Source organism: Hyperolius riggenbachi, chromosome 4 (assembly GCF_040937935.1).
Source record: "Hyperolius riggenbachi isolate aHypRig1 chromosome 4, aHypRig1.pri, whole genome shotgun sequence".
Classification (NCBI taxonomy): Eukaryota; Metazoa; Chordata; class Amphibia; order Anura; family Hyperoliidae; genus Hyperolius; species Hyperolius riggenbachi.
The window spans coordinates 453,146,503-453,434,860 of record NC_090649.1 but is presented as its reverse complement, the minus strand read 5'-3'; the positions used below and the strand labels follow the sequence as shown (position 1 = coordinate 453,434,860).

The following is a 288,358-nucleotide window of genomic DNA, read 5'->3' as shown; positions in this document are numbered from 1 at the left end:
CGGAGCAGGAAATGTATGCGGGCGGGGGGAGCGGCGGCAGCACCACCACCAAAACAGATTGTGAACGGTTTCAGGCTGAAATCGGTTCACAATCTGTTTGCAGTAGAGGTAGCCATATGATCCCTCTCTGATCAGATTCGGTCAGATAGGGATCTGTCAGTTGGTCGAATCTGATGGCAAATCGACCAGTGTATGGCTACCTTTAGTCTCTGCATCAGACTGTAACATTCCTGGGATTGAAGTGAACCCGAGGTGAGAGTGATATGGGGGCTGCCATATTTATTTCCTTTTAAACAATACCAGTTGCCTGGCTGTCCTGCTGATCTCTTTGGCTGCAGTAGTGCCTGAATCAAACCAAAAATAAGCATGCAGCTAATCTTGTCAGTTCCAACAATATTGTCAGAAACACCTGATCTGCTGCATGCTTGTTCAGGTCTGTGGTTAAAAGTATTAGAGGCAAAGGATCAGCAGCACTGCCAAGGTCAAAATCGCGGGTCCTGCAGCATTTGTGAAGTGTTTGTGCTTCAATACAAAGTATAGGATTGCTGCAAAATCGCTTTTCAGTCGCTGTACAAAGCGATTTTGCAGTGATTTTACTACCCAGTACCAAAAAAAAAAAAAAAGAAGAAAAAAAACCTGTACAGTCGCTAGCATTACATTTAAAATTGCATAGATAGAGTTGGGAACTGCAGCAAAAATCGGTTTCAAAAGCAGTCATCGATCGTGATTCAAACTTTCTAGGTGGTGCCAGCACTAACATTCTTATTTTTTTATTATGATAGAGATTTGAAAGATAATATTGCAGATGAGTTATCTGTGAAACCTTGGGAGCCCGTAGTCCGAGTCCAGGGCCGGATTTACCATAAGGCACTATAGGCACATGCCTACAGGCACCTGATGATGGAAAGGCAGCTCACTCCCCTCCCATAGTGCCTCCCTCCCTCCTTCCCTGTGCGGAGTCCTGAGCTGAGTATAAATGAGAGGTTGCTCCCCCAGCTCTGGGCATCCCACTGATGAGCTCTCCCTTCAGTAGGGGGTACCACTAGCTACTTAATACTGAGGGTGCTTTTAGATACCTAATGTTATGGGGTACCCGTAGCTGCCTATGGTGGGCAAGGGAAGTAAGGGAGAAGTGACAGCTAGGACAGGCAGCACACGTGTGGTGTGGGTCGGCTTGGTTTTGTAGGTTCACAGAGGGCGAAGTCTAGGATGCCAGGACATCTGTGCCTATAGGCTGCTGTGAGGTAAATCCAGGCCTGAGTCCGGCACTGAATGAAGCTATGTTATGTTTTTCTTTCAGGCGGAGATTCTGACTGGAATCCCAGTGAGCGGCCCACAGGATGCCGGGAGTGCGGGATCTGCACTGCTGCAGAGGGGATGCCATGTGGTCCTGGTGACACTTGGAGGAGAAGGGTGTGTCATTGTCTCAAAGGACGACCCCACCCCTAAGCACGTATCAACCAATAAGGTCACAGCGGTTGACACAACGGTAGGAGCTACTCACAGATTTATTTTATATCCACTGATCAGTCTTCTTTCTTCTTGCTGGTGTTACATGGGTTATCCTCAGTCAGGAGAGAAGTGGACTGGGGTCTTCAAGGTTCTCCAATAGGTAGCATGGTGTGTGCTCAGTAGCAAGCAGCACCTGGCTTTATAAATGGCTGCAGAAAAAAAGCCTCTGTGCATAAGGCATAGCTTGTGCAACTGCATCTGCAGTACCAGAAATAGCAAGAGCTGAAACAAACTACAGTATCTACACTACCTCTTCCTCTCACTAAAGTCCTGTACACATGGCTGACTCAAGTAGGCTGAGACTGCTGATAATGACCGTCCCAGCCAATAATCAGTCGTGTATACGGAGGCGCCTGATCCCCGTCACACAAGTAATTTGCCCATCGGATCGACTCACCCCCAGCGACGGCCAACTTCATTGTTTCCGCCGCCCGCCGCGTTATGTCACGCACACGCCGCTATGGCGTCCCTCCACCCCCAGCAATACAGCGCATCATCAGCTACACAGCTCACATGCGTTTGTTCAGCTGAGCCCAGCAATGTCGCCCAAGGAGATTGGGCACTGAACCCCAGCGGGCGACCTCAGTAGTTTAATGTGTATGCACCCAAACTGATAATGCTAATGCAATGCTATGGGGGAATTTTACAAAATCACATCGTTCCAGTGTGCACACACAGATAGGATAACATTAGTAAGAGCTTTTAAAGGACACCGGAGGTGAAAATAAACGAATGAAATAAACTATTGTATCGATCTTCCCTCTCCTAAAAATGACTTTTTAAGATATTCCACAGTTTTATCTTATGTTTAAATCTACTTTTTATTGATTTTGCTCAATGACATATTCATTGAAGTATGCCAGAGCTAAAATCTATGAACTATTGTCCCTTTTTATCTCTTTCCTGCTCTCATAAGCCATTTTCTGCTAGGAAAGTGTTTTATAGTTGGAATTTCTTATCCGTGAGGGTCAAACTGTAGTCACTTCATGTCAGGAGTCAGGACTGAGTCAGCCACTTGCATACCTGATATTTAACTCTTTCAGGCAGAGAAAGGAAAAAAGCAACACAGCATAGTTATTTGTGTGCTAGGCACTGTACATACCCATGTCTGTCCCATCATGTCACATGTCACCTCGGGTATCCTTTAAAATCACAAAATTCTTAGAAAAACTCTTGTAGTGTGCACCAGCCCTAAGAGACATTGGCTCACATAAAAATGCTTACGTGTTACCGGGCGCCACATATAGGCTGATTCATGCCCATAGGAAAGGGGGTAGGTGGTGGCCACACATGGGGGGGGGGGCTGTCTGTGCCGCTCCTCCAACCTCCCTGGGCTGCAGGTGTGTGTGGCGCTTCCAGGCAATGTGCATGCTTGGGGTGCTTCCTGTACTGTTCCCCTTTCCTGGGGACATGAGGCGGCCTACACTCAGCGCACACTGTTTTTTGTGTGACGGAAGCACATGTGTAGACGGATCCTATATTTAGCGTAGGATCTGTTTACACTTGCTAATGTCAAAGCGAGAGCGAAACATCACAATTTTTCCGGAGACCACAAACGTTGTGGATGTTCATGGACTCAGTGCTAGCCTATGATAACGGGCAGTGTCCATTCTCACTAGGCTGATTTCCCCCTCTGATCCGAACCTCCTCACCTGTCTTCTGCGTCTTTGGCTGCCATTTGGGTGCCCCGTGCACACTGACCGCTGCTGGGCTCAGGGACTAGCGCCGCTGTCGTTGTGCAGAACATATAGCTCCCTATATGTCACTATGACCTGGCGAGGTTGGCATCTGCCACGGAGGGGACCCCGGAGCTTCAGCGAGGGACAGATAGGCTGACGGGCTGGAGAAATCCCCAGGTAAATAGATCTTGTTTTTTTATTTAGCTCAGACTTGTCCTTTAAGCTGCTTGTGGAAAAAAATAAGATTCTTGACAAATGCCTATAAACTAAACTTAAAGAACAAGCGACACCCATGCTAACCTAGAAATAAAAAACACATATATAAGTAGATAAATACTATTTCTACTTGCATAACAGATGTATTGCATGGACCAAGTAATGATTCCTGTGAATTTTATAAAGGAAAAGCAGAAAATCCTATTCTAGGCAGTGGCCATCTTGCCAAGCTAATGCTGACATCATATCCTCCCTGACTCTTGTTTTCCCCCCTCCCTTCTCTTGCTCATTGTGTATTCATTAGCTGCCCAGAGGTGTATCTAGAGGGGTACAGGCATGGCTTGTGCCATGGGCGCCACAGCACCATGGGCCCCATGACTTCCTCCGCCTCCCTCAATCTTCACCACCATACTGAAGGATGCCTCTCAGGCATTTTTATCTGCTTTTAGACTAGAGGACATCTCTCACTACCTACACTGGGGGAGTCTACTTATACTGGAGGACACCTGCCAAATCTATACTGGGGGGGGGGGGGGGGTTACCTCTTATTACCTATACTGAGGGACTACTTATACTGGTGGGATACCTCTTACCACTTTTGCTAAAGAAGGCTACTTATACTGGGGAGACATCTCTAACTACATATACTGGGAGGGCAACGTAAACATGGGTCTACTTATACTGGGTGAACTACCTCTGGCTGCCTATACTAGGGTGCTACCTCTGGTTACTTTTACTTGGGGGTTAACTCTAGCAACCTATACTGGGGAGACTTGTATCATTGCAAGAAAAGAAGCTGTTATTATGGGAAAAGGTGGTCTGATGGGGGAAGGGGGCGCAATTTCAGTGTTTGCCATAGGCACTATGTCACCCAGATACGCCCCTGATCTGCCCTCCTCCCAGAGTCTTCAGACACTCCCACTGAGGTGTATACTAGGAACTACACTGTCTTATCCTCCAATCTCTGAGTCACCTCAGCCTTGCTTGTAAACACAAGTAGTGATGGGAATTCCGGCTCTTCTCAGAGAATCGGCTCTTCTGAATCGGCTCCCATTAAAGAGCCGGCTCTTACGGCTCTGAATCGGCTCTTAATTACGGAGCAAAGCAGAGCTAAAAGGGACGGCTGAGGCATCGGCTCTTCTCAGAGTGAGCATCGGCTCCTCTGATTCACTTCAAAGAGCCGGCTCTTAGAGCCGGCTCGTTCGCGAACGACCCATCACTAAACACAAGTTATCAGATAAGCAGCTAGGCATGGAAATAAATGGAAGAAGAGGAATATATTATAGATAAAAAGAACTCCCAGCATTCAACTCTTTGGCACTGTTTGGCACTAGGGCCAGTGCTCATAAAGTGTGTGATAACTACAAACCATAACAGCACAAAAAGTTTTGCAAGTTTTGAATGCAGGATTAGCATCTTTATCACTTAATACACTCAGACCAGTTGCTGTTGAAATTTGATTTTTATGGTGACATTACCGCTTTAATTAAGGCATTTTTTTTTACTTACCCGGGGCTTCCTCCAGCCCCATAAGCATGGATGTGTCCCTCGCCGTCCTCCTACGATGGCCCGTTCAGCCACGGTGAGCCCCTGTAAGCGGCTCAGTGAAGTCAGCGGCGGACCTTCTGTGCAATATCAGAAGGCCCCGGCTGACAATACTCAGTCAGACTGAGCCCGACTGAGCCGCTTAACGGGAGTTGACGGTGGCTGAACGGGAGATCGCAGGAGGAGGGCGAGGGACACATCCATGCTTATGGCGCTGGAGGAAGCCCCGGGTAAGCAAAAAAAAATGCCTTAAAGGGATACTGTAGGGGGGTCGGGGGAAAATGAGCTGAACTTACCCGGGGCTTCTAATAGTCCCCCGCAGATATCCTGTGCCCGCACAGCCGCTCACCGATGCTCCGGCCCCGCCTCCGGTTCACTTCTGGAATTTCTGACTTTAAAGTCAGAAAATCACTGCGCCTGCGTTGCCGTGTCCTCGATCCCGCTGATGTCATCAAGAGCGCACAGCGCAGGCCCAGTATGGTCTGTGTCTGCGCAGTACACTCCTGGTGACATCAGCGGGAGCGAGGACACGGCAACGCAGGCGCAGTGGTTTTTCTGACTTTAAAGTCAGAAATTCCAGAAGTAAACCGGAGGCGGGGCCGGAGCATTGGGGAGTGGCTGCGCCAACACAGGATGTCTGTGGGGGACCATTAGAAGCCCCGGGTAAGTTCAGCTCATTTTCCCCCGACCCCACTACAGCATCCCTTTAAGAATCAGCTCTGAGTTTCTTTATGGTGGCCATACATCTCTCAATCTGCCACCAGATCGGCCATCAGATAGACTTCTTTCTGATCAAATCTGTCCAGAACGAGAACTATTGTCTGCCCACACACTGCAGACAGATTTTAGTATGGAAGGTATTGGAAATCACCCTAGAAAACCTCCGCCCCAAGAGCATGCCCCCCTCCTTCCCTGGCCTGTGGTTTGTGTTGCAGGTTCATGTGTATTGAAGACAGTACATGCAGTGGTGTCACATGGTACAGGCGCTTGCAGTGGCAAGTCAAAAAGACTCACCACAGATCCAGAGGATACTTTTGGGGACACCAGCAGAGGGTCCATCAGTCATCGGGAAATCGAATGCTGTTGCCACTGTTCACCCATTCGAGCCCTTGCAATCAAGATTTTACAGCATGCTCGATTTATTGTTTCTATTGATATCAGTGGGAAATCAATCAAAACGATCAGTCGGACGGCCATGTTGTGGTATCGATCACTGCCAGATTTGATCATTATGATTGAATCGGTCGAATATTGATACTGTAAATCAAGTGATGTAATAGCATGCCTATCCATAGGGAGTAAAAGTAATACTTGCCTCTCCAGGGGGCTTTCCTCCCCTCTCCCCCACCATCTCCATCCTAGTGGTAAAGATTCCTGAGCCTCTGAAATATACCAGCCTTGCCCTTTCCTGCACTTGGCTCTGTGGAGCAACTTTGAATGAAGTGGCAGCTAGATGGTCACCAGGAGGAGAGGGATGGATGGACATGGCTGGACGGAGACACATCAGGTAAGATGCAGCGCAGAAGAGGACACGAGGACCAGCAAGGACCAGCATGAGCGTTCCTGCAGAGGTAAGTATCCTCTGTTACCCCCGCAGGTTCATTTTATATTTCATCCAGAATTCTACTTTACAATAAAGAATAATAGCCAAAAGCATTGCAGAGACAGCAGCAGCATAGCTTCATGTGAGTGCGGTACTGCCCCCTGCTGGCGGCTCAAAGGGCCGCACCCGCTGCCTCTCCCTGTGATTAAACAAATCCCCTGACAGCCTGTCAAGTTCCACACTAACCTGTAATTACCAGCAATGCCCCCCTGACTCTCCAGAACGAAGGACTAAAAATACAGGCAGCCTCCAGAATAGCTGTGCTTACTGGAATTAGCCGCAGTCAGGGGTCGGGGCAGGCGGCAGGCTGGTTAATAGGCCAGAAGGGCAGAGATATTAACCTCTGCTGGCTTTGAGCTCAGCTCTGCCCCCCCATGGAGGTGACTAATGCAGCCTCCCTCATTACTAAAGGGATAGTGTGTGCACGGTCTTGTTTGTTTTTATTGTCATTCAGTGAGAGTGAGAATTGCCCCCTTTATAGCAGAACATTTGTCTCTTTTGTGGGCAGCATTCACCAAAGGCAGTTCATTTTGTTTGGTAAAGATTCACAAAAGATTTTCCGTATGAGGCAAAAGTAATTTACCGAACAAACATGCCTCAATTCACTAAACCCTGCTCAGTAGGGGGTTGATTCACTATAACAAATAGAGTGCCTTATCAGAGTTAACATGCCTTATCAGAGTAGCATAGCGAGCGCTACGAACTTATGTCTGCTAATTGCCAATGACAAGAGCTCCACTCCTCCTGCCCTGACCCCTTGCGGGTCCAATCACTTTAAATCACTGTCAAGTTTCCTGTCAAGTGACAGGCAGCCTATTGGGCCAATAAAAGTGTGGGGATAATGTCCTTTAAAGGGATTGGATCCGCAGGGGCTCAGGGAAGGACAAGTGGAGTTCTCGTGATTGCCAATTTGCAGGAATAAGTTCAAAGTGCTCGCTATGTTACTCTGATAAGGCATGTCAACTCTGATAAGGTATGTTAACTCTGATGCGGCATGCTGTTTGTTATAGTGAATCAGCCCCTAAGCCTCACTTACCATCCGTGTAGCAGGTCAGCGGTGAGGCAGGGAGCTGTGTGTATGAGTCGGGTGTTTTCTGTTCAGTACATCCCCAACATCCCTTTAGGTGTGCTGCAGCCACCCCCCTGAATTATTCTGTAAAAGGATATACAGATGTCCACATCTAAAGGGATGCAGAAAAGCCTCATTAAAAAGTCACCTTCCTCTGCTTTGATACAGTGAAAGACCCGCCTTCCTCCATATCAGATCAAATCGGCTCAAGAAGTAGGGCTGTGTGAGGCTGTGTGTGCAAGGCTGTCTGTCCAATCTACCTCACAGAGACAGCATGGAGAAAGCGAGTTATCGGCTGCTATGAGCTGGAGAAAAATACTGAACACTTTTGCCCGGTTTACTGAATGCGGAAAACTTTGTGAATTGCAATCTCTTGACGTTTCCTGAGGTAGTTAACGCACAAGTCAGTCATCTACCCCACTAGTAGGTCATTCTAATTGTATGTGCGGTAATTGGTTTAGTGAATTGGAATTTGGGAAGGTGATTGGAAAAATCAGCTGCTTTCTGCATTACCGAATGTGGTAATGCTTAGCGAATGCTACCCTATGGGCTCTATTCACTAAGGGCAGTTAGGTAAAATGCCGCATTCAGTATGTTACACTTTTTTTTTATCAAATTCACTAAAGATCTTCCACATGAGGCAAAAGTTCAGTAACTTACCGAACAAACATGTCTCAACTCACTAAGCCCTGCTCAATAAGTGTCACTTACCAGCTGTGGAGCAGGTCAGCGGTGAGGCAGGGTGTGTATGGGCTGGTGAACACCCGGAGCGGTTCTGGAGCGTTTTTTAAAACGCTGGCAGGGGGAAAACCGCTTGGCTAATGATAGTGAATGGGATGGTGCACACCTGAGCGGTTCGTTTTTTCCACAAACGCAAACTCAGGGGCTGCAGCATTTTTTAGATTTCTGAGGTGTTTCTGCCTCAATGTTAAACTATAGGAAAGTGGAAAACCGCTCTGAAAAACGCTAGATCAGAGCGGTTTTCCAGGCGTTTTTGTTACAGAAGCTGTTCAGTAACAGCTTTACTGTAACAATATATGAAATCTGCTACACAAAAACGCTCCAAAAAAAGCTAGGCATGTTTAGAAAACCTCTCTAAACATGCCTAGAATCGCTCTGAAATCTGCTTCAAAAACCTCTAGCGGTTTGCGGATGTGCTAGAGGTTTTTGGTGTGCACTAAGGCCTGGGGCACACCAGAGGAGTTTTTCTGAGCGTTTTGAGTTTTTAAATCTGCTGCTAATGTTATCCTATGTGTCTGTGCACACTGGAGCAATGAGGTTTTGTAAAAAACCCATAGCATTACATTGGGAAGAGCTTTTAGAGGTTTCAAAAGCTCTTCCCAATGTAATGCTATGGGTTTTTTACAAAACCTCATTGCTCCAGGGTGCACAGACACATAGGATAACATTAGCAGCAGATTTAAAAACTCAAAACGCTCAGAAAAACTCCTCTGGTGTGCCCCAGGCCTAATGCTACGTACACACATGCGACAACGATCGTTCGTTGAGAACGACGAACGAACTTTTAATTGATGAAAGAACGACCTAAGTAAAGTTAGTTTTAAAAGGTGTGTAACGATCTGATCGTTAGAACGAACGTTACATCACGTAAAAGCAACTATTGCGCATGCGCATAAAAATGAGAAGTTTCATGGAGAAATAGTGAAATGCGCATGTCAAGCCTAGTACGAACGATCGTTTCCAACGATGTACTACTTTTGCAAACGATCGTCGTTGGTTAAAATCCGCCGAGACAGAACTTTCTTTTGTAGCGATTTGGCTCGTTCGTCGTTTGCCTTAATAGTCGGTGGTTCGTTTTTTGTAACGATCGTCGTTGGTAAAGATCGGGGAACGATTGTTACAAACGACTATAGTCGCATGTGTGTACGCACCTTAAGAGTCGGAATTTTCTGTCCAGTGCATCTCTGACATTCCTTTAGATGTGCTGCAGCCACCAGGTGAAGCTCTTCGGCATGCCAGAATACAGATTTTCACATCTAAAGGGATGCAGAAAAGCTTCAAAAATGTCTCTTTCCTCTGCTCTGTGAAAGTGAAGACCCACCCATTACCGTGTCGCATCAAATCAAAGTGAGAAGCAGGGCTGTGTGGCTTTCCTATTGCATGCCTGGCTGTCTGACAAATCTACCACACAGAGAGAGCGAGTTACTTTTGCAACCCACTGTATATATCTCACAGGAACCGACATCTTTAGTCCTGTCAGGTGATCTCTGCGTAACATTTGTTTTTTAGAATTCCGAAGCCAGTACAAAATATACCTGGTGTCCCAGAATGCTCTGGGAGGACAATTCCACATAGCTAAACAGCCTAGGCCAAGCCTCAGTGGGAGGGCGGGGCTACATGCCTATATACAGTATATAGTGTTTCTGATGCTGAAACCAGGAAAATTACCATAAAAGTACATATCCTGATTAATTTACTAGCTTCTACTCTATGTCACTACAGTGCCTCTTTCACTTTAAATAGAACCTTATCGGACAAGGGACAGTGATATTGTGTTTGTTGGTTTTTTTCCAGGGATTCCAGATTCTTCCCACATCTCAAAAACATCCTGCTAGGTTATTAAAGGTCAACTGAAGTAAGAGTGATATGGAGGCTGCCATATTTATTTTCTTTTATACGGCCCTGGCGGCCCTGCTGATCTATTTGGCTGCAGTAGTATCTGAATCACACCAGAAACAGGCATGCAACTAATCTTGTCAGATCTGACAATAATGTCAGAAACAGCTTATCTGCTGTATGCTTGTTCAGGGACTATGGCTAAAAGTACTAGCGGCAGAGGATCAGCATGGCTGCCAGGCAACTGTAGCCATATCAGTCTTGCTATAGTTGTTCTTTAAGCTCTCATTGAAACTGGCTATAGACACACACTAGATGAAGCTAGGCCACAAATGAAGCCTCTGCTGAGAATCGAGCTCGTGTACAGTGCCCCCCCATATGCCTAGAATTTTGTTCGTAAGTCACCCTGCCCCCTGGGTGACATCACACGCATAGCAACAGAACATGTCGCTAGGCTAGAGGCTAGTGACACATCTATTTAGACACATCTCGACCTCGAACTGTCCACGAGGGATTGATCCCTTGCTACCAACATCCCTCATACAAGTGTACGAGGCTTATGACACTAAGGAACAGTTTGTGTCATGAATTGTCGGCTGTTTACTTGGGCACTGTAAATATGCACTAATAACGATAAGATATTATCCGGAGTTCCCCTTTAGGGACAGCTGTCTGTAGTGTTGCAGCTGCCAGTACACCTCAGGCACATGGCACCAGGTCAGGTGATGGGGTCAGGCTGCGGGTGAAAGGTTTACATTGCAGCTGATCTAGCTCCTGGCACCTTCACACACAAGGCCAGATGTGAGATGTTTGTGGTTTTTCGGTGCGAAGAGGACCTTTCTCGCTGAAGCAGCAACAGGGAAAGTGAGCCAACAGCTGAACTCCAAATAGATAACAGAGTTCTGTTCAGACCAGCAAACTTCTGCTTTCCCCTTTGTCTGTTTGAATGTTGTGGTTAAACCGACCTGGCTTTCCAAGGCCGGGCCCCGCTGACTCATCCCTGGTTTGTGTGGATCAGCAAGAAGTTGGTCTGTGGTTTTTGCCCGTGTTTTTCGAATTGCTGCCTTTCATAATTAGCGTAGGTTGAGCAACGTGTACAATGGGGGCTTTTGTCTGATGCCCCCTCCTCCTCTCTCTCTAGCAGATAGGGATGGACAGACACAGATGGTGGGATACAGACTCCTCAGGAATTATTGCTGTCTATGATCGTAAAACTCTGAAGGCTTATGATTGCCCATCAGACAGCTGACCACAGGCTGTAAGCTCACAACACTGCAGTGCAACCAGCCCCAACACCTTTCTGCAATTACCTCTAACCTGCTGGTTATCACCCAAATGGGTTACTTCTGGAGCTTGGAATATAACATAACTGGGGAACCAGGAAATTTGTGCGCCTGGGGCCAATGGACTATTTGGGTGCCCGATAGGCACTTATGCAAAATATTGGCTATTGGGCACCAAAGAAGAAATTTGGGCGCTTGATAAATGGCAGGCGCCAGGCCCGTCCAAACGAATTTTTTTATTTTGAGAATTAGTGGTTTGCTAAATATCGTTTTGTATTTCATTTTCAGAATTATAATATCGTAAATTATCGTTTTGAACTTTATTATCTTAGAAATGTAACACTTTTTGTTATAACATTATTTGCAGCAGAGAAAGAGGGTTTTAGGGTAAGATGACAGGAAGGGGCTGGTGACTTACGGGCAGGGGGGCAGGTGACCTGTGAACAGTGGGGAAATGACCTGGGAGCAAGGGTGGGTGGGGGGCAGGTGACATGTGGGCAGTGGGGACATGACCTGGGGGCAAGGAACGCAGGTGACTTGTGGACAGTGGGGACATGACCTGGGGGCAAGGGGGAGGGGGCACATGACCTGTGGGCAGGGAACAGTGACTGGCAGGACTGGGACCACAGGGAGGGGATGGCCTGCTTATTCTCCAGGAGGTGAGGAAGTGGACGTACGGTATAAACTCTAAAGTCAGTCTCCTTGTCAGGGAATTGCTACTCTTGGGACCACCCAGAAATAATTGCAGCCTCATCGCTGTAGATCTGCTCAGTCAGGTCAGAGCCGCGCTGCGTTGGTGAAAAGTATCATTACATACAAGAAAGAGAGACAGCCTGTGGTCATACAGCAGCGGCCACACATTGCATCTGACACTGTGTGTGATAATCTGTCCCTGGAGTGCATGAACACTGCATGAGGGGATGCACTTCACTGCGAATCTGCCTCCGACACTGTGTGTGTAACAAAAATGGTCATGTTTAAAGCAAACCTGTGACTTTAAAAGGAGAAACAGTCATATACTTACCTCTGTAGAGAGAGGCCTCTGGGTCCTCCAGATGCTTCCCACATCCTCTTCAAGACCACCGATCCATCGCTGGACCCTCAGGAAGTTTCCGGCTGCACTTCTGTTTGTGAACGAGCGCAGCCACTCTGCGCAAGATGCCTCAGACCTGTGCAGTAACATGGAGCCACCCAGGCTCGGCGGAAAAAGCCAAGCTGAACCGCTCCATGCTGCTGCCCAGGCGCAAGGGGTACTGAGACTGTGTAGTTTGGCAACACTCGCTCATGGACAGGAGCACTCCCGCGGGCATCTCTTGACAAGACCCCGCCAAAAAGGTTCTGGGGGGTCCCAGCACTGCATCGGTGGAGGCAAAAAGGGCGGGGAAATCTTCGGGATTATCCAGAGGCTTCTCTCTACTAAGTATCTAAATCGGGCACTTGTTTCCCTACAGGTACACTTTAATACAGAAATGGTGACAGGGCCTCTTTATACTCCCAATATAGAGAGCAGAAATCCCATAAGCTCTATTAATGACAGATCGCTCTTCACTCTAATAACACCCATTGCTGTGATGGATGAGAGCTGACACTTGTCCCCCGGCGAATGGATGAGTCGGGGATGAGACATCGACCACAATCACCACAACATGCCGGGGCAACGCCTCGCCCAATCCCAGAGCCGCAATCTCCTTCCATTCCTCTATATCACAGCTGCCAAACACACAGGTGCTCACAGGCCGCCCCAATCATCATCACACCCACATGTCAATATAGCTAACATGGTGACACACTGACACCCCTGCTGTAGTCATTTATGTAACTGCCACAGAACAAAATCCATTATAATATACTTTGTGTCGTGGTCTAGTGGTCTAATGGCTTACCATTAGACCACGCTCTCTCCTGGATATCTTTCTACCTCTCTGGAAGGTCTTTCACTGTTTCTTATTCAGATCAGGCCTCCTCTTCACATCCTCTTCTGGTATGGGTACCTCAAGGCTCTGTCCTCGGTCCCCTCCTGTTTGCCATCTACATGCACGGTCTTGGTAACTTAATCAACTCATTTGGTTTTCAATACCACCTATACTGTATGCAGATGGTACACAACTGTACCTCTCGGCCCAAGACCTTAACTCCCTCCTCACACGGGTTCCCGACTGCCTGTCCGCTATATCCTCTTTCATGTCCTCTTGCTTCTTAAAACTTAATATGAATAAAACAGAACTAATAGTCTTTCCACCATCTCTAGCCACCTCTTTGCCTGATATTACAATAAATGTTAACAACACGTCTATAACTTCAGTTCCCAAAGCACGGTGCTTAGGGGTAATATTTGATTCTTCTCTCTCATTTATTCCTCACATTAACTTCCTAACCAGCTCCTGTCATCTCCAACTCAAAAACATAGCACACATCCGACCTTTTCTCTCCCATGACACAACAAAATGTTAGCACATGCTCTTATTATATTTTGTTTGGACTATTGCAATATATTGCTTGGTGGACTTTCAACTAACCGACTAGCACCGCTCCAATCTGTACTGAACTCTGCTGCTCCACTCATTCGCTGTACATTCATTGTACAGCGCCACAGAATATGTTGGCGCTTTATAAATAAATAATAATAATAATTATGTATTTATATAGCACTAACATCTTCTGCAGCACTTTACAGAGTACATAGTCATGTCACTGACTGTCCTCAGAGGAGCTCACAATCTGATCCTACCATAGTCCTAGTGTAATGTCCTACCATATTATTATTATTATGTATTTATATAGCACTCACATCTTCCGCAGCTCACAATCTAATCCCTACCATAGTCATAGTCTAAAGTCCTACCGTATTATTTTAATATACTTACAGTATATAGCACTGACCTCTTCTGCAGCGCTTTACAGAGTACATAGTCAACAACAACAACAATGAACCATTTAAAAAGCTCCTTTTTTTCTGTTGGACTCAAAGCGCATGAGCTTATCTAAGATCAGTACATAGTGATCTGTTACAAGGAAAAAAAAAGATAGGTGATCATGATTTAGGGCCCGTTTCCACTATCGCGAATTCACATGCGTTTGCCGCATGCAAATTCGTATAGCCAGTACAAGTGGATGGGACTGTTTCCACTTGTCAGGATTCCTTTGCGTTTTTCTGTGGAGAAAAAATCTGCACGGCAGAGCCATCCGAAAATTCGCATACCGCTATGCGAATCGCATACAATGTATTTAATAGGGAATTTCGCATGCGGCGTTGGTTTGCAAATTTTCATGCGAATTTGCATGCTATTTCGCATGGAATCAATGGAAAAGCACACAGGCACTGCCATGGTTAAATTCGCATACATTGCCATCCATGCGAAATCGTATGCGAATTCGCATACAACCGCATGCAAATTTTTACCGCATCGATTCCCACCGCACAAGTGGAAACGGGCCCTCAAACGTGTCTAGGGATGGAGTTTTATTGATTGGGTGTGGCAAGGCTTTGCATAGGATAGGGGCAGCAGGACAGAACAATCTCTGGCTCCAATGATTTGTAGTTGGATACTGGAGGTGGTTTTTGATACAGGAGGTGCTCAACTTACTAGATCCTTTTGATCTGAGGTTCTGGAAGGTGTAACGCAGTTGCCACAAATCCTTGAGGTATCCGGGGCCTAGGTCATGTAGGCATTTGAATGTTAGAATCACAACTGTAAAGTGCTGCAGAAGATGTCAGTGCTACATAAATATGTGATTATAATATGGTAGGACATTAACACCTGCCATAATCATAGTCTAGATTGTGAGCTTCTGAGGACAGTCAGTGACATGACTATGTACTCTGTAAAGTGCTGCAGAAGATGTCAGTGCTCTATATATGCATAATACAAATAATATGGTAGGACATTAGACTATGACTATGGTAGGGATTAGATGAGATTATGAGCATCCCATTGACCATCTTTGGTATCAAACATGATTTTCAAGTCACCAAGCATGTTTTCTTACCATAAATACAGCCCGATTATCTCGTAGAATGAGCGTACACATTGCATGTTATCCTGTTCCATGGCCACAAACACCGCTGTGATGTTACAGTAATTGTGTAACGAGAAGGTAAGGAGGCTCACCCCCCTCGCTGCACTATGTATGACTCTTATCCATATTCCCGGCGTGTAATGTGATTGATGGGCGTGACCTCTGAGTGATTCCCGCCGCCCCCCCCCCCCTTCCTCGCAGGTAATCTGACTTCTCTGCAGATAATGGGGGGTCCACCTTGGAGAACATGTCTCCGGTGGTCTATCAATGATCATTGTGCTCTCTAACCACAAGCGGAGGGAAGTATTGGGGAAGAATGTGCCAGTGGTTGAGGCTCTTTGATGTCTATCGGGGCTGGTGAATAGGCCTGTATGATGGCGGCCGGGGGGATTAGCTTGGGAGGTGTCTCATGCTGGAGGAATGTCGGGGTTAATAGCTGACCCCTGACTCCCCGGGTGACTCATGCTGCAGCCATTCAGGAGCACAACTGGAAGATGGAGGTTCCCACAGAGGTCCCATCACCTGAGGAGAAGAATGGCGCCCCCTAGAGTCGCTTTATAAGATATATCAAAGCACAGTCAATGGTATGGCCACAGCCAGGGATGTACCTGCAGCTGCAATGGTTTATTCCTGGGGATGTATTTGGCTCCCTTCACACTTATCTCTGCGTCTGCATCTTTTGAGTTTTTGCATTCGATTCTTCTTTTTTTTTGTTCCGTTTTTATGCAAATTTTCACGTTCCGATTTTTCCATGCATACCAATTGAGTTAATTTACATGAATTTGTATGTAATTATCTTCCATTGACTTGCATTGTATACAACTGGCCTGTCTGGTGTGGGAAAAAAAAGCATAAATGCAAGAAAACTCGCACAACAGCGCATGTCAAATGCAATACCATTAAAGAAAAACAGAGCTATAAAACACATAAGCATTTATACGTACCTGGGGTCTCTTTCAGCTCCCTCCCGAGCTGCTCTGTTCCTCCACTGTCCACCCTGGTGGTTGCGGACTACTGCGCATGTGCGGCCCTGGCCCACCCTGCTGTGGCAAATTTTCCAGCGGCACTAATAACTATTCTCACTCCAAGGCGCTGTACAGTGGGGATAAGGTGCAATTCAGCTCCCAGTTATTGCTGTCAGCCGAATTCCGCTTTTGTATCATAATATGGGCTCTGGCGCCCAAAATTACTCACTGAGCGCCACTATAGCCATAATTTATTTTACAGGCTATGGCGGAGCCTAAATGTCCTTGGCCGCGAAACACCCTTTTTACCTGACTCACTCGGCGGTGCGAATATCCTCAAGTTGATGGTTCTTGCAGCTGTATAAAGATAAACGCACGGGTTTCCCTGGCATTCATGTTTTGGCAACAGAGAGGTGTGCAGATAGACACAGCTACCCTGAGATGTCACACAAATCGGAGCCATTGTGCTTCAATCCTCTGAGTCTTAGAAAATGCTGCCTTTCAGTTCGTATTGTGAAATAAAATCCTCGGCCGTCGCCTTCCAGCCTGACTATCTCACCCATTTCCACTCTTTCATTCTAACTGAGAGTCCCACAGTGGACAGCACTGCCAACAGGAAGCCTCTCTCCACAATGGAGGGCAGGGGGCACCCTCGCAGGGCGGCACGGGAACTCCGGCCAGAGAAGAATCTGCTGGTGAGCTGGAAATATTTATAAATGGTGCAGAGTCTAAACAAGAACAATGAGGGGGAGAATTTTCCAAGGTTATTTTTAAAGCATTTTATGAATGTACTTGGCTTAAATTCTGCATGTTGGTGTCCAGACTACAGACAGGACTCGGCGGTGTCTGAATCCTGTTTTCACCCTCCTCTCCTTCATTTTCCATCCATGAGGAGCACAGAGGCTTGGGAACAGGATTGTGGGAATATGGAGGAGGCCCAGGTGAGCACAGAGGCCTGGAAACAGGATTATGGGAATATGGAGGAGGCCCAGGTGAGCACAGAGGCTTGGGAACACAGGATTGTGGGAATATGGAGGCCCAGGTGAGCACAGAGACATGGGAACAGGATTGTGGGAATATGGAGGAGGCCCAGGTGAGCACAGAGGCCTGGAAACAGGATTGTGGGAATATGGAGGAGGCCCAGGTGAGCACAGAGGGCTGGGAACAGGATTGTGGGAATATGGAGGAGGCCCAGGTGAGTACAGAGGCCTGGGAACAGGATTGTGGGAATATGGAGGAGGCCCAGGTGAGCACAGAGGCCTGGGAACAGGATTGTGGGAATATGGAGGAGGTCCAGGTGAGCACAGAGGCATGGGAACAGGATTGTGGGAATATGGAGGAGGCCCAGGTGAGCACAGAGGCTTGGGAACAGGATTGTGGGAATATGGAGGAGGCCCAGGTGAGCACAGAGGCCTGGGAACAGGATTGTAGGAATGTGGAGTAGGCCCAGGTGAGCACAGAGGCCTGGGAACAGGATTGTGGGAATATGGAGGAGGCCCAGGTGAGCACAGAGGCTTGGGAACAGGATTGTGGGAATATGGAGGAGGCCCAGGTGAGCACAGAGGCCTGGGAACAGGATTGTAGGAATATGGAGTAGGCCCAGGTGAGCACAGAGGCCTGGGAACAGGATTGTGGGAATATGGAGGAGGCCCAGGTGAGCACAGAGGCCTGGGAACAGGATTGTAGGAATATGGAGTAGGCCCAGGTGAGCACAGAGGCCTGGGAACAGGATTGTGGGAATATGGAGGAGGCCCAGGTGAGCACAGAGGCCTGGGAACAGGATTGTGGGAATATGGAGGAGGCCCAGGTGAGTACAGGGGCCTGGGAACAGGATTGTGGGAATATGGAGGAGGCCCAGGTGAGCACAGAGGCCTGGGAACAGGATTGTGGGAATATGGAGGAGGCCCAGGTGAGCACAGAGGGCTGGGAACAGGATTGTGGGAATATGGAGGAGGCCCAGGTGAGTACAGAGGCCTGGGAACAGGATTGTGGGAATATGGAGGAGGCCCAGGTGAGCACAGAGGCCTGGGAACAGGATTGTGGGAATATGGAGGAGGCCCAGGTGAGCACAGAGGCCTGGGAACAGGATTGTGGGAATATGGAGGAGGCCCAGGTGAGCACAGAGGCTTGGGAACACAGGACTGTGGGAATATGGAGGAGGCCCAGGTGAGCACAGAGGCCTGGGAACACAGGATTGTGGGAATATGGAGGAGGCCCAGGTGAGCACAGAGGCTTGGGAACACAGGATTGTGGGAATATGGAGGAGGCCCAGGTGAGCACAGAGGCCTGGGAACAGGATTGTAGGAATATGGAGGAGGCCCAGGTGAGCACAGAGGCCTGGGAACACAGGATTGTGGGAATATGGAGGAGGCCCAGGTGAGCACAGAGGCCTGAGAACAGGATTGTGGGAATATGGAGGAGGTCCAGGTGAGCACAGAGGCATGGGAACAGGATTGTGGGAATATGGAGGAGGCCCAGGTGAGTACAGGGGCCTGGGAACAGGATTGTGGGAATATGGAGGAGGCCCAGGTGAGCACAGAGGCTTGGGAACACAGGACTGTGGGAATATGGAGGAGGCCCAGGTGAGCACAGAGGCCTGGGAACAGGATTGTGGGAATATGGAGGAGGTCCAGGTGAGCACAGAGGCCTGAGAACAGGATTGTGGGAATATGGAGGAGGCCCAGGTGAGCACAGAGGCTTGGGAACACAGGACTGTGGGAATATGGAGGAGGCCCAGGTGAGCACAGAGGCCTGGGAACAGGATTGTGGGAATATGGAGGAGGTCCAGGTGAGCACAGAGGCATGGGAACAGGATTGTGGGAATATGGAGGAGGCCCAGGTGAGCACAAAGGCCTGGGAACAGGATTGTGGGAATATGGAGGAGGCCCAGGTGAGCACAGAGGATTGGGAACATAGGATTGTGGGAATATGGAGGAGGCCCAGGTGAGCACAGAGGCCTGGGAACAGGATTGTGGGAATATGGAGGAGGCCCAGGTGAGCACAGAGGCTTGGGAACACAGGATTGTGGGAAAATGGAGGAGGCCCAGGTGAGCACAGAGGTTTGGGAACAGGATTGTGGGAATATGGAGGAGGCCCAGGTGAGCACAGAGGCCTGGGAACAGGATTGTGGGAATCTGGAGGCCCAGGTGAGCACAGAGGGCTGGGAACAGGATTGTGGGAATATGACGGAGGCCCAGGTGAGCACAGAGGCCTGGGAACAGGATTGTGGGAAAATTGAGTAGGCCCAGGTGAGCACAGAGGCCTGGGAACAGGATTGTGGGAATATGGAGGAGGACCAGGTGAGCACAGAGGCCTGGGAACAGGATTGTGGGACAATTGAGTAGGCCCAGGTGAGCACAAAGGCCTGGGAACAGGATTGTGGGAAAATGAAGGAGGCCCAGGTGAGCACAAAGGCCTGGGAACAGGATTGTGGGAAAATGGAGGAGGCCCAGGTGAGCACAGAGGCCTGGGAACAGGATTGTGGGAATATGGAGGAGTCCCAGGTGAGCACAGAGGCCTGGGAACAGGATTGTGGGAATATGGAGGAGTCCCAGGTGAGCACAGAGGCCTGGGAACAGGATTGTGGGAATATGGAGGAGGCCCAGGTGAGCACAGAGGCCTGGGAACAGGACTGTGGGAAAATGGAGGAGGCCCAGGTGAGCACAAAGGCCTGGGAACAGGACTGTGGGAAAATGGAGGAGGCCCAGGTGAGCACAGAGGCCTGGGAACAGGATTGTGGGAATATGGAGGAGTCCCAGGTGAGCACAGAGGCCTGGGAACAGGATTGTGGGAATATGGAGGAGTCCCAGGTGAGCACAGAGGCATGGGAACAGGATTGTGGGAATATGGAGGTGGCCCAGGTGAGCACAGAGGCCTGGGAACTGGATTGTGGGAATATGGAGGAGGCCCAGGTGAGCACAGAGGCCTGGGAACAGGATTGTGGGAAAATGGAGGAGGCCCAGGTGAGCACAGATGCCTGGGGACAGGATTGTGGGAATATGGAGGAGGTCTAGGTGAGCACAGAGGCCTGGGAACAGGATTGTGGAAATATGGAGGAGGCCCAGGTGAGGCTTGGCTATGTTGGAGTGATGTTCTGAGGGAGGTGTGGCAGTGAGGTATCGGATATAATTCCTGGGAAGGGAACAATGTTGGGACAGGGACAATCTGAGCACTGTGGCCAGGAAGGTCCAGGCTGTCCACTCGGGTGATGTGACCTGACCCTGAATTTCAAAGGACACCTGAAGTGACAGGTATATGGAGGTTGCCATACCAGTTGCCTGGCTGTCCTGCTGATCCCCTTCTTTTTAATCCTTTTAGCCATAGACCCTGAACAAGCATGCAGATCGGGTGCTCTAACGGGTGCTGGATTTGCCGCATGCTTGTTTCTTGTGTGTGATTCAGACACTACTGATGCATGAAAGATCAGCAGGACAGCCAGACCCACTAGTATTGTTTAAAAGGAAATAAATATGGCAGCCTCCAGTTCCTTCTCTGTTTAGGTGTCCTTTATACGTTTTAGCAGCTACATAAAGTAACATTTTACGTGGCTGCTGTGCCAAATCTTTTCTACTGCTAGGGAAGTGCGCACATCCTGACGAAGCTCGCAAGGGGGCGGGCGCAACGCGTAGGTGGGCGGGTTGAAGTCCCGTAGCCAGAACTCCGGGTGTAGCTGCAGCCAGATAGCGTGCAATTGGAGTGTATGTCTCCGCATACTGAGCCGGGCTGTCGGAGCTCCTCGCCTGTGTACACATTGACAGGGTGGGTTGAGCCGGCGACAGGGCCTGACGGCAGAAGTACGGTCGACTGAAGACTGATCTGTCAGCGTGAGAGGAGCGGACCATTCAAGCCAGCATATCGTATTGTGACAGCAGAAGTGGTGAGATCGCTCCAGACTTACACCATCACACGCAGCTTGCAAACCACTTGTGAAATCACCTTTTCAAATTGCCTCATATACAGCTGAATACCCTCTCTCCCCCTCTCTGAAAATCACAGTACAATTGGTATCAGTATCAGTAGGGAGATGTGAATAGGGTGGTGTGTATGGGCAATGTGAGAGTGTGTGTGAGTTCCATTACGGCTATTTTAATTGTTTTTATTGGTCTAGTCTGTGTATGGCACAATTTTTTCATTAAAGCCTATTTATAACTCTTTGCCAATACATATGAGCAACTGGCCTATTTTTTCCTCTATTTGTACACTAATTTTCATATAGGTGTTGCTCCCTCTAAAACTCTTGAGGTGTGGGTAGTGATAATTAAGGTGGTTGGTTGAGTCAGGCATTTTTTTCGTATATGTAAGTGTGCCTTCCTTAGCCTGGCGGGCTAGCTGGGTATGCAGAGTGGCGCAGGGTGCGGTTGTAGTTTCCTGTCTGGACGGCTGCAATCCCAGCATCCTCTTCTGAATTCCAATCACATTATTAGTCTCTTCCATAACCGGGTGGCACTGTAACGCTGACTCTATTTTCTGAGCCCCTATGTCGTATACCATGTGATCGGAACTCAGAAGAGGATGGCGGGATTGCATCACCGCAGAGGAAGAGAAGAAGCCGATCCAGCCATCCGGACAGGTAAATATAACAGCTCCCTGCGCCGCTCTGCAGTCAGCAAAACGATTCATGCCAGCTGCAGATATCGGCCATCAGAGTCCTCCCGATCCCCTCCAGTGTGCCAGTGTCCACCTCCGAAAGGTTGCCGACTACGTATGCATGGTCCTAGCCTTACACCTCCTCAATCGCGTTCCCATTGCTGGGAGCGTTTTGTGCATGCACAGATTGCTCCCGGCCACACATGCGCAGTAACCTGCAAATCCCTCAACTAGCGGATCTTTCAAAGTGGTCAGCGGCAAACTGAAGGGGATAGAGAGAACTGAGGAGCCTCATAGACTGTGGGGGGCTGGAAGAAGCCCCAGATAAGTAGAACAACACGTCCCCCTGTCCCGGGTATCTTTTATGTATCATTGCAGGTGAAAGTGGAGGTACGGTTGAGGGAACATTATTGGGCTACAAAGTAGGAAGAATATGGTAAAAAATAAAGTAACTACAATAAATCATGCTAATGTGTGGTCCACCTTCAGAAAATAACTGTTCTCTGTGTAGTGGAGATTGTCCTGCATGTATGGACATCCGTCTGATGACTACAGTCTTTCTCACGCTGTGACCCCTCTTTCCTTCCAGGGGGCCGGAGACAGCTTTATCGGGGCGCTGGCCTTCTACATTGCCCATCATCCGCATCTCAGCATCGAAGAAATGGTGAAGAGGTCAAACTTCATTGCGTCAGTGAGCGTCCAGGCTGCAGGAACGCAGACATCCTACCCGTACAGGAAGGATCTTCCCCAGGATATCTTCTCATAGAGGAAGTCATTGTGCCGTCTCTTCTCCAGACTGACCCAGATAATGGACTCATGTTATGGTGAACTGAAATGACCCCTTTGTTATATCGTGCAGCTCTCTGGCTGCATACAAAGGCAATCCCCATGTAATACCTGGCGATGCAGCACTGCTCAGCTGACTGCAGTGTGCGCAGACAGTCTCTGCAACCACTTCCTCTTCCTGGTGACACCAACTGAACCAACACCACCAGGTGTAAAACCTCACTGACAGCTGGGACTGTGAAAAAAAAGGGATTCAAGATTAGAAGTGCCTTTTAATGTTAAAGAAACAGAAAAGACAAGAGTATGATCAGGGGTGTAATTACAAACCCAGATCTGTCCACTCTGCTGTTTACACCCACTCTGTAAAGCATGCTTCCACTCAATGTCACATGACATACATCGGGAGCCGTAGGGGGCAGAGGAATGTAGTACAGAGCTTCTGCTGTGAACGGTAGAGTGGACAGACCCAGCACTGGAGCAGGTAAAGCTCCACTTGACTATTCTGCCAATTAGGGGAGGAAGTGTGAATGTGGTGCAGGCCGTACAGGGCTCCAGGCAGAGCCATTAAGTGTCCCCCCCCAAATAGTATTAGACATCCAGAGGTGACCCAATATTAAAGGGGCACTATGGCAAAAAAATTGTAACATTTAAAATATGTGCAAACACAAACAAATAAGAAGTACATTTTTTCCAGCGTAAAATGAGCCATACATTACTTTTCTCCTATGTTGCTGTCACTTACAGTGGGTAGTACAAATATGACAGAAGCGACAGGTTTTGGACTAGTCCATCGCTTCATAGGGGATTCTCAGCAAGGCTTTTATTCTTTATAAAGATAATCCCTAAAAAACATTTAAACAATGATGCTGGCCAGCTTCCCTGCTCGCTATGCAGTTTTTTGGCAGTTGGACAGTGCAACCGCCATTCACTAAGTGCTTTTGAAAATAAATCCCTGAGAATACCCTATGAAGAGATGGACTAGTGGTCCAAAACTTGATGCTTCTGTCTGATTTCTACTACCTACTGTAAGTGACAGCAACATAGGAGAGAAGTAATTTATGGCTCATTTTACTCTGGAAAAAGTGGTACTTCTTATTTGTATATGTTTGCATATATTTTAAATTTTACAATTTTTCTCCATAGTGGCCCTTTAAGTAGGCAGAGTTGACCCCCAAATACTATTAGGTAGTCAGATGTGCCCCCACCAGTCTTCAGGAGGTAACTCACCTGTCCACATCCAGTGACGCAATTTTCCTTACTTCCTCCTCCCGAGTGCCCGACTCTAGTGGCATCTCTCCGTACGTACTGTCGGGTCACTTGATGAGAGACGCTGCTATAGCCAAGGAGAAAGATCCTAGAGGAGGATCACGATGTTGGAGTGCGGACAGGTGTGTTACCTCTCTGCAGACTCCATTCACCACTCCGTCCTTTACAGCGCCACCTTATCACCAGGCTGTCCCATGAGGCCAGAGGTAGCTGCCTTATTTGCCTTGCAGGTAATCCAGCCCTGAGTGGCATATATGTAAAACGGGTTCGGGGCAAATTAGGGCCCCAGGTGAAGCTGCTAAAAGAATATCAGCAATACTGCAGATATTCTACTAAGACTGCTACCTCCTCCAAACATGAATCCTCCCCCAGCTACTCTTAAGCCCAATCTACACGATACAATTCTTTGTGCGATTCGATTACGATTCTATTTACGATTCAATTAAATCCGGCATGTCCGATCGGGATTCGATTCAATTCAATTTGCCATTGTTTTGCAATGGCAAATCGAATCAAATTGAATCGAATTCAAATCGGACATGTCGGATTTAATCGGATTGTAAATAGAATCGTAATCGAATCGCACAAAGAATCGTATCATGTAATATTAAATACTTAACGCAGGAAGAAGTAAAGGCAAGACTAAATAAATTAAAAATAGACAAGGCACCTGGCCCGGATGGCATGCATCCTCGGGTCCTAAGGGAATTAAGTTCAGTTATAGATAAACCCCTTTATCTTATCTTTTGTGACTCTCTTGCAACTGGCAGAGTCCCAGTGGATTGGCGTACAGCCCACGTTTTCCCATTATTTAAGAAGGGCAAAAAATCAGATCCAGGAAATTATAGACCTGTAAGCTTAACATCAGTTGTATGCAAACTATTTGAGGGGTTACTAAGAGATACTATACATGACTTCATAGTAGAAAATAATCTTATTTCTCAGCATCAACATGGGTTTACTAAAGACAGGTCCTGTTTGACTAACATGCTCAGCTTTTATGAGGTAGTGAATGCTAATATGGATATTGGGAATGCTGTAGATGTGATATACTTAGACTTTGCTAAGGCCTTCGACACTGTTCCCCACAAAAGTCTGGTGCAAAAGATGAGGATGCAAGGACTGGGGAAGAGTCTGTGTGCTTGGATAGGGAACTGGCTAATGGACAGAAAACAAAGAGTTGTGGTCAATGGATCATACTCAAAATGGGAGACTGTTAGCAGTGGGGTCCCACAGGGGTCTGTACTGGGTCCAGTGCTCTTCAATTTATTTATTAATGACCTAGTGGATACAGTAGTGAGCAATGTTGCTATTTTTGCAGATGATACAAAATTGTGCAGAATCATCAACTCTAAGGAAGATAGTGTTATATTGCAACAGGATCTGGATAGGATGGCTATATGGGCACATACATGGCAGATGAAATTCAATGTTGACAAATGTAAAGTCATGCATTTTGGTCGTACCAATGGTCTAACACCATACAAAATAAATGGGATACAGTTGGGAACATCAAACTTGGAGAAGGACTTAGGAGTACTCATCGACAACAAGTTAAATAATCGTACTCAATGCCAAGCCGCTGCAGCTAAAGCTAACAAAATTTTGGGATGCATTAAAAGGGAAATAAAAACTCGAGATGCTAGCATAATATTGCCCCTGTTTAACTCTCTAGTAAGGCCACATCTGGAATATGGAATTCAGTTCTGGGCACCACATTACAAAAAAGATATTGCAGTTTTAGAGCAGGTGCAGAGACGAGCAACAAAATTGATACGTGGGATGGAAGGTCTCACTTACCAAGAAAGGTTAGATAAACTGGGTTTATTTAGTCTAGAGAAAAGACGCCTTAGAGGAGATCTAATTAACATGTATAAATACATCAGAGGGCAATATAATAGCTTAGCGGATGAGCTTTTTGTCCCTAGGCCTTCTCAAAGGACTAGAGGACATGATCTGCGCATGGAGGAAAAACGTTTTAGCCATTTATTTAGGAAAGGGTTCTTTACAGTAAGAGTGATTAAGATGTGGAATGCATTGCCACAGGAAGTCGTTATGGCAAACTCTATACCTGCATTTAAAGGGGGCTTAGATGCTTTCCTTGCGTTGAATGACATCCATGGCTACAATTACTAGGTAATGCCAATGATGTTGATCCAGGGATTTTATCTGATTGCCATCTGGAGTCGGGAAGGAATTTTTACCTTGTAAGGGTTTTTTCGCCTTCCTCTGGATCAACAGGGATATGTGAGGGAGCAGGCTGGAGTTGTACTTTGTACTGGTTGAACTCGATGGACGTATGTCTTTTTTCAACCAAAGTAACTATGTAACTATGTAACTATGTAGATTGGGCTTTAAATCTGGTCCTTCTGTTAAATTCGGGCCCTGGCTATGTCTGGCACCCAAATTATACACAGATGAAGATCTGAATTTGCGCGCCAGCCATTTTCTTCATCAGATTTGCAACATTCTCCCAAACTTTTTTTTTATGTATAATTCAAATAAAAATGTGTTGTTAAATGCATAAAAACTGCCTAAACTTGAGTATTAAAGTGAAACTGCTTTGACTGAAAACTGCTGAAAATGCGCATGGGTGCTCCACAAGACTTTCTGGAATTCGGTATTAAAGTGGTATTGTCATCTACAGTCTAAAGCAGGGGTAGGGAACCTATGGCTCGGTAGCCAGATGTGGCTCTTTTGATGGCTACATCTGGCTCACTGACTAATCAAGGAGGGTTGATTCACTAAGCTACACTGCTCAAGCAGTGCAGCTTAGTGTGGCAGCGCAAGTAAAATACCATGCTGCAGCATGCACTACTAGCTTACTTGCGCTACCCCAAAACTAACGACTGCTCCAATTGTCCCACTTTGGGCCCTGTCAGGCCCAGTGACTTTGTAGGACGAGTTCCCCGCACTTTGATTGGCCCAATAGACTGTCTGTCACTTGACTGGCAGCCTATTGGGCCAAAGTGCGGGGATCTTGTCCTGCAAAGGAATTCAAACCTCAAGTCAGCTAGCTAATTGTACAAGCTGTTAGTCGGTATTCCTCCTGTCTGGCTTTTGGGGAAATTGCTGATGTTGCTGAAACCAAAGAGAAGCTGAAGACGTGTCTGAAACTTCTGCTGCCCGGCAGATCAACTGTATACACATCACCATGGCCACAGGGACGTGAGCCCTCTGCTTCGCATGCACACTGTGCCAGTTTGAAACATATTGTATGGCTCTCGCTGAATTACATTTTAAAAGATGTGACGTTTATGGCTCTCTCAGCCAAAAAGGTTCCTGACCCCTGGTATAAAGTATAACAGCATAAAATTAAAAGATTAAACTATCTGACTGTTTTTCAAGGGTTAAAGGAAACAAAGCGCCACTTTTTTTTCTACAGTTTGTCGGGATTTCTAATAGCTAATAGGACCTGCCTGCGGGCTTCCCACCCCCACCCCTCTAGCTGCCCATTTTTTATCCACAGGGAAAGTATGAAGAAACCTTCTGTAAACTCTTTGAAGCGTAGTGACCAATATTCACCCCCTTGCTGATGAAAGCTTTTTGCTAATGTGTGCAATAAAATAATTACAATAGTCCTTATCTGCATGAAATTACTTGGGGTCAGGATTCCTGGGAAGTAGGAGAAAGTAGGATAATGAAGGCTTCCGATAAACTTTTAAAGGTGGCCATACACTGGTCGATGTGCCATTAGATCGACCAGCTGACAGATCCCTATCTGATCGAATCTGATCAGAGAGGGATCGTATGGCTGCCTTTACTGCAAACAGATTGTGAATCGATTTCAGCCTGAAACCGATTCACCATCTGCTGAGCTGCTCCTGCCGCCTGTCCCCCCCCCCCCCCCCCCCCGTATACATTACCTGAGGCTGGCTCCCGGGCATCTTCTCCGCATTGCACGGCTCTGTTCCGGCTCCTTTACGGCGCTTCCTGTGTTACTCCGTGACCAGGAAGTTCAAATAGAGCGCCCTCTATTTGAACTTCCTGGTCACGGCAGTGACCCAGTGATCCTTTGTTGTCCCTGTAAGACCGCCACTCTCAGAACCGCTGGAATGCAATGATGTGTCAGCTTGCTAATTGTACAGAGCAAAACTAATCCAGCATGCATACGGACTGTTTCAGACTAATTGATCCTCATCAGTGCATGGCATGATTTATTGTGGCTCAATGGAGTAGGACTTGAAACTCTCTGAGCGATGATTTGCATACTCAGCAGTGATGCATCATGGGAAACATATGCTCAATGCAACCTGAATAATCATCGGTTTTACTTCTTGTTAGAATAAAATAGTAATGGAAATTATATGACCTGACCACTATCTCTGATCAACAATCCCATTCAGCCCTTACACAAGACTAGCATCTTTATGTGGGATACTAAAGATTATACAACTATAAACACAACATGTAGGGATGATCAGATTAAAATATTTCAGAATTCATGCAGGTTTATGTAAATTTATGCAGCTTGAAAATAGACCAACCAATTTAAACCTGGATGGGACTTAACCACTTGAGGACCACAGTCTTTTCGCCCCTTAAGGACCAGAGCCTTTTTCTCTATTCAGACCACTGCAGCTGTCACAGTTTATTGCTCTGTCATACAACCGACCATCTAAATGAATTTTACCTCCTTTTCTTGTCACTAATAAAGCTTTCTTTTGGTGCTACTTGATTGCTGCTGCGAGTTTAACTTTTTATTATATTCATCAAAAAAAGACATGAATTTTGTAAAAAAAAATGTTTTTTTTTTAACTTTCTGTGCTGACATTTTTCAAATAAAGTAACATTTCTGTATACATTTTTGTCCAAATTTATTCTGCTACATGTCTTTGATAAAAAAAAAAATCCATTCAGTGTATATTTATTGGTTTGGGTAAAAGTTATAGCGTTTACAAACTATGGTGCCAAAAGTGAATTTTCCTATTTTGAAGCATCTCAAACTTTTCTGACCCCCTGTCATGTTTCATGAGGTGCTAAAGTTCCAGAATAGTATAAATACCCCCCAAATGACCCCATTTTGGAAAGAAGGCATCCCAAAGTATTCACTGAGAGGCATGGGGAGTTCATAGAAGATTTTATTTTTTGTCACAAGTTAGCGGAAAATGACACTGTGACCAAAAAAAAAAAAAAAAAAGTTTCCATTTCTTCTAACTTCCGACAAAAAAAAAAAAAAAAAATGAAATCTGCCACGGACTCACTATGCTCCTCTCTGAATACCTTGAAGTGTCTACTTTCCAAAATGGGGTCATTTGTGGGGTGTGTTCACTGTCCTGGCATTTTGGGGGGTGCCCAATTGTAAGCACCCCTGTAAAGCCTAAAAGTGCTCATTGGGCCCCTTAGCGCAGTTAGGCTGCAAAAAAGTGCCACACATGTGGTATTGCCGTACTCAGGAGTAGTAGTATAATGTGTTTTGGGGTGTATTTTTACACATACCCATGCTGGGTGGGAGAAAATCTCTGTAAATGACTTTTTTTTTTTTTTTACACACAATTGTCCATTTACAGAGATATTTATCCCACTCAGCATGGGTATGTGTTAAAATACACCCCAAAACACATTGTACTACTTCTCCTGAGTACAGCGATACCACATGTGTGGCACTTTTTTGCACCCTAACTGTGCTAAGTGGCCCAAAGTCCAATGAGTACCTTTAGGATTTCACAGGTCATTTTGCGACATTTGGTTTCAAGACTACTCCTCACGGCTTAGGGCCCCTAAAATGCCAGGGCAGTATAGGAACCCCACAAATGACCCCATTTTAGAAAGAAGACACCCCAAGGTATTCCGTTAGGAGTATGGTGAGTTCATAGAAGATTTTTTGTTTTGTCACAAGTTAGCGGAAATTGATTTTAATGGTTTTTTTTCACAAAGTGTCATTTTCCGCTAACTTGTGACAAAATAAAATCTTCTATGAACTCGTCATACACCTAACAGAATACCTTGGGGTGTCTTCTTTCTAAAATGGGGTCACTTGTGGGGTTCCTATACTGCCCTGGCATTTTAGGGGCCCTAAACCGTGAGGAGTAGTCTTGAACCCAAATGTCGCAAAATGACCTGTGAAATCCTAAAGGTACTCATTGGACTTTGGGCCCCTTAGCGCAGTTAGGCTTCAAAAAAGTGCCACACGTGGTACTGCCGTGCTCAGATGAAGTAGTATAATGTGTTTTGTGGTGTATTTTTACATATATCCATGCTGGGTGGGAGAAATATCTCTGTAAATGACAAATTTTTGATTTTTTTTTTTTACACACAATTGTCCATTTACAGAGAGATTTCTCCCACCCAGCATGGGTATGTGTAAAAATACACCCCAAAACACATTATACTACTTCTCCTGAGCACGGCGACACCACGTGTGACACTTTTTTGCAGCCTAGGTGCGCTAAGGGGCCCAACGTCCTATTCACAGGTCTTTTTGAGGCATTTGTTTTCTAGACTACTCCTCACGGTTTAGGGCTCCTAAAATGCCAGGGCAGTATAGGAACCCCACAAGTGACCCCATTTTAGAAAGAAGACACCCCAAGGTATTCCGTTAGGTGTATGGTGAGTTCATAGAAGATTTTATTTTTTGTCACAAGTTAGTGAAAAATGACACTTTGTGAAAAAAAAAACAAAAATCAATTTCCGCTAACTTTTGACAAAAAATAAAATCTTCTATGAACTCGTCATACACCTAACAGAATACATTGGGGTGTCTTTTTTCTAAAATGGGGTCCGTTTCTGGGGTTCCTATACCGCCCTGGCATTTTACGGGCCCAAAACCGTGAGTAGTCTGGAAACCAAATGTCTCAAAATGACTGTTCAGGGGTATAAGCATCTGCAAATTTTGATGACAGGTGGTCTATGAGGGGGCGAATTTTGTGGAACCGGTCATAAGCAAGGTGGCCTCTTAGATGACAGGTTGTATTGGGCCTGATCTGATGGATAGGAGTGCTAGGGGGATGACAGGAGGTGCAGATCCAGCCACCACAGTGCAATCAATGCACTGGGGATGTGATCGTAAGGGGGTCTGAGGGTTTGGCCGAGTGATCAGGAGCCCACACGGGGCAAATTAGGGCATTATCTGATGGGTAGGTGTGCTAGGGGGTGACAGGTGGTGACAGGAGGTGATTGATGGGTGTCTCAAGGTGTGATTAGAGGGGGGAATAGATGCAAGCAATGCACTGGCGAAGTGATCAGGGCTGGGGTCTGAGGGCGTTCTGAGGGTGTGGGCGGGTGATTGGGTGCCCTAGGGGCAGATAGGGGTCTAATCTGATGGGTAGCAGTGACAGGGGGTTATTGATGGGTGATCAGTGGGTGATTAGATGGCAGAACAGATGTAAACAATGCACTTTGGAGGTGATCTGAGGGTAGGTCTGGTGCAATCTGATGGTGTGGGAGGGTGATCAGATGCCCGTAAGAGGCAGATTAGGGTCTGATCTGATAAGTGGCAGTGACAGGTGGTGATTGACGGGTGAATGACAGGTGATTGACAGGTGATAATAGATGTATACAGTACACGGGGGGGGGGGGGGGTCTGAGGTCGTTCTGAGGGTGTGGGTGGTTGATTGGGTGCCCTAGGGGCAGATAGGGGTCTGATCTGATGGGTAGCAGTGACAGGGGGTGATTGATGGGTAATTAGTGGGTGTTTAGAGAACAGATGTAAACAATGCACTTGGGAGGTGATCTGACGTCGGATCTGCGGGCGATCTGATGGTGTGGGTGGGTGATCAGATTGCCCGCAAGGGGCAGGTTAGGGGCTGATTGATGGGTGGCAGTGACAGGGGGTGATTGACAGGTGATCAGTGGGTTATTACAGGGAAGAACAGATGTAAATAATGCACTGGCGAATTGATAAGGGGGGGTCTGAGGGCAATCTGAGCGTGTTGGCGGGTGATTGGGTGCCCGCAAGGGGCAGATTAGGATCGAATCTGATGGGTAACAGTGATAAGGGGTGATTGATGGGTTAGTGGGTGTTTAGAGGAGAGTACAGATGTAAGAAATGCACTTGGGAGGTGATCTGACGTTGGATCTGCGGGCGATCTGATGGTGTGGGTGGGTGAAACACACGATTGGTTCACACGATGGCCAGGGGCCCCGGACCCCTCTCACTGGCCGGGCCCCAAGGCCAACACGCGATACCTGGAGGGGAGTGCAGGTGGGCCTGGACCTCTCACACCCAGGCTCTGGACCTCTCACATCCAGAAAACCCACCAACACTGGCTCCATACTGAATGCTAAATTCAACACACACAAGCAATAGAACACAGCAGTACATGCATCCAGCTACATTTGAAATTGGTCAGCAGGTGCTAGTCAGCCAATCAGGATGCACTGTCATACACCCTTTACCTGCCATACCACATCTAGCAGCCATTAGCATTCAGGTGGGAGGCTTCAGTTGGACGCCATCTCAAGATTGCGTCACTAGCAGGACCGCCCCATGCAGGCATCCCTCCCACAGGGGTCCCTCCCTAACCGCTCACCTGTCCGCCATGTCCTAGAGCTGAAAGAAAACGTTTAAAAACACACGATTGGTTCACACGATGGCCAGGGGCCCCGGACCCCTCTCACTGGCAGGGGCCCCAAGGCCAACACACCGCCCCGTGCAGGCATCCCTCCCACAGGGGTCCGGGGCCCCTGGCCATCGTGTGAACCAATCGTGTGTTTTTAAACGTTTTCTTTCAGCTCTAGGACATGGCGGACAGGTGAGCGGTTAGGGAGGGACCCCTGTGGGAGGGATGCCTGCACGGGGCGGTCCTGCTAGCGACGCTATCTTGCGATGGCGTCCAACTGAAGCCTCCCACCTGAATGCTAATGGCTGCTAGATGTGGTATGGCAGGTAAAGGGTGTATGACAGTGCATCCTGATTGGCTGACGAGCACCTGCTGACCAATTTCAAATGTAGCTGGATGCATGTACTGCTGTGTTCTATTGCTTGTGTGTGGTGTGGGTGGGTGATCGGATTGCCCGCATGGGCAGATTAGGTCGCAGCGCGCCGCGGCGAAAAGTGGGGAGGACTGAAGAGCGCGCTGCGGCGAAGACTGGGGGGGGAGGGGGGGCGTGTCGCGCCGGAAAAATGGGTGTGGACATGACATTGTATGGGCGGAGCTAACTTAATGATGTAACAGCGAGGCATAAGAAAGCAGTCTTTACGCCATGATGTGGACAAACGAGACTTTGCATCATGGGTGTGCAGAAACTGTGTGATGCTAATAGTATACCGTAACCACAAAGCAGCAAACATAGCCATCTATGACCATTAAATAATAAATGCAGTAACAGTTACCCCGGACACCAGAAAATAAACGCAATAGGCAACATGTCAGCACAAAATAACGGCAATGCGGGCAACATGTCAGTATAAAATAAATGCAATGCGGGCAAACATGTCAGTATAAAATAAATGCAATGCGGGCAAACATGTCAGTACAAAATAAACGCAATGCGGGCAACATGTCGGTACAAAATAAACGCAATGCGGGCAAACATTTCACCAGAAAAGAAACGCACTGCGGGCAAACATTTCGCTAGAAAAGAAACAATGCGAGCAAACATTTCACCAGAAAAGAAACAATGCGGGCAAACATTTCACCAGAAAAGAAACGCACTGCGGGCAAACATTTCGCTAGAAAAGAAACAATGCGGGCAAACATTTCACCAGAAAAGAAACCTAATGCGGGCAAACATTTCACCTGGAAAAGAAAGCATTTACTCACCTGGCAGAAGTCTCCGGCCTCTGGCGCGCTGCTCCTGGGACCGTCTTACTTCTCCTGCAGTCTCCCGCGCTGACAGCCTGGCAGAGCAGGGCTACGGCAAGATGGCGCCCGAAGCCCTGTACTAGAGACACAAATAGGTCTCCAGTACAGGGCTTCGGCAGCCATCTTGCCGTAGCCCTGCTCGCCTGCCGGTGTCGGAAACAGACACCGGAAGAGGAGGCTGGAGCGGGGCTGCAGGCAATGAACTGGCACGGCGTCTATAGACGCCGCTGCCAGTTCATTGAGGAGAGAGTGGCCAGAGTCCCGAGGCCGGGACGTCTCGCTGCTGAAAGCGGGACGTTTCCCGGGACCTCATTAAGCCTGGGACAGCGGACCCCGAATCCGGGACGCGTCCCGGGCAATCCGGGACGTCTGGTCACTCTACCTAGACCCATGGTTGGTCATTCCTTTTATTGGGCATTGTGATGCAGATTATTGTAATGAGGTTGTTGAAATAACCCTTTTCTTACAAAACTAGCCAGAAAGTTAACCTAGTGTCATATCACTCTGCAATGAGAAGTGGTGGCAGCTTATCCGATCTGTGAACGGGATCACAGATGGTATTGCATGTGGACTCACCAACCAATCCAAAAGGTTACTTTTCCTCCAGTGCTGGATGCCTTCAGAATTCCCTCAGTGTCGGAGGGCTGAATGGTAAACTGTGGCAAAAGGGAACAGGAATTGGAGGGTGAGATCACACACATGCCTTCTGCACACCTACCAAGGTATTCTAGAATCAATGTGGGACCTTCCGTGCAACAGTTCCGAAACTGGCTCCTTCACCAGGACACTGATCTCATCTCGGGCACACCAGCAAGTCTACTACAGAACGGGATGGATTGGTTGCACCAGAAAAGTTCATTTGCACAATGAATACAAATAGGATTGCCTTTTGGCTATTGTGCATTTGTATACAGCAGAGTCCCCAGTATCCGGCACCAGCGGGGATCGTCGCTGGATACATGTGCTTGCCGGTTTCCTGAGCAACCGGCCTAAAAAACATAAACCTCCCCCCCTAAATATTTACCGTGCCTCTAGCGATGTCTAGCAACCTTCCGGAAGCACCTAGCATGCTCAGAGTGGCTTTCCGGCTTCTTCTGTGCATGCAAGCTGGTGTGTCACCTGACCCCCATCAGGTCAGGTGACACGTACGCCGGAAGCCGCTACGTGCTGCAGGAAGGCTGCTAGACGTCGCTGGAGGCTCAGTAAGTATTTTTAAAGCCTCAAAACCCGCCGAAAGCACTGTCCCCATTATCACATTTAGGCATGCCGGTTAGTTGAGACTTCTGGTTGCCTGGGTTCTGGATAACAGGGATTTTGCTGTATTTTGTTTTTTTAAACAGACAAAAAGACAGGTGTTATAGAGCCATTGTGAGCACTGCGATAAATGTACATTTTATATCATTTATTACATTATACACACAGGAAACAGTGAGAAAAAGATCTTTTACTTATCCGATAGAAAAAAACATGCAGAGGAATTCTGGAGCCAAGATAAATATTCAGTTCACAGCAGAGCGGGCGGCTCGGGAGGAAGGACTGCCGCACATCATCTGTTTAGTTCATCAGATGCAGCAGTAAAATCGTGGGATCAGCTGATCGCGGCAGAGATAGGCTGGCCGGACGCCCGGGGCATTGTCCTGTGTGATTATTGCTGGCGGTGTGATGTCTGTCCTCGGCTTCCTCCTCCTGGCACGTGCCGCAGGGCGTCTGCCAACCTCTCTCCTCCCCCCGGGGGGCGCTGCTACTAAATAGAGCGAATCTTCTTCTTCTCAATGAACAGGACGTGTTGCTTCACTGAAAGGGAAGCAGAGATAGAAAAGATATAAATTAGACCTCAGGTATACAAGTGTTTGTGTTCCACTTCTAACAAGTTTCTTAAAAAAAAAAAGTACAGATAGTCCCTGGTTAACAAACGAGATAGGGACTGTAGGTTTGTTCTTAAAGGGATACTGTAACGATCGGTGTAACACAGAGAGGATCTGATTATTGGTGATCTGCAATATCACAAAAAATGCAGATATATACCTGATTATTGATGATCTGCAGTATCACCGATAATCAGATATATCACTAACCTCTGGACACCTGAGTGATAAGCGTGTTTGGTGCAACAGTAATACTTTGAGGACCGCACCTGCCAAGCAGGTGATGAGGCAGTAAGGGATACTGTACAGAGAACAAATTCCTTCCTATGGTCAGAGAACTCCCAAGGGAGTGACCAGACTGGGAATAGGAAGGACCAGAGTGTGAGTGACACCAAGGGGGGGGGGGGGGGGGTGTCACTAACAGATATGTGAACTATCTCTTAACTGGGGAGATAGCTCTCGAGGTCGGGCAAGCCAGGTCCGCAACACACAGACAGATAAGGTACATAGACAGGAGCCTGATTCGGTAATCCTAAAACACGCAGGGTTTGGCAACAGAGTATCAGATATAGCGAAGTACCAAATCAGTGATCAGAAGAGTGGTCAGGAAAGCAGAAGGTCATAACAGATAATAAACAATCCCTAGTCTTGGGTGTGAGTTCCGTGATCATCAACACCCTGGAACTAGTCTGAAGTATAACAGAATGATAGTACAAGTCCCTAGTCTTGGGTGTGGCTCCGTAGTCATCAACACCCTGGAACTAGTCTGAGATATAACAGAGATGATATACAGTATTCCTAGTCTGGGGTGTGAGGCCCGTGATCATCAACACCCTGGAATTGGTCTAGAGAATAACACAGATTCTTACAAAAAGGCCTGAGTGTTTCCACGTAGTGATCGCAACGGCAGACAACCAGAGAATGACCAGCACCCAGTGTATATAGTATAGCGCTCTCCAGCGCCTCCCCTAAGTGCTGGACCAATGGGAACTGGTTGGATTGTCAGCTGACCAGCTTGGTCAGCTGACTCTCTTCTGGCTGTCATAAAAGCTCTGCCTCTCAGCGCGCGCGTGTCCTTCTGAACCTGTGTGGACTATCAGTCCCAGCCACACCAGCCATGTGTTGTGTACCACCCACCGCGCTGGACGCGGAACCAGCCACACCGCAATCAGAGCATGCGGCGGTTTCTTCGCGTTCGGCCAAACTGACAGATGTAGGCCTATGCGTGCAAACCGCCGCTTCGGACGCGGAATCAGTAGTCTTGTTCTCAGGACATGCGGCGGTTTCTCCGCGGTCGGCCATACTAGCAGATGTAGGCCTATGCGCGCAAACTGCCGCGTTAGACGCGGAATCAGCTGTCGGCTGCTTTTCCGCGTTCTCTCACAGATACCCTGAAAAGTCTGAGTCTTGGTACAAAAACATACATTCTCTTACATAGTCACCTACACCTACGAATACTGGGGTACCTCTGTGCTGTATCGGTCACTGCGCAAGTGAATATATTCTTTTGTACCAAGACCTTGCCTTTTAACTTAAAGGAGTTATCAAGGCATATTTAATGAAAATAAGTGCTACTTACCTGGGGCTTCCTCCAGCCCCAAGCTCCCAGCATGTCCCTTGCCGCAGCTCTGCGGTGAGCCATTCGCCGCCGCCGCCGCTGCTTCCTGGTCCCCGGCGATGACGCCAGGCCGACCCGGAGGTCGGCCTGTACTGCACCTGCGCGAGCGGCGCTGTCAATCACCGCCACGTGGACCGGAGCGTACTGCACTGCGGAGAAGTCGCTCAGATTGCCAGCTTCCGAAGGGCACCTATACCGTGGGCACCTACACCTGACTTCCTATACTGGGGGCACCTATAGCTGGCTACCTATACTGAGGGAGGACACCTACTCCTGGCTACCTATATTGGAGGCACCCATGCCTGGCTACCTATGGGGGGGGGGGGGGAGACCTACAACTGACTTCCTATACTGGGGGGCACCTATGCTTGGCTACCTATATTGAGGGCACCTACACATGAGATCCTATACTGGGCACAGACATACCATGCTACCTACCTATACTGAGTCTGAGGGTGTTTTTTTTTTTGGGGGGGGGGGGGGTGAGCACTGCGGCTATAACCTGTGGTACAAATTGTCGGTGCTGTGCTATCATTCTAAATTGCGTGGGGGGCACCAACTGATTGTTTTTATTAATATTCCTGAAAGGTTCTAGCCTTCATTTTTAAGTTTATTCAGGTTAATGCAATCTTTCCATCCATTTCGTGGTTATTAATAGAATTTGTTCTATTATACATATGTGATGTATCACAGAGAGTGAGTGAGTGAGAGAGTGAGAGAGTGAGTGAGTGAGAGAGTGAGAGAGAGTGAGAGAGAGTGAGAGAATGAGAGAGTGAGAGAGAGAGTGTGAGTGTGTGAGTGTGTGAGTGTGTGAGTGTGTGAGTGTGTGAGTGTGTGAGTGTGTGAGTGTGTGAGTGTGTGAGTGTGTGAGTGTGTGAGTGTGTGAGTGTGTGAGTGTGTGAGTGTGTGAGTGTGTGAGTGTGTGAGTGTGTGAGAGAGTGAGAGAGTGAGAGAGTGAGAGAGTGAGTGAGTGAGAGAGTGAGAGAGAGTGAGAGAGAGTGAGAGAATGAGAGAGTGAGAGAGTGTGAGTGTGAGTGTGTGAGTGTGTGAGTGTGTGAGTGTGTGAGTGTGTGAGTGTGTGAGTGTGTGAGTGTGTGAGTGTGTGAGTGTGTGAGTGTGTGAGTGTGTGAGAGAGTGAGTGTGTGAGAGAGTGAGAGAGTGAGAGAGTGAGAGAGTGAGAGAGTGAGAGAGTGAGAGAGTGAGAGAGTGAGTGAGAGAGTGAGAGAGTGAGAGAGTGAGAGAGTGAGAGAGTGAGAGAGTGAGAGAGTGAGTGAGTGAGTGAGTGAGTGAGTGAGTGAGTGAGAGAATGAGAGAGTGAGAGAGTGAGAGAGAGTGAGAGAGAGTGAGAGAGAGTGAGAGAGAGAGAGAGAGAGAGAGAGTGAGTGAGTGTGTGAGTGAGTGAGTGAGTGAGTGTGTGAGTGAGTGAGTGAGTGAGAGAGTGAGAGAGTGAGTGAGAGAGTGAGAGAGTGAGAGAGTGAGAGAGTGAGAGAGTGAGAGAGTGAGAGAGAGAGAGAGAGAGAGAGAGTGAGTGAGTGAGTGAGTGAGTGAGTGAGTGAGTGTGAGTGAGTGAGTGTGAGTGAGTGAGTACGCGCAAAGAGGATGAAAGGAGGGGGGGGCACAAAAATCAGGTGTCCCTCGGGGCGCTGTGAAATCTACGGCAGCCCTGCTAACCTTTTGAGCTTCAAGTAGGTAGAATCTGACACCTGGAGCAAGCACACCACCAGGGTGCTCAGAACACCTGATCTGCATGCTTGTTCAGGGTCAGGGACTCAGGAAGCATTTAAAGAAGAGGATCAGTACAGCAATCGGGGACTCAGCATATTTTAAAGATGGCAGCCTCCATACTGGCAGTTATAGCAACACTCGTACATCCTAAAGAACAGCGGGCGGAAGGGAGGCTAAGTGGCTGCATGAACTATCCCCTCTCCCAGAAGGCCCAGCAGGAAGTGACAGTAGCCCACACCACATAACAGCCAGACTGGTACAAGATGCTAGCAGGGGAGATGAGAAGCTGATCATGTGCAGCAGGGTAGGGTATGTGCACTCAGAACAATGTCTGAGTCTGTAGCAGAAAGTAGATGAGGCATAAGAGGCACTTTTATTTCAGCTGGGTGGAAGATGCAGTGGTTAGCGATGGGGTTGAACAGTGACCTGACAGTCATTTTGCGGGATTACCGCTTCGTCACAGGTCCATACATGTAGGCTTTTTGATGAAGCAGTAAGGGCCCTTTTCCACTAGAGCGATTGTGATTGCTGAATCGCAAATCGCTAGTGATTTTTAAATTGCTAGAGTTGTTACTTTATCATAGAAATCACGAGAAGTATTTTCCACTACAGTGATTCGATTTGGAAATCGTTAATCGCAAATCGCAATCGCTTGCTGGAGCGATTTTTACAATGATAATGCAATGCAAATGAAAATCGCAAATCAAAATATAGGATTTCAATCGTACAGTATTGGGTCAGGGATGCGCAGCCTATATTTTGTTTCCACAATTCTGTAACTAACAAGCTAGCAGCACCCATTGTGCTATCCTGTTTTGCATGGTAAGTATTTAGTTTTGCATATGTTTTGCATCTGTCTGATTGCTGAGTGTGTATTTGAGCTATTCAAGCGGTGCATATGAGGTGATGAGTCATTCAGTTGCAGCCCATGTTGGTGAGCGCTTGCTTTGTTTTCTGAAAATCACAAATCGCAATCGCATAACATAATTCATGAAAAATCGCAATCGCTGGCGTTTGTGATTGCGATTGCTAGTGGAAAAGGGCCCTAAGACCGCCTAACGGCTGTCAGGCCATTCTGTCCCTCCCCACCGCTAACCACTGTATCTTCCACCCAGCTGAAATAAAAGGAGCGTTTTAGGATATTGTACCTCATCTACACTTTGCTTCGGACTTTCACTAACCATTCATTTGTTGGGAAGGACCGGTGGGTTTTTATGGCGATCCACTTTATTGGCCAAAATCAGACTTCAAGTGAACCTAAACCTAAGAGTTTTACTTACCTGGGGCTTCTGCCAGCCCCCTGCAGCCATGTGCCCGCGCCGGTCCTCTACAATCTTCTGTGGCTTTGTTTCGTTTTACACCAACTGGGAGTTGGCAGGCCACTGCGCAGCCATCGCCAGGCGTAGCTTCGCTCACATTCCCCATACGCATGGCCTGCCGACTCCCAGTCGGTGTAAAACTAAACTAAGCCGTGGCGGGAGAACAGAGGATCATAGAGGACCGACATGGGCACAGGGCGGCTGCGGGTGGCTGTTTGAAGCCCCAGGTAAGTAAAACTCTTTTTCCTTTGTTCGGTTTAGGTTCATTTTAAAGTGACACTGAAGCGAAAAAAAAAGTATGATATAATGAATTGTATGTGTAGTACAGATAATGAATAAAACATTAGTAGCAAAGAAAATAGTCTGCTATTTTTATTTTCAGTTATATAGCTTTTTTTTAACATTACATCATTCTCTAATATTTGCAGTTTACAAACTATAAAACAGAGCAGAGCTAATGAACCTTTGAACTTCTATGCAGTAAAACCTTATCTAAAGTTGTCTTTCACTGTTTCTTTGATGAACAAAAGCTTCAGATAATAGCATTGCTCTCTGACTAATTTAGTCAGAGAGCTCAGAGAAGCTCTTTTGCATAGATAACAACTGAAGTTTCTTAAAGAGGAACTCCCATGAAAATAATGTAATAAAAAAAAAAAGTGCTTCATTTTTACAATAATTATGTATAAATGATTCAGTCAGCGTTTGCGCATGGTAAAATCTTTCCTCTCCCTGATTTACATTCTGACATTTATCACATGGTGACATTTTTACTGCTGGAAGGTGATGTCACTAGAAGGAGATGCTGATTGGTTTTTTTGGCAGTTGTAAACAGCTGTTATTTCCCACAATGCAACAAGGCTCCCACAGTGTGATCTCAGGACCTCAGAGCTGTGAGGCACTGACATCACACTGTGGGAGGGGTTTCACCACAAAATCAGCCATACAGAGCCCCCTGATGATCCGTTTGAAAAGGAACGTATTTCTCATGGGAAAGGGGTTATCAGCTACTGATTGGGATGAAGTTCAATTCTTGGTCACGGTTTCTCTTTAACTCTTCCTGTACTGGAAATATTATGAGAGTCATATCTGTGCTACTAATGTTCTATTTCCTAGCTGTACTACACATACAAATCATTATCTCATTAGTTTATTTTCACTTCAAATTCCCTTTAAAGGGGAACTGAAGAGAGAGGGATATGGAGGCTGCCATGTTTATTTCCTTTTAAGCAATACCAGTTGCCTGGCAGCCCTGCTGATCCTCTGCCTCTAATACTATTAGCCATAGCCCCTGAACAAGCATGCAGCAGATCAGGTGTTTCAGACTTTAAAGTCAGATCTGACAAGACTAGCTGCATGCTTGTTTCTGGTGTTATTCAGATACTACTGCAGAGAAATAGACGAGCAGGGCTGCCAGGCAACTGGTATTGATTAAAAGGAAATAAATATGGCAGCCTCCATATATCGCTCTCTTCAGTTCCCCTTTAAAAGACAACTGTAAGAAGTATGTAGAGGGTGCCATTTTTATTTCCTTTGAAACAATACCAGTTGCCTGCTATCCTCTGCCTCTAATACTTTTAGCCACAGACCCCGAACAAGCATGCAGCAGATCAGCTGTTTCTGACATTATTGTCAGATCTAACAAGATTAGTTGAATTTTTTTCTGCTGTTTCTGGTGTTGTTCAGACACGTTTACAGCCAAATAGATCAGTAGGGCTGCCAGGTAACTGGTATTGTTTAAAAGGAAATAAATAGGGCAACCTCCATATTGTTCTCACTACAGTTGTCCTTTAAGCTTTAAAGGGAACCAGAGAGGAACGTAAAAAAAAAAAAGAAAAAGCTTTTATACATACCTGGGGCTTCTTCCAGCCCCATAAGCCTGGATCGCTCCCACGCCGCCATCCTCCGCTTCCTGGATCGGCGGTACCGGGTCCCGTCACTTCCGGCGGACGCGGCCAATTGTCCGCATCACAGGGGCTCCCTCCATACCCGTACGCATGCGGCTGTGCAGTAAGCAGCCTCACGCGTACGTATATGGAGGGAGCCCCGTGTGATGCGGACAATTTGCCGCGTCTGACGGCCGGCTGGCCGACTGGCGGCCATGACGGGACCCGGTACCGGCGGATCCAGGCAGCAAAGGACGGCGGCGTGGGAGCGATCCGTGCGTATGGGGATGGAGGAAGCCCCAGGTATGTAGAGAATATTTTTCCTGGGGCCTCTGGTTCCCTTTAATGACCTCCAGGCAGTGTGATGGTTTGTAGGTGGGCTCGCCCAGCTTCTGCACTGTACACCAACATCTCGTCAGCGATAGCGATCTCTTACCGATGGGATCGTACTTCCGGAGGATCAGTTTGTCCTTCAGCCGGTTCCTCCTCATGTTGAAGGAATAGCCGGTCCCGGCCGCGCTCTGCATCTGCACCAGCAACACTCTGATGGAGACAAGATGGAGGGAGAGTGTTGTCAACAGCTATAAAGAGTACCTGTCACCGACACATAACAGAACAACTGTACCAAGGATGACTGACAGTGAGGTGCCACTGCACCAGCCATACTGTGCAATATTCATACATACAGAACACCCATAAAATATTGATATAACAGTAGACAAAGCTGTTCATTAGGGCTCATTCACACTATGTGCGTTGCAGTTAGGTTTGAAGCACTGCGCAGTGTTCTCCCTAAAAAATGTTTCCAGCCGGGTGGCATGAAAAAGTAGTCGGGTGGACATATGAGAGAATGCAGGGCCGGTGCTTCTCTGCACAATTCTGCTTACAGCATAGAAGGAGGTGACCCAATGACAGCCGGGTGCTCATCAAAACAAGCTGGGTGGAGTACCCGGCTAAAACAGCCTGGGGAGAACACTGCTGCACATAGTGTGCGATAAACATGCTAACATGAAAGTCCATAGACTTTCATTTTAATATTTACAGTACAGCAGTGCATTACAAACATGAGGGGAATTATTAAATCGCACTATGCATGCGCAGCGCACACTAATAATATGGGCAGTAACATTTATATTGTGCTTTTCTCCAGGCGGATTCAAAGCGCCAGAGCTGCAGCCACTAGAGCACCCTCTATAGGCTGTAGCAGTGTTAGGGAGTTTTGCCCAAGATCTCCTAATGAATAGGTGCTGGCTTACTGCCGAGATTTGAGAAGAGCCGGGATTTGACCCCTGGTCTACTGTGTCAGAGGCTTAGCCCTTAACCAGTACACTCCCCAGCCACTTGAATATAAATTAAGCAGGCCAAACAGGCATATTGATATTTCCCGTCGTTTCCCGGCAAATTCAATCACTCAAATCTATAGCGCATCATGCCTCATCAATCATAATTTCATAATTTTTACCAAAAATTGATTGATATTATAGATCTGGACTAGACAGAAAATTTGGAGTGTCATAAATTGGATTATTATAATCTGATGAAAATTGGGACCGCCAAGTGCATGCCTGACCAACTGATTCATGAAGCAGTGCAGCTTAATGAGCCGTAGTGCACCCTATGCACACCTCACATTGCAGTGCACGCTGCCATGTCAGGAGTGTCCCTTCCTTAGTTACCTGCATTGCTTCCTTAGCAATGCGCGTAACATTAACTACGGGTGGCCCTGCTCGAGTGAATTATCGCTACTGCGATACTTCACTAACGGACCCTACTGTATTCCTTTACACTGCGGGTGGCCCTGCTTCTGTGAAGTATTGCTACTGCGATACTTCACTCACGGCCGCTACTGTATTCATTTACATTGCTATGCTGTGCTGTATAGTGCACTGGGGGTACAATATACTTTATGGGGACGGTGAGGCAGCAGATGCAGCGTCATAATGCCCATTCCTGATTGATTTCAGCATGAAATTGATCGGGAATCGGCCTGCGGTGTTTGGCCAGCCGACAGATATTTCTCCAATCACATTCGATTAGAGAGAGATCTGTCTCTTGGTCAAATCTGCCCATCATCGCTAGACGTATGGCTACCTTTACAGTACAAAAACTCCTCTATTCGTAAGACTGATAGATGATCTACTTACTTTGATTTGCTCTTCGCAACTGTTAAAGAAGAGAATAGAGAAAACAAAGTTACACAGAAATAATGAGGAATATAAATGCATTGCATTTGCAGTACAATACCCAGAATAAAAAAACAAAACACAGGAATAGCATATATCAGTGATAGCTAACCTTGGCACTCCAGCTGTGACAAAACTACAAATCCCATCATGCCTCTGCCTCCCCAAGTTATGCTTAGAGCTGTCAGAGTATTGCAATGCCTCATGGGACTTGTAGTTCCACCACAGCTGGAGTGCCAAGGTTAGCCATCACTGGCATATATTCTACAGCAGCTGTGTCCACTTCCTATGAGAGCTCTGTACATTGCTGCCAGTGGAGTGTCTACTTCCATATTTCTCATTGCCAGGGAGATGTATGTAAAGGTGCCCATTAATGGTACAATCCTGCAGCCAATGAAACGTATCCAATCGCTGCGGACTGCGGTAATTGATCGGAAATAATCAGCCGTCCCCATTACCAGTCGAATTCCCACTAAACAATTTGATCAGATCGATCTGAAAAACGGAGCGATTTCATTAATCTGATTTGTGGTTATTGGGCAATTGGGCATTTGGGCATTAAGGGACCTGACCGATTGTTTCCGATCGATTATCGCTGTGATCAGAAACAATTGTTCAGCCACAGTTCATGGGCGCCTTAAGGCATGAAGCCCACCATGGAGCGCTCCTGATCTCCGTAATCACTTAGTAGACTGGGATTAGATTGCGAGCTCCTCTGAGGACAGTCGGTGACATGACTATGTACTCTGTAAAGTGCTGCAAAAGATGTCAGTGCTATATAAATACATAGGACATTACGCTACGACTATGGTAGGATTAGAGTGTGAGATCCTCTGAGGACAGTCAGTGACATGACTATGTACTCTGTAAAGTGCTGCAGAAGATGTCAGTGCTATATAAATACATAATGATTATAACAACAGAAGTGAGGTAGCTGCCCAGAGATGGCATTAGGGTGTCAGGTGGTGTGACTGACACTCTGGCCATGTGCTGCCCGTGTCCTGTGTGTGTAGCTGCCCTGCTCATAATGTGAGATGTCCTGTGCGTCTCCCCCGCAGAGCTCACACTTCATACTCACAGTTAACACAGGTGAGAAACATCTTCTCAGCTCTCGCTCCAATCCAAGGGCAGCAGGCATGGAAATCCCTCTACATCCGGGTTCACAAATGACAGCCTCGCACACATGTGTCTCCTGCGGAAGCCATTGTTCTGCAGCTCGTTACACTGGATTCCTATAGAGAAGTCACCAGAAAGATGGTTGCCGCTTCACTACTATAGGACTAATCTTGCGTGAAAGGCAGTGGAAGGAAGCTTCCGGGCAGCACGATCAGACATTACATTGGCTGCAGCTCAAGGTGGGAGATCTAAGCAGCACACTTCATATGCTTAGAGAAATACATCAGAAATTATACTATATAATGATCTAATGTTGATAAAAAAAAACCTAATAGATTAGTTGTATGACATATTATATCTATTCACAATAATAGTAATCTTCTGTTAAACTACCCCCTCCCTCAATTATCCTTCCCCCCGACCCCCAATATACTACTCTTCCCCCCTTATACTAACACCCAAATGTATTATAGTTCCCCCTCATTAGTATACTGCTTTATATATATGCTTTCTCCCTGGTAGTATTATTATTATTATTTATCTAGCGCCGACATCTTCCGCAGCGCTGTGCAGGATATATATAGTCTTGTCACTAACTGTCCCTTGAAAGGAGCTCACAAGCTAGTCCCTACCATAGTCATATGTCTATGTATCTAGTGTATGTATTGTAGTCTAGGGACAATTTTTTTTTTAGGGGAAGCCAATTAACTTATCTGTATGTTTTTAAGAGGAAACCGGAATGCCCAGAGGAAACCCACGCAGACACCGGGAGAACATACAAACTCCTTGCAGATGGTGACCTGGCTGGGATTCAAACTGGGGACCCAGCGTTGCAAGGCAAGAGCGCTAACCACTACGCCGCCGTGCTGCCCTTTTTTTTCTTCTGCTGTTTTTTCCCCTTTATTATAAGTCTCCATTAAAGGATACCCGAGGTGACATGTGACATGATGAGATAGACATGGGTATGTACGGTGCCTAGCACACAAATAATTATGCTGTGTTCCTTTTTTTCTTTCTCTGCTTGAAAGAGTTAAATATCAGGTATGTAAGTGGCTGACTCAGTCAAGACAAAACAAGACAAATAACCTTTATATCGCGCTTTTTTTCCTGGCGGACTCAAAGCGCCAGAGCTGCAGCCACTAGAACGCGCTCTATAGGCAGTAGCAGTGTTAGGGAGATTTGCCTAAGGTCTCCTACTGAATAGGTGCTGGCTTACTGAACAGGCAGAGCCGAGATTCAAACCCTGGTCTCCTGTGTCAGAGGCAGAGCCCTTAACCATTACACTATCCAGCCAGACAAGAAGTGACTACAGTGTGACCCTCATTGAGGAAAGAAATGCCAACTATAAAACACTTTCCTAGCAGAAAATGGCTTCTGAGAGCAAAAAAGGGGTAAAAAGGGGAATTCCTTATCAGTGAGGGTCACACTGTAGTCACTTCCTGTCTGAGTCAGGACTGATATTTAACTCTTTCAGGCAGAGAAAGAAAAAAAGGAACACAGCATAGTTATTTGTGTGCTAGGCACTGACCATACACATGTCTATCTCATGTCACATGTCAGTTCGGGTATCCTTTAAAGGACAACTGAAGTGAGAATATGGAGGCTGCCATATTTATTTCCCTTTAAAGAGAATCTGTATTGTTAAAATCGCACAAAAGTAAACATACCAGTGCGTTAGGGGACATCTCCTATTACCCTCTGTCACAATTTCGCCGCTCCCCGCCGCATTAAAAGTGATTAAAAACAGTTTTAAAAAGTTTGTTTATAAACAAAAAAAATGGCCACCAAAACAGGAAGTAGGTTGATGTACAGTATGTCCACACATAGAAAATACATCCATACACAAGCAGGCTGTATACACCCTTCCTTTTGAATCTCAAGAGATCATTTGTGTGTTTCTTTCCCCCTGCATCTCTCATGCACTGAAGTTTCAGGCTGCTCTTTTCTTCCTGCAAACAGCTTTACCCTTGTCTGAATTTCCTCAGTATGTGGAAGCCCAGCCAGCTCAGAGGACGATTTATCCAGCTTGTAAAAGATAAGAGAGCAGAGAGAAGCTGCACTAATCTAAATATCACACAGGCAGTGTGCAGAGAGGGGCCTTAAAGGGGGAGTTCATAGCAGAACCACAACACTGAAGAACTTGGCAGCCTTCCAGACACAGGCCGACAAGTCTGACAGGGGAAAGATACATTGATTTATTACAGAGACTGTGATAGCAGAAAGTGTTACAGTAAGCCAGAACACATTAGAATAGCTTTTGGAACTTGTAGGATGATAAAAAACAGGATGCAATTTTTGTTACGGAGTCTCTTTAAACAATACCAGTTGCATGGCAGTCCTGCTGATCTGTTTGGCTGCAATAGTGTCTGAATCTCACCAGAAACAAGCATGCAGATAATTTTGTAAGATCTGACAATGATGTCAGAAACATCTGATCTGCTGCATGCTTGTTCAAGGTCTATGGCTGAAAGTATGAGAAGCAGAGGTCAGCAGGACAGCCAGGCAATTGGTATTGCGTAAAAGGAAATAAATATGTCAGCCTCCATATACCTTTAGCTTCAGCTTCCCTTTATCTAAAGGCTAAATAAAACAGTTTAACTTACCCGGGGCTTCTTGCAGCCCCCTTGAGTCCTCCTGTGCCCATTCGGTCCTTCCGAAACACTCCAGCCAGCAGCAGCAACCCCCACACAGCTGGCCGGCCATGGTCCTCCTTTCTGCACACCCCTTGTCAGGAGCGATTTGCATATGCGCAGTATACCTGGAAACGAGAGCGCGATCAGGGTGCACACGGCTTTGGACTGCGCATGCACAGTAGCCTCCAACTGGCCACAACCAGCAAGCTTTCAGGGGGTTGCTGCTGCTCACTGGAGAATCATGGAAGGAGGGCGCAGGCGCAGAATTACTCTGGGTGGCAGCACGAAGCCCCAAGTAAGTAAAACTAAGTAAGTGATCGCTAGTGAGGGAGGCATTTTAGGCACAATATTGGGGGAAGGCTTCATCATAAGGATCACGGAAAAAATAACTGAAAACAACTATAATGGGGGCATTATAAGGAATAGTGGTCTTGAATGTAGTGAGGGGCTCATTTGGGGACACCAAAATCCATGAAGGAGCTGTTGGTGCACTATAGAGGAGGAGCTACCAGGGTCTGGTCTAAATAAGAGAACACTAACTGATCATTATAATGCATGGAAAGATGTGGAGTAGGGGTGACAATGGAGGGCACTATAATGAAGGAGCAGGAATTAATGGAGTATAGTCTAATGAAGGTCCCACTAACAGGGTGAATTCTACAGAGGGGAGCACTATTGGTCCATAATAAAATAAAGAGGGGACTAATGGGGGACAACATTGTGGGAAGCACTGGTGAGGGGATGACTAAGTATGGTACACCCTATATACTAACTGAAGGTTGTAATTATGCACAGACCCGGAAGCACCTGTGGGTGGCAGTTTACTGTGCGTGGTGGCTTAGTGTGGACAGTGCAGATGTGGGCGGTGGCGGCTTAGTGTAGGTGGCCGCTTAGTGCGATCGTTGTAGTGTGCGCATGCAGGTGCGTCCTTGCATACTTTAGTACGCATGGACGCACCCATGGGCGGTGGCTTAGTTTGGGCGGCAGCGGGTTAGTAGGGCGGCACAGTTGTGGGCGGTGGCATAGTTTGGGCAGTGGTGTAGTGCTGCGGAAGCTTTGTGGGTGGCGGCTCCGCGTGGGCAGCGGCTTAGTGCATCGGTTGTGATGTGTGTGCTATACACACAAGTCTTTGGAGATATGGGGTTTACTGGTTATAAAGAAGAAGGAGGCTCTAAAATGGGAGGGTTGTTAATGAAAACTACTATAATATAGGGACATTATAAGCACCCATGTCCGATTTTATAATGGAGAGTGTGCAAATGAGTTCATTATAACAAAGAGAGCACCAATGAAAGGCTCTGAAATGAAATCAGGATTAAAATACCCCTTTATTATAGGGCCCATCCATTATAGTACCCCATCTTATTAGGAGGGGTACTGCTCGGCAAGGAGCTGCTGCTCGGTGAAGTGTGTCCTTGATCAAGGTCACGTATCGTTGGGCAGCACCTGTACTTTGCTCACCAACCTTCCCGACCCGGAAGAAGTTTCAGGGGGGGGACAGATTAAAACATAACGGGGGGGGGGGGGGCGAAGCAGAACGGGGGAGCAGTGAGCATGAGGAGGGCCTCCTACACATGCCTGCTCCCCCCATTTTTTAACTTTGAGCTTTAACCTCCTTGGCAGAATGATTCTCTCCGAATTTTAGGGTCTAAAAGCAGTACAATTTCTTGATGTGCTTTTAGACCCTAAAATTCTGAAAAAGAGTCAGATCTGCAACAGTCCCTGCACATTACTCACCTCCTCGGGATCCAGCGCTGCAATTCTTCTTCCTGTCCTCTAGGTGGTGCTCTACCACAATGGTGTGACGATCTCACCTGAGGGATTCAGAGCCTCTGAGGACAGGAAGAAGATGGGCAGCGAGCATCTTTTTTCTCCCCCGATCCTGGCTCTGGAATACTGTCATTTCTATACTGTCACTGTTTTTTCTAGGGGATGACCAAATATGGAGATGCAACTGAGAATTAGGGATGATCTATGAGATGCAAATAATGTACATGAAATTTGAACAGAGAGGAGAAATTATTTGCATCTTATTGATCATCCCTACTAAGCACCACATCCAGCACCAAATCACCCTGCTTTACTTCAGGAGTCCTATCATACCTCTGCTTCACCAGCAATCCTCTCTGTAAGCTTTACCTTTCAATCTTCATCTTCTGTTCTGTCTTGTTCTTCCAAGGTATGGCAGCAGATGCCCCCAGTCCCAGCTCCGGGGTGTATTTATTCCTACGTCGGGGATACATGTGTGACATCACTGACCATTTATGGTCCGAGAGATGCTGTGCACACGATTACCAGCATACAAAAGCGGTCTGAAAGACCTGGGAAAAAGGAAGAATAATACAATACAATAACATTTGTAAAGCGCTTTTCTCCCATAGCACTCAAAGCGCATAGCTGTGTCTCAGATTAATACAGGGTTGCAGGCTGGGTTGTGTTACAGAGGAGATAGTCAGATGTTCATGAATGCCAGACTGAAGAGGTAGGTTTTCAGTTTAGACTTAAATGCTTCCAGGGATGGAGCTGTCCTGATTGGGTGTGGCAGGGAGTTCCAAAGTGTAGGGGCAGCATGACAAAAGGCTCTGTCTCCAAAGGTTTTGAGGTGGACTCTGGGGGTGACCATGGTGTTTTGCGTCCTTTTGATCTAAGATTGTAGGGGGTGTGATGCAGTTGCAACAAGTCCTTCAGGTATCCAGAGCTCCAGAGCTTAATTTCCTATCAATCAGTACTCCCAGGCTGCGCACACAGTCTGAGTTTTTCAGGTCTGAGCTCCCTATCCTTAGCGGTGTTGGTTGAGACTGGGGCTGCTTTGCTGTTGAGCCCTGGCCCTCAATAACAAGTACCTCAGTTTTGTCAGCATTAAGTTTTAGCCAATTCATATTCATCCACTCCTGAAGCTCAGCTAAGCATGGGTTTATTTGTGGAGTAGGGTCTGTGGTGCCAGGTTTGAATGACAAATATAGCTGGGTGTCATCAGCATAGCAATGATATGTCAGGCCATGTTTTTGTATGATTTCTCCAAGTGGCAGCATGTATATGCTGAAAAGTAAAGGGGATAATATTGCGCCCTGAGGTACACCGTATTTTAGTGGTACAGGGTTGGAGAGGAAGGGCCCTAAGGCTACCCTTTGTGTTCTGCCAGCCAGGAAGGAGTTGAACCACTATGCCACAGTACTCTTGTAGCCTGTTGAGCAAGATTCCATGATCGACTGAAGAGTAGTGATTGGTCATGTCTAGGAGAACTCATGGAGAAGCATGTGATTTGTTTGATCAGCCAATAGATTTGCAAAGCTCTGATTTGCTGTGATCACATGACCATGACTAGCAAATCAGAGACTTACATATCTATCATCTGACCAAACTGATCACATGCTTCTCCATGAGTTCTCCTAGAAATGACCATCACTACATGAGAGGAATAAGGCGTGACTATGCTCAGTATAATAAATAAGAACAGAAGTGTATAATACAAAAGAGGGACACCTCAGTTTCGCTACCGCAGGTGAAGATCAAAATATGTCTGTATGTGACCCACCAATTGCTTCCTCAGAAGTCTATGATGAATCTCATGACTTTGTTAATAGATGGAATCTTCAGTATGCAGACTACGGTGCCTGAGGCCGACTTACTCTGACCAACTGAGCTTTTTGTGGTTATTAGTGACCTGGCCTGAGGAAGCAGAAAATGCCCACGAAACATGTTGTCCGACCATACTGTGTGCCAGGGGCGTTATTCTGAGCGTTTAGGGAACGCTTTCAATCGCTAGGGATTTCACTGTAAATGGATGGGACTGATTCCACTAGAGCGATTCCGATTAAGGAAATCGCAATCGCGGGAATTGCAGCATTTTCAGAGTGTTCCCATGCTAATGAATTGTATAGGAGCAAGGAAATCTCTCCCAAAATCGCTTGCAAAATGCTATCACAAAACGCTAGCGATTGCGATAGCGTTTTGCGCTTTCTAGTGGGTTCCAGGCCTAACACCGCCCGGTGATTCAGCGGCAGCAGGAAGAGCTCTTATTCAGCTAGAGATGGTCGTAAATGCTCATTTCCGATTCCACGGAAACTTTGATTTCCACCAATGCCAATCTCCATTTTTCTGATTTCCGTTTTTCTGATTTTCGAGTAGTATTTTATTAGTACTTTTTTTTACATCAGGAAATGCAAAAAAATAATAAATCGGAAAACAGAAATCAGAATACCTTGTTATTGGTTTAAAGTGAACCAGAGACGAAGCACCCTCATGTATTTTAACAAATAGATCAGTGGGAACATTAGAGAAAACACCTACCTTGCTTTCTCTTTCATTCTGCACTGTTCAGCTTCCTTCTAGTCAGCCCTGATAAAATCCCAAACTGAGCATTCAGTCTGGCTTTGCTATAATGACTCAGCTATAATGATTCCTGAGCAAAGCCAGCAGGGGGCAGGCTTGGACTTGAAAAGACATGAGAGAACACAGACTGAGCTATAAATATTCCTGATCAAAGCCAGACTGAATGCTCAGTCGGGGATTTTATCAGGGCTGATTAGAAGCAAGCTGTGCAGTGCAAAATGAAACAGAAAGCAAGGTAGGTGTTTTCTCTAATATTCCCACGGATATATGGTAAAATACACGAGGGTGCTTAGTCTCTGGTTCCCTTTAAACATTCGGCTTGCCCTGCTCCAACTGACCAGGCAGCGCACTGATACGTCTGCCCGCTGCTCATCTCAGCATTCACATGTAGATGCGCTGCCACTTGCAGAGAGCGTTTCTCACTCCGCTCCATCGCCTTCCCCAGAAAGCGGTGACGGATCCATGCTGACTCATGCCTCGCTTGACATTATCAGGGTTTGATGTCACTGGCGCTATGAAAGGAGAAGGCTTTCGTCATTCATGGGATTAAGCTGCACAAGCAGAACAGAGAAGAGAGAGGAGGAGGAGGAGGGTTACGCAACACAGCGAAGATCAGCTTCCCTGTACAGTAACAGGAGGATGCTCTGGACAATGTGCAGAATCATCCTGTATGACGCACAACACCGGGGGACCCTGACCTGCCCCTGCCCTTGTGTACAAGAGCTCCGCCTCCTCCGCACTGGCACACGCATGAGGCTTTCAGATGAAATTTCACATTCATTGAAGATTGCTACAGACTAGTGTTCCGCAAGAATCTAATTACAAAGTGTCTTTTGCATTTCAGTTTTTCAGGCAGCTGTGACTGTCCAGCACTCGCTGAAAGGACACCTGAGGTGAAAGGGCTGGGGAGGATGCCATATTTATTTCCTTTTTAACAATACCAGTTGCCTGGCTGTCCTGCTGATCCTTCAGGCATCAGTAGTGTCTGATCACCCACCTGAAACAAGCAGGCAGCTAATCTAGTCAGACTTCAGTCAGAAACACCTGATCTGCATGTTTGTCTATGGCAGGGGTAGGGAAACTATGGCTTGGGAGCCAGATGTGGCTCTTTTGATGGCTACATCTGGCTCACAGTTAGGTGTTGATTCACTAAGCTACACTGCTCAAGCAGCACAGCTTAGTGTGACAGCACAAGTAAAAGTAGGCAATGCTACTGCTGTAGCGTGCACTACTAACTTACTTGCGCTCCCCCCAAAACTAACGGCCGCTCCAATTGTCCGACCCTAGACCCTGTCAGGTCCAGTGACTTTGTAGGATGAGATCCCCGCACTTTGATTGGCCCAATAGGCTCTCTATCACCTGACAGGCAGCCCATTGGACCAAAGTGCGGGGATCTCATCCTACAAAGTTAATCAACCCCCAAGTCAGCCAGCTAATTGTACAAGCTGTTAGTCGGTATTTCTCCTGTCTGGCTCTTGGGGAAATTGCTGATGTTGCCGAAACCCAAGAGAAGCTGAAGACGTGTCTGACACTTCCACTGCCCGGTGGATCAACTGTATACACATCACCATGGCAACAGGGACGTGAGCCCTACTGTCCCAGTTTAAAACATATTGTATGCCTCTCATGGAATTACATTTTAAAATACGTGGCATTTATGGCTCTCTCAGCCAAAAAGGTTCCTGACTCCTGGCCTATGGCTAAAACTACTAAGCCTGGTGCGCGAGCACACACACACACACACACACACACACACACACACACACACACACACACACACACACACACACACACACACACACACACAGTACACACACACACACTACACACACACACTACACACACACACTATACACACACACTATACACACACACTATACACACACACTATACACACACACTATACACACACACTATACACACACACTATACACACACGATTGGCCAGTTTTGCCACCTTCGTGTATTATGAGAGTTTACCTACATGATCTGTTCATAGTATTCTAAATCTGTTGGCCTTTATACTACATGGAGGTGGTCAAATTGGCTAACGTTTGATCAAAATTTGATGTGTGTACCAGACTTGAGAGGCAGAGGATCAACAGGACAGCCAGTCAATGTGCATTGTTTAAAAGGAAATAAACATATGAGCTTCCATATCCCTCTCAGTTCAGGTGTCCTTTAAGCTAAACATTAAAGTGCACCTGAACTGAAAGGAGTATAACATATTTATTTCCTTTTAAAGAATGCAGATTACCCGGATGTCCTGTTGATCCTCTCTCTCTATGTGCATACACACATCAGACTATAGTCTTTGGAAAATGAAAGATCACAGACCAATCTTACCACCCTTCATGTAGTATGAGAGTCATACTCTACACAGTCTTTTCTATGGAGCTGAACTCCCCATCAGAAAAAAATCTTTGCAAGATGCTGCACACACAGATGCTGTACAGACACAAAAGATCAGTATCTGCAAAAGATCTGTTCCTGCCAAAAATCCATTCCTGCAAATTGCAATGATAGTCTATGAGATCTGCAGATCATCATACACACATGATTTAACTGACATTCATCTGCAGATCAGATCCACCAGGATGGATTTTCAGATCTGCAGATGAATGTCAGTTAAACAAGGTGTGTATGATGATCTTCAGATATCATAGACTATGAATGCAATTTGCAGGAACTGATCTTTTGCAGATACTGATCTTTTGTGTCTGTACAGCATCTTTGTGTGCAGCATCTTGCAAAGATTTTTTCTGATGGGGAGTTCAGCTTCATAGAATAGACTGTGAAGGTATGGCTCTTATACTACATGGAAGGGGGTAAAATTGGTCTGTGATCTTTCATTTTCCAAAGACTATGGTCTGATGTGTGTATGAGCCTTAAGAGACGAGTCTCCCTGCCTTTTCTTTACTAACCCGGGGCTTTCTCCAGCCTCTTAAGCATGGCTGTGTCCCTTGCCGTCCTCCTACGATGTCCCATTTAGCCGCCGTCAACTCCCGGTACGCGGCTCAGGCGGACTCAGTCTGACTGAGTGACGCCAGCCGGGGCCTTCCGCGTATGCACAGAAGGTCCACGCATGCACAGAAGGTCCGCGCATGCACAGAAGGTCCGCCGCTGACGTCGCTGAGCCGCTTACCAGGGCTCACCACATATGAACGGGACATTGCAGGAGGACAGCGAGGGACACAGACATGCTTATGGGGCTGGAGGGACTATAGTCTGATGTGTGTATGAGCCTTAAGCCATAGACCCTGAACAAGCATGCAGATCACATGGCTCTGACTGAATTGTGACTGGATTAGCTGCTTGCTTGTTTCAGGTGTGTGATTCAGACACTACTGCAGCCAAAGAGATCAGCAGGGCAGCCAGGCAACTGGTATTGCTTTCAAGGAAATAAATACGGCATCCTTCATATTCTTCAGTTCATGTGTACTTTAAAGTGTACCTGACACTTTAGCAGCAGCAGCTTTTAAACTTAACACTTGGTTCCCATACATCGACATCAATATCCGTCCAATTCAATCATAATGATTGAATCTAGCAGATATCAGTGCCACAACATGGCCTTCCGATCATTTGTTTTGATTGCACCAAGGGGTATATATTACACTGGGGGGACAGCGCTGGGGATAAGAGGCGGCGTCACTAGGCAAATTCCTGAAAGATTTCATGTTGAAATGAATCGTCCTGCGGTTTATGGCGCCCATGAGATCTCTGTCCAATCAGGGAGAGATCTTTCTCTTGGTCGATCTGCCCATATATCGTCTGATGTATGGGCACGTTAACACTAACCATGTGACCCCTGGCTGGAGGGGAATTGGGAGAGTTAGGGCACATTACACGGGGGGACGCCTGCAGGTTAAAGCGGCCGCGCTAGGATGAAAATACTGAAATCTATTGGCAATCTGTCTGCTGTGTGTAGACATCTAATAGATCCCTCTCTGGTTATGGCTGGGTGCACACATGGCTGTGCGTGAAAGGTCGAGTGTTCTGTCATGTGCGGTTTTTTTGTGCGTTCTTTTCTGCATATGCGTTTTTCTAGCGTTTTGCGTTTTTTCTTTTTTTTTTTTCTATGCGTTACATAGTTACATAGTTATTTGGGTTGAAAAAAGACATACGTCCATCGAGTTCAACCGCATTTGCGGTTCACATATAATTTGCATAACACGCAATTGAAAAACGCATACAATGCGTTTTGCATTATATGCGTTTTTCAATTGCGTGTTATGCAAATCACTAGGAAGACAACAGGATTTTTTTTTTAAAAGGCATATAAAAAATGCATGAAAATCGCATACAAAATGCATTACATTGCGTTACCGTTGACTTTCATTATGCGCGTTTTTGATGCGTTTTAGAAAAATATGCAACAAAACCAGCATTTTTAAAAATGCATATTAGAAAACACACAAAATGTGTTTTTATATGTGTTTTTTGAAGCGGCGCATTGACTTCCATTGCAGGAAAAAAATGCAGCGTTCTCCGCCACTCTAGCGTTTCTGATAAGTGTATTCCCAGCCTGAATCTGACCAATCTATCTGATGAGCGATCTGGTGGGCATCGTCTACTGTATGGCCACCTTATGTGTGTGTTTTCTCTGCTGACTGACCCTCTTTCAGGGAAGGAGACAACGGAGTACAGATATACACAGAGCTGCAGAATGATGCCACTGGGTAATCAGGTGACCCCCCCCGCCCGGAATAGAGTCACAGATGAGAGACGTAAACTGTGATGAGTGTAGGCAGCAGGTATACACCGCTCTCCCCCTCCTCCAGCGTTTCCATGACTTCATCCTCCTCAGCCCATTCATAAATAAGAGATTAGAGGAGGCAGCAGGTGTTGGCCACGTGGATACACTCACACCGTGGATGAGCACACAAGTGCCGTGTGTACTGCGCCACGTGCCGACAGGAGAAAGCAGCAGCTGCTCAGCTAACGTGTGCCTAGTATCCATGGTGAATGAGATGCTGAAGTTTTGAGGGTAGAAACACACTAGGCAGAAATGCTGGCGTTAACGCACATAATGCAAGTCAATGGGCCGCATGAAAAAACGCATGTTTGCATTCTGCAATGTGCATTTTTGAAGACGCAGAACTTGCTGCATATTTTATTTTTTTTAAATGCACCTAATGTAGGTCAATGGTGTAGCGTATAGCGTTTTGTATGCTTTTTTATGCATTTAAAAAAAAAAAAACAAGTTTGATGTATTTCCACTTTCTGTTGACTTCCTAATTTGCATAAAAACGCATATAAAAAACGCATACAAAAACGCACCAAAACGCATATGTGATTTAGATTTACAAAATGAAGACGCATTAAAACGCAACTACAACGCATGAAAAATGCATGTGCATTGTGCACGAAATGCAAACACGCTGAAATCGCACTCAAAACAAACGTAAAACGCACAAACGCATAAGCTCTGTACATCTATGATGCAGAAGGACTACAATTTGGGATGGGAGGGGGCAGTAAAGGGCCATTATAGGGAGAAGTAGAGCTGGTAAGTTGTAGGTGAGTATAGCAAGTTTGCTCTAGCCTCACTACTCCCTAGGTCAGTGACGGCTAACCTTGGCACTCCAGCTGTGACAAAACTACAAATCCCATCATGCCTCTGCCTCCCCGAGTTATGCTTAGAGCTGTCAGAGTATTGAAATGCCTCATGGGACTTGTAGTTCCACCACAGCTGGAGTGCCAAGGTTAGCAATCACTGCCCTAGGTCCATTGTTTTGAAATGAGGCTGTGATCAATGACACAATATACAGTATTCGCATTACTGATCTTAGACCTGTTTTGCTTGTCTCTCAATTGTTTTCAAGCTCTCTTTGGGCCCTTTTAGGGCGCGTTTCCACTTGAGCAGAAACCGCCGCGAATCCGCAGAGTTTCCCCGCAGGCGAATAGTGCGGGGAAACTCTGCCATAGGGTGAAAAGGTAATGCCGGCCGAATCGCTACCGCTAGCTTTTCGGCAGGCTTTTCCATCCGAATCGGCGCGGGAGGCTGTGGATCCCATAGCCGTGCATGGCACAGCTGATGGGATTCGTCTGCTTTCCCCGCAGACCCAGAAGAGTCGGCTCGCGTCTCGCAGAGGCGCGCCGCTCAAGTGGAATCGCGCCCTTACACTCCCAGCATTTTGCAATCCAATTCTGCTCTCTTGCGGGTCACAAAACTCTAGGTACAGTAAAACTAATAGAAACCGAGGCCGACACTTCCATTAGTGTAATGTATTTGTGCCGTGATTTAATACCAATCACAATTGCCGCCGTGCTGCATTTTTCATGTGACTGGGTTCTTATACTGTATAGGAGTGCGGGAAAATACTGTAGCTATTGCACAACTATGCAATTTTTCCCCCATTCAGCAATTTTTCCACTCTTCTTTATTCCCTGTCGCAAATCGCAAACGCACTGTACACCCGGCTCACGGTGGAATCATGGTAGTGGAAAACACAAAGAGATGCGAATGCAGCACATATGCGATTGCGTCTTTTGGTGGAAAAGGGCCCTTTCCCCGCCCACCTAGAGTAGAATATCTGGCGGGCTGTACTGCAAGCAGAGTGCAAATCACAGGCTTGGAACAACACGCAGTTGGCAGTCAGTTCTGCAAAGTAGAAATGGGAATCATTTTTATAGCATGAAAGGACAACTGACCTGACAGGGATATGGAGGCTGCCATATTTATTTCCTTTTGAACAATACCAGTTGCACACACCGGAAACAAGTATGCGGCAAATGTAGTCAGACTTAAAGAGGCCCAGAGATGAACAAATGGGCATTTTTTTACTTACCCGGGGCTTCCTCCAGCCCCATAAGCATGGCTTTGTCCCTCACCGTCCTCCTACGATGTCCCGTTTATAAGCGGTGAGCCCCGGTAAGCGGCTCAGTGACGTCAGCGGCAGACCTTCTGCGCATGCGCGGACCTTCTGTGCATACGCGGACCTTCTGTGCATACGCGGAAGGCCCCGGCTAGCGTCTCTCAGTCAGACTGAGTCCGCCTGAGCCACGTATCGGGAGTTGGCGGCAGCTGAACGGGACATCGTAGGAGGACGGCAAGGGACACAGCCATGCTTATGGGGCTGTAGGAAGCCCCGAGTTAGTAAACAAAAGGCAGGGAGACTCGTCTAAGTCTCTTTAAGTCAAACATCTAATCTCCATGCTTGTTCAGGGTCTGTGATTTAGGCTACTTTCCCACCAGGATGTTGCGTTTTAGGGGACGCTATGGTCGCATAACGTGCCCCTAACGCAGGGGTCTGCAACCTTTAAGACATAAAGAGCCACTTGGACCAGTTTCCGAAAAGAGAAAAAAAACTGGGAGCCGCAAAACCATTATAAAACAAATCGTTAGCAGATATGACCCCCATATGCACAAATCGTTAGCAGATATCACCCCCATATGCACAAATCGTTAGCAGATATGACCCCCATATGCACAATCCTTCAGCAGATATGACCCCCATATGCACAAATCGTTAGCAGATTTGACCCCCATATGCACAAATCGTTAGCAGATATGACCCCCATATGCACAATCCTTCAGCAGATATGACCCCCATATGCACAATCCTTCAGCAAATATGACCCCCATATGCACAATCCTTCAGCAGATCTGACCCCAATATTCACAATTCTTCAGCAGATCTGAAAAGAAAAACCCATTTACTCACCTAGTCAGAAGACCTCCTGTCACGATCTCCTCCTGTCCCGACCTCCGGTCCGGACCTTGTGGCGCGCAACTCCCACGATCCTCTTCCGACGCCACGTCCTGCCTGCATTACACTGCAGGGCTACGAGAAAATGGCCGCCCGAAGCCCTGCACTGCACTGGTCCGGCGGCCTCTCTGATAGGCTGCCGGCCGGCGACAGCACACGTCACACGCGCCCCGCAGCCACCGACACCGGAGCCGCCTAGGAGCCGCGGCGGAGGTGAAAAAGAGCCGCATGCAGGACCGGAGCCGCGGGTTGCCGACCCCTGCCCTAACGCAACGCCTGGTGGTGTTGGATGTGGACGTCAGACTGAGCCGCGTTGTGCAGATCACTCTGGCGTCCGTGATGCGTACTCTTGGACGCATGCGGCATCACGTGGTCCAGCCAGCCAATCACCGCACAGAGCGGCCGCTCCGGAAGTAAACACTGTACGTCACACCGTGCATTGAATATTAATTAGCCATGTGGCTGGCCGAGGAGGAGGAGGGGAGACCTCCAACATTACTGAGCATGTGCAAACAGTCTAACACGGCTTAGCCGCTTATAACGTACAGCACGCAGCACTTTAACTTGACGTGCTGCGTTACAATGTAACGCAACGTGGGCACTGTGAACAGCCCATTGACTTTTCATTACTGTGCGGTGGGCTGCGTTACAGGCTGTACTAACGTGCGCCTGTAACATCTAACTGTGAAAGCAGCCTTAAAGTAAAGGCAGAGTATCAGCAGGCCAGACAGGCAATGTGCTTTGTTTAAAGCATTTGTGATCATTTTAGCTGAGCAGCCTATAATTTTCTGGGTACTTATCCGTTAGCCGGGCGCATCCGGCAGGTGGCGCTAATTACTATTCCCCCTCCAGGCCGACATGGATAGTAGGGAAAGATGTAACTCTGGTGGAGTTTTGTCGCCACCTAGAGGATGCGCCCGGCTAACGGATAAGTACCATTTTCTGCACTTGTTTATATGTTTTCCCCTCTCCAATCAACTTTTTAATCAAGGTACGCTGTTCTTGTGAACAGTGGTCTCAATTCATCAAGCATTTGGTAATGCAAAAAACAGCTGACTTTACTGAGCACTTAGGAAAATGTCAATTCATAAAGGCTGTTACCGCATGGAAAGCTGAAATTACTGAGCAGTGAGGTATATTACTGAATTGTTCGGTAATTACCTCAACACGTCTGCAAATGTCACTTCATCAAGTTTACAGCGTGCGGTATCAGTTCCATCATCACTGGCAGCTCCGAGGTAGCGAAAAACAGCTTGGAATGCCTTCCGTGTGGATATCCCAATGATTGACAGGAGCAGGGAGCCAATTGAAACAGCCCCTGTCTCCTGCAAGTCCCGATGATCCGATCTGATAGGACCCGCAGGCTTCTCCAGGGAGTCTAGCTTTTCTACCCCCAGGCAGCAAGCAGAGAGATCACGGAACAAAAGATGCTTCCCCTGCGGTTGTTTAACCTCTTAGGTTCCTGTTTGAAGATGCGAAGGAGCTAGTGGGGAAATAATCTAAGCATGGCATTAGTAATGTCTCCTGGAAGTTCATCTAAGCTGTGGCAACTTAATAAAATGTTAAGAAAAACTAATGGACAGATTCAAAGCGAGCAAAATCAGTATAACAAACGGTATAACAAAACTTGTACATCTAAAGGGGTGTGGGGATGCCTCTTACTATTGTAATGCTGTCTCTGCACAGAAAGCAGCATGTAACAACAGACTCTTCTGTTGTTACGAATAGGATTTTGTCAATAGGCTTTGGTAAATTACCCAACTTCTACCACACCTGTGAAAATCTTGCTGAATTAGCAAAAAAAAAGGTCTAAAATACAGAATCCGGTATTTTAAGGACTTGGCTGCCTTCCTTCTTTAAATAAAGGCAATTGCCAGCTGTTTCTCTCAAGAATGAATGACCTCACTGATTGAACTCCACCACACTGCTATTATTTTGAACATGCCCTTTTCAATTAGTGATTCAATTACAGAGAATCAGCAACATGCATGTCATGACTGGCTGGGTAGTGTGCTGGGTAGTGTGCTGGGTAGTGTGCTGGTTAAGGACTCTGCCTCAGACACAGGAGACCTGGGTTTGAATCTTGGCTCTTCTTGGTCAGTAAGCCTATTCAGTGAGGAGACCTTGGGCAAGACTCCATAACACTGCTACTTTCTATAGAGTGCATTCTAGTGGCTGCAGCTCTGGCACTTTGAGTCTGCCGGGAGAAAAGTGTGATAAAAATGTTCTGTCTTGTCTTTTACTACCATACTACACCTGCTAGTAAATTATTTGCCATATAGAAATATCATTCCTACCAAAAACAGTGATTGATCAGGTTAGTGATGTCTGCCTGCTATTGCTTTGAACCCAACTGTATACATATTTACGTGGTTCGGGTTCATTGTAAATTAAGATTTGTGCTGAAGTAATACATATTTATAGCATTATTATTATTATCTTTTTTTAATGAAAGTAATGTCCTATGTACAGCTTAAAGCTATGAGCAGAGTCCTGCTTTAAGAAGCAGCAGTTACTTGGCCATGGTGTAGCGCAGGGACCCTGCCTCACATGGAACACATTAGCTGCAGGCATGTTACAGCCTGTGGTTTCTGGTCGGGTAGCCGGTGTGACGTCAGTGCTGGTGTCCCTCTGTACGGCGGTAGGATATTACACTTCCTCATGAGTCAGTGCTCTGGAAATGGAGCTGCTGAGGCCACCCTGGGAATTGTCCGCTGTACCCCCGTCTCTCCCAGGGGAACGGCTGCCAGTAAAGTGCCATAGAGAGCACTCAGCACTTCCTGCCTGCCGGGAATATCCTCTGAACACATTGCACCGTGTATGGTGATAACGTGAAGACCGGAGCACTCTGATCACATGCAGAACACAGAGTACCTTTTAACTCTTTCCTGTTTTATATTTGGTGAAGAAAAATCCCACGGTGCGTTCAAGTGCATCCCACAAGTGATGTCAGTTCTACACCTGACCTGTGCGTTTGCAGGGCTTGCTTCGCTAAACCGTGATAACTCATATCATGGCTGTTTTCGTGCGCACTCGCAAATTTGTGCGCAATCGCAAATATTCATGCACAATCGTGAATTGGCCATTTTCGCACAAATTTGTGATTGCGCGCGATAGTTCATGATCGCACGCAAACGGCCATGATATGAGTTATGACGGTTTAGTGATTCAAGCCCACGGTGCAATACTCCGCCCATCGCATCGCAACGCACAATGGGCTTGATTCACTAAACCGTGATAAGACAAATATCACACCTTATCAAATTTATCACAGCTTATCAGAGTTATCACACATTATCAAAGTGAAAACGTCTTATCAGAGTAGCATAGCGAGCGCTACGAACCCGCAGAGGCTCGGCAGGACGAGTGCCATTGCCAATTAGCAGGCATAAATTCGTAGCACTCGCTATGCTACTCTGATAAGGCGTGTTCACTCTGATAACGTATGATAACTTTGATAATGTGTGATATTTGGGTACTTATCCGTGGCGCTGTTGATGTTAATTCCAATCATAATTACTTCACGTCAACCTGTGAATGTAACCGCCGGATGCGCCCGGCTTAAACAGGTCAAGCCGCCGGCTTGCTTCGTGAGTGTCTCGCTCTCCTCCCCCTCTTGCCCTCTCTTGTATGAGCCTTGGGGAGGGGACATGCGTGTCCCCCCAGAGTCGTTTGTCGCGGCATTGCGCCGAACGACTCTGGGGGGACACGCATGTCCCCTCCCCAGTGTTCTATAGGAGAGAAGGCAAGAGGGGGAGAAGAGCGAGACACGAAGCAAGCCGGCGGCTTGATCTGTTTAAGCCGGGCGCATCCGGCGTTTACATTCACAGGTTGACGTGAAGTAATTATGATTGAAATTAAGGTCAACTGCGCCACCTGCCGGATGCGCCTGGCTAACGGATAAGTACCGATATTTGTCTTATCACGGTTTAGTGAATCAAGCCCCTAATGTGCAGACAGGTTCACGAGCATAATGCCACCCCCCCCCCCTCCCCCGCATGCCCCTAACCCAGTGATTTACTCCCTGCTGCACAGGAAATACATCACTGGGATTCCCTGGTTTCCCCGCCCTGTTCCTGTTGTTCCACGCAAGCACACCGCGCCAATATGTTCATATTTCCTCCATCACCCGCTGACTTACATTACTTTCCCCACCGCTGCTTCACCACAGAAGTCAGACGGTAATGTGCCGTTGATTTTGGGGCAGCTCAGCGTCCAATCAGGCACTTCCGGAGTGTGTTAGGCCCCTTTGCCTTGCACTGCCATTGCAGTACCCTGTGTTAAAACAGTTGGGCCGAACCTCCGATTTTAGGTTCGCGAACCTGGTTCGCGAACTTCCGCGGAAGGTTCGGTTCGCGTTAAAGTTCGCGAACCGCAATAGACTTCACTGGGGATGCGAACTTTAAAAAAAAAAAATAATTATGCTGGCCACAAAAGTGATGGAAAAGATGTTTCAAGGGGTCTAACACCTGGAGGGGGGCATGGCGGAGTGGGATACATGCCAAAAGTCCCCGGGAAAAATCTGGATTTGACGCAAAGCAGCGTTTTAAGGGCAGAAATCACATTGAATGCTAAATGACAGGCCTAAAGTGCTTTCAAACATCTTGCATGTGTATACATCAATCAGGTAGTGTAATTAAAGTACTGCTTCACACTGACACACCAAACTCACCGTGTAACGCAGCGCAAACAGCTGTTTGTGTAGTGACGGCCGTGCTGGACTGGTGCGCACCATGGCGAGAGTGCGGGTTTTGGTGGCTTTACAGCCCATATGGTCGCCTGGCTGATGTAGCTGAATGACAGAACAGTGACTGTCCAGCTGATCAAATTTGGTCTGACCACAATGAGGCAACGACCTTATTATCGTGGGTGTGCCCCCCGAGACACTCATCTAGGCGCCGGTCATTGCTTCATTGTGATACGCAAGCCCCTTCACCACGGCAAGGTAATGATCACGAAGGGGAATGGGCACATGTACATGCCTTTTCTTTTGTTGTTGCAGCTGCCCGCAGTGCAGCCAGAAAAATTAGGCAGTCATGTACACGCACCAGAAAAATTATTACAGCGGCCGCTGCTAGCAGCGGCCTAAAAAATTCAGCAATCCGCCTGGAGTCCCGGACCCTGTTGGTGGTGGCGGAGAAGGTAGTCAAGCGGCCTGCAGGCAGACATGCTGTGTGGAGGGACTGGGAGCGACTTAGTCTTCTTGGGGCAGGCCAGGCAGCCAGTCACACGGCGTGCAGGCAGAGATGCTGTGTGTGCGGGGACTGACTTAGTCTTGGGACGGGCAGCAGCCCTCCGGGATCCATGCCTCATTCATTTTGATAAAGGTGAGGTACTTAACACTTTTGTGACTTAGGCGACTTCTCTTCTCTGTGACAATGCCTCCAACTGCGCTGAAGGTCCTTTCTGACAGGACGCTTGCGGCAGGGCAGGAGAGAAGTTGGATGGCAAATTGGGACAGTTCTGGCCACAGGTCAAGCCTGCGCACCCAGTAGTTCAAGGGTTCCTCATCGCTGTTCACAGCAGTGTCTACATCCACACTTAAGGCCAGGTAGTCGGCTACCTGCCGTTCCAGGCGTTGGTGGAGGGTGGATCCGGAAGGGCTACGGCGAGGCGTTGGACTAAAGAACGTCCGCATGTCCGACATCACCATGAGATCGCTGGAGCGTCCTGTCTTTGACTGCGTGGACACGGGAGGAGGATTAGTGGCAGTGGTACCTTGCTGGCGTTGTGCCGTCACATCACCCTTAAAGGCATTGTAAAGCATAGTTGACAGCTGGTTCTGCATGTGCTGCATCCTTTCCACCTTCCGGTGAGTTGGTAACAGGTCCGCCACTTTGTGCCTGTACCGAGGGTCTAGTAGTGTGGCCACCCAGTACAGCTCATTCCCCTTGAGGTTTTTTATACGGGGGTCCCTCAACAGGCAGGACAGCATAAAAGACGACATCTGCACAAAATCGGATCCAGTACCCTCCATCTCCTCTTGCTCTTCCTCAGTGACGTCAGGTAAGTCAACCTCCTCCCCCCAGCCGCGAACAATACCACGGGAAGGTTGAGCAGCACAAGCCCCTTGCGATGCCTGCTGAGGTTGTTCTCCTGCCGCTGTCCCCTCCTCCTCCTCCTCCCCCAAAGAAACACCTTGCTCATCATCCTCTGAGTCTGACTCGTCTTCTGCACACGACTTCTCTTCTTCCTCCTCCTCCCCCCCCCTCTGTGCTGCCGCAGGTGTTGAGGAAACAGCTGGGTCTGATGAAAATTGGTCCCATGCCTGTTCCTGCCGTAACGGTTCCTGGTCACGCTCATTCACAGCTTCATCCGCCACTCTACGCACAGCACGCTCCAAGAAGTAAGCGTAGGGAATTAAGTCGCTGATGGTGCCCTCACTGCGGCTCACCAGGTTGGTCACCTCCTCAAACGGCCGCATGACCCTGCATGCATTTTCCATCAGTGTCCAGTTGTCGGGCCAGAACATCCCCATCTTCCCAGACTGTTTCATTCTACTGTAGTTGTAGAGGTAGTGGGTCACGGCTTTCTTCTGTTCTAGCAGGCGGGAGAACATGAGCAGGGTCGAGTTCCAGCGAATCGGGCTATCGCAAATGAGGCGTCTCACCGGCATGTTGTTTTTGCGCTGAATTTCCGCAAAGCGTGCCATGGCTGTGTAAGACCGCCTCAAATGCCCACAGAACTTCCTGGCCTGCTTCAGGACATTCGCTAAGCCAGGGTACTTTGCCACAAATCTTTGAACCACTAGATTCATGACATGTGCCATGCAGGGTATGTGTGTCAGCTTCCCCATATGCAAAGCGGCAAGCAGATTGCTGCCATTGTCGCACACCACGTTGCCTATCTCCAGGTGGTGCGGGGTCAGCCACTCATCCACCTGTTTCTTAAGAGCAGCCAGGAGAGCTGCTCCAGTGTGACTCTCCGCTTTGAGACAAGACATGTCTAAGATGGCGTGACAGCGTCGTACCTGGCATGCAGCATAGGCCCTGCGGAGCTGGGGCTGTGTAGCTGGAGAGGAGAACTGCCACTCAGCCAAGGAGGAGGAGGACAGCGAAGAGCATGTAGCAGGAGGAGAGGAGGTGGCAGGAGGCCTGCCTGCAAGCCGTGGAGGTGTCACAATTTGGTCCGCTGCGCCCTGCTTGCCATCGTTCACCACCAGGTTCACCCAATGGGCTGTGTAGGTAATGTAGCGGCCCTGCCCGTGCTTGGCAGACCAGGCATCCGTGGTCAGGTGTACCCTTGACCCAACGCTCTTCGCAAGAGATGACACCACTTGCCTCTCAACTTCACGGTGCAGTTGGGGTATGGCCTTTCTCGAAAAATAAGTGCGGCCTGGCATCTTCCACTGCGGTGTTCCGATGGCCACAAATTTACGGAAGGCCTCAGAGTCCACCAGCCGGTATGGTAACAGCTGCCGAGCTAACAGTTCCGCCACGCCAGCTGTCAGACGCCGGGCAAGGGGGTGACTGGCCGAAATTGGCTTCTTCCGCTCAAACATTTCCTTCACGGACACCTGACTGCTGCTGTGGGCAGAGGAGCAGGAACCGCTCAAGGGCAGAGGCGGAGTGGAGGAGGGTGCCTGTGAAGGTGGAAGGGAGAAAGCGGCAGAAGCAGATAATGCACCTGATGGAGGAGGAAGAGGAGAAGGAGGGTGGCTTTGCTTTTGTGTGCTGCTGCTGCTTTTGCTCAGGTGGCCATCCCATTGCTGTTTGTGCCTTTTCTCCAGGTGCCTTCGTAAGGCACTTGTCCCTACGTGAGTGTTGGCCTTTCCACGGCTCAATTTTTGTTGGCAGAGCGAACAGATGGCTTTGGTCCGATCTGAGGCACACACATTAAAAAATTTCCACACCGCTGAGCCACCCTGGGATGTGGGCACTATGGGGACCTCAGCAGCTGATGCTGAAGGGCAAGTTGGCTGGCTGTACATAGGTGGCGATACATGGTGCCGGACTCTGCCACCAGCTGTTTCTGACGAAGAGCTGCCCCAGTTTCTTTCAGCAACTTCTCTCCTCCTACTACTCTCTGACTCCCCCTCTGAACTGTCCCCCTCTTCATCTCCTCTATTGAGAACATACAGAGGATCCCTATTACCATCATCGTAGTCATCCTGCCCAGCTTCGCTTGCCTCAGACAAATCCAAACTTGCACCATCAGTAGGTCCTTCATCCTCCTGACACGTTACATCCATAGTGTTGCCGCGTAACTCAGACATATTAGCTGGTGAAAATTCATCTGGCTGTAACAACAATGGCTGTGCATCAGTGATTTCAACACTAAATAATTCTTGCGAAGTGTCAAATGCAGCGGAAGTGGTGCTAGTAGTAGCGCTGGTGGCTGAGCAAGATGAGGTGTTTTGTGTCGCTAAATACTCAACCACGTCCTGACAATCTTGGGAGGTGATGGGACGTGCCTTCTTCCGAGCACTGTACTGTGGGCCAGGTCCACACGAAATTACATTTACACGACCTCACGCAGACCTGCCGGGTGGCCTTCCTCTGGCTCTGGCACTACCTCTTCCTCTACCTGTTTTGTCCATATCGGGTATGCACGGAGTGGTATATCACACTGCGTGCACTCACGTAGGTAGGTGGGTTCACTTAACTGCACAGGTATGCGCACTGATGCGGTGGGTTCACTAAACAGAACAGGTATACAGTGGCGGGTTCACAGAACAGGTATGCAGTGGCAGGTTCACTGAACACAACAGGTATGCAGTGGCGGGTTCACTGAACAGGTATACAGTGGCGGGTCCACTGAACAGAACAGGTATGCAGTGGCGGGTTCACTAAACAGAACAGGTATACAGTGGCGGGTTCACTAAACAGAACAGGTATACAGTGGCGGGTTCACAGAACAGGTATGCAGTGGCAGGTTCACTGAACACAACAGGTATGCAGTGGCGGGTTCACTGAACACGTATACAGTGGCGGGTCCACTGAACAGAACAGGTATGCAGTGGCGGGTTCACTAAACAGAACAGGTATACAGTGGCGGGTTCACTAAACAGAACAGGTATACAGTGGCGGGTTCACAGAACAGGTATGCAGTGGCAGGTTCACTGAACACAACAGGTATGCAGTGGCGGGTTCACTGAACAGGTATACAGTGGCGGGTCCACTGAACAGAACAGGTATGCAGTGGCGGGTTCACTAAACAGAACAGGTATACAGTGGCGGGTTCACTAAACAGAACAGGTATACAGTGGCGGGTTCACAGAACAGGTATGCAGTGGCAGGTTCACTGAACACAACACGTATGCAGTGACGGGTTCACTGAACAGGTATACAGTGGCGGGTCCACTGAACAGAACAGGTATGCAGTGGCGGGTTCACTAAACAGAACAGGTATACAGTGGCGGGTTCACAGAACAGGTATGCAGTGGCGGGTTCACTGAACAGGTATACAGTGGCGGGTCCACTGAACAGAACAGGTATGCAGTGGCGGGTTCACTAAACAGAACAGGTATACAGTGGCGGGTTCACTAAACAGAACAGGTATACAGTGGCGTGTTCACAGAACAGGTATGCAGTGGCAGGTTCACTGAACACAACAGGTATGCAGTGACGGGTTCACTGAACAGGTATACAGTGGCGGGTCCACTGAACAGAACAGGTATGCAGTGGCGGGTTCACTAAACAGAACAGGTATACAGTGGCGGGTTCACTAAACAGAACAGGTATACAGTGGCGGGTTCACAGAACAGGTATGCAGTGGCAGGTTCACTGAACACAACAGGTATGCAGTGGCGGGTTCACTGAACAGGTATACAGTGGCGGGTCCACTGAACAGAACAGGTATGCAGTGGCGGGTTCACTAAACAGAACAGGTATACAGTGGCGGGTTCACTAAACAGAACAGGTATACAGTGGCTGGTTCACAGAACAGGTATGCAGTGGCAGGTTCACTGAACACAACAGGTATGCAGTGGCGGGTTCACTGAACAGGTATACAGTGGCGGGTCCACTGAACAGAACAGGTATGCAGTGGCGGGTTCACTAAACAGAACAGGTATACAGTGGCGGGTTCACTAAACAGAACAGGTATACAGTGGCGGGTTCACAGAACAGGTATGCAGTGGCAGGTTCACTGAACACAACAGGTATGCAGTGGCGGGTTCACTGAACAGGTATACAGTGGCGGGTCCACTGAACAGAACAGGTATGCAGTGCCGAGTTCACTAAACAGAACAGGTATACAGTGGCGGGTTCACTAAACAGAACAGGTATACAGTGGCGGGTTCACAGAACAGGTATGCAGTGGCAGGTTCACTGAACACAACAGGTATGCAGTGACGGGTTCACTGAACAGGTATACAGTGGCGGGTCCACTGAACAGAACAGGTATGCAGTGGCGGGTTCACTAAACAGAACAGGTATACAGTGGCGGGTTCACAGAACAGGTATGCAGTGGCAGTTTCACTGAACACAACAGGTATGCAGTGGCGGGTTCACTGAACAGGTATACAGTGGCGGGTCCACTGAACAGAACAGGTATGCAGTGGCGGGTTCACTAAACAGAACAGGTATACAGTGGCGGGTTCACTAAACAGAACAGGTATACAGTGGCGTGTTCACAGAACAGGTATGCAGTGGCAGGTTCACTGAACACAACAGGTATGCAGTGGCGGGTTCACTGAACAGGTATACAGTGGCGGGTCCACTGAACAGAACAGGTATGCAGTGGCGGGTTCACTAAACAGAACAGGTATACAGTGGCGGGTTCACTAAACAGAACAGGTATACAGTGGCGGGTTCACAGAACAGGTATGCAGTGGCAGGTTCACTGAACACAACAGGTATGCAGTGACGGGTTCACTGAACAGGTATACAGTGGCGGGTCCACTGAACAGAACAGGTATGCAGTGGCGGGTTCACTAAACAGAACAGGTATACAGTGGCGGGTTCACTAAACAGAACAGGTATACAGTGGCGGGTTCACAGAACAGGTATGCAGTGGCAGGTTCACTGAACACAACAGGTATGCAGTGGCGGGTTCACTGAACAGGTATACAGTGGCGGGTCCACTGAACAGAACAGGTATGCAGTGGCGGGTTCACTAAACAGAACAGGTATACAGTGGCGGGTTCACTAAACAGAACAGGTATACAGTGGCTGGTTCACAGAACAGGTATGCAGTGGCAGGTTCACTGAACACAACAGGTATGCAGTGGCGGGTTCACTGAACAGGTATACAGTGGCGGGTTCACTAAACAGAACAGGTATACAGTGGCGGGTTCACTAAACAGAACAGGTATACAGTGGCGGGTTCACAGAACAGGTATGCAGTGGCAGGTTCACTGAACACAACAGGTATGCAGTGACGGGTTCACTGAACAGGTATACAGTGGCGGGTCCACTGAACAGAACAGGTATGCAGTGGCGGGTTCACTAAACAGAACAGGTATACAGTGGCGGGTTCACTAAACAGAACAGGTATACAGTGGCGGGTTCACAGAACAGGTATGCAGTGGCAGGTTCACTGAACACAACAGGTATGCAGTGGCGGGTTCACTGAACAGGTATACAGTGGCGGGTCCACTGAACAGAACAGGTATGCAGTGGCGGGTTCACTAAACAGAACAGGTATACAGTGGCGGGTTCACTAAACAGAACAGGTATACAGTGGCGGGTTCACAGAACAGGTATGCAGTGGCAGGTTCACTGAACACAACAGGTATGCAGTGGTGGGTTCACTGAACAGGTATACAGTGGCGGGTTCACTAAACAGAACAGGTATACAGTGGCGGGTCCACTGAACAGAACAGGTATGCAGTGGCGGGTTCACTAAACAGAACAGGTATACAGTGGCGGGTTCACTAAACAGAACAGGTATACAGTGGCGGGTTCACAGAACAGGTATGCAGTGGCAGGTTCACTGAACACAACAGGTATGCAGTGGCGGGTTCACTGAACAGGTATACAGTGGCGGGTCCACTGAACAGAACAGGTATGCAGTGGCGGGTTCACTAAACAGAACAGGTATACAGTGGCGGGTTCACTAAACAGAACAGGTATACAGTGGCGGGTTCACAGAACAGGTATGCAGTGGCAGGTTCACTGAACACAACAGGTATGCAGTGACGGGTTCACTGAACAGGTATACAGTGGCGGGTCCACTGAACAGAACAGGTATGCAGTGGCGGGTTCACTAAACAGAACAGGTATACAGTGGCGGGTTCACAGAACAGGTATGCAGTGGCAGGTTCACTGAACACAACAGGTATGCAGTGGCGGGTTCACTGAACAGGTATACAGTGGCGGGTCCACTGAACAGAACAGGTATGCAGTGGCGGGTTCACTAAACAGAACAGGTATACAGTGGCGGGTTCACTAAACAGAACAGGTATACAGTGGCGTGTTCACAGAACAGGTATGCAGTGGCAGGTTCACTGAACACAACAGGTATGCAGTGGCGGGTTCACTGAACAGGTATACAGTGGCGGGTCCACTGAACAGAACAGGTATGCAGTGGCGGGTTCACTAAACAGAACAGGTATACAGTGGCGGGTTCACTAAACAGAACAGGTATACAGTGGCGGGTTCACAGAACAGGTATGCAGTGGCAGGTTCACTGAACACAACAGGTATGCAGTGACGGGTTCACTGAACAGGTATACAGTGGCGGGTCCACTGAACAGAACAGGTATGCAGTGGCGGGTTCACTAAACAGAACAGGTATACAGTGGCGGGTTCACTAAACAGAACAGGTATACAGTGGCGGGTTCACAGAACAGGTATGCAGTAGCAGGTTCACTGAACACAACAGGTATGCAGTGGCGGGTTCACTGAACAGGTATACAGTGGCGGGTCCACTGAACAGAACAGGTATGCAGTGGCGGGTTCACTAAACAGAACAGGTATACAGTGGCGGGTTCACTAAACAGAACAGGTATACAGTGGCTGGTTCACAGAACAGGTATGCAGTGGCAGGTTCACTGAACACAACAGGTATGCAGTGGCGGGTTCACAGAACAGGTATACAGTGGCGGGTCCACTGAACAGAACAGGTATGCAGTGGCGGGTTCACTAAACAGAACAGGTATACAGTGGCGGGTTCACTAAACAGAACAGGTATACAGTGGCGGGTTCACAGAACAGGTATGCAGTGGCAGGTTCACTGAACACAACAGGTATGCAGTGACGGGTTCACTGAACAGGTATACAGTGGCGGGTCCACTGAACAGAACAGGTATGCAGTGGCGGGTTCACTAAACAGAACAGGTATACAGTGGCGGGTTCACTAAACAGAACAGGTATACAGTGGCGGGTTCACAGAACAGGTATGCAGTGGCAGGTTCACTGAACACAACAGGTATGCAGTGGCGGGTTCACTGAACAGGTATACAGTGGCGGGTCCACTGAACAGAACAGGTATGCAGTGGCGGGTTCACTAAACAGAACAGGTATACAGTGGCGGGTTCACTAAACAGAACAGGTATACAGTGGCGGGTTCACAGAACAGGTATGCAGTGGCAGGTTCACTGAACACAACAGGTATGCAGTGGTGGGTTCACTGAACAGGTATACAGTGGCGGGTTCACTAAACAGAACAGGTATACAGTGGCGGGTCCACTGAACAGAACAGGTATGCAGTGGCGGGTTCACTAAACAGAACAGGTATACAGTGGCGGGTTCACTAAACAGAACAGGTATACAGTGGCGGGTTCACAGAACAGGTATGCAGTGGCAGGTTCACTGAACACAACAGGTATGCAGTGGCGGGTTCACTGAACAGGTATATAGTGGCGGGTCCACTGAACAGAACAGGTATGCAGTGGCGGGTTCACTAAACAGAACAGGTATACAGTGGCGGGTTCACTAAACAGAACAGGTATACAGTGGCGGGTTCACAGAACAGGTATGCAGTGGCAGGTTCACTGAACACAACAGGTATGCAGTGGCGGGTTCACTGAACAGGTATACAGTGGCGGGTCCATTGAACAGAACAGGTATGCAGTGGCAGGTTCACTGAACAGGTATGCAGTGGTGGGTTCACAGCACAGGTATGCAGTGGTGGGTTCACAGCACAGGTATGCAGTGGTGGGTTCACAGCACAGGTATGCAGTGGTGGGTTCACAGCACAGGTATGCAGTGGTGGGTTCACAGCACAGGTATGCAGTGGTGGGTTCACAGAACAGGTATGCAGCCAGACAGGAACAAGTTAAGCCTAACTAAACTTTCCCTGAGAGACAGTCTGCAGCAGCTCGCCCTACTCTCACTAACGCAGGCAGCACACGAGTGACCGTAATGGCCGCCGCTGCCTGCCTTATATAAGGGTGGGTGGGGCTCCAGGGGCTAGTGTAGCCTAATTGGCTACACTGGGCCTGCTGACTGTGATGTAGAGGGTCAAAGTTGACCCTCCATGTGCATTATGGGGCGAACCGAACTTCCGCAAAGGTTCGCCTGCGGGACGCGAACGCGAACCACTGAAGTTCGCATGGAACCGTTCGCAGGCGAACCGTTCGGCCCAACTCTAGTTAACGCAACATAGCTTTGCAAGACAAGTGTAAAAGGGGCCTGAAGGGAACCTGTAGTGAGAGGGATATGGAGGCTGCCATATTTATTTGCTTTTAAACGATCCCAGTTGCCTGGCAGTCCTGCCGATCTTTCTGGCCACAGTAGCATCTGAATCACACCAGAAACAAGCATGTGACTATTCCAGGCAGACTTCAGTCAGAAAAATATGATCTGCAGGCTTGTTCAGGGTCTATGGCTAAACGTATTAGAGGCAGAGGATCAGCTGCACAGCCAGGCAATCTGCATTGTTTAAAATGAAATAAATATGGCAGTCTCCATATCCCTGTCACTTCAGGTGTGCTGTAACTCTCTTACCTAAAGCGACGCCTTGCAGAGAAATTGCTTGTCTTTTATGAATCAGGCCCCACATCTCACAAGGAAAAGCGTACCATTTTATTTCGTGAAAGCATTTTCCATCGCCCGCCTGCACAAACACGCCACGGGATCGGCCATCTGGGCCAGCGTCTCATCCGGAGCCAAGTTGCGAGCTTTTGCGTCAATGAAATCACGGCGCGTCCATCTACCTAATTAGCGCCGACTTTGTTTCTCTGAGTGTTGTTCTCTTACGTCCGCTGATTACGGCCTGTTCTGTGGTTATTTTTAACCCTCTGCTTTTACCGTTTCACCACCAGAGCTGTGCAGACTGGGAGTGGGCCAGAGTGAGGCGTCCGCGCAGGCTCAGGCATGGATGGGGTTAACAGAGGCGGCGTGGATGCGTGTGTGTGTTTCCATCTTGCCACTGTGGTAGATGAGAACGTTCTAAATCGGGAAACACATTATTCCTCGGTGTGATTTTGTTTTTTTTCCCTTCTATTTCAGGCTCTGAGGTAAACGGTGACATAGATCCCCCCCACTGCGGTCTAATTGTATTCTCCTGCAGCCCCCCTCCTCCTCCACCAGCCCCTTGTGAGGTCATCATCGTACAGCTTCCTGTTCTGCTTAGCTGAAGCTAGGGCAGAAAAATATTAAAAGACAACTCCAGACACAGTATTTTCGGGATGAAGCAGGCACACCATCCGACATCACATCTGGCGAAGTGGTATAGGCAGTACTACGCTTCAAGTAAATTCAAAGATCTCACCAGCACACCACAGGTTAAAGCACACCTTTTATTGTGCCAGTCGCCACAGTGGAGACTGGCACAATAAAAGGTGTGCTTTAACCTGTGGTGTGCTGGTGAGATCTTTGGATTAACTGCAGACACAGATCTAATTATTATTATGTATGTATGTATACAGCACTGACATCTTCTGCAGCACTTTACAGAGTAAATAGCCATGTCACTGACTGTCCTCAGAGGAGCTCACAGTCAAGTCCTGCCGTAGTCCTAATCTAATGTCCTACCATATTATTATTATGTATTTATATAGCACTGGCCATCCACCACCCACCTCCAAAGAGGGGATAGAAATGAAATGCTTCCACAGAGAGTTTGTGTGCATTAAACACCAAGTGAACACCTGACATATCCAGGAGCGCCACGGGGAGGCTTCACAATGCCCCCATACAACCGGGGAGCCGCTGGGCCCCAAGCTCTCTTCCTGCTTGGAGACCACAACGGCACCCCGGAGGAGGAGGCTGGGGGGTGCAGGCGACCCCCCCCCCAAGCGTGGCCAACGCCAGAGAGGACCGTCCACACCCGCCTCCTAAGATTAAAAACAGGCACTTACCTTAACGTCCATTGCGTTCTGCTACTGAGCATGACTTGGGTGCAACACATAAGAAAGGAGTGAAGCATGGGTCACCCCAAGCTTGTGGAGTTCGGGGTTGGCTCACACGCAGCACTCCAGGGGGGGGGGGGGAAGCGCGCAGACAGCTCACTCCAGGACTCACACCACCTACAACAAGCCATCCACCAACCACCGCCAAAGAGGGGATAGAAATGAAATGCTTCCACAGAGAGTTTAATGTGTGAGAGAGCTTTGGGCCCCGCGGCACCCCGATTGTATGGGGGCATTGGGAAGCCTACCCGTGGCGCTCCTGGATAGTGCTAATGTAGCATGAACTAATTCCCGCAGGGAAACCGCTTTGGAGTACATTTGAAATCGGCGCCGGTAGACTTGGGCGCAGGATCCAGCTGTTATATGGCTGGTCCTGCTTCTGCACAAGTCCGGGCCGAATTAATTACTATTCCCCCTCCAGGCCGCCATGGATAGTGGGGGAATGAAATAATTTGGCTTCCAGCGATTGCTGGAAGACGAATTATTATGATTTTTAAGCAACCTCGGCTCCGTCTTCTGACGGCTCCGACGTTACTCACTGAGCACCGCTATAGACTGAACCCCTTTATAGTCTATGGCGGCGCCCAAATCTAGCAGCGCTAAAAAGCACTGCTCCGACTGCTTTGCGGTATTGGTTTTAACCCTGCAAACTTTGGCATGCGAAAGCAACTGCATATTTGCATGAGCTATGTCTCGTGAGTTGCCAATTAGGCCAAATTTGCAAAGCCAGATTTGTCACTTGTTCCTTTGTTTGATGCACATATAAATTCTCTATAATGGGCTCTATTCACAATCATTTTCGGCATGCGGAAATGCACTTGCGGTAAATTCCCGACTGAAATGAGACCCTCTTGACATTCACAAAATTGCACGCATGAACATTTACCGCAAGCATAAATTTTACGCATTCATTATCTGCAAGTCGGTAGTTCCCGCAAAAAAAAAAATCTAAATTCACAAAAAAAGCGCCGCCTTATTTCTGACTTAACTACCGATTTTTTTTTTTATCACCTACTAGTACTTGGTTTTTTGCTTCCCATTGACGTAAATGGAGTCTGGAGCCTTGAGTGCTGTGTTTGCTGGACTTTAATTTTTTTTTTTTTTGACAAGTTTTTTTATGCCACTTTATTTTCCACATGGTTTCCGCATGTTTACTATGTAATTCCGCATGTTTCCCAAATTTTCTTAAGCATTGTTCCCGCATGCGGGTAACATGCCGAACATTTTTAGTGAATGTGGAAGAAATGCGGAAACTATCACTGGCGGTAATATAGCGATAAAAAATCTCTTACCGCATGTGTGATTGTGAATAGAGCCCAATGTGTATTATTATGTATTTATATTGCAGTGACATCATCCACAGCACTGTACAGAGTACATAGTCCTATCACTTACTGTCCCCGGAGGAGCTCACAATCTTGTTGACTTGAAAATCATGTTTGATACCAAAGATGGTCAATGGGATGCTCATAATTTCATACTAATCCTTACCATAGTCCTAGTCTAATGTCCTACCATATTATTATTATTATGTATTTATATAGCACTGACATCTGTAACACTTTACAGAGTACATAGTCATGGCACTGTCCACAGATGAGCTCACAATCTAATCCCTACCTAAGTCATAGTCTAATGCCCTATCATGTTATTATTATCTACTTCTATAGCAGACAGAAGCCATCTGCTGTAGAGAGGAGCGGGATTATTATTGGCTCTCTGGGATGTAGAGATCTGTCACCAGAGCTGTAATTATTGGTACAGCAAGAGGTGTGTGGATGTTTTGTAATTCTTTCCGCTGTTCCCCCATTACCCTGCAGGAGGCAGAGAAGAGCCACGTGCTTACATGTAAATACCTCTCAATTCTAGGTCTCTACTAGCTGAGGAGGCAATAGGGGTGGCAAGAGAGAGTCCATGTTGAATAATATCTAGGTAAAGCTCACCAATAACGACTAGCGGAGTAATGATTACATCTGCAGCCTCACACTCTACAGACCAGAACCTCTATTCTGTGTGATGGAATTTGCTGGAAAAAGTGGTGTGTGAACGGGCAGCCATGCAGATCATGTGGCCGTATAGCAGAAAATTATTAAAAGGGGCCCTAGGCAACATAGCAGTTTTTGCCCAGCCAGGGCTGATGGTCACCTGGCTTTTTTCGTAAGATCTGGTGAGGGCTAGCATCCATCAGGACCTTAGACACTCTCCATGCCCCAGGCAGCTGCCTAGGTTTGCCTTGTGGATGATCCAAGTCCGCCATATAGTCGTGTGAAAAAATTAGGATAACCAGTTAAATATTTAGTGTTTTATTAAAGCAAATGTTTATTTTGCAGGAGGCGTGGTCTTTAAAAGTGGGTGTGGTTGTTCATTGTAACAGCCTTAATGTTTAGCAGCATTCCATGTTTCTCCTCTACAGTGTTTCCTATTACAGTAGCACGTTTGTGTTTCTTGCTATAGACCCATAATTATAGTGCTCCCCTGTAACAGAACTCATTATTACACCACCCCTTTTTATGGTGCCTCCCTGTTGTTTATGTGCTGCAGGTGTGGCTTGTGGTAATCACTGATGGACCGCCGCTGTGCATGTGCTGTATGTCCTACCTTGTATGTTAACCCATTTATCTACTGGGCAGCCCTGCGTAATATGTTGGGTCTTTCTAAATACAATAAATAATAATAATAGTAGATCATTTCAATTTGTAATAGCTTGAAAGTGTGGGCACTACTGTACTCCATACAGGGCTGGATTCACCATATGGCATTGTAGGCACGTGCCTACAGGTGTCTGGTGATGGAAAGGTGGTTCCCTGACCTCCCCGAGTGCCTCTATCCTGTTTTACCTATGGAGAGTCTCAAGCAGAGTGTAAATGAGAGGTTACTCACTCGTCTCTCGGCATTCCACTGGTGGGACATGATGCCTCACTAGTTACTTTTCTTTTCAAACAGTTTTATTGAGGTTTACAATAAAAACATGTAGCAATACAAAATATAGGGAGTAACATATCCCAAGTTGCGGCACATCATAACTTTGAGTTAAATATATACTACGTAAGAACCACGACTCAATGCGAAAACTGAAGTCATGATGGACCGCTGGATTAAAGAGACTCTGTAACAAAATTTTGAGCCTTATTTCTTCTATCCTATAAGTTCCTATAGCTGTTCTAATGTGCTCTGTCTTACTGCAGCCTTTCCTAATTGCACAGTGGCTGTGTTATCTATGTTATATGATCTAATCTTCTCTCCTCTGTTGGGTCTGTCAGGCTCAGGCAGTCAGGCTGCAATGTGCTGTGCTGCTTGTGATTGGATAGAAGCTATACACACCCTCTCCAGGCCCCCTCCAAGCTCTGTATGACTCACACACTGGGCTACTCTAAGCCTATCACTTGCTATGTCTTTTGTTTGTAAACTCTGCATAAAAATGGCAATAACAAGCCAGGATTGCAGCAGGGTGTGGCAGAAACAGCACAGAGGGGCCCAGGAGAACATAATGAATAGAATGGTATGCTTTTTATTGTAAGAATTTTACAGTACAGATACTCTTTAAGTCAGCTGGGGAGGACCAACCCTCCCAGTGCAACCGGCAGAACCCAACAGCCCAGAGTGACTGGAGAGTCCAGAACAGGCACATTACACCCTTACTTCCTTAAACCCAACCCCAACTCCTCGTAGAGAGGACCATGTAACAGTAAAGACAAATAACAAAAGGGGAGAGAGAAGAAAAAGGGAGAGCAGAGAGGAGTAAGTAGTTGTGAGAAACCGCGGAAGAGCCGCCGCCATGAGCCAGCGGCAGGCGGCTCTTTCCGCGCACAGACGTGCCACACACGGAGAGGCAGCCGCCTCCCCTCAGCATGAGGCGGCTGTCCCCGTGCAGGCGTCCGCGGAGCACGGAGAAACCGCCGCGTTGGACGCGGCGGTTAGTGCGCATACCCCCGCTGCGGAGACACCGCAGAGCGGGGCTGCTGTGGCTGGGACTCGTAGTCCCTCAGGTTTCAGAGTGACGCGCGCGCGCGCGCACTCAGGCAGGATTTATGACACTCAGAAAGGAGTCAGCTGACCAGGCTGGTCAGCTGACTCTAGCTCCACTTCCCATTGGTCCAGCACTTAGGGAGGTGCTGGGGGGACACCTGTTCATATATACTGCTACCTGGTCATTTCTCTGGTGTCTGGCGTTGCGATCACATACGTGGGAGCACCCAGATCCGTAGTCAGATCCGCAAGTTTGCCGGGACCAGCTGGAGCTGTAATCCTACACTTAGCTAGATTCTGTTGATAGCTAAAGTACTAGTTTGATTGTGATTATCTGTTATGACCTATTGCCTGCCTGACCATTCTCCTGAACTCTGACCTTGTACTCCGATATTTCTGATACTCTGTTGCCGAACCCCGGCTCGTTTCTAGACTCTGTTTCCGTCTCCTGATTTTGTACCTCGATATATCTGATACCCCGTTGCTGAACCCTGCCTGTACTTTGACTCCGCCTTTGCCTCCTGATCTTGTACCTTATCTGCCCGTGTGTGTACGACCTGGCTTGTCCGACCTCGAGAACCGACCTTGCTGTTAGAGGCGGTTCCTCACACTGTTAGTGACCCTTCCTCCTGAGGGTTACTTTCAGACTACCCTTCCTACTGTGTCAGCCTGACTCCTCCCGTCTTGGAGAGCTCAGGTCTGCGGAAGGAATCCGTGCAGTACTCCTGACTGCGCTGAGGCTTGTCCTCAAAGTGTTACTGTTACACCAAACACTACACTCTACTCAGGTGAACAGAGGTTAGCTAGTATATCGGATTATCGGTGATACTGCAGATCACTTATAATCTGGTATACATCTGTATTCCCTGTGATACTGCAGATCACCGGTAATCAGATCCTCTCTGTGCTTCACCGATCGTTACAGTAGTGAAGAGGAAAGAAAGAGGAGGGACAGTTAGGAAGCCAAGGGAAGGGGGGGAGGATGGGGGGGGAGGGTACGCCCTACCAAGGATCCAAGAGCTACTTGCCTTGTAACAGGTGACTCATAAGTAACCACTTCCCGTGATAGGTACGTTTTCCAGGGTTTCCAAATTTTGTCTACCTTTTCTCGCTTGTCCAGAAGGATACCAGCTAGCTGTTCTTGAGTCACAAAGTTTGAGACCCTAGCTTTCACCTCCTCAGAACGGACAAGCTGCTTCTTCCACGCCCTGGCAATGATTTGCTTAGCTGCAACAAAAATAAAAAAGGCAAGGGTTTCTTGAGGTTTTGTGAGAAGGACCATTTTAGGACCATTGTAGTCCCTTACACACTCCAATGAGTTCTGGGTCACCATGAGCTTGCTGGTTAGTCTGTGCCTCTCTGTGTTACAAGCCCTACTGCATAGAGCCAAATTAATCCACGCCATGCACTGATGAGTTTCAAACAATCCGAAACAGTCTGTATGCATGTTGGATTATTATGGCTCTGTACAAATTAACAAGCTGACACATCATTGCATTCCAGCGGTTCTGGAGGTGTGTTTAGCTGCTAAGGGTACAATGGTTAATTTGCATATATGCAGCAGTGATGCACTGGGAGACATCTCAAGCTCACTCCAACCTGAATTATCGCAAATTCTTTCTGTTTTAAGAAAGCAAACTTTTGTTTTTGTGAGAAGGGCAATGGGGAAATGAAGCAGAGCGGACCACGGGTCCCTGTGCAACTGTATGTGAAAAACAGCCTAGAGTAGCCGATAGACCTTGGACCAAAAACGTGATAGCGTGGAGCATGACCAGAAAGTATGAAGAAGGTCTCCTGGCGCCTGACAACTCCTAAAACATATACCACCCCCCACCCCCCCATATGAGCCAATCTTGCAGGGACATCACTAGTTACTTTTATACTGAGGGTACCACTGGCTACCTAATGCTAAGGCACAGCTGTAGCTACGAATGACAATGGGCAAGGGAAGTAAAGGAGAAGTGACAGCTGGGCCAGCCAGCACACTTACAGTGCGGTTCAGCGGGGATTTGTAGGTTTACGGAGGGCAGTCTATGATGTAAATCTGAGCCTGACTACATAGATTTGCAGGGCAGGATATACCATAAGGCACTTAGGCACGTGCCTACAGGCGCCTGATGATAGAAAGCCGGCTCACTCCCTTCTCCGAGCGCCTCCCTCCCTCCTTCCCTATGCAGAGTCCTGATGAGAGTGTAATTGAGAAGGTACTCACCCTTCAGTCAGGGGCACCTCTAACTACTTAATACTGACATTCAGGGGCGTAACAATAGACCCTTCAAGGGATGCAGCCGCAGGGGGCCCCATCCTGAGAGACTGACAACTAAGTGCAAGAAGAGAGAAAAGCTTTCTGCTCTCTGCACAATTGTTCTAATGACTGCATCCGCTCAGTATGGACATAACAATCATCCCTGCGACTCCTGCCATCACAGAGGGGCCCAGAGGCTTTGTGGGCCCCTCCTCCTCTCTCTCCAACTGCAAGTGCAGCCAGTTACCAAAGAAACGTCCCCATTCGCTCACAAAAACCGTGTGCAGGAGCGTGTGTAATTTTGTCCTGCTTCCAAACGCTGCAGCAAAACACTCTCTGCTGCCATTTGCCGCCTCCTGATCATGTGGGGTTCAGGGACCAAGGGGGCCCCATGCTATCATTTTTGCAGGGGGGGCCCTATTAAGTCTAGTTACGCCCCTGCTGACATGCCTCTAGCTACCTAATACTTGGGGGCAATGCTAACTTCTTAATACTGAGGGCACCTCTGGCTACCTAATGCTAAGGAACACCTGTAGCACCTATGACGGGCAAGGGAAGTGAGGGAGAAGTGACAGCTAGGACAGCCAGCACACTTGCGGTGTGGTTTGGTGCGGGTTTGCAGGTACATGGAGGGTGAAATCTAAGGTGCCAAGACACCTGTGCCTATAGGCTCATGTGATGTAAATCCGGGCTTGTAGATTTGGTATGACTGTACAATCAGGATTGTATAATTTACTGTACTACTGAGTACTATGTTCTATTAAAGAGAACCAAAGGTGGGTTTGAAGAATGCTATTAGTACACAGAGGCTGGTTCTGTATACTATCACCGGTCTCTGTGTCTGAACTGTGTCCCCCCAGCAACCCCCCCCTCCCCCGCCCTCTGCTGTCCCCCATTTAAAAAACAAAAAACGCCATGTCGCTAGCTGGCTGTTTACCTTAATTCTACCAGTCACCGCCGTTCCCCCGCCTCCCCATAGCGCCGCTCCCCGTCTGTGTCCCTTCCCTCCAATCAGCTTATGGAGGCAGGGAGGGAAGGGACACAGGTGGGGAGCCACGATATAGAGGAGGCGGGGGAGCGGCGGATACAGGCAGTATTAAGGTAAACAGCCAGCTAGCGACAAGCTGCATGTCGCATGCATGGCGGGTTTTTTTATTTATGGGGGACAGCAGAGTGCAGGGGTGCCTGGGGGAGCACAGTACAGACACAGAGGCTGGTGATAGTATGCAGAACCAGCCTCTGTGTCCTAATAGCATTCTTCAAACCCACCTCGGGTTCTCTTTAAAGTGGACCTGAACTCTTGCACAGGACAGAAGGAAAACATAGAGAAATGCACCCTGGATGTATTTAGAGAGTTTAGCCTGTCTAATTCCCCCTCATCTGTGACTAAGCACAAGTTGTAATTTGATCTTGCAGCGGTGTCAGCAAAGCAAATAATCGGTATGCACAGGATGTTAACAATATGTCTGCTTCCATGAAAGCAGGAAGTAGACAGACTGCAGATTTATTTTAGGATTTGAATCAGTTGTAACAAAGAATTTTTTTTTTTTTTAAAGGTATGTTGCTTCTTATCTTTTAGAACAGAGAAGAAGGTCTGAGTTCAGGTCCGCTTAAGTTTCTGTTGTTTGTAAAGCTTCACACTTTATAACAATTTCAGTATTATTGCCTGTGTGATGGTGCCCCCTCTTGGTAAGATTGGTAACTGTACGTTTACAGTCACAAATGACTACAACCAACAAGCACCCTCTTCGTTAGAAATACAAACAAAAAGAAAAAAAAATGGAAATTGAGATTTGAAAGTATTTAACCACTTGCCGACTGCACACTCATACCGTGCGGTGGCAAAGTGGTAGCTGGAGGACCAGCGACGCAGATCTGCGTCGCCAGGTGCCTCCCTAATTAATCAGGAAAGGCCGCTCGCGCGAGCGGCCGTTTCCTGTTAGATCACGGAGCGGGTCTCCGTGAATAGCCTGCGAGCCGCTGATCACGGCTCGCTGACTAAATGTAAACGCAGGAGACGTTTGTCTCCTTTGTTTGCATTGAACAGCGCAGCACCGTAAGGCAGATCGGCGATCCCCGGCCAATCAGCGGCCGGGGATTGCCGCCATGTGACAGAGAACATCCTGTCACAGGCTGCACAGGACGGATAGCGTCCTGTGCAGCCCAGATCACCAGGGGGGACAGGTAGGAGAGGGAGGGGGGGAATTCCGCCGTGGAGGGGGGCTTTGAGGTGCCCCCCCCGCAACATGCCTATCGACCGGAGCGATCAGACCCCCCCCCCCCTGCACATCATCCCCATAGGGGGGAAAAAAGGGGGGCGATCTGATCGCTCTGCTTGCACCCTGATCTGTGCTGGGGGCTGCAGAGCCCACCCAGCACAGATCACAAAAAACAGCGCTGGTCCTTAAGGGGGGGTAAAGGCTGGGTCATCAAGTGGTTAAGGTAAAGGTTCACTTCTTCGGTAAGAAATAAAAATGTATTACATGCTTTAAAGTGACTCAGATATGAAGTAATTTAAAGCTTTGATACTTACCCGGGGCTTACGCCGTCCTCTCGCAGTCTGCCGTTCAGCCGTGGTGAGCTCCATTACCAGGCTCAGTGACGTCAGTCCGGGAGCACTGCGCATGTGTGGGAGGTCTGCGCATGTGCGCATGTGCAGTAGACCCAGAGGCGCTTAAACCTATTGCTTGACCCACTGAGTTGTGCTCCCATTTTTGCCTGAGGAAGCGGGGTCACGCCCGCGAAACGCGTTGCATTTGTGGAGTTGAATAAATTATTTGACAATTCTGTTTTATTGAGACTCAAGTGAGTTTTCTTTTTTTGTAAGAGGGAGGTGAGTCCACCTTAACCTCCCCCTCTCCTTTTAAGCGGTTTTTAAAACGTTTTACTCCACTCTGGCGCCTCTGTATACCGAGTTTTTGCTGATTTTGAGTATCGTATCGGGATATTTGTATTTATTATGTATTACTGACATCTTCTGCAGCACTTTACAAAGTCCATAGTCATTTTACTGACTGTCCTCAGAGGAGCTCACAATCTAATCCCTACCATAGTCCTAGTCTAATGTTCTACCTCGGGCCGGCACTACCATAGAGGCAAAGGGGGCATTTGCCTCGGGGCCGCGACCTCTGCTGAGGCCCCCGCAGCGCCGACCCTGCTATATTTTGCCTGCTCCCCCCCTCCCCCGCTCCCCAGGGCCCTGCAAGCAGCAATAATTACCTAATTACCCGGGTGAGCGGACGGGCAGCGGCTGCACTCTGAGACACGCTGTCTCCCTCCCACTCTATGGCCTGGCGTGTTCACAAATGACTAATACAGGGCTGCCCAACAGGTCGATCGCAATCTACAGCTAGATCACGACCGTCTTCTCGGTAGATTGCGGCCTCTCGGCCCCGTCTCGTTAAATGTTGTTGCTCATCATGTTTAGCCGCTGGCCAGTAAGGATGCAGGGGAGGAGAGGCGGCGAGGAGAGAGGCTTTTGAGAGGCGGTGCGCCCGCTACGTCATGGCTGGGAGGAGGCGGCGGGCAGCGTGCGACGTGCATGCTTGTAACGTGCCCGGCGCCGCCCCAAGCCATGAGGTAGCGCCCGCGAAGCCCCTCTCCTCCCTCTTTCCTCGCCGCCTCTCCGCCCCTGCATCTTTATTGGCCAGCAGCCTGCCTGCCAGAGTGCTCCAGGAGTCCAGGATCCTCAGCTGCCGGATTGAGGTAGCCACTACCTCCTACCTAAACTGACACATACCTGGCTAACCTATGCTGCAGACACATATACCTGGCTAACCTATGCTGCAGGCACATATACCTGGCGAACCTATGCTGCAGGCACATATACCTGGCGAACCTATGCTGCAGGCACATATACCTGGCGAACCTATGCTGCAGGCACATATACCTGGCTAACCTATGCTGCAGGCACATATACCTAGCTAACCTATACTGCAGGCACATATACCTGGCTAACCTATACTGCAGGCACATATACCTGGCTAACCTATGCTGCAGGCACATATACCTTGCTAACCTATGCTGCAGGCACATATACCTGGCTAACCTATGCTGCAGGCACATATACCTGGCTAACCTATGCTGCAGGCACATATACCTGGCTAACCTATGCTGCAGGCACATATACCTGGCTATCCTACGCTGCAGGCACATATACCTGGCTAACCTATGCTGCAGGCACATATACCTGGCTAACCTATACTGCAGGCACATATACCTGGCTAACCTATGCTGCAGGCACATATACCTTGCTAACCTATGCTGCAGGCACATATACCTGGCTAACCTAAGCTGCAGGCACATATACCTGGCTAACCTATGCTGCAGGCACATATACCTGGCTAACCTACGCTGCGCACATATACCTGGCTAACCTACGCTGCAGGCACATATACCTGGCTAACCTACGCTGCGCACATATACCTGGCTAACCTACGCTGCAGGCACAAATACCTGGCTAACCTATTCTGCACATATACCTGGCTAACCTATGCTGCAGGCACATATACCTGGCTAACCTATACTGCGGGCACATATACCTGGCTAACCTATTCTGCACATATACCTGGCTAACCTACCTTGCAGGCACATATACCTGGCTAATCTATGCTGCAGGCACATATACCTGGCTAACCTATGCTGCAAGCACATATACCTGGCTAACCTACGCTGCAGGCACATATACCTGGCTAACCTATGCTGCAGGCACATATACCTGGCTGTCCAATGCTGCAGGCATATATACCAAGCTAACCTACGCTGCAGGCACATATACCTGGCTAACCTACGCTGCAGGCACATATACCTGGCTAACCTACGCTGCGCACATATACCTGGCTAACCTACGCTGCAGGCACATATACCTGGCTAACCTATTCTGCACATATACCTGGCTAACCTACGTTGCAGGCACATATACCTGGCTAACCTATGCTGCAGGCACATATACCTGGCTAACCTATGCTGCAGGCACATATACCTGGCTAACCTACGCTGCAGGCACATATACCTGGTTAACCGATGCTGCAGGCACATATACCTGGCTAACCTATGCTGCAGGCACATATACCTGGCTAACCTATGCTGCAGGCACATATACCTGGCTAACCTACGCTGCAGGCACATATACCTGGCCAACTTATTCTGCACATATACCTGGCTAACCTATGCTGCAGGCACATATACCTGGCTAACCTATGCTGCAGGCACATATACCTGGCTAACCTATGCTGCAGGCACATATACCTGGCTAACCTATGCTGCAGGCACATATACCTGGCTAACCTATGCTGCAGGCACATATACCTGGCTAACCTACGCTGCAGGCACATATACCTGGCTAACCTACGCTGCAGGCACATATACCTGGCCAACTTATTCTGCACATATCATAAAACACTGTGAGATATAGTAAAGGAGGGGTGTGACCTGATTGAGTACAAACGACCAGATTGTATTCAAAAGTATTCCAAATCTTTATTCATTATATATCCAATATTAAAAACATGAAATATAAAACATATCCCACCAAACAGCTTACCCACCGCCCAGACCCACCCGCAACTCCCCACGGAGTGTCCCGGCCTCCTAACCCCACCACTATGTCATGTGCACATGAGCTAATTCAAAACTGCGCAGTTTCTGACCATTAATATCTAGACTCAAAAATAGAAAAATAGTATATATATCTATATGCAATTGCTTCGTTGCAAATCAGCCTCTGAGCTTTTTATAGGTTATTCACTTGGACATTGATGTAGAGTTTGAAAACAGCCCATGCAGATGCGTCAGGTCATTGGACCAGAGTGGAATCCTCATGCCTCCATGAGCTCGGCAATCACCCCAATGTCAAGCTCGGGTCCACCAAAGCACATTGGCCGTGAGCAGATACCAGTCAGTGCAATGTGATGGCAAAGACATGACTGAAGCAATAACATGTATTCATGCAGCATGGGAGGGATCAGTCACATTGAAAGCGGCAGGCCTGTCAGTCAAACTGCGGACACATTGATATGTAGGTTCAGCCCAGCGAGGGTTGGAGCGAAGCACATCACATTGAAAGCAACAGGCCTGTCAGTCAAAGTCCAGACACATAGATGTATAGGTTCAGCCCAGCAGGAGTTGGAGCAAAGCACATCAGGCAGGCAGGGCAAGGAACATAGCAGCAACACAGCTTGATCAGCGTGACACAACATACAGATGCATCATTTATCAAGTTCATATGCAGATGAGTGTGCACAGCCAGGGTGCTATAGCTCTATCAAGAGCAGTGCCTATGCCCAAAGGGCTCTTACTGTGTCCAAAATGGATAATTCCTGCCGGCTCGAAGTGGCTCAGAGTGGATCCATGTATTCAGGCTGCATGGAAGGAGCAGTGCTGGGAAGGAGACCGAGAGATCATGGGGGCTGCGGGGAAGTCAGCGGCCGCGTGCTGATGGCGGAGGACGGCGTCCTCAATTGATTTCGCCGGCTCTTCCGGCTTCTTCAGGAGGTGTGTCCCTCCACCCATGACGCTGCAGCTAATGTGCAGGCCGCCGACCAATCCGGCCGCAGGCACGGCGCCACCCGCCCCCACCCCAGGGCCAATGCGCGCGGGGGGGCGGGGCAGGCAAACACGACAAGCGCGCCGCATCGGCGCGCACGACGTGCCCACCAAGCCCCGCCCCGCCGCACGCAGGCCCAGGGGAGGGGGCGGGAGGCGCCGAAAAGCAGCCGGATCTGACGGCGGCAGCACAGAAACTGCAAACGCCCATTGTATGTAACTAAATGCACGGGGCAACGGCCCCAATGTTTAATCTAGTGGTTCAACATAAAAATAATACAGATAACATGTATAATGGCATAAAAGCCAGCATTACTTCTCATTTAAATAGATAGAATAGATTTCCGTTCAATTTTATACTAAACATATCCCCCCTACTATATGGTGAAGAGCATGCTATAAGCATACTGCCACCTGGGGGGGAAAAATTCTGCACATATACCTGGCTAATCTATGCTGCAGGCACATATACCTGGCTAATCTATGCTGCAGGCACATATACCTGGCTAACCTATGCTGCGCACATATACCTGGCTAATCTATGCTGCGCACATATACCTGGCTAATCTATGCTGCAGGCACATATACCTGGCTAACCTATGCTGCGCACATATACCTGGCTAACCTACGCTGCAGGCACATATACCTGGCTAACCTATTCTGCACATATACCTGGCTAACCTATGCTGCAGGCACATATACCTGGCTAACCTATACTGCACATATACCTGGCTAACCTACGATGCAGGCACATATACCAGGCTAACCTATGCTGCAGGCACATATACCAGGCTAACCTATGCTGCAGGCACATATACCTGGCTAACCTACGCTGCAGGCACATATACCTAGTTAACCTATTCTGCAGGCACATATACCTGGCTAACCTATTCTGCACATATACCTGGCTAACCTATGCTGCAGGCACATATACCTGGCTAACCTACGCTGCAGGCACATATACCTAGTTAACCTATTCTGCAGGCACATATACCTGGCTAACCTATTCTGCACATATACCTGGCTAACCTATGCTGCAGGCACATATACCTGGCTAACCTATGCTGCAGGCACATATACCTGGCTAACCTATGCTGCAGGCACATATACCTGGCTAACCTATGCTGCAGGCACATATACCTGGCTAACCTATGCTGCAGGCACATATACCTGGCTAACCTACGCTGCAGGCACATATACCTGGCTAACCTACGCTGCAGGCACATATACCTGGCTAACCTACGCTGCAGGCACATATACCTGGCTAACCTACGCTGCAGGCATATATACCTGGCTAACCCATGCTGCAGGCACATATACCTGGCTAACCTATGCTGCAGGCACATACTGTATACCTGGCTAATCTACGCGGGGGGGGCGTGCTTAGCATTTGAGACGTTGGTAGATCTCCTGGCCTTGGCAAATTTTAATGTAGCTCGCGAGCCGAAAAAGTGTGGGGGGCCCCGACGCTATAGTTTGCCACAGGGCCCCTTAAACCGGCCCTGGTCCTTCCATATTATTATTATGTATTTATATAGCACTGACATCTTCTGCAGCACTTTACAGAGTACATAGTCATGTCACTGAATGTCCTCAGAGGAGCTCACATTCCAATCTTACCACAGTCATACATGCCTCCCGACTTTTTGGGATCAGAAAGGGGGACACTTAAGTCACACCCCTGATACACCCCTATTCACACCCCTGATACACCCCTAGTCACGAATACTATAATGATTTCATAAGAAAAATATTGTTGTTTTATAATTCAAACCACACTGGTCCTTTCTATCCTGGTTCATTTATCGTCCTATTTACATTTGAAGCATGTCAAACACATTTTTCAGTGGAAAAAGACGTATATTTCCATAAATCTGTACATCAGTTCTGAAAGAAGGAGAAATAAGGGTGAAAGAGGCACAGATGGATTTTGTTTTGTTCCCAAAGGGGCCTGTCCCTCCAAAAGATGGACAGTTGGGAGCTATAGTAAAAGTCTAATGTTCTACCATATTATTATCATGTATTTATATAGCACAGACATCTTCTGTGACACTTTACAGAGCACATCATGTCACTGGCTGTCCTCAGAGGAGTAAATTTCAGGGTTTGCCATGGGCGTTATACCTAGATACGCCACTCAGGTAATGATTGTTCTTTTCACAGGACTGGGAGAGGCATACGTTCCCTTACATTGTTCTCCGAGATGGCCAGAGATGGCCTTGATTACTAATAAGGAATGGTACCACTATTCCGTGGCACAGTACAAAATACAATACAAACCTGGGTGTATAACTGGGATGGCAAACAACATTCATGTTACAATAATGAATACGTAATGTAAGTCTCGTATAAAACAGTAGACATTTGCATTAATTCAACTTTAAAGAGAACTTGTACGAAAAAAAGTTCCCCTGGGGGGTACTTACCTCGGGAGGGGGAAGCCTCAGGGTCCCAATGAGGCTTCCCCCTCCCCTGTAGCTGCAGGCAGTCCAGCGCTGGCTCCCCCGGAGTATCCCGGATCCTTCCCTCGACAAGCCTGACAAGCACTGATTTATTTACCTTCCCTGGCTCCAGCGGGGGCGCTGTTGCAGCTATCCGCACAGAGATAGACGAAAATAGCCGATCTCTGTCGGGTCCGCTCTACTGCGCAGGCACAGGAGACTTGCGCCTGTGCAGGAGAGTGGGCCGACAGCGATTGGCTATTTCCGCCTATCTCCGAGGCGGAGAGCCGATACTGCGGCTGCGCTGGAGCTGAGAAGGTAAATATTTACACCCCGCTGTTCGGGGAGCTGTATCGCCGCCGCCATGGGACCGAGGAGGATGGGGGAAGCCTCAATAGGATACGGAGGCTTCCCCCACTTGAGGTGAGTACCCCCCCAGGGGAGGTTTTTAAAGGTTTTCTTTAAGTAAGCAAGAAATATCTCCCATGATGCATCACTGCTGAATATGCAAATCATATCTTTATACCCCTAAAAGCCATGCACCCATACAGAAAAGGGATAGACAACAAATGCAAACAATTCCAAGTCGATGCTGGGTTATGCAACTTTAAAGGGAACCCGAGGTGAGAGGGATATGGAGGCTGACATGTTTATTACCTTTTTAATAACGCACATTGCCTGGCTGTCCTGCGGATCCTCTGCCTCTAATACTTTAAGCCATAGAACTGAACAAGCCTGCAGATCAGATGTCTATGAGAAATCTGGCAAGATTAGCTGCATGCTTGTTTCAGGTGTGAGATTTATGATGGGTTCACACGATGCGTTTTTTTCAGTCAAAATTCCGTCCGTTCAATTTCTGATTGATTTCCGATTCGATTCTCCTATTTTTTTCTTATCTATTTTCATTCACTTCTATGAGAAATCGATTAGAAAAACGATCGAAAATAAGATCGCACATGTTGGAAATTATCTATCGAACCATCTATCTAATGGTGGCCACTAATGATCCAATCTTTTTCATCCAATCTTACCAAATCTATGTAGTATAAGGGTAAATTGAGTGAATATACTGAATGGATACTTCAGGTAGTTCCCTTATCTTACATAGAAATGGTAAGATTGGATGAAAAAGATTGGATCATTAGTGGCCACCTTAACACAAATATGGTATGGTGTGTACCTAACATTAGATCTAACCGACCAGAAAGATCAGCAGCACTGCCAGGCAACTGGTATCGCAAACCTACAGCAAGCAATGCCAAATTGCACAAGTCGAGTTTCCATCCTGCGCATTTTACCCAGACCCTGCCCTACACCCAGTTCCTCAGACTAGGTCACAACAACGCGAGCGACGTAGATTTTCGTCAACAGTCTGAGGAATTGGGCATGAGGTTATTAGCTAGAGGCTACAGAGAACAGGAGATCCAAGAGCCGTCCACAAAAAACAATTAAAAAACAAGATCAGATCTTCTGAAAAGAAAGTCAACGATTCCTTCTAAACAACACCTTTGGTTATACAAATATGGCGGACCACATAGAGAAAGTGATCCAAAGGAACTGGGACGTTCTGCTTAGAGATCCGCTATTGAAACCCATAGTTACCGAGGGGCCCCTCTTTTCTTTTAGAAGGTCACCAACAGTAGGCTAATTAGTCAGCAGAAGTGAGTTCAAGTCAAGAAATGGGAGTGATTGGCTACGTGAGGGTGGGCCTCGGGGTAACCACAGGTGTGGCCACTGCAAATCGTGTAGTCAGATGTCAGTCGGTTGCCAGTTTCATATTGGCCCACTTCGACGGTCCGTACGTTCCCTATTTACATGCCAAACATGATTTGTCGTGTATGCAATGTGATGCCCCTGTGGAAGGTTTTATATAGGGGAAACCATGAGATCAATGAACGAACGGTTTAGAGAACATTTTAATTCTCTGAAATCTGGTAAAGGTTCCCCAAGAGTGATTCAGCAGATGCGGGAAAGTCATGAAACTGATCCCACAACCTTAAGTTTGCAGGAATTATACATGTCCCCTCCCTGTCCAGAGGTGAAGGCAGGGAAAAAAGACTGAAAAGGGAGGAAGCCATGTTGATTCTGCAGTCGGAAGCCATGGGACCTTTAGGTCTCAATGACCACACAGATCTCTCATGCTTCCTTGATCCTTGAGATCTCTGGTATTCCTTTTGGATCTCCACGATTGTCAACTCAACTGTATATGTTCTTGACAAAATTTGTACTGTATGTATGTGAAGTGTGGTGCATGTCTATGTACTCACCTACCCCTCCATCTCTTTTGCATTTGCTCATTTTTTACTTCCCCCTTATCCGTTTCCCATTTTCCCCACTTATGTTAAAGAATCTTTTTGAAGTATTTTTGTATTTGCACATGCACGACTTAATTGTGTAGACACTAAGGGCCACTTATTATTCTCCACCTTTTCAGGATTTCCTGATCTTTCACTTTTTCACCTCGCTACGTTTGTTTTCTTATTGTTCCCTTCCTCCCTTCTTCCTTTTTTTCCTCAATTTCATTCCTTTGCCCATGGTGCCTGTATTGATTGAGCGGTGCTGCACCCTTTTTTGGTCGCTAGATGGAGCTCTCCATCTATGGCGACCTTTTTCACGCATGCGCCAATTATCAATTTGACTTGCGTCCATAATAGGCGGCTTGCGTAATTACGTACGCATGCACCCGTAATGACGTGTACACGTCATAGGCGTGCACACGCGTAATGCAGAAATATGGGCGGCGCTACCACTACATGCCGGTTTCTTGCCGTTATTAACCAGAAGCCATTGCCCACATGGTAGCCTCGGTAGAAGCACTGTTTAGCGCGAAACGGCTGTCAGGCATCCTGTGCCCTGCACCCACCACCACCAACGCCTCTTCTCATTTGGTATGTGCACCATCAATTGCAGCTTTTATCATTGTTGTACTTTTTTTGCACGGTTTTGAAACCTGAAGCAATAAATTGAACATTTTCAGCAGTGCCAGCTTTCCTTCCATCTTCATTTACCCTCAAAAGTATTTTTTCTCAGGAAAAGTGAATAATCACTTTAATAGTGTTCTGCTGCCACCTTGTGGAACTTTACTAGAACTGCAACAACGCATCTATTTCAGAGCATCTTTTATAATTGTGACTTGCCGCCATGGCTGTGTGAAGTCAGTTTGTAAATTCTCCTCAGTTTATGGTACCTCCAGTTGACAACACCAGCTGAAGTACACCATATTTATTTTCTTTTAAACAATATCAGTTGTCTGGCATCCTGCTGATCTCTCTGGCTGCAGTAGTGTCTGAATCACACCAGAAACAAGCATGCAGCTAATCCAGTCTGACTTCAGTCAGTGACATCTGATCTGCATGCTTGTTCAGGGTCTACGGCTAAAAGTATGAGAGGCAGATCATCAGCAGGACTGCCAGGAAATCTGCATTGTTGAAAATGAAATAAATATGTCAGCCTCCATATCCCTCTCACTCCCGGTGTGCTTTAAGCATGTTTACCTATCCCTCTCACTTCAGGTTCCCTTATAGTCAAAAACACCTGATCTTCATGCTTCTGGTGTGCTTTAAACATGTTTACCTTGAAATAAATGTTACTACTCAAATATAATGGAAAGACTTCTGAAATGTGCGGGCCCGGATATACCTCATAGGAGCCTATAGGCACAGATGTCCTGGTACTTTAGACTTCGCCCTCCATAAACCTACAACCAAAGCCCCCGGCCCCCCTCCCCCTGAACCGCACTGCAAGTGCCCTGGCTTTTCCAGCTGTCACTTCTCCTGTGCTTCCCCTGCCCGGTTTAGGAAGAAACAAGTGCCCCTAAATACTTAGTATTAGGTAACCAGAACTACCCTAAGTAGCTGGAGGTGCTCCTGACTGAAGGGAGATCGCGTCAGTGGAATGCCGAGAGCTGGGTGAGTGACCTCTCATTTATACTCTCATCAGGACTCTGCATAGGGAAGGAGGCGCTCAGGGAGGGGAGTGAGCCCCCTTTCCATCATCAGGCGCCTGTAGGCACGTGCCTACAGTGCCTTATGGTAAATCCGATGGGATTGGCTCTGGATCCTAATGAGGCTTCCCCCGTCCTTCTGAGCCAGCTCGTTCCATCACTGGCTCCCCTGCAGCAACACTGACCAATGAGAGGTGCGCGCAGCCCCCGAGTCAGATTCCCATTCCTGCTCTATTCCTGAGCCCGACCTTGTCCGCTCTACAGCACAGACTATAGAAATTCCATTAAGTACAGTGTGGCTCTGTTACTCCCCCACCTACAGTTGCCAGGCATTTGTTTGGTTTGCCTATGCCTAAAAACTGCCCTGTACCGGTAAACATCCAGAGGCTTCCAACTAAATATCTAGGGCTTGATTCACAAAACGGTGCTAACAGTCAGCACGCTGGTGAAAGGCCCTTTATCACGCCTAAAATCAGTTTAGGCGTGATAACTATAGCACCAACTGGGTTAGCACCGCAGTGCACAGCTGATCAAAAGGTTTTGCGCTAGCAAAGTCTGGTGCACTTCGCATAGGGTTTAATGGCACTGCTTTGCGTGCGGGGCTTTGTGCGCAATCTAAACTTATCTAAACTTATCACGCCTAAACTGGCTTTTCACCAGCGTGGTGCAATGGTTATCACGCCTAAAGTCTCTAACTGGGTTAGCACCGCTTTGTGAATCCAGCCCCTAATGTTTTTCCCAAGTTAGATGTCCTAATTTTAGAAATAAAATGAAGAGCCTCTGAAATGAGCAAGAACTGGCGTAACAAGTGAAATTATGAATCCAGTGATCGTCCCATGGTGGGGGAGGGGAGCGGTGACGGGCCCCCCTTCCTCTATACAGGAATTCGTTGAGCAGGGATGCTGTGCACACGCTCTGAGCAGGATGTGACCATTATCTGGAGACATCGCAGCCAGAGCCATCTCCACAATCTGTCACCCATGTGATTTCACACTCGTGTCACTTCTCCATCAATGACGGAAACAGATAAGATTGAGGACACTGATGCAATCAGTCCACATGGTTACATCTGGTCGTATCCCGGCACATTACATCCTAATGATATTACCCGCGCCTCACACAGTCCACCACCGGGCGGCCTCCCAATGGGACCGTGTGCTGCACTACAGTGTGCCATCCAATCTGCTCATCTCTCCTAATGCAGTGATCTGCAAACTTGGCTCTCCAGCTGTTTAGGAACTGCAAGCCCCACAATGCTTTGCACGAGTCTGACAACCACAGTCATGATTCATAAAGGCAAATGCATTGTGGGACTTGTAGTTCCTTAACAACTGGAGAACCAATTTTGCAGATCACTGTCCTAATGCAATACTCAGTCTGCTTCACGGGACTTTTACTGTCACTTCACAGCTTGAGGTTTTAAAGGACAACTGATCTAAAAGTATTATGGAGGCTGCCATATTTATTTCCTTTAACAATGCTACCTCTAATAATTTAAAGAGGAACTGTAGTGAAAATAACATAATGAATAAAATTGCTTATTGTTTACAATATTCATTTATAGATTATTTAGCCAGTGTTTGGCCACAGTAAAATATTTCCTCTCCCTGATTTACATTCTGAAAAGTATTACTGGTGGTGACATCTTTAGTTCTGCCAGGTGATCTGTACGAAATGTTTGTTACTGAGAGCTTTATGCACAGAGAGAAAGGTTGCTTGCTTTGCAAAAAAAGCCGTTATTTTCCACAACGCAACGAGGTCAACAGACAGAAAACTGTCAGGACTGTGGTCATGACATCACACTGTGGGAGGGGTTTTACCACATTATTAGCCACACAGACCCCCCCGATGATCTATTTGAGAAAAGGTAAAGATTTCTAATGGGAAATGGGGTCTCAGCTACTGATTGGGATGAAGCTCAATCCTGGGTTAGAGCTCCTCTTTAAGGAGTCATGGAGTATTTCATTTTGTATTTGATGGATTATTGCAGTGCAGGGAAAATAGATGAAGGGTGTGATATAGATAGCATTCTTTTATTACAATAACAAGTAAGTGCAAATCCAAGCTGCATAAACTTAACGTAAAATTTGGATCAACTCAAAACCATTAGGCCTCATTTCCACGAGCAGTTGAACTTTGTGCTCAGCAAGCAGTTACCAGGCGACAGTAAGTAGTTACCAGGCGGCAGCAAGCAGTTACCAGGCGGCAGTAAGTAGTTACCAGGTGGCAGTAGTGAGTAGTTGTGAGAGTTTGAGAAGCATTTTGCTGCTTATCAACTGCCCGTGGAAATGAGCCCTTAGTGTTCACCTTTTCTCTGCTCTGTTTCCTCCCTTCTACTGGGCCTCTTTTTCCACAGACTGTTGAACTGTGTGCTCAGCAAGCAGTTACCAGGCAGCAGTGAGCAGTTACCAGGCAGCAGTGAGCAGTTACCAGGCAGCAGTGATCAGTTACCAGTCAGCAACAAGCAGTTACCAGTCAGCAACAAGCAGTTACCAGGCAGCAGCAAGCAGTTACTAGGCAGCAGCAAGCAGTTGTGAGCGTTTGAGAGGCATTTCACTGTCTATCAGCGGTCCGTGGAAAGGAGGCCTTAGAGCAGCGTTGGCGAACCTATGGTATGGCACGCGTAGCTGAATCTGCTGGCACGCCAATGCTGCTGCGCTATGAACTGGCCGCAGCGTCTACTAGACGCCACACCAGTTCATAGCCCGCAGCCCCGCTCCAGCCCGCAGTCTCCCGGGAGGCAGAGCAGGGCTACGGGAAGATGACGTCCAAAGCCCTGTACTGGAGACTATTTGTGTCTCCAGTACAGGGCTTCGGGCGCCATCTTCCCGTAGCCGTGCTATTGCATTCAGCACGAGCGCAGGAGATATGCAGGAGGATCGTCCGGGGGAGCTGCGCACCAGAGGTCAGCCGGGAGAGGAGACTTCTGTCAGGTGAGTACATTCCATTTTTTGCAGGTGAACTGTTGCCCACTGTGTTTATTTTCTGGTGAAATGTGGCCCACTGCGTTTATTTTCTGGTGAAATGTTGCCCACATTGCGTTATTTTCTGGTGAAATGTTGCCCACATTGTGTTATTTTCTGGTGAAATGTGGCCCACTGCATTTATTTTCTGGTGAAATGTTGCCCACATTGCGTTATTTTCTGGTGAAATGTTGCCAACATTGCGTTATTTTCTGGTGAAATGTGGCCCACTACGTTTATTTTCTGGTGAAATGTGGCCCACTACGTTTATTTTCTGGTGAAATGTTGCCCACATTGCGTTATTTTCTGGTGAAATGTTGCCCACATTGCGTTATTTTCTGGTGAAATGTTGCCCACATTGCGTTATTTTCTGGTGAAATGTGGCCCACTGCATTTATTTTCTGGTGAAATGTGGCCCACTGTGTTTATTTTCTGGTGAAATGTGGCCCACTGTGTTTATTTTCTGGTGAAATGTGGCCCACTGCATTTATTTTCTTGTGAAATGTGGCCCACTGTGTTTATTTTCTGCTGAAATGTGGCCCACTGCGTTTATTTTCTGGTGAAATGTTGCCCACATTGTATTATGTTCTGGTGAAATGTTGCCCACATTGCGTTATTTTCTGGTGAAATGTGGCCCACTGCATTTATTTTCTGGTGAAATGTGGCCCACTGCGTTTATTTTCTGGTGAAATGTTGCCCACATTGCGTTATTTTCTGGTGAAATGTTGCCCACATTGCGTTATTTTCTGGTGAAATGTGGCCCACTGCATTTATTTTCTGGTGAAATGTGTCCCACTGCGTTTATTTTCTGGTGAAATGTGGCCCACTGCGTTTTGTTTTCTGCTGAAATGTGGCCCACTACGTTTATTTTCTGGTGAAATGTGGCCCACTGTGTTTATTTTCTGCTGAAATGTGGCCCACTGTGTTTATTTTCTGGTGAAATGTTGCCCACATTGCATTATTTTCTGGTGAAATGTTGCCCACATTGCGTTATTTTCTGGTGAAATGTGGCCCACTGCATTTATTTTCTGGTGAAATGTGGCCCACTGTGTTTATTTTCTGGTGAAATGTGTCCCACTGCGTTTATTTTCTGGTGAAATGTGGCCCACTGCGTTTATTTTCTGCTGAAATGTGGCCCACTGCGTTTATTTTCTGGTGAAATGTTGCCCACATTGCATTATTTTCTGGTGAAATGTTGCCCATATTGCATTATTTTCTGGTGAAATGTGGCCCACTGCATTTATTTTCTGGTGAAATGTGGCCCACTGCGTTTATTTTCTGGTGAAATGTTGCCCACATTGCGTTATTTTCTGGTGAAATGTTGCCCACATTGCGTTATTTTCTGGTGAAATGTGGCCCACTGCATTTATTTTCTGGTGAAATGTGGCCCACTGTGTTTATTTTCTGGTGAAATGTGGCCCACTGCGTTTATTTTCTGCTGAAATGTGGCCCACTACGTTTATTTTCTGGTAAAATGTGGCCCACTGCGTTTATTTTCTGGTGAAATGTGGCCCACTGTGTTTATTTTCTGGTGAAATGTTGCCCACATTGCGTTATTTTCTGGTGAAATGTTGCCCACATTGCGTTATTTTCTGGTGAAATGTGGCCCACTGCATTTATTTTCTCGTGAAATGTGGCCCACTGTGTTTATTTTCTGGTGAAATGTGTCCCACTGCGTTTATTTTCTGGTGAAATGTGGCCCACTGCGTTTATTTTCTGCTGAAATGTGGCCCACTACGTTTATTTTCTGCTGAAATGTGGCTTACTGCGTTTATTTTCTGATGAAATGTTGCCCACATTGTGTTATTTTCTGGTGAAATGTTGCCCACATTGCGTTATTTTCTGGTGAAATGTGGCCCACTGCATTTATTTTCTGGTGAAATGTGGCCCACTGTGTTTATTTTCTGGTGAAATGTGTCCCACTGCGTTTATTTTCTGGTGAAATGTTGCCCACATTGCGTTATTTTCTGGTAAAATGTGGCCCACTGCATTTATTTTCTGGTGAAATGTGGCCCACTGTGTTTATTTTCTGGTGAAATGTGTCCCACTGCGTTTATTTTCTGGTGAAATGTGGCCCACTGCGTTTATTTTCTGCTGAAATGTGGCCCACTGCGTTTATTTTCTGGTGAAATGTTGCCCACATTGCATTATTTTCTGCTGAAATGTTGCCCACATTGCATTATTTTCTGCTGAAATGTGGCCCACTGCATTTATTTTCTGGTGAAATGTGGCCCACTGCGTTTATTTTCTGGTGAAATGTTGCCCACATTGCGTTATTTTCTGGTGAAATGTTGCCCACATTGCGTTATTTTCTGGTGAAATGTGGCCCACTGCATTTATTTTCTGGTGAAATGTTGCCCACTGTGTTTATTTTCTGGTGAAATGTGTCCCACTGTGTTTATTTTCTGGTGAAATGTGGCCCACTGCGTTTATTTTCTGCTGAAATGTGGCCCACTACGTTTATTTTCTGGTGAAATGTGGCCCACTGCGTTTATTTTCTGCTGAAATGTGGCCCACTGTGTTTATTTTCTGGTGAAATGTTGCCCACATTGCATTATTTTCTGATGAAATGTTGCCCACATTGCGTTATTTTCTGGTGAAATGTGGCCCACTGCATTTATTTTCTCGTGAAATGTGGCCCACTGCGTTTATTTTCTGGTGAAATGTGTCCCACTGCGTTTATTTTCTGGTGAAATGTGGCCCACTGCGTTTATTTTCTGCTGAAATGTGGCCCACTACGTTTATTTTCTGGTGAAATGTGGCCCACTGCGTTTATTTTCTGGTGAAATGTGGCCCACTGTGTTTATTTTCTGGTGAAATGTTGCCCACATTGCGTTATTTTCTGGTGAAATGTTGCCCACATTGCGTTATTTTCTGGTGAAATGTGGCCCACTGTGTTTATTTTCTGGTGAGATGTGTCCCACTGCATTTATTTTCTGGTGAAATGTGGCCCACATTGCGTTATTTTCTGCTGAAATGTGGCCCACTACGTTTATTTTCTGCTGAAATGTGGCCCACTGCGTTTATTTTCTGGTGAAATGTGTCCCACTGTGTTTATTTTCAGCTGAAATGTGGCTCACTGTGTTTATTTTCTGCTGAAATGAGGCCCACTGTGTTTATTTTCTGCTGAAACGTGGCCCACTGTGTTTATTTTCAGTGGGCGACTGCAATGGAGATGCATGCAGACCAGATGTTTCTGTTTGAAGTCTGACTGAATTAGTTGCCTGCTTATTTTAGGTGTGTGATTCACGCACTACTGCCGTCCAGGAGCAGCTCCAGTATTTTTGTTTAATTGAAGGTGCTATGCAGGTGCTGGATCCAGTGCTGGGGTTGCTGTCCACCTGTGGCGCGCTAAGCACAGCAAAAAATGGGCATGTCCATGCACTGGAAGGTGGGCATGTTAATGATGAGTTATGGGCAGGGCCAAATGTACATGAACTTAGCAGCTGTGCAATTCACAGACAGTGGTTATCAACAGCAGTAGCACTATGTAGCCACCCCCGTTCCCAGTATAGATAGCCAGATGTCCCATAAGTATAAGCCCCTCCCCTAGTATTGGTGGCCAGATGTGCCCCCACTATAAGTAGCCAGGTATAGGTTCCCCTTAGTATAGGTAGCCAGGTATAGTTGCCTCAGTATAGAAAGCCAGGTATAGGTGCCCCCAGCATAGGTAGCCTGGTATAGGTGCCCTCAGCATAGGTAGCCATGTATAGATGCCTCCAGTATAGCTAGCCAAATATAGGAGCCCCCAGTATAGGTAGCATGGTATACATGCCCCAGGATAGTTAGCCTGATATAGGTGCCTCCAGTATAGATATACAGATATAGGTGCCTCCAGTGTAGGTAGCCTGGTATAGTTGCCTCCAGTGTAGGTAGCCTGGTATAGTTGCCCCCAGTTTAGGTAGTCAGGTATAGGTGCCTTCTGTACAGGTAGCCAGGTATAGGTGCCTCCAGTATAGCTGCCAAGTTATAGGTGCCCCTAGTACAGATAGCCAGGTATAGGGGCCTCTGGTATAGCTAGCAAGGTACAGGTTCCCCCAGTATAGCTAGCCAGGTATAGGTAGCCTGGTAAAGGTGCCACGAATATAGGTAGCCAGGTACAATTGCCCCCAGCATAGGTAGCCAGGTCTGGGTGCCCCCAGTATAGCTAGCCAGGTATACATGCCTCCAGTATAGGTAGCCTTGTATAGGTGCTCCCAGTATAGGAAGCCTGGTATAGGTGCTCCCAGTATAGCTAGCCAGGTATACATGCCTCCAGTATAGGTAGCCTTGTATAGGTGCTCCCAGTATAGGAAGCCTGGTATAGGTGCTCCCAGTATAGGTAGCCAGGTATAAGTGCCCCAGTATAGGTAGCCAGGTCCAGGTTCCCCCATTATAGGTAGCCAGGTATAGGTGCCCCAGTATAGCTAGCCAGGTATAGGTGCCTCTGGTATAGGTAGCCAGGTGAGGGGGCACATGCAGAGCTTTTTACTATACCTACATTGCCGGGATCCATGTACTGCATGTACTTACTTTCTGGTCTCTTACGTTCCATCTCACTGTTACTATGTGATCCCAGCAACGTGGATCCCAGCAAAGTACTATAACAAGCTCTCACTGTGTGTGTGCCCTCCTCGCCCACCCATCCTGATATTAGCACCCTGATAGCACCGGCAACCCTTCGTGCGGGATTGAAGGTGCTGTCAGGGTGCTAATTAAGATTTTGGGGGTGCTAAAACCCCGGCAAGTTTCCCTCTGGCGCTGCCACTGCTGTAGCCAAAGAGATCAGCAGGGCAGCCAGGCAACTGGTATTGTTTAAAAGGAAATAAATATGGCAGCCACCATATCCTTCTCTGTTTAGGTTTCCTTTAAATCCTGGAATGTCTGTACGAGTGTCCTGTCTCCTCCATGCTAGTTCTCATATATAGTACTGCAGGCACCAGGCAGCTTACAGTATTGAGCGGGCTGTGTGGCTCTGAGCCCCGCCCCTCACTTTGCACATAGACTGTCAACACGTACGGTGCTTCTAATCAGGAGTAGATGTGGTTGTTAGGCCGGCTCTCGCTGTGTTTAGTGTACATTTCTGTTCAAACTTGTCACAGCCCTGAAAAGGAATTTTCCAGTGTCATCTACCGGCCTGACAAGTCTTTAGCATACAATACATGGGAACATGAAAACAAACATTGCATTATTCTGGGTCTCCTCTCTCTCTGTAGCTAGAGGTTAGGATGGTGCCGCCAACCCTGATCAGACAGCATTTTCCATGAACTTTCTAAAGGGGTAGACGGGGCCAGTGTGTGACCCCAGGGCCGGTTCTAGACTTTTTGCTGCCTGAGGCAAACTTGTGAGGATGCTGGCTGTGAGTCTGTGACAATCCAACTGCTCACCCTCAGCTACTCCATTCCTCCTCAGTCAGGACAGCAGTGCCACCTCCTCCCTTCTGCTGTGCAATTCACATGAAACACTGCTGCTCTCCTGCTTCCCCCTCCTTACCAGGGCCGGCGCTACCATAGAGGCAAAGGGGGCAATTGCCCTAGGGCCCCAGAGCCTGTAGGGCCACCCCAAAGTGTCTCCCCCATCCTCTCCAGCTCTGGTGAACAGCTGCAAGTCCAAAGCTGCCTCCTGTGTCCTGCATTATGTAAGACGCCGCTGTGTGTACACTCTGCATCTGTAAGGTAAAGGAGGAAGCGAATAATGAGGACCCCCAACAATGCAATGGGGACATATGATGGACACCAATAATATTGTGACTGTGGTTGGGGGGTGGAGCAGCTAAATAGGGCCTAGCAGCCAGTTTGCGGGCCCTGGATGGTAAATTTTCTCCTGGGTGGTGCTAGGGGAGGGAGGGCATCAAGTTACTTTTGCCCCAGGGCTCCATTGTAGTTAGAACCGGCCCTGCTCCTCACTCACTGTCAGACTCCTCACACAGCACAACAAGCTGCTTATCCGAAATGATGACCTCTTTACCTCACTCGCTCTCCTCCCGGTTCTCCTCCTACTCTGACTGCATGGTGTACAAACATGCTGCCCCTATAATCTCTACACCTGATGCAAATGTTTCACCTTGCTTCATGAGAGAACTGGCCCTATAATCAGAAGTAGCTCCAGCTTTAAATTTATGGGGGGATCAAAAGGGGCACAATGGCAGGCTGGTGGGGCCCTTTTAGGTGATCAAAATTGATGTTTGTAAGGCGATCTTTAGATTTTTTTACCTAACTACATTCAGATATATTAATTACAAGGGATCTTGCAAGGATTGTGAGGTATTTATGGCAAATAGATAAGACCCTTACATAGACTCAGGCTGACATGGAGAGTTTTTTACAGACCCTATCCTGTTCAGTGCACACTGCTGGAGCCTGGAAAGCGTTAACTGTATGTTACGGAGCAGGGGGGGGGGGTCACTCAGGAGGTCACAGTGATTCCTAGGGGGGCCAGTGCCCCAGTATAGAGCCACCACTGCCTGCAATATTCCCAGCAGTAACCCAGGCACTTGTAGTGATAGACATATTTCCTTTTTCATATATTTAAATAGCAGTTTTTAGAATGAGCTTAACAAAGACCTTTGACATCTCTTTGAAATCCGGGTCACATGATCCTAGATTGCTACTCCTGGAGTACAGTGATTTACATGTGTGGGCGGGCACTCAAACTAGGCTAGTTCCTGCACAGCCCAGGAGATTGGCAGTCTGGGACACGCCCCCTTCTATACAGTAGTAATGAGAGATTATGGAGTGATGTGTTGATAAGTTGAATGCACACCAGCTGTTTAGGTTTTGAAGTGAAAGTCATTATTTGGTAACCAAATCCCTCTCGTTTCCCAGTTGTCCCTCTCTCAGTCAGTACATAGCTCTGAAAAAATCATATCAAGTTGCTACTTTCAGTGTAAATAACTAAAATATAACAACTAAAGTGTAGAGTGTTTATTGAAGTATTTACTGGCGCCTCCAGCAAACCATTGATGAGCCAGCCCCCCCCCCCCCCCCCCCAACATTGACATCCCTTTTACCCTCCCCCTCTGGTGATCTTAATGGCCAGAGAACCCATTTGCCAAGGGTTATATAACAAGTGTGGCCAGTAATACCAGCAATACCCTCCCAGTGCAGTGGCCATGACTCTCTCCATCCATAATAACTATGGGCACAACCCCTGCTATAGAGAGGAGGCCATTATCAGAAGGAACAGAAGTGCACATGGCTTCCCCAGTAGGTATGTCTCGGCTGTTTTTAGGCATAGGCAACCAGGCTAATGCCTGGGGCAATGCCTGCAGGTGAGTGAATCACAGAATAGCATACTTTGCTCTATGGAATTCTTACAGTATGTTGCAAAAGTATTCGCCCCCCCCCCCCCTTGAAGTTTTCCACATTTTGTCATATTACTGCCACAAACATGAATCAATTTTATTGGAATTCCACATGAAAGACCAACACAAAGTGGTGTACACATGAGAAGTGAAACGGAAATCATACATGATTCCAAACATTTTTTACAAATAAATAACTGCAAAGTGGTGTGTGCATAATTATTCGGCCCCCTTTGATCTGAGTGCAGTCAATTGCCTATAGACATTGCCTGCTTAATGCTAATGACTAAATAGAGTGCACCTGTGTGTATTCTAATGTCAGTACAAATACAGCTGCTCTGTGAGGGCCTCAGAGGTTGTCTAAGAGAATATTGGGAGCAACAACACTGTGAAGTCCAAATAACACACAAGACAGGTAAGGGATCAAGTTATTGAGAAATTTAAAGCAGGGTTAGGCTACAAAAAGATTTCCAAAGCCTTGAACATCCCACGGAGCACTGTTCAAGCGATCATTCAGAAATGGAAGGAATATGGCACAACTGTAAACCTACCAAGACAAGGCCATCCACCTAAACTCACAGGCCGAACAAGGAGAGCGCTAATCAGAAATGCAGTCAAGAGGCCCATGGTGACTCTGGACGAGCTGCAGAAATCTACAGATCAGGTGGGGGAATCTGTCCATAGGACAACTATTAGTCATGCACTGTACAAAGTTGGCCTTTATGGAAGAGTGCCAAGAAGAAAGGCATTGTTAACAGAAAGCATAAGAAGTCCCGTTTGCAGTTTGCCACAAGCCATGTGGGGGACACAGCAACCATGTGGAAGAAGGTGCTCTGGTCAGATTAGACCAAAATGGAACTTTTTGGCCAAAATTCAAAACGCTACGTGTGGTGGAAAACTGACACTGCACATCACTCTGAACACACCATCACCACTGTCAAATATGGTGGTGGCAGTATCATGCTCGGGGGGTGCATCTCTTGAGCAGGGACAGGGAAGCTGGTCAGAGTTGATGGGAAGATGGATGGAGCCAAATACAGGGCAAACTTGGAAGAAAACCTCTTGGAGACTGCAAAAGACTTGAGACTGGGGCGGATGTTCACCTTCCAGCAGGACAATGACCCTAAACATAAAGCCAGGGCAACAATGGAATGGTTTAAAACAAAACATATCTATGTGTTAGAATGGCCCAGTCAAAGTCCAGATCTAAATCCAATCGAGAATCTGTGGCAAGATCTGAAAACTGCTGTTCACAAACGCTGTCCATCTAATCTGACTGAGCTGGAGCTGTTTTGCAAAGAAGAATGGGCAAGGATTTCAGTCTCTAGATGTGCAAAGCTGGTAGAGACATTCCCTAAAAGACTGGCAGCTGTAATTGCAGCAAAAGGTGGTTCTACAAAGTATTGACTCAGGGGGCCGAATAATTACGCACACCCCACTTTGCAGTTATTTATTTGTAAAAAATGTTTGGAATGATGTATGATTTTCGTTCCACTTCTCACATGTACACCACTTTGTATTGGTCTTTCACGTGGAATTCCAATAAAATTGATGCATGTTTGTGGCAGTAATGTGACAAAATGTGGAAAACTTCAAGGGGGGGGGGGGCGAATACTTTTGCAACCCTTTGTATATACAACTGCTAGCTCTGTTAAGAAAGGGATGGATTTACCAGGTTGGATTCCAACTTGGAATTTGGATGAATTTGGCTGTTTCAATCACCCCTAGTAAAGACCAACGGCAATACTTGGGCACAACGAACGCACTACATATTCTGACCAATCCATTGGGGTGATAATTGTTCATGTGAACCTGTGTGTACAAACGTAGCCAGATCAGTGCTGGGCCGAAATTACGCATTAGCGTAATTACGCATCGTAATTCACTACAAATGCACCGTAAGCGTTACGTGTAAGGTTACGGTATTACGCGTAATTAATTACGCGTAGATCGCAGGGTTACGTTTTACGCGTAACAAATTACGCGTAAGACAGTAAACTCCCATTGAAATTACACAGTCTGCCGTAATCGCGTAATATTACGCTCCCGTATAATATAAAAAAGCCGCCGACTTTAAGGGTTAATAGCAAAGCCCCCTTAAGTGCTAAGAGCCTCAAATTTGGAGATTATATTAAGGAGATCAGAAGGAATAAGAGGAAAAAAATTTTTTTCAAAAAGACCTTATAGTTTTTGAGAAAATCGATGTTAAAGTTTCAAAGGAAAAATATATACATTTAAAAACCCGCCGACTTTAACGGTTAATAGCAAAGCCTGCTTAAAATTTAGGAACACCAAATTCACAGGGGATATTAAGGGGATCAGTGGGAATAAGAGGAAAAATTTTTTTTTCAAAAAGACCTTATAGTTTTTGAGAAAATCGATTTTTAAGTTTCAAGGGCGAAAATGTCTTTTAAATGCGGAAAATGTCAGTTTTTTTTGCACAGGTAACAATAGTGTTTTATTTTCATAGATTCCCCCAAGTGGGAAGAGTTTTACTTACTTCGTTCTGAGTGTGGGAAATATAAAAAAAAAACGACGTGGGGTCCCCCCTCCCAGACCTCTTTAACCCCTTGTCCCCCATGCAGACTGGGATAGCCAGAATGCGGAGCACCGGCCGCGTGGGGCTCCGCACCCTGACTATACCAGCCCGCATGGTCCATGGATTGGGGGGTCTCGGAAGGGGAGGGGCAGCCAAGCTTTCCCCTCCCCCTCCGAGCCCTTGTCCAATCCAAGGACAAGGGGCTCTTCTCCACCTCCGATGGGCGGTGGAGGTGGAGGCCGCGATTTCCTGGGGAGGGGTTCATGGTGGCATCTGGGAGTCCCCTTTAAAAAGGGGTCCCCCAGATGCCCACCCCCCTCCCAGGAGAAATGAGTATAGAGGTACTTGTAGTACCCCTTACCCATTTCCTTTAAGAGTTAAAAGTAAATAAACACACAAACACATAGAAAAAGTATTTTAATTGAACAAAAAACATAACCAGGAAAAAAGTCCTTTAATATTCTTAATTAACCATTAATACTTACCTGTCCCTTTAAAAGCCAGTTCCCACGCAATATCCTCGGAAATATACTAATCAGTTACAATGTAACAAAGTTATTCAATGTAACAACTTTGTTACTTTGTAACACCACCGCACCCGACGTCACTCGCCTCTCACCCGCCGGCCGCCGCATACACACTAAGTCCCCGCCGGCTCCCGCCGTCCACTCCGCCCACACCTGTCACCCATATACATGCTGGCACCCATGGGTGCCAGCATGTATATAGGTGACATGTGGGAGAGGCGGGGAGGGCAGCGGAGCCGGCGGGGACTTAGCGTCCCTTCACCCGACAGAGCTCTGAGCTATATTAGCTCAGAGCTCTCCAAAGCATCTTTGTATTTGGGCTCCAAGGAGCCCCATTGGTCCTTAGCAGACCAATGGGGTTCCTTCAAATCAGAAGGAACCCCATTGGTCTGCTAAGGACCAATGGGGCTCCTTGGAGCCCAAATACAAAGATGCTTAGAGAGCTCTGAGCTATAGCTCAGAGCTCTGTCGGGTCCTGCAGCGCAGACGTGGCGGCGGCGGCGGCGGTGAGTGACGTCGGGTGCGGTGGTGTTACAATGTAACAAAGTTGTTACATTGAATAACTTTGTTACATTGTAACTGATTAGTATATTTCCGAGGATATTGCGTGGGAACTGGCTTTTAAAGGGACAGGTAAATATTAATGGTTAATTAAGAATATTAAAGGACTTTTTTCGTGGTTATGTTTTTTGTTCAATTAAAATACTTTTTCTATGTGTTTGTGTGTTTATTTACTTTTAACTCTTAAAGGAAATGGGTAAGGGGTACTACAAGTACCTCTATACTCATTTCTCCTGGGAGGGGGGTGGGCATCTGGGGGACCCCTTTTTAAAGGGGACTCCCAGATGCCACCATGAACCCCTCCCCAGGAAATCGCGGCCTCCACCTCCACCGCCCATCGGAGGTGGAGAAGAGCCCCTTGTCCTTGGATTGGACAAGGGCTCGGAGGGGGAGGGGAAAGCTTGGCTGCCCCTCCCTTTCCGAGACCCCCCAATCCATGGACCATGCGGGCTGGTATAGTCAGGGTGCGGAGCCCCACGCGGCCGGTGCTCCGCATTCTGGCTATCCCAGTCTGCATGGGGGACAAGGGGTTAAAGAGGTCTGGGAGGGGGGACCCCACGTCGTTTTTTTTTTATATTTCCCACACTCAGAACGAAGTAAGTAAAACTCTTCCCACTTGGGGGAATGTATGAAAATAAAACACTATTGTTACCTGTGCAAAAAAAACTGACATTTTCCGCATTTAAAAGACATTTTCGCCCTTGAAACTTAAAAATCGATTTTCTCAAAAACTATAAGGTCTTTTTGAAAAAAATTTTTTTCCTCTTATTCCCACTGATCCCCTTAATATCCCCTGTGAATTTGGTGTTCCTAAATTTTAAGCAGGCTTTGCTATTAACCGTTAAAGTCGGCGGGTTTTTAAATGTATATATTTTTCCTTTGAAACTTTAACATCGATTTTCTCAAAAACTATAAGGTCTTTTTGAAAAAAATTTTTTTCCTCTTATTCCTTCTGATCTCCTTAATATATTCTCCAAATTTGAGGCTCTTAGCACTTAAGGGGGCTTTGCTATTAACCCTTAAAGTCGGCGGCTACCTAACATTGATCCATGCGTCAACTTTTCCGCTTGGCAGCATGACCTTACGCATTAATTGCTAGCAGGATTTTACGCGTTAGCCTACAACGTAATAACCTGCACTACGGTATACTTACGCGTAATTGCTTAAGTGCTATGCGTAATTACGGACATGTACCGAAATTTACTGTCTATGCCGTAAGCGTAATTTCGTAATGCGTAATAGCGTAAAATTACGCGTAATGATCCGTAAGCGTAGCTTTCTCCATTACGACCAGCACTGAGCCAGATCACAATCGTCAATTCGTCCACATATTCCTATGGGGGGGGGGGGGGGGGGGGTTAGGACCAAAGTCCACCCTGGAGCTCTCTGTAGCCATGCTCACTGGTCATTATCTTCTGAAAAGAGCAAACAGAAGGTATCTATGGAATTATATAGTGTATATTAATATATTATCCACACAGAGGAATAGCTACATTACATATGCAGTTATGAGAGCACCATATCAAGCCATAATGGCCATGATGATTACTTCACGGAATTAGGTCCTCCGATAGATAATCAACGTGTGGTAAACAGTCATTAGCCAATGGAAATTGCACGTTACATCATATAGTTCAGCAATTACTCTCGACCTAATTATGATCGTGTTACCTTTATCCAGCGTTAATCTCTCTTTCCATGCAGTCATTTCCCCTGGGTGATACCCCCGCTTGTAGGAAACACCAGGGATCCCCAGACGAGGGACTGCACCAGCGAGCCCTCTGATTACAGGAAACACCACGGCCCTCTGGACATGAATCATCTCACCCACCTCGAGTGATGCTGGAGGCCACACCCCAGGGATCTTCTCCAGAAATTGTGGAGTTCCTCCGCACTGCGGTCATGACACACAGATTCTGAGGGCATGAAATCATCACAATATCCCGAGGTGGTTAATGTTTACGTCTTGGTAACAGAGCAGATGATGCAAGACTTGTATCATATTTGGCACGGATGGTGCAGTTTGTCCATGATCTTGACAAATGGGATTGTTGGCCTACATGGCATTGTTGGTGGGTAAACGTTGAAGATTACTTGTGTGTGGACCTTTCTGTTTATCTGTTATCATAATCAACCCCCAGTGTTGTAACCACAAAACATTATTATTAGTTTGTATTTGTGTAGAGCCAACTTCTTCTGTAGTGCTTTACAGGATACAAAACACGTAGTGGGGAGCATAGATATGTTACGGCCAGAACCCGAAGTTTGGCCACTTCTAGTTCTGGCTGGCCACTTCAGGTTCTGGCCGGCCAATGTGCGAAGTGGCCGCTGTGCTGCGGCCAATGTTCGAAATGGATTGATTCCTGTGACATTAATGTATCTTCTGGCCGCAGCGCAGCGGGCAAACGTATAACCACTTAGTTAATTTAATGCAATTAAGCCGGCGGCAATGTAACAATTCAAGCCGCCGGCTTTTTCTCTGCCTCTCTCTCCTTCTCCCCCCCGCCTCTCTCTCTTCCTTCCCCCCACCTCTCTCGCTCTCCTATGGGCAGCCGGTGGGGACACGAGTGTCCCCCCCCCCGGAGTCGTTCGTCGCGGCAGGGAATCCTGCCGTTCTTGCAGAGCGGGTGCTGGCAGAAGCGATGTCTGCAGCCTCCCCGCTCTGCTTTCCTGGTGCGACGAACGACTTTCGGGGACACGCGTGTTCCCCGCCGGCTGCCCATAAGAGGAGAGAGAGAGAGAGAGGCAGATAAAAAGGCGGCGGTTTGAATTGTTATATTGCCGCCGGCTTAATTGCAATAAATTAACTAAGTGGTTATACGTTTGGCCGCTGCGCTGCAGCCAGAAGATACATTAATGTCACGGGAATCAATCCATTTCTAACATTGGCCGCAGCGCAGCGGCCACTTCGCACATTGGCCGGCCAGAACCCGAAGTGGCCGGCCAGAACTAGAAGTGGCCAAACTTCGGGTTCTGGCCGTAACAGATACATGAGACGTTCAAAATTCTGTTCAATCAGGACATCTAGAAATACAAATACAAATGCCTACATAGCTGATGTGTGATTTAAGACATCACCAATATTGGTACACATTCATATGATAACTTACGGCAGAATAAGAAACACTAGGAGGAGGTCCTTGCCTGTCCGAGCTTTCAGTGGTAGTGGGGTGGAGACACTAGGGAAGGAGGCACGTGAGTTAGAGGATGAGGCAATAAGCCCCCACTGTGACCTACAGTGGCTCGTTTGAAGAGGTGTGTTTTGAGAGAATGTTTGAAGGTTTCCAGGCTTGGAGCATGACGAACAGGCTGGTGAGAGAGTTCCAAAGGACAGGCGATGCTCGTGAGAAGCCCTGGATGTGGGAGTGAGAGGAGGGCTCCAAGCTAGAGGTCAAGAGGGTCTCCTGGGGAGGAGTGAAGGTCCTGCGCAGGATGGTATATTGAGAGGAAATGTAAGGAGGTGACTGCTGGATCATCTCTCCCAAGCGCTGGCCAAGTCTATTGTTCTGTAATTGGAAAAATTATAGACAAAAAACTATATCCTCATTCCTCAATGGTATGCCAGAACACCAATAATATAACCATATAAGTACAAGGATATATAGTAAAAAAAATATTTTTAAAGAGACAAAGTTTCAAGATGATCTTAAATTTTAATTTATCAAAAAGTTATTTTATAAAAACAGAGTTTACAAATCTTCAAGCGAATTCATCTTTGTAAACCACATCCCATTATCAAGTACCAAAAACAAATGTTGAAATATGCAATTGTTTAAAAAAGCGACAACTTCGACTTGTTTCAGAGTAACCTTCACAAACAATTGTAATCTGTAATATACAGGACAAAAATTGGGACGGGTACCATCTGGACAAAATCAAGCCAGGAAACACCACTTAGACTAACATTGGACACAGCACACAGGCAAGATGTACCAGGAGAGAGTGGTCAAGTCTATTGTTCTCCCTACTTAACCCCCTAACTCCCCCCACCCAGGGGTGCCTCTAGTCATTTTGTCACTCCAGGCGAGAAAACCTGTGGCGCCCCCCCCCCCAAGCCCCTCCCCCCCAGGAAAATAATCATAATGCAGCATTGTTACACCAGAAAATAATCATAATGCGGCAGTGTTTCATCAGAAAATAATAGTAATTATCGTAATTCAGAATCGTAATTCACCAGAAAATAATTGTAATGTGGCAGTGTTTCACCAGAAAATACACTTATTGCAGCAGCAGTTCACCGGAAAATATTCGTAAGGTGGCAGCGTTTCACCAGAAAATACACTTATTGCAACAGCATTTCACCAGAAATGAATCATAGGGCAGCAGCGTTTCACCAGAAAATAATCGTAATGGGGCAGCGTTGTCAGAAAATAATCGTAATGTGGAAGCGTTTCACCAGAAAATACACGTAATCCAAGCAGAGGGAAGAGTAGAGAGGGAGAGGCAGCATAAGATGTAAGAGGGGGGTAGAGGAACAGACAGGCGCGGAGCTAGGGGGGGTCGGGGTAGGACAAGTGCCCCGGGGCGCCTGGTCCTCAAGGGCGCCCTCCGCATTGCTGAGCTGCTGGTTTTTTTTTTGTTTACTTTTTTTTTTTTGCGGCGGAGGGGAGCAGCGCAGAGAAGAGGGAGAGCTGTGCGGACGGTGGGGAAGGGGGGCCATCTCCCCCTCCTTCCCTCACCTTAGATGCTCTCCCTCCCTCGCTGTCCCCTCCAATGTCCGGGTGGCTGGCAGCGGCGGGCGGAACTCACCTCCGTCTCGCTCCAGCGCCGGCCGGAAGTTCGGGTGACGCAGCCGCTGCTCTGGTCTGGACCAGACCGAGTAGCGGCAGATCCATCCGGCGCTGCGAGAGACGGAGGTAAGTTCCGCCCGCCGCTGCCAGCCACCCGGACATTGGAGGGGACAGCGAGGGAGGGAGAGCAGCTCTTCCTCTTCTCTGCGCTGCTCCCCTCCTGCTGGGGAAGGGGACACCTGACCTGGCTACCTACTCTGGGCACATATACCACTGCCTACATATATTGGGCACATATACCCCTGCCTACATATACTGGGCATATACCCCCGGCTACCTTCTCTGGGCACATATACCTACCCTGGCTACCTACTCTGGGCACATATACCCCTGGCTACCTACTCTGGGCACATATACCCCTGGCTACCTACTCTGGGCACATATACCCCTGGCTACCTACTCTGGGCACATATACCCCTGCCTACATATATTGGGCACATATACCCCTAACTACATATACTGGGCATATACCCCTGGCTACCTACTCTGGGCACATATACCCCTGGCTACCTACTCAGGGCACATATACCCCTGCCTACATATATTGGGGACATATACCCCTAACTACATATACTGGGCATATACCCCTGGCTACCTACTCTGGGCACATATACCCCTGCCTACATATATTGGGCACATATACCCCTAACTACATATACTGGGCATATACCCCTGGCTACCTACTCTGGGCACATATACCCCTGGCTACCTACTCAGGGCACATATACCCCTGGCTACCTACTCAGGGCACATATACCCCTGGCTACCTACTCTGGGCACATATACCCCTGGCTACCTACTCTGGGCACATATACCCCTGCCTACATATATTGGGCACATATACCCCTGGCTACCTACTCTGGGCACATATACCCCTGGCTACCTACTCTGGGCACATATACCCCTGGCTACCTACTCTGGGCACATATACCCCTGCCTACATATACTGGGCATATACCCCTGGCTACCTACTCTGGGCACATATACCCCTGGCTACCTTCTCTGGGCACATATACCCCTGCCTACATATATTGGGCACATATACCCCTAACTACATATACTGGGCATATACCCCTGGCTACCTACTCTGGGCACATATACCCCTGCCTACATATATTGGGCACATATACCCCTAACTACATATACTGGGCATATACCCCTGGCTACCTACTCTGGGCACATATACCCCTGGCTACCTACTCTGGGCACATATACCCCTGGCTACCTACTCTGGGCACATATACCCCTGCCTACATATACTGGGCATATACCCCTGGCTACCTACTCTGGGCACATATACCCCTGGCTACCTACTCTGGGCACATATACCCCTGCCTACATATACTGGGCATATACCCCTGGCTACCTACTCTGGGCACATATACCCCTGGCTACCTTCTCTGGGCACATATACCCCTGCCTACATATATTGGGCACATATACCCCTAACTACATATACTGGGCATATACCCCTGGCTACCTACTCTGGGCACATATACCCCTGCCTACATATATTGGGCACATATACCCCTAACTACATATACTGGGCATATACCCCTGGCTACCTACTCTGGGCACATATACCCCTGGCTACCTACTCTGGGCACATATACCCCTGGCTACCTACTCTGGGCACATATACCCCTGCCTACATATACTGGGCATATACCCCTGGCTACCTACTCTGGGCACATATACCCCTGGCTACCTACTCTGGGCACATATACCCCTGCCTACATATACTGGGCATATACCCCTGGCTACCTACTCTGGGCACATATACCCCTGGCTACCTACTCAGGGCACATATACCCCTGCCTACATATACTGGGCATATACCCCTGGCTACCTACTCTGGGCACATATACCCCTGGCTACCTACTCAGGGCACATATACCCCTGGCTACCTACTCTGGGCACATATACTCCTGCCTACATATACTGGGCACATATACTCCTAACTACATATACTGGGCATATACCCCTGGCTACCTACTCTGGGCACATATACCCCTGGCTACCTACTCTGGGCACTTATACCCCTGCCTACATATACTGGGCACATATACCCCTAACTACATATACTGGGTACATATACCCCTGGCTACATATACTGGGCATATATACCCCTGGCTACATATACTGGGCACATATACCTCTGGCTACATATACTGGGGACACATACCCCTGCCTACATATACTGGGCACATATACCCCTGGCTACCTGTTCTGTGGACATCTCTACCCCTGGCTACCTGTTCTGGGGACATCTATACTGCTGGCCACCTATTCTGGGGACACCTATAGACCTGGGGCTACCTATTTTTGGGGAAGCACTGCTGTCAGATTGAGTGTATTTTGGGGAACTGCTGCCAGGTGAGAGGTGTCTACCATATTAAGGGGACATTCTGCCTATTTATGTGAAATGCTGTCTATTTATGTGCCTCATGACTGCTGAATTTGTCTTGTTGGGGGCCTCATGGTTACTGAATTTGTCTTGTTGGGGGCCTCATGATTTGTTGGGGGCCTCAAGATCGCTGAATTTGTCTTGTTAGGGGCCTCATGATTGCTGAATTTGTCTTGTTAGGGGCCTCATGATTGCTGAATTTGTCTTGTTGGGGGCCTCAGGATTGCTGAGTTGGTCATGTTGGGGGCCTCATGTTTGCTCATGAGTGCGGAATTTGTCTTGATGGGGGGGGGGGGGGGGGGGGGCTCATGATTGCTGCATTTGTCTTGGAACATGCTGGAAGGTACATACTGAGGGAGGGTGGGTGAGCGTGAGCCTGCTAACCTCCATGTACATTTGAAGGGGCGTGACCAAGGGCTTGATTCACAAAGCGGTGCAAAGTGTTTGCACGCCAGTGAAAAGCCCCTTATCACGCCTAAACTCACTTTAGGCGTGATAAGAAGAAACTCGCGCGAAGTTACCGCGCGTACGCGCAGCACCCGACGCTTCGCGCGAAGCTCCCATTAAACCCTATGGGACTTTGCGCGCGTTCGCGCGTACGCGTGGTAACTTCGCGCGAAGAGCAGGAAAAAGCGGTGATAACTCAGTGGTGAAAAGGTCATCACGCCTAAAGTCTTTTAGGCGTGATAACTGGGTTATCACCGCTTTGTGAATCAAGCCCTAAATGTGGAGCACCCATAACCACGCCCACATTTGGTCACGACCCTTCACCTTAGGGGGCGCATTAATAGTCTTTGTCCCCGGGCGCTGAAAACCCTAGCTACGCCTCTGGGAACAGAGAGGGGGAGGGATAGACAGCATAAGATGGAAGAGGGTGCAGAGAAACAGAGGGGAGAGGGAGAGACCGCATAAGATGGAAGAGAGTGCAGAGGAACAGAGAGGGGTAGAGACAGCATAAGATGGAAGAGGGGGCAGAGGAACAGAGAGGGGAGAGGGAGAGACAGCACAGCACTAAAGCACAGGTTTACAGCTTTACCAGCCTACAGCCTAACCAGCTTTCAAAGAAAACTCTAGCATCAAAAGAGCAGGGCACATTCTAGCAGTTATAACAGTACTGGGAGTCTGCACACAGGACAGGAAGTGTTCTTAGCAGCCTGCCTGCATACCTTCTCTTTTGCCTGTGCATGCAGCTTATCATCTCTGGAGTAGTGAAGCCGGCTCTTTGCTGCGAACGACAAGAGCCGTTTCTCAGTTTTGAAAGAGCCGATGCCTCAGCCGCCCCACACAGCTCTGATTTGCTGTGTAATAAAGGGTGCTGAGGCATGCTGGGAGATGTAGTCCACCTCTTGCAGCTTGTAGGAGTGTATGGGGCGGAGCAGAGCAGTAGCAGGAGGGATTGCCCCAGTCAGAGAAGCATAGTCCCCAACAGTCCCGATTTCGTCGGGACTGTCCCTTTTTGGGGGGCCCTCCCGCCATCCCGCCATCCCGCGCTGCCCCCCTTCTGTCCCGGCCGCTGGGCAGAGAGGGGAAAGAACCTGATCGAGGCACCAGCCCTGGGGATGCATATGCGGGATGGACGACCGCCGCCATTTCTCCCTCCCTTCTAATGTGCCCCCCAGTGTCATCCCTCCCCCCCCCCCGCCTGCAGAGTTAAATGCGCAGCGGAGCGGGCTGTCATTTAATCTTACTATCGCCGGTGTTTCAGCTGGTCTTCTCAGCTTCCTGCTTCCTGTGACGTCACAGGAAGCCAAGAAGACCAGCTGAAACGCACGGCAATGGTAAGATTAAATGACAGCCCGCTCCGCTGCGCATTTAACTCTGCAGGCGGGGGGATGACACTGGGGGGCACATTAGAAGGGAGGGAGGGAGAAATGGCGGCGGTCGTCCATCCCACATATGCATCCCCAGGGCTGGTGCCTCGATCAGGTTTTTTCTCGCCTCCTCCCCTCCCACGGGCACCCTCAGGCTCCCCCCCCCCCCCCCCTTTCGGGAGTAAAAGGTAGAGTTGGGCCGAACCTCCGATTTTAGGTTCGCGAACCGGGTTCACTGAACAGTACAGGTATACAGTGGCGGGTTCACTGAACAGAACAGGTATACAGTAGCGGGTCCACTGAACAGAACAGGTATGCAGTGGCGGGTTCACTGAACAGTACAGGTATACAGTGGCAGGTTCACAGAACAGGTATGCAGTGGCAGGTTCACTGAACAGAACAGGTATGCAGTGGCGGGTTCACTGAACAGGTATACAGTGGCGTTTTCACTGAACAGAACAGGTATACAGTGGCGGGTCCATTGAACAGAACAGGTATGCAGTGGCGGGTTCACAGAACAGGTATGCAGTGGCAGGTTCACTGAACACAACAGGTATGCAGTGGCGGGTCCACTGAACAGAACAGGTATGCAGTGGCAGGTTCACTGAACACAACAGGTATGCAGTGGTGGGTTCACAGAACAGGTATGCAGTGGTGGGTTCACAGAACAGGTATGCAGTGGTGGGTTCACAGAACAGGTATGCAGTGGCAGGTTCACTGAACAGGTATGCAGTGGTGGGTTCACTGAACAGGTATGCAGTGGTGGGTTCACAGAACAGGTATGCAGTGTTGGGTTCACAGAACAGGTATGCAGTGGTGGGTTCACAGTACAGGTATGCAGTGGTGGGTTCACAGTACAGGTATGCAGTGGTGGGTTCACAGAACAGGTATGCAGTGTTGGGTTCACAGAACAGGTATGCAGTGGTGGGTTCACAGTACAGGTATGCAGTGGTGGGTTCACAGAACAGGTATGCAGTGTTGGGTTCACAGAACAGGTATGCAGCCAGGAACAAGCTAAGCCTAACTAATCTTTCCCTATGAGAGACAGTCTGCAGCAGCTCTCCCTACTCTCACTAATGCAGGCACACGAGTGACCGTAATGGCCGCCGCTGCCTGCCTTATATAAGGGGGGTGGGGCTCCAGGGGCTAGTGTAGCCTAATTGGCTACACTGGGCCTGCTGACTGTGATGTAGAGGGTCAAAGTTGACCCTCCATGTGCATTATGGGGCGAACCGAACTTCCGCAAAGGTTCGCCTGCGGGACGCGAACCACTGAAGTTCGCATGGAACCGTTCGCAGGCGAACCGTTCGGCCCAACTCTAGTAAAAGGGAGTAATATTAATATTAATAACATAAATTAAAATAAAAATATTTATTTAAAATAAAAATATTAAAAAATGGTGGGCGTGACTAGGGGGTGTTGGGGGTGTGGTTAGGGGTGTGGCCTAAGTGTCCCGTTTTCTGTAGTTAAAATGTGGGGAGGTATGGAGAAGCAGTCTGGAATTGTCATGGAGACGGGGGCGGGGCTTTTACTCCGATTCTGAGTGGTGTTTAGTGATATTTAATGAATAGCCGATTCAGAGCCGTAAGAGCCGGCTCTTTAATGGGAGCGGATTCAGAAGAGCCAATTCTCTGAAAAGAGCCGGAATTCCCATCACTACTCTGGAGCAGAAACTTCCCTTCTCCCGGGCTGTGTTGCTGTCTTGTGCGGGGACGGGGCTCCAACACGGACACATCACATTCTTCTCTCTGTGACTGCATCTGTCCCCTGGCTGTCTCGCTCCAGTGTCTGTGTGCAGCCAGTGACACAGGTGGGGGGTCAGACTGTCGGGGGCATAAGCTGGCTGGCCGCTGGCTCCTGGTTTGACTGGCGTGGGGCGGAGTTAAAGGCTGGGCCACACGAGGTAAACACTTTACCTGTGTGGCTACTGAGAAGAAGGGGCACGGCTTTAAAGAAGGAGCCTGGCAGAGAAGAGCAGTATTGATTGCTCTATTGGCTGGGGAGAAGTGGAGGTGGAGGCACTGCTGAGCACATGGTAGCGTGCCGAGCACCGGGGAGGTAATATAATATTTAAAAAAAAAAAAAAAAACATGGTCACGGTAGCAGCGGCAGGGGAATGCACCTCACCACCTCATGGCGCCCCAGGCAACTGCCTATACTTGCCTGGTGGGTGAGACGCCCCTGTCCCCACCCCAATGCTGAAATCTTTTGGAAGTTGGTTTGCACTGCAATGGCAGCAATATAGGTAAGTAAAGCTGAAGGTTTTTTTTAAGGTCTCATGCAAGGTGACCAGACACTGGCGGATGATCAGCAGATTCCACCATCAGATAGATCACTCTCTGAGAGAATCAGGTCAGTGAGACATCTATCTGATGGTCGAATCTGCTGATAATCTGCCAGTGTCTGGTCACCTTAACCTTCTTGGTGGTATGGATGAGCTCAGCTCATCCATGACCGCCGGAGGGCGCCGCTCAGGCCCCGCTGGGCTGATTTTGATAAATTTTTTTAAAACTTTGGTTGCTGCATGTTGGGGACAATCGGCGCCGATCCGCCGCTACCCGACGCGTAACGGGCCGCGCCCCCGACCCCTGCGCAGCCTGGCCAATCAGTGCCAGGCAGCGGTGAGAGGTTGAATCGGGATTCCCTCTGATGTCACGACGTTGATGACGTCATTCCGTTCGTCGCCATGGTGACAGGGGAAACCCTTAAGGAAATCCCGCTCAGAACGGGATTTCCTTATGGGCAAGCATGCTGGCGGCGATCGGAGGGGTGGGAGGGATGTGGCAGGGAGGGGGGGAAAAAAATCCAAAAAATACTGCTGCGCAGCCTCCCTGGCGAAATCAATAGAACGCCAGGGTGGTTGCATGAGAGGATGAGGATGCATGAGACCTTAAAAAAACCTTCAGCATTACTTACCTATATTGCTGCCATTGCAGTGCAAACCTACTACCAAAAGATTTCGGCATGGGGAGGAGTTAGAGGGGTAAGTAGGGAGAATAATGGACTTGGTCAGCGCTTGGAAGAAATGATCCTGCAGTCACTTCCTTACATTTTCTCATTAATCCCAAAATACCATCCCACCCAGGACCTTCACTCCTCCCAGGAGACCCTCTTGACCTCTAGCTTGGACACCTCTACCCACTCCCGCATCTGGGACTTCTCATGAGCGTCACCTCTCCTTTGGAACTGATAGTCAAATCTGCTGATCATCTGCCAGTGTAAGTCACCTTAAAAAGATGCATAAGACCTAAAAAAAACTTCAGCTTTTCCTACCTGTGGCTTCCTCGAGCCCCTAGAAATGCTATGTCCCTCATTGAAGCTCTGATGTCACTCCTCAGTCTTCTCCTGCACAGTAGAGTGGCCCTGACCAGGCTCGGCTACTTCCTCCGGATCCCGAGCAGGAAGCCACTACTGCGCTTGCAACTAGAATTGACATTATTTTTCCCCCAGCGCCGGTTCAGGCATACTCAGGAGGACAGGGGAAGCCTCATTAGGATCCAGAGGCTTCCATCTCCCTAGTTAAGTACCCTCAGGGGCACTTTTTTCTTTACAGATTCACTTTAAAGAGAACCCGAGGTGGGTTTGAAGAATATTATCTGCATACAGAGGCTGGATCTGCCTATACAGCCCAGCCTCTGTTGCTATCCCAAACCCCCCTAAGGTCCCCCTGCACACTGCAATCCCTCATAAATCACAGCCACGCTGCTGACAAACAGCTTGTCAGAGCTGGCTGTGTTTATCTCTATAGTGTCAGTCTGCTGCTCTCCCCGCCTCCTGCAGAACTCCAGTCCCCGCCTGCATCCCTTCCCTCCCTGCTGATTGGAGGGAAGGGACAGGGGCAGAGACTGGAGCTATGCAGGAGGCGGGGGAGCAGCTGAGACTGACACTACAGATGTAAACACAGCCTCACAGCAGGGCTGTGATTTATGAGGGATTGCAGAGTGTAGGGGGATCTTAGTGGGGTTTGGGATAGCAGCAGAGGCTGGGCTGTATAGGCAGATCCAGCCTCTGTCTGCAGATAACATTCTTTAAACACACCTCGGGTTCTCTTTAAGGCAAGGCAACTTTTGCTGCTTTATAAACGATTGGAGTTGCTGTCAGACTGAGTATATTTGTTCCCACTCTGTAAACAAGAAAGCCTGCAATATAACAAGGACCCTGGCGTAATGTTTTCTCTGTTGTGTAGATCGGCCCCTTATATTTGTGCCTGTTGAGTGAATGGAAAGCTGCAGCGGTCGTCACCTGTCCATCGATCAATATTCCAGGCGTAAAGTGTGGCCTCCTATCGCTGGGCGTTAATATGGCAGGCAGCTGTTTCCTGGACAGATATCTTATCTGTGAATTTTAGGAATGGTTTAATGATTAGCTCTGACTGTGAAGGACCTGGTCAGGTCATGCAGGAGATTGTATTAGGGAGGAGATCACTGACTGTGCTGCCTATCAGTCCACATCGTCTACAAGGTGTACACAACATGGAGATATTAGGGATACTTGCTCCTTATTTGCAACCTTTGTATTCCATTTGCACCATTTTCTTCCATATGCAGCAATTTCTCTTCCATGTCCAGCCACCCCGTGGCCAGCTGCCACCCAAGGCCCAGGCCTTTGTGGCCTTTCCAGAAATCCCGCCCTGGATGGGCTCATGAGATTTATTCTTAAATGACCACTGTTGAGGAAAAATTGTAAAGTTTTAATACATCCATGTAAAAGTGTACAGTTCCCCAAGAATAAAATGCACTATAAATTACTTTTATTTTGGCGTGAAATGCGTAACAGCAGTTCAGTAAATGTTTTTTAAAATAAAGAAAACCCAGAGACTTCCCCATGAGGTGATGATGGACCAGTTCAAAACCTGGCAGATCTGTCAGGATTTTACAACTGTAAGGGCTTGTTCACACTGCAGGTGTTTTGGGCTTTTTTTCGCCCGCATGCATTTTTTAAAAACGCCCCCCCCGACCACGTGGCCAATGAATCTCTATGAGAAGGTTCATATCAGCGCGGGTCGTGCGCTGTGTGGCTAGCAAAGCGGTGCGTGTACCATTTTCGAGGCTATTCTGTCTAAATGGAAGGTATTGGAAAATCGGAAAACGCGTACAAAAACGCACAATAAGGCGATTGCGCTAGCGTTTTTAAGAATAAATACATTGTATTTATTATTTTCCGGGTCAAGGAGTTCACTTCCTGACTTGCGTCAGGAAGGGAATTACAAAACCGCTCGAAAAAAACACATAAAAAACGCTAAGCACAAAAACAAATCGCCCACCCAAGCGAATAAGAAAAAACCACGTCCAAATCTGACCCAACGCGAACGGAACGCAATGTGGACAAGGCCTAAGTGATAGCAACACATGGGGGTTGATTCAATAAAGCGTGCTAACTCATAGTACGGCTGCGCTAGTGTTTTGCGCGCATCATAATGCACGTAACCGTTTCCGCGTGCAATCGCAAATTTTTGCACGTGAAAAATGTGCGTTTGCACACAAAAAAAGTTTTGCGCGTACTATGAGCTACCACGGTTTAGTGAATCAACCCCATGAAGAGAGTAACCGTGCTGTTTACCCTGGAAGAAATGTATATTTTTAGGTATGTATTGTACTTGTCACGAAGAGGAAGAAGCACCCATGCGAGAAGACTTCGGTGTGCCTTAGCACACGGTCACAGTACCATGTGGCCTAATAACCATAGATTCCACAGAGCTGGTACCACCAAGTTGAGTAAAAATAATGCTCTTTATTCAAACGCCATTAAAATGACATTCATCAGCATTTATAGCAAAAAAGTATTATAGCAATGACGACCGCCCGCTGTTTCGGACTTTACGTACTTTGTCAAGCCATACTGCTATCGCTAACAACGAAACACACCTTCCTTAAAGGATACCCGAAGTGACATGTGACATGAAATAGACATGTGTATGTACAGTGCCTAGCACACAAATAACTATGCTGTGTTCCTTTTTTTCTTTCTCTGCCTGAAAGAGTTAAATATCAGGTATGTAAGTGGCTGACTCAGTCCTGACTCAGACAGGAAGTGACTACAGTGTGACCCTCACTGATAAGAAATTCCCCTTTTTACCTCTTTCTTGCTCTCAGAAGCCATTTTCTACTAGGAAAGTGTTTTATAGTTGGAATTTCTTTTCAGTGAGGGTCACACTGTAGTCACTTCCTGTCTGTGTCAGGACTGAGTCTCATTGGTGGAAACGATTTTAAATTCATTGCTATAATACTTTTTGCTATAAATACTGATGAATGTCAGTTTTATGGCGTTTGAATAAAGAGCATTATTTTTACTCAACTTGGTGGTACCAGCTCTGTGGATTCTATAGGTATGTATTGTAAATTTTACATTTTTTCTTAATAGTTGTCCTTAAAGAACAACTAAAGTGAGAAGAATATGGAGGCTGCCATATTTATTTCCTTCTAAACATTACCAATTGCCTGGGAGCCCTACTGATCTGTTTGGCTGCAGTAGTGTCTGAATAACACCAGAAACAAGCATGCAGGTAATCCTGTCAGTTGTGACAATTTTGTCAGAAACACCTGATCTGCTGCATGCTTGTTCAGGGGCTATGGTTAATAGTATTAGAGGCAGAGGGTCAACAGGACAGCGAGGAAATTGCCTGGTGGTATCGCTTACAATGAAATAAATATGGCAGCTTCCTTATCCCTCTCCATTCAGTTGTCCATTAACAACTTCTGGCACAAATGTTTTTGGATGCTCACTGGCATTGTTGGTTTATACCAGTGCAGAAGGTCCTTGATGTGAAATAAATCTGTTTTTAGAGGGAAACTGAGCTCAGTAAAAATATGTGAGGTGGCCCTACATGGGGCTTCTCTGATTCCCCCTAAACTGTGTGACCCCTCTGCTTTGTTGACCGCGTCTCCTTGTTGGAGCTATGCCCTGACTGGACTCAGCATAACATGGAGGGAAAACTGAGGGTCCGCACAGTATACAGAGGACACAAAAGAATTGTGATTCAGTTGTGCTTTAAAGAGAACCCGAGGCGGGGTCCTGCGCTCAGAGGCTGGGTCTGCTTATACAGCCCAGCCTCTGTTGCTATTTCAAACCCCCCAAAGTCCCCCCTGCGACCCGCTCTCACCCATAAATTACAGCCGCGCTGTGCGGTCTGTTTACCTTGCTCCTGTCACTCTCGGCGCTCCCCCGCCTCCAATCAGCGAGGAGGGAAGGGACGCGGGCGGAGACGGACTCCGCCCGCGTCCCTTCCCTCCTCGCTGATTGGAGGGAAGGGACACGGGCGGGGACCAGCGATATGGAGGAGGCGGGGGAGTGGCGAGAGTGATAGGAGCAAAGTAAACACAGCCCGCTGTGACACGGTCCGTGTCAGCAGCGCGGCTGTAATTTATGGGGGAAAGCGGGTCGCAGGGGCAACTTTAGGGGGATTTAAATAGCAACAGAGGCTGGGCTGTATAAGCAGACCCAGCCTCTGAGCGCAGGTTTCATACTTAGAACCCCGCCTCGGGTTCTCTTTAAAGTGGATCCGAGATGAAAAACTAACTATGACAAGTAACTTGTCTATATATCTTATCTACAGTTTAGATAATTTACACAGCAAATCTAGCTGCAAACAGCTTCAACAGTTTCATGTTTATTTATTCATGTGATACAATGACAGCAGCCATGTTTTGTTTGTCACATTACACACAGGCAAGCTGCAACTGCATCTCCAGTCTTCAGCTCACTCCCCTCTCCTGCTCCCTCCTCCCCTCTGCCTCTGAAATCTCTGGCTAGTAACCTCCTCCTCCTGCCCAGACTGAGCTCCCATAAGCCCTTGCTACATGAAGTGCCAAGGCACTAAGAGCTGTGGGCGAGGCTTGTTTAGTTTATAGGGAATTGGAGTATTAAAACAAAAACAAAAAGATAAGTATTTTGCTTGAGGAATGCCCTATAAACTATATTTAAGGAACACCATTATGAGTAAAAGTTTATCTCGGATCCACTTTATGTATCTGATCAGGAGTCCAGACATCCTGTAGTGTAGACCTTCAGAGCTGCATGCTGTGATCTACGCAGGAAATCGGGAGCTCCTTCCTGTCTCTTCTCTCCTGGGGAGCCTGTGTCACATGACAAACGCTAGAGGCCAAACACTAGGGGAACTGTGGCATGTACCTTATGTGACCACTAGAGGCCTCTAATGTGATACAGGCGCTCAGGGGAGAAGAGGCAGGGAGGAGCAGCCAGCGGGTTCAGAGAAGACATGGGGGAAAGCTCTACCGATCTGCCAATGATTGAGCAATATCTTCCATCCTGCGCAATCCACAAAATCAATTGATTTGGGCTGAAAATCATTAGCGAATCGACATAGATTTCTAACAGATTTGATCAAATGATTGCATCAGCATGATAGCTATCAAAAAATTATCGATTAGTATATGGCCAACTTTAGGGATGCTCAATTAGCTGCTAATAATCCAAAGCTGACAAGACACAGAATATTTATATTGTGCTTTTCTCCTGGTGGACTCAAAGCACTTCAAGGCTGCAGCCACTTAGGGCGCACTCCATGCGTGACCAGGATCATTATGCTCGGCATACACAGAGTTTCTTTTCCTTATCAATCGAGCCGCTGATGGCTCGATTGATAATATACAACAGGTCCGATGACCTGTCGGATAGATTCCCCGCTCGATCCCGGCGGGGACGAGTGGGAATCGATCCGCACGTGCGGACAAGCCAGCATCGAGCCAGCGGCTCGATCCGGCGCATAATTGCATCCGTGTATGCCCAGCATTAGGGAGCATTGCCCAAAGACTCTTTACTGTTTTACGTACTTGCTTGAGCCTGGTTTCAAACTCCTACATCAAAGGCAACAGCCTTACCAGTACAATTGTTGTAAGCTCCATACATTTGCATAAAGCTAAGCTTGCAACAACGTTATTGGCATATTATTGTCTATTCACCTGCATTCAGTGTTATATAAATAGACCCCTGTAGTAAATCGGCTTCTATACCTATAGTAAGGTGTGAGGTGTAAAAACAGTGTAGGATTTATGAATGGTCCCGTCGGTGTAGAGTGCGTCTCCTTCTGCACCCGGCATTATGTCATCATCTAACAGCTGCACGCTTGCCCCCTGGGATTGGCCAATCGGCGGTCCCCAGAGACGCTGAGGATTATGGGATGCCTGAAGCTGTACCAGAAATAAAGCAATCTGCTTCTGTGGGCAAGAACCGTAACGTGACAATCTGCCACTGAGCCTATTATTCAGGGGTAAAAAAACTAGAATGCTATTTATTTCCTGAAAAAGCAAATAGAAATATTGTACAAGGGTTAAAAGACGTGTCCGGACAAGTGCAGCCATTGTATTCTGAGTGTATCCGTCATTGGGACAGCCCCACCCGACTTCCAACTAGCCCAGACATGTTCCATTCCTGTTACAGGGGATGTATAGCATGTTTATATTTGTTTTATTCATTAATTAAATCATTGATTATGTTAGTGCTGCAAAAAAAAAGGAAAATGTATAAAATATTACAAATGATAGTTGGATCTTTTTTGGAGCTCTACCCCCTCCATGTTCTGCGATTTCAAAACCATCAAGAGACAGGAAAACAAGAATGTTTCTCCAATGTCACTTACATCAGCAGATAGAGCTACACTAATAATACCTACAATAGTCATAGTCTAATGCCCCTACCATATCAATATTATGCACGTATATAGAACTGGCTTCTGAATCTTCTGCAGCACTTTACAGAGTACATAGTCATGTCACTGACTGTCCACAGAGGAGCTCACAATCTAATCCTACCATAGTCATAGTCAAATGTTCTGCCATATTATTATTATTTAGCATAAACAAACCGAATGGGAGTACAGGTAATATTTGTTCACAAACTATGTCCCAACAAGGGACCTAACCTATATGTACAAAATAAGTGACGTGAGGAGTCACTGGTCAATCAGCTGGATTGTAGTCTTGTAAACCAGTGATCAACAGGTCTCCAAATAACATATATACAAGTATGGGGAGAGACTTGACACAAGTGTCATAACTGTCAGTCTCACTTAAGTACTGATACACATATATATGCAAGAAAGAAATAGAAGTATGTTGCTGTAAGGTGAGAGGTCTTTGCTGATCCCCCCCCAGTACTGGCAGTCAGTCAGAGGATACTGGGGTGTAGCTAGTCCCACCACGGCAAAGTACTGTTAACCTCCTTAGCGGTAACCCCGTGTGTGACACGGGGTAAGCCGCCGGAGGGTGCCGCTCAGGCCCTGCTGGGCCGATTTACTTAATTTTTTTTTTGCTGGACGCAGCTAGCACTTTGCTAGCTGCGCCAGCACCCCGATCGCCGCCGCCGCGCGCCCGATCGCCGCTATCCGGTGCGGCGCACGCCCCCCCCCCCCCCAGACCCCGAGCGCTGCCTGGCCAATCAGTGCCAGGCAGCGCCGAGGGGTGGATCGGGTCTTCCAATGACGTCCCGACGTCGGTGACGTCATTCCGCCCCGTCGCCATGGCGACGGGGGAAGCCCTCCAGGAAATCCCGTTCTTTGAACGGGATTTCCTGATCGCCTATCGCCGGAGGCGATCGGCGGGGCTGGGGGGATGCCGCTGAGCAGCGGCTATCATGTAGCGAGCCCTCGGCTCGCTACATGATTTAAAAAAAAAATAATTAAAAAAAAACTGCTGCGCTGCCCCCTGGCGGTATTTTTCATACCGCCAAGGGGGTTAAAAGTGATTGCAAAAGCACATGGCAAAATAGGAGTATGGTAACATAACTGTGGTGGAGGCTAAGTGTGAGACTGCCATCAATCACAGAGAGACCTGTATGCGCCTACACAGTAGTATTATAGCCATGAAACAAATGCCTTCACAGAAGGTATAGAGCTGGGGTAGAAATGGGTGATATATACAATTTACAGTGCTAGTGTCATTCGACTAGGACTAGTTTCACTCTATAAAACAAGAGCTTCATCAGGAAATAGAACACACAGTGTACAAATCATAAAAAGTATCCCCCCACCACAAGAAATCCCACAGCAATATAGCCCAAGACAGGCAATATTGTCTGTCTTGGGCTATATTGCTGTGGGATTTCTTGTGGTGGGGGGATACTTTTTATGATTTGTACACTGTGTGTTCTATTTCCTGACTAAGCTCTTGTTTTATAGAGTGAAACTAGTCCTAGTTGAATGACACTAGCACTGTAAATTGTATATATCACCCATTTCTACCCCAGCTCTATACCTTCTGTGAAGGCATTTGTTTCATGGCTATAATACTATGTAGGAGCATACAGGTCTCTCTGTGATTGATGGCAGTCTCACACTTAGCCTCCACCACAGTTATGTTACCATACTCCTATTTTGCCATGTGCTTTTGCAATCACTTTTAAAGAGACACTGAAGCGAGACTAAATCTCGCTTCAGGTCTTATATATAGCAGGGGCACGTGTGCTCCTGCTAAAACGCCGCTATCCCGCGGCTTAACGGGGGTCCCTTCACCCCCAACCCACCCCCCGCAAAAGTTGGTCGGAAAATGGTCGCTCGTATTCTTCTTCCTGGAGGCAGGGCTAACGGCTGCAGCCCTGCCTCCAGTCGCGTCTATAAGACGCGCATCGCCGCCTCTCCCCCGCCCCTCTCAGTGAAGGAAGACTGAGAGGGGCGGGGGAGAGGCGGAGATACGCGTCTGACAGACGCGCATGGGGCAGGGCTGCGGCGGTTAGCCTTGCCCCAACCAGGAAGCGCTCCCCCGCTGCACGGAGGGGGTTTGGGGGGACAGGGACCCCCGTTAAGCCGCGCTATAGCGGCGTTTTAGCAGGGGCACGCATGCCCCTGCTAGCTATGAGGTCTGAAGCGAGATCTATTCTCGCTTCAGACTCTCTTTAACAGTACTCTGCCGTGGTGGGACTAGCTACACCCCAGCATCCTCTGACTGATTGCCAGCACTGGGGGGACCAGCAAAGACCTCGCACGTCACAGCAACGTACTTTTCTTTCTTTCTTGCATATAGATGTGTATCAGTACTTAAGTGAGACTGACAGTTATGACACTTGTGTCAAGTCTCTCCCCATACTTGTATATATGTTATTTGGAGACCTGTTGATCACTGGTTTACAAGACTACAATCCAGCTGATTGACCAGTGACTCCTCACGTCACTTATTTTGTACATATAGGTTAGGTCCCTTGTTGGAACATAGTTTGTGAATATCATTATTATTATTATCATTATATATATAGCACTGACATCTTTTGCAAAGGTTTACAGAGCACATAGTCATGTCACTGACTGTCCTCAGAGTAAGTCACAGTCTAATCCTTACAATTTAGGCCACATTTGGATGAAATCATTTCATGTTCTTGGGATGTGGTTGGGAACCGGAGTACTCAGAGTAAACCCATGCAAACAGGCCCAGATTCAGACTATACTGTTTACATTACCAGCATCCTGTACTCATACACACTAGGCAGCTTGATGTATACGTTATCTGCCCCTAAGCCAAGTATGTTGTGACTCCCATTTCTTGCCCCTCTCCCATTCCATGTGTAGCTCCCTCTATCATGTATCATCCATGTTAGCCCCCCTCTTTCATGATTAGCTCCCTTGGGCATCAGTTTCCCTTTTTCATGTGCTGCTCCCCATTTGTTTCCTCCTTTTTCACAAGTAGCAGCCCCTCCTTCATGTCCAGGTGCCCCCTTGGGCCGCAGCCGCCCAAAGCCCGGGCCTTTTTGGCCTTTCCAGAAATCCGGCCCCGCATACAGAGGACCAGCCGTTGATACGTGAGGCCTGCGTCGCAGCTGCAGTAAAATGACCAATTTTCTCCTATCCACATTATATCACTTTATGGCTGGTTTTATACCTGGCCAGTTCGTTGGCGGTGCAATGATCCTCACCATCGCTTTGCACTGCAACGCACAAATCCTTGTTCAGTGTGCCAACAGGGTCATATGCATTTCACTGCCCCTTACCCGCGCGCCCGTCACTGCCTCTGGTCCAGTGACGTACTCCATGCTGGACAAGAAGTACGGTACATCACTGGGATTCCCGGGTTCTCTGTCGTATCTGCCTCAATCAGCGCAAGCGTGCCGCACCTTCACTGCCAACGTGTTTAAAATTTCTGCATCGCCCATTCACATACATTACTTTCACCTCCAAGGAAGTCCAAAAATAATGTGCTCTTGAGTTTGTGATGGCTCAGCGGCGAATTAGGCACTTCCAACGCGACATGACAGGGTACATGTGCTAGGCCTCATAGACTTTCATTGCTGTTGCATTACCCTGCATGTAGAACAGGTAATGGAACAAAAGCGTCCTAGTGTAAAAGGGGCCTAAAATGTACGCATCTAAGAAGTTCTACACAGCTTCTAGAAGCAACGTCAGCACTAGAACTGGTCAATGCACATAGAGATGCCATCTGGACGACATTTTCCCAGAAAATCCAGTATTAGTAAGCCATGCTGCCAATTCTGTTGCTAGGAAAAACATATTAAAGTCAGTGTTTCTTCCCAGGAAAGGTGGCAGATCATCAAGTATGGTGCCAAGCGTTGGCCAGACTGGTGTCAGCGTATGCAGGAGCATTGCTAACCTTAACCGTCGGCTCAGTTCATTTAGGCGCACAGCTCTGAGAGCCGAGCGCTGAAGCTGGGCGCCCCATAGCAGCAATGTTATGCTGCACGGGGCGCATAGTAGTAATTTGGGGCTCTGACGGCTGCCTGACCCCGATTTACCTCTCCCTCCGAGTTGTGCAACTCGGAGGGGAATAGTATTCAACGCCGCCTCAGAGTTTTGCGGCAGCGGTGAGAGCCTTCATTCGGCTCTCCCCGCACTGAACTGAGCGGTGCCGAGTTAATATGTACTCCTCAACCGTCCTCGCTAAAGAAAAAAAAAAAGAAGAATGTAAAGATGTAAAATTTTTTGTGCCGTCATGGGGTTCTATTAAATTTATCTGTAAGGAGGGGAAATTTCTGGCCGGTATTTATAGGGCGCCCAGATTTCCCCTCCTTACCGACAAATTCAATGGGCCCCTAAGGCGACACCTAAAATTTTAAGTTTTTGCTGGGTTCTTTGTTTTTTTTTCAGCATTGGCGGGGACAGTTATGGTTAGCTGTGGATGATGAAAGGTTCGGGCCCTTTCACACTAGAGCAATTAGCGGGAAAGCACTAGTGATTTTTTAAAGCGCTAGTGCTATTCTAACATATGGCAGTGTTGTCACTGTCGCGATTTGGGCCGATCGCGGGCGTTTTGCGATAAGCGCCAATTGCAAAATGCGTTACCTGCAGCATTTTTATGGGCTTTTGTATTCTGGAGCGATCATGGTACAGTGCTTAATAAAGCGCTGATCGTGATTGCTCTGATTTGTGTGTCCAGTGATTTTACTGCGCTAATCGCGGTAAAATCGCCTGTGCAAAGCACTAGCGTTTTGCGCTTTTCAGATGTGAACAGGGTCTAAAGGTTAGCCATGGGTGTGGGGTTTATAGTTAGACATGACAACCAGGGATGGTTATAGTTAGACATGAGGTAGGAAGGGTTAAAGAGAACCAGAGATGAAGCACCCTCTTGTATTTTACCTTATAAATCAGTGGGAACATGACAGTAAACACCTAATCTGCCCTTTGTTTCATTGTTCTCTGTGTAATCTGACTGTAATCACCTCTGATAAGAATCCCCGACTGAGAAGTCAGGCTGCTCCGTCTAGCTTTGCTACAGAAAGATTATAGCTAAATCTGTCTTCTGTGGTGTTATTTCAAGCCCAAGCCTGCCCCCTTGTGGCTTTGCTATAATGACTCAGCAATAATCATTCCCAGCAAAGCCAGATTTAATTGCTCAGTCTGGGATTCTTGTGACTGCTGATAACAGACACTTTTAGCAGTGAGGGTGAAACAGAAAGCATGGTAAGTGTTTTCTCTAATGTTCTTACTGATATACATGGTAAAATATACAAGGGTGCTTCGTCTCTGGTTCCCTTTAAGGTTAGCCATGGGGGAATGTAGCGGCGGTGGGAATGGTTAAGGCTAGGTGTGGGGTACAAAGGGTTAGCCATGGAAGGTGGGTTTGAGGCAAGAACAGCTAATGTAAGTTGCCGGGGGGGGGGGGGGGGGGTGGTGGTTAAAGGTATACTGAGCTGCTTTTAAAAACAAAATGTGCACTTACCTGGGGCTTCCTTCAGCCCACCGTAGCCCGCAAGCTCCCTCTGTGTCCTCCTGGCTCCTCTCCCGGTCCCGCTGGCGGCTCCATTAATTGGCGACTTCAGCCTGAAGTCGCCAGTACGAATCCCCACATTACACGTCATCGTGCCCACTGCTATGCATCAGTCCTGTGCTTGCGCGGTTCTCTAACCCTGAGCAGCGCATACGTGGGATTCTTACGCTGGCTGACGTGATGACGCGTAACGTTCGCAGTGGAGACTCGTACTGGCGACTTCAGGCTAAAGTCGTCTGCTAACGGAGCCGCCAGCCGGGGACCGGGAAAGGAGCCAGGAGGATGCCGGGGCACTTTACGGTCTCTGGTGGGCTGGAAGTGCAAATTTTATTTTTTAAAAGCAGCTCAGTATAACTTTAAGGTTAGGCATCGGTAGTGGAAGGGTTCGGTGTGAGAATAGGCTTAGATTTAGCTATAGAAAAATATCGGTGTTCAATCCAAATATTTTACAATCCTTTTTTACACTTTAATAATCAGTAAAATTAACCGATATTCTACTATAGGGTTTCCTTAGCGCCCAAATTTTCGGGCACCCTTTTTTCACATACACGGCATGGGCTCTCCCAGGGCATGGAGTCTAAGGGCTTGATTCACTAAAGTGTGCTAACACAGTTAGCACGCCTAAAAGCTTTGCACGTGCAAACTAGGGTGCTAAGTAGTTTGCACGGGCAAAGCCTTCTGTTACTAATCGCGCGCTATTTGGTGCACGCAAAACGTTGCCCCGTCTGCTTGCAAAGTACGCTTATCAGGCTGTTTTGCATGCGGACGGTGCGACGTTTCGTGCGCACCGAGCAGCGCTTAAACTTTGTGTGCACATACTTTTGCGCACATATTAGCGCATGGAAAGGCACTTTGCACGTGCTAAGGGCTTTTCACTGGCATGCTAACACTCAGCACACTTTAGGGAATTAAGCCCTAAGTGTCCATGGGACTGCACCAGAGCGCCCCGCAAGGTAGAATATTGGACTACTAGCCAACCCGCGTCGTAGCATACGCCGCATCTATCTATCTAATAGAGTACGTGCCTCAACCTTGAAGCAAGAAGAAGTAGGCTTTCCATGAGAAAATGTATGCGTGCTCAAACACCAAGTTTAACCCTAGCAAGTCTGGCTTTGCAAATCCGGCCTAATTGGCTATTCATGAGGCAATGCTCATGCAAATATGCATTTGCTTTCGCATGCCAAACTATGCAGGGTCAAAAAACCAATACTGCAAAGTGCTCTCTCGCTGCCTGGGAACCACAGCGGCACCCCCCAAGCGTGGCCAGCACTGGGGAGAGCCGTCCGCACCCACCTCCTAATATTAAAAACAGCCACTTACCTTAACGCCCATTGGGTTCTGCTACATGCGCATTAATTTTCTCATGGAAAGCATTTTGTGCAGTTTGTATCCTTTGGAGGCAGGTGGTGGATGGCTTGCTCCGGTGGTGTGAACCCTTGAGTGAGTGCGCCTGTCCTCCCCCCCCCCCCCCACCTCTGGAGTGCTGTATGTGAGCCAGCCCTGAGCTCTAAAGCTCAGGGTGACCCATGCTTCTCTCCTTTCTCATGTGGTGCCCCCAAATGAATGCGCATGTAGCAGAACGCAATGGACGTTAAGGTAAGTGCCTGTTTTTAATATTGGGAGGTGGGTGCAGACGGCTCTCCCCGACGCTGGCCACACTTGGGGGGGGGTCGTCCACGCCACCCAGCCTCCCCCTCCGGGGTGCCGCTGTGGTTTCCAGGCAGTGAGAGAGCCTGGGACCCTGCGGTCCCCCCAGTTGTATAAAAAGGGGGCATTGGGAATCCTCCCCGTGGCGCTCCTGGAGGCCTGGAGCACACCAAAAACAGCTAGCAGATCCGCAAAATGCTAGCAGATTTTGAAACGCTTTTTCTTATTTTTCTGTAGCATTTCACCTAGCATTTTGCGGTTTTGTAAAGCGTTTTTGGTGTAGTAGTTTCATATATTGTTACAGTAAAGCTGTTACTGAACAGCTTCTGTAACAAAAACACCTGCAAAACCGCTCTGAACTGCCGTTTTTCAGAGCGGTTTGCGTTTTTCCTATACTTTACATTGGAGGCAGAAACACCTCCGCAATCCAAAAAATGCCTCACCTCGGGAGTATGCGTTTCAGCAAAACGCCTCCCGCTCTGGTGTGCACCAGCCCATTGAAATACATTACCCAAGCGTATCCGCAGCCGCAAGTGGATCGCAAAACGCTGCCGAACCGCTCTGGTGTGCACTAAGCCGGATAGTGCTAATGTAGCATGTAGCAGGGTGACTGCTTTGTGGTATTGGTTTGTGCATGCATTTGCATGAGCATTGCCTCATGAATAGCCAATTAGGCCAGATTTGCAATGTCAGACTTGCTAGGGTAAGGCCTCTTTTCCATGAACTGTGAATAGGCAGTGAAATGGCTCTCAAACTCTCCCAACTGCTCACTGCTGCCTGGTAACTGCTTGCTGCTGCCTGGTAACTGCTTGCTGCTGCCTGGTAACTGCTTGCTGCTGCCTGGTAACTGCTTGCTGCTGCCTGGTAACTGCTTGCTGCTGCCTGGTATCTGCTCACTGCTGCCTGGTAACTGCTTGTTGCTGCCTGGTATCTGCTCACTGCTGCCTGGTATCTGCTCACTGCTGCCTGGTATCTGCTCACTGCTGCCTGGTATCTGCTCACTGCTGCCTGGTATCTGCTCACTGCTGCCTGGTATCTGCTCACTGCTGCCTGGTAACTGCTTGTTGCTGCCTGGTAACTGCTTGTTGCTGCCTGGTATCTGCTCACTGCTGACTGATAACTGCTTGCTGCTGCCTGGTAACTGCTTGTTGCTGCCTGGTATCTGCTCACTGCTGCCTGGTAACTGCTTGCTGAGCACATAGCTCAACAGTTCGTGGAAAAGAGGCCTTAAACTTGGTGTTTGAGCACGCATAAATTTTCTCATGCAAAGTACTTCTTCTTCTTGTTTGAAGGTTGAGGCACTTAGTCTATTATATATATAGATAGCAGTGCTTGCTTCTGTCAGTGCTATATAAAATACATAATAATAATAATAATATGGTATGACGGACTAGGACAATGGTAGGAATAAAGTGTTATCTCCTCTGAGGACAGTCAGTGACATGACTATGCACTCTGTAAAGTGCCGCAGAATATGTCAGTGCTCTATAAATACATAATATAATGGTAGGAAATTAGACTAACTGGTAGGGTTAGATTCTGAGCTCCTCTGAGGACAGTTAGTCACATGACACTGTAGTGTACTCTGTAAAGTGCTGCAGAAGTTGTCGCTGCTAAATAAACGTGATAACTATGTGGTATGACAATATTAGGGATAGATTGTGAACTCCTCTGAGGACAATCAGTGACCTGACTATGTGCTCTGTAAAGTGCTGCAGAAGATTTCAGTGCTATATAAATAAATAATATGGTAGGACATTAGACAATGACTATGGTAGGATTAGACTGTGAGCTCCTCTGAGGACAGTCAGTGACATGACTATGAACACTATAAAATGCTGTAGAAGATCTAACTGCTACATAAATACATAACAATAATATGGTAGGACATTAGTCTATGACTACAGTAGGGTGTAGATTGTAAGCTCCTCTGAGAACAATGAGATAAATATGGTAGCCTCCATATCCCTTTGACTTCAGGCAGGGCCGGATTTACCATAAGGCACTGTAGGCACGTGCCTACAGGCGCCTGATGATGGAAAGGCGGCTCACTGCCCTCCCCAAGTGCCTCCCTCCCTCCTTCCCTATGCAGAGTCCTGATGAGTGTGTACATGAGAGGTTACTCACCCAGCTCTTGGCATTCCAATAACAAGATCTACTTTCAGTCAGAGTACCTCTAGCTACTTAGGTACTTCTGGTTACCTAATACTAAGAGGCACCTGTAGCTACCTGACAGGCAAGGGGAGTAAGGGAGAAGCGACAGTTGAGACAGTCAGCACACTTGCGGTGCGGTTCGGCAGGTTTTTGCAGGTTCATGGAGGGAGTAGTCTAAGGTGCCACGATATCTGTGCCTATAGGCTCCTATGAGGTAAATCCGGGCCTGACTTCAGGTGTAAATTTTCATAGTCTTTAAAATTAGAGCTGCTCTACAATAATTTTCCATTTGTCTTTCCTACAGCGTCTTATCAGCATGTTGTAGCTGAAAGCCGGACACATGAAAGCCGCTCGGATGTAGAAATATTTAACTTTGTGGGTGTAGTTGACTTACTTGGCAATGCGCTCCAAGATTTGCTTGCGAACGTCTGGATTTAGGTGTGCGCTGGAGGAGGAAGGGGGGGGGGGGGTTTTGTAATTCCAGAAGAGAATATGTTTGTAATAAGCTGGGCAGTGTCACCTCACACCTCACCTGTGAGGTCATCCTGCAGGCTGTCTTCACACTATATCATGTTTGAATTGTTTTTAGATTAAAGTAAAATCCAGGCCTCTGGGGGGAGAACCCTGTGAACTGGCCGGTGTAGCAGCTGAGTGACTTTCAGATTATATTTTACAGGAGCAATATAGCTGCTTTCCAGAGATGTTATACTTTACAGGAGTGACGTCGATACAGCCCAAATACAGGTTATCATTTACAATACCTGCTGCGCTATGCTATGAAAACATTGGGGACTTAACATACGCTCCCCCAGTTTTAGCGATGTATAGTGATGCATGTAAGGGGCCGGTATCACCCTCGAGTGGTTAAGATTACGGTTTCATGCACTTTTGATTTGACTGTAATCGAAATTACGAATCAAATCACTGTTTCAATTTGAATTCGATTAGGAGTCGAAATTACGCATTGTATCCATAATTACTAGTCGTAATTACAACTATATATATCATTAGCGGTTAATAGCAAATAGCAATGCCCCAATACGTGCTAGAAACACCAAATTTACAGGGTATGTTAAGGAGGACAGGGGAAAGACCTTGTAGTTTTTGAGATAATTGTTGATAAAATTAGAGGGAAAAAGTTGCTATTTAAAGAGACACTGAAACGAGAATAATTCTCGCTTCAGAGCTCATAGTTAGCAGGGGCACGTGTGCCCCTGCTAAAACGCCGCTATCCCTTGACTAAACGGGGGTCCCTTCACCCCAACCCCCCCCCCCCCCCCCCCCGCAAAATCAACGAGATTTTGCTGCTGCTGGAGGCAGGGCTAATGGCTGCAGCCCTGCCTCACAGCGCGTCTATCAGCGGCGCATCGCCGCCTCTCCCCCGCCCCTCTCAGTGAAGGAAGACTGAGAGGGGCGGGGGAGAGGTGGAGACACGCGTCTGACAGACGCGCGTGGGGCAGGGCTGCGGCGGTTAGCCCTGCCCCAATGCAGAAGCGCTCCCCCGCTGCACGGAGGAGGATTTGCGGGTGAAGGGACCCCCGTTAAGCCGCGGGATAGCGGCGTTTTAGCAGGGGCACACATGCCCCTGCTATCTATGAGGTCTGAAGCGAGATTTATTCTCGCTTCAGACTCTCTTTACATGCGGTAAAATGACAGATAATGTATCAACATGTATATAAATGTATTTTTTTTTTTTTTTTTTTTATGTTCAGAGTGTGGGAAATAAAAAAAAATGACGCGGGGTTCCCTCTCCTGAGCCTCTTTAACCCCTTGTCCCCCATGCAGGCTGAGATGGCCAGAATGCGGAGCCCCGGCCACATGGGGCTTTGTACCCTGAGCTACATCAGCCCGCATGGTCCATAGTAAGGGGGGGTCTCTGGACAAGAGGCTCTTTCCCACCTCCGGTGCCCCAGGAGGAGGTGGGGTGACGACGCCCTGGGGGGGGTTCACGGTGGCATCTGGGAGTCCCCCTCCCCAGGAGAAATGGTTAAATAAATAAAAACGTAACCACAAGGACAGTCCTTTAATAAGGCCCATACACACGTCGGATTTCCGCGAACGACGAGTCGTTTGAACGTCCCGTCGTTCCGTCGTTCGCCCGCTAAATCGGGCGTGTGTACAGGCTGTCGTTCGCTTGATAAGGGCGAGTTTGAGCGATCCGCCGGGCAGATCGCTCAAACTCACCCTTATCAAGCGAACGACAGCCTGTACACACGCCCGATTTAGCGGGGCGAACGATGGGACGTTCAAACGACCCGACGTTCGCGGAAATCCGACGTGTGTATGGGCCTATACTCTTAATTAACCATGAATACTTACCTTTAAAAAAAATTTCCCACACCAATATCCTCATAAATGGTCCCACGCCAATATTTTCTAATGTTGCAAGCTTGACTGAAGTTCTCCGGCGGTTGCAACACATCGCCACTCCCGCGCACAGCTCTAGCTATACCGAGTATAGCTATAGCCAAAGCATCTTTACATTTGGTTTTAAGGCTCCCCATTGGCCATGGTTCCAAATTTAAAGATGCTTTGGGGTGCTGTGCCAGGGAGTGGCGGAGTGTGGCAACCGGTGGATTTCTTCAGTCAAGCTCGCAGCATTAGAAGATATTGGCGTGGGACCATTTACAAGGATATTGGCGTGGGAATTTTTATTTTTAAATATAAGTATTCATGGTTTATGATGGTTAATCATTGACCGATCAAAATTGGATGTGTGTACTTTTGATTGATTTTCAGTCAAACCCCAACATTTTGGGGGAATCGATTCACAGCAGATGAATCAAATCCACAAGGGATCAAATGAGAAAATCAGTGAGTGTATGGCCACCTTAAATAGGTGCTTTGGTAATGGTGAAGGTATGTTGCCCAATCTATTTTTGACGGAATCATTGCAACAATCTCATGTCTGCAAATTCTCACCAAGGACTGCTGGCTGATTGTTCTAGAAAACGTTGTCCTGCCAGTTTTGATAAGATAGCGAAGGTGGAATATGTGCAGGGGGTCCGCAGCCTCCGCATTCCTTACTGATAGCAGACATTAGCCAGCCGTTCACAATGGTAGCTGGAAGGAGCTAAATGCCTTAAGGCAGCCATACATCTGTCGATTTTGCAGCCCATCAACAAGCCTATTCAATTATTATTATTGAATCGGATGAAACTCGGCACCTCATTGAGCATGCCCAATCAACGATTTGACCAGTTTCAAACTGAAATTGATTGAATGTATTGATGAAACAAGTTGGGAAATCTCGGGGGCGACGTGGGGGATCAGGGGAGCACTGCAATAGCGGAGTGCGATATTGTGCCAACCGACGAACATGACGGAACCCCCGCACGCTATCTCCCCAAGTGTTTATTACTATTGGTGGGGAGGGTTAAGGTTAGCTGTGTGGGGGGCTTTTTGCTGGGGTCTTCTTTTTATTGCAGCAGCAGGGACGATTAAAGGGAACCTTAACTGAGAGGGATATGGATGTTTCATTTTACACAATACCAGTTGCCTGGCAGTCCTGCTGATCTCTTTGGCCACAGTAGTGGCTGAATCACACACCTGAAACAAGCATGCAGATAATCCAGTCGGACTTCAGTCAGAGCACCTGATCTGCCACTACCCGCTGCGATACAGGGCCACCCCAGCCGAGACCCCGTGCGCTGCCTGGCCAATCAGTGCCAGGCAGCGCTGAGGGATGGATCGGGTCTCCCTGTGACGTCACGACGTTCGTCGCCATGGCGACGGGGAAGCCCTCAAGGAAATCCCGTTCAGAACTGGATTTCCGGACGGGTCATTGCGCCGGCGGCGATCGAAGGGCAGGGAGGGACGCCGCAGGGAGGGGGGAATCATGTAGCTAGCGCTAGGCTAGCTACATGAAAAAAAAAGTGCAAAAAACGTTCCCGCAGCCACAGGGCCGCGGGAATCAGAACGCCAGGCAGGTTAAAGGAGTTGTCAGGCTAAAATAGTCAAAATGAGTTTTACTCACCTGGGGCCGACTGTCCCACGCCGACCGCTCCGCTCCCCGCGGCTGTCCCGTTCTCCGTTCTGCGCAGGCGCTCGTTTTGACTATTTTAGCCTGATAACTCCTTTAATGACTACAGGGAGTGTTATAATTCCCTGCCAAAGCGTGCACAGTCCAATTACGGTGGGCTCAATTAGTATAAAGAGCGCTTCATTACATTTAATGATCGCACCACTAAACCCGCCCGGAGGCCCGGCGGGTCCAAAAGTTTCAAAGAGCGATATTGCTGCAGTTTGATTGGCCCAGTAACCTGAGTGGCAGTCAGGCTACTGGGCCAATCAAAGTGCAGCAATATCGTTCTTAGAAACTACTGGACCCGCCGGGCCTCCGGGCGGGTTCAGTGGTGCAATCGTTAAATGTAATGAAGTGCTCTTTAAACTAATTGAGCCCACCGTAATTGGACTGTGCACGCTATGGCAGGGAATTATAACACTCCCTGTAGTCATTAAAGAGACCCCAAGGTGGGATTTAATTATGTTAGTGAGGCACAGAGGCTGGTTGTGCACACTATCATCAGCCTCTGTTGCCCTATGGTGTGCCCCCAGGACCCCCCTGCGCCGTGCCAGCAGGCTGTTTACATGTGACTGTCTGTCAGCGCCGCTCCCCCGCCTCTTCTGTATCGGCGCTACCCACTGATTCCTCCCACTGATTGGAGGAAAGGGACGCGGGCGGGTAGCGCCGATACAGAGGAGGCGGGGGAGCGGCGCTGACAGACAGTCACATGTAAACAGCCTCGCTAGTACAGCGCTGGGGATAGCAGAGCGCAGGGGGGGTCCTGGGGGCACACCATAGGGCAACAGAGGCTGGTGATAGTGTGCACAACCAGCCTCTGTGCCCCACTAACATCATTAAATCCCACCTCGGGTTCTCTTTAACCACTTGAGGACCGCGGGCTTTACCCCCCTTAAGGACCAGACTCTTTTTTTCCATTCAGACCACTGCAGCTTTCACGGTTTATTGCTCGCTCATACAACCTACTACCTAAATGAATTTTGGCTCCTTTTCTTGTCACTAATAAAGCTTTCTTTTGGTGCTATTTGATTGCTGCTGCGATTTTTACTTTTTATTATATTCATCAAAAAAGACATGAATTTTGTCAAAAAAATTATTTTTTTAACTTTCTGTGCTGACATTTTTCAAATAAAGTAAAATTTCTGTATACATGCAGCACGAAAAATGTGGACAAACATGTTTTTGATTAAAAAAAACCCCATTCAGCCTATATTTATTGGTTTGGGTAAAAGTTATAGCGTTTACAAACTATGGTGCAAAAAGTGAATTTTCCCATTTTCAAGCATCTCTGACTTTTCTGACCACCTGTCATGTTTCATGAGGGGCTAGAATTCCAGGATAGTATAAATACCCCCCAAATGACCCCATTTTGGAAAGAAGACATCCCAAATTATTCACTCAGAGGCATAGTGAGTTCATAGAAGATATTATTTTTTGTCACAAGGTAGCGGAAAATGACAGTTTGTGACAAGAAAAAAAAAAGTTTCCATTTCTGCTAACTTGCGACAAAAAAAAAAAAAATTAAATCTGCCACGGACTCACCATGCCCCTCTCTGAATACCATGAAGTGTCTACTTTCCAAAATGGGGTCATTTGTGGGGTGTGTTTACTGTCCTCGCATTTTGGAGCACCAAATTGTTTGATTTTTTTTACACACAATTGTCCATTTACAGAGATATTTCTCCCACTCAGCATGGGTATGTGTAAAAATACACCCCAAAATACATTATACTACTTCTCCTGAGTACGGCAATACCACATGTGTGGCACTTTTTTGCACCCTAACTGCGCTAAGGGGCCCAAAGTCCAATGAGTACCTTTAGGATTTCACAGGGAATTTTTGTTTCAAGACTACTCCTCGCGGTTTAGGGCCCCTAAAATGCCAGGGCAGTATAGGAACCCCACTAATGACCCCATTTTAGAAAGAAGACACCCCAAGGTATTCCGTTAGGAGTATGGTGAGTTCATAGAAGATTTTATTTTTTGTCACAAGTTAGCGAAAATTGATTTTAATTGTTTTTCCACAAAGTGTCATTTTCCGCTAATTTGTGACAAAAAATAAAATCTTCTATGAACTCACCATACTCCTAACGGAATACCTTTGGGTGTCTTCTTTCTAGAATGGGGTCATTTGTGGGGTTCCTATACTGCCCTGGCATTTTAGGGGCCCTAAACCGTGAGGAGTAGTCTTGAAACCAAATGTCGCAAAATGACCTGTGAAATCCTAAAGGTACTCATTGGACTTTGGGCCCCTTAGCGTACTTGGGGTGTAAAAAATGCCACACGTGGTACCGCCGTACTCAGGAGAAGTAGTATAATGTGTTTTGTGGTGTATTTTTACACATACCCATGCTGGGTGGGAGAAATATCTCTGTAAATGACAATTGTTTGATTTTTTTACACACAATTGTCCATTTACAGAGAGATTTCTCCCACCCAGCATGGGTATGTGTAAAAATACACCCCAAAACACATTATACTACTTCTCCTGAGTACGGCGATACCACATGTGTGACACTTTTTTGCAGCCTAGGTGCGCTAAGGGGCCCAACGTCCTATTCACAGGTCATTTTGAGGCATTTGTTTTCTAGACTACTCCTCACGGTTTAGGGCCCCTAAAATGCCAGGGCAGTATAGGAACCCCACAAGTGACCCCATTTTAGAAAGAAGACACCCCAAGGTATTCCGTTAGGTGTATGGCGAGTTCATAGAAGATTTTATTTTTTGTCACAAGTTAGTGAAAAATGACACTTTGTGAAAAAAAACCATTAAAAATCAATTTCCGCTAACTTTTGACAACAAAATAAAATCTTCTATTCGTCATACACCTAACAGAATATCTTGGGGTGTCTTTTTTCTAAAATGGGGTCACTTGTGGGGTTCCTATACCGCCCTAGCATTTTACGGGCCCAAAACCGTGAGTAGTCTGGAAACCAAATGTCTCAAAATGACTGTTCAGGGGTATAAGCATCTGCAAATTTTGATGACAGGTGGTCTATGAGGGGGCAAATTTTGTGGAACCGGTCATAAGCAGGGTGGCCTTTTAGATGACAGGTTGTATTGGGCCTGATCTGATGGATAGGAGTGCTAGGGGGGTGACAGGAGGTGATTGATGGGTGTCTCAGGGGGTGGTTAGAGGGGAAAATAGATGCAATCAATGCACTGGGGAGGTGATCGGAAGTGGGTCTGAGGGGATCTGAGGGTTTGGCCAAGTGATCAGGAGCCCACACGGGGCAAATAGGGCCTGATCTGATGGGTAGGTGTGCTAGGGGGTGACAGGAGGTGATTGATGGGTGTCTCAAGGTGTGATTAGAGGGGGGAATAGATGCAAGCAATGCACTGGCGAGGTGATCAGGGCTGGGGTCTGAGGGCGTTCTGAGGGTGTGGGCGGGTGATTGAGTGCCCTAAGGGCAGATAGGGGTCTAATCTGATGGGTAGCAGTGACAGGGGGTGATTGATGGGTAATTAGTGGGTGTTTAGGGTAGAGAACAGATGTAAACAATGCACTTGGGAGGTGATCTGACGTCGGATCTGCGGGCGATCCATTGGTGTGGGTGGGTGATCAGCAGTGGCGTAGCTACAAACCTCTGGGCCCCGATGCGGAATCTGGATGTGGCCCCCCCCACGGCAACAACAGCCCCCCTCCCCCGGCAACACCCGACGCACACACATATCCAAATCCCTATAGCCAGCTATAGGTCCCCCCAGTATAGGTAGCCAGGCATAGGTAAGCCAGTATAGTTGCCCCCGGTATAGGTTAGCCAGGTAGGTGCCTCCAGCATATGTAGCCAGTATAGGTGCCCCCAGTACAGGTTAGCTAGGTGGGTGCCTCTAATATAGGTAGCCAGAATAGTTGTCCCCAGCATAGGTTAGATAGGTAGGTGCCCCCAGTATAGGTTAGTTAGGTAGGTGCCTCCAATATAGGTAGCCAGTATAGTTGCCACCTGTATAGGCTAGCTAGGTGCCCCGAATACAGGTTAGACTAGTAAGTGCCCCCAGGTTAGATAGGTAGGTGCCCCCCAGTATAGGTTAGATGAGGTAGCTGCCCCCCAGTATAGGTTAGATGAGGTAGGTGCCCCCCAGTATAGGTTAGGTAGCTGCCCCCCAGGATAGATTAGGTAGCTTTCCCCCAGGATAGGTTAGATTAGGTAGCTGCCCCCAGGATAGGTTAGATTAGGTAGCTGCCCCCAGGATAGGTTAGATTAGGTAGCTGCCCCCCAGGATAGGTTAGAGTAGGTAGCTGCCCCCCATTATAGATTAGGTAGCTGCCCCCCAGGATAGGTTAGATTAGGTAGCTGCCCCCCCCCCCCCCAGATAGGTTAGGTGGGTAGCTGCCCCCCAGGATAGGTTAGGTGGGTAGCTGCCCCCCAGGATAGGTTAGGTAGGTAGCTGCCCCCCCAGGATAGGTTAGGTAGGTAGCTGCCCCCCCCCCCAGGACAGGTTAGGTAGGTAGCTGCCCCCCCCAGGATAGGTTAGGTAGGTAGCTGCCCCCCAGGATAGATTAGGTAGCTGCCCCCCAGGATAGGTTAGATTAGGTAGCTGCCCCCCCAGGATAGGTAGGTAGCTGCCCCCCAGGATTAGGTAGGTAGGTAGGTCCCCCCCCCCCCCATAATGAAGGGGGGAGCCGCAGCTGCGGGGAGAGCAGCCCGACCTCTCCCTCCCTTCCTCTCCCCGGGCCCCCCCTTCAAATGCAGAGTGCGCGGCGCACGGAAGCGCTGTAGGCAGAACTCACCTCCGTCCCTGCGCCGCTGGTCTCCTCCCGCTCTGTATAGATGTTGTTACACTCTGCTTCCTGTTTAGCCGGAAGCAGTGTGTAACAACATCCTTACAGCGAGAGGAGATCAGCGGCGCTTGGAACGCAGGGACGGAGGTGAGTTTCAGCCTACAGCGCTTCCGTGCGCGTCACTCTGCATCTGAAGGGGGGGGCCCGGGGAGAGGAAGGGAGGGAGAGGTCGGGCTGCTCTCCCCGCAGCTGCGGCTCCCCCCTTCCCAATAGCGTGCACGGCGCACGGGCCGCACTCAGTCCTGGCCGCACTATAAAAAGACATGGGGCCCCCCCGGGCCCCTCCCCCGCCTCTTCAGGAGCCGGGCCCAGTCGCGCATGCGACCGCTGCGACCTCTATTGCTACGCCCCTGGTGATCAGATTGCCCGCAAGGGGCAGGTTAGGGTCTGATTGATGGGTGGCAGTGACAGTGGGTGATTGATGGGTGGCAGTGACAGGGGGTGATTGATGGGTGATTGACAGGTGATCAGTGGGTTATTACAGGGAAGAACAGATGTAAATAATGCACTGGCAAATTGATAAGGGGGGGTCTGAGGGCAATCTGAGCGTGTAGGCGGGTGATTGGGTGCCCGCAAGGGGCAGATTAGGGTCTGATCTGATGGGTAACAGTGACAGGTGGTGATAGGGGGTGATTGATGGGTGATTGATGGTTAATTAGTGGGTGTTTAGGGTAGAGAACAGATGTAAACACTGCACTTGGGAGGTGATCTGACGTCGGATCTGTGGGCGATCTATTGGTGTGGGTGGGTGATCAGATTGCCCGCAAGGGGCAGGTTAGGGTCTGATTGATGGGTGGCAGTGACAGGGGGTGATTGATGGGTGGCAGTGACAGGGGGTGATTGATGGGTGGCAGTGACAGGGGGTGATTGACAGGTGATTGACAGGTGATCAGTGGGTTATTACAGGGAATAACAGATGTAAATAATGCACTGGCGAATTGATAAGGGGGGGTCTGAGAGCAATATGAGCGTGTAGGCGGGTGATTGGGTGCCCCCAAGGGGCAGATTAGGGTCTGATCTGATGGGTAACAGTGACAGGTGGTGATAGGGGGTGATTGGTGGGTGATTGATGGGTAATTAGTAGGTGTTTAGGGTAGAGAACAGATGTAAACACTGCACTTGGGAGGTGATCTGACGTCGGATCTGCGGGCGATCTATTGGTGTGGGTGGGTGATCAGATTGCCCGCAAGGGGCAGGTTAGGGTCTGATTGATGGGTGGCAGTACAGGGGGTGATTGATGGGTGGCAGTGACAGGGGGTGATTGATGGGTGATTGACAGGTGATTGACAGGTGATCAGTGAGTTATTACAGGGAAGAACAGATGTAAATAATGCACTGGCGAATTGATAAGAGGGGGTCTGAGGGCAATCTGAGCGTGTAGGCGGGTGATTGGGTGCCTGCAAGGGGCAGATTAGGGTCTGATCTGATGGGTAACAGTGACAGGTGATGATAGGGGGTGATTGATGGGTAATTAGTGGGTGTTTAGGGTAGAGAACAGATGTAAACACTGCACTTGGGAGGTGATCTGATGTCGGTACTGCGGGCGATCTATTGGTGTGGGTGGGTGATCAGATTGTCCGCAAAGGGGCAGGTTAGGGGCTGATTGATGGGTGGCAGTGAAGGGGGGTGATTGATGGGTGATTGACAGGTGATCAGGGGGATAGATGCGTACAGTACACAGGGGGGGGGGGGAGGTCTGGGGGGGGGTCTGGGGAGAATCTGAGGGGTGGGGGGGTGATGAGGAGGGAGCAGGGGGCAGTTTAGGGCATTAAAAAAATAGTGTTTACAGATAGTGACAGGGAGTGATTGATGGGTGATTAGGGGGGTGATTGGGTGCAAACAGTGGTCTGGGGGGTGGGCAGGGGGGGGGGGGTCTGAGGGGTGCTGTGGGCGATCAGGGGGCAGGGGGGGGAAATCAGTGTGCTTGGATGCAAACTAGGGTGGCTGCAGCCTGCCCTGGTGGTCCCTCGGACACTGGGACCACCAGGGCAGGAGGCAGCCTGTATAATACACTTTGTATACATTACAAAGTGTATTATACACTTTGTATGCGGCGATCCGGGTGCTAGTAACCCGCCGGCGCTTCCGAACGGCCAGCGGGTTACAGCGCGAGGGGGCGGAGCCAGCCGCCGGTGGCTGATCGCGCCACGAATGACGCGATCGCTCTGCCCATGCCCGTACAAGGACCACCGCCAATTGTACATGCGGCGGTCCTTGCGGGATCCACTTGCCGGCCGCCTCTGTGCAGTGGGCGGTCGGCAAGTGGTTAAGATGCCCTGCTTTAGCAGCGCAGCTTAGTGAATCAAGCCCATTGTCTGTTGACTGTCACCCCCATTATCAATGTCTGTAACCTTATTTATCGTACAGCACTGCATAATATGTTGGCGCTATATAAATCCAATTAATAATGATAAAAATTCTCCTAGACATGACCATCACTAGTTGTGAAACTATATCACTGTCTGAAAGCACGACTAAAGTGTTCCTAAACTGAAACAACAACAAAAAAGAGTATAACTTACCTGTGGCTTCTACCAGCCCCCTGCAGACGCTCTGTTCCCGCGCCATCACTAAGCGATCCTCCGGTTCCCCGCAGCTCCATAGTTTTGATTTGATGTGTGGCCCCGATCCGCGTGCCAACTGATCACGCTTCCTGGCACGCATGCGCAGTATGGAAAAATTTCTACTGTGCATGCGCAGAATGTGATCAAGGACGGGCACAGCTGTGCATGCACAGTAGCCCGTCGACTCGACATTCGGCCAGTTAGAAGAGGGTCGCTCTCTGCGGGCACAGAGCAGCTGCAGGGGGCTGGTAGAAGCCCCAGGTACTTGAAACTCTTTTTTTTTTTTGTTTCAGTTTATGCTTACTTTAAAGTGTATCAGAGATCTTGTAAAGTAAAGATTTTATACTTACCCGGGGCCTCCTCCCGCCCCATAAACATGTCTGAGTCCCATGCCGTCCTCCCGTGGTCTGCCGTTCAGCCGCGATTAGCCCTGGTAACTGCCTCAGTTGGGATCAGTCTGGGTCTTCTGCACATGCGTGGTCTCCCACGCATGCACAGTAGACCCGAACTGACACCACTGAGCCAGTTACCAGGGCTGATCGCGGCTGAATGGCAGACCGCGGGAGGACGGCGTGGGACTCAGACATGTTTATGGGGCGGGAGGAGGCCCCGGGTAAGTATCAAATCTTTACTTTACAAGATCTCTGGTTTACTTTAAGGCCCCATTCACACATCAGAATGCGTTGTGCATTCCTACAATCTTGCGTTTGTTACACATCTAACATATCTGATGGCACCGCATTTTTTTTACTTTTCTGCATTTCAAAATTGCGCTGCGGGTCTTTTTTTCGTGTGCAATTTGTGTTTTACGCAAGTCAAACGCAGAAAAATTGCATGCGATTTTGAAGTTAAATAGATGAATTCTCATGCAAATGAACTTCATTGGTCGGCGCAAGAAAATCGCAATCCCAAAACTGGCATTAAAAACTCGCTCAAAAATCTTTCAGTGCCCCATTTCGAAATATTTTAACCATCGTGTTTAACCACACCTTCGAGACATCATATACTCACGCCAACCTGAATTATCGCAAATACCTTCTGTTTTAATCAGGCAAACTTTTTGTTTTGTTTACGCACGCTAAAACTTTGAGATTTTTTTTTTTGTTATTTTAAGTAGATGACAGTGAGCATTTCAGCCTGCGGTTTGCAAAGTTCTCGCCATTTGTTTCTAGGATCAGCGGTGATGGGGGATATTATGTAGTGAGGTGTGCGCGACTTTAAATCAATCCCCCAGTGACAATGTAGCAGCTTACTCTGTCCTCAGGAAAGGTGGGGGAGGGGCCTCTCTATAGAGCTCTCTGCAGAATATCCCTGCCTGCTGCATGCTTGGCTTGCTATCACTTTCCCTTTAAAAAAGGATGGGCGGGCCTTTGCAGAAAGTGACACACTTTTCCCCAGGCCAGCCAATGGGAGCAGGCGCTCAGGCCTCTCTGTTTTCTACAAGTTACACAGAGCTAGAAGGCAGAGCTGCAGACAGAGAGGCAGTGTGTGTGAATGTGTGTGTGATAGGACTGTGTGCATGGGGTGAGAAAGCTATGGAGACTAGCTCTACGCTCTCAAGGCAACCTACAGCCAGATACTGAATGCAAAGCTAGGGAGGGGGGATTGTGGGTTAATGTGTCCATGGAAAAGGCACAGAACCCTAAAACCCAAGTCCAGTCCTGCAGGACGTAGCTGCACGCCTTCTCCAAGAAACTAACCCAGGGCAACGTTGGCCTTTACTCTTTCCATCCCAAAGCGATACGCTTTAAAGAAAAAATTGTTCAAATCGGAAAAGCCTACGTGCCTAAAGTATACCAAAAGGAACAAAAAGGAAAGAAATGTAAAACCTCCCCAAAAAGAAAGTTAAATGCCTGTGAAGACTTACCCTCCGCACGATTTCCCCTTCTTCTCGGTGTGTGTGTAAGCGTGTGCGCGTGTGTAAATGAGAATTTAACCCTCTCCTCTCCCTTCGGAGCTGTACAATGCTGAAGGTTTTAACCAAGAAGTTGCAGAACCAGAGTTTGAGCGAGATCCAGCCGTACCAACTCAAGGTAACGTTCCAAGCAAATTTCTTAACTTTCTTTTAATCTGAGAAGTTTTTTAGTTTTGTGGTGAGTAACAAGGGCTTAGTTTAACGTTGGTGGGTCTGTATCGGTCGCCGTTCAGGCTATAATTAACCGTCACTGTCGTCCTCTGCATCCATTGCATTATTAATTCTGAGATAGAATACCGTGTGGGTTTTTTAAAAGAGGGGGTTTGACAAAGAGGGTTGCTGGCTGTGGAACAAGGAAGGCCTTCTGCTGTGATCTTCCAGGCTTTTCTAGGGCTGAGTAGGCCTCTGCAGGACCCAGTCACTATCTTTTTTTCTGAAAGACCAGACCATGCTGGTTCTGATTACAATACTGAAAAGTCCCAGAGGGAACAGAGGGAATGCTAAGGCCTTCTAGGCCTGCTCAGGCTTTCCTTACAGTAGACATGTTCCAAAAAACATTACTTGCCTTTCTAAACAAAACCAAATTATCTAATTGATATTTGTAGAAGTTAGTTACTACTTCCACAAATTGTTATATGAAACATTTTTTGATCCAAAACCTAAGTTGGTTTACATTTATGAAGGCCATGACTCTAGACATGGCCCAAATAGCAGCATGGTGGTTAGCTAGTTAGCCCTCTGGCCTTGCAAGGCCTTGTACTGGATCACCAACATGGACACAGAGGTGTAAGGGGAGCAGAAAGGGACAGTGGGAGTCATTAACTCATTACCCTACATCTGACCAAAGCAGGTGTTGTGGACACACGGTTTATGGGTGAGTAACAATGGCCACACTTGTTATGAGGTTCCTCTCAGAAGGGCCTTCTGGTTGTGAGATACACCATGTGAAATCAGTGGGCCTACGTTTTTCTGAAGGGTCCCCAGGATTTACAGTTACGCCCCCGCGTGGAGTTTATGTTCTGTGCGCAAATATGTCCCCTCTGGTTTAGGGGGAATTTCCTCTGGGTACTCCAATTTCCTCTCAAAGCCCAAAAGTGGACTGGTCAGGTTAATCGGTTTCTTACCCCCCCAAAAAAACATTTACTGTTACCTGATGTTGGGTGTGGGGTCCCTCAGAGTATGTAAATGTTTTCCTGTATCCATCAAGAGCTGCTTAATGTCTTAATAAAGGTAAAGGATAATAGTTTGTTGTACTTTTTGCTATTGTTCTGTACTATGTTGCTTTAACCCTTCTACAATTGCTTTACTTGTATGCTGCTGGTCATTTTAGGTTAGGAGTAGGACAGGTAGAACTAGGCCTTCTGAATAGGAAGTGTACGGTGTGTAGAAAAACCCTTCCCCCTTCCACATTACCATCCCTATCTCTACTATCTCTTCTTCTGTCTACTCAGAGCTGACCAAGAGAACCATATGCTCATTTTATGCACTGTTAACCAACTGGTCTTCTGAAATTTCTCCACCCATGTTTACATAGTGTTGAAATAGCCTAAATACAGCTTATATTTTTGTGTTGTTGCAGCACAGTTTTGTAAACAGTATAAGTTGTATGTTGTTGTTTTGTCCCTGTTTATTGAAGCTTTGTGGTGCTTGTGTTTGTATCTCCTGAAGAATTATTGCAGTATTTGCTCAGTTACTACAGGGGTTAGTTTGTTACCAGTATGAAAGGAAGTAGTAAAATGAGAGCTGGAGTTTGTTTTTTGACACCAGGGGGCAGCACAGCACAGACACAGCCTGTGTGATGAGGGCTGCCTCAGTTGCAGGAGGATTATGCTGGGAGATCTCTGGGTAAGGCCAAGCAGAAGGGAAACAGCTCCAGGAATATCACACTTGTCCTCAGCCAGGAAATACTCAGAGAGGGAGAGACAGCCAGGCACACATTCTGTTTATGTTCTATGCAGGCCTATATTGTAGGCGTACACACTGATATCTGAGCTTTGGGCCATGAGGCCTTCAACATCTTCAAGAAGGCCCTCAAAACTCACCTTTTCACTCTGGCCTACCCCCCTCACTAGTGCTCTAAACCCGCAGCTGAACTCTGGTCCCCTACCTCCTAGATTGTAAGCCTTTGGGCAGGGTCCTCCTCCTTTTGTGTCCTATCATGCACCTCCATTACTGTGCACCCATGCTATGCATTTGAGTGAACCTGACTTGCCTAATCTCCATGCTCCATCCAGTGACTGACTAAAGCAGGCCATACACTTGTTAGATTAGCAGCAGATTGATCATCAGATAGATTTTCTATCTGATGTGTTTAGGAACATTTTTTACTAGGAACAGATTTCCAATAGATTTCAGTATTAAATCTATTGAAAATCGATCTGATGGCGGTTTTTTGCCATTAGATTTCCATTAGGTCCCATGCTAATTGATAAGCCATCTCTTCAGATCGACCTAGATTTTCCATCATGTCAGATCGATTGAAATCAATCGAAATCTGCCGCAAATCGATCGATCGGGCAATCGATTTCGATCAATCGGCCGGAAATCGGCTGAGTGTATACAGGGCCGGCCTTAGGTTTCACAGCGCCCTGAGCGAAACCTGATTTTGGTGTGTGTGTCCCCCATATTCATCCTCTTCGCTCACACACATGTAGGCAGATTATTTTTTTGCTAGGCTTCTCTGTCATACAGTATACTGTCTGTGCAGACTTGCAGTCACAGTGCCAGTGTTGCTGGGAACAGGAGATGAGGAGAAGATGGCCAGGAGTCAGGACTTGGAAAGGAGTGACAACTCTCTCGCTCGTCACACGTGCTGCGTGCTTCTCCGGGGCAGCCTGAATCTCCCACTGTCACTGAAGCAGGCTGAGCCATGATCCAATTGGCAATCACATTTGCGAGGGGTGGAGGTACTGGCCCCCACACTCCGCAAGAGGCAGTGCCACAGCAGCAGTTTCCTTTCCTGCTCTTCTCCCCCATCACCCCCAGCGGCACCAGGGCGGAGCTACCACGGAAGGCGGACCAGCCGGAGCCCGCATGCCGCAGCCAGGTAGATATGAGGCCAGAATGGCAGGGCCGCCCCCCTGGAAGCCGGCGCCCTGAGCGACCGCTCTGGTCGCTCTGGTCAAAGGCCGGCCATGAGTGTATAGGCCCCTTTAGCAATACCTTGTACTCATATTGTGCTGCGTGATCTGGTTTTTGTTGTATTCCTGTATTGTCATATTGCTGTATGTCACCCCTAAATATTGTCTGTAACCTAAAATAATGTCCAGCGCTGCGTAATATGTTGGCGCTTTATTAATACAATAAATAAATAAAATTAATGAGGGCTCGGTGACATCATTGTAGCAGCCACAGTGATGTCACAATCTCAAAGTAGATTGATAGATGATTATGCAAATGATTGTGCTTATAGCCTCACCCCGGGCACCAACGTAACACTAAGCAGCAGAGCCTGTTTATGTCTGTGTAACAGCTATGTGGTTACCTGACGTCAAATAAATGACTTTCATAGTTGACATTGGCTACTTCCTGTATCATAGACTGCCATTGTAGTTGGCTGCAGTCTTCTCTGAGTGTCCAGTCTGGGCCCCTCCCAGAAAGTCCCTTAAAGGACAACTGAAGCGAGAGAGATATTGAGCCTTCCATATTTATTTCCTTTTATACAATACCAGTTGCCTGGCTATGCTGCTAATCCTGTGCCTTGAATACCTTTAGCCATAGACCGTGAACAAGCATGCAGCAGATCAGGTATTTCTGACATTATTGTTAGATCTGACAAGATTAGCTGCATGCTTGTTTCTGGTGTAATTCAGACGCGAGATCCAAGATCTAATAGGCTGCTGCTTTAATTTGAGATGTTTCCTCTTTTTGGCGTGAAATGAGGCCTCTGCTCCTAAAATTCCTGTCATAAAGACAGATTCAGTGAAAAATAATGTATTTGAGTTCTGTATAGTTAGATATGGCCGTACAACTTGGAACAGTTGGCCAATGAGGTGCAAATATGTCCACCTTGCATGCAAATTGTATCAGATCGGAACAGGGACAATCATACATACATCATGCTTTTTTATTGGCCTAATTTCAACCTTCATGTGGCTTGCATGAAATTTGCACGCAAGCCAGAATGATTATCTTATTACCTGCACTCTTTAGACACGGGGACACCTGTACTCTGTTATGGTACCCAAACATTATTGGGTGTTCAGCACTGATATCCAGCCGGTTCAATGCCATCACATAGCCATCTTTCAGGTTTTTTTTAGATTGAATGCTTGTCGAGATCAATCAAAAAAGAGGATTGGGCCTGTTGAAAAATCTCATTTGAAAGAGCATGATCTGGTGCGCGGTGGTAACAGCGTTAGATTTCCTGACAACCCCAGGTTGGTCCTCTCCCCAAGTGTGTGTACCCCCTGGGGCCATGTAGAGTGTTGTAGGCCTACTTGTCACGCTGTCGTGAATCCTCACGCCTCCGGTGTCCAGCGTTTTTTTTTTTTAATTGTCACCCCGAGCTCCTGTACCATGTGACACTTCCAAAACTCGGTGGACCACTATCACAAAAATTGTAAAATTTAAAATGTAAACACATACAAATAAGAAGTAGGTTTCTTGCAGAGTAAAATCAGCCATGAATTATTTTCTCCTATTTCACTGTCCCTTACAGAAAGCAGCAGAAATCTGACAGAATCGCCAGGTTTTGGACTAGTCCATCTCTTCATGGAGGGTCCTCAGCATGGCCTTTATTATTTCTAAAGAGACAATTCCTGAACAGGATTTATATAAAGATGCTGGCCAGCCCCCATACCTGTTTGCACACTTTTTTTGGCAGTTGGATGGAGCAACTGCCATTCATTAAGTGCTTTTGAAAATAAAGAAAACCCTGACTAGCCCAGCTCCATAAGTAGCTGGGCTAGTCCAAAACCTGTCAGTTCTGTCAGATTTTTACTACCTACTGTAAGTGACAGCAACATAGGAGAAAAGTAATTTATACTTCATTTTACTCTGGAAGAAACTTACCTCTTATTTGTATGTGTTTCCGTTATTGTACATTTTTACAATTTTTGCCATAGTAGTCCTTTAACGTGAAACAGCAGAATGGTGGCGTAGTGATTAGCGCTTTTGCCTTTCCATGCTGGGTCCCTGGTTCGAAACACAGCCAGGGCACATCTGCATGGAGTTGGTTCTCTTGGGTTTCCTCTGGGCACTCCGGTCCCCCCCTCCCCCCCCCGGAAAAAACAGGCAGATACTGTAAAAGTTAATTGGCTTCCCCAAAATTAACCCTAGACTATGATCCATACACTACTACACGATGCATACATAGACATATGACTATGATAGGGATTACATTGTGAGCCCCTCTGAGAGAGAATTAAATGACAATAAACTCTGTGCAGCGCTGCGGAAGATGTCAGTGCTATGTAAATACTAAATAATAATAATAAACTATGCTGAATGCTTTTCTGCTCGGTAACAGAAGAGTTTTAGCACACCGAAACAAGCAGCCGGCCATGTGAACTGGCCCTAACGAAGATGAAAGGAACAAATGTGTTCGCTTACAGATATACCACCCTGGTGCATGGGGATATGTTCATTTTAGAAAGTTTTAGCTCACTTTGGGTTTACTTTAACACATACATGTCAAACTCCGGCTCGCGGGCCAAATCTGGCCTCAGAGCCATAAAATTTGGCCCTTAACCTTCCCAGCGTTCAATTTCCCCAGGATTTCTGTGCAAACAGTGATAAAATTTATTTTTAAAACTTTTTTTTCCCTGTAACTTGCCAAAATGTGTCAAGCAAGGGTCTAGTATACAGTGCAGGAGAGTATTGATGTGTATGCATGTTTATACTGTTCACAGCATGTTTTTTTGAACGGACATTTCTGTCCATACCGCTAGGGAGGTTAAGTGATTTCCCCACTTTGCATTATGTTTGGCCCACTCTAGACCACCAGAGAAGCTATATTGGAGGTGAAGCCCTAGATCACAAGACAAAGACAAGACAAATAACATTTATATTGCGCTTTTCTCCTTGCGGACTCAAAGCGCCAGAGCAGAGCAGCAGCCACTAGGGCGCGCTCTATTAGCAGTAGCAGTGTAAGGGAGACTTGCCAAAGGTCTCCTACTGAATTAGTGCTGGCTTACTGAACAGGCAGAGCTGAGATTCGAACCCTGGTCTCCTGTGTCAGAGGCAAAACCCCTTAACCATTACACCATCAGCCAACTGCTGATGGTGTAATGATTAAGGGCTCTGGGGAAGCCATATGGGGGAGGTGGGGGAAAGCACTAATCACTAGGAAATTGTATAGGGGAGGGTGGGGGCCGCAAGATACCTGGGAACTGTATAGGGGAGGGGACCACTAGACACCAAGGAACTGTATGGGGGAGGGTGGGGGCCTCTAGACACCTGGGAACTGTATAGGGGAGGGGACCACTAGACACCAGGCAACTGTATAGAGGAGGGGGCTCTAGACACCAAGGAACTGTATGGGGAGGGGGGTCACTAGACACCAGGGCTCTGTACAGGGAAGAGAAGAACACTCGACACCAAGGAACTGTATAGGGGTTGGAGGGATGCCATTAGATACCTGGGAACTTGGTGGCCAGTAGAGGTTGACCTGCGACTACCAGTAGGTCCCAGTGTACAATTTCGACCCACTTTGTATTTGAGTTCGACACCCCTGCTTTAAAAAAGTAAAGATGTTTAGAGCTTTAGGTCCGTAATCACCATGCTTGAAGCTAAGAACATACTCTCCATTTTCTTCAGCTAAAACCAAGAGATGGATATAAGTGAAATTAGGATCCCCTGCTAGCCTTCTGTCCTTTTTGGTAAGGAGAGAAGAAATTGCATCAGTCAGGCCCCTGGACAAACGGTAGGTCCTAGGCAGGTGCCTTTGTGCCTGGCGGATGATCTGGCTCTGCCCAAAACAGTAATTTTGGTTGGGGCTTTAAAATGATATGAAGTGCAGAGTTGACCCTGACCGTTGCTGCCTCTAACGTCATGAGCCATCTGGTGGGATCGCTGTCCAAAACTATCTCTAATGCCTGAGACCCACTAACAGCACTTTTCTAAGCACCTGTGATTTGAAAATCTCTTACTAATGCAATGCAATGGGGGATCTTTTAAAAAAAATCACATCCCTCAAATGGGATCATACACACAGCATTACATAAGCAAGAGCTTTTCAAATCACAAGTGCTTAGAAAAGAGCTGCTAGTGGGTCCCAGGCCACAAACCTGAAGCAAAAAAACAAAAAAAAAATCATATACAGTGGAGGAAATAATTATTTGACCCCTCACTGATTTTGTAAGTTTGTCCAATGACAAAGAAATGAAAAGTCTCAGAACAGTATCATTTCAATGGTAGGTTTATTTTAACAGTGGCAGATAGCACATAAAAAGGAAAATTGAAAAATAACCTTAAATAAAAGATAGCAACTGATTTGCATTTCATTGAGTGAAATAAGTTTTTGAACCCCTACCAACCATTAAGAGTTCTGGCTCCCACAGAGTGGTTAGACACTTCTACTCAATTAGTCACCCTCATTAAGGACACCTGTCTTAACTAGTCACCTGTATAAAAGACACCTGTCCACAGAATCAATCAATCAAGCAGACTCCAAACTCTCCAACATGGGAAAGACCAAAGAGCTGTCCAAGGATGTCAGAGACAAAATTGTAGACATGCACAAGGCTGGAATGGGCTACAAAACCATTAGCAAGAAGCTGGGAGAGAAGGTGACAACTGTTGGTGCGATTGTTCGAAAATGGAAGGAGCACAAAATGACCATCAATCGACCTCGCTCTGGGGCTCCATGCAAGATCTCACCTCGTGGGGTGTCAATGGTTCTGAGAAAGGTGAAAAAGCATCCTAGAACTACACGGGAGGAGTTAGTGAATGACCTCAAATTAGCAGGGACCACAGTCACCAAGAAAACCATTGGAAACACATTACACCGCAATGGATTAAAATCATGCAGGGCTCGCAAGGTCCCCCTGCTCAAGAAGGCACATGTGCAGGCCCATCTGAAGTTTGCCAATGAACACCTGAATGATTCTGTGAGTGACTGGGAGAAGGTGCTGTGGTCTGATGAGACCAAAATAGAGCTCTTTGGCATTAACTCAACTCGCTGTGTTTGGAGGAAGAAAAATGTTGCCTATGACCCCCAAAACACCGTCCCCACTGTCAAGCATGGGGGTGGAAACATTTTGCTTTGGGGGTGTTTTTCTGCTAAGGGCACAGGACAACTTAATCGCATTAACGGGAAAATGGACGGAGCCATGTATCGTGAAATCCTGAACGACAACCTCCTTCCCTCTGCCAGGAAACTGAAAATGGGTCGTGGATGGGTGTTCCAGCACGACAATGACCCAAAACATACAGCAAAGGCAACAAAGGAGTGGCTCAAGAAGAAGCACATTAAGGTCATGGAGTGGCCTAGTCAGTCTCCGGACCTTAATCCAATAGAAAACCTATGGAGGTAGCTCAAGCTCAGAGTTGCACAGAGACAGCTTCGAAACCTTAGGGATTTAGAGATGATCTGCAAAGAGGAGTGGACCAACATTCCTCCTAAAATGTGTGCAAACTTGGTCATCAATTACAAGAAACGTTTGACCTCTGTGCTTGCAAATAAGGGTTTTTCCACTAAGTATTAAGTCTTTTATTGTTAGAGGGTTCAAAAACTTATTTCACTCAATGAAATGCAAATCAGTTGCTATCTTTTATTTAAGGTTATTTTTTCGATTTTCCTTTTGATGTGCTATCTGCCACTGTTAAAATAAACCTACAATTGAAATGATACTGTTCTGAGACTTTTCATTTCTTTGTCATTGGACAAACTTACAAAATCAGTGAGGGGTCAAATAATTATTTCCTCCACTGTATTAATTTTCAGTTACATAGCTTTTTTGTTTAATGACATTGCAGCCTTCTGTCACAGATGCAGTTTTAACCATCTAACCTCCTGAGCGTTACGCCGCTCAGGAGGTTTTGCCAGTTTGTGTCCCCCAGTATAATTATTGTGATCAAATGACTGTAATACCTTTAGCTAGCACTAGGCTAGCTGGTAAAGGTGTCCGGCACCCCCCGATCCCTGCCACTCCCCCGTTTATACATTACCCAGCCTGGATCCAGCTATTGGCGCAGCCTCCCACACAGCTCCGGTCTTCACTATGGGGAGGATTGCACATGACGTCATGTGCAAGCGCGATCCTCCCCATAGAGAGACCGAAGCTGTGCAGGGAGGCTGCGCGATCGCTGCATCCAGTCTGGGTAATGTATAAATGAGGGGATCGGGGGGATCACAGACAATCGGGGGCAGCTGGACACTTATACTAGCTAGCCTAGTGCTAGCTAAAGGTTTTAAAGCCATTTGATCACATTTAGTATGCATGGGGGACTCCTGGGGCCAGCAAGCGGTATGTCCGACACAGTGCCGGGCATACCGCTAAGGAGGTTAAGGATCACAGTCTTGCATCCCCCTAGTGACCAGGCTATTTTTTACAATTCAGGCCACTGCAGCCTTAACAGCTCGCTGCAGGGCCATGCAACTCGGCACACAAATGCATCTGCCCCCTTTTCAGCCCACCAACAGAGATTTCTGTTGGTAAGCTCTGATCGCTGCTGCAGGCTTTGTTTTGTTTTTTTATTAATTTATTAACTATTTTTTTTTTTAAATAAAAATGTCCCTTTTTAAAGGAATGTTTGCATCCCCCCCCCCCGAGAGCCAATTAGTGTAATCTGCTCTCAGGCATCGGCCTATGAGAGGTGATCACTTTGTGAGCCACTCGAGGGGACAGCCTCAGTGACAGAGCTGTCCCCTGGACAGCGCTGCAGGAGATCGCATCGCTGTACAATGTAAACAAAGGCTTCTTTTTTACAGCCTGTCAGCCACGATCGCGGCTGGCAGGCTGAACACGGAGCTCCGCGTTTCGACAGTCAACGATCACACATGCTAATCTCCGCCCACCGCTCTTGACGCCAGTCGGCTTTAGATGGTCCTGGGGGAGCCATTCTGCAGCTGCCAATTGGCGTTAGGCGGTCACAGAGTGGTTAAAACCACACTCTGTCTTTTAAGCTATAAAACAAAGCAGAAATAATGACACTTTGAACTTTCCTGCAGTAAAACCTTATCTCAAGCTCTCTCTCACTGTTTTTTAGCTGTCTAAGTGCTTCAGAAAACACGACTGTATTCCACCCAGTGGGTCGGGGAGCTCAGAGAAGCTCTTTTTGCATAGATACTAACTGATTTTTTTTTTAAAGCGGAACTGAAGTATCTATAAAACAAAGATTTTCACTTACGATCCTCCGGTCCCCCTCGGCGGATCACGTTTGTTTTCCCGATCAGTGGCCACTGCGCATGCGCAGCTGTGGCCTTGCGCATCTTCGCTCACGCTCCCATCGCCGGGAGCAAAATGTGCAGGTGCAGTAGAGAATTTCTCTCGATGCACTTGCGCAAGACGCTCCAGGCCACGGTAACGCGTACAAGGATTCGTGTGGCCAGGCGCAGTGGAGGTTTGTTTTATGAACGTTTCAAGTGACAGATCGGTAATGTGTTTATGTGGCTGTACATTAGTAGGCTGTGTACTCTGCACATAGGGTTGGATCTATGATCTTTGCTCTCCATCTGCCTCATGCGTTTGCCTGGGACACTGACCAGGCATGGCGAGTACATGAAGATGGGCAGCGTGGGGAGGGGGGGGGGGGGAGGGAGGGGTTAGCGTGCTCACACTGCAGGAAGGACATTTTTCAATAAAATCAGCCGGGATTTATTTAAAGTTCTGGCTGTGGGAACATTCGTGGCACAAGAGTCACACAACCAGCAGTTCTCTGACCTCTCGGACCTTGCCACAGACCAGCGTGACCCAGGACAGGGCCGCCAGCACTTGCCAACTGATAACAATTTCTAATGGATCCAGACCAGGACAGCTTTGAGAGATAGTCCTCACCACACACCTACCTGAAGTAAGAAAGAGAGTTAAAGTAGGATAAAACTCCATATCAACTGAAAAAAAAATCATCCAATAAGTAATGACTTATTTAGCTTACCCTGCCTGTGTGTTCACTGTCAGAAAATGCTGAAAGAAAATAATATTTCTGCTGGTTTCCATCTTTACTGTTTCTCTGTGTTGCCAAAAGTGACATCACTTCTGCCCTCCTTTTTTTTTCCTGCTCATTGATAATTTTCCTTCCCTACTGCCACAGCTCACTGTAGCTCCGCCCCCTTGCCCGTGTGCAACCAAAATTCTGTAATTTTGTTATCACAAGGAGCTGTGTGGTGCTGGAGGGGATCAGAGTGTCGGACTTTGTCCGAAACTTTGATCCACATAGAGTGATGCCATGCCAGACCAGATCCCACAGCGGCGCCCCTACAGCAAGGCCAAACGCTGCCATGAAATATTTATATTAAGTGGCGCAGTGGAGGAGGTTGAGGGTGGCAGCGATCTGAAGAGGATGTCGCTGTGGAACAGCGCCATCTTGCGGCATCCAGTTTTCCTGTGTCGGACTATGTCTCACATTGGACCTATGGAGGTAAAGGTCAATGTTGGACATAGTCCAGTTTAGGATTGAAAAGGGTTAACCAGAGAAATCCCAAACTTACATAGAGGGACCATACAAACTTCATGCAAATAGTGGAAATCCAACCCAAGATACCAAAAAGTAGTAGTGCTAACCGTCGCTCGTTAAGTCGCTCGTTACATCAGAGGTTACAGGAACGCTCACTGTGCTTTGAATGGAAACCTAAAAGTCAATGGACTCTCATGTTATAGTACAGATTGCACGCAATGTGTGTAGCGTCCTGTAACAGCTTTAGGCTTGCAAACTACTTAGCACCCTTGTTTGCACGTCCAAAGCTGTTAGGCGTGCTAACCATTAGCACGCCTTTGTGAATCGAGCCCCAAACCTTTTGGTACTTTTTCAAATAGCAAAGTGCTGAAAAATTATATTTAATACAAGATGAAAAATTATCTCCTAGGAGAAAAATGTAATTGCATATGAGCCTATCTCTTCTATAAAGTCCTTACTCTGTCTCTGTAGGCCCCTTTGTCGGTATAATGTAATGTATTGAGGGTTGTGTTTTGTTTTGACCTCTGTCCCAATCACATGCCTGCAGCATTTCCTGAACATGTGTCTAGCCTTTGCATCTGCAAACCGGTAAGAATGCTCAAACGATACAATCTGCAGCAACTTCTCCCAACGCTGTGCAGGGCAGAGGTCGCTTAGCTCTCTGTCGGAGGTGCTTGGCTCTACAGACTAGTGACCACATATGCTATTGCTCCGTTGTTATTGCCTGATGAAGCGGGATCAAACCTGAGAAATGCGTTGCATTGTTCCCTGGAGTATGTAAATAAACTTATTGTATTTGACAAACGCATTGGCAATTTTTGTGTCTGCTTGGAGGAGGTAAGTCCACCACTGCCTCCTCACGTTTTAAACTTTTTAGATACTTTTATCCTTTTGGCACCTCTGTATCCATTCTATGCTATCTGTGCCTATAGGCTCCTGTGATGTAAATGCGCGCCTGCCTCCAGACATCACCCTGATAGGATCAACTGCATTGTATTCCATTCCAGTGTTTTTGAAGCTTTAGTGCTTTTGAAAAGCTTTTGAAGCTTTAGTGCATTGCTCGCGTATGTATTATAATGCAGCTGATGAGCTGGGCACAGGGTGCCACTCAAATTCCCAGTGGCGTTCTAATACTAGCTGTATCCATGCGCTTCAGTTTACATTAAAATTTTAGATTAGGGACAAGTACATACTTTGCATCTGATTTGCTTTCAAAGCATATATTTAGCCCCTGTGGGGCTCTGCATGCCTCTGTTGGTCTTCATGATACCGGGCATGGCTTAAAGTTCCACACTGACCCACAATTAACCCACAAACATTCCCACTTAACTTAAGGGCTGGTTCAGACGGACGCTTGCGGAGCGTTTACCGCAAGCGTTCGGAACGTCGCGGTAAACGCTCCCATTCAAGTGAATGGGAGCGTTTACACCGAACTTTTGCGCGCGTTTGCACGATCGCGCCTTTCGGGTCCCGATTTTTGCGAGCGTTCGAGCTGCCCCTGGAAGCGACATGTAGCTTCCAGGGGGCGGCCAACCGCGACGGCTAATGTCCCCCTAGGGGAACAAAAAACGTGACAGCATCAGAACGCGACGCGAAGGCTCCTGAAAGCTTGACCACGCAGCCGCCGCAACACCCCCAGACGCGACGCCACGCAGACGTCCGTCTGAACCAGCCCTAAGTGAAACACATGGACTGCTTGCTTCTTTGGAAAATTTAGGCCAAAGCAGCCCATGTTTATTGATAATTTTTCAAACAATAAATAACATTGTAAACAATACTCTTGTAAACATAAAGTAATACCCAGAGGGGTGGGATCCGGAGGAATTAAACTTTGTTGGCGAGCAGCCTTGGTAAGTCCCGGCCCCCAGCCGCGTGCGCCGGCTCGGGGACAGCAGCTTGACTCCAATCAATTAATACTCGCTGAAGACTTTATCCATCTAGGTTTCCGCCCCGCGGCGAAGACCTCCACCGTAACCAACCACTTATCTCCGGAGCCCCTCACCCTCAGGCTGCAATGACAAAGTGCCAACTGAAAGAATTATTCAAAACATTGGTAGGTGGGTGAGACTTCCAAACTTTCCCGCACTTCTTGGCACCTATAGCTCCACCTTCACTATTTAAACTTCTTCCCCCAGCAACCCCTCCCAAACCAGCTAAGCCTGGGAAAATTAACCCAACCCCCTTATGCTTAACCCCTACCCTGCTGTCACTCATCCAGCCCTATCATGTTGGCCTTCCCTAATCCGGTGCCCTCCTCAGTCCAGGCCTCTCTTTTCAGTTGCAGCCTACGAGCGCTGTCACTTGTTTGATGTCTGTTTATGATTAGCAGCACTAGGTTAAAAAATTATGTTTTTATTGTTAGACTAGCGGTAGGTCTTCCCCCCGTGGGCCCGTCAATGCTGTGGGGAAGACTAGTAGGAAATAATTTGTGCACATATTATTTATACTGAAGCTAATGCCCTCCTTTACTGTACCTGATTTGAATGCAAGTTTTGTCATTTTGTCCATATTGTGGAGCTCTGCACATCTATTGCAGGTAGTTAATTCGGGTGGAGCCTCTGTTTGGAAACGCTGCCAATGTCTCCTGCATTATAATACTATTCCCCCTACGAGTCATAGCAACTAGGAGGGAGATGTAATTCTCGGTCCAATGATTGCCGAAACCCTGAATTACCCTTGTGTGAGGTGCGCACTATAGCAGCCCACAGCTCAGGCACTCAGCACTGAGAACCAAAACCACCTGGTCACATTGCTCTTCACAGAAGAATGATGATGCAAATCATTTTATGAAAGCCACTTACAGTTTCTATAAGATAGGCATGGATGCTGGAATTATTTGGATTGCAGTAGCCATCGCTACTCATGTTATATAAGCATGCCTGGATTTACCTCACAGGAGCCCATAGGCACAGATGTCCTGGCACCTTAGACTTCGCCCTTCATGAACCTGCAAGCCCCCACCAAACTGAACCGCAAGTGTGCTGGCTGGTCCTGATGTCACTTCTCCCTTACTTCTCTTCCCTGTCATAGGTAGCTACAGGTGCCCCTTAGTATTAGGTAGCCGTAAGTACCCTCAATATTAAGTAGCTAGAGGTGCCCCTAAGTATTAGGTAGCAGCTAGAGGAACCTCAGTATTAACTAGAGGTTAAATAGCGCAGTGGCGGAGATTGAGGCCGGCACCGATCTGAAGAGGATGACCCTATGCAACAGCGCCATCTAGTGGCACCCAGTTTTCCTATGTTGGAATATGTCTGACATTGGACCTGTGGAGGGAAAGGTCAATGTTGGACGTAGTTCAACATAGGTTTGGGAAGGGCTAACCAGAGGAATCCCAAACTTGCATAGAGTGACCATATAAACTCCATGCAGATCATGGTCATGCAACCCAAGATCTCAAAGCTGCAATGTAACAGTGCTAACCACTCACCTCACCGCGTACCTCACTGCCATGCTATGTGGTTCTCTGGAGCTGGTCAGACCTCAGGGACAGAAGACTATGTAGTAAATCTTCACAGGGCTGCTGCTAGTTGCAAGCAAAGCAAGTGACAGCTTGAGGCCTCACCCTCTGCAGAGTTGCTAGTAGCCTAACGCACATGTCAGCACGGTGGCGTAGTGGTTAGCTCTCTCGCCTTGCAGCGCTGGGTCCCTGGTTCGAATCCCAGCCAGGGCACTATCTGCAAAGAGTTTGTATGTTCTCTCCGTGTCTGCGTGGGTTTCCTCCGGGCACTCCGGTTTCCTCCCACATTCCAAAAACATACGGATAAGTTAATTGGCTCCCCCTAAAATTGGCCCTAGACTACAGTACTTACACTGCATAATATAGACATATGGCAGTGACAAGATATATATATATATATATATATATATATATACACTGTACAGCGCTGCGTAATATGTCGGCGCTATATAAATACTAAATAATAATAATAATAATAATGTCACCGATCCAGCACTGAATCTCACTGCTCACCTGCTGCTTAGCGTCTGGTCACCATGGTTCAGGCCAGAGCCTCATGATGTTGTCATCATCATGAGTGGTGTCTCCCACCTGATCTACAGTCCCACGCCACTCGGCTGTACTAGTGCTGAACTTCTGTCTTCTGCTTTCCCCACATGGTGCGCATTGCCTCTACCAGAGGCTTGTCCCAACCTGATAATGTGGCAGCAGACTGATATTCTGTGCAGCCACATCATCAGGTCGAGGCAAACCTCTAGTATGGGTGGCGCGCACCAAGTGGGAAGGAAGAAGATAAAAGCTCTGCACTAGTAGTACACCTGTGTGGTGCAGGACCATGGATCTGGTGTGCCCACCTCCCGCTTAGCTGCACTGTTTCCCGCTGTCTGCATATGGGTTCTGCCCTACATTTAGGGAGGATCAAGACAGTTTGGCCTCAGTGGCAGAGGTTCGGGGAACAAGCCCCAAACCTTTTGCCCAATGATGCCACTGTTTCGGCATGATTAGTCATTTGGTAGGGCAGACAGGAACAAGGGCAGTTGTAGGCTAAATTGCACCCCGGGCGAGGGTGTAAAAATTGCGCTCCCTTCCCCCCACTCCTGTGGACTCGCGAACCCTTACTCTTTAGGGAGAGTCACACAGCCACAGGTCACAAGTAGATCTGCCTACTTACTAGTGTCCAGCCGCTCATCCAGGAGGTAGCAGGGACCAGGAAAACGCACAGGCAAAGAGAGCCCAGAAATCTGACTCCTCCATGGGCGCTGCACACTGACAGCCTGCAGTACAGGACATCAGGTGTGATCACAAGGTGGTGACGTGATGATGACTTGACGTCTGACGCAGGCAGCCTAGGAGGTATCAAGGAAGGTGATTGCGCTGGTAATCCTCTTCTTCGATTTGGCTGCACCGCACGTCACCAGCGCCCTAATGGTTATGTCCTTCTGCCTGCGCCCCCCCCCCCCTTCTTCTAGTTGCCAGTCTGCCATCGCCCTGCCCGCACTGCCCAAGAAACGGCCCTGAGAGGAACGCGTACTCTCCCACAAAGAGGTCTTCTGAATTCTGTGGAGATCACGCAATTGTGAATTTTGGGTGAGAAAATATAGTGTAGTTTTTATTTTTAAAGTTCAAGTATATATACAGTTAGCTTTAGGCGCTTGATGGGAGGAAGCTGAGGTCATCAAATCTGGTAAAATTGTCCTTCGACTTCTGTGTTTTTGTTGTTTTTTTTCCACTTCACACTACTTTCTTTATACAACTTTAGCTCTTTATTCAATTTAGGATGATGGGAAATAATTCTTAGGAAAGGATAAAGAAGGGCTACAGTTTGGCCTGGAGGAGCTAAGGCCGTGGGCTGCTGGCTCCGGACTCACAATGGGTGTGTAACAGTCCTCCATTGTCCCCGTGTGATTTGGTGACCCCGAGACCCATTACGACATGGCGAATATGCAGCACACGAGGGCTCTGTGAATTCTGCGCCGCACACTGGGGGCCATTCATGACTCCGACTCCGCCATCGCACTGCCTGAGCAGCTGCTTATAATATTATTCCCTGCTAGGAAATTCAGCCCGGTCATCTCAAGGGACCTCTGTCCAGCCAAAACTGAACGAGGCTTCATAGTCGAGCTCTCTTTCTTCTGCATCTGCCTTATAGAAAGCAAAATGCATCAGCCACTCGAGGGCACAGACAAAGCGCACGTAGGCCTTAAATGAGTATAATAGGTAGAATAGCTACTGCTCACTAGGTCAGCACTGCCCTGTATTGTTCACAACTGGTTACCGCCCCTTTTGTGTTGTGGGTTCATGGACTCCTCCTCCTCCTCACCCTACCAGGCACTGGGCAAGAAGTTCAGATCTAGGACTCCCATCGCTAGTCTCTATAGCACCAATTGATTAATAGGCAGGGCATTTGCATGAGTGACTACGGTGCACGAGGGACATGGCATTTGGGGGTGCAGCATGGGTAGCAGCAGGATATGGAAGGAGGTGTGACCAGGGTATAGGGGGTGGTGCCTGGACGCAGGAAGCCTGGGATTAGTGGATTAGAAAATTGGATGAAGGAAGGGTGGTGACAAATTAGTTAGGGATCAGGATAGGTGACAAGTTGGTGTAAGGTACTACAGGCACTAAAAGGTTATCTTGGCTTCTGCAGTGGAAAGTGATAAATTCATTATTTGCTGAAAGCTGCATGAAAAATAGGGAAAGGGTGGAGGGTAGGGTTGGGGTCAGGCACAGTTGTGGAGTAAAGTTGGAGTCAGTCATGGTTTGGTAGTAGGTTTGGGGTCAGACACAGTTGTGTGGTTGTGGCTGGGTGGTGTAATGGTTAAGGGCTCTGCCTCTGACACAGGAGACCAGGGTTCGAATCTCGGCTCTGCCTGTTCAGTAAGCCAGCACCTATTCAGTAGGAGACCTTAGGCAAGTCTCCCTAACACTGCTATTGCCTATAGAGCGCGTCCTAGTGGCTGCAGCTCTGGTGCTTTGAGTCCGCCAGGAGAAAAGCGCGATATAAATGTTATTTGTCTTGTCTATTAGTCTTGTGGTAGGGTCAGGCATGGTTGCCGGCTAAGATTGGGGTCAGTCACGGTTACGGGGTAAAGTTGGGGGTCAGGCATAATTGCCAGGTAAAGTTTGGCATCAGGCACAGTTGCAGGGTAAGGTTGGGGTCAGACATGGTTGAGTGGTAGGGTTGGAGTCACAGTAGCAGAGTTAGTGATATGATTATAGTCCGGGGGGTAGAGTAGAACTGCTACGTAGGCTGTTCCTGACTACAAATATTAATCACTGACATCTCTGCAAAGCATAAACAAGCACCGAATGCCAACATCAAGAAAGCGGCACACCACACACACCACACTCACACACCACACATACCACGCACACACACACACCACACACACACACACACACACACACACACACACACACACACACACACACACACACACACACACACACACACACACACACACACTATACTATAAAACACTTTCCTTGCAGAAAATGGCTTCTGAGAGCAAGAAAGAGATAAAAAGGGGAATTTCTTATCAGTGAGGGTCACACTGTAGTCACTTCTTGTCTGAGTCAGGACTGAGTCAGCCACTTACATACCTGATAATTAACTCTTTCAGGCAGAGAAAGAAAAAAAAGGAACACAGCATAGTTATTTGTATACTAGGCACTGTACATACACATGTCTATCTCATCATGTCACATGTCACTTCCGGTATCCTTTAAGTGTAGCATCCCTCAGGGCTGTGGAGTCGGTACAAAAATCTTCCGACTTCAACTCTGACTCCTCAACTTATGAAACTACCAACTCCAGGTACCCAAAATGGCTCTGACTCCTCGGCTCTGACTCCTTAGTCTAATACTTACCAGGGCTGTGGATTTGGTACAAAAATCATTCGACGCCTCAGTTTATGAAACCTCCGACCCCGGGTACCCAAAATTGCTCCGACTCCACAGCCCTGGTATCCCTACACTACAGCCTCTGGTTTCATGTTTCTATGTACTGCTACCTCCTTTCCTCCTCATGGTACACTGACTACAGGAGTAGTTGTACTGGATAACCAGGGGATGCCTATCCTCCACTTTCCTAGACATTTCCAAAGATAATGACGCTGCCAACGGACTGGTGCGCTGCACCCCGTACTCCTCACGCTGGGACTGGGAGCAGCGTTCGGCAGCACTCCTCATCCTCTTCTTCTGACCACTCCTCAGCCTGAGCCAGCAGATGGAAAACGAGACTGTGAGAGAGGATGTTAAACGAGGATCATCAACATTTTTGAGCCATGAGAGTCTGCAAATTCAATTTGCGTCTTTCTAACTGAGTTGATCGACTGTTATTTGAGGGAATGTTAGATCTACATCAATACTCAGGCAGCGTTTCATTTTCAGAAAATAAAGAACAGACTGTGAGGCATCTGTGATAAATCATTGATTTTTCCATCTGCGCTTCCTAGCCTGGCTCCCAGAGGCGTCGCTGGGGTCTGTCGTCACTCTCCTTCTTAAAGGATTTACCCTCCGTGGAGGAATATGTGGATTCCCCTTATCCTATCCTTCTCACAGCTGTCATGGCGGGATGGTAGCTCTGACTGGCCAGAAGCTGGGAAAGGGAATGTCAGGTTAAATGGGGAATCTTAGCATATTAAGGGCTTGATTCACAAAAGCGTGATAACTCAGTTATCACGCCTAAAAGCTTTGCACGTGCAAACTAGGGCACTAAGTAGTTAGCACGTGCAAACTACTTAGCACCCTAGTTTGCACGTGCAAAGCCTTGAAATCAATGAAGCTTCACCCGCACAGTAAAATTGAGTATGTTAATGTAGTTATGAATGGTGCTTACATTAACATGGGCTTGATTCACTAAAGCGTGATAACTCAGTTATCACGTGTAAAGGCTTTGCACGTACAAACTCGAGTGTAAAGGCTTTGCATGTGCTAACTCGAGTGTAAAGGCTTTGCATGTGCTAACTCGAGTGTAAAGGCTTTGCATGTGCTAACTCGAGTGTAAAGGCTTTGCACGTGCTAACTCGAGTGTAAAGGCTTTGCACGTGCTAACTCGAGTGTAAAGGCTTTGCACGTGCTAACTCGAGTGTAAAGGCTTTACACGTGCTAACTCGAGTGTAAAGGCTTTGCATGTGCTAACTCGAGTGTAAAGGCTTAGCATGTGCTAACTCGAGTGTTAAGGCTTTGCACGTGCAAACTTGGGTGCTAAGTAGTTTGCACGTGCAAAGTGGCTTTTCACTGCTGTGCTAACACTTAGCACCCTTTAGTGAATCGAGCCCTAAATGTGCAACACAGATCTATGAATGCTGTGCTACACTGGGCCTATCCAATCACTAGAGTCCAGTGACATCACTGAGACTGCAGCATATCCATTCATTAGAGACCGGTGACGTCACTGAGAATGCAGCCTATCCATTCACTAGACACCAGTGACATCACTGAGAATGCAGCCTATCCTTTCACTAGACACCAGTGACATCACTGAGGATGCAGCCTATCCATTCACTATAGGCCAGTGACATCACTGAGAATGCAGCCTACCCATTCACTAGAGACCGGTGATATCACTGGCGATGCAGCCTATCCATTCTCAGCTGTTAAAATTTCCATAGATTCTGTCAGTAGAATTCCTAGTTATGCCATGTTTAGGAGGGTTAGTTGTGCTGGAGGCCATAGCAATAGACACCTGATATAAGGAGGACAGCTGGTAAGATGCACAGCATATACCTGCTTGAAATAGCTTACAAGGTAATCACTCTGCTGGGAGTCAATGCAAGATAAACTCGGTTTATACAAGGTCATATGGATTAGCGCTGTAACTAGATAGACTTTGGGACGCTGTAGAATTTTTCAGCTGCTGAGGGGCTAAGACATTGGCAGGACTAGAGCCGTAGCAGGGCATGCAAACCACAACTGTACAGAATAATGCTGCCAGTCGCAATAAATAATTTAAGATGAAGTGACTGTATGCATAGTGTAATTGTGCAAAACAGCTCATAAGGTTAGGAAACATTTGGGTTGTTCTTATGCTGTATTGACCATCCTGCTCATCGGATATCTGCAGGGGTGGGGCTTATAAAAATTGATGTGGCTCACCTAAGCACAGCTGTCTTTGGTCAGATCCTAGTGAGGGTGTAAGTGCTTATGAGGCGGGGTGAGTTTTGCTCTGGAGTTCTATGTGTATTCAATTTCTAAAATCATCCTAGAGGTACCCCTAGAAACCAGAGATTACTGGATGGGAATGAGAGGGAGAGGGGCAACTAGACACAAGTGACCACAGTATGGGGGTGGGAGGGGGGAACCACCAAAGACTATTGAACTGTATCGGGGAGGGAGCCACTAAACACCAGGGAACTGTATAGGGAAGGGAGGGGGGTCACTAGACACCAAGGAACTGTATAAGGAAGGGAGGGGGCCACTAGACACCAGGGAACTGTATAGGGAAGGAAGGGGGCCACTAGACACCGGGGAACTGTATAGGGAAGGGGCCACTAGATACACAGAACTGTATAGCTGAAGGAGGGGGCCACTAGACACCAGGGAACTGTATAGGGAAGGGGCCACTAGACACCAGGGAACAACAGTCTGCATCTTGGTGCCCAGTGAAGTTTATCACAGGCAAGAGGGCGGCCATCTTGTGAGACCGAGATCCCCTCTGCTCCCTCACATGACACGGTGATGAGAACCTGACATTCCTCGCCTGGGCTGCCATATTATCTGCCGTGACATGTGGCTTGTCAGACAGCAGGGAAATGAACAGTGTACAGCTCTCTGGAATAAAAGAGCGCTTTGTTGCGCAGCCATTTTCAACAGCTGAGGAGAGCGGCAGGCCCCAAGAAAGTCACAAACATTGACCTGTTGTCGTCTGAGGAGGATAGTGCACAAGAGGCCCTGTCCTTGTCGAGTCACTTGTGTGGCTGCTGATGTAACGCTGATTGTTTATCTGGCCAGAGCAGCACCCGTTTTGCGGGGCAGGCCTTCCCGTCTGTCCTGGTATGACTTCATGCCTTCCAGGCATCCTGATGTCCTTTGTCCTCGCAGTACAGAAATAGTTCCAGAAACCTGTGTAAAAATGTTTTCCATTCTTTAACCTGAAAGCAAAGGAGGGACATCCAGCAATTACAGCTGCTACATAGCAATTATCTGACAGAAGTTTCCAGCCTTTTTACTTAATGAGAATGGTGGTGGGGGGGTAGTTTGGTGCTGCAGAATCTCTACTCTTATCTCCAAATTAAATTGAAGATGCTATGTTCGGCCTTTCCAGTCCTAGAGAACAGATGTTCCTGTTATTATTAGATTGTTTTCCTTGTATCTTGCAACTCATTATGTGGTATAAGTGTCCTCTCTCTCCTGCCTGACACCAATTTTTGCCTTTGCAGGTCAGAGGGAGAGGTTCACCTCTCTTGTCCAAGCAAACAGTCTCTGCTTCTTATCTGCTGTGCCAGTGATAATTCCTTTGAGATTACAGAAAAAAAGCAACAATCGGTTTGAAAGGAAAATGCACACTCCCATACAGAGGTTTTCTGACCTGTTCTGTGACTCTGTGTCTATGTTTCTCCGACTCCAACTCCACAGCCCTTGCGTGGCTATGGAGTGGGGGAAAAAAATCATCCAACTCCATTAATTCGTGAATGACAGCTATGGGGATTGGTGGTAGTTGGCTAGTGGCAGGCAGGGATGAGGTTAATTGGTGAATGACAGCTAAGGGGATTGGTGGCAGTTGGCTATTTGCAGGCAGGGATGGGGTTAAATGGTGAATGACCGCTATGGGGAGTGGTGGTAGTTGGCTAGTGGCAGGCAGGGATGGGGTTAAATGGTGAATGACAGCTATGGGGATAGGTGGTAGTTGGCTAGTGGCAGGCAGGGATGGGGTTAAATGGTGAATGTCCACTATGGGGATTGGTGGTAGTTGGCTAGTGGCAGGCAGGGATGGGGTTAAATGGGAATGACCGCTATGGGGATTGGTGGTAGTTGGCTATTTGCAGGCAGGGATGGGGTTGAATGGTGAATGACAGCTATGGGGATTGGGGGTAATTGGCTAGTGGCAGGCAGGGATGGGGTTAAATGGTGAATGACCGCTATGGGGATTGGTGGTAGTTGGCTATTTGCAGGCAGGGATGGGGTTAAATGGTGAATGACAGCCATGGGGAGTGGTGGTAGTTGGCTAGTGGCAGGCAGGGATGGGGTTAAATGGTGAATGACAGCTATGGGGATAGGTGGTAGTTGGCTAGTGGCAGGCAGGGATGGGGTTAAATGGTGAATGTCCACTATGGGGATTGGTGGTAGTTGGTTAGTGGCAGGCAGGGATGGGGTTAAATGGGAATGACCGCTATGGGGATTGGTGGTAGTTGGCTATTTGCAGGCAGGGATGGGGTTGAATGGTGAATGACAGCTATGGGGATTGGGGGTAATTGGCTAGTGGCAGGCAGGGATGGGGTTAAATGGTGAATGACCGCTATGGGGATTGGTGGTAGTTGGCTATTTGCAGGCAGGGATGGGGTTAAATGGTGAATGACAGCCATGGGGAGTGGTGGTAGTTGGCTAGTGGCAGGCAGGGATGGGGTTAAATGGTGAATGACAGCTATGGGGAGTGGTGGTAATTGGCTAGCTGCAGGCAGGGATGGGGTTATGTGCTGGAAAGGACTTAAAATCTGTGAAACACTCATGAAAAGTTGTCAAAAACTACTTTCTGGGAAACATTAAAATGAGAACGTGATTGTGCAGCTTCTGAAGATGCGCCGCCGTCTCCGGCCGGTAACCTTAAAGTGCGTCCCGTAGTATAAGAGCGCCTGTTCTCAGCTAATACTGATATTTCCATCATGTTTGGCGGCTTAACAATACACATGCTGGACGGTACATCCAGCATGTGTATTGTTAAATCGATCGGCCTGTGAATTTCCCAGGACGACGCTGACCCCAGGAAATGACCGGGTTTATTACAATTGGCTGTTTACTGGGCTGCAGCTTTTCAGGAAGTGAGGATCCTCCGGGTCACGGATGAAAGTTTAAATTCTGGCTCAACTCTCTGCATCATAACTTGTGGCCAGAGAGGAGCAACATCAGAATGAACCTGCCGCAGCAGCCAAAACACCGATCAGGGAGGAGCTAAACAAAAACTCGAGGAAACTCATAGTTCAGTGATATACAGAGCAAGAAGTCTTTACAGTCCAGCCAAAGGTAATACCGTCACTTTTGTTTTGGATAATGCGGGATGGAGAAGTGCAGAAATTCCTCTATATATTTATTGCTCTTTTGGTCCCCCCCCCCCCCAAAAAAAAATTAGAACCCCCATCAAATTTTTATCACAGCCCTCATTTCCTGTTCCTCAGACCAACAAAGTATACATTAAAGAGAACCCGAGGTGTGTTTAAAGAATGTTATCTGCATACAGAGGCTGGATCTGCCTATACAGCCCAGCCTCTGTTGCTGTCCTAAACCCCACTAAGGTCCCCCTGCACTCTGCAATCCCTCATAAATCACAGCCGTGCTGTGAGGCTGTGTTTACATCTGTAGTGTCAGTCTGAGCTGCTCCCCCGCCTCCTGCATAGCTCCGGTCCCTGCCCCCGTCCCTTCCCTCCAATCAGCAGGGAGGGAAGGGATGCAGGCGGGGACTGGAGTTCTGCAGGAGGCGGGGAGAGCAGCAGACTGACACTATAGAGATAAACACAGCCAGCTCTGACAAGCTGTTTGTCAGCAGCGTGGCTGTGATTTATGAGGGATTGCAGAGTGCAGGGGGACCTTAGGTGGGTTTGGGATAGCAACAGAGGCTGGGCTGTATAGGCAGATCCAGCCTCTGTATGCAGATAATATTCTTCAAACCCACTTCGGGTTCTCTTTAAGGTCCAAAGAGGTCGCAGGAACAAAAAGTAAGGAAAATGCCACCTAAAGTTAATGAAACTCCATACTAACTGAACAAATGAAATGAAAACCATCCAATAACAAATTATTTATTTAGCTTTCTTATCCTGTTTTTAGTTTTAACAGATTTTGGTGAAATGTAATATGGAAAAAATATTTCTGCTGGTTTCCATCTTTACTGCTTCTTTGTGATGCCAAAAGTAACATCACTTCTGCCCTTTTGTTTCAACCCAGCTCACTCCCTACTGCCAGAGCTTACTGTCCCTCCCACAGCAAGCAAGCTCTTCAAAGGGCTACTTCCTGCTTTCGTGGAAGCAGACATAGGGTTAACTTCGAGTGTTTACAAATGAACTGCTCTGCCGAGGCAGCCAGCTGACACAACTAAGAGATCAAATTACAGCTTGTGATTAGTCACAGATTGGGGGGGGGGGGATTAGACAGGCTAAACTCTCCACTTTAAGAGGTTTAGTTCCCCATGCTAGTCTTTCTGGAAAACTGACATGAGAGAAGAAGTTGGCGGCTGGGCCCCTTAACACTCACTGGGCTTCAGGCACCTGTCTAGGTTGCCTTGAGGATGATCCTGTTCTGATTGGCAGAGAGATGATGATCTCGTAAAATTATCCACATTTACTTTTTTGGCGGGTCGAATAGTTTCCATATTTGAGTATTTGCCGCGTGTTTAACGGCTCGGCTGGCACTGCGCTGTCAGCTTGGGGACCCCTCTTCGTCGCCGTGTCACCAGCCAGTCCCAAAAGAGACCTCTGGCCATGAAACTTTCACGTCGGTGTAGAAGGAATCCTTTTGAAGCTGCGCCCTATCCAAGCTCAATTTCCTGGTGGAAATGCCAACTAGCGTGGCTAATGCCCACCGCTGCCTCCGCCCGCGAAAAGAAGCTGAACTTTTCCATCCTGGTCGCTGTGCGAAGCGGCCGGTTTTCCTAGGGAAGAAGCAGATCATGCCACAGAAGACACTTCATTAGCCTGAGTGCTCTGACCTCACTGGAAGCCAGCTAACAGGATTAGCCATTATTAGCCACTCGCTCTGCTGTCATGGTAGCAAATATTTACCTGAGGTGAATGGCCGGGCCTTGTGTGCCAGGTTTATTTAAGGAGAGAAAAGGAAGTTGATGTGGCTCAGCACCTTTCCTGCCTGGGCCCTGTACACACAGAGGGGATGCTGCTGGCAACTGGCAAGAAGTGTCAATAAAGCATTAACGAGCAGCTGAACCAACAGTCGGTGTGAAAATCCACCAGGGGGCAACCGCCATGAATGAATTACTGGCCTGACTAGCCAGGCTTCAGGGAGTAGCAGCAAATCATGAGACCGCATAACAGAACTGGCATGGCCACAGTTTAAGGGTGACTGGTTCCACCTTCCCTGCATGCACAGAAATGTGGGATGTACAGTCACATACCCCTCCAACCCCCCTCCACCACTCATCCATACAGCATGTAGGCACGAACAGGTAATACATACCTTCCAACTTTTTGAGATGAGAAAGAGGGACACTTAAGCCATGCCCCTGCCACACCCCTGATCACGCCCCGGTACCACCCCTAGTCACGCATACCATAAAGGATTCCATAAGAAAAATATGTTTTATAAATCAAACCACACTGGTCATTTCTATCCTGGTTCATTTTCCTCCATATTAACATTTTAAAATTAGTAATATATCAATTTAAAGGATGGGAATACAGTTTAGAGTCAATCAAACACATTTTTTAGTAGAGAAATATATATATTTACATAGAAAGAGGGAGGAAAGAGGGACAGGGCTCCCAAAGAGGGACTGTCCCTCCAAATAGGGACAGTTGGGAGCTATGCAGATATACATAGACCCCTGTTTCCCAACTCTGTCAGAACTCAAAGCTGCAGCGCCTGCAGGGAAGATGTGCTGAGTAGTTTGTATCCTGAATATTGGTACCGCCCCTGTGATCAGTGACATCATTTCCCTTCTGGAGACATGCCTTCCTTTCAAGCTCTAATGTCAAAAGTAGCAATTATTTCCCCATTTATGAAACTGAGCATATATTGCACCAACTGCCTGTAACTTACATTACATATGCATTTCACTGTCCACGTTTGGATTTCACAGAATTTTTATATAGTATTTGAAGAGATTGATGCTCCTGACAGCTCATGGCAGGTTCCATGTTTGTCTGTCTTGTATGAAGCCAATTGTGATGTAATATCTTCCCTTACCCTGCTTTCTGATGATTCGACTCTCAAAAAAGATCAGGATCAAAATCCTAATGGTTCATGATCCGGACAACACTACTGTGCAGTGAATATTAATTAGCCATGTGGCTAGGAACAATAGCGGACTCGTGCAGTATACTCTAACGGAACATGTGACCTGTGAACAGCACATTGATTTTTCAGTGCTGGGAGTTGGGCTGCAAGTTACAAGCTGCTGTAACATGAGCCTGTAACTTCCCAGTGTGAAAGCAGCCTTAGGGCGGGATAGGGAAATGAAGGGAAGGACCAAGGGAGAGCAGTGGGGAGAAGAAGCAGCCCCAGCATGCTCTGCAGTATCTGTTATGCGGCCTGCCAGCCTCCTTAGGAGCTTGGGAATAAAGAGGCTTGCTGTTTAGCAAACATCAAAGTAAGAGAGATTTTTAACTTCAGTATTGCCTTTTTGGCTTCCTTCTAAACTGTTTAACACAGGGGAATAGAGGTTTAAATTAGCTTTTGCAGCCTGACAGTTACTCTTTAAGGTGACCAATAACTATACCAGACTTAAAGGGGCCAATAACTGAAATGATCTTGTAGGACCACTAATGGACAAAAATCTCCTAACCAATTGAATCAGATTGACTGGATTGATCCGAAATTCGGATTGATTTCATTAATCTGACGGTATTGGTTAAGAATTTTTTTTTCCATTACGGTTCACAAACAATCATTTCCGATCGTTCATACGAAGAATCGTTCATAAATGATTGATCAGCAAATTGTACCTTTAATGGCCACCTTTAAAGAAGTACTCCACCCATGAGGTGTCGTTGGTCTTGGCATACTTTCTTTTAGCTTGGTAAGAAGGATGCACATCCAATTGTAACATTTTTAGTAAGAGGAGACTACAAACCTAAGGTCCTGGTGGTGGGGCTGCTGTTGTCACTCCCTGCCTATGCATCATAATATTAAGTCTACAAAAGGGCGGGATTTCCCAAAATTGTGTCAGAACACAAAGATGCAGCACCTGCAAGGAAGATGTGCTGAGCTGAGGGCTCCTGACGAGTCTGATCGTGATGACGAAACGCATTGGAGAGAGCTAACCAGAGTGTGGCTTCTGCAAGCTTTTAATGGTGGATACCAGCGGGAGGCACACAGGTGGATCGTAGAATGCACGGGAGGATGGTGGGTGGGTGGATTGGGGCGCTGCAGGAGCCCAAACCTGATGATCAAACATAACTCTGATAATGCTGTCAAACTGGTCTACACTTGTGAGCGCAATGCCGAGTTTTTGATGCTGATTACATTTTATGGTACGTTATGATCAGTAGAGCCACTGACCTAGAAACGTTATGTATGAGCCGTGTGGCCCAGTTGGAGACGCTGACTCAGCCCCAGCCAATTTCATCTTTGAAGTTTTGGTGTCCTTTGGATGCACATAGCAGCCTCGTGACGTTGAGATCCATCTCCCATCATTCATCTCTTGCCAGTTTCATTATGATGAGTCAAAAACCAAACAGTTGGAAGTGGCTCTCCTGGAAGCGAACGACACTGTTACTAACAGCTGACATACAATGCCTCGTCTGGCCTGCCCTCCCTCCCGTTCTCCTTACCACCGTTCAGCACCACACAACACCCGCGTTATGAAAGCATTCCTGAACGGTAGCCATGCGCACAGCGCAGACGCTTTCCAGACAAGACATTAATTGGAAATCACTGGGCCAGAGCAGAGGCCTCTTCATGTCTATAGAGGGGAACTGCACATTATAGACACATAGGCTTGCAATATGAAATAATTCCATGTCTCCCTTCTCTCAACCAGGGAGACCGTTACAAAAATCTGTGGCAAATGCTGTTGGCACTTGTTCCCCCAGCCTTCTGCTTCTTGATCGGGTTCCCGGAAGTCTGACCTGGACTGAACCATGTCAGCAAACTTGCCAAGACCAGCAGTGGTGCCCATCTTCTTCTACATACTATCCTTTGAGTTCATGAAGTTATGTCTTTCTTCTACCTGATAAATTCTGACCCATTGCTTCTAAATTCTGTTCCTCCGAAATGCCTTCATAATCTGTCCCCAACAAGATGCCCGTTCCCGTTCCAGTGTGTAGCAGTTTGAACCAAAATTGGCCGGTGAATTTTTGCATGTAGTGATAAGGAACCCTGGATCAATTTCAGCAGTTGACAATCATCTGACTCTTTGAACACTCCAGTTTTTGGCTTCATGTGTAAGATTTCTGGCGGTTGCTTCTTGGTTCTTCAACTCTAAACTGCTTGGTAACTGTGGGCTTCAACTGCACAAACTGGATGAGTTAGGCCAAATAGTATCTGCGGGTGAGGCTTCTGTTAGCGAGAGAGGGGCTAATAACATCACAGCTATAGGTTGTCATCACTCAGTCCCTTGTCATCAGCAGCTCCCCTGCTCTCTTGCCTACCTTCCTAGTTCCTTTTGGTCACAGGTGTCAAACTCCAGTCCTGGAGGGCGATGTACATGCCAGAGTTTAGGATGGACAGAGAAGTGGATCAATGTGTTCTACTTGATGAACAACTCCTTTTCTGATTCAGTCCCATGAATTGATGTGTGCTGTGCCAAAAATGTGTGAAGACCTCAGGGCTCGATAACTGGAGTTCAACATCCCTGCTTTAGGTATACAGAAGAGGGTCACTGTGCTGCGCTTGGCAGATCTCTGTATTTTTACATACTTGGTAAGGAGGTCCAGTTTAGCCTCATAACACAATCTGGGAACAGATACATAGGGCTGTGGAGTTGGTACAAACATCATCCCACTACAACTCCTCAGTTTATGAAACCTCCGACTCCAGGTACACAAAATTGCTCTGACTTCTCGACTCCGACTCCACGACTCCGACTCTACAGCCCCTGCAGGGGTTTGTGGGTACACAAATCATCAAACTCTGACTCCTCGGTTTATGAAATAACCGACTCCAGGTACCCAAAATTACTCCGACTCCTACTCCACAGCCCTGTACATAAGTAGTGATCTTTTACATTCAGTAACTGTCAAGAGGTATCAGAAGACCACATGCAGCTGCCAAAAACGTAGCTGCATGAGGCCCTCAAGGGTGTCACCATCAGGGGCTGCAGGAAGCATACTAGTATGTGGCCCACGGAGGAAGTTCAAATTTTTTTTGTCATGACTCATGGGAGGGCCCAAGATGAGACCTGAAGTACACATTGCACTGGGTACACCAAATTGTTAAGGATTCCGACATAACCAAGATAACTTTCAGCTGGGGTGATCGGTACAACCATAGAGAAGACTTTCTGGTGTTACAAAAAACTACAAGGTCAATGTAAATTCTCAGGAGGGGTCAGGTTAGGCCACTTCTCTATGTGACCACTGTACAGTATACAGTGCCCTCACCTGAACCTGCTCCATACATTATCAATTTATGGCAATGTTTGTTCTCACATAATACCAGTGGCCTCAGCTGATCCGTCCTAATTGCACGCTCACAGAGTATAAATATGTATGTCCTGTGAAGTATGTTAAATATTGATGACTTTAGGCAGAGTTCTGTAATCTCGAGGCTGGCTGACGTGCAGTTCTCCAAAGATTATGTGCGAGTTGCGTAACATTCATTCTACATAAACACAATCTACTGGAGTTCACCTCACTCGCCTGCAGAGTTTTTATTAACTACTTTAAAGAGAAATCGTAACCAAGAATTGAACTTCACCCCAATCAGTAGCTGATACCCCCTTTCCCATGAGAAATCTAATCCTTTTCACAAATAGATCATCAGGGGGCTCTGTATGGCTGATATTGTGGTGAAACCCCTCCCACAGTGTGATGTCAGGACCATGATTCTGACATCACACTGTGGGAACCTTGTTGCATTGTGGGAAATAACAGCGGTTCACAGCTGTTTCCAACTGCCAAAAAAAGCAAGCAGCATCTCCTTTCACTGACATCACCTGCCAGCAGTAAACATGTCCCCATGTGATAAATGTCAGAATGTAAATCAGGGAGAGGAAATATTTTACTACGGGCAAACTCTGACTAAATTATTTATACATAATTATTGTAAAAATGAAGCACTTTTTTTTTATTACATTATTTTCACTGGAGTTCTTCTTTAAAGGGACCACATTGCGAAAAAATATAAAATGGAAAACACATATTTATAAGAAGCACATTTCTACCACAGTAAAATGCACTATAAATTACTTAGAACCCCCTCCCCCATCCTATGTTGCTGTCTGTTACAGAAGGCAATACAAATCGGTCAGACACGACAGATTTTGAACTAGTCCACCTCCTCATGGGCGGTTCTCAGTATTTCATTTATTCTTTACAAAAGTACTCCATGGAAAGGCTCTATATAAAGATGTTAATCAGCCGTCCTACTGGTTTGCATGTTTTTTTGGCAGTTGGACTGAGCAACTGCCATTCAGCAAATAAATAAAACACTGAGAAATCCCCAATGAGAAGATGGACTAGTCCAAAACCTGTCAGATTTTTTACTGCCTACATTAAGTGACAAGGACATAGGAGCAAATACATTTGTGGTGCATTTTACTCAGGAAGAAATGTAAATTTTATACATTTGCATTTTAAATTTTAAAATTTTTCGTGATAATGCTCCTTTAGGCCTTTTTCACAGTGAAACGTTGCGTTTGATGCGATGTTAAGGTCGCATAACGTGCCCCTAATGCAACGCATTGAAAAACTATAAAATGGACCTTATTTAGCCCTGCGTTTGGTGCGCCGTTTTCGTTGCACAGTGACTGAACGAAAACGGCGCATGCGTTAAAATTAAAAGAAACAAAAACCCTTACACACATAACGCAGCAAATGTATTGCTAAATGCACAGCATGCAGCACAAATATTGCTACACGTTACACACAGCGCAACGTGTGCACTGTGAATATTGCACTGACTTTCTATTACTGTGCGTTAGTCCACGTTACAATATTTTCTAATGTGTGACTTTAACGTCGCGCTGTGAAAGAGGCCTTAATGTAACTGTTAGTATAGCTGTACATTGTGAGCGCAGGGAGAGAAAGATTACTTGGCCTACATACACTATACAATCAGAATATCGTTCATGCAATTTTACCACCTATTGTGCTGGAGCCTGCCTGATCAAGTTATCCAGATGTAAGCCTGTCTAGCTGGAAATGGATTAAAATGATGATTAACCACGTGTTGGCACGTGCCAGATTCGATGACTAAGATCGATTCGGCTGAATATTGATGCCATTTTACAATCAGTTTCTAATGCGTATGGCTGGTGGTCATTAAACATTGCCACGATAATGCAACGATCAACCGGTAACTGCAACCGATCCGATAACTGCTCCGGTGTCAGCTGTGATATGTGGTAGGACAGAAATATCAGCGATTCTTATTCAAGACATCCTATATAATAAAACCCCTGTGTCTCTGTGACCTGTCCCTGCATTTGCACTACTGCGCGTGTGCCACAGGGACAGCCTGGGACAGGAGCTTGACGGGCCGGGGGCCGGCCGGGTGGGTAAGGGTGAGCGCGCGCAGCTGGCGGGTGCACGCGCTGGCATGTGGTGGCAATGACAGACCTAGAGCCCCTTTTTAAATGGGCTTAGGTCTACTAGTGCATAAATAACCTTGCTGATCATTGCCACTGATAATCGCACAGGATCTGTTCATAGGGCTATCTGGGCCACCTGCTATGTTTTAAGGCCCACATTTAACGTAATTGCCAATATTAAAGTGGGCATCTATGGGACGCCAAAGTTCCATGGCCACTGATATACTTCATGTACAGCAATAAAGTTGGCACTGTTTGTGGTGGCAACGGTAGGGAGGACGGGGGAGGAGGTTAGTATTAGGCATTGAAAGGGGGTAGGTTAGGGTGAGGAGGGTGTCGGGCAGTGTTAGGCATCTGTAGGGGTTAGATGGTTGGGTTAGGCGTCAGTGGGGCGGGTCAGTTAGGGTAAGGCATTGGTGGAAGGTCGATTAGGGTTAGGTAGGATGAGGCAGTGGTTAGGGTTAGGCATTGGTGGGAGGTCGATTAGGGTTAGGCAAGGTGTGGGGGCAGTTAGGGTTAGTCAAGGTGGGGGGCAGTTAAATGTTAGGCATCGGTGGGACATCAGTTAGGGAGTGGTGTGGGAGTGGTTAGGGTTAGGCATCAGAGGGAGGTTGGTTAGGGTTAGGCGTGTGGTGGGTCGGTTAGGGATCAGTGTGACGGGTCGGTCAGGGTTAGGCATTGGTGGGAGGCGGTTGGTGTTAGGGAGTGGTGCGGTGGAGGGAGTGGTGCAGGGGTGTTTAGGCATTGGTGGGCAGTCGATGATGGTTAGGCACCGTGGGGGAGGGGGCGGTTAGGGTTAGGCATTAGTGGGAGGTCGGTTAGGGTTAGGCATGGTGGGGTGGGTCGGTTAGGCATTGGTGGGGGGTGAGGGCGCATTTGGGGTTAGGGAGTGATTTGGGGGTGGTTAGGAAGTGTGAGGGGTGGTTAGGGTTAGGCATCGGTGTGGGGGCAGTTAGGGTTAGGCATCTGTAGGGGAGATGTTTAAGGTTAGGCATTGGTACAGGCATGATAATAGGGTTAGGTTTAGAGATTATTGAAATTCGCCAATATTCTACTAGTAGCAGTTTGTAGCGCCCAAATTTCCGCAGCGCCCATTTTGCTTGTACACCATTGGAGGATAGTGGAACAGACTTTGGCTGGTAGTAGACAGCTGGGGTGTACTGGTGGAAGAGGAGGATGGTAGAGGGCTGCAGTGCCCCGTTTCAGGTGTACCCACCCTTCTCATAGGCATTGCCTTGGCCATCACTTATATTTATACTTCATAATCATGTATTGATGCCTTTTCAAATATTCCTTTAGGGCCTGAGCTCACATTATCATGCTTTGCAGGGCAGGGATCCATGTGATATAGCATTGCAGCTCTTCTTTCATATCAAACTGAATAAGGGAACACTGTTTTGTGGACAAAAATGCGTGTATCGGCCCGTTATCAGAACGCACTGTAGTGACATACACCAGAATGCAGTAAATTATTCAGAACACCCACTTGTATGGTAATTTTCCTGGTTTCAGCATCAGAAACACTTCCTATATCCATAGCTCCCAACTGTCCCTCTGTCCCTCTTTCTTCCTCATTTGCCCCTTTTTCAGGACTTTGTCCCTCTTTCCCTATATTTCTCTACTAAAAAATGTGTTTGATTAACTCTAAACTTTATTTCCATCCTTTAAATTGATATATAACTAATTTTAAAATGTTAATATGAAGGAAAATGACCCAGGATAGAAAGGATCATAGTGGTTTGAATTATCAAACAATATATTTTTCTTATGAAATCTTTATGGTATGCGTGACTAGGGGTGTGACGGAGGCGTTATCAGGGGTGTGGCTTAAAGTGAATGGGAACCGCATTTAAAAAAAAAAGAAACAAATACTTACCTCTCGGTGCTCTCTATCCTGTGCTGGCTCCCCCCGCCTAAACGGTATTCGGATGTCTTCGAGAGCCGTGTCCTCCCGAAGACGTGCGGCTCCATACTGCACACACGTGAGCGTGCAAGAGAGCGTGCTTGTGCAGGCGCAGTACAGGGCCGCCCTTCTTCAGGAGCACTCGGGCTCCCTGAGGACTTCTGAAGCCTCCTTCGGCCGGGTAAAGCAGTATTTGACTACATTAGACAAATACTGCTACCGAGCGAGCCAGCACTGGAACGAGGGGACCAGGAGAGGAGTGGGAAGGCTCTATAGGACCCAGAGCCTTCCCTCTCCTTGGGTAAGTATCCGTCTCATTTTTTTAAATGCGGTTCCCATTCACGGAGGTACGTGTGTGTGTGTGTGTGTGTGTGTGTGTGTGTGTGTGTGTGTGTGTGTGTGTGTGTGTGTGTATTGTTGTGTATATATATTTATATTGTTGTGTATTGGTATGTAGCCCCGCCCTCCCAGTGCTGTTTAGCTATGCGGAATTCTCCTCCCAGAGCCTTTTGGGAGACCAGATAAATTTTGTACTGGCTTTACAAATCTCAGAAACAAACATTTCGCAGAGCTGCACCTGACAGGACTAAAGATGTCACAACCGGTGATACATTTCAGAATGTAAATCAGGGTGAGGAAAGATTTTACAATGGGCAAACACTGACTAATTTATAACTGAATATTGTAAAAAAATAAGCAATTTTATTGATTACGTTACTTTAACTACAGTTCCTCTAGTCTACAGGATAAAAAGTTGGTCATTCGGAGTTGTTCTATGTTGTTTTTGGCTGCAGAGTGACCTGATTAAAGTGGACCTGAACTCTTGCACAGGACAGAAGGAAAACACAGAGACATGCACCCTGTGTGTATTTAGAGAGTTTAGCCCAATTCCCCCTCATCTGTGAGTTATCACAAGTGTAATTTGATCTTTCAGCTGTGTCAGCTGGCAGCCTTTGCCGAGCAGCTGATTTGTAAACACAGGATGTTAACCCTATGTCTACTTCCATGAAAGCAGGAAGCAGAAAAACCACAGATTTATTGTAGGATTTGTATCAGCTGTAACAAGGAAATGTTTTTCTTTAACCTCCTTAGCGGTAACCCCGTGTGTGACACGGGGTAAGCCGCCGGAGGGTGCCGCTCAGGCCCTGCTGGGCCGATTTACTTAATTTTTTTTTTGCTGGACGCAGCTAGCACTTTGCTAGCTGCGCCAGCACCCCGATCGCCGCCGCCGCGCGCCCGATCGCCGCTATCCGGTGCGGCGCGCGCCCCCCCCCCCCCCAGACCCCGAGCGCTGCCTGGCCAATCAGTGCCAGGCAGCGCCGAGGGGTGGATCGGGTCTCCCAATGACGTCCCGACGTCGCTGACGTCGGTGACGTCATCCCGCCCCGTCGCCATGGCGACGGGGGAAGCCCTCCAGGAAATCCCGTTCTTTGAACGGGATTTCCTGATCGCCTATCGCCGGAGGCGATCGGCGGGGCTGGGGGGATGCCGCTGAGCAGCGGCTATCATGTAGCGAGCCCTCGGCTCGCTACATGATAAAAAAAAAAAAATTTTTTTAAAAAACTGTTGCGCTTCCCCCTGGCGGTATTTTTCATACCGCCAAGGGGGTTAAAGGTTATTATGCTGTTGCTTATCATTTAGAGCAGAGAGGAAGTTCTAAGTTCAGGTGCGCTTTAAGTGGTCATCTCCGTAATCTAGAATATATCGATATTCCGACCTGTAGGCATAGACAGTGAGAAGTGATCTGGTCTCCTCTGTAAGCTCTGTGTGGTACACATCAGGCACCCCTGGGTGTATTGCCTGTACTTCTAACGGACATTCGCTGCCCAGCTGCATCCTCTGCGCAGAGAAACGGGAGAAGTGAAACTTGGCAGCGCTCCAGGGAGACAGCTGATCCCAGCATGCCTTGCTGCAGCAGCTGCTGCACGCGGCTCCCCTGCCATGTTCTCTGCAGAGCCGCCCGCGCAGCACAGACCGGCCAGAGCTGGTTTTGCTCACACAATAACAATCAGGCTTGCTTTATAGGACACCTGTAGCAAGAGGGATATGGAGGCTGCCATATTATTTCCTTTTAAACAATACCAGTTGCCTGGCTGTCCTGCTGATCCTCTGCTTCTCATACTTTTAGACCCTGAACAAGCATGCTGCATATCAGATGTTCATAGCTCCCAACTCTTTCGGAGGGACAGTCCCTCTTCAGACACTATTGCAGCTAAATGGACCAGAAGGCCAGTCAGGCAACTGGTATTGTTTAAGGCTGGGAGAACACCTGTTTAAATTGTACACGCAAAATCGCACTATGTGCTCATTCACACTAAGGGCGTTTTTGCCCTTTTTTCAAGCGCAGGCGATTTTCAAAACCGCCCTAAAAACGCTTGTGCAATGATTCCCTGTGAGAGAGTTCACAGCTGAGCGATTCGTTTCTGATCCTCTCAGGAAAGCGCTGCCTGTACCATTTTTGTGGAGTTTTTGCTATAATGAAAGGTATAGGAAAAACGCTCACAAAATCGCTTTGTGCAGCGATTGTGTTTTCAAGAATAAATACATTGTATTATTTTCCAGGTCAAAGAGTTCACTTCCTGACTTGCGTCAGAGAGTGAATTACAAAACCTTTCTGGGAAAAGATCTTATAAAAGCACTATTACCAGAAACGCAGCGCACAGTGGAACGCCGGGAGAGAGGAAAAAAACGCACAAAAACGCAAAATGTTTGCCTCTGTGTTTCGATTTTAGGTGTGAATGAGGCCTTATGCTAGGCATACACGGACCTGGTTTTCTTATCAATTGAGCCGCTGATGGATAATTTCCGACGCGTCCAATCACCCGCCGGATCGATTCCGGCGGGCAAAACAATAGGATAAAACAAAATGCTGATAAGAAGTGCCCGCGGGGACGAGCCGGAATCGAGGCAGCGGCTCGAATCTGCTGGAGAAACGGCCCATGTATTCCCAGCATTAGGGTTCTTTTACACTACATGTGATTTCCGATTATTTTATGCGATTAAATAAAAGTACTGCATGCTTTTTTTCTTCTTGCGTTGCTAGATCGCCGGAATCGCAAAACAGAATTGCGATTTGCAGTGTAAGGCTACTTGCACACCAAGACGTTGCGTTAGGTGCTACGTTAAAGAGGAACTGTAACGACAAAATGTCCCCTGGGGGGTACTCACCTCGGGTGGGGGAAGCCTCCGGATCCTAATGAGGCTTCCCACGCCGTCCTCCATCCGTCAGGGGTCTCGCTGTAGCCCTCCGTGCAGCGGTGACGTAATATTTACCTTCCTGGCTCCTGCGCAGGCGCTCTGACGGCTGTCGGCTCCGAAGTAGGCGGAAATACCCGATTGCCGTCGGGTCTGCTCTACTGCGCAGGCGCAAGTTTCCGGCGCCTGCGCAGTAGAGCGGACCCGACGGAGATCGGGTATTTCCGTCTATTTCCGTGCCGAAAGCAGCCACAGCGCCCCCGCTGGAGCCAGCAAAGGTAAATATTGAAGCTACAGTCGGCTCTGTCGCCGGCTGTTCGGAGGGCTGCAGCGAGACCCCCGTGGGACAGAGGACGGCGTGGGAAGCCTCATTAGGATCCGGAGGCTTCCCCCACCCGAGGTGAGTACCCCCCAGGGGAGGTTTTTGTTGTTACAGAGTCTCTTTAAGGTCGTATAACGTGCACCTAACACAACGTATGGTGCTGCAAGAGCCGACGGTAGAGTGAGCCGCGTTAGGCGGCTCGAGTCCTATAATGTCTCCCAGAGTGGCGCTGATTGGCCAGCGGGACCACGTGATGCGGAGCGAGACACTCCGCATCACGTGGTCCCGCCGGCCAATCAGCGGCCGCCAGTGCAGTGAATATTAAGTAGCCATGTGCGCGGCTACTGTAGCTGCATCTCCCCGCCTCCTCTTCGCCCCCCACTGAGCATGTGCAAACAGTCTAACGCGGCTATAGCCACTCTAACGCCGTAGCATGCTGCACTTTGCACAGAACGTGCAGCGTTACATGTAACGCAACGTGGGCTGTGTGAACAGCCCACTTGTGTTACATTGCTGTGCGTTGGGGGAGCGTTACAAGCGCACTAACGTGCGCCTGTAACGTCTTAGTGTGTAAGCAGCCTAAAAGAAGCCTATAAAAGTCTATGGGCCACATTGCAATCTGCAGGTCTCTGTGATTTGCAATGTACCATTTTACAATCCCACAGCATGTTGGATTTTCTCCCATACTGTACGCAAATTTCACGTGAATTGCATTTAATACTTTCCTATGGGGTACAAAACAGGTGTTCCGCATAGGTTTCTATTTTTTTTAAAGTGTAACTGTCGGGCATAAAATCAAAAATCAATTCTTTATTTTTATCTGGTAAACAAGTAATAAGGATGCTAATCAGGCAATCCAAAAGTTAAAATCACTATTACTTTTCTTGTTTATAAATGATCATTCCCCAGTTTACCTGATTCTTATTTGGTACGTTGGCGGAAAAAGGAAGTTGCAGGGCATGCTGGGTTGTCTTTTTTTTTCTTTATTTCCCCTCAGACTTAACTAATGTACAGAAGCAAAAAAAGACAACCCAGCACACCCTGCAACTTCCTTTTTGCGGCAACGTACCAAATAAGAGTCAGGTAAACTGGGGAATGATCATTTATCAACAAGAAAAGTAATAGTGATTTTAACTTTTGGATTGCTTGGTTAGCATCCTTAATACCTGTTTACCAGATAAAAATGGATTTTGATTGATCAAATTGATTTTTGAATTTATGCCTGACAGCTACACTTTAAGATATGATACTGCATTTTTCCCCATCAAAAAAGTCAAATTTAGCAAATGAAAAAATCAATTTCACGGTAGAAAATACCCATCGCGATTCTTAGCAACCCTAGCCATTTAAAAATCGCTAGCGTTTTCTGATTTTGCGATTCAGCATTGCAATTTCCTGCCTTGGAAAAGGGCTCTTAGGGCCCATTCACAATTCAAATGGGCAAAACGGTGGTGCTTAGCGCTACTGTTTTGCGTGGGTGATTTTACCACGCTTCACGGTAAAATCACTGTACACTCCTGCGATTCCCGACGATCGCTATCAGCGATTTTTTTTTTTAAGCACTGTACCGCGATTGCTCCAGAACCGCGGCAAAATGCTGTGTGCAACATGTTTGCGATTGGCACTAATCGCAAAACGCCTGCGATCGGCGGCAATCACGGCAGTGAGGTCACTGCCATATAGCTACCATTGCACTAGCACTTTAAAAAACGCTAGCGCTTTAGTGATTAGCGGGAATCGCCTACAAATGGCTGTAGTGTCAGTGGGCCCTTGCGGTGAATGGATTGGCTTTTCGAATTTCGCATGCGGTTATATGCGAATTTTCATGCGAATTTGCATACGATTTTGCATGGATGACGATATATGCAAATTTAACCATGGCAGTGCCTGTGTGCTTTTCCATTGATTCCATGCGAAATTGTATGCAAATTCGCATGAAAATTCGCATACCAAAACCGCATGCGAATTCCCTATTAAATACATTGTATGCGAATTGCATAGCGGTATGCGGCATGCGAATTCTGATGACTCTGCCGTGCAGATTTTTTCTGCACAGAAAAACGCAAAGAAATCCTGACAAGTGGAAACATTCCCATCCACTTGTATTGGCTATGCAAATTCGCGATAGTGGAAACAGGCCCTAAGACCTCAGTGCTGCTAACAGAAAACTAGCATATGATGTTAAGCCTGTACGGATAGGTGCACAGATACAGGCAACCAGAGCCTGCCTGTTACAGTGAGAATAAGGTAAAATGTGATTTTTATCTGCAGAAGCTATACGTGATTGATGCAAAAAGGTTTACGTTTGTGCTTTCTCCATGCTAAATATACTGTTCGGTCCCTAGAATAGTATTTTACTAAGTTGTGCTGGATCTTGCAGTTCAGTAACACAGCATGCCCAGGATCGAGTCTACAAACTGCAGATCACGTTATTATTAGGGCTGGGGCCCACTACAAATCAGGAATTGCAATTAAAATTGCTTAAAGAGGAACTCCAGTGAAAATAATGTAATAAAAAAAGTGCTTAATTTTTACAATAATTATGTATAAAGGATTTAGTCAGTGTTTGCTCATTGTAAAATCTTTCCTCTCCCAGATTTACATTCTGAAATTTATCACATGGTGACATTTTTACTGTGGGCAGGTTATGTAGCTGCTCCTAGCTGTTTTGGCTATTAGAGACAGCTGTGAACAGCTAATTCCTGTCTGTGAACATTGTTACATTGTGGCAGTTTGCCCAGAGTACCGCAGTCCCAGAGCTTCTTGTGGGAGGGGTTTCATCACAAAATCAGTCATACAGCGCCCCCTGATGGTCTGTTTGTGAAATGCAATAGATTTGTCATGTAAAAGGGGTTATCAGCTACTGATTGGGATAAAGTTTGATTCTTGGTCGGAGTTTCTCTGGAACCCACTAGGAATTGCTGCAGTGATTGTAAGGGATACCTAGGGCGATTGCGCTCACAATTTCCGACACTTAGAAGCTCTGTACAGTAACTTGTTTCCATCTATGCGCTTCTGTCCGCTTGTCATCAACATGTATCAATCTGTAACATTGATGTGCTGATAAAAAGCGGACAGAAGTGCACAGATGGAAACGAGGCTGTACAATTTGCGGATTTCCAATAAATTGTATTATACTTGCCAGGTGTCTGGCTTCTATCCTTAGCCCCACCCCCTAAAAGAGGAGGTCATAGGTGCTTTTCTAGGACCAATCGGAGAAGCACCTGTGACCTCTTCTGCTAGGGGGCAGGGCTCTGGACGGAAGCCAGAAATACGGACACCCGGTAAGCATAAATATCTTTATTTAAATTTATTTAAATTTACAGTCTCTTGCCCGCCAAGCAATGAAAGGCGATTTTTACATTGCTACTATACACAGCATTGCAGCGCTCAAAATGCTGCATGTCCTGCAATTTGCATTTAACCCTAATCGCAATCACACTGGTGGGTTCTCCACCACTCATTTTCATTGGCAAAGTGTTTTTGGGAATTGCCAGAGATTGTCGGCAATCCCAAAATGCTGCCAAAAGCGCCCTAGTGGGTTCCAGCCCTGAAATGCCTTTTTGTATCAATTTTTGCAGCATTTTCTGGAGCGATGTAGTACAATGTAATGCGGACAGTAAATGCAGCACTTTTCAGAGAACACTGAAAAATCCACCTCATTCATTGTCTCTCTAATGTCACCAATCCAGGAACATTTTTGTTTCTTTGGGGAGGAAAGGAGCCTGACCTACCTAAGTTTGACTAAACTGGCAACTGGCAGGGCACGCTGCAGCTGGCGGTTCTACAGCTGTTATATAAACCATGTGTTCTGCTTATTCCACTTTATTGCTGGGTGGATTGAGCATGGCGAGGCCGTCACCTGACGTTCTGTTACGCAATGACATTCCTGACACAGGTGAGGCTGCAGACGGCCAGATGACAGCGCTGCAGAGGGTGAGCTCTTCTTCCCAGCAGGACGCTGCTCCTAAATACAAAGCCTGATTTCTGGCAGGGATTAGAGTGTGAGCTCCTCTGAGGACAGTCGGTGACATGACTATGTACTCTGTAAAGTGCCGCAGAAGATTGTCAGTGCTATATGAATACATAATAATAATATGGTAGGATATTAGACTATGACTATGGTAGGTAGGACTAGCTTGTGAGCTCCTCTGGGGACAGTCAGTGACATGACTATGTACTCTGTAAAGTCGTGCAGAAGATGTCAGTGCTATATAAATACATAATAATAATAATATGGTAGGATATTAGACTATGACTATGGTAGGTAGGACTAGCTTGTGAGCTCCTCTGGGGACAGTCAGTGACATGACTATGTACTCTGTAAAGTGCTGCAGAAGATGTCAGTGCTATATAAATACATGATCAGCACATTTATAAATCTGCCACATACTCCCAACTACTGTTACATGCTGCTCTAGGAGGCACAGGCACCGGAAGTCGGGTGATGCAGGGACTTCGGGACGGCATCGTGGGACAAGACTTCTCAGTAGAGTTGGGCCGAACCTCCGATTTTCGGTTCGCGAACCGGGTTCGCGAACTTTCGCGAAAGGTTCGGTTCGCGTTAAAGTTCGCGAACCGCAATAGACTTCAATGGGGATGCGAACTTTGAAAAAAAAAATTAATTATGCTGGCCACAAAAGTGATGGAAAAGATGTTTCAAGGGGTCTAACACCTGGAGGGGGGGATGGCGGAGTGGGATACATGCCAAAAGTCCCCGGGAAAAATCTGGATTTGACGCAAAGCAGCGTTTTAAGGGCAGAAATCACATTGAATGTTAAATGACAGGCCTAAAGTGCTTTCAAACATCTTGCATGTGTATACATCAATCAGGTAGTGTAATTAAGGTACTGCTTCACACTGACGCACCAAACTCATCGTGTAACGCACCGCAAACAGCTGTTTGTGTAGTGACGGCCGTGCTGGACTGGTGCGCACCATGGCGAGAGTGCAGGTTTTGGTGGCTTTACAGCCCATATGGTCAGTCACCTGGCTGATGTAGCTGAATGACAGAACAGTGACTGTCCAGCTGATCAAATTTGGTCTGACCACAATGAGGCAACGACCTTATTATCGTGGGTGTGCCCCCCGAGACACTCATCTAGGCGCCGGTCATTGCTCCATTGTGATACGCAAGCCCCTTCACCACGGCAAGGTAATGATCACGAAGGGGAATGGGCGCATGTTCATGCCTTTTTTTTTGTTGTTGCAGCTGCCCGCAGTGCAGCCAGAAAAATTAGGCAGTCATGTACACGCACCCGAAAAATTATTACAGCGGCCGCTGCTAGCAGCGGCCTAAAAAATTCAGCAATCCGCCTGGAGTCCCGGACCCTGTTGGTGGTGGCGGAGAAGGTAGTGAAGCGGCCTGCAGGCAGACATGCTGTGTGGAGGGACTGGGAGCGACTTAGTCTTCTTGGGGCAGGCCAGGCAGCCAGTCACACGGCGTGCAGGCAGAGATGCTGTATGTGCGGGGACTGACTTAGTCTTGGGGCGGGCAGCAGCCCTCCGGGATCCATGCCTCATTCATTTTTATAAAGGTGAGGTACTTAACACTTTTGTGACTTAGGCGACTTCTCTTCTCTGTGACAATGCCTCCAGCTGCGCTGAAGGTCCTTTCTGAGAGGACGCTTGCGGCAGGGCAGGAGAGAAGTTGGATGGCAAATTGGGACAGCTCTGGCCACAGGTCAAGCCTGCGCACCCAGTAGTTCAAGGGTTCCTCATCGCTGTTCACAGCAGTGTCTACATCCACACTTAAGGCCAGGTAGTCGGCTACCTGCCGTTCCAGGCGTTGGTGGAGGGTGGATCCGGAAGGGCTACGGCGAGGCGTTGGACTAAAGAACGTCCGCATGTCCGACATCACCATGAGATCGCTGGAGCGTCCTGTCTTTGACTGCGTGGACACGGGAGGAGGATTAGTGGCAGTGGTACCTTGCTGGCGTTGTGCCGTCACATCACCCTTAAAGGCATTGTAAAGCATAGTTGACAGCTGGTTCTGCATGTGCTGCATCCTTTCCACCTTCCGGTGAGTTGGTAACAGGTCCGCCACTTTGTGCCTGTACCGAGGGTCTAGTAGTGTGGCCACCCAGTACAGCTCATTCCCCTTGAGGTTTTTTATACGGGGGTCCCTCAACAGGCAGGACAGCATAAAAGACGACATCTGCACAAAGTCGGATCCAGTACCCTCCATCTCCTCTTGCTCTTCCTCAGTGACGTCAGGTAAGTCAACCTCCTCCCCCCAGCCGCGAACAATACCACGGGAAGGTTGCGCAGCACAAGCCCCCTGCGACGCCTGCTGCGGTTGTTCTCCTGCCGCTGTCCCCTCCTCCTCCTCCTCCTCCCCCAAAGAAACACCTTGCTCATCATCCTCTGAGTCTGACTCATCTTCTGCACATGACCTCTCTTCTTCCTCCTCCTCCCCCCTCTGTGCTGCCGCAGGTGTTGAGGAAACAGCTGGGTCTGATGAAAATTGGTCCCATGCCTGTTCCTGCCGTAACGGTTCCTGGTCACGCTCATTCGCAGCTTCATCCGCCACTCTACGCACAGCACGCTCCAAGAAGTACGCGTAGGGAATTAAGTCGCTGATGGTGCCCTCACTGCGGCTCACCAGGTTGGTCACCTCCTCAAACGGCCGCATGAGCCTGCATGCATTTTTCATCATTGTCCAGTTGTCGGGCCAGAACATCCCCATCTTCCCAGACTGTTTCGTTCTACTCCAGTTGTAGAGGTACTGGGTGACGGCTTTCTTCTGTTCTAGCAGGCGGGAGAACATGAGGAGGGTCGAGTTCCAGCGAGTGGGGCTATCGCAAATGAGGCGTCTCACCGGCATGTTGTTTTTACGCTGAATTTCTGCAAATCGTGCCATGGCTGTGTAAGAGCGCCTCAAATGCCCACAGAACTTCCTGGCCTGCTTCAGGACATCCGCTAAGCCAGGGTACTTTGCCACAAATCTTTGAACCACCAGATTCATGACATGTGCCATGCAGGGTATGTGTGTCAGCTTCCCCATATGCAAAGCGGCAAGCAGATTGCTGCCGTTGTCGCACACCACGTTGCCTATCTCCAGGTGGTGCGGGGTCAGCCACTCATCCACCTGTTTCTTAAGAGCAGCCAGGAGAGCTGCTCCAGTGTGACTCTCCGCTTTGAGACAAGCCATGTCTAAGATGGCGTGACACCGTCGTACCTGGCATGCAGCATAGGCCCTGCGGAGCTGGGGCTGTGTAGCTGGAGAGGAGAACTGCCACTCAGCCAAGGAGGAGGAGGAGGACAGCGAAGAGCATGTAGCAGGAGGAGAGGAGGTGGCAGGAGGCCTGCCTGCAAGCCGTGGAGGTGTCACAATTTGGTCCGCCGCTTTCTGCTTGCCATCGTTCACCACCAGGTTCACCCAATGGGCTGTGTAGGTAATGTAGCGGCCCTGCCCGTGCTTGGCAGACCAGGCATCCGTGGTCAGGTGTACCCTTGACCCAACGCTCTTCGCAAGAGATGACACCACTTGCCTCTCAACTTCACGGTGCAGTTGGGGTATGGCCTTTCTGGAAAAATAAGTGCGGCCTGGCATCTTCCACTGCGGTGTTCCGATGGCCACAAATTTACGGAAGGCCTCAGAGTCCACCAGCCGGTATGGTAACAGCTGGCGAGCTAACAGTTCCGCCACGCCAGCTGTCAGACGCCGGGCAAGGGGGTGACTGGCCAAAAGTGGCTTCTTCCGCTCAAACATTTCCTTCACGGACACCTGACTGCTGCTGTGGGCAGAGGAGCAGGAACCGCTCAAGGGCAGAGGCGGAGTGGAGGAGGGTGCCTGTGAAGGTGCAAGGGAGAGAGCGGCATAAGCAGATGATGCACCTGAAGGAGGAAGAGGAGAAGGAGGGTGACTTTGCTTTTGTGTGCTGCTGCTGCTTTTGCTCAGGTGGCCATCCCATTGCTGTTTGTGCCTTTTCTGCAGGTGCCTTCGTAAGGCACTTGTCCCTACGTGAGTGTTGGCCTTTCCACGGCTCAATTTTTGTTGGCAGAGCGAACAGATGGCTTTGGTCCGATCTGAGGCACACACATTAAAAAATTTCCACACCGCTGAGCCACCCTGGGATGTGGGCACCTCAGCAGCTGATGCTGAAGGGCAAGTTGGCTGGCTGTACATAGGTGGCGAATCTGGCGATACATGGTGCCGGACTCTGCCACCAGCTGTTTCTGACGAAGAGCTGCCCCAGCTTCTTTCAGCAACTTCTATCCTCCTACTACTCTCTGACTCCCCCTCTGAACTGTCCCCCTCTTCATCTCCTCTATTGGGAACATACAGAGGATCCCTATCATCGTCATCATCGTAATCATCCTGCCCAGCTTCGCTTGCCTCAGAAAAATCCAAATGTGTAGGTCCTTCATCCTCCTTACACGTTACATCCATAGTGTTGTCGCGTAACGCAGACATATGAGCTGGTGAAAATTCATCTGGCTGTAACAATGGCTGTGCATCAGTGATTTCACCACCACTAAATAATTCTTGCGAAGTGTCAAATGCAGCGGAAGTGGTGCTAGTAGTAGCGCTGGTGGCTGAGCAAGATGAGGTGTTCTGTGTCGCTAAATACTCAACCACGTCCTGACAATCTTGGGAGGTGATGGGACGTGCCTTCTTCCGAGCACTGTACTGTGGGCCAGGTCCACACGAAATTACATTTACACGACCTCGCGCAGACCTGCCGGGTGGCCTTCCTCTGCCTCTGCCACTACCTCTTCCTCTTCCTCTACCTGTTTTGTCCATATCGGGTATGCACGGAGTGGTATATCACACTGCGTGCACTCACGTAGGTAGGTGGGTTCACTTAACTGCACAGGTATGCGCACTGATGCGGTGGGTTCACTGAACAGTACAGGTATACAGTGGCGGGTTCACTGAACACAACAGGTATGCAGTGGCGTGTTCACTAAACAGGTATACAGTGGCAGGTCCACTGAACAGAACAGGTATACAGTGGCAGGTCCACTGAACAGAACAGGTATACAGTGGCGGGTCCACTGAACAGAACAGGTATACAGTGGCGGGTTCACAGAACAGGTATGCAGTGGCAGGTTCACTGAACACAACAGGTATGCAGTGGCGTGTTCACTAAACAGGTATACAGTGGCAGGTCCACTGAACAGAACAGGTATACAGTGGCGGGTTCACAGAACAGGTATACAGTGGCGGGTCCACTGAACAGAACAGGTATACAGTGGCGGGTTCACAGAACAGGTATACAGTGGCGGGTCCACTGAACAGAACAGGTATACAGTGGCGGGTTCACAGAACAGGTATACAGTGGCGGGTCCACTGAACAGAACAGGTATACAGTGGCGGGTTCACAGAACAGGTATACAGTGGCAGGATCACTGAACAGGTATGCAGTGGCAGGATCACAGTACAGGTATGCAGTGGGCTGAGGGCTCACTGAACAGAACAGGTATGCTGTGGCAGGATCACTGAACAGCTATGCAGTGGCAGGATCACAGTACAGGTATGCAGTGGGCTGAGGGCTCACTGAACAGAACAGGTATGCTGTGGCAGGATCACTGAACAGGTATGCAGTGGCAGGATCACAGTACAGGTATGCAGTGGGCTGAGGGCTCACTGAACAGAACAGGTATGCTGTGGCAGGATCACTAAACAGCTATGCAGTGGCAGGATCACAGTACAGGTATGCAGTGGGCTGAGGGCTCACTGAACAGAACAGGTTTGCTGTGGCAGGATCACTGAACAGGTATGCAGTGGCAGGATCACAGTACAGGTATGCAGTGGGCTGAGGGCTCACTGAACAGAACAGGTATGCTGTGGCAGGATCACTGAACAGGTATGCAGTGGCAGGATCACAGTACAGGTATGCAGTGGGCTGGGGGCTCACTGAACAGAACAGGTATGCTGTGGCAGGATCACTGAACAGCTATGCAGTGGCAGGATCACAGTACAGGTATGCAGTGGGCTGAGGGCTCACTGAACAGAACAGGTATGCTGTGGCAGGATCACTGAACAGCTATGCAGTGGCAGGATCACAGTACAGGTATGCAGTGGGCTGAGGGCTCACTGAACAGAACAGGTATGCTGTGGCAGGATCACTGAACAGGTATGCAGTGGCAGGATCACAGTACAGGTATGCAGTGGGCTGAGGGCTCACTGAACAGAACAGGTATGCTGTGGCAGGATCACTGAACAGGTATGCAGTGGCAGTATCACAGTACAGGTATGCAGTGGGCTGAGGGCTCACTGAACAGAACAGGTATGCTGTGGCAGGATCACTGAACAGGTATGCAGTGGCAGGATCACAGTACAGGTATGCAGTGGGCTGAGGGCTCACTGAACAGAACAGGTATGCTGTGGCAGGATCACTGAACAGGTATGCAGTGGCAGTATCACAGTACAGGTATGCAGTGGGCTGAGGGCTCACTGAACAGAACAGGTATGCTGTGGCAGGATCACTGAACAGGTATGCAGTGGCAGGATCACAGTACAGGTATGCAGTGGGCTGAGGGCTCACTGAACAGAACAGGTATGCTGTGGCAGGATCACTGAACAGCTATGCAGTGGCAGGATCACAGTACAGGTATGCAGTGGGCTGAGGGCTCACTGAACAGAACAGGTATGCTGTGGCAGGATCACTGAACAGGTATGCAGTGGCAGGATCACAGTACAGGTATGCAGTGGGCTGGGGGCTCACTGAACAGAACAGGTATGCTGTGGCAGGATCACTGAACAGCTATGCAGTGGCAGGATCACAGTACAGGTATGCAGTGGGCTGAGGGCTCACTGAACAGAACAGGTATGCTGTGGCAGGATCACTGAACAGGTATGCAGTGGCAGTATCACAGTACAGGTATGCAGTGGGCTGAGGGCTCACTGAACAGAACAGGTATGCTGTGGCAGGATCACTGAACAGGTATGCAGTGGCAGGATCACAGTACAGGTATGCAGTGGGCTGAGGGCTCACTGAACAGAACAGGTATGCTGTGGCAGGATCACTGAACAGCTATGCAGTGGCAGGATCACAGTACAGGTATGCAGTGGGCTGAGGGCTCACTGAACAGAACAGGTATGCTGTGGCAGGATCACTGAACAGGTATGCAGTGGCAGGATCACAGTACAGGTATGCAGTGGGCTGAGGGCTCACTGAACAGAACAGGTATGCTGTGGCAGGATCACTGAACAGGTATGCAGTGGCAGGATCACAGTACAGGTATGCAGTGGGCTGGGGGCTCACTGAACAGAACAGGTATGCTGTGGCAGGATCACTGAACAGCTATGCAGTGGCAGGATCACAGTACAGGTATGCAGTGGGCTGAGGGCTCACTGAACAGAACAGGTATGCTGTGGCAGGATCACTGAACAGGTATGCAGTGGCAGGATCACAGTACAGGTATGCAGTGGGCTGAGGGCTCACTGAACAGAACAGGTATGCTGTGGCAGGATCACTGAACAGCTATGCAGTGGCAGGATCACAGTACAGGTATGCAGTGGGCTGAGGGCTCACTGAACAGAACAGGTATGCTGTGGCAGGATCACTGAACAGCTATGCAGTGGCAGGATCACAGTACAGGTATGCAGTGGGCTGAGGGCTCACTGAACAGAACAGGTATGCTGTGGCAGGATCACTGAACAGGTATGCAGTGGCAGGATCACAGTACAGGTATGCAGTGGGCTGAGGGCTCACTGAACAGAACAGGTATGCTGTGGCAGGATCACTGAACAGGTATGCAGTGGCAGGATCACAGTACAGGTATGCAGTGGGCTGGGGGCTCACTGAACAGAACAGGTATGCTGTGGCAGGATCACTGAACAGCTATGCAGTGGCAGGATCACAGTACAGGTATGCAGTGGGCTGAGGGCTCACTGAACAGAACAGGTATGCTGTGGCAGGATCACTGAACAGGTATGCAGTGGCAGGATCACAGTACAGGTATGCAGTGGGCTGAGGGCTCACTGAACAGAACAGGTATGCTGTGGCAGGATCACTAAACAGCTATGCAGTGGCAGGATCACAGTACAGGTATGCAGTGGGCTGAGGGCTCACTGAACAGAACAGGTATGCTGTGGCAGGATCACTGAACAGCTATGCAGTGGCAGGATCACAGTACAGGTATGCAGTGGGCTGAGGGCTCACTGAACAGAACAGGTATGCAGCCAGGAAGAAGTTAAGCCTAACTAATCTTTCCCTGAGAGACAGTCTGCAGCAGCTCGCCCTACTCTGACTAATGCAGGCACACGAGTGGCCGTAATGGCCGCCGCTGCCTGCCTTATATAAGGGGGGGTGGGGCTCCAGGGGCTAGTGTAGCCTAATTGGCTACACTGGGCCTGCTGACTGTGATGTAGAGGGTCAAAGTTGACCCTCAGGTGCATTATGGGGCGAACCGAACTTCTTCCGCAAAAGGTTCGCGTGCGGTACCCGCACGCGAACCACCTAAGTTCGCGCGAACCCCGTTCGCCGGCGAACCGTTCGGCCCAACTCTACTTCTCAGGTAAATATAACTTTCTTTCTGGAGGTCCTCTTTAAGGATCTGTCCTGTCGGATCTATAACGGCCCCCAATGCCCGAGCATTACTGATCGCAATGCTATTTTCACCTACGGCGTTCCTCTGCCCCCTATATAGATTCAGAACACATCGCTAGCCTCAAGGCTATGGATGTGTCCCCAATTGTTGCCCGAGGGGTCCTTTCCTGATCCATGATGGGCGACAATTCTCACATTCTTGCATGTGTGTACTTGAACTAGGAGAACTGAAGTGAGAGGTATATGGATGCTGCCATATTTATTTCCTGTTAAACAATACCGGTTGCCTGGCAGCCCTGCTGATCTATCTGGCTGCAGTAGTGTCTGAATAACACCAGAAACAAGCATGCCGCTAATCTTGTCAGACCTGGCAATAATGTCAGAAACACCTGATATGCTACATGCTTGTTCAGGGTCTATGGCTAAAAGTATTAGAGGTGAGGTGGAGGATCAGCTGGACTGACAGGCAACTGGTATTACTGAAAAGGAAATAAATATGGCCTCCTCCATATACCTCTCACTTCAGGTTCCCTTAGTTTTTTGGGGATTTGTTTGCCTTTATTTCTTCTTCCATGCAGCATTGCTGGCCTCTTGGTTGACCAGTGGCAGCAAGTCAGGTTTCAGAAGGGATGAATGCGATTCCGGAGTGTAAACAAGTGGAGGGTTTCATTTTTCGGCTTCCAGATGTGCATTTTTCTATTCTGGGTCAGTGTGTGCGAGGCTGGGAAGCGCGCTGGAAAGCTCGTCCAAGTAAAAAACCGCTTCTAACAGATTTTACGGGTGACGGATCTTTCCAGGAATCTTCTGGCCGCTGTAATAAGTCATCCATTAATCGTGTTTGGGCGAATGGCGTTTCTATTACTGTGCTTGCTGTGAGCTCTAGGAAGTTTATTAACCTTTTTGTGTCATTGGACCCCACAGCCAAATAACTTGCTTGGAATACAAACATCCTTGTTAGTAAGCAGAGGAACTCCGCCAGACCTGGCTAAGCAAACTGAAAAAAACAATGTACATAGCTAAAATCCAGCTGAAATGTTGGCATTGTGTAAATACTGTGTGCTTATCATAATTTAGTTTATTTCACCTGTATTTCTGTATTTCTCTAATAATGAATATGATCTTCCCCCAGAAACAGATATGGAACACTTTACTTCCTCTCACTGAGGCTGGTGCACACTTGTCAGTGCGTGAAAGGTCGCGTTTTCTGTCATGTGCGTTTCTGCGTTTGTAGTGTGTTTTTTCTGCATTTGAGTTTTTTCCGCATATGCATTTTTTTACCGTTTTGCGTGTGTTTTAATGCATTTGCGGTTTGCATATGCATTTTGTATGCGTTTTCCATGCATTTTTCTTTAACATTTTATGCAAATCACCAAAAAAGAGGAACTGGAAATACATCAGAAAACATTAAAAAAAAGCATGAAAAATGCACACAAAATGCATTACATTGCCCACATTGACATCATCATGTGCGTTTTTGAAAAATATGAAACAAAACCGGTTTTAAAAACGCATATTATAAAACACATACGAAATGCGTATGCGTTTTTTAATATGCGTTTTTTTGTTGCAGCCTATTGACTACCATTGCAGGCAAAAATGCTGCGTTTTCCATAACGCTAGCGTTTCTGCTAAGTGTATTCCCAGCCTGAAACTTTTATCCTCTCTAAGGGATGGTGCACACCAGAGCGGTTCATGAGCATTTTTAAAACCACTAGCGGTTTGAAAACCGCTTGGGTAATGGATTTCAATGGGCTGGTCCACACCAAAGCGGTTTGTTTTTCCACAAATGAAAACTCGGGGCTGCAGCATTTTTTCGATTTCTGAGGTGTTTCTGCCTCAATGTTAAAGTATATGAAAGTGGAAAACCGCTCTGAAATATGCTAGATCAAAGCGGTTTTCCAAGCGTTTTTGTTACAGTAGCGGTTCAGTAACAGCTTTACTGTAACAATATTGAAATCTGCTACACAAAAATGCTCCAAAAAATGCTAGGCATGTTTCGAAAATTACCTAGAATCGCTCTGAAAATCTGCTTCAAAAACCTCTGGCGTTTTGCGAATCTGCTAGAGGTTTTTGGTGTGCACTGGGCCTTAGACTGTTTGTCTAGAGCAGGCATGGGCAAACTAGGCCTTCAAGCTGTTGAGGAACTACAAGTCACACAATGCATTGCAGGAGTCTGACGGCCACAGTCATGACTCATAAAGGCAAATGCATTGTGGGATTTGTAGTTCCTTAACAGATGGAGGGCCAAGTTTGCCCATGCCTGGTCTAGAGAGAGAAGTATGGCCCCGCCCACGCGAATGCCGGTTGGAATCTCCTCTGTGTGTGTTTACTATGGTGGCTTGGTATGCATAGCTAACCCTCTTTTGGAGAGACAGTCCCTCTTTGGGAGCCTTTGGGACCCTTGTCGCTCTGTCCCTCTTTCCTCCTCATTTGTCCTTATTTCAGGACTGATGTACAAATCTGTGTAAATAGATGTATTTTTCTACTGACAAATGTATTTAATTGACTCTAAACTTTATTCCCATGCTTTAGGCTGATTTCACAGTAAGATGTTACAGGCGCACGTTAGTGCAGCCTGTAACGCAGCCCACCGCACAGCAATGTAAAAGCAATGGGCTGTTCACAGTGCCTACGTTGCGATACAGTGTAACGCTGCACGTTCTGTGAAAGTGCAGCATGCTGTGCGTTATACTGGGCTTTAGCTGCGTTAGACTGCTTGCCCATGCGCAGTAATTAGCCACATGGCTAATTAATATTCACTGCACTGCTGACGTGCAGTGTTTTCTTTCTGGAGCGGCCGCTTTGTGCGCTGATTGGCTGGCGGGACCACCACGTGGTCCCGCCAGCCAATCAGCGCCACTGAGACGCAGTGCGCACAAAGAGCTGCATAACGCAGCTCACTCTGGCGTCCTCCTCGAACACCACCAGGCGTTGCAACCATAACGTCCCCTAAGACCTGGTGGGAAAGAGGCCTAAATTGACCTATTTCTTATTTTCAAATGTTAATATGAAGGAAACCAGGATAGAAAGGGCCAGTGCAGTTTGACTTCTAAAACAGCATTTTTTTCTTATAAAAAATCTAATATATATAATCTATGATATAGATTAGGGGTGCCACACCCCTAATCTATATCATAGATTATATATAATAGATTTTTTATAAGAAAAATATGCTGTTTTAGAAGTGTCCCTCTCAAAAAGTTGGGAGGTATGGGTATGGTGAACGATTGACGACTCCTTGATTTGAGAGTACCAATCATTTTGTTGTCTTGCACCACTCATTTTCAGGCCCGGGTCCCGCTACCAGCAGTTTTCCAATTTCAGTAACTGCTCATGATTTCTTAATCACAGAAGTCCTGTGATTTTTTTAAAAGCGGTTCCAGGAGCGATTGTGATTTGGCCTTTCAGACAAGATTTTTTTTTTAAGTTTTCTAGTTTGTAATGCCTGTATAGCAGCATCTTATGTATAATTATTATCAATATTATTGTTTTCTTATTTCCTGCAGATTACATACCCCCCGAGCGATGAGGACGACAGTGAAGATTCTGAAGGAGAAAATCAGGAACTTGCACAGATTGACAAAGGTGAGGTTAAAAATCTAGAAATTTCAATTCCCTTTCCCCAAACCAGCCACACTGGGTGTATGTTTGTCATGAAATACGTACACACATACCGGTACATGCACATACACACCACCCACACATATATACACACAAACAGCACGGTGGTGTAGTGGTTAGCTCTCTCGCCTTGCAGCGCTGGGTCCCAGGTTCGAATCCCAGCCAGGGCACTATCTGCAAAGAGTTTGTATGTTCTCTCCGTGTCTGTGTGGGTTTCCTCCGGGCACTCCGGTTTCCTCCCACATTCCAAAAACATACGGATAAGTTAATTGGCTCCCCCTAAAATTGGCCCTAGACTACAGTACTTACACTACATAATATAGACATATGGCAATGGTAGGGATTAGATTGTGAGCTCCTTTGAGGGACAGTTAGTGACAAGATATATATATATATACATTGTACAGCGCTGCGTAATATGTCGGCGCTATATAAATACTAAATAATAATAATAATAATAATAATATATACCTCCCACATGCATGCAGACATATACATACCAGTACATAACACTTATACACACACACACGCCTAGAAAAGCATAAAGCATACCATATGCACATAATAAATAAATATATATGTGTACAGGGGCGTAGCTAGCAATAGGGGTTGCAGAGGTTGCGACCGAAGCGGGGCCCTTGGGCTAGACTAGAGGGGTCCCGATGGTCCCTCCCTAAACACACACACACTCACACACCACTCACACACACACACACACCACACACACACCACTCACACACATACACGCACACATACACACACACTCACTCACACACCACTCACACACACACCACTCACACACATACATGCACACATACACACACACATACACATACACACACACACATACACATACACACACACACACACAACACACAACACACCACGCACACGCACACGCACATGCACATACACATATACACATACAGTACATGCACACGTATACTGTATGCATAAAAGTATATAAACATACAGGGGAGGACTGGGACCTTTTGACCTGGAGGGAAAACACAAACTAGAGGCCCGTTTTCACCGCAGCCCAAGCCCAAAAGACATCATACACGTGCCCCACGTGCTATATGCCAGTAGTCACATGAGAAATACAGTAAGAACACTTGAGGGACAGCAGCTGGGGTTTCCGTCGCATTCAGATTTTATCATCAGAATTCACCTGCAAGCAGCCCTTTTGGAGTCTAGGGACTGTCTGCAAGCAGCCCTTCTGGAGTCTAATGACTGTAAAAACTTTTCAACCTAGACACACACCTTATGTAGCTGTGCACATGCAGTCATTTTAACAATGGTGAGAGACTAGACAGATTTTTTTCCCATGGACCCTGCAGGCAAGCCTCTGCTCTGCATCATGCTGTGTATATTTACCAGCTTGCCTGCCCTCTAATTGCTCTGAAATCGGGCGTTTATTTCTCTCAGCCAGCCTAGTGGTTCACATTGCTTTATACAAAAACATGAAAGCACCAGGCACTGTACCAGCCCTAAATCATTAAATGAGAGGCAGCCTGGGGGGAAATATCCCCCTTTCCCCCCTGGCCAGTCCTCCCATGTAAACATACCATACTATGCAGAAGTTGTTAGAGATTATTAAAAAGATGAGTGTTTCAACTTGATGCAATTTTTTTTTTGCAATCAGCCTAAAATTGGTCCAATCAAAATCTGCAGGGGGTGAATATGACAGATCCAATTTAAAGCTGTATTTAAAAAATGCATCAAGTTGGATAAATTAGCTTTTCATGGATCATCTGTAACCTAAAAGTCACATATCTGTAGGAGGCCTAGGGACACCTTTAGAGATTTAACAACATTATTACATTAAACTGCTGTATAGTAAAACAACCACAAGATGTCACTGTGTGTAAAATGTGATGATGATCTTTATGGAATTATTTGGTATTCTCTGTGTGTTCCTCTCTGTTCTAAGTAAGCTGCATTTCCTGATGGTTTTGTATGATTATCCCTGCACGTTTTTCTTCATTAACCTTCTTAGCGGTATGGACGAGCTCAGATCGTCCATTACCGCCGGAAGGCGCGCTCAGGCCCCGCTGGGCCGTTTTATCACAAATTTTTTTTAAAGCACTTTGCGTGTTGATTCCGATCGCCGCCGATGCGCCGCTATCCGCCACGTAACCGCCGCCCCTCCTGCCGAGACCCCTGCGCAGCCTGGCCAATCAGTGCCAGGCAGCGCTGCGGGGTGGATCGGAACGCCGGATGACGTCATCACGATCGTCGCCATGGCGACGGGGGAAGCCCTAAAGGGAATCCCGTTCAGAACGGGATTTCCTTATGTGCGAGTGCGCCGGCGGCGATCGGATGGGTGGTAGGGATAGCGCAGGGAGCGGGGCATCATGTAGCTAGCGCTAGGCTAGCTACATGATAGGGAAAACATTTTTTTTAAAAAATACTGCTGCGCATGCACCCTGGCGCTCTTAATAGAATGCCAGGGTGGTTAAAGAGAACCCGAGGTGTGTTCAAAGAATCCTATTAGCACACAGAGGCTGCGTCTGCATATAATGCCCAGCCTCTGTTGCTATACTGTTTCCCCCCAGGCCCCCCTGCGCTCTGCTGTCCCCCCATAAATCACACAGCCATGTGCTAATAGGATTATTAGAACCCAGCTCAAGTTCTCTTTAACCACTTGAGGACCCAGCCTTTACCCCCCTTAAGGACCAGCGTGTTTTTTTATGATCTGTGCTGGGTGGGCTCTGCAGCCCCCAGCACAGATCAGGTTGCAGGCAGAGCCCCCCTTTTTCCCCCCCTATGGGGATGATGTGCAGGGGGGGCCTGATCGCTCCTGCCTGCCTGGGTGTTGCGGGGGGCACCTCAAAGCCCCCCTCCGCGGCTAGCAATAGGGGTTGCAGAGGTTGCGACCGAAGCGGGGCCCTTGGGCTAGACTAGAGGGGTCCCGATGGTCCCTCCCTAAACACACACACACTCACACACCACTCACACACACACACACACCACACACACACCACTCACACACATACACGCACACATACACACACACTCACTCACACACCACTCACACACACACCACTCACACACATACATGCACACATACACACACACATACACATACACACACACACATACACATACACACACACACACACACACACACACACACACACACACACACAACACACAACACACAACACACAACACACCACGCACACGCACACGCACATGCACATACACATATACACATACAGTACATGCACACGTATACTGTATGCATAAAAGTATATAAACATACAGGGGAGGACTGGGACCTTTTGACCTGGAGGGAAAACACAAACTAGAGGCCCGTTTTCACCGCAGCCCAAGCCCAAAAGACATCATACACGTGCCCCACGTGCTATATGCCAGTAGTCACATGAGAAATACAGTAAGAACACTTGAGGGACAGCAGCTGGGGTTTCCTTCGCATTCAGATTTTATCATCAGAATTCACCTGCAAGCAGCCCTTTTGGAGTCTAGGGACTGTCTGCAAGCAGCCCTTCTGGAGTCTAATGACTGTAAAAACTTTTCAACCTAGACACACACCTTATGTAGCTGTGCACATGCAGTCATTTTAACAATGGTGAGAGACTAGACAGATTTTTTTCCCATGGACCCTGCAGGCAAGCCTCTGCTCTGCATCATGCTGTGTATATTTACCAGCTTGCCTGCCCTCTAATTGCTCTGAAATCGGGCGTTTATTTCTCTCAGCCAGCCTAGTGGTTCACATTGCTTTATACAAAAACATGAAAGCACCAGGCACTGTACCAGCCCTAAATCATTAAATGAGAGGCAGCCTGGGGGGAAATATCCCCCTTTCCCCCCTGGCCAGTCCTCCCATGTAAACATACCATACTATGCAGAAGTTGTTAGAGATTATTAAAAAGATGAGTGTTTCAACTTGATGCAATTTTTTTTTTGCAATCAGCCTAAAATTGGTCCAATCAAAATCTGCAGGGGGTGAATATGACAGATCCAATTTAAAGCTGTATTTAAAAAATGCATCAAGTTGGATAAATTAGCTTTTCATGGATCATCTGTAACCTAAAAGTCACATATCTGTAGGAGGCCTAGGGACACCTTTAGAGATTTAACAACATTATTACATTAAACTGCTGTATAGTAAAACAACCACAAGATGTCACTGTGTGTAAAATGTGATGATGATCTTTATGGAATTATTTGGTATTCTCTGTGTGTTCCTCTCTGTTCTAAGTAAGCTGCATTTCCTGATGGTTTTGTATGATTATCCCTGCACGTTTTTCTTCATTAACCTTCTTAGCGGTATGGACGAGCTCAGATCGTCCATTACCGCCGGAAGGCGCGCTCAGGCCCCGCTGGGCCGTTTTATCACAAATTTTTTTTAAAGCACTTTGCGTGTTGATTCCGATCGCCGCCGATGCGCCGCTATCCGCCACGTAACCGCCGCCCCTCCTGCCGAGACCCCTGCGCAGCCTGGCCAATCAGTGCCAGGCAGCGCTGCGGGGTGGATCGGAACGCCGGATGACGTCATCACGATCGTCGCCATGGCGACGGGGGAAGCCCTAAAGGGAATCCCGTTCAGAACGGGATTTCCTTATGTGCGAGTGCGCCGGCGGCGATCGGATGGGTGGTAGGGATAGCGCAGGGAGCGGGGCATCATGTAGCTAGCGCTAGGCTAGCTACATGATAGGGAAAACATTTTTTTTAAAAAATACTGCTGCGCATGCACCCTGGCGCTCTTAATAGAATGCCAGGGTGGTTAAAGAGAACCCGAGGTGTGTTCAAAGAATCCTATTAGCACACAGAGGCTGCGTCTGCATATAATGCCCAGCCTCTGTTGCTATACTGTTTCCCCCCAGGCCCCCCTGCGCTCTGCTGTCCCCCCATAAATCACACAGCCATGTGCTAATAGGATTATTAGAACCCAGCTCAAGTTCTCTTTAACCACTTGAGGACCCAGCCTTTACCCCCCTTAAGGACCAGCGTGTTTTTTTATGATCTGTGCTGGGTGGGCTCTGCAGCCCCCAGCACAGATCAGGTTGCAGGCAGAGCCCCCCTTTTTCCCCCCCTATGGGGATGATGTGCAGGGGGGGCCTGATCGCTCCTGCCTGCCTGGGTGTTGCGGGGGGCACCTCAAAGCCCCCCTCCGCGGCGAAATTCCCCCCCTCCCTCTCCTCCCTCTCCCCCCTGGTGATCGGCGCTGCACAGGACGCTATCCGTCCTGTGCAGCCTGTGACAGGCGGCGATCCCTGGCCGCTGATTGGCCGTGGATCGCCGATCTGCCCGTTCAATGTAAACAAAGGAGACAAAAGTATCCTGCGTTTACATTTAGTCTGCGAGCCGCGATCAGATTAGGGAGGCACCTGGTGACGCAGATGTGAGTCGCTGGTCCTCCAGCTACCACTTTGCCGCCGCATGGTATGAGTGTGCGGTCGGCAAGTGGTTAAAGAGTTCTAACTTTTTATACTGGGTGCCTCTCTGCATGTACAGAACACTTTGCTCCATCATAAGCTACGTGCACACATGTGATAACCGTCATCTGAAGTAGCTGATAACGGGCATAGTTAAAGATTCGCCCTCTCAGATTCTTAACGACCCTCGATGCCCAAGCAAGACCGCTCCCAATGCTTTTTACTAGCCCCGCTGACCGATTGAATCTGCTCCGCCATCTGTTGATCCTGGTCCCTCTGCTCTTCATCCATAGCAACAGAACACATCGCTAGCCTCTGGCTCAGTATTTGTCCATTCAGCATCGTTCTGTGAATTGTCGCTGCAGAATTATTTCCTGATCCCCACTGGGTGACAATTCTGGCATGTGTGTACTAGTTTTATGGATGAATTTACTTTAAAAGACTAAAAAGTCCCCCCCTGACTTTCTCAGAAGCACCTCCTGTGGAGTTTGAGCCATCCCATGGGAATCCGTACCCCAAACCATCCATGTGAAACTTGCAGTAGGAAGTTCAAACCTAAAGTCTTAAGACCATTACCTTGACAAATGTTAGTTAAAAACCTGTCAGAATAATGTTCTGGATTGTCTAATGGGGGGTGAAAAATGCTATAGGCTAATCCAGAATGAATTAGATCCAAAAGAGACACTTGAGAGGGCATAGCTTATCACCCTGCTGAAATTATCTCCAACACTCCCACAAACCCAACACCCAGCATAACCAATAAACCCCCAAATAAATAAACACTGCTAAAGGTGGCCACACACGATACAATAAAAGGATCCGATTTTACGGCAGTTCGATAAATATGGCCGTCGGATCTCTTGAAAAACCGGTTATCGCGAAAAAATCAACGTTCGCGCAATAATATGATTTTATTGCGCAAACGTGAGCGTTAACATGCGGAAAAAATCTCGTTAATGCGCGACCACAACTTTTTTCTACAGCGTGCAAACAGTTAGCACCGTTTTTTGAATCAAGCCCACTGTATGTGTGTGGTACATTGGTCATATTTTTGAAATGTTACAATCAGTCAGAGAAATTGATTGCAATTCTTAAATTGAACAGATATTTAAAAAATTGTATGGTGTGTGTGTGTTACTCACCTTAAGGTGGAGTAAAATGGTCAAAGCAGCCCTTTCTTAAAGAGACACTGTAACGAGAAAAACGTCCCCTGGGGGGTACTCGCCTCGGGAGGAGGAAGTCTTAGGATCCTAATGAGGCTTCCCCCGTCCTCCTCTGTCCCACGGGGGTATAGCTGCAGCCCTTCAAAGCCGGCCCGACAAATCCGGCAGCCTGTTCAATATTTACCTTTCCAGGCTCCAGCGGGGGCGCTGTTTCGGCTTTTCTGACCGAGATAGGCGGAAATAGCCAATCTCGGCTCCGCTCTACTGCGCAGGTGCAGGAGACTTGCGCCTGCGCAGTGGAGCGGTCCGACGGAGATCGGCTATTTCCGCCTATCTTCGTGGGAAGAGCGGATACTGCGCCTGTGCTGGAGCCACGAGGTAAATATTTACATCACCGCCGCTCCGGGAGGATTTTCTCCACCGCCGTGGGACCGAGGACGGGGGAAGCCTCAATAGGATCCGGAGGCTTTCCCCACCCGAGGGGAGTACCCCCTAGGGGACGTTTTTCGTTACAGATTTTCTTTAAAATATAACAAAACAAAAATAACTAACATACAAATTTGTAAACATAACATGAAATATAAGCAGCCACACAGTTACAACACAAGAAAGGGACTGCAGGCGTCACACCAGTAGCACCAAACTGGCTACACAGCCTAACTGGCCCCCCAGCCATGGAACAGCGTGTCCCTACCAAAAGCGGTCCTCCCAGACGTAATGGGCACTTAACCCGAAGAGTCCGCACCGAGACGGCCCCTCACCACAAAAATGTACTGACTGCACTTGACATCCAAAGTCCCTATCCCACGCAGCAACGACAACACTTCCATGCCCTCAAACACCTGGTAAAGATAAAAACTACCAAAATATCTCTTCCCAAATCTACCATAACAGCAAGGGCGGGCGGAAAAATGTTGTGGTGCGAGGTAAGATCACTCCATTCCTTCCTTTTTTCCTAATACTAGCCCTCCTTTTTCCCTTGCCCTCCCCAAAATTACACTTTGCCCGCTTGATTAGTGCCTAGTGCTGCATAAGCCCTCTCATAGCAGCCCGTGGGTAGCCTGCGGCCTAACTGATCTGTTGGAGCGGGGTAATGAGGGAATGGGTTTAGTCAGGTACGTCATGTGAGCTGACCACCTGCGGTGTCTCTTCTTTTTGACAGAGAGAAGACGAAACTGTATTTTGACCCCCTTGGCTACCAACCAGCTGCAGAACCAAGAGAACCAGTGTTGCAAGGTGCGATCCCTCTTTCACGCCGGCCTGGACCGGCACAGCTCAGAGGAAGAGTTGGAACGGATCAGCAGGGAATTCGCCGCCGAGAAACGCAAGTGGTCCCAGGTCAGCCGGCTCAGCTGCCACAGCGACAACACGTCCTCCAGCGACGAGGAGGTGAAACACTTGTGCGCTATGTCCTTTCGGCCTGTTGAGCAGGCTGATGGCCTGCATGCAAGTTCCAGCCCCATCCTGTTCAGTGCCTCCCCACCTAAAAGACTCCAGCCCCTTAACCGAAACCAAGGCTCTCGCCCCATAATATTTACCAGTATGGGTTCCACGTACGACCAAGGAATGCCCTGCAAAAGACACAGACAAGGATACGGAGACAAGTACAGCAGACCCAGCCTGGATTTGGAGAAGATGCAACAGGTAGGACCAGCATCTTGTGGATTTGAGGTTATGGGTGCCACCAGGTACACAGGGACACCAAGGAAGTTGTTTAGGAACTCCTCTCTCTCATAGGACCCATATTATTTGGGATAACACTGAGGTACAGCAAAGTGCCCGGCATCAATCACCAGCGGGGATTACCCAATACCAGATACATGTGCTTGCTGGTTCCTTGAGCAACTGGTTAAAAAAGCCCAAACTTTCCCCTCCCCTTACCAAGCCTCCTGGCAGCGTTTTCTAGCCTTCCTGTAGCTTCTAGCGGTTTTCCGGTGTCCTTCCTGTCACGTGACACGCCGGGAGCCGTGCACAGATGTCCAAAAGCCGCTAGGAGCTACAGGGAGGCTAGAAGATGCAACCCGGAGGCTCGGTAAGTATTTTATGCTGTGCAAACAACCAAAGCACTGTCCCCATTATCCCCTCAGGCATGCCTGTTAGTTGAGACTTCCGGTTGCCTGAGTTTCGGATAACAGAGATTTTGCTGTATTTTGGATTTACAAGTCAAGTTGGCATAGACATGTGTATGTACAGTGCTAAGCACACAAATAACTAGACTGTGTTCCTTTTCTTCTTTCTCTGCCTGAAAGGGTTAAACATCAGGCATGCAAGTGACAGTTTCTATCTGGGACCGGGTCAGACTATAACATAACACTCACTGATAAGTAATTACAGCCATAAAACACTTTCCTGTCAGTAAATAGCTTCTGAGAGCAGGAAAGAGATAGAAAGGTCAATAATTCATAGATTTCAGCTATGGCATACTTCAATAAAGGTGTCATTGAGCAGAGACAATGAAACAGTAAAAACTTAAAAACTAGATTTAAATCTCACTAATATAAATGCGAAAATTTGGATGTTTGTTACTCAATCACGCAACAATGGCTGAACAGATTTGAATGAAATTTGGCACACACATAGCACATTACCTGGAATAACATATAGGATACTTTTTATCCCCATAACCAAAAAGTGGGCGGAGACAAATACAAATTTCACTGTGAAAATGTAAACTGCAGCCATTCTTACACTGTTAATGGTAGGGTTCTCAAACTTTGCACAGTTGGTCACTGGGTGACTGGGATTAATATTCAGAGAAGTGGGTGGAGCCTACAAAAGCCAATCAAAGTTCACCTATTGATTTTCAAGGGGAATATTTAATTGTTGCCATTCTTGCACTGTTAATGGCACCAGCCTCAAACTTGGTACAATTGGTCATTGGGTGACTGGGGTTCAAATTCATAAAAGGCGGTGGAGCCACAAACAGCCAATCAGATTTGTTTCATTTCAATGCAAAATTTGATGCCAAAGACCGCCAAGCTCACAAACCTTGTCATTGAGTAATTGAGTAATTGTGTGTTAGGGTTAGAAAAATTGGGCGCAGCCAACACCAGCCAAATACATACCCAGGCAACGTCAGGTCATCAGTGGACGGAGACCAATACAAATTTCACTGGGAAAATGTAAACTGCAGCCATTCTTACACTGTTAATGGCAGGGCTCTCAAACTTTGCACAGTTGGTCACTGGGTGACTGGGATTAAGATTCAGAAAATTGGGTGGAGCCTACAATAGCCAATCAAAATTCATCTATTGATTTTCAAGGGTAATATTTACATTGCTGCCATTCTTGCACTGTTAATGGCACAAGCCTCAAACCTGGTACAATTGGTCATTGGGTGACTGGGGTTCAAATTCAGAAAAGGGGTGGAGCCACAAATTTTATTTCATTTCAATGCAAATCATTGATGCCAAAGACCGCAAAGCTCACAAACTTGGTCAGTGAGTAATTGTTTGTTAGGGTTCGGAAAAGTGGGCGGAGCCAACACCAGCTAAATACATACCCTGGCAACGCCGGGTCATCAGCTAGTATAAAATTAAACTGTGGGATATCTAAAAAAGTAATTTTTTAAGGAGAAGGAGGATAAATACAATTGTTTTTCTCGTCACTTTATTTTCACCTTGAATTTCCTTTAAGCAACTTCAGCCAACCACTGTACACATACTAATTGTGCAAACAATCCTCAGTCGACAGCTGCTATTTTCCTGTCAGATTGACAGATCAATCAATAATTTCCGGCATGTCTGATCTGCTTCTGATCAAAAAAGGGATTGATTTTGTGTAGTACTGATCTCAAAAATCGATCCCTTTCTTGGTCGGAAACAGATCAGACATGCTGGACATTATCAATCCATCAATCTGGTAGGAAAGTTGAATGATGAGTAGAAGCTTTAACTCGTATTTTGTACTAAGAAAAGCGCCTGGTTCCTGTGGATACCTGCAGCAGGATTGTTCTGTGTTAAGCTGCATTGTCATGCATGGAATGCCAAGAATACAGATCTTCCCATTGATAATAGGAGATCTCTTTCCACTCCATCCGTCTCTGATGACATTGGCTCCCTGAATGAGTGACACTCGCTTTGCACTCTTTTCAAATAAACTTTGTACAACTTTTAAAGTAGTCTCCTGTCTGCTGACGGACGGGGTGAAATAGCTTGGGGTTGGGGAAGGGGGTTTTTTAACCACTTGAGGACCACAGTGTTAACCCCCCCCCCCCCCCCCCCCCAAAGACCAGGCCTTTTTTCTTAAAAAGGGGCACTGCAGCTTTAAGGTCAAGGACAATACAGCACAGAAGTGATTTCCCCCCCCCCTTTTTTTCCCCACCGACAGAGCTTTCTGCTGGCGGGGTCTGATCGCTCCTCCAATGTTTATTTTTTATATCAATATTTATATGTTTTTCTAATAAAATTTGTAATTTTTTGATTTTTATTTTTACCCATCCCTCCCTCTGTCCCAGAGCCAGCCAATCAGCGTGATCAGCTGTCACAGGCTAAAGCCTATGACAAGCGATCACTATCCTGTCTCCTAGGTGGACTGTCCCCAGTACAGCGCTGCCGTGGATCACAGCACTGTACAAGCTAATTAGACGGTGCCGTTTCGCTGCCTAACAGTCTCCTAGCGGCGATCGCCGCTGGGAGGCTGAAGGCGGAGCAGAGCTCCACCTACCGAGCAGAGATGCGCGTGCATCAGCGCTCACGATCTCCTGCAAGACAGGCCCCAAGGACCTTACGCCAATCGACCTTAGGCGGTCCTGGGGCTGCTGCCGCGTCCACGCTTATCGGCGTGATGCGGTCGGCAAGAGGTTAAGTAAAGACAGCCAGCCAGTAAAGTTGCCCATACATTTAGTGATTTTTGCCGCTCAGATCGAATCTGATCTTATGGTGGCCATACATGGTACAATTTTTTCATCCAATCTTACCATTTCTATGTAATATAAGGGAACTGCCTAAATTATTCTTTCAGTATATTCACTTAATTTACCCTTATACTACATAGAAATGGTAAGATTGGATGAAATAATTGTACCATGTATAGCCACCATTAGAGAGATCTGATGGCCGCCGTAAACTGCAGGCCAATTCTTGAGCAATTTCAGCATGCAATCTTTCGGGAATTGGCTTAGTGACGTCGCTTTTGCCACCCCCGGCCACAGTCTCCCAAAATGTAGATGTACCCCTCCCACAGGGTGGGATACATCTACCTGTCGGTAAAGTATTCATGCAAAGGCACTGGGGGGAGGGGGGCACATTTTACACTGGGGGGACATTGCTGGGTGTTCCGCTGTTAGCCGCTTGTCCCGACATCACATGCCATTACTGCCCCCCGATTGACCACATCAGACCAATATTTTGCAGCATGTCCAATTTCGCCCCAAAATCATGGATCGGGCATGCTCTTGATGGTACTAGTTTTCATTCGATTCACCTGCCAACTGAAATAATGTATGGGCACCTTTAAGTTAAGCTACCTGTATACTCAGCCAATTTTACAGTTTCATTCCCTGCTGATTCAGTTCATCTGCTTGGAATCGAATGGGGGGAGGGGAGGGGGGCGGAGTTAGGCGTCAGGCGTCAGGGATAGGGTTCTGTGTGAGAGTAGGGTTAGGTTTAGCCATAGGAAAATATATGTATTTAATACTGATATTTTACACTTTATTAGTAAATATGGGTATTAACCACTTCCCTACCCTGGTCATTTTCACAGTTCAGCTCAGCTCTGAATACTTTGACAATAACTTTATCAATAATTATCACAACTGAATGATCTATATATTATTTTTTCCAGGACAAATTGGGCTTTTTGTGGCTTATATTTGTTTTTAGTAATTATTTATTGCATTATTTATTATCCTTATTTTCTATGCATTTTAAAAGGAAAAAAATACACAATTTTATCCACTTTCATACATTGTTGCTTTAATATTTGCTAATGTATTAGATGTAACAATTAAGTAATGTATACAATCTCCTACTGTCTGCTCTTGGAAAGTGTATTTTACACTTGTTTACTAATTAACCCTGCTATTGAATTCCCTGGGGGGAGGAGAGGGGTTTGCTGCTGTTTCTTTTCAACTCTATAGAGTTTTTATCAGCTCAGAGATAAATAAACAGCGTTATCTAAAGGGACCCATACACCTAACGATTTTCCCGCCGATATACAGCAGATTCGATCACTGTGATCGAATCTGCTGTGAAATTGTTGCGCAAACGTTGACCTAAAGATCAATTTCCGACCGATATCGATCATTCTTGTCATTCCTGTCCGTGCGGAAGATTTCGCTCGATTGCCTGCGGGTCGGGAGTGCATTGATAGCGCCGTTCTAATGTCCGACGACTGACGCAATACAGTGGCAATACATTACCTGTTCTGACAGCGCGTGTCCCCGCTGTCACCGCTGCTCCTTCTCCGCTGGGCTCCGAGTCTGGCAGGCTTCACTTCTTCCTGTCCCGGCAGGAAGTTTAAACAGTAGAGCGCCCTCTACTGTTTAAACTTCCCCGGACAGGAAGTGAACCTGGAGTCGAGTGCGGAGAACAAGACGGCAGAGACCGGGGGACTCGCGCCGAGCGGATCAGGTAATGTATGCAGGGGGGGCAGGGGCAGCGGCGGCAGCTTCACAGATGGTGATCGGTTTCATGCTGAAATCGATTCACAATCTGTTTGCAGTAAAGGCAGCCATACGATCCTTCTCTGACCAGATTCGATCAGAGAGGGATCTATCTGTTGGTCGATCTGATGGCAAATCGACCAGTGTATGGCCACCTTTAGGTTTTGTAGGGAGGAGAGTGCAGAGACTTACAATCATGTCATAGGGACAGGAAGTGGTTAAATAACGATATTTTACTATCTGTATTACTGGGCGTGCAAATTTCCATGCGCCTTTTTTCCCTAGACGCCAGAGAGGTAGCTTTGGCTACGCCAGTGTGTATGTTGTTCTTGCCAATAAAGTTCATTTTGAATTAGAATTTAACAAAGTGATGGAAATGGCCGGGGGAGAAAGAGAGATGTTGGCGGAGACGCGAGTCGTCTCTTGAGCAGTTTCAGCCCTACACTCGCTTACGCGAAACTTTGGCGATCCCCCGAGAAACCAAGTTCTTTTCCCCATTTCGCAGATGGCCGTTACAGTTGCAAGGTGAAATAATATTTGTCCGGGGAGTTCAGTTTAAAAACCGTCAAGCTGAAATAACCCAAATTCGACAAGACTTTTACTTCATTTTTGGCTCCAGACTTAATTTCCTGCCGTGAGTAACATGACATTTTTATATCCCGCGTGCGGCCGGGCCTGGTTACCTCAGCAGTGTTCCTTGCAGGATCTCATGAAAATGTTGAATTTGGCCAGAACTGTTTGGTGTAGAGCGATTTTCCTGCAGCGTGGGGAAGGAGAGCTTGCTGCATTTCCTATCTGGCAGTCACAGATCTGACAGAGACGCTGCAATCTGATGAACCAACTTCCTCTGTCAGGTCTTAAGCAGCCCATACACTCAGCCGATTTTCTGGCCGACCGATCGATCGCGATCGATCGATCGCAAATCGGTTGGCCAATCGACCGATCGACGGCCGATTTCGATCGATTTCGATGGATTTCCATCGAACTAGCAGGGTGGAAAATTTAGGTCGATCTGATGAGATTGCTTATCAGTTTGCATTGGCCTTAATGGAAATCTGATGGCAAAAAAATGCCATCAGATCGAATTTCAATAGATTTCAAACTGAAATCTGTTGGAATTCTATCCTGGTAAAAAATGTTCTAAAAACGCATCAGATAGACCATCAGATGCATTTCTTATCTATCTGCTGCCAATCTGACGAGTGTATGGGCACCTTTAAAGAGTAAAGCTGTGGGTGATTTACAAAGACAATTCCACACATACCATTGTTATGCAGATGACACACAACTGTATCTGTCCTTCAAGCCTGGCACCCAAGACCCATCAGCATCCATAAATGCGTGTCTAGTGGATTTACAAAATTGGATGAACACCAGCTGGCTGAGGCTGAACTCTGACAAAACAGAGGTGTTGGTGGTAGGTGGTCCACACATGATGGATAAAGTTCAAAACGCTCACCACCTCAAACTAGCAATTGGGGGAGATACTGTACAGTATAAAGACTCTGTGCGAAACCTTGGGGTGATCCTGGATGGAAATCTAAAACTCAGACAGCAGGTATCAGCTGTCGTCAAGTCTTCCTTCTTCCATCTAAGAAATATAGCGAAAATCAAACACCTTATCCCAGCTGAAGACCTACCTGCCCTGGTTCACGCATTTGTATCCTCCCGCCTAGACTACTGCAACGCCCTGTTCATCGGATCTACAGATAAGGCTCTGCGCCCCTTACAGCTAGTACAGAATGCTGCAGCCAGACTCCTAGCCAATGCCCCCCGCAGCTCACACATCACACCAGTACTGCAGTACTGCAAACTCTTCACTGGTTGCCAGTAAAATGGAGAATTAATTTTAAGATCTGCCTGCTGACATTCAAGGCTCTACACCACATGGGACCCAAATACATAGCGGATCTATTGGAACTTTATGCCCCTTCACGCATCCTCCGCTCTGCCAACAAGATGAAGCTGGTTATTCCCAGGATACACTTAACATTTGGTGCTCGGGCCTTTTCCTACGCAGCCCCTACTCTATGGAACTCACTTCCACAATCAGTACGAGAGGCTCCTTCTCTGGACAGCTTTAAAAAAAGGCTTAAAACTCACCTCTTTTCCCGAGCCTTTGAGACTGCATAATGCAGGGTCACAGCGCTTTGAGTCCCCAGGGAGAAAAGCGCTATATAAATATTATTGTTATTGTTATATTGCACTGTTTTCAAAAGATGATCACTTTTTGCACTGTAGGCTTCTGTAGTGAAAAGTCGGACAGCGCACAAAATATGGACAGTGCTGACGTGACAAAATATGGACGGTGCTGACTCACTGCCTGACCTTGCTGTGCCCTCCAAAGCAAACACACTCCTCTCTGGGTAGTTTAGAGGCAGAGATAACCCTTTAGCGTTTAAAGCAATTGTTGGCAAAGAACCATAAGATCTAGGGCAAAACCCTAATCAGAATTTGTAAAAAGCAAAATAGCCGAGCCCCCCTTGACACACAAAGAGACCAGAGGCTCCATCCCAAATGAGTTAAAGTGTACCAGAGGAGAACCTTAGGTCAAAAAATGGATACTTACCTAAGAAGTCGAAAAAAATATTGATCCTGTAGAGCAGAGTACCCCAACCCTGTCCTCAAGGCCCACCAACAGTGCATGTTTTGTGGAAATCCACTGAGGTAGTTAATTAGCTCTGCTGAGACACAAACTACTTCACCTGTGCATGTTTGTGGTTTCCTGCAAAACATGTACTGTTGGTGGGCCTTGAGGACAGGGTTGGGGAACTCTGTTTAGAGGCTTCCCACACCATCCTCCAGACCACCATTGCCCCTTAAAGAAATCCAACAAGAGTTTGCTTATTGCAACCGTATTCCTCTTTGTGGATGAGCGTGGCTGTACTGCGCCTGTACGAGTATGGCCGCGCCTGCGCAGTAAGTCGGAAACCACTTGTGCATGAAGTGAAGCATGGCCTGGACCTTCCAGTGTGTCCCAGAAAGCGGTGGTAGGGTCAAGGAGAAGGTAAGATCCAGAAGCTTTCATAGCTCCCAACAGAGCTGGATCATCCACAAGGCAGTCCTAGGCACTTGCCTAGGTCCTGGAGAAGGTCTAGGGCCCTAGTGGATGCTACACTCTACCAAATCCTTTTCTGGCTCTCAACTGTCCCTTTTTTAACAGGGACAGTCCCTCTTTGAGAACCAAATCCCTCTGTCCCTCTTTTTTCCTCATCTGTCCCTCTGTCAGGACTCATGTACAGATCAATGTGAAGCTATGTTTTTTTTTTTCTTTTCTGAAAAACATGTTTAATAGACTCTAAGCTTTATTTTTATCATTTAAATTATTTGTTATTTTTAAGTGTTAAAATGAAGAAGTGTGAGAGATCGCGGAAAAGCCGCCGCATGTACTGGCAGTAAGGCGGCTGTTTCCGCGTCCAACGCGGCGGTTTGCACGCAGCAGCATGCGTCTGGTGTGGCTGGGTCTGTTAGCTCACACAGATGGACGGACGATCAGCTGATTCCTGCTGGACTCCTGATTGGCTGAGTGGCTCGGGCGGGGCGGCAGAGTCCTGCAACTATATATACAGCTTGCTTGTCAGTTGCTGGTTGTCTGCCATTGCGAACACTTACGTGGAAGCATTCAGACCATAGTCAGATCCTACAGTGTGCTTGAACCAGGAGGACCTGGGAATTCACACTGAGCCAGATTACATTTGTTTATCATTGTATTATTATTCAGACTAGTTCCAGGGTGCTGAGACCACGGACCTCGCACCCAAGACTCAGTGGCGTAGCTAAGGAGCTGTGGGCCCCGATGCAAGTTTTACAATGGGGCCCCCCATGCACTCTATACATAGCAATTGAAACTGCGCACTAAAAGCTGCCAATGGCAACTACAGTGTCAGAGGTGCAAGAAGGGGATGGGGAATAGTTTGTTAATGATTACCACTATTCAAAGTATATATATAAATGATTATTATGAGCACAGGACCAATATAGAGCTAATACTGTAGTTGAGGGAGGGCCATTCGGGGCCCCTCTGGCCCAAGGGCCCCGATGCGGTCGCTACCGCTGCACCCCCTATTGCTACGCCCCTGCCAAGACTAGGGAACTGTATTATCATTTGTGTTATACTCCAGACTAGTTCCAGGGTGCTGAGACCACGGACCTCGCACCAAAGACTAGGGAACTGTATTATCTTTGTGTTATACTCCAGACTAGTTCCAGGGTGCTGAGACCACGGACCTCGCACCCAAGACCAGGGAACTGTATTATCATTTGTGTTATTCTCCATACCTGCTTGTGACGCCCATCTTCCAGGGGTCACTAGCCACCGGTCTTCTTGCTATTCAGCCTGGGACTCCGCCCCTTGGATGTCTCAGGCTGCTGCAAGATCTCTGCACTTCCAAAGGGAGGTATTTCATACTACCAAGGACCACCTGCTCCTCGGGTGGTCCTCACTCAGTTATTACTGTTGCACCAAACACTCACACTATATAGGTGTCCAGAGGTTAGTAATATATCTGTATTATCGGTGATTCTGCAGATCATCAATAATCGGGTGTATATCTGTATTCTTGGTGATATTGCAGATCACCAATAATCAGATTCTCTCTGCATGCTGACACCAATCGTTACAAGAAGTAATGATGATAGAGAGGACCAGTGTGGTCTACATTTAAAAACTCTGACGTTTGCTTCTGAATTCTTTCTGATATCAGTGACAATAGGTGTGTGGGGGTGTGATTAGGGGTGTGACAGGGGTGTGTTATAAAGTGTCCCTCTTTCTTACCTCAAAAAGAGGTATGAAGTATCTGTTTTTTGACCTGATGTTCGCCTCAGGTTCAGAGGCATATGGAGGCTGCCATATTTATTTCCTTTTAAACAATACCTGTTTCCTAGCAGTCCTGCTCCTCTTTCTGCTCAGTAGTGTCTGAATGACACACGTGGAACGAGCATGCAGCTAATCTTGTAAGATTTTTGTCAGAAACGCCTGCTCTGCTGCATGCTTGTTCAGGGTCTATGGCTAAAAATATTAGATGCAGAGGATCAGTAGGACAGCCAGGAAATGTGCATTGTTTAGAAGGAAATAAATAGGTCAGCCTCCATATGTCTATCGGCAATCTCACCACAGCACCTCCTAGTGGTCATAATAAACGCAGAGCAGCATGAAAACACAGTCGGTATCTGCTTAGCGTTACTCTTGTCCTGGGATATTGTTGCTATTTTTTTCTCTTTCGTTTGTATTGAAAACAGACAGATGGTGAGGAGGTGATTTTCCTGCCCGGCCGCACTGGAAGGCAGCAGCATGCGATGTTGCACTCATGCATTCCTCTGTAATGGCTTCTGGCCTGAAAGCCGCTGACTCATGCCACAGCACAGGATGATTACAGTATGTGCAGCGCAGTAACCTATATCTGTATGGCTCAGCAAGCAGCGTGTGACAGTAAAGAGTGGCGTAACTCTGGGATTTTATTTATTTTCCGCAGTTCAGCAAGTAGGCTGTACAGCTGTAATCTATTACTAAGACAATATATCTGCATCCGCTAGCCAGTCGTCACATTCATAACACTGTTAGGTGACCTCAGTGACAGTTTGTCTTCAATTTGTTCTGTAAAAAATAAAGGATCGTTAGAATACCGCATTCGGTAGACTTTTCACACATGCGGTCATTTACTAAAAGCCGTAGTAGACCCTGAACAAGCATGCAGATCAGGCCTCTGACTGAAGCCTGACTGACTGGATTAGTTGTATGCATGCTTCAGGTGAGTGATTCTGCACTACTACTTAGCTTCCAACTCCTCTTTTTTTCGGAGGGACACTCCTGCTTTCAGAACTAAGTCCATGTCCCTCTTTCTTACTTATTTGTCCCTCTTTCAGAGCTGATGTACAGATCTGTGTAAACAGGGCTGGTTCTCTCATGAAGCAAGGTGAAACATTTGCATCATGCGGTAGAGAATACAGGGGCAGCATTTTTGTACTGTATTTACCGTACATAGCATGTAGTCAGAGTAGAAGGAGAACAAGACTTAAGGTGGGAATACACGGGTCGATCCGGTGGCCGATTAGCCGCCGGATTGACCTCAGCCGCATCCCCGCGGATCGATTGCCGCTCGTCCCCGCCAGCGCTTCCTTATCCGCGATCGATTCCCTGCCATTGTCCGCCGGCGGGGACCGAGCGGGCAGGAGTCGAGCGGCTTGATCGGGCCAGCTGAATATTATCAGCTGGCCGGATCAGCTGGTCGATACACGGTACAGAAACGTACCGTGTATCCCCAGCATTACAGACTCACAGCCAGCCAGTGTGGTATTGTGTTGAGCTGCAGCATGTCATGTGAGAACATTAATTGAAGCAGAGTAAATTGTTGGGTGCTGTGCGATCATACCAAATCGTGTGTGTGTGTGGGGGGGGGGGGTGGAGTCCAATCAGGGGTCCCCAAACTTTTTCGTTCAAGGGCCGGGTGAACATACCCCAGACTGCTAGGGGGACAGAACATACATAAAAGGATGGTGAAAAACATTACATTGAATCTAGATATTGATCCCCCCCAATCATGCCCAGAGGAGAACCCCCAACAGCAGCCGTTCAGTCATGCGGTGCCTGAAGAACGTCTTTTGTGCACCACCAGGCAGTGAAGCATAGCCAGGGGACAACCTGCGGCCAGTTGGACAGCAGCGTCACCTGATGCTGAATTGAATTGAAAGCCAGCGAATTAATGCTGGCTTCTGCAGTAGGTGGATGGGTGGTACCACCACTGCTATTGCTATATGCAGGCAACCAACAGTGGGCCGCGTCAACAAATTATACATTTTGTGTTTGGGGGCCAGTGAAAAAGCCTCTGGGGGCAGCATTCGGCCCACAGGCCGTAGTTTGAGGACCACTGATTTAAATGGTTATATTTCTTATTTTCAAATGTAAAAATTAAGAACTAATGACGATGGAAAGGACCAACGTGGACTGCATTATAAAACTTTGTCTTTTGCTTCTGAACTCTTTTTGGTATCAGTGACTAGGGGTATGGCGCAGGCGTTATTAGGGGTGTGGCAGGGGTGTGTCTTAAATTGTCTTTATTTTTTATCTCAAAAATTTGGGACTATGCTACTGCAGCCAAAGAGATCAGCAGGATTGCCAGGCAGTGGTGATAGTTGTGTCTAGCAGAACTCTAGGAGAAACATTTTTTGATCAGCTGGTAGATTTGCAGAGCTCTTATTTGCTGTGATCACATCCTGTTTTAGCACATGATCATGACTTGCAAATCAGAAACTTACATATCTATCACCTGACCAAACTGATCACATGCTTCTCCAGGAGTTTTCTTAGTCATGACCATCACTACCAGGCAACTGATATTATTTAAAAGGGAATAAACATGGCTGCCTTCATATGCCTCTCAACGTAGGTGTTAGCCGTCAATTTATTTAGAGTCTTGCAAGTGCTCCAGGCCAATTCATTTTAGCACATTTTTTTTATTTTTTATTTGCTACATTTCCCTGCTTCTAATTAGTACTGATGTAAGGAATGGGTGGAGCTGCTACTCACTGTTCAGACTGCAAGGGGGCAGGCCCATACTGACTGTGTGATAAGACTGCAGCATATAGTGCGGGCAGTCTACTGAACAGGAAGTGGTCAGTGTTTGGTATCTTGACTAGTTATAGTGTTATCTGACATCAGCAAATGAAGTTTATAGACAAATAGAATAGAAATATATTCACAGATCTGAAAACACTTGGACCTGTGATGGGACTATAAACATGACAAGGTCATTGTAATCTATAGATGAGATGTAGCCCAGCAGCTGTGGGAGTGGGACGTATTCTCCAGTCTGCCGCGGCCGCCGTGTAACCCGCGTCTGATTTGGCTCGCAGTTCAGAGCTCTGCAGGTGTTAATATTTAATCACAGCTGCTGGTGCGTGGACAACACGTGTCATTATTTTCAGAGACCATTAGCCTGGGCTGAAATTTCAGTAGCTTTACAAGTTGGATGCTGGATTCTGGCAGGCGTCTATAGTTACCTGGCGGCGGAAGGAGGGGGGTGGGGGAGCGAGTGCTGCATGTCACATAGGTGTCACTTAGTCTGTGCAGCCTGCATTGTCGCAGAGGGGCTCGGAGAGGTGGGGAAGGGTTATTTAAGCGGAGATAACACACCTGAGGGTCTGGAGTCCTTCAAGAATACCCGAGGTGAACTTGCCTGTACAAATGGAGGCTCCAGGCAAGGCATGTATGGGGTTCTGGTGTAAAAGCCCCCAAAAGTGTACCAAGTTGGCCAAGTCTTGCACTACTGCGCAAAGGCTGGCCGAGGCAGAGGCGGGAGAGGCTCCAGCCTCAGGGCACAGTGTAGGATGGGGCACAACTCACTAAGCTATTATTCCGCCATTGTGTTTGAAGCAGAGAGAAATAAGAAAAAGGGATAGGTGGCAGTGACTGCAAGCCAGATAACTAGAGATTAAGGTGTTGGGGGCCCTGGGGCACCTCTTAGTGTAATAGCAATCAGTGTGTGACGGCTGGGTGGGAAGGAAGGGAGGGCACACTTTGGGGTCTCAGCTTTGGGTGCTGGAGGACCTTGTCCCGGCTCTGGAGCTGCCCCAGCGGCATGCATCCTCAATCGCGCATTCCCATGATGAATCAATACATAGTGCGTATGTGCAGAGCAATCCAAGCCATGGGAGGCACGATCAAGCATGCGCAAGGCCGGGAGCCTTCATTTGTACAAAGAAGTTCACCTCAGGTATCCTTTAAGTTGCCCATTAACAATACAATTTTCAGCGAACATTCATGTTTTCAATAAGATCATTCATACTGAAAGAATAGAAAGAATAGATCATGGTAAGTTGATCCACGCCACTAAAGAATCTGACCAGGGCAGGATCCAACAGGGCACGCAGATTTTTTATTTTAAAATGAAATCTATTGAAAATCTGCCCATCTACAGGGTTGCACTATTTGATAAAGTGTTGCACTATGCGCCCTCGATCTACTGCCACTCCCCCGCCAATCGTTCAGCTGAAATGTACCATCAGGTCCGATTTTTGCAACGAATCGAAATTACGATTGAAGTAACTTGTTGCATCACAGATAACTGGCAAATTTGATCATAGTGATCGACTCTACTAATAAAAATCGATTTGTCTAAGGAACCCCATACTGATACAATCAATATTGCACAATCTTATCACTTCTATATAATATGAAGGAGTACCGAAAATTATCCATTCAAATATAGTGACTCAGTTTATTCTACTACATATAATTTTAGTATGATTGTACAATCAGGATTGTATTATTAGTGGGCACCTAGGCACAGCTCTCCCAGCTCTCCTGTGACTTGTAGTTCATCACCATAAAGGTTTTACAGGCCATACATAGTATTGACCCATCCCCCTCATCTCTCCTGCAGTGTGATAGTGAGGGTTGGCAGCCAACCTGTGCTCAATAATTCACAACATATTTACATTCCGAGACATTTGATCCTGCTGACTAATTTGATGCAAATGAAGGAACGGCGTCCTCCTGTTCCTCTCTGCGGTGGAAGGCCTAGCGGGTTCCGGCCTGTTTGTAGAACTTGTCTCTACCAAAATCTCACCAACCGCGAACTGGCGCTGCAAAGCAAGAGTGCTATCCACTACACCACCCTGCCCTCTTCTTAGGGGAGTATGTCTTTTCTTTTGATTGGCTACAGGTATCCTTTAGACCGGGTTTCAAACTGGAAACCGGCGGTAGCGGTGTGATGCGATCGGATGAAATAGCTTTTGGGGGTCTCCGCGTTAAAGGGACTCCGAGCACCTCTCATGGGCATGCCTTTAAAGGGAACCTTAACTGAGAAGGATATGGATTTTTCCTTTTAAAATAATACCAGTTGCCTGAATCGACTGCTGATCCTGTGTCTCTAATACGTTTAGCCACAGCCCCTGAACAAGCATGCAGATCAGGTGCTCTGACTGAAGTCAGACTGGATTAGCTGCATGCTTGTTTCAGGGTGTGATTCAGCCACTATTGCAGCCACAGAGATCAGCTGAACTGCCAGGCAACTGGTATTGTTTAACAGGAAACATCCATATCACTCTCAGTTAAGGTTCCCTTTAAGCCAGACGACTTCCAACAAAGTCGTGCTATGACCCCTCTGGAGGAGCCTCTTGCAATGCCCATGCGTGTCACTTCCTCTTCCTGCTTCATTCAGTGATGCACTACTCTAACAGAGAAGACAGGGGTGACCTGGAAGTTATAACATAGCCAAGATGGCAGCCGCGATTTTTAAATTGAAATCGAACGAAAACTATGTGGTGTAGAACAGTGATTCAGGCATCAAATGAAAGCGAAGAGCACACGCTACAGAATGGTATGCAATTTTAAGTACTTTGCAGCAGTGCTGCTCAAATCCGGATCCGGGAGACATCCAGATAGTTCTAACCGGATATCTCCCAGTTACCTGTGCGGGCTGGGCGGGGGGGTCAATCTTACCTGTCTGATGTCTTCTTCGTCCGTCCCTTGGCGCCTCCCCTGATGTGGTCCAAGCGGCAGTCACGTGATTACAAACACTTCCTCCTTCCGGGTTGAAGGAGGAAGTGTTTGTAATCACGTGGAGCGCATCGTGGGAGGTGCCGAGGGCTGGACGAAGACGTCAGACAGGTAAGCTTGACCCCGCCCACCCCGCACAGGTTTACTGGGAGATATCCAGATAGCAACTATCCGGATGTCTCCCGGATCGGATTTGAGCAGCACTACAAGTAAGCACATTTGTTTACAAAAGAAGGAAAATGCATGGCTGTTAGGAATGAGCCCCGTTCCCTCCAGCGTCTGTAGGAGAGAAATGCTCGCACGTGGTCGCTGCCGGCCTCCCAGGGTGCTCCGAGCCCCAGACAATATATGAAAGCTCTGAGCACGGTTTGGCCAGTGATGAAAGCTGGTCTCCTAGGCAGAGCTCTGAGTCTGCCAGGCATAGACATCTGCTGTTGCTCTCCTGCCGCTGTGCTGTGTGCCCCCCTCCATCCTGCCAAGCAGTGCCAAGCGTGCTGCCGTACACACCACCAGCATGTGTGCCTCTGGTCACTGGAATCAGACATGATTGCTTGCCGTGTGGCCAGGTCACAAAGGTCACACTTTCTGAGGGACAGTCTTGGTTGCAGGCCACTCTCATCCCATGTCCCTCTCTCTTCCATGGTTATCCTGTTTGTTAACTACTTAAGGACCAAGGTTATTGAAATATACACCCTGTTTTGGTGGTTACCTGGTTGGCAGGGCGTAGATTTCAATCACCGCCACAGCGCGCATCCACCGTTTTCATCGCTCCTGCCGATCTCTCCACTGAATCCCTGCCGTGCCCCGTCGCAGTCTACTGGCTCTGTCTGTCTCTGACGGCAGAGCCCTGTGAGCGGGTCAGGAGACGCTTTCATTGGCTCCTGGCCGTGTCCATCAGTGTCCGGTCCGTATCCCAGTCCGGAGCCAATGAAAGCAGCTCCTGACCAGCTCACATAACTCTGCCATCATAGAGACGGCAGAGTGGATGTCCTGCGGTGACGGCAGGTATATGCGGCGATTCGTCAGTGTTCCGTCGTTATTGTACCAGCAGTTTCTGGTCCTTAAGGGGGCAGAGACCGCTGGTACTTAAAGGGGAACTGAAGTGAGAAGAATATGGAGGCTGCCATATTTATTTCCTTTTAAACAATACCAGTTGCCTGGCTGCCCTGCTGATCTATTTTGCTGCTGAAGTCTCTAAATCAGACCAGAAACAAGCATGCAGCTAACCTTGTCAGATCTGACAATAATGTCATAAACACTTGATCCGCTGAATGCTTGTTCAGGGTCTATGTCTAAAAGTATTAGCTACAGAAGATCAACAAGACAGCCGGGCAATGTGCATTGTTAAAAAGGAAATAAATATGTCAGCCTTTATATCCCTCTTGCTTCAGTTGCCCTTTAAGTGGTTAAACTGATAAACATATCTGAGTAAATAAAAGTTAACAAATCTTCTATTTAACGCCTTAATGGTTGATGAAGAGAACAAACTTTGTCGATTTGCAGCCAGGGCCACCATCACAAATGTTTGGGCCCCATAATGGGCAAACCTACTGCCCCCACAACTCCCCTCCCCCCCCCCCCCCCCCCTCTGTCCGCTCTGCCCCCACATGGCAAATCACGTCCATGTGTCATCAGCTTTACACATGCTCACATGACTGGGAGTGTTCTGCATATGCACAGCTCAGTAAGACTACTGCACTTCTGCAACACACTCCCAGCTATGAGATCATGATGAAGGAGGTGTTCGGCCTAGAACAGTGCATGCGTAGTGCCCCGTGACCAAACTGCATTGTGCAGACATCACAGGAGCACAATGGATGGGACAGAAGGGTATTGAGGGAGCTGACAGACTATAAGGGGCTGGAAGGAGCCCCAGGTAAGTAAAAATCCTTTTCTCTCATTTTGTCTCAGGTTTACTTTAACCACTTGAGGACCGTGGTGTTAACCCCCCCCTAGTGATCAGGCTATTTTTTTTTTTACTAAAATGGCTACTGCAGCTTTAAAGAGACTCTGAAGCGAGTTAAAAACTCACTTTTTAGCTTATAATCAACATGGGCATGCTTGCCCCAGCTAAAACACCGCTATCCAGTGGCTGAAGGAGGGGTCTTTACCTCCCGAATCCCCCCCCTGCAAAATCCACGACTAACTTGGTCATAGATTTTGGCATTTTACTGCTCATGGAGGCAGGGCTAACGGCCGCAGCCCTGCCTCCATGCGCGTCTATCAGCGGCGGATCTCCGCCTCTCCCCCGCCCCTCTCAGTGAAGGAAGACAGAGGTGCGGGGAGAGGCGGCGATCAGCGCTGAGAGGGGCGGGGAGAGGCAGGGCTGCAGCCATTAGCCCTGCCTCAACAGGAAGCGATCCCCGGCGAGCACGGAGGGGATTTGGGGGGTAAAGACCGCGGTTCAGCCGCGGGATGGCGGCGTTTTAGCTGGGGCAAGCATGCCCAATATGATTATAAGCTAAAAAGCGAGCTTTTAACTCGCTTCAGACTCTCTTTAAAGGATACCACAACTGACATGTGGCATAATGAGATAGACATGGGTATGTACAGTGCCTAGCACACAAATAACTATGCTGTGTTCCTTTTTTTCTTTCTCTGCCTGAAAGAGGTAAATATCAGGTATGTAAGTGGCTGACTCAGTCCTGACTCAGACAGGAAGTGACTACAGTGTGACCCTCGCTGATAAGAAATTCCAACTATAAAACACTTTCCTAGAAGAAAATGGCTTCTGAGAGCAAGAAAGAGATAAAAAAAGGGGGAAATTCTTATCAGTGAGGGTCACACTGTAGTCACTTCCTGTCTGAGTCAGGACTGAGTCAGCCACTTACATACCTGATATTTACCTCTTTCAGGCAGAGAAAGAAAAAAAGGAACACAGCATAGTTATTTGTGTGCTAGGCACTGTACATACCCATGTCTATCTCATTATGCCACATGTCAGTTGTGGTATCCTTTAAGGCCAAGGTGCAGGGCCGCACAACTCAGCACACAAGTGATTCCCCCTTCCTTTTCTCCCCACCAGAGAGAGCTCTCTGTTGGTAGGGTCTGATCGCTCCACAGTTGTTTTATTTTTTGTTTTTTTTATATATATAAATATTTTTTTTTTTTATAAATTTGGCTGTTTTATTTATTTATTTTGTGTTGTGCCCTCCCACCCCCGCCAGCCAATCAGCATGATCGGCTGTCATAGGCTTCAGCCCATGACAGCCAGTCACTCCCCAGCCTCAGGAGGGGACAGCTGTGTCACACGTCTGTCCCCAGTACAGCATTGCTGCAGATCGTAGCGCTGTACACAGTTATTAAACGGCGGTTTCACTGCCTTCCACGCAGGAGATGCGCTCGCCTGCTAGCCCCATAGAAGGCCATTCACGCCAATCAGCGTGGAGCGGTCCTGGGGCTGCCGCCACCTCTTCCACGCCAATTGGCAAGTAGTTAATCAGTAACTTCTGGCACCACTTACCACATTAAGGGGCAGCCAGAGGGACAGACACAGGCTGCAGCTGGGGCCCTGGTGTGGCACCTGTTTGCCGGGCCCAAGATTTATTCAGGCCCCATACAGCAGGCCCCACTGTGATGCCCCGAAGGCGGCCCTGTTTGCTGAATTTACATACTGTAGTTGTGTTTTGTATTAACAAAAATACAAAAATTCTCATTCATCCCTCTTGAGCATGCCCAGAAGACATTTTCACTATTTGTGTAGAAAAAAAAAGAGTTTTGACACATTCACTTACGTGGCGTTACAAACGTGTCCGTTTTTAAATTGCACTTAAATGGTGCTTAAGGCCAGGAGGATGAATTGCTCGACAAATGTACAGTACAGCCTACCAATTAAAAGAACCCTAAAGGCCTAGATTTTCCTGCTCGATTGACCATTCGATTAAATCATGTTGTCAAATCGAAGGAGAATCGATTATGTTCCATTCTGCTAGATCGGTAGAAATTGGTCAATATCTGCCTGAATCGACAAATTTACTCGATCAGTGAGGATGGAAAATATCAGCTGATCGTAAAGGAATTGGTTAGGGCCGGTTCACACTTATCTGTGGGATACGTTTTTAAAGCTCTGCAGAAACGTTGAAAGTGGATTCTATGTTAAAAATAGGACCCGCTCCCACTCGTGCAGAAACACAGATCGCACACGGATCCGTGTTGCACTGAATGAAAACATTGCGGAGAGTCCGGATTTGGCACATTTTCCCGGACTGGACGGGAAACGTGTCCAATGCAAACCTATGAGAATGGACACTGTCAGCTCTCACTAGGCTAGTCGCCGCGTTTGCGTTGCCCGTTTCTGCTGCATCCTGTCGCCATTGTGACGTCATTCTTGCGTGTCCCGCCATCCATCATCGCCTCTCGGTCCATTCTGAAGAGCCCGGAGGCTGACAGAAGCATGGGGATTCTCCATTGGGCTGCAATAGGCCAATAGGAATCCTCAGCAACGGGGAGATTCTCATTGGTTCATGTTGAACCAATGAAAATTCTCCATGTTGCTAGGCAGAATTGGCTTGTTGCAGTTCTGCTGGCCTCCGGGCTGTGGAAGTGACTAAGCGGCAGAATGAGCGGTGGTGGCGAGACAGGTGAGCGGCGATGCGTACAGGCCGACGTAGCGATGTTGCAGGCACAGAATGGACGCGGAAAGGTGTGTTTGCGTAAAGCAAATGCGTTCTGTTTCCGTTCTGCATCCGAACGAGTGTGCACCGAGCGTTAAAGTACACAAGATCGTTCAGATATATTAGTGAAAGAGAAATAGTCAGTATTTCGCTTGCAGTGTGTAGCCCACTAGTCAATCAACTTTAGATTGACCACACTGTTTTTGATCACCCAATAAAGTTGATTGCTTAATTGATGGAAAACCGAGTGGAAAATCATGTACATCTACAGCGACGCATGTTTTTTAAAAAGACAGCTGCAAGTTTTCTGCGCCACACATGTGCGGCCACAGGAAGTGAGCACTAGAGAGCGTCACTTCCTGTATCGCCTGCTGCCAGACGAGGATTAACGTGGTAATCACCAAAAGCCTGTTTTTGGCGGTGCAGGCCCCGGAACACACCCCCACTGCCAATATGCAGTGTGAAACTGGCCTAAGGCTTGTACACATGCCTGACTAAATGACAACCATCTCAGCTGAGGCGTGTGTACATAGAGTGACCAGATTTTTGTGGGTCCAACCTGGGACAGGAAGGGTGGGCGGCGCGCTGCGAAAAGTGGGGAGGACTGAGGAGCGCAGAGCGATGAAGATCGGGGGGATGCGGCGCGCACCGCGGTGAGAAACGGGCGTGGCCATGACATTGTATGGGCGGAGCTAACGTAATGATGTAACAGCGAGGCATAAGAAAGCAGTGTTTACGCCATGATGTGGACAAACGAGACTTTGCATCATGGGTGTGCAGAAACTGTGTGATGCTAATAGTATACTGTAACCACAAAGCAGCAAACATAGCCATCTATGACCATTAAATAATAAATGCAGTAACAGTTACCCCCCCGGACACCAGAAACTAAATGCAATGGGCAACATGTCAGCACAAAATAAACGCAATGCGGGCAACATGTCAGTATAAAATAAATGCAATGCGGGCAAACGTGTCAGTACAAAATAAACCCAATGCGGGCAACATGTCAGTACAAAATAAACGCAATGCGGGCAAACATGTCAGTACAAAATAAACGCAATACGGGCAACATGTCAGTACAAAATTACTGCAATGCGGGCAAACAATTCACCAGAAAATTACTGCAATGCGGGCAAACATTTCACCAGAAAATTACTGCAATGCGGGCAAACATTTCACCAGAAAATTACTGCAATGCGGGCAAACATTTCCTCAGAAAAGAAACGCAATGCGGGCAAACATTTCACCAGAAAAGAAACGCAATGCGGGCAAACATTTCACCAGAAAAGAAACGCAATGCGGGCAAACATTTCACCAGAAAAGAAACGCAATGTGAGCAAACATTTCCCCAGAAAAGAAACGCAATGCGGGCAAACATTTCACTAGAAAGTAAACGCAATGCGGGCAAACATTTCCCCAGAAAAGAAACGCAATGCGGGCAAACATTTCCCCAGAAAAGAAACGCAATGCGGGCAAACATTTCACCAGAAAAACGCAATGCGGGCAAACATTTCACTAGAAAGTAAACGCAATGCGGGCAAACATTTCCCCAGAAAAGAAACGCAATGCGGGCAAACATTTCCCCAGAAAAGAAACGCAATGCGGGCAAACATTTCCCCAGAAAAGAAACGCAATGCGGGCAAACATTTCACCTGAAAAAGAAACGCAATGCGGGCAAACATTTCACCTGAAAAAGAAACACAATGCGGGCAAACTTTTCACCTGAAAAAGAAAGCATTTACTCACCTGGCAGAAGTTTCCAGCCTCTGGCGCGCTGCTCCCGGGACCTCCTTCCTCCTCCTGCTCGTCTCCCGCGCTGACAGGGCTGCGGCAAGATGGCGCCCGAAGCCCTGTACTGGAGACACAAATAGTCTCCAGTACAGGGCTTCGGCAGCCATCTTGCCGTAGCCCTGCTCGCCTGCCGTTGTCGGAACAGACACACACCGGGAGACGAGGCTGGAGTGGGGCTGCGGGCAATGAACTGGCACGGCGTCTATAGATGCCGCTGCCAGTTCATGAGGGATAGAGTGGCCAGGCCAGAGTCCCGAGGCCGGGACGTCCCACTGCTGAAAGCGGGACGTTTCCCGGGACCTCATGCAGCCTGGGACAGCGGACCCCCAATCCGGGACGTGTCCCGGGCAATCCGGGACGTCTGGTCACTCTAGTGTACACAAGTATGCAACCCGCAAGTGATTCGCCTGACGGATCATCTCACCCCAAGCAACGGCTGATTCTATTGTTCATAAAGCTCCCCCCCGCCTGCCCACCGCGTGATGTGATACACGTGTTGCTACATCATCCCTCCGCCTCCTCGCATAGCAACACAGCTCATCAGCTACACAACTGACACCTGTGCAGCCCGGCCCGATCCTCAATGGTCGACATCCATTGCTTTAGTTGCTACTTCAGACTTGTAAACGTGAGCATTTGTGGAGGGGTTTACTGTTGGCGGTTCATCAAAAATGCCCAATGCCAGGATGTTAGATCCAGCATTACCAGGGGTGGAATTAATCTTGATATGTAGTGAATATGAATACAACCTGCTAAGTGTGTTTTTTTTCCTTTGCCTGTGAGGGGGTAACAGGTAGTGTAAAATTCCATCTATCATAAGATAAGGGTGAAGCTAACAGAAAGCAGATAGGGGCTTGTATAAATAAGTGCTGTACATGTGGCTGTGGCTCTGTAACACTGCTGACGTGATCGTGGTTGTATAAACTGGAGGAAACGTGACATTTCTCATGCTGCGGGAAGAAGGAAGCTGGAACGGCGGCGGTACACATGGCACCCGCATACCATGCTGGCACACAGAGATCTCTGCATAACAAACCACACATCTTTCCTCACACCCAGCACACTGCTCCAGCGAGTCCCAACAAATCGTCATTCCAGAACTCTGCACAGCGCGAGACTCCAGTGTGAGGGCCCTTTTCCACTTGTGCAAATCTGCATGCGTTTTCTGCATGCGTTTTCTCCAATACAAGTGGATGGGCCTGTTTCCACTTGTCAGAAATCCTGTGCGGTTTTGTGTGCAGGAAAAATCTGTGTGCAATTCGCATACAATGTATTTAATAGGAAATTCGCATGCGTTTTCGTATGCAAATTTTACCATGAATTTTACTGCAAATTCGCAGGTGTTTTTGCATAAGATCAATGTAAAAGCACACAGGCACTGACTTGGTTAAATTCCCATACTTCCTAACATATGCGAAAACGCCCGCGATTTCGCTGTAAAATTTGCATCCACGTGCAAATTTGTTTTGCGTTTTCCACTACTAATTCGCACCGCAGAAGTGGAAACGGGCCCTGAGGGTTCTCTTTAGACAATGGATGCATGCAAATGGAATGGTGCGTCCTCTTTTTCCCCTGATTGCGTCCAACTGCTGAGAAAAGTGGCTGGACCGGGCCTCGAACCATCCCCCCCTCCCGGCTGGCACCTGGTTGGTAATCCACATTAGGCGCCACGCCCACGCTGTTCGGCAGGCTAGGCTATGTGCGCGCATGCAAACTTAGAAGCCCTCAGCCGCTGCGTTTGCACTCCCGGCAGTCTCCAGAGCGCCCTGCGCGCTCACATCACTGGAAGCAGTGTGAGTATGTACAGCATTTTGTAGACTGTCGTAGAGCGTGGACACACTGGTCGAGGCCTTCTAAGTGCGCAGGCGCAGCGTCTAATATGCATTACTGTTTCTGGTCAAGGATGCCAACCTGGGGAGAGGGGAAGGATCTGGGCCCGGTACGGACACTTTTCTCAACAGAGGCAATCGGGGGTAGAAGTAGGACACAGTCCGCGTCTTAGCTACTTTATGTTTGTAAAAACATTTACTTACACTGCAGTGAGCAGTACAGGCTTTCTTATCTCTGGCTAATCGGCAAATGTAATTATTGCCAGCCAGGAGACACTCTCTGTGTTTTAACTCTGCTCCTTTTAGCAGAGAATAGACACTTCAGCAGAAAAGGAGGGGGCAGAACAAAGATACAAGCAGAAAGCATCTCCTAACCGGCAATGATTACATTTGCCTTTCTTATCTATAGATCCAATGATCCTGAATGATGGCCAACAGCTGATCCAGTAATTAAGGGGTTATATCTGCCTATGCAGCACCCCTGGCAGATTATTGTTTACACTAAAGAGGCACAGCAGGGTCAAAGACTCAGACGGTGCTGTCAATATCAGAGAAACTCGTGGAGAGAGAAGGTAGTTAAAGGGGCTAGTCTCTGGCAAAATTATTTTTTAACGTGCAAACAAAATTTGTGTGAAATTTATAGTGAGGGGAACTCACACACCTTTTGCTTGCAAACTAATCACTGAGCATAGAGAACAACTGAAGTGAGAGGTATATGGAGGCTGCCATATTTATTTCCTTTTAAGCAATACCAGCTTCCTGGCAACCCTGCTGATCTTTTTGGCTGCAGTAGTGTCCCCAGTAACAAGCATTGCAGCTAATCTTGTCAGTTCTGACATTGTCAGAAACACCTGATCTGCTGTATGCTTGTTTCAGGGTCTGTGGTTAAAAGTATTAGAGGCAGAGGATCAGCAAGATAGCCAGGCAACTGGTATTGCTTAACAGGAAGGAAATAAATATGGCAGCCTCCATATCCCTCTCGCTTCTGGTTGTCCTTTAAAGGGATACTCTAGGGGGTCGGGAGAAAATGAGCTGAACTTACCCGGGGCTTCTAATGGTCCCCCGCAGACATCCTGTGTTGGCGCAGCCACTCACCGATGCTCCGGTCCCGCCTCCGGTTCACTTCTGGAATTTCTGACTTTAAAGTCAGAAAACCACTGCGCCTGCGTTGCCGTGTCCTCGCTCCCGCTGATGTCACCAGGAGTGTACTGCGTAGACACAGACCATACTGGGCCTGCGCTGTGCGCTCTTGATGACATAAGTGGGATCGAGGACACGGCAACGCAGGCGCAGTGGTTTTCTGACTTTAAAGTCTGAAATTCCAGAAGTGAACCGAAGGCGGGGCTAGAGCATTGGGGAGTGGCTGCGCGGGCACAGGATGTCTGCGGGGGACCATTAGAAGCCCCGGGTAAGTTCAGCTCATTTTCCCCCGACCCCCCCCCCCCCCCCCCCCCTACAGTATCACTTTAAGTAAACCTTGTTTTTTCTCCCATTACCAAGGTGACCTTTTACATCTGTGTACAAGTATGCCATTAATCCAGACTTCTATTTGACTTGTTTGGGGTGGACCGTGTCACTTTATGTGAGACAGGGATCCAGCTACTGAGACAGGAGTTGTGTACTTTGGATGTGGCACAGAATGTGTCAGTGTTCCCAGACAATGGTGTATTTTACGCAACGCTGAACTTTTATGTAGTTCATTCCTCTCAGAGCAGATCAGCATTATTATTACATTATTACTATTCATTGTCTATAGTGTGGCAACATATTACTAAGTGATGTACATTAGTGGAATGCAGTAAATTATTTTACAGTCATTTTCCTGGTTTCAGCATCAGCAACACTTCCTATATCTATCTATTGCTGTATATGGTGTGTAGCCCCACCCTACCAGTGATGCTTAGCCTAGGCTGTTTAGCTATGCAGAATTCTTCTCCCAGATCATTCTGGGAGGCCATGCATTATTTTCACTGGCTTCAAATTCTCAGTAAACAAACATTCCGCAGAGATCACCTGACAGGAATAAAGATGTTGCCACCCTTGATTAATTTCAGAATGTGAATCGGGGTGAGGAAGGATTTTACAATGGGTAACACTGACTAAGCCACTTTATACATTATGGTATTTTCACTACAGTTTCCCTTTAAAGTGGACCTGAACTTTTAGCACATGGTAGAAGGAAAACAGAGAGAAATGCATCCTGTATGTATTTAGAGAGCTTAGCCTGTCTTAGGCCCAGTGCACACCAAAAACCGCTAGCAGATCTGCAAAACGCTAGAGGTTTTTGAAGCAGATTTCAGAGAGATTCCAGGCATGTTTTCTTAGCATGCCTAGCGTTTTTTGGAGCGTTTTTGTGTAGCAGATTACAAATATTGTTACAGTAAGGGCCTTTTTCCACTAGCCTGCGATTTGCGATTTGCTTCTGATCGCAAATCGCAAGGTACATTAAACTAATGGAAACTGCAGCAGCAATTTCCATTAGTGCGATCCGATTGCGATGCGATTTTGGTCAAAGCGCAATCGTCGTCCTGCCGCGTTTTGTATGCGATTGAGCTGGACTATAATGAGTATAGTAGCTCAATCGCAATCGCATGGTGGAAATTGAAACGCGATTGCGATCGCGATTGGAATCGCGATCGCAATCGCGATCGCATTTCATAGTGGAAAAGGGCCCTTAAGCTGTTACAGCTGATAGTGGCTGGGTGGTGAAATGGTGAATGGCTCTGCCTCTGATGCAGGAGACCAGAGTTCGAATCTCGGCTCTGCTTGTTCAGTAAGCCAGCACCTATTCAGTAAGAGACCTTAGGCAAGTCTCCCTAACACTGCTACTGCCTATAGAGCGCGTCCTAGTGGCTGTAGGTCTGATGCTTTGAGTCTGCCAGGAGAAAAGCGCAATATAAGGGCCGGTTCTCACCTGAGCGGGAATCGCGTGATTCCCGCTCATGGCAAACCGCTAGTGGTTTTGCAAAAACCGCTACACAATGTAGCCATCTCTAGTGTTCTCACTGCCGTGGTTGCGGTTAGTGATAACCGCAACCGCGCTGCATGCAACGGTTTGCCGGCGACGAGCATTCCGCGATTAGCGATCGTGATTAGCGTGCAAAGCACACTAATCGCGATCGCTCCAAAACCGCCGCAGTGTCCAGTGCTTTTTCTGCATTAATCGCGAGAAAATCACTCCCGCAAAACTTGCGATTATAAGTGTGAACGGGCCCTAAATGTTATTTGTCTTGTCGTTACTGAACAGCTTCTGTAACAAAAACGCCTGGAAAACTGCTCTGATCTGGCGTTTTCCAGAGCTGTTTTCCACTTTCCTAAACTTTAACATTGAGGCAGAAACGCCTCAGAAATCTCAAAAATGCTGCAGCCCCGAAGTTTGCGCTTGTGGAAAAAACGAACCTCTCTGGTGTGCAACATCCCATTCACTTTCATTAGCCAAGCGGTTTTCCCCTGCAAGCGTTTTGAAAAACGCTTCAGAACCGCTCTGGTGTGCACCAGCCCTCATTCCCCCTCATCTATGACTAATCACAAGTTATAATTTGATCCCTTTAGATGTGTCATCTGCCTGCCACGGCAGAGAGCTAATTGGTAAACAAAGTATGTTGACAATATGTCTGTTTCCAGAAAAGCAGGAAGTAGACACACTGCAGATTTATTGCAGGATTTGTATCAGCTGTAACAAAGAAATGTTTTTCTGTAAAGGTTATTATGCTGTTGCTCATCTTTTAGAGCAGAGAGGAAGTTCTGAGTTCAGGTCCACTTTACATGATTCAGGAATTAGCAACATAATACATTTTTTTCTCTCTCTTTCAGAAAATGCTACTTAAGAAGAACTGCGGATCAAAGACTAGAGTAATTAAGATACGGGTAAGTAGTCTTTCTTTCTATCTAACCATACATTGGTGGCGTGCTGTTATTTATCTTACCAATCCTATGTAATACGAGACACTTCCTAAAATATCACTAAGGCTTTGCTCACATCTAAAATCGAAATCGCTGACAGCAGCAGTTTTTGGAGCGTTTAATCCCCCCCCCCCCCCCGGCTTCCACTGCACGCTACAATTTTGTGCAAAGCGCTTTTGCAGAGCAGTTCCGTTTTTTCACTTCTGGTCCTTTTCCACTTGCAATCGCTAGCGTTAGCGCTAAACGCTAGCAATTGCGATTCAGCAAAATCCTTTTTTTTCCCAGTGATAGCGTTTGAGATTTTGCTGTGCACTGCAGGGCATAGCAAAATCGCGGCAATAATCAATCTGCCGCGCAATCGAGTTTGTGTAAAAATCGAATCGCAGTAGTGGAAATAACCTACCTCGATTCCTATGTTATTTAGCAAACTTTAGCGATTTTAAAATCGCTAGTGATTTGCGCTTTAGCAAACGCAATCGCGGTAGTGGAAAAGGGCCCTTCCTGACATCAGTCAGTAAGTGAACTCTTTCACCCGGAAGAGAATAAACACAATGGGCCTGATTCACAAAGCGGTGCTAACAGTTAGCAGGCTAGTGAAAAGCCCTTTATCATGCCTAAACTCAGTTTAGGCATGATAAGTTTAGGTGTGATAAGTTTAGGCATGATAAGTTTAGGCATGCTAAGTTTAAAGAGGAGCTGTTAGGTATAAGGTCTCAGAGAAAATAAACACATATATCAGTAGCTAAAGATTGGCTGTACTTACATTACATATGCATTTCACTGTCCACGTTTGGATTTCACAGAATTTGTATATAGTATATGCAGAGATAGATGCTCCTGACAGCTCATGGCAGGCTCCATGTTTTTCTGTCAAATGTGTCGTCATGTCCTGCCTGATTCCTGATCACAGATAAGCTCGTTCTTGAACAACACAGTGTGCAGTGAATATTAACCTGCTGGGCGGTCTGGACGAGCTCAGCTCGTCCAGTACCGCCGGAGCCTGCCGCTCAGGCCCTGCTGGGCCGATTTGGCTCAAATAAAAAGCAGCACACGCAGCCGGCACTTTGCCAGCCGCGTGTGCTGCCTGATCGCCGCCGCTCTGCGGCGATCCGCCGCGAGCAGCGGCGAAAGAGGGCCCCCCTAGCCGCCTGAGCCCAGCGTAGCCGGAACAAAAAGTTCCGGCCAGCGCTAAGGGCTGGATCGGAGGCGGCTGACGTCAGGACGTCGGCTGACGTCGATGACGTCACTCCGCTCGTCGCTATGGCGACGATGTAAGCAAAACAAGGAAGGCCGCTCATTGCGGCCTTCCTTGTTTATTCTGGGCGCCGGAGGCGATCGGAAGATCGCCTCCGGAGCGCCCTCTAGTGGGCTTTCATGCAGCCAACTTTCAGTTGGCTGCATGAAATAGTTTTTTTTTTTATTAAAAAAAAACCCTCCCGCAGCCTGCCTGGCGATCTTAATAGAACGCCAGGCAGGTTAATGAGCCATGTGGCTAGGAACAATAGCTGACTCCTGCAGAGTACTCTGCCCCGAGATTTATCAGTGCTACACAGCTAGACTGATTACAAGCTTCTGTAACGTCTCATTAGCAGCCGAGGGGAGGGCCCCAGAATGCTTTGCAGTTTAGCTGCGGCTTGCGTCTTTATGGGTCTATAACAGCCTTTAAGATAAGCACACATCAAAGGTAACTGAGATGTTTATCTTCACTAATGGCTTTTGAGCTTCCTTCTAAACTGTTTAACACAGGAGAATAGAGGTTTAAATTAGCTTCTGCAGCCTGACAGTTACTCTTTAAGCACCAACTGCGCTAGCACTGCAGTGCACAGCTGATCAAAAGTTTTGCGCTAGCAAAGTCTGGTGCACTTTGCATAGAGTTTAATGGCGCTGCTTTGCGTGCGGGACTTTGCCCGCGATCTAAACTTATCATGCCTAAACTTATCATGCCTAAACTTATCATGCCTAAACTTATCATGTCTAAACTGAGCATGATAAAATGGTTATCACGCCTAAGGCTCGATTCACAAAGCGGTGCTAACCCAGTTAGAGACTTTAGGCATGATAACCATTGCACCACGCTGGTCAAAAGCAAGTTTAGGCGTGATAAGTTTAGGCATGCTAAGTTTAGATAAGTTTAGATCGCACGCAAAGTCCCGCACGCAAAGCAGCGCCATTAAACTCTATGCGAAGTGCACCAGACTTTGCTACCGCAAAACTTTTGATCAGCTGTGCACTGCGGTGCTAACCCAGTTGGTGCTTAAACTTATCATGCCTAAACTTATCACACCTAAACTTAACATGCCTAAACTTATCACACCTAAACTTATCATGCCTAAACTGAGTTTAGGCATGATAAAGGGCTTTTCACCAGCGTGCTTACTGTTAGCACCGCTTTGTGAATCAGGCCCATTGTATTTATTTTTAAAAACACAAACACAATTAGCCGGATAAAGAAAAAAAAACGATTTGTGAGCATTTTGTGTTTTTTCCATACCTTTCATTGTAGCAAAATCATCCCAAAAATGGAACATGCAGCGCTTTGCTGAACGGATAGCGGACGCAATGCCCTGATATGAACTATCCCATAAGGAATCATTGCACAAGCGATTTCAGGGCGTTTTTAAAAAAACGGCGCTCGAAAAAACGCCCTAGGTGTGAACAATCCCTAAGGGCTGGTGCACACCAAAAGCGCTTCTGAACGCTTTTAAAAACGCTAGTGCTTCGAAAAGCACCAGAGCAATGTGATTTTCTTTTTACCCAAACGTGGGTCCTGCAGCATTTTGGAGGTGATTTATGCCTCAATGTAAAGTATAGGAAAATTGGAGAATCTCTATAAAAAACGCTGTAACAGAGAACGCTTTTTTTTTTTTTTTTTTTTTTTTTTTTAAAGCAGATCACTTTCAGGTGAAAGTAAAAGTATAAAATTGCTACACAATAAAGCTCCAAAAATTGCTAGGCATAAATAGACATTCGCCAGGCACATAACACAACAAAAAGAGAATACACTGCCCAATATAGTTAGGGCAAATGCCATGGACCTGTAAGGCTGCATTTCCACTTGTGCGGTGGGAATCGTCGCGGGAAAAATTAGCATGCGGATGCGAATTTCGCATGCGGGTCTATGCGAATTTGCATGGATGCCGATGTATGCGAATTTAACCATGGCAGTGCTGGTGTGATTTTCCATTGTTTCTATGCGAATTCACATGGAAATTTGCATACACAAACCGCATGCGAATTTCCTATTAAATGCATTGTATACGATTCGCATAGCAGTATGCGAATTCTGATGGCTCTGCCATGCAAATTTTTTCTGCACAGAAAAACGTAAAGGAATCCTGAGAAGTGGAAACAGTCCCATTCACTTGTATTGCTATGCGAATTCGCTTGCGAAAACCGCATGCGAATTCGCGATAGTGGAAATGGGCCCTTAGTCACTACTATGCAAGAAAAAGTGTCCATCTAGGCAACCTTAATCAAACCGCCAAGACCACAATATGAAATAAATCAAGTTGGATTTATCCCTCAAAGAAGTTCTCCAGAAGGTAGATACTGAGGATTCCGTCCTCGCTTAAATCTCCAAACTAACTTCCTTCTCCCATCACCTGACCTCCCTCAGGCTTCCCCATTCGTCAACTGACTACCGCATTATAGCGGTACTTGTATTATACCCACACTTAGTGTGACCTGCTCTAGCATGATATTTTATGGTCAACAATGGTCAGCCGGGAGGGCAGCATTGTTTTAATTGTTTTTAACTTCTTTGAGGGATAAGTCCTTAATAACCTTGATTGATTTCATATTGTGGTCTTGGCGGTTTGATTATGATTGCCTAGATGGACACTTTTTTTCTTGCATAGTATTCGCTAGGCACATGTCTGGAATCACTTAAAAAATTGCTTTAAAAAAACGCTAAGCGTTTGTGATTAGGCTAGCCATTTTTGGTGTGCGCTAGCCCTTAATTTGCATTATTGGTAGAGTCGGAGTAATACTTTATGCCCTCCTCAGTACACAGAGCTGCTGCCTTGGTTTCTTGTTATGACTGAGCAGAGAGCTGGGGTGGATGCAGGGTGACGTCTGGGCGACCTGCGCTCCTACCATCAGCTCCCGCCTATAAATTAATGGTAACACAAACATGTGTAATAAAGCGAACATCTGTATATTGTAAAAGCAGAGTTTTTCCATTGCGCCGTCCCGCCACTCACGCTCGCCTGTGACATGCACATCATTCACTCGGGGGGCCCCTGATGGTTTGGGGGGGATTATGTCGCCATACTTTGCTGTCACCCATCCTGCCATAACACAAGCCTGGGCCTGGATAATGGACCTATTGTTCACAACTGGAGGCATCCAGAACAGCTCCAAACCCTTGTACCTTCCGAGTCCCACACACACGTCAATTAGATTGAAAACCACCATGGAATCATGACACAAACCTTGTCCGGGGCCTGCAGAAGAATTCTTTGAAAACCTGGCAAATAGGGACATGCATATTCAGAATTAGCTGCAACACGTCTACAGTCTGGCACACACATCCATTTGTGATTGGCCAGTGTCTGGCCAATATCTGTGAGAATCCTGTTCTAAACCTCCAGTCATGTGACCTGAAGCTGGCTGCTGAGTGTGGGTGATGCTTGGCTCAGAGCCCGTTTCCATTACATGAGGTGCAATGCGGCTACATAGCTTCATATATCGGGAGATGCGGAAGTTACGCGAACGCCAACGGAAGTGATGCAATGCGGCAAGGCAGCCGCATTCACATAACTAAATCACTGTAGCACACACTCTAGCTAAAATTTGCTGCAACGATTTCAGGTCAGATTTGTACAATGGCTGTACAGTGATTTGGGTTTGTTTGTATTCTGTGTTAATAAAGTTTAAACTACTTCCCGGTTCTCCCGAGGCCAGTTTCTGTGTAGCCCCACCCCCTAGCACAAGAAGTCATACACGCTTTTCAATCTCTTAATAGAGAAGAGCAATAGAGATGACCTCTTGTGCTAGAGGGCGGGGCTGTGCTGGAATTGACCTCGGGATGAGAAGACCAGTTGCTTTTAAAGCTATTCACTTGATGCCGCCCAGTCAAACAGACTTGCAGGTTTCGCTATGACAGGTCCCCTTCTACATTCTGTATTCAGACTTTGGGCTCCTCCCCTCCTGCAGCGACAGTCGTGGCGCTCCCGGAATGTCTCCCACAGTTTTATTTACATTCTTAGTGCCAGTGTTTTGGTTGTGATACATTTTTCCAGTCTTGTTTTCCTTTGCTATTTTTATAAGGTGACAATAGAGATTGCGGGACTGGTGCAAGGAGGGGGTGGGGGTGGCTGTAGAACTGCTGTATAATAACAGGAGCCACAGTATTCCTACACAGCTCTTCTGCATGGGGGAGGAGCATTCAGATCTCCCCACACCCCACTGGGAATAGCAAGCTCCGCCCCCCACATGAATACAAGTTTTACACATATTGCATTCTTGTTTTAATAGCTGCGGCATGTCACACTTCATTTTAATGAGGTTTGGTTTACTGGGAACGACGGAGGGGGGTTGATGTATTTAAATCCAGCCAAAAATTCTATTTTTAAAGCCCAATTGACTGCCAAAGCATAGAACGAGCCAGCGGGGCGAAGGCGGGCTTGGAATGGCCATTAAGATGCTAATCGCTCTGTAGTTGGTGCTGATGTTATGCTAATTGTATGCAAACATAGGCCACTTGGAAAGGGACCAGTCAAGTGCAGCAGCTGCTTTTGATTCGTCTGCCTCCAGGGCCGGAATTCTGGGAAGGCCACCAAGGCCCCGGCCTTGAGCGGCAGCTGGCTGAGGGGCGGCGGCTGGGCATATAAGAGGGATTGCTGCATAAGGAAGAAGAGGCTGCAATGGGACCAACACATAGAAGAGGGGAGCTGCTGCACAAGTGATCTGTATATAACTGAAGGGGATTGATGGAGACATGGAAGAGGGGGTTACCCAGGTGCTGTAGAAGAAAGTTGGCCTGGGGTGGAAAAAGTAGAAATCCAGCCTTGCCTGCCTCCATGCCGCATAAGCTCAGTGACCAGTTACCAAGCAGCAGTGAGCAGTTACCAGGCAGCAGAAAGCAGTCATGAGGGCTGGAACCCACTTCAGCGTTTTTGGCAGCATTTTGGTATCACTGACAATAGAGATGGATTTAGGTCAGGTGACTTGAGTTGGCCACTGAAAAGTTTTTCTACTTTCTTGCCTTCTTGTGGTTAGGTTGTTTTCGCAGTATGTTTTGGGTTATTTTCCATCTGTATTGTAAAGAGTTTTCCTGCTAGTTTAATCCTCCAGCTGAATGTAAACCGATAAAACAGTCCTATCCTGTCCATCCTGCTGCCTCGTCTCATATTTTGTGTATTGTAGTCAGGACTCTGAATAATGAACACAGGTGTACTTAGACACGGTTGTATAGGCAGACTTCAGTTAAAGAACAACAAGACAAGGAGTAGAAGTCTGTGGTGGCGCTCATTCAAATGCACCCCTCTTTACCTCTCCTCCTCCTTGCGGCAACCTAGTGCCTCTCTTACCTCTGCCTCGGCCCAGCCCTGTAGAAAATCACTGGGATATGTTGCTCCACTGAGATCACTGAGTCTTGTTGCTTTGTAAATATTAAGGGCTCAGACACACTATAAGCGCGTTTTTGGGTCTGCAGCCCTTTCTGAGTGCTTTTAAAAAAATCGCTCCCATTCACTTGCAGTAAAATTGCGTAAAAATCAGTGCGATCGTCAAAAATGTATGCGGCTGCTGCGATTTTTACTTGATTTTACCACGATTTTAATGCAAGTGAATGGGAGTGGGTTTTTTCAAGAGCTCAGAAAGTGCTGCAGACCCGAAAACGCTCAGAAAAGCGCTTATAGAGTTTCTGAGCCATCACTGACACTTGTTGCTCTTTGAAGAATCACTAAGATTATTTGCTCTACAGAGATTGGGAGTTGGTGCTGTACAGAAGTTCCCTGAGATTTATTTTGATCTATAGAGATTCACTGAGCTTTGTTGCTATACAGAGATTCTGTGAGAATTGGTGCTCTACAGAGAGTCAATGAGATGTGTTGCTCTACAGAGATTTATTGGGAGTTGGTACGCTACAGAGTTTCCCTGAAATTTGTTGCTCTACACAGATTTCAAGAGAATTGGTGCTCTACAGATTCATTAAGATTTGTTACTCTACAAAGATTCACTGAGATTTGTTGCTCTACAGAGATTCCTTGATAATTGATGCTCTACAAAGATTCCTTGAGAATTGATGCTCTACAGAGAGTCAGTGAGATTTGTTGCTCTACAGAGATTGATTGAGAGTTGGTACCCTACAGGTGTTCCCTGAGATTTGTCGCTCTACAGAGATTCACTGAGATGCATTGCCTTACAGAGATCACTAAGATTTGTTAGTCTACATAGATCGGCTGTGACTTAGTTCTCTACATAGATTCACTAAGATTTTGTGCTTTACAGAGATTCATTAAGATTTGGTGCTTTACAGATTCACTGAGATCTGTTGCTCTACAGAGTTTCACTGAGATGTATTGCTATGCAAAGATTCAATGAGATGTGTTGCTTTACATATATCACAAACATGTATTGCTGTACAGAGATTCACTGAGGTGTAGTGCAGTGCATAGCTTCACTCAGATTTGTTGCTCTCTTGAAATTCCCCGAACATTGATGCTCGACAAGTCTACAGAGAATCACTGAGATTCGGTGCTCTACACATATTCACTCAGATTTGGTGCTGTACAGAGATTCACTGAGATGTGTTACTCTATAGAGATTCACTGAGAGTTGGTGCTCTACAGAAATTAACTGAGACTTGTTGCTCTACAGAGATTAACTGAGACTTGTTGCTCTACAGAGATTCACTGAGACTTGTTGCTCTACAGAGATTCACTGAGACTTGTTGCTCTACAGAGATTCACTGAGACTTGTTGCTCTACAGAGATTCACTGAGACTTGTTGCTCTACAGAGATTCACTGAGACTTGTTGCTCTACAGAGATTCACTGAGACTTGTTGCTCTACAGAGATTCACTGAGACTTGTTGCTCTACAGAGATTCACTGAGACTTGTTGCTCTACAGAGATTCACTGAGACTTGTTGCTCTACAGAGATTCACTGAGACTTGTTGCTCTACAGAGATTCACTGAGACTTGTTGCTCTACAGAGATTCACTGAGACTTGTTGCTCTACAGAGATTCACTGAGACTTGTTGCTCTACAGAGATTCACTGAGACTTGTTGCTCTACAGAGATTCACTGAGACTTGTTGCTCTACAGAGATTCACTGAGACTTGTTGCTCTACAGAGATTCACTGAGACTTGTTGCTCTACAGAGATTCACTGAGACTTGTTGCTCTACAGAGATTCACTGAGACTTGTTGCTCTACAGAGATTCACTGAGACTTGTTGCTTGACAAAGACTCAGTGATATGTGACCTGCAGTTTACCCCTGCCAGGATCCCGTTACCTACCAAGCTGAGCTGCAGTTAGACTTGTGCCATCAGACACATGGTTAGCCACCAGTGTGAAAGTGTCCCACCGTTTCCTCCAATAGGGTGCAAGCAGGGTCAGAGTTATGTGCGTCGGAATGCAGCTATAGCCGCTGTCATTTGTTTTCCATGGAAAATAGTTGAAGTTATGCAATCTGTGAATTATGTGTAAGTCCCCGGAATGTAAACCAGACATACATTGAGAGCCGTCCGCACGACACTGGGCCTTTCTAGCCATTGTACGGCGTCCTCACACAGCCTCGATAAACATGTTTTCTACAGTTCTACAAGGAGCAGAACATCTCTGCCAGCCAAGTTGTGTAACGAGGAGGGGGTGAGGGGAAGGGGGACTTTACTATCTTTGTATTGTGGCCTCACAATAGCCTATTGTGTGTGTGGATGAGTTTGTGCAATAGGCAGGGTGGTGGTTTGCGCACACACACTCGGTGAAGGTGAGGCGTGTTTGGCACACTCGCCCCTCTGATAAGTGCACCCTCAGGAATTTTGGCTCGCAGTATGTGGGGTCATCCAGCGTATGAAGCAGAAATGAAGACATTTATTTAAGCATGTCTGATAAGTTTGGGCGCATGCCACAGATTATACTCAGCTGGCTCCTTCTCTTTCTCTGCTTCTTAAAGTACCAATTCAGCCATCGCTCTTTTCCCCATACATTTTTTAAAGGACAACTGAAGTGAGAGGTATATGGAGGCTGCCATATTTTTTTTTCTCTTAACCTCCAGAGCGTTACGCCGCTCAGGAGGTTTTGCCATTTTTTGCCCGCCAATCACCCCCCCCCCCCCCTGCCCCAGTTACTTAGCACTAGGCTAACTAGTATAAATGCCCAGCACACCCCGATGAGCCCCGCCGCTCCCCCGTTTATACATTTCCCAGCCTGGATCCAGCGATTGGCGCAACCTCCCCGGACAGGTCCGGTGTTCACTATGGGGAGGATCGCACATGACGTCATGACGTTGCCAACATCATGCGCAAACCCGATCCTCCCCATTGAGAGACCAGAGCTGTGCAGAGAGGCTGCGCGATCGCTGGATCCAGGGGGGATAATGTATAAACGGGGGGGATCGCAGAGGAGCGGCAGGCGCCCGACTTTTGTACTAGCTAGCCTAGTGCTAGCTAAATGATTTACAGTCATTTGGGACAAAAATTTTACTATGGGGGACTCCTGGGGCCACAGAGCGGTATGCCCGACACAGTGTCGGCATACCGCTAAGGAGGTTAAACAATACCAGTTGCCTGGCAGCCCTGCTGATCTATTTGGCTGCAGTAGTGTCTGAATAACACCAGAAACAAACATACAGCTAATCTTGTAAGACCTGACAATAATGTCAGAAACATCTGATCTGCTGCATATGCTTGTTCAGGGTCTATGGCTAAAAGGGTTAGAGGCAGAGGATTAGCAGGTCAGCCAGGCAACTGGTATTGCTTAAAAGGAAATAAATATGGCAGCCTCCCTATACCTCTCACATCAGTTCTCGTTTAAGAGAACATTATTTTAAATAATTTACCGTAGGTGTAAAAACATTAGACTATGACTATAGAAGGATTAGATTGTGAGCTCCTCTGAGGACTGTCAGTGATATGACTATGTACTCTGTAAAGTGCTGCAGAAGATGTCAGTGCTATATAAATACCATACCTCCCAACTTTTTGAGATGAGAAAGAGGGACACTTAAGCCACGCCCCTGCCATACCCCCACCACACCCCTAGTCACGCATACCATAATGATTTCATAAAGAAGAATATGTTGATTTATAATCCAAACCACGCTGGTCCTTTCTATCCTGGTTCATTTTCCTTCATATTAACATTTTAAAATTAGTAATATATCAATTTAAAGGATGGGAATAAAGTTTAGAATCAATCAAACGCATTTTTAGTAGATAAATATATATATTTACATAGAAAGAGGGACAAAGTCCTGAAAGAGGGACAAATGAAGAGGAAAGAGGGACAGGGCTTCCAAAGAGGGACTGTCCCTCCAACAGAGGGACAGTTGGGAGCTATGTAAATAATAATAATAATATGGTAGGACATTAGACCATGACTATGGTAGGATGTGCTGCATAAGATGTCAGTACTTACGGTACATTTGAAGGGGTTGCGGGAGGACATATAAGGAAGGTGGTGGTGGGGTGGGGGGGTGGTTAAGAAGAAGGAAGGGGCATGGAGTTATGATGATGGCAGGTAAGCAAAGGTGAACAAATAGATCTTTAACGTCTTTCGGACCTAGATGGTTGAAATCCACACCCTGTTCGCGTCGCTGTGACCGCTTGCTCTGCTGTCACGCTGACAACAGAGCTTCTGTGTCTTGATGGTGGAGACAAGCCTGATTGGGGGGAGGGCATTCCATACAGTAGGGGCTGCAATAGAGAAGTCTTGGAACCTCGCGAGTGAGCAAGTGATGCTAGGGGTGGACATCTGCAATTGGGTGTTTTGCTTACTAAACAATCAGACGGTCTCTTTCGATCTGTGAATGGAGTTGTTCTGTGACGTGATGACATTATTGGTTTCCTAGGCAGCACCTCTGGGACAATCAGCCCTAGAAATGGCTCCTGGTGATGCGATGTGTAACCTGCTGATAGCCCATCTGACATCCGTGTCACGTCTCTGGGGTGGTGGGATGGTTGGCGGTTTAATGCCGTGATGCCCTGAGTGCCCTGTAACAAGAGGCTCCAATATAGGCCCTCATTATCTGCTTCCCCTGCCTGGAGTCCCCAGCCAGGAAACCAATCACGGCTTCTGTAGAGCAGGATTGTAAACAAGTGCGCCCCCTGGAGGTTTGGGTAATCCCTGGAGAGGGCCGGGACTCCGTACACTACCACACTACTCAGTGATTATCACATTACATCATCTTCCAGAGTCACCTGCAGTCATCTCATGTGCTCAGCGCCACCTGGGGAAATGTAGCATTACCTCCGGTCACAAGAATACAGAACCCTTCACACATGACAGAACTCGCGTGCCTTTTCCTTAAAGTGAATGGGAACCGCATTTAAAAAAATGATACAGATACCCAAGGAGAGGGAAGGCTCTGGGTCCTATAGAGCCTTCCAGCTCCTCTCCTGGTCCCCTCGTTCCAGTGCTGGCTCGCCCGGTAGCAGTATTTGACTAAATTAGTCAAATTCTGCTTTACCCGGCCGTAGGAGGCTTCAGAAGTCTTCAGGGAGCCCGAGTGCTCCTGAAGAAGGGTGGCCCTGTACTGCGCCTGCGCAAGCACGCTCTCTTGCACGCTCACGTGTGTGCAGTATGGAGCCGCACGTCTTCGGGAGGACACGGCTCCCGAAGACTTCCAAATACCCTTTCAGCGGGGGATTGAAACGGGGGGAGCCAGCAGAAGATAGAGAGCACCGAGAGAGGAGACGGAAGGCTCTATACAACCCAGAGCCTTCCCTCTCCTTAGGTAAGTATTTGCTTCATTTTTTTTTTAATGCAGTTCCCATTCACTTTAAGGTGGCCACTAATGATCCAATTTTTAGCAAAAATTCATTCAAGCGATCACATAATTATGATCAGAAGAAAAATCGTTCACTACACCATAAAATCTTTGCTTCCTATCTATCACAACCAACAAGAAAATCCAAATTTTGGTTTGACGAAAATTGAACGTCTATTTTTATAATCGTTCGTAATCGATTGTGCCCATCAACTGAGATTATTTAGCACTGCCACAATAAAAAGTAGTGTGGTTCCACCCCTAAATACACAAGATTCCAAAGTTCAGCACACTCAACAACGGGGTTTTTTATGAACCAAATTTTTCTTGTTTATTCTTCATACGTTATTTCTTCAAATTGCGGATCATACATGTGAACATAACATCAGACCTTCAATTCACATCTTGGGGATCATCGCTGATGGCAGCTCTACTTTAGATTTCAGATTGCGGGTTCAAGTTTGTCATAGACCCACGGATGTTTTGTATACGGTGTGCCTCTGAGGAAGCGGCTGTTGGCCGTGAAACACGTGTCAGGCATTTTTTGATGTGAAGTAAAGGTCTGATGTTATGTCCACATGTATGATCCGCAATTTGAAGAAATAACGTATGAAGAATAAACCAGAAAATTTGGTTCATAAAAAACCCCGTTGTTGAGTGTGCTTAACTTGGGAAACTGAGATTATTTACAACCACTTTGATCAGAATTTCTGATCGCTCAAACGATTTTTAGCTAGAATTTTATATGCAAATTCGCCGCACATTGATGCAAGTCAGTGGCATCGCATTTAGCATGCATCCTCGTACGAAAATTCCCATCCAAATTTTTAGCAGAAAAAAATGGCATGCTTTTTTTCAAATGTAAAGTTAATAATATACTTATTTGTGAAAATAAATGTCATTGATATGCATGGAAAAATTGGAAGGCGAAAAAATTGGCATAAACACAAAAAAGAAAATGCAAAAAGTGCAAAACATAGATTCGAAAATACGAAAAAAATGTATACAGAATGTGAACAGATTGTGTAGAGAAGCTCTCATCCTAAATCATAGCTCCCAACTGTTCCTCTTTCGGAGGGACAGTCCCTCTTTGGGAGCCCTGTCCCTCTGCCCCTCTTTACTCCTCAATTGTCCCTCTTTCAGGACTTTGCCCCCCTTTCTATGTAAATTTATATATTTGTCTACTAAAAATGTGTTTGACGCTAAACTGTATTCCCATCCTTTAAATTTATATATTACTAATTTTAAAATGTTAATTTGCAGGAGAAAGCACCAGGATATAAAGGACCAGTGTGGTTTGAATTATAAAACAATATATTTTTCTTATGAAATCTTTATGGTATGCGTGGTTAGGGGTGTGACAGGGGCGTGATCAGGGGTGTGACAGGAGCGTGGCTTAAAGTGAACCTCCAGGCTAAAATTCTACTCAGCAGAACTGAAAAGGCTTGGTGGTTCTTTAACAGTTTCACAGCATCAGAACTTTGTTTTTCTTACCAAAGCATAATTTTTAACTGCATTTTTAGCTAAGCTCCACCCATCAAAGAAAGCTGCCCGGGTTTTTTTCCCCTGATGCTGTGCAAAGCATGATGGGATTTCCTATGTTGTTGTTCACGTTGCCTAGCAGCTGGGAGGGGTGATCAGCACACAGGACAGTTGAAACTGTGTCTGATGCTCCCTGTCACCTCCTTTCAACCAAAAAGATGGCTGCCCTCATGAAATCAAACATTTGCCTGTTCTTTTAAAACAGGGTGGGTAAGAGATTATATTACCTATCTATTTTAATTAACATAACTAATGTAACTTAATGACAGTGTTTGTTTAGGCTGAAGTTCCACTTTAAATGTCTCTCTTTCTCGTCTCAAAAAGTTGGGAGGTATGTCCTAAATGGAGGTAGTAAAAATGGCCAATAAAAATTGGATGTGGATTCAATTTTTATTGGCTAATCATTCGACAATTGAACAATTTTCATGTAGTTTGCATGCTTACTACACAATCTGATCACAGTATTCAAAATCTGCTGGCCTTCATAAGATGAAGGTGGTAAATTGAACAATCGTTTGCCAATCAAAATTGGATGTGTGTACGAGGCTTTAATCTCACCATTTGCATAGCAGCTCGGGTGAGTCTGCCATAGACTCCCAGGTTGTTTATGTCATTTTTTTACGTTTAGTATTGTATTTTTCCTTTTGTGAAGAAACGTGGTTTAAAGAGAAACTGTAACCAAGAATTGAACTTCATCCCATTCAGTAGCTGATACCCCCTTTCCTATGATAAATCTTTTCCTTTTCTCGAATAGATCATCAGGGGGCTATATGGCTGATATTGTGGTGAAACCCCTCCCACGGTGAGATGTTAGGACTATGGTTCTGACATCAAACTGTGGGAACCTTGTTGCATTGTGGGAAATTACAGCCATTTACAGCTGCTTCCAACTGCCAAAAAAGCAAGCAGCATCTCCTTCCACTGACATCACTTGCCAGCAGTAAAAATGTCACCATGTAATAAATGTCAGAATGTAAATCAGGGAGAGGAAAGATTTTACTGACTAAATCATTTATACAGGATTATTGTAAAAATGAAGCATTTTTTATTACATTATTTTCACTGGAGTTCCTCTTTAAGCTAACCATAAATGTGAAAAGAGAATACACTCTGCAGTTTAATGAAAGCTCGCTAATCAGAGATAGTTCCTCCTGTGTGGTTCGAGGTCGCTCCCCGAGCTCTGTGTGGCCTTAAATCTCAGGTTTGTTCTTCAAACTTCAAACAGAAGTCTTCTGGCAAGTGGTAGGTTCTACAGAGCCGGGCCTGCATTGTTGACTTGCCAAACCAATCCATGGCAGAAACTTCAAAAACAACGCGGGGGAGACCTTCATTGATTTATTAAAAGGAAATCTCATCCTTACAGCTGTGGCCGGGGAAGGGGGGGGGCACGTCATGTTGTAGAACAGTTCAATGGCTTGGACAGCGCACAAACGCAGAGAGAGGTCCTTAGAGTCCCTCTGAGAACGCTCCAACTGGCCTGAAGACGGCACGGTTAAAGGGATGCTATTGTTGTGTTTAATGACTACAGGGTATATTACAGCCTCAAAAAAAAACATTTAAGCGGAACTTTACCCAAAGATAATAGTAGTGGGAAAAATAAATAAAAATAAATCATTGCAAATTAAAAACTGAAATGATTGGTACTAACTGGATAATTTGTTCATGTTGTTTGATCCCCGTGATCCTGTAGGTCGTCCTCTTTGCTGCTGGCAGCCATGAGGAAAAGAAAAAACCGGACAACACAAAATATCTATATATTTATATATATATATATGCACAGAGGGAGATACTGCTTGCTTGGCAGTTGGAAACAGATGTTGTTTCCCACAATGCAATGAGGTTCACAGACAGGAAACTGTCAGGGTCATGGCTCTGACATCGCACAGGGGGAGGGGTTTCACCACAATACCAGCCACACAGACATCCCTGATGATCTATTAGAGAAAATGTAAAGATTTCTTGTGGGAAAGGGGGAATCGGCTACTGTTTGGGATGTCGTTAAATTCGGGGTTCCTCTTTAATCTATGTGCACAGGCTGAAATCACCATTCATGATCATTTTTTGTGTGTAGAGCTCCCCCTTCTAACCTTAACTACAAAGTTGGATACTCATTTATTCATTTTTCTGATTGCTATTGACTTGCCTCAAAAACAAGTCGCCTAAAAAAATCACAATTAATTGTTTCGGGAGACAGAACTCTAATATCTGCTCACAGATTTAGTGTAAGCAGCTCTCATCCTTCATACAGAGAGACGGCCTATCAGCTGCTTGTAACTCTGGCTTCCATGCAAATGTCATGCAAATTGTATGCTGGTTGGAATGGGGCCAATCAAAACTTCTTTGACGATTCAGTTTATGCAAATGTACGCAGCCTGGAAATAGATAGATGAAATACAGTAAATTATGGGTCCATATCAAAATTTTGATGGAGGCCTCACCCCTAGACACACCCGTGCAGGGGCCCCAATTTCGACGCCATACACAATCCCTACTGGGGTCGCCGTAGTAACTCAGCCCTGTCAGGGCCGGGTCATGGGGCCAAAGGAACCCCTCCTTACTGACAGCAAATTCACCCCGGGGCCCCCAAGTGCTGCCCCCACCTCCCAGGTCTCCCCTTGACTAGTGCACCCTGGGGCCCCTGCACCGTATTTAGCGGCATACCAACTCACCTGTCCCTGCTCCGTTAGCCTGTGCATTCCCCTTGCCTCTTTTCAGTGATCAGGTGCAAAACCGGATTTATACTTGTACCGCCCCTAGGCCAACTTTCTCTTTGCTCCCTATTCATGCGCAACAGCACCCCACCCATTTCCTGTGCAGCCCTCCAAGTGGGTAAAATCCATGTGCAGTGGTCCTTCTCTTTTATGTTCAGCTACCTTGTGCCGCCCCCATAGGCACCGACTGCCCAAGGCCCAGGCCTTTTGACCTTTCCAGAAATCCGGCGTATGTAATAACGCAATAACATGAGCCAGGGCACGGTGAAGGTGTAGCCAGCGAGTATGAAGACACGGAGCACCGACTAACTGAGCAGCATGCTAGGACAGGTGAATATCCTCAGGGCCTCGGCGAGCACAACACTGGGGAAGACCTGGGGGGGGGGGGCTTCCTGTGCTCGGGGGGCCCTGGGCAATATCTCAGGTTGCATTTTTCAATGAAGAAAACAGGAATACGTATGGCACTCCCTATTCTAGTGAATAATAATCCATAGAAAAGCATTGAAGAAGCATTGAAGAAAGGATCCTGTATTGTAGCAATGAGAACAAGAAGACTCCAGGCACCTTCGGTCATTTTTTGTGCATTTATTGCATCAAATAGTTCACGTTACAGCAAACATTGAGATCCAACCTGTGGTCATCTATATGCAAGACCTGGGTAGTAGCTGTGAGATGGAGGTGGGGGTGTCGGGCACCAGTGTGGAACCTACGATGGCCGTTTCGCATCCTTCTGGACGCTTAAGACAAAAAAAATACAGAGAGCCCAATATAGTGTAGTATGCAAAACAAGGAGTTGGAAATGAAAAGTATATAATGTATATACTCACAAATAGGCAGGTGAGGAGATTAGAACTGTCCTCACTCAGGATTAAAGGGATCCAAGCAGCTCTTGGCTTCAAATAGCTGCAAGGGCTGCCATTGTTCAGAAGCTCAACCCCTGCTGTTTTACAACTGCTGTTATCCAGGCTAGGTGTGAAATTCTTCAACTGTAACTGATGTTTTCTGTTTGAAGTACAATGGGGGTTTGTTTGTGGTCAATTAAGTCTAAAGAGGTGATTTCTTATCTGTTTTCACCATCTCCTGCTCAGGGACCACAGGTCCTTTGCGGACGGACAAAGTGGCTAATTTAACCCTTAGATGTAAAAAAATGAGGTAAAATTAAAGTTTTTTTTAATAATAAACCAAATTTTTAGAATGCATTTTTAATTTGCTATAGAGCTGCCCTGGGTGTTAAAAATTATGCTCGGTTCACTTTAAAAGTCGCTCTCTGTAGATAAGGAAAAAATGGGGATCAACCCCTCCACCAGGGGTGGATATTGGTAATATAAGAGTGAACAGTCCTATTCGTGACCTTGAGACTATACTGTGTACTCCTATCTGTTTATTGCCTGAGGAAGCGGGAACATACCCGTGAAACGCGTTGCACTGTTTGTTTTGGAGTATATTATTAAACCTGTTGTCATAAAACTGACGGTATCTTGTCTGCTTTGGTGAGGCGAGTCCACCACCACCTCCTGAGGGATTTTAAGCCTTTTAGAACCTTTTATCCTGCTGGCGCCCAGGGCCGGATTTGTACTTTTTACCGCCCAAGGCCAACTACAGTATACCATCTGTATGGTTGTTGTCTCGGTGTGCCCCAATGAGAAATCTACTTACTTTTTATCATTGGATGTCACACACAATAGCTATTTCAGTAATATGCGTATAGATTATAAGTTATGTTTTCCTTAACAACTTTTATGTTATGTTTGCCATCTCATTAATGATGGACCAATTGTGTCTCCATGTGAGTTAGGCTGATGTGTACCTGCAGGATAGCGCTTACAGAGTTGACACAAGTACAGGACAGAGTTTAAAGGTTAAAGCTTTCCTTGTAGATAGGGATGGCTGCATAAAACAGCTTTACTGCCCCTCACTGAGCCGCCCCTACATTTCTGGTGCCCTAGGCCATGGCCTATGTGGCCTTGCCAGAAATCCGGCCCTGCTGGCGCCTCTGTTCACTCTTACATTACTGGACGCTTGGTCACGCTGCATTCCACACTGGTGCCCGGCACCCTCACCTCCATCTCATAGCTACTGCCCAGGTCTGGCATACAGATGACCACAGCTTGGATCTCAGTGTTTGCTGTAACGTGCACTATTTGACGCAATAAATGCACAAAAAGGACGGAAGGTGCCCTGAGTCTCCTTTTCCTCATTGCTACAATATCCCAGGTTGCTCCTATGGTGGTGCCAGCTCTGAACCCCATATATTGTAATTAGGGTACCTAGGCAGCGTGTACGGCAGTGAGATGGGGATCTTTGCCTGCGGACCTCTCCTCCCAGCAGGCAGGTCTCTGATTCCCCTCCGCCATTAATGACGGCTGTTATTTCAGGAAGGTTCACAAACTTCTTGGAATATGGTGAAATCGCTGCCAGGACTGGCGCAGAAGCCGGAGGCGGTGGTGCATTTCTCACTCTGCATTGTTTGGAGACAGAATAAGTCAGCAGGTGACTTGGGGACACGTCAGGACGCTGGAATGATCTAATGTTTCCTGGGATTACAGGACTTAATATAACTTGACTTATAATTTATGCGTTATCCAAAGTGTATTTCCAGTGTCACCAGAAACTGCACAAAAAAAAAACACATGAACTCTGTACAAATGTGTATATATATTAACAGTAAAAACAATGGTAAGAAGAGGAGAGGCAGAGGCTGCATGTACTGTCTTATGGAGAGGGGAGGAGAGGCAGGAGGCTGCATGTACTGTCCTATGCAGGGGCGGCGCCAGGGGGGTGCAAGGGGGTGCTCAAGCACCCCCTAGAATTGTCCAAGCACCCCCAAAGCACCCCCTGGAGTGAACTGACTTCAGGCGTCTAGGCGCGCCACAATGAGGTCGGGACTCGGGACAGGAGGTCGGGAAAGAAGGTCTGGCTGTAGGTGAGTAAATGGGTTTTTCTTTTCTTTTTCAGGTGATGCTGATTGTGCATATTGGGGTCATATCTGCTACGGATTGTGCATATTGGGGTCATATCTGCTACGGATTGTGCATATTGGGGTCATTTCTGCTACCGATTGTGCATATTGGGGTAATTTCTGCTACCGATTGTGCATATTGGGGTCATTTCTGCTACAGATTGTGCATATTGGGGTCATTTCTGCTACCGATTGTGCATATTGGGGTCATATCTGCTACGGATTGTGCATATTGGGGTCATATCTGCTACGGATTGTGCATATTGGAGTCATATCTGCTACCGATTGTGCATATTGGGGTCATATCTGCTACCGATTGTGCATATTGGGGTCATATCTGCTACCGATTGTGCATATTGGGGTCATATCTGCTACCGATTGTGCATATTGGGGTCATATCTGCTACCGATTGTGCATATTGTGGTCATATCTGTTACCGATTGTGCATATTGGGGCCATATCTGCTACCGATTGTGCATATTGGGGCCATATCTGCTACCGATTGTGCATATTGGGGCCATATCTGCTACCGATTGTGCATATTGGGGCCATATCTGCTACCGATTGTGCATATTGGGGCCATATCTGCTACCGATTGTGCATATTGGGGCCATATCTGCTACCGATTGTGCATATTGGGGCCATATCTGCTACCGATTGTGCATATTGGGGCCATATCTGCCACCGATTGTGCATATTGGGGCCATATCTGCCACCGATTGTGCATATTGGGGCCATATCTGCCACCGATTGTGCATATTGGGGCCATATCTGCTACCGATTGTGCATATTGGGGCCATATCTGCTACCGATTGTGCATATTGGGGCCATATCTGCTACCGATTGTGCATATTGGGGTCATATCTGCTACCGATTGTGCATATTGGGGTCATATCTGCTACCGATTGTGCATATTGGAGCCATATCTGATAACGATTGTGCATATTGGAGCCATATCTGATAACGATTGTGCATATTGGGGTCATTGGACGTGTTTTTTGTTAAAATCTGCTCACATTACGTGTATTTTCTTGAGAAAACCTGCACAATTATGTGAATTTTCTGGGAAAAGGGTCACCAAAACTTGGGCCCTCTGTCTTTGCGTTGCACTTTTAAAGGGAACCCGAGGTGAGAATAATATTGAGGCTGCCATATTTATCTCCCTTTAAGCAATACCAGTTGCCTGGCTGCCGTGCTGGTCCTCTGCCTCTTATTCTTTCAACCATAGACCCTGAACAAGCATGCAGCAGGTCAGGGGTTTCTGACAATATTGTCAGAACTGACAAGATTAGCTGCATGGCTTGTTTCTGGTGTAATTCAGTTCACTACTACAGCCAAATAGATCAGCAGGGCTGCCAGGCAACTAGTATTGTTTAAAAGGAAATAAATATGGCAGCCACCATATCACTCTCACCCTGGGTTCACTTTAAATTAGTTAGCCCCGCCCTCATCCGGTCATGACCACGCCCATTTTTTTTCGCCGCGGTTGTAGCCACACCCATTTTTCGGCGCGGCGCGCAAAGCGCGCCGCAGGTCGTCAGCTCCCCCGGAAATTGGTCCAGCACCTGCATAGCACCCCCTAAAAAAATTTCCTGGAGCCGCCACTGGTCCTATGTAGAGGAGAGGCAGGGGGATGCATGTGCTGTCTGTCTTATGGAGAGGGGAGGATAGGCAGGAGGCTGCAGGTGCTGTCCTATGGAGGGGGACAGGCAAAAATGGCGCACAGCGCCAATAGTGTCAGAATGGCGCTGCATTACAACGATATTTATCGTTTTATATGTTCAATTTTTTTAGCAGGGATCGGGCTGGAGAGGCAGCGGGCTGGCAGCGGGGTCGGGCTGGAGAGGCAGCGGGCAGTAGGCTGGCAGCGGGGGTCGGGCTGAAGAGGCAGCGGGCTGGCAGCGGGGGTCGGGCTGAAGAGGCAGCGGGGTGGAGGGAGGATTACGCAGCATGTGTATATTGTGTATACATTACCTTGTCCCGGCCGGCGATCGCTCCTTCACTTCATAGCTTGCACGAGTTCTGCATCCAGCCAATCACCATGCGGAAACTGAAGCCGCATGGTGATTGGCCGGATGCAGGACTCCTGTAAGCTATGGAGTGAAGGAGCGATCGCCGGCCGGGACAAGGTAATGTATATACACAATATACACATGCTGCGTAATCCTCCCTCCACCCCGCTGCCTCTTCAGCCCGACCCCCGCTGCCTCTCCACCCTGACACCGCTGCCAGCCCACTGCCCGCTGGCGCTGCCTCTCCAGCCCGACCCCCGCTGCCAGCCCGACCCCCTCTGCTAGTTCCCTGCATTTTTCAATGGCGCACCGTTCTGCTGTTTTATAAAACGCTATTTACCGTTTTAATGTATTTACATTAAAACGGTAAATAGCGTTTTATAATCGGCAGAACGGTGCGCCATTATTTCCTCCGCGCCATTTTTTACTGTATGCCCTATGGAGAGGGGAGGAGAGGCAGGAGGCTGCATATACTGTCCTATGGAGAGGGGAGGGGAGGGGAGGAGAGGCAGGAGGCTGCATATACTGTCCTATGGAGAGGCAGGAGGCTGCATATACTGTCTTATGGAGAGGGGAGGAGAGGCAGGAGGCTGCATGCGCTGTCTTATGGAGAGGAGAGGCAGGGGGATGCATGTGCTGTCTTATGGAGAGGGGAGGATAGGCAGGAGGATGCATGTTGTACTGTCTTATGGAGAGGGGAGGAGAGGCAGGAGGCTGCATATACTGTCTTATGGAGAGGAGAGGCAGGGGGATGCATGTGCTGTCTTATGGAGAGGAGAAGCAGGAGGCTGCAGGTGCTGTCCTATGGAGAGGAGAGGCAGGAGGATGCATGTACTGTCTTAAGGTGACCACTAATGATCCAATCTTTTTCATCCAATTTTACCAAATCTATGTAGTATAAGGGTAACTTGGTTGAATACAATGAATGGATATAATTTAGGCAGTTCCCTTATATTACATAGAAACGGTTAGATTGGGTGAAAAAAATTGGATCATTAGTGGCCACCTTTATGGAGAGGGGAGGAGAGGCAGAAAGAAGGCTGCAGGTGCTGTCCTATGTAGAGGAGAGGCAGGAGGATGCATGTACTGTCTTATGGAGAAGGGAGGATAGGCAGGAGGCTGCAGGTGCTGTCCTATGGAGAGGAGAGGCAGGAGGATGCATGTTGTACTGTCTTATGGAGAGGGGAGGAGAGGCAGGAGGTGGATGCATGTACTGTCTTATGGAGAGGGGAGGAGAGGCAGGAGGCTGCATATACTGTCTTATGGAGAGGAGAGGGGAGGGGAGGCAGGAGGCTGCAGGTGCTGTCCTATGTAGAGGAGAGGCAGGAGGATGCATGTACTGTCTTATGGAGAGGGGAGGAGAGGCAGGAGGATGCATGTACTGTCTTATGGAGAGGAGAGGGGAGGCAGGAGGCTGCAGGTGCTGTCCTATGTAGAGGAGAGGCAGGAGGATGCATGTACTGTCTTATGGAGAAGGGAGGATAGGCAGGAGGCTGCAGGTGCTGTCCTATGGAGAGGAGAGGCAGGAGGATGCATGTTGTACTGTCTTATGGAGAGGGGAGGAGAGGCAGGAGGTGGATGCATGTACTGTCTTATGGAGAGGGGAGGAGAGGCAGGAGGCTGCATATACTGTCTTATGGAGAGGAGAGGGGAGGGGAGGCAGGAGGCTGCAGGTGCTGTCCTATGTAGAGGAGAGGCAGGAGGATGCATGTACTGTCTTATGGAGAGGGGAGGAGAGGCAGGAGGATGCATGTACTGTCTTATGGAGAGGGGAGGAGAGGCAGCATGTACTGTCTTATGGAGAGGGGAGTAGAGGCACGAGGCTGCAGGTGCTGTCCTATGTAGAGGAGAAGGAGGAGGCTGCATGTGCTGTCCTATGGAGAGAAGAGGCAGGAGGCTGCATGTACTGTCTTATGGAGAGGGGAGGAGAGGCGCAAGGCTGCATGTGCTGTCCTATGGAGAGGAGAGGCAGGAGGCTGCATGTACTGTTTATGGAGAGAGGAGGAGAGGCAGGAGGCTACATGTACTGTCTTATGGAGAGGGGAGGAGAGGCAGGAGGCTGCATGCACTGTCGTATGGAGAGAGGACGATTGCGAGGCAGGAAGATGCACATACTGCCTTATAGTGTTGTCCAGATCATGAACGATTCGGATCTTTGATCAAATGAGTGATTCGGATCGCAAAAGGGGTGGGGCCATGAGCGACACGCCCCCTCTCAGCGGGCAGTGGGGTCCTGGAAGCAGAGCAGAGATGGATCGCTCTGTTGGAGGGGACTCAGGGGAGCCAGCCTTGCAGGGACAGGTAGAGGGGACATGGGTGCCACTGCCAGATATGTGTAGAGCACACATACTGGCTGCAATGCGCTGCTCATTATAGGCTGTCTGTTCCTAGTTGTGCTCAGTGAACACATTGGAAACTTTTGGCTCAGCACAGCTCAGTAACTTTGCAGGCACTGTGATTGCAGGGCAATATGATCCTCCTGCACTCGCTCTAAACAGCTGCACTTATCTTCTGGGAATACTTTGAGGAATGCTTTCTTTCACTGTGCGACATTTGCATTCAAGGTATACAGATGAGCATGTAGGTGAAATATATGTAAAGCATATGATTGCAGCATGTGGGTATTGTGTGCAAACAAACATTTATGCTCTCTGCTTCCCTCCTCCCTTCTCTGTCCACTCATTGCCCTCTGTCCATCTTCTCCCCTTCTCTGTGTGTCCACCCCCTCTCCCCTTCTCCTGCCCTGCTAGTCATTTCACCCCCCGAATGCTTCCCTTGTAAAATGATCCGAGATTCGGATCAAAGATCCGGATCTTTTCAATGATCCGATTCGAATCATCCGGATCATTGAAAAGATCCGAACTTCCCATCTCTACTGCCCTATGGGTGGAGGAGGAGAGGCAGGAAGCTGCATATAGTGTCCTAAGGACAGGAGGGGGAGGAGAGGGAGAAGGCTGAATGTACTATTCTATGAAGGAGGTGGGAAGAAGGTAGTAGTAGTAGGTAGGAGACTGCATGTACCGTCCGGCGGAAAGGCAAGATAATGTCACCGGTCTCTAGTGAATGGATAAGCTGCATTCTCAGTGATGTCACTGGTCTCTAGTGAAAGGATAGGCTGCATTCTCAGTGATGTCACTGGTCTCTAGTGAATGGATAGGCTGCATTCTCAGTGATGTCACTGGCCTCTAGTGAATGGATAGGCTGCATTCTCAGTGATGTCACTGGCCACTAGTGAATGGATAGGCTGAATTCTAAGTGATGTCACTGGAGTCTAGTGCATGGATAGGCTGCATTCTCAGTGATGTCACTGGTCTCTAGTGAATGGATAGGCTGCATTCTCAGTGATGTCACTGGAGTCTAGTGCATGGATAGGCTGCATTCTCAGTGATGTCACTGGTCTCTAGTGAATGGATAAGCTGCATTCTCAGTGATGTCACTGGCCTCTAGTGAATGGATAGGCTGCACTCTCCGTGATGTCACTGGTCTCTAGTGAATGGATAGGCTGCATTCTCAGTGATGTCACTGGCCTCTAGTGAATAGATAGGCTGAATTCTAAGTGATGTCACTGGAGTCTAGTGCATGGATAGGCTGCATTCTCAGTGATGTCACTGGTCTCTAGTGAATGGATAGGCTGCATTCTCAGTGATGTCACTGGTCTCTAGTGAATGATTAGGCTGCATTCTAAGTGATGTCACTGTTTCTAGTGAATGGATAGGCTGCATTCTCAGGGATCTTAAGACAGAGAAGAGGGCGGGCACCAATGTATATATACCATAAAAAGTTTATTTCAGGCAGATGGATTAGCCAGAGGAGGCCCCCGATGGGAAGCGCTCCCCCCTACCTTAAGCTGTTTCACAACGTAAGTTGTTTCCTCAGAGGCATCACGGAGGGTGCAGGGAGGCCGGTGACTGCGCCATTGTATTGCTCAATTTTGTATAGAGCCGATGCGTCTGACGTCACCAACCGCCCCTCCCATCATGCACAGCGTCCCCTCCACCCAATCAGATGGTTACTATCTTGCCCGCACGCTACTTTAGCAAACCACCCGCGGCAGACACTAAGGTGGGCGGGACATGGGACGGCCAATCCCCGCTCTCCATTCATGAGCAAAACACTGGGAGGCCGGCCTATGTATATATCCCAAATCTCCTACCACGGCCAAGTGGATACAAAACCTATGCGGGCATAGACCTAGGGAAAAATAAAATACATAAGAGGGGACGCAGTGCATTTTTTAGTGGTGTCCTCAATCTAAAGTGAATGGATAGATTCAATTTTCAAAGATCTCATCACTGACTGCAGTGAACGAACAGACTGAAGTCCTTAGACTGTAGATAAAACAGGTAAAATTAGAGTGACCAGATTTTTGTGGGTCCAACCTGGGAGGGGGGGTGAGGAGGACTGAGGAGCGCGCAACGACGAAGACTGGGGGGAGAGGGCTGCGCCGCGACGGAAAATGGGCGTGGCCATGACATTGTATGGGCGGAGCTAACGTAATGAAGTAACAGCGAGGCATAAGAAAGCATTGTTTACGCCAAGATGTGGACAAATGAGACTTTGCATCATGGGTGTGCAGAAACTGTGTGATGCTAATAGTATACCGTAACCACAAAGCAGCAAACATAGCCATCTATGACCATTAAATAATAAATGCAGTAACAGTTACCCCGGACACCAGAAAATAAACGCAATAGGCAACATGTCAGCACAAAATAACCGCAATGCGGCGAACATGTCAGTATAAAATAAATGCAATGCGGGCAAACATGTCAGTATAAAATAAATGCAATGCGGGCAAACATGTCAGTACAAAATAAACGCAATGCGGGCAACATGTCAGTACAAAATAAACGCAATGCGGGCAACATGTCAGTACAAAATAAACGCAATGCGGGCAAACATTTCACCAGAAAATAAACGCAATGCGGGCAAACATTTCACCAGAAAATAAACGCAATGCGGGCAAACATTTCACCAGAAAATAAACGCAATGCGGGCAAACATTTCACCAGAAAATAAACGCAATGCGGGCAAACATTTCACCAGAAAATAAACGCAATGCGGGCAAACATTTCACCAGAAAAGAAACGCACTGCGGGCAAACATTTCACCAGAAAAGAAACGTAATGCGGGCAAACATTTAACCAGACAAGAAACGCAATGCGGGCAAACATTTCACCTGGAAAAGAAACCCAATGCGGGCAAACATTTCACCAGAAAAGAAATGCACTGCGGGCAAACATTTCACCAGAAAAGAAACGTAATGCGGGCAAACATTTCACCAGACAAGAAACGCAATGCGGGCAAACATTTCACCAGACAAGAAACGCAATGCGGGCAAACATTTCACCAGACAAGAAACGCAATGCGGGCAAACATTTCACCTGGAAAAGAAACACAATGCGGGCAAACATTTCACCAGAAAAGAAACGCAATGCGGGCAAACATTTCACCAGAAAAGAAAAGCAATGCGGGCAAACATTTCACCAGACAAGAAACACAATGCAGGCAAACATTTCACCAGAAAAGAAACGTAATGCGGGCAAACATTTCACCAGACAAGAAACGCAATGCGGGCAAACATTTAACCAGACAAGAAACGCAATGCGGGCAAACATTTCACCTGGAAAAGAAACCCAATGCGGGCAAACATTTCACCAGAAAAGAAATGCACTGCGGGCAAACATTTCACCAGAAAAGAAACGTAATGCGGGCAAACATTTCACCAGACAAGAAACGCAATGCGGGCAAACATTTCACCAGAAAAGAAACGCAATGCGGGCAAACATTTCACCAGACAAGAAACACAATGCAGGCAAACATTTCACCAGAAAAGAAACGTAATGCGGGCAAACATTTCACCAGACAAGAAACGCAATGCGGGCAAACATTTCACCAGACAAGAAACGTAATGCGGGCAAACATTTCACCAGAAAATTAACGGAATGCGGGCAAACATTTCCCCAGAAAAGAAACGCAATGCGGGCAAACATTTCACCTGAAATAGAAAGCATTACTCACCTGGCAGACGTCTCCGGCCTCTGGCGCGCTGCTCCCGGGACCACATTCCTCCTGCTCTTGTCTCCCGCGCTGACAGACAAATAGTCTCCAGTACAGGGCTTCGGCAGCCATCTTGCCGTAGCCCTGCTCGCCTACCGGTGTCGGAACAGACACTGGAAGAGGAGGCTGGAGCGGGGCTGCAGGCAATGAACTGGCACGGCGTCTATAGACGCCGCTGCCAGTTCATGAGGAGAGAGTGGCCAGAGTCCCGATGCTGAAAGCGGGACGTTTCCCGGGACCTCATTAAGCCTGGGACAGCGGACCCCGAATCCGGGACGCGTCCCGGGCAATCCGAGACGTCTGGTCACTCTAGTAAAATACATATATGTAGATACAGCACAGTCCCCACTATCTGGCAGGGATCGCCTGGATGAAAAAGCACAAAACACACACCCCCTATCCCCCATCCTGGCAGCATAAAATACTTACCAAGCCTCTGTGTGGCATCTTCTACCCATCCTGTAGTTCTTAGCAGTTTTCCGGGATACTGAGTGTACGAGTCCAGGTGTGTCACCTCACCCGCGTACGGGTGCTGGAAAGCCGCTAGCAGCTACAGGATGGCTAGAAGACGCCGCACAGAGGCCCGGTAAGTATTTTATGCCCTACAAACCCCTAAAAAAAAAAACACCAAAAGCACAGTCTCCATTATCCCCTCAGGCATGCCGGTTAGTTGAGACTGAGGCCGGTTTAACATTATAAACTGACAGCAGCGATGTGGTGCTTCACTCCCGCCGTAACGCATCCCACCGCTAGAAACAGGCCTTCGAGACATACCGGGTTACTATGCAGTATTCCCCATCTGGCCAAGCCAGAAGTGACGCGTGCTTGCCGTCACTTCCTGCTTTGGGGTATGCGGAAGTGCTTGGAAGCGTATTGTAACAATGTGCACCACAACATCGCTTTGGGAAGTGTGTTAAAATCCATGTGTTGCCATAGACTAACATGACTTCCGGGCCGATGCAGATCGCCGCAAGTCGATGCGGAAGCTGTGCGGTAACGTAGTTCTGGACCTGCATCGAGGATGCGGCGAAAACGTCACTTTCATTGCACGGCGTTGGGGTGAGGTAAAAATTCTGCACCGACCCGGTGTAAAAGGGCCCTTCCGGTTTCCTCCATGCCGGATAACGGGCTTTGCTGTATTAGGAAGAGGTACAGAGGACACTGATTGGATCTCAGTAATACGCAGGATTTTGCCCTCTCAGCAGTGATCTGACAGGGTAGACAGTGGCTGCAGCCAGCATAAATCTTTGTATTGCCACACAGCGCCATGCTTGGCAGCTGGCGGACGTTTAAGGTCCCGGGATAGTCGGTGACTCTCTGCCAGGCGGTTTTACATGGTGCTCTCTATTGTGATCTGCTCTTGGCAGTGTTGAGATTTCTCCTACAATGACCTCACTGTTCTACAAATGTATTCTGACGCTGAGCTGCAATTACCCAATATATGAACTGCTGATTGCTGGAAATGGTAACTGTGCGCCCACATATACATTAACATATACATTAACCCTAATAGAGCTGCAGTCTGCTTTATCCATATTTACTATTCTCTTGTAGACAAATGTTCCTAGTCTCTAGAGAATGGATAGGCTGCACTCTCATTCGGAGGCATCAGTAGGGTTGGTGTCACCCGGTGCGGCAAACTATGGCATCACCCCCCCCCCCCCCACCCCACCCCCTACACGGACCGCCTCCAACCTAGCAGTATGTAGCCTTTGGTTTTTGCACTCCCTCCCGTGGAGTTAGCTGTAAACCTCCATGTATACACGCTGGACCACTGTTACGCAAAACAAACGACAGGTCTATCTGAGAATCCCCCCCCCCCCGGTAAAGTTAGTTGCATTACACCCCCCTCCCCAGTACAGGTTTCCAGACATACACCCCAGTATAGGTAGCCAGATGCCCCCTCCTATATAAGTAGCCAGATGACCCCCCCCCCCCACTATGAGTAACCCGATGACCCTTAGTATCGGTAGCCGGATGACTCCTCCCCCCTCCCGCTATAGTTAGCCAGATATTCACAAAGTATAGGCCGCCAGATGACACCCTCGGTATAATTAGCTCAATATCCCCCCCCCCCCACAATTGTTCACCCCAGTATAGGTAGCCAGATGTCCCCCACTATAGGTTGCCAGTATAGACATGAAACAGAGATGTCAGTAGCTGCCTTCCTTTATGACCTGAACAAATAGAACCTTTGTGTAAAAAAAAAAAAAAAAAAAAAAAAAACAGCATGTTGTTTAAGATGGACCACAAAAGCTTGAGGTGAAGATCAGTGTAGGTAGCCACATTAATCACCCCCCCCCCCTTCCCATTTAGTTAGCCAGACGACCCCCCTTAGTATACATAGACAGATGACCCCCCCCCATCCTCAGTTCAGTATAGGTATACGCTATCATATTGCACTTTATTATATTCTGGCTTAATAGTTTATAGCTACTAGAAAAAAATTTGAAACTACAAGCTGAAGGAACATGACAAATGCATCACAAATGATCTCTTCACAGTGAGAGGCTGCTGTACAAGGTTTTGGGGCACAAACAGTGGTGGCCTAATCCAATTATCAATTACACTAATTCAACTGCACATAAAACAGAAAGTTTGAAGGTTTGAGCTGGAGATGTGATATCAAAGAAAGCTGAGGCCACACCCACACAAGTAAAACATTAACCCTAATGTACAGGGATTATAGATTATGTAACCATTATTTTCGACTCAAAAGTTCCACTTTAAAGCCCCATCTACGCCATACAATTTTTTGGCTGATTTGATTCATTGATTCGATTCGATTCAATCCAACATGTTCAATAGGGATTCGATTCGATTCAATTTGCCATTGTTTTGCATTGGTAAATTGAATCGAATCGAATCCCGATCGGACATGTCAGATTGAGTTGAATCAAATCAATGAATCGAATCTGACAAAAAATTGTATGGTGTAAATTTGGCTTAAAACTGTACATCTGAATTGATCTGTATATTAAACTTTTTTTGCTTTATCTGCCTTTCAGAGTATCGGCGGAGGTCGCCAGCCTCCACATTACGTCTACGACCCAGCGATATTCGCCTTCCGTTCCCTCAGCACCGTAAAGCCTATCAGCCCCATAGCCACCGTTGAAGAACCCTCTTGTGCCTACTAAAATAAGCCTTGCTGATTAATCTCAGGATCCTCATCATAGACCAATCAGCCTTCAGCAGTCCAGCCTCTCACTAAAAGAAAAAACAAAAAAAAGCAATAACGCTCCTTTTCAAAAGATTCTTTCCTTCGTTGTTTAATCTACTACCAGCACTGACACCCTTGGATGTAACCTCGTCAGGAGGACTCAGAAGAGCAGAACAATGCAGGTGGACCTGGAAAACGGACAGAGACCCTGGCGAAAAGAAGCTTTAAGTTTCGAATGTTGAAAAAAAGCACTTGAATTCGTTTTAGCTCCAGATAGTTTTTGTTTATGTAGTTTGGACGTGAAACAGAGATGTCAGTAGCTGCCTTTCTTTATGACAAAGTAAGCTTTGAAGAAGGACTTTAACAAATAAAACCTATAAATAGTGTAAAAAAAATTCAGCACGTTGTTGAAGATGGACCACAAGGTTGAGTTGAAGATGAGAAAAGCTCCCGTCCGTGGTGTGAGCTGTTTGGATGCCTTGATGCGTTGCAGGTCCACAAAAGTGCATCTCGTTGGGTTGTCCAAATGGATTTCTTGAAGTGGACAGCTTTATAAGCGTACTTTTTACAGGCGGAAAATATGATTTGCCGGAAAGATGTGTGTCCCACTGTCAAACGTGGTTTTGGCTGATGTCACATCTAGCGTCTTTGTGCTTGTGGCATAATTATATACTAGAGAAGTGTCCTTGATGATCTTTGATAATGCAATCTCGCTATCTGTTGAAATAAGGATATTATAGCCAAGTTGTTATCTGTGGCATTCCACGCTCTGCTAGGGTAGATACTCCCGAACGCCAGGAGATTACAGGGATTTGAGCAAAACTCCAAAGTCAGGGTCATCTTGCATGGTCTTGTGTTTCAAAGATCCGGGGCTTCTGCGGTATCCTAATATTATACTTCTCTCTGCCATGGCACACAACCACTGGAAATGGTCCAAACCATAAAAAAACACCTCTTTCAACCTCGAGCCAAAACTTTGTCCAAGCTCAGATGTGTAGGACATGTAGACCAATGCTAAACTTGTGGGCAATAAAAAACGATGGTATAATAATTAACTGCACAGTTAAGGTACCCATACTGTTCTCGATGTTCCTGTATGATTAACCTTTTGATTCGATCATTTTATGGGATCGGAGGAGACTGATTATGTTCCATTCAGCTAAATCGACGGAAAATGGCCGATATCTGGTCGAATTGACCAATTTACTCGATCGGGCAGGATGGAAGATATTGATTGTAAAGGAATTGGCTACTGTTCACATGATTTCAATTGACACAAACTCGATTTTTTGTTTCAGAGCATGGAGGCACAACATCATTCAGATCGATTAGTGAAGGAGACTCGCATAGGATCTCGCTTGCAGTGTGTCGATTGATTTTGGATCAACCACACTGTAGCTGATTGCCTAATAAAGTTTATTGCCTAATCGCTTACAGGAACATTGAATAATTCATGGGTACTTTCACTGGTTACCTGAAGTAAATTCCCAAAAGCTCCACACTTCGGAGCATTTCAGTGGTGTGTACACATGCAAGAAAGATGTGGCCTGCAGGGTTTGGTACTCCATTCCTTGGGTGAAGTTCAGTTTTAATTCTTTCTTTCTTGTGGCGGGGAGGGGGTTTAAGGCGGGGAGGGGGGTTAAGGTTAAGGTGGCTAAGGTTAGGCATCAGGTAGGCTGTTTGTGCAGGGAGGGTGGTTAGGGTTAGGCATTAGGATGTTTGTGTGGGGGGCAGTTAGGGTTAGGCGTCACATAGTGTGTTAGAAATGGCATATGTAGGGGGGAGGGGCCGTTAGGGTTAGGCATCAGGTAGGGTGTTTGTGTGGGGGGCAGTTATGGTTAGGAGTCACAGTGTGTTAGAAACTGCATATTTGGGGAGGGGGGGGGGGCGGTTAGGGTTAGGCATCAAGTAGGGTGTTTCTGTGGTGGGATGGTTAGGGTTAGCTGCCAGAAAAAGGTGTTTGTGGGGGCTGTTAGGGTTAGGTGTCAGAAAGGGTCTTTGTGCTCGGAGGGGTGGTTAGGTTTAGGAGTTAGGAAAGGTGTTTGTGTGCGGGGGGGCAGTTAGGGTTAGGCATCGGGGGGAGGGTTCTGTGTGAGACTGAGGTTAGGTTTAGCTAAAGTAAAATATCTGTGTTTAATACGACTATTTAACGATCCTTACTAAGCACCAAGGGCTTCCCTCTTCTTAGGTAAGTATCTAGTTTTTTTCACTTGAGGGTTCGCCTTAAGGTATGAGGAAAAAGGTTATGAAATGGTAAAAGAAGGTTTCAAAAACTTGAAACCTACATAACAGGATCACTTTACTGCCATGAATACATGCAGGGGTGAATATCATTTTATAAGTACGCCCATCTTTCAACTCCTGGGTCATTTTCCTCTGAAAACAACTCCTTGATTTCTCGCTAAGGCCCTCGTTGACTTGATTGTATTGAGTCCGGTACTGCGCTCCCATCTTGCCTTCTCGACCAGAGTCTATGCCCTTCTCTTACAATAATGTGGCATTACCAGGAGGGGCAGATGGGCTCAGGATGCCAGTGGAACCCTTGGTTAAGTGAAACACCAGACCACACGATGACCTTTTCTCCTATGAAGGCTTTAGCCAATGATGGATTGCTCATCTGACTCTTGCCTCAGGAATAGCAGATATAGAGTTAACTCCATTGTCCTCAAGGCCAGTGGTGCACAATCTCGTATTATGTTATAGACTCCAATGTAAGTACCGTTATCTGAGAATTCTCTGCCATTTAAAAAGTGATGTTCAATGCAGTGCTATGTTTGTGGTCAGGACTCCATCTGCTTGGAGTTTGTATGTTCTCCCCATGTTTGAGCAGGTTATATCCAGGTTCCTACATGCCAAAAACATACTATCAGGTTACGTGGCTAAAGCTCTGTACAGACGCTAGATTAAAGTTTCACAAACAAGCAACCTCGCGCAGACGACTCTTTACGCCCAATAAAGAGACACAAATTTTTCAAACGACATTGTCCATGCAGTGATATTTCTAACCACCATGTAATTAAAATACTGCATGCTTAAGCGAAAGTGATATTTTGCACGTCATGCTGTAGAATAATGTCGTTTGAAATGCCCGATAATGTTCACTCATTGTCATATGGCTACATTTTGTGCAACGACTGTCACCTGATGTCGCTAAATCTGTAGTCATTGGACATTTCCACGACTTTTATATGGCGTGTGTACAAAGCTTTAGCGCCCAGAACTGATGGTAGCAACAATAGATTGTGAGCCCAACACGGAGGGACAGGTATCGACATCAGTTGTTCAATGTACCCTGTATAGCAGAAAGGGTCAGTTCTATACAAAATATATAATAATAAGGGTGGAACCACATTTGGGGTACCCGCAGGTTGTGCATCCAGGCTCAAGAGGATTGTATATTTGTGGAGGTCCATTATAAACGTTTCTGATAAAACAAGATACTACAATATACTCTAGGTCCGGTGGTCTACATGGGTTATTTCTGCCTATTCAGCAATTTTTCCAAAGGTCCGATTTTTGTAGCAATTTTTTTTTGTTCTATGTGCAATATAGCTACCTACCCTACTATTGGTTTACAATGATCTTTGTACTTTTCTTAAAGCCAAATATTTTCCAACATAGGTCATGATTTTGTACTTAGATTTTAAAGTAATAGAGTAGAATAGCTAACTTACATTCCTCTCCGCTTGTATGTTTTCTAATTCTCTTCTGCATCTCTGTCGTCCACCACTGCCTACCTTTTGGTCTATATTAAGGCCTAACCCCCTAAACTGCTTGTTGGGCAATGTCCCATTGTGGAAAGCTTACCTTCAGTTAATAGTCTACTCTGGCAACCAGTCCCCAAAAACTCTACTCAGCGACTTCTCCGTGGTTGTATTTTATCTCTGCTGTTTGAGAAATGACCATGAATGGTCAATTCAGGAGGAACCGTGGACAACAGCAGTAAAAAAAATACAATCTAGAGGTCGTGAGAAAAGTCACTGGCTGTTATGTTTGGACAGCAATCGCAGACATCTGCAACCAATCTCAGGTGATATTTTTGCTTGTATGGTCTCCTGAAAATGTAAATAAGGGGATCTGCTTCGTATTAAAGTCTTCATGTCATCCTCGCACACAGAGGAGGAAGCAAAAATCCTATTCGCCATCAATGCTAGAACAGCTATAGAGAGTAGACTTTCTCCTGGTTTAGGTCCTCTCCACATGTGGGCGACGCCATAAATCATGACTTTGCTTTGGATGCTTTCCAGAATTGAAAGACTCCTGGTGTTGAAAACTTCACGAAAGCATATGAGGATCTATCTGGTGCAAAGATGTGCTGGCCACATTTACTCCAGATCTGAGTCTTCTATAACGGAGGTATAAAGCCATTTCTCTTAAAAAACAAAGACATTCTCTTCTTCTACACTAATTGGAAGTTCTTTCAAAGCCAGCCCAAAGGAATGACTGGATGCTCCAAAGCCTCAAGTATTAGAGAAGTATTAATGACCTATGCACTTTAGCAGATACTGGGATAGCTTTTTTTTCTCCAGCGTTCAGTGTTTGTAGCATTCACAGATAACTGTTACCCCTTGAAAATAAATGTTTCTCTCTATATGATTGTGCAGCATGGAGCAGGGCAAGTGTTGGCTTAAATACTGGCCAAACAGAAGAGCTGACCATCTCAGTGATATCAACGTAGAGGAAAATGGCTGCCAAAAAGGCTAGCCCAACACCCCTGGTTAATTACTGTGTAGCTATAAGGCCTTCTTTATCAAATGTTTGATGGGAAAGCATGCAAGGTCTAGTCCGGGGTTTGTCATGGAGAAGATCAGGAGACTAGGGTTATGTAGTCGGAGTCAAGGATTTGGAGCAATTTTTGGGTACCTGGAGTTGGAGTCGGAGTCAATGGTTTCATAAACTGTGGAGTCGGAGTTGGATGATTTTTGTACCCACTCCATAGCCCTGCAATGGCTGTGGAGTCGAGGAGTCAGAGCAATTTTGGGTACCTGGAGTTAGTGGTTTCATGAACTGAGGAGTTAGTTGTTAAACATATTACCTAAATAAGCTTGTGTTGTTTTGACAAATAGTCTGCCTTCAGATGTTTGGTGGGAATATATAGTCTTTAGTCATAGAGGAATTGAGGTGGAATGGGCTACTTGGGTAAGACTGAACCTTTGGCTACCTTCGTTGCCACCTGTTTTAGTAATGCAATGTGAAGGGTGGGGTCAGGGAGTCCACTGAACGCACCTCAGGCCCTAGGCACCTGCCTAATCCCCTTGTGGGTGACTCAGGTCATGTAATAACACAGGCTTGCTTCCCACCATGACTGCATCATCAGCTATCAACCACTCTCTTTGACCAGAGGCTGTGTTTTACTTATATACAAAATGGCTGCCTCAGTGACATCACCAACTCCCCTGGACAAGCAGGTGAACTTGGCAGTTTTTTTTCCCCATAGAATGTTCCCTTTAATGTATACAAGCCACAAAAGCACTTTAAAATGTAATTTCAGTCTCAGATTTACTGGGTCATTCGCCAGGATTATTGCTGAATAGGCAGAAATAATAGACTGATGCAAAGGTCCAGACACCTTTCGGCCACTGCAAGATCGATAGCTCGTTCATTTTAGCACAATTTTTCTATGGATGTAATTCCTGGTGTGAATGGAGAAGTACTTTGAGGGGGTAGGATGATCGGTTTGTGGGGTGCAGTCGAATAGCTGCAGAACTATTTTTGTACACATATTTTTGTAATAGAGGTGTGTTATTTTTGAATATTCCAGCTTTTCTAGTGTAATGGCTACTAAGAATGTAGGTAACCACTTCTTACGTGAACGGCTTCAGGAAAAAAAAAAAACAACGCAATGGCTCCTTGTTTATTTTGTTTTGTTTTTTAGAGGTCTTTTGATTCGCTGCTTAATTATTGCCTCTGAAAAATATACCGTACTTGTTTTTTTTTTTTTTTTTAATAAGTGCCACTTTCTTGCGCCCACTGTCCATTAAAAGTGGTCATATATAGCACTAAATGTTCATCTGTGTGTAAGAAACATAAAAACGCCAGGATGTCTAGACTCCCTGCCAGTGGGCGGCCATGATGGCAGAGGCGTGGCAGGAAATGAGTGCTGGTTTAGGAGCTGCAGGTATGCTTGTGTCGTGAGAGCGATATGAAACATTTCACTGACTGGTCTGTGTGAAAAAAAGCAAAAAGAGGAGGCCTCCGTTTTACTTGTGAGGCGTGTAAACCTGATTGGCTGGAGTTGGGGTTGTCACTCACAGAGCGCCCCCTGGCTGGTTAGATGGCACTACTCTTATAATGTACCTTGGACATGTCTTTCAATGTACCTGAGGGTCAAATGCAGACTCGGTGTAAGATTGAGAACAGGGAAATAAAAACTGTGTCTGAATACCATGGCTCCTCGTGTGTTTTTGTTACAGTTTGAACTGTCAACTGTCTGACTGAAACAGGTCTATGCTGAAAACTATTTTTTTTTTTTACAAATAAGAGATACTCTGGTGTTTAGGGTGCTCATCCATTACTTTAAAGGGAACCCTAGGCGAGAGGGATATGGAGGCTGCCATATATATTTCCTTTTAAACAATGCACATTTCTTGGCTGCCCCCCTTATCTTGTGTCTCTAACACTTTTAGCTATAGACCATGAACAAGCATGCATATCAGGTGCTTTGACTCAAGTCTGACTGGTATAGCCACACGCTTGTTTCAGGGTTGTGACTCAGATGCCTGCAGGACAGCCAGGCCACTGGTATTGTTTAGAGCAAGGGTCCCCAAACTTTTTTGGTTAAGGGTCGGGTCAACATACTTCAGACTGCTGGGGGGCCGGAACATACATAAAATGATGTTGAAAACATGAAATTGAACCTAGATATTGATTCCCCCCAATCATGCCCAGAGGGGAACTCCCAGCAGCAGCCACTCAGTCATGCGGCCAGGGCCGGTTCTGCTGCCTAAGGCAAACTTGTGAGGATGCGCCCCCCCCCCCCGATTTGGAGTGATCACACAGCTCCTGACAATTCACTCTGCTTCATTTAATGTACTCACATGACATGCTGCAGCTCAACAAAATAGTACGCTGGCTGGCTAGGATAGGACAGCAGTGCTACCTACTCCCTTCTGCTGTACAAGTCAAATGAAACACTGCTGCTCTCCTGCCTCCCCCCTCCTCACTCACTGTCAGACTCCTCACACAGCACAACAAGCTTCTTTTCACCAATGATGACCTCTTCACCTCGCTCTCCTCTCGCTTCTCCTCCTACTCTGACTTCATGCTCTAAGTGTAAACACACAGTACAAACATGCCATCCCTGTAATCTCTGCACCTGATGCAAATGTTTCACCTTGCTGCATGAGAGAACCAGCCCTGCATTTGGCACTGGAAGAACGTCTTTTTGCAGCAGGCAGTGAAGCATTCCCAGGTGACAACCTGCCGTCCAGTGGGACTGCAGTGTCACCTGATAAAGAATTGAATTGAATACTAGAGTATGTGGATGGGTGGTGCCAGCACGGCTTTTCTATACGCCTCTTCATATATTTAAAGGTGCAGTGGGCCACATCTATTAGTTATACATTTTGTATTTGGGGACCAGTGAAAAAGCCTTGGGGGGCCACATTCGGCCCACGGGCCTTAGCTTGAGGACCACTGGTTTAGAGGGAACTAAGTATGTCAGCCTCCATATTTTACTTCAGGTTCCCTATAAATAGTCCTGGGAGATTTGTCCCATGAGATTCCTCGCTGAACAATTCCCCGCAGGAGGACAGAAGAACAATTTTACCTCTAAGATTTTATTATGAGCCCTAGTCGGTGTGAGCCTTTGATGTAAGTTCTTCTCCTGCAGGGACGTACAAATCATGGCTCACCGAGATAAATTTTGATTGGGCCCTTCGTACATTCCCCTCCCCACCAGTGGTGTGAGACCGATGGCCAGGGCTCCACCTCCCAGGATCATCCCATCCCATTTATCTGCTCAGGTACCCTGAGGAAGATCTCCAAAAGATGAGTCCAGGTTCTTTGTGTCATTTTGGGTTTGTTTGTCACCTTTTCCCTAAAGGTGCCCATACATCAGGCAATTTTTGCGGGCCGTTCTACCTTCGGATTTAATAATTTTATCAAATCAGAGAAAAACTGGCGCTGCAACATGTCCTTCCGATCGATGTTTCAATCGATTTCGAGCTGAAATCAGTCGAATGGATCAATTGGACATGCTAGAAAATCTTGTTTGCCAGACAGGGCCAGTTCTAGACTTTCTGCTGCCTGAGGCAAACTTGTGAGGATGCGCGCGAATTGGAATGATTGCGCAACACGCAAAAATTTGCACCGCATGTCATAGCTGCGGTGAGCCCCCCAAAAGCACCCTCAGTATAGGTAGGTAAAGAGGTAAAGGTGTCCCCAGTATTGGTAGCTAGGTACAGCTGCCACAGTATAGGTTAGCCAGGTACAGTTGCCCCCATTATAGATTAGCCAGGTACAGTTACCCCCATTATAGGTTAGCCAGGTACAGTTGCCCCCTGTATAGGTTAGCCAGGTACAGTTGCCCCCAGTATAGGTTGGCCAGGCACTCTCTTCACTTCCTGTTTCTTTCTGGTTCTGCCCCCAGACTTCTGCTGCCTGAGGAAGTCGCCGCACTTGGAGTCATAGGCGGACCGGTCCTGTTGCCAGTGCTCAATAGGGTGCGCGGCGATAATGGCGATCAATATCGACCAACGTACCCGACGGACCCTGGTTGGCGTCTCCCAAAGTATACAGTTGTAAAGTGTGCCCCCTTACCCATGTGAAATGTTTTAAAATCTCACATGTCCGCAGCCATGATTCCTGGCCTTCATTGCTGTTACCACGATAGCCTGCACCACGTGGCAACAAACATGTGTGACATCACAGGCTAGGCAGACGTTGGGCAGGTGAGAATTTAGGGTGCATAGGCCCCTGGGGGACATTTTTACACTTTGGGGGCGGCCAGGCAGGTGGCGGAGGTGGTGACACTAGGCTGATTTCTGATAGATTTCATGCTGAGATCTATTAGAAATTGGTGTGCAATGTACGGGCAGGCAACTGATCCCTTTCTGATCAGATTCAATCAGAAAGAGATCGGTCTCATGGTCGATTTGCCCAAACATCGTCTGATGTATGGGCACCTTAAAAGGCTGTAATTTCAGCGGAGTGACCTGTGGACACATCTGGAACATTGGCCTGTGATTGGGGTCATACATCCTATCTTTTGCAGTCAGCATTCATGTGATGTCACCGGAGTGGCAACAGGAGATGGATAGGGGGAGGAGGCTTCCTCCAGAAAGTGAGGCAACCGGAAGGGGAGGGACTGCAGCCAGAGTTGGAACAAGGTCCTCCAGCACCCAAGGCTGAGACACCAAAGTGCGTCCCTCCCTCCATCCCTCCCACCCCAGCCGTCACACACTGTGCTTGATTCACTAAACCGTGATAACTCAAATATCACACCTTATCAAAGATTTTACACCTTATCAAAGATATCACAATTTATCAAAGTTAACGTGGGGGCCTTATCAGAGTAGCATAGTGAGCGCTACGAACCCGCAGGGGCTCAGGGCAGGACGAGTGACATTGCCAATTAGCAGGCATAAGTTTGTAGCGTTTGCTATGCTACTCTGATAAGGCGTGTTATATTTGATAAGGTGTGATATCTTTGATAAGGTGTGATATTTGAGCTATCACGGTTTAGTGAATAAAGCCCACTGATTGCTATTAGACTAAGAGGTGCCCCAGGACCCCCAATACCTTAATCTTGTTTGCAGTCATTGCCATGTATCCCTTTTCTTATTTCTCTCTGCTTTCAAACATAATAGGGTAAAGATAGCTGAGTGAGCTGTGCACCCCCTCCTACACTGCGCCCGGAGGCTTGAGCCTCTCTTGCCTCGGCCCGGCCCTGACTGCAGTGCATGCCAAGACAGAAAGTTAACAGCACCTGCCTCTCTAACAGTGTTGCCAATCCATCGCTTTTATGACTGACTCATATGAATTATATGTATCTCATGGCTAGTTAGATGCAGATTGCATCACCTGGTCCCAGTTTATCCCATTATCAGTGCATTATGGAGCTCTCGCTGCTTCTGCTGCCACAGAGATTGGATAGCTGCTTGGTGGCGGAAAAGCACAGTATTTATTTCAGCTGAGATACGACTTCTTGGAACTCGCTGATGAATCATCGTCCTGGCCAGCCCTGGGATTTACTGTTCCAGCCAGAGATGGGATAAAATGAACTGGGAACGATCCAGATAGGTTCCTGGAGTATATTGAGTATATGGTAATATGTGCTTAACCATTTCAGCCCGCGGGGATTTTTCACCTTATGCATCAGAGCAATTTTCACCTCCCAATCATGCGCTAATAACTTTATCACTACTTATCACAATTTATTGATCTATATCTTGTTTTTTCCGCCACTAATTAGGCTTTCTTTGGGTGGTACATTTTGCTAAGAATTATTTTTTTATAAATGCATTTTAACAGGATTGATAAGAAAAAAATGGTAAAAATTCATTATTTCTCAGTTTTCGGCCATTATAGCTTTAAAATAATCCACGCTACCGTAATTAAAACCTATGTATTTTATTTGCCCGTTTGTCTTGGTTATGACACCATTTAAATTATGTCCCTATCACAATGTATGGCGCCAATATTTTATTTGGAAATAAAGGTGCATTTTTTCCGTTTTGCGTCCATCACTATTTACAAGCTTATAATTTAAAAAAATGTTCATAGTATACCCCTTTCAAATGCATATTTAAAAAGTTCAGACCCTTAGGTAACTATTTATGTCTTTGTTTTTTTTTGTTTTGTTTTTTTTTAATTGTAATTTTTTTTTTCCCATTAAAAATTTTATTTGGGTAATATTTTGGTGTGGGAAATAAACAGTTATTTTTTAATGTTATTATATGTGTAAATTATAATGTAAAAAATATGTACATGTAGTTTTACTATTTGGCCACAAGATGGCCACCTTGAGTTTTTTCCCCCCTCCTTGTGCTTCTCGCTAAGTGGATGCAGAAATTTTTACGTGCAGAAAAACTGAAGCCTCTTTTAAGAGCGCTTCGGTTTTTCTGCTGGGTACACGGATCGGTGATGGGGAACCATGTTCCCGTTCACTGATCCCAGGGCTACCGGGGGACACCAGGGGGGCGCGCTCGTGATCGCGCGCTGCACCGCAGCAGAGCAGCCTCCTGGACGTGAGCTTCATGTCCGGGCGGCAGAAATGGCAGCAGGGACAGCCATACTATCCCAGGAAACAAAACAAGTAGATAAATACATGTTCTACTTACATATGTATTGTACTGTCCATGTTTTGATTTAAGTGAATTATATATAGTAAATAAAGAGAAAACTGTTCCAGGCATTTTCTCTTTTGCCTGAAATGGTGTATACATTGCCAGCCCTCCTCCTCACTGAGCTCTGTAGAAACTGCGCTGTCATATCTAACTTGCTTTGTATACACATGTGATCAAAGCATAGATAGTATTTCAGCAGCTTCTGCAGAGGGGTGAGGTGTATTTCCCTTCTCAGCCTCCTGTCACATTGACCTGCCTCCAGCCAATCAGTGAGAAGCAGGAATGTGGGAGGGGAGATAACAAGCTTCCTTCTCCTCAACAATGTACTAGAATAGAGCCAGGCTGACTGAGATTCATTACAGCAGACACATTTACAGTATAATATTGGAATTCTTGCAATGCAGGGTCAGGTTGTAAACTAAATAATAAACACACAGCAGCGGAATTTGATTTTTTTGACTGACAATCCCGCTTTAAAGAAATCCCGAGGCCGATTGTGGCCTCAAAAACAGATACTTACGTTGGAAGAGTCTCGGTATCCTTCAGAAGCTTCCTGTGTCATACTTCAGACCCCCGTCGTTGCCCAGGACTCTCTTGAAGCCTGCATCCGCTCTCTCTGCTGTGCTAGAGTGCAGCCGTGCCATGCCCTCACAAGTACGGCCGTGCCACGCCCTCACAAGTATGGCCATGCCTGCACATTTGCACGGAGCCGCTCATGAACACACAGAATGGCTGCGCTTGTGCATGGCGGGGGGCGTGGTCCCGATAACCTGTCCAACAACCTCTTGGCAACTTTGAGGGTGAGGAGGATGTGGGAAAATTGAAGTGAATTGAAAAGTTATCGAATAGTTATCCCAAGAAACACCCAAAACGGCGCAGGGAAATTTGGGCACATGTGCCGTGAATTATGTGAATTATGGCTATAGCGGTGTTCAGACAGTAATTTGGGTGCTGTCAAAAGACGTAGCCCAAATTACTTTAAAAATAGCATAATTTGGCCGCCATCAATAGCTGGCAGCCGAATTACGTCTTTCCCCCTGAGTTTATGGCGGCCTGGAGGGGGAATATTAATTAACCAAGTTGGGACTTTTGAGGGAGCAGGGTGAGCCATTTTTTCAGCTTCACCCTGTGCCCAAATTTCCCAGCGCTGTTTTTGCATGTATGCGAAACACCTGTCTAGGGAAAAAGAGGTAAATCTACCGTGGACACACAGCGCAGGTTACTATTATCGCGCACAGTCTTGGCACACTCTTAAGTGCCGCGCGATGCACTCGTAGTGTGACCGTGATACTCCACTAGCACGGCCGCTACTACTGTAGTAGCAGCGACGCTAGTGGAGTGCCGCGATTGTGCTACAAGCGCATGGCTCTGCACTTTGGAGCACACGCTAGCTGACCAGACACACACGTACACGCTAATAGTAACTGGTGCTGTGTGTCTGCGGTAGGTTTACCGATTTTTCCTGCATCAAGCTCTATAAGAGATACAGTATTCTGAAACGCAGCAATCTATCAAGCTCTCAAAGCAAATCCCCAACTTTACAAACCGGATGAAACCTTTTCTCTCACAGCGTATAAATATAGCAGAAGTGTATACGCGGCCAGTATTGTATGGACACACGCCAGATATTCACTCACCAGATGTAAACTTTAAAGACGTAAAGGGAATTTATCATCTTTTTAGCTCTTAATGTATACAAGCCAATGTGATGATTGCTGCGTGCAAATAATCTTCTCAGTGTTAGAGCTCTCTGGGCTGATAAAGCCACGTGTCCATTAAATGTATCACTACCTTCTAGTTATCATAGCCTTGGCGGGCATGGCACTATACCGCAACAAAGCGTGGAGGGTGGAGTCTATACAGGAAGTATGGCATTATGTCATTACACCACACCCACAATTACTAGATCTATGTACAAACCGCTCTTGATATACTGTACACTCTGGATATACACTGTGGAAAAGAAGTACAGTAGAGTCCCAGTTATCCGGAACTCAAATAACCAGAAGTCTCAACCTAATTTCCGACAGTCAAGGCCAGATTTGCCATAAGGCACTGTAGGCACCTGCCTACAGGCGCCTGGTGATGGAAAGGCGGCTCACTCCCCTCCCCTAGCACCTAGGGTTGCCAGGTGTCCGGTTTTAGACCGGACAGTCCGGTTTTTGGCCGCTGTGTCCTGTCCAAAAAGGCATGTTAAACCGGACAATTAAGATGTCCGGTTTTATGCCTTTTGCCACTTGCCGCCACCCGTCCGCCAGCGCTGCGCGACCGCTGATTCGCTGCCTGGCTGTCAGGCAAAGGCACAGCCAGCCAGCTTACGCGGCGTAAGTTACGCCAGCTTAAGTACCGCCCCCGAGCCCGCGCTTCCCGACGTTGCTACGGCAACGCCAACGCTGCGTTGCCAACGCACGCATGACGTGCGTCACTCACGTCATTTGCAATGCGATTCTGCATCTGCGAAGGAAGCAAGGTAAGGTCAGGAGTCTGGAGATATGGTGAGTGAGTGACCCATAATTCTCTGGTTGTATTTCCGCTCTTTGTGTGCATTGGCTCCGCTCTATCTCCCCTCCGTATAGTCCAGGCGTGACTTTCAATCTCATTCAATCTCGCCTGAGCCCACTGCTTACTATACTTTACACTTGAATTCATACTATTGTACAACGCAATTTATACTGTTATACTGTTATATTTGTTATATTTGCTCAAAATGTGTACATACATGTATGCGCAGATTTATATTTTAACTTTATGCCTATGTATGTCCACTTTATTGTTCTCAATAAAAAATTTTGGTGGGAAAAAAAAAATAAATTTTAAAACTTCCCGCAAGAAATCGACCACTTCACTGTGCAAAAACGCCATAAATGTATTGCATTATTTACATAGTTTTCCAGTTTTGTAATAGTTTTCTGCTCTGTCTCTTATTATGTGCATTTACTGGTGAAAAGCGGTCTCTTATTATGTGCATTTACTGGTGAAAAGTGGTCTCTTATGTGCATGTACTGGTGAGGACAGTTAGTGACATGGCTATGTACTCTGTAATGTGCTGCAGAAGATGTCAGTGCGATATAAATACTGTAAAAAACATTTTTAAAAAGCCCATTGCTTAGCCCCACTCTACATAAAAGTGCGCTTCTGACTCCGCCCCTAACTCCACCCCCTGTCTGGTTTTCTCCATCAGCCGACCTGGCAACCCTACTAGCACCTCCCTCCTTCTCTATGCAGAGCCCTGATGAGAGTGTAAATGAGAGGTTGCTCACCCTGCTATTGGCATTCCGCTGATGAGATCTCCCTTCAGTCAGGAGCACCTCTTGCTACCTGATACAAAGGTTCCTATAGCTACCTACTTGGGGGCACATCTAGTTACTTAATATTGAGGGCACTTCTGGCTACCTAATGCTAAGGAGCACCTGTAGCTACCTATGATGGGCAAGGGACGTAGGGGAGAGGTGACAGCTTGGCCAGCCAGCACAATTGCGGTGTGTTTGGGTGGGGGTTTGTAGGTTCAGAGAGAGCAAAGTCTAGTGCGCCAGGACATCTGTGTCTATAGGCTCCTGTGAGGTAAATCCGGGCCTGCCGACAGTACTACTCACAGGTGGTGAAGACCAGCTTCTTAAGCTTTTCGTCGACTCTGCTGTACTTAAACACTGAGTTCCATGGCTCAGGCCTGTTTTAGGGCTCATTCACACTTGAGCGGGAAATGCGAGATTACCGCTCAGCGCAAAGCGCTAGTCCATACCCTATGCAGAGTCCTGCTGAGAGTATAAATGAGAGGTTACTCACCCTGTTCTTTCCACTGACGAGATCTCCCTTCAGTCAGGAGCACCACTAGCTACCCAATACTTGGGGCACCTCTAGCTACTTAATATTGAGGATACTTCCAGCTACCTAATACTAAGGGGCACCTGTAGTTACCTACGCAGGGCAAGGGAAGTAAGGGAGAAGTGACAGCTGGGAAAGCCAGCACACTCGCGGTGCGGTTCGGAGGGGGTGTGTACGTTTGTGGATGGTGAAGTCTAGGGTGCCAGGACATCTGTTCCTAAAGGCTCCTGTGATGTAAACCCGGGCCTGGCCAGGCAACTGGTAAAGGAAATACATATGGCAGCCTCAGATAGGATCATCCACCGGGCAACCTAGGCAGGTGCTTGGGGCCTAGTGGGTGTCAGGGCTCCACCTATTACCTTCTGTGACATCTGTTCACTTCAGCTTATCAAAAAGACCGCAACAGGGCGCAAAATCTACTACCTTGCCTAGGGCTCCATTACATCTTAATCCATATCTGGGCAGCCTCCATCCGTCAGTTCAGGTGTGCTTTAAACACCACTGTGCATCAAAAGAAAAAAAACGCTCACCCCCTTTTCCAAAGAACACAATATACTCCCTTTTCCATATGGTTTATAATGACATACAGTATGTACACAGACAGAACTACACTTGGTTATTACAGGCCGGGCTTCCTGTTTGTTAGTGTAGCACAGTGACTGCACTTTACTGTTCCCCTTCGTCACAGTTTGAACAGCTGTGTAGGGTGGGAGACAGAAATACGACCGGTTGTAAAAAACCATAATGAAATTTCAGGTGGTGGTGGGGATGGGTTTTTTATTTTAAATATATATATTTCTCTTGAAACGTGACTTTCTGGGTTTGGATCCAGCGATGGCGTCTCTCTGTACGGTAACGCTTCCTCGCTGCCAGCTGGCCGCAATTCACACTAACAGATTTATAGCATGTTACATAATCAGATGGGCTGGCAGGACTCCTTCCTATGTACATCCTCATCATCCTCATCCTACAGAGGCTCATCCAAGCCTCAGCTTCACTATCCCGCTTCCCACGGCCCCGCGAGAGCGGCCCAGACAGGAACCCGGCTACAGTTACCGCCGTGTGTTTTACATTAGTGTGATTGCACGGGGAATACGCTGAGAACGGACTGCAATCCACCGTCAGAACTATACATTTATTTTATTGAAGCAATACTCTCTTACAAAAAATAAATGTTATCAAACTAAAACTTTTCATAATTTATTATTATAAAAGGTATTTTTTTGTTTTAATTTGCAGACAGCGATTCATCTCTGGAGAGATTTTTGAAAAAAACCCACACAGGTCAGGTCTAGGGTGGCTGCTGCCCGAGGGGGTGGCTGTATATGGATCAGGAGGCTGCAAATGGGGGCAGAAGGCTGTACATGGAATAGGGGCTGTTGTACATGGATGTTACACATGGATGAGGGGCTACTGATGGAATGGGAGGGGGTTGCTGTACATAGATGATACACAAGGTAAGGGGGCTGCACATGGAATGGGGGAGGGCTGCTATACATGGATATTGCACATGGAAGAGGGGGCTGCACAAGGAGTGGGAGGGGGCTGTACATGGATGTTGCACATGGAAGAGGGGGCTGCACAAGGATTGGGAGGGGGTACTGTGCAGGAGTGTTGCACGTGGTAGAGAGGGCTGTACATGGATCTTGCACGTGGAAGAGAGGGCTGTATATGGAGGGGGGGTTGCATGTGGAAGAGAGAGCTGTACAAGGATTGGGAGCGGGCTGCTGTACATGGATGTTGCACGTGGAAGAGCGGGCTGCATATGGGGGAGTTGCACATGGAAGAGAGAGCTGTACAAGGATTGGGAGGGGGCTGCTGTACATGGGTGTTACACAGGGAAGAGGGGGCTGCTGTACATGGATGTTGCACGTGGAACAGAGGGCTGTACATGGGAGTGGGCTGCTGTACATGGATGTTACACAGGGAAAAGGGGGCTGCACAAGGAGTGGGAGGGGGGTACTGGTGCTGCACATGAATGTTGCACATGGAAGAGGGGGCTGCATATGGAATTGGGGGGGGGGGCTGCTGCACATGGATGTTGTACATAGAAGAGGGGGATGCACAAGGATTGGGACTGGGAGAGGGCTGCTGTACATGGATGTTGCATGTGGAAGAGAGGGCTGTACATGGAGGGGCAGGGGGGGTTCTGTACATTGATCTTGCACATGAAAGAGGGGGCTGC

The 288,358-nt window shown here is 47.4% G+C and overlaps 3 protein-coding genes across 4 annotated transcripts in view; 2 read left to right on the top strand and 1 right to left on the bottom strand.

Annotated features, from left to right (window-relative positions):
- Nucleotides 1-23,560, top strand: part of RBKS (ribokinase) — a 76,239-nt gene extending 52,679 nt beyond the window's left edge. For both annotated transcript variants that reach the window (XM_068232747.1, XM_068232748.1), the window contains exons 8-9: nt 1,301-1,489; nt 22,642-23,560. In XM_068232747.1, coding sequence (XP_068088848.1) covers nt 1,301-1,489; nt 22,642-22,818 — 366 coding nt within the window. In that variant the 3' untranslated portion in view covers nt 22,819-23,560. The remainder of the gene's footprint in view (nt 1-1,300; nt 1,490-22,641) is intronic.
- An 11,677-nt stretch (nt 23,561-35,237) lies between these two features.
- Nucleotides 35,238-45,683, bottom strand: MRPL33 (mitochondrial ribosomal protein L33). Its single transcript, XM_068279649.1, has 4 exons — nt 45,522-45,683; nt 44,405-44,423; nt 42,697-42,803; nt 35,238-35,644 (listed from the first exon to the last, which is right to left on the bottom strand). Exons 1-4 carry the CDS (start codon nt 45,541-45,543, stop codon nt 35,595-35,597), a joined length of 198 nt encoding a protein of 65 aa, XP_068135750.1. The 5' UTR covers nt 45,544-45,683; the 3' UTR covers nt 35,238-35,594.
- Nucleotides 45,684-150,285: 104,602 nt separating this feature from the next.
- LOC137504387 (uncharacterized) lies at nt 150,286-277,445 on the top strand. Its single transcript, XM_068232749.1, has 5 exons — nt 150,286-150,863; nt 204,763-204,841; nt 212,608-213,089; nt 240,594-240,647; nt 270,912-277,445. The coding sequence occupies exons 1-5, from the start codon at nt 150,795-150,797 to the stop codon at nt 271,038-271,040; spliced, it is 813 nt and encodes a 270-aa protein (XP_068088850.1). The 5' UTR covers nt 150,286-150,794; the 3' UTR covers nt 271,041-277,445.
- The last annotated feature ends 10,913 nt before the right edge of the window (nt 277,446-288,358 follow it).

Excerpts from the sequence above, each read along its gene's own strand:
- LOC137504387 (XM_068232749.1), top strand. The coding sequence starts at position 150,795 with ATGCTGAAGGTTTTAACCAAGAAGTTGCAGAACCAGAGTTTGAGCGAG. Across the intron at positions 213,090-240,593 it reads ATTTGGAGAAGATGCAACAG|AAAATGCTACTTAAGAAGAA; the intron begins GTAGGACCAGCA and ends TCTCTCTTTCAG. Across the intron at positions 240,648-270,911 it reads CTAGAGTAATTAAGATACGG|AGTATCGGCGGAGGTCGCCA; the intron begins GTAAGTAGTCTT and ends TCTGCCTTTCAG.
- MRPL33 (XM_068279649.1), bottom strand. The coding sequence starts at position 45,543 with ATGTTTCTCACCTGTGTTAACT. Across the intron at positions 35,645-42,696 it reads CCGGAAGTACGATCCCATCG|TGAAGCAACACGTCCTGTTC; the intron begins GTAAGAGATCGC and ends CTTCCCTTTCAG.